General features: G+C 44.0%; 5 protein-coding genes, 1 long non-coding RNA gene and 1 pseudogene across 14 annotated transcripts in view; 4 read left to right on the forward strand and 3 right to left on the reverse strand.

Annotated features, from left to right (window-relative positions):
- Positions 1-14,313: 14,313 nt before the first annotated feature.
- Positions 14,314-86,189, reverse strand: LOC115162457 (serine/threonine-protein kinase D3-like). 5 transcript variants are annotated; one of them, XM_029713766.1, is made up of 19 exons: positions 86,106-86,123; positions 84,959-85,023; positions 83,596-84,373; positions 36,683-36,821; positions 32,112-32,243; positions 30,820-30,983; positions 29,818-30,010; positions 29,607-29,684; positions 29,326-29,506; positions 27,158-27,359; positions 21,084-21,360; positions 18,677-18,732; positions 18,168-18,240; positions 17,889-17,995; positions 17,597-17,758; positions 16,727-16,825; positions 16,348-16,615; positions 15,822-15,907; positions 14,314-15,649 (listed from the first exon to the last, which is right to left on the reverse strand). In XM_029713766.1, exons 3-19 carry the CDS (start codon positions 83,902-83,904, stop codon positions 15,476-15,478), a joined length of 2,700 nt encoding a protein of 899 aa, XP_029569626.1. In that variant the 5' UTR covers positions 83,905-84,373; positions 84,959-85,023; positions 86,106-86,123; the 3' UTR covers positions 14,314-15,475. The 5 variants fall into 5 exon arrangements, with proteins under 5 accessions (XP_029569626.1, XP_029569627.1, XP_029569629.1 ...); XM_029713767.1 differs by having other exon boundaries at positions 83,596-83,911; positions 84,030-84,373; positions 84,959-86,117; XM_029713769.1 differs by lacking the exon at positions 84,959-85,023 and having other exon boundaries at positions 83,596-83,911; positions 86,106-86,189.
- Positions 85,429-93,569, reverse strand: LOC115162458 (adenylyltransferase and sulfurtransferase MOCS3-like; annotated as a pseudogene).
- A 7,189-nt stretch (positions 93,570-100,758) lies between these two features.
- LOC115162459 (glutaminyl-peptide cyclotransferase) lies at positions 100,759-108,018 on the forward strand. 2 transcript variants are annotated; one of them, XR_003869555.1, is made up of 8 exons: positions 100,759-101,090; positions 103,544-103,690; positions 103,898-104,179; positions 104,714-104,881; positions 106,613-106,712; positions 106,813-106,929; positions 107,013-107,242; positions 107,277-108,018. XR_003869555.1 is itself a non-coding variant. In XM_029713772.1 (7 exons), the coding sequence occupies exons 1-7, from the start codon at positions 100,884-100,886 to the stop codon at positions 107,189-107,191; spliced, it is 1,200 nt and encodes a 399-aa protein (XP_029569632.1). In that variant the 5' UTR covers positions 100,761-100,883; the 3' UTR covers positions 107,192-108,018. The 2 variants fall into 2 exon arrangements, 1 of the variants encoding a protein (XP_029569632.1); XM_029713772.1 differs by having other exon boundaries at positions 100,761-101,090; positions 107,013-108,018.
- A 5,307-nt stretch (positions 108,019-113,325) lies between these two features.
- Positions 113,326-191,964, forward strand: LOC115162462 (connector enhancer of kinase suppressor of ras 3). Of its 2 annotated transcripts, none has more exons than XM_029713779.1 (25): positions 113,326-113,675; positions 141,625-141,788; positions 154,022-154,224; positions 154,958-155,045; positions 162,278-162,319; positions 163,867-163,986; positions 164,127-164,186; positions 166,587-166,655; positions 166,867-167,013; positions 168,761-168,882; positions 169,518-169,711; positions 169,829-169,915; positions 170,514-170,776; positions 173,137-173,174; positions 174,622-174,664; positions 183,995-184,048; positions 184,835-184,874; positions 187,347-187,516; positions 187,846-187,919; positions 188,192-188,263; positions 188,362-188,423; positions 188,578-188,696; positions 188,860-189,214; positions 189,791-189,981; positions 190,160-191,964. In XM_029713779.1, exons 1-25 carry the CDS (start codon positions 113,615-113,617, stop codon positions 190,358-190,360), a joined length of 3,039 nt encoding a protein of 1,012 aa, XP_029569639.1. In that variant the 5' UTR covers positions 113,326-113,614; the 3' UTR covers positions 190,361-191,964. The 2 variants fall into 2 exon arrangements, with proteins under 2 accessions (XP_029569639.1, XP_029569638.1); XM_029713778.1 differs by having other exon boundaries at positions 113,327-113,675; positions 168,761-168,894.
- A 175-nt stretch (positions 191,965-192,139) lies between these two features.
- LOC115162461 (protein SCAF8) lies at positions 192,140-231,507 on the forward strand. Of its 3 annotated transcripts, none has more exons than XM_029713774.1 (20): positions 192,140-192,291; positions 193,705-193,788; positions 219,481-219,525; positions 219,667-219,828; positions 220,120-220,270; positions 220,468-220,595; positions 221,068-221,250; positions 221,391-221,470; positions 221,818-221,917; positions 222,024-222,155; positions 222,692-222,804; positions 222,953-223,146; positions 223,739-223,839; positions 224,120-224,233; positions 224,539-224,695; positions 225,296-225,552; positions 227,030-227,168; positions 227,280-227,336; positions 227,500-227,712; positions 227,874-231,507. In XM_029713774.1, exons 1-20 carry the CDS (start codon positions 192,262-192,264, stop codon positions 230,081-230,083), a joined length of 4,650 nt encoding a protein of 1,549 aa, XP_029569634.1. In that variant the 5' UTR covers positions 192,140-192,261; the 3' UTR covers positions 230,084-231,507. The 3 variants fall into 3 exon arrangements, with proteins under 3 accessions (XP_029569634.1, XP_029569637.1, XP_029569636.1); XM_029713777.1 differs by lacking the exon at positions 192,140-192,291 and adding an exon at positions 199,510-199,591 and having other exon boundaries at positions 193,703-193,788; XM_029713776.1 differs by lacking the exon at positions 192,140-192,291 and adding an exon at positions 199,507-199,591.
- Positions 231,508-248,381: 16,874 nt separating this feature from the next.
- LOC115162465 (uncharacterized) lies at positions 248,382-249,130 on the reverse strand. The gene is made up of 2 exons (XR_003869556.1): positions 249,098-249,130; positions 248,382-248,715 (listed from the first exon to the last, which is right to left on the reverse strand). It is a non-coding gene; the product is annotated as an uncharacterized LOC115162465 (long non-coding RNA).
- LOC115162460 (T-lymphoma invasion and metastasis-inducing protein 2) overlaps positions 248,581-288,358 on the forward strand; it is a gene marked incomplete in the record, with an annotated part of 102,825 nt that continues 63,047 nt past the window's right edge. Inside the window, 4 exon segments of the mRNA XM_029713773.1 lie at positions 248,581-248,836; positions 277,930-278,038; positions 278,736-279,893; positions 285,548-285,967. Coding sequence (XP_029569633.1) covers positions 278,742-279,893; positions 285,548-285,967 — 1,572 coding nt within the window.

A 288,358-nucleotide genomic window follows, 5' to 3' on the forward strand; every position in this document is an offset into this window, starting at 1 on the left:
TGATTGGAAAAAAGATGCACTGAATACAACACAGGGGATAACACGGATAACACGCTACAGCAAAATTCACTTGTTTCCAACCTGGTCCCTGATGGAAAACACACAATACAGACTAAACACAAGGAAACAACAGTAATCAGTACAAAACAGCAGCATACAACATATAACAAATACATCAATCAATAATAAAATAGACAACCTTTCCTAATCTCATCATTTGTTTAAAAACATTAGACATCAATATTTTTAAATCATTATTTAATATATATATATATATATATAACAGCTAAAATGACCTCTGGGCCAGACCTCTGTCTGCAACAATGGATGTAGACCATTTCAACAAACGTGCATATGCATCAATCCTTTGTCATGTGTGAGATGGAGATGAGTGCAATAATCATTTGTCCAATGGGTGACAGAAAAGGATATCCCACTTTTTTTCACCTCTTCTAGAAGGGGTTATGCTATAGTACTTCAGTGCTGGCATTGCAGTGCAATATCCCGCTAGCTGGTTCTCACCTTTCTGCCACCATACAAGAGGAATGCTGGTTGTACAATATGTTACATGGCCAGTCTCACTAGGGACTCTACAAACTACATGGTATTGGATCTTTATGGTTCAGGATCTGTAAAAACTGGATGGTACTGGATGGTCAGCTTCACATCAGGGCATATTATGCTTTGATTTTATGGAGATTTTGGCTTCTATTCTCAGCCAATTTGATATTCATACCAGGTACTGGAAGCTAAGGGGATATGGCAGCTCTTGGGGGATAGGCTACATGTATTTCTTGTCTGCCCCCATGAATGAAACATTGAATATTAATTTAAGTCTCTCACCGACAGGTGCACAGCTCCAGCGTTCAAAGGCTGCTTTCAAACACTGTGGCCCTAAAGGACTGGAGTTGAACACTCCAGTCCTTACCACACTAGAGGTTCCCTTGTGGACGAATGGAAAGGTGACAGTCTGACACCTGGCGGTGCTATTACAACACACCTTCAATTACGCCATCATATCACAAAGCCTAGTTCTCTGGATCCCCTTCGCCTCAGGGTAATCCTAAGAGGTATGTGGGAAGAGAGCTGGGCTGGAAACTGGGTGTGCATCTCTCTGCTCTGTGAGAAAGGTAGGACCATCTAACATTCCTTCAAACATCCCAGAAGTTGTTGGCAGAAATGTGTTGCTTCAAGCTTCACTTTCAGAGTAGGATTTCTTGCCACTGTGCCGCTTCAGTTTTCAGCGAGCTTTAAAGATTCACTTTAGTTTCCCCCTTTTCAAGTTTTTATTGCCTTACCTCATACAAAACACTGAGGCCAGTAAGTTAAGCTTGTGATTCATAAAAATACAATTAATAAAGAGAGCCTCTTTCTTCAGAAAGCGATGGAAAAATGTTTGCTACCAAGTGCCTGTGGTGACAGTAAACATTCCAGAGCAGGCCTGGAGTTTGGACTTCCCATTATCTGCCACAGCTGTGACAACGCTTGTTGGCTGCAGGTTTGCGGCTTGCTACAGTGTGTTTACCTGGAAATGAATCTGAAAAGCGACTAGACTGGGAAGACACACAACCCGGCTAAATAAATAGGCAGGACAGCCATAGGGATGTGATGCAGAGGGAGGGGGCAGCAGTTATTACACCAACTCACCCCACTGGGTCCTGGGGCAAACACTGGCACAAATGGCCTAAGGATTTCCTCAAATACGCACCTTTGGATATAGAGAGGGTATGCGCTCGGGAATGCCACGCAATAGCCTACGTTTCATGTGTGCTGTATCCAGGGCCTGGCAATTTCATTTGTGATACTTTTCTCTTGTCATGTAAAAAGGAGGCCTAAGCTGAGTGATGATCTGCATCGATCCAACTAGGTGTTTGTCTACCCAGTGGACCACAGGAGGAGATATCATGGGACCCAACATCTTGAGCGTGGCTAACATCAGGTGGCATCTCAAAAATGTTAAGAGAAAAGGACTTACAGTAATACAAGGACATAATACAACAAGAACTACATAGAGTGTACAAAACATTAGGAACACCTTCCTAATAGTGAGTTGCACCCTCTTTTGCCCTCAGAACAGCCTCAATTCGTCAGGGCGTGGACTCTACAAGGTGTCGAAAGCACACATACACAATCCAAGTCTGATTTGTCTCAAGGCTTAACAATCCTTCTTTAACCTGTCTCCTCTTCTTCATCTACACTGATTTGAAGTGGATTTAACAGGTGACATCAATAAGGGATCATAGCTTTCACCTGGATTCACCTATGTCTTGGAAAGAGCAGGTGTTCCTAATGTTTTGTACACTCCGTGTATAATGTGTGGAGCATTATTTGTGAAGTTAGTTACTGAACAATTCTTATCTTTGTCTACGAGCCTCTATTTTTGCTAACATATTGTACAGTAGCTTGGACACAATACATTTGCATATTGCTCCAGATCTGGTTATGTTACGTTAAACCACCTGAACTGATGTGTATTGGGCAAAATATTTAATATTGCCTAATTATCCATTGTCATTCGTTAGAAGTGAACTGCAATGTCAACACACATGTAATTACAGACAGAAGGCAATTAAACATGAGGGAAAGTAGTGCTATGCTAATTAACTTGGTGTGATCCCATGGGAAGAACGGTGTCTAATATCACTCCAACCAGCCCTGATAACCAGTCAGCTAATGTCCTTCACACTCACCTGCCGTGGCCTAAGAAAACAGGCACCAATCAGGAGGGCCGATTGGAAATGAATCCAACAGTTAATGGTCCATCTAATGGTAAACATTATCAAGGGATTTCTCAAAAAGCCGCTAACACCTGGTTGGATTCATAAACAGGGAATAGTTGGAGATCCTATGATTCACCACATGCAGACATGTTGATAGCCTGAAACATTAAAGCTTCTTGTAATCATCGCAACGACTTGAGATCTTGAAATCCATTGAGCCGAAGCTGAGAAACATCAGGGCCTTTAGAAAATATTCAGTTCTACATCTGATGGCATTTGACCATTTCCTTTTCCACCAGTCCCATATCTGCATCTGTCCTCTCTCTATTCCAGGCTGATGGAAAACGTCAGGTTTGGGATTATCTCTGACCTGAGCTGACCACGGCTGAGCTGACCACGGCTGAGCTGACCACGGCTGACCTGAGCCTGCCACCAGAGACACAGAGCCTTTCATTTTGCTCTCCACTAGATCCCACTGCCTCAGAGGCAGAATACATTTCTACAGCCAGACCGGACTACCTCTGTTGAAATGAAAAGATGGTGCATCTGTTGAGAGTGGACATACAGTACCAGTCAAAAGATTGGACACACCTACTCATTCAAGGGGTTTTCTTTATTTTTACTCTACATTGTAGAATAATAGTGAAGAAATCAATACTATAAAATAACACATATGGAATCATGTAGTAACCAAAAAGTGTTCAACAAATCAAAATATATTTTAGACTTTAGATTCCTCAAAGTAGCACTCCATCACTCTCCTTCTTGGTCAAATAGCCTTTACATAGCCTGGAGGTGTGTTTTGGGTCAATGGGAGTACCATAGGGCAGCGCACAATTGGCCCAGCGTTGTCTGGGTTTGGCTGAGGGTAGGCCGTCATTGTAAATAAGAATTTGTTCTTAACTGACTTGCCTAGTTAAATAAAAATTTAAATAAGTGCAAACCAGATGGGATGGTGGTAGCCATGCTGGTTAAGTGTGCCTTGAATTCAAAATAAAATCACAGACAGTGTCACCAGCAAAGCACCTCCGCACCTCCTCTTCCATGCTTCACGGTGGGAAGACACATGCGTCTCACAGAGACACGGTGGTTAGAACCAAACATCTCAAATTTGTACTAATTAGACCAAAGGACAGATTTCCACCAGTCTAATGTCCATTGCTTGTGTTTCTTGGCCCAAACAAGACTCTTCTTATTATTGGTGTCCTTTAGTTGTGGTTTCTTTGCCGTAATTCAACCATGAAGGCCTGATTCACACAGTCTCCTCTGAACAGTTGATATTGAGATGCGTCTGTTACTTGAACTCTGTGAAGCATTTATTTGGGCTGCAATTTCTGAGGCTGGTAACTCTAATGAACTTATCCTCTGCAGCAGAGGTAACTCTGGGTCTTCCTTTCCTGTGGTGGTCCTCACGAGAACCAGTTTCATCATAACGCTTGACGGTTTTTGCGAACGCACTTGAAGAAACTTTCAAAGTTCTTGACATTTTCCAGATTGACTGACCTTCATGTCTTAACGTAATGATGGGCTGTCATTTCTCTTTGCTTATTTGAGCTGTTCTTGCCATAATATGAACTTGGTATTTTACCAAATAGGGCTATCTTCTGTATACCACCCCCACCTTGTCACAACACAACTGATTGCCTCAAACGCATTAAGAAGGAAAGAAATTCCACAAATGAACTTTTAACCTGACACACCTGTTAATTGAAATGCATTCCAGCTGACTACCTCATGAAGCTGGTTGAGAGAATGCTAAGAGAATGCCAAGAGTGTGCAAAGCTGTCATCAAGGCAAAGGGTGAAGAATCTCAACTATAAAATATACAGTATTTTGATTTGTTTAACACTTTTTTGTTTATTACATCATTCCATATGTGTTATTTCATAGTTTTGATGTCTTCACTATTATTCTACAATGTAGAAAATAGTCAAAATAAAGAAAAAACCTGGAATGTGTAGGTGTGTTAACTTTTGACTGGTACTGTATGTTCAGGAGTAGTCCAGCATCCTTCCTGTATTTTCCGGTAGCAATCCATATGTAGATGTGTATATGGGTCTTTTGTAGTGTTTACTGAGGAACATAGTGGGTGCCGGCTATGTAATGAAGAGGGCTCAAAGAGATCTCCCTACGTGTCACTCCAGGAGCTTGGCGATAAAGCCTCCCTGCCAGCCCAACAACATAAGTGTCCAATCTGTGTTTGCTTACCCATGAACACCCTTGGCAGAGTCTTGGGGAGCCCGTAAATGTGGCCTTTTACAGGCCCTGACAGCTAACAGGCCATTGGCAAAGGAGGCCCAATGACACGGCCACTCAACAGATTAGCACCTCATCAGCCTCCTGCAGCTTGGAACAAATATGGCCCTGCCTCACATAAAACACAATGGGTCCGCCACTGCTAAACAGCCGCTCAGCAGGGGAGCACCCCACAAAACTTCCTGCTCTGCCCTTTCTCCAGGCCGCAGCTGTACCAGGGGCCCTTCCCTTCCCTTCCCCACCCCAACACCAATTGGCAAGATGTGTATATTTCAGGTGAGCAAATATTGCCACTTGCCTGAGAGTTCAATGGCCATCCCTTTCAGGGGTTGCGTATTGTGCCTGCTTGCAGGAGGGTATATGTGTGGCCCCTCACAGCAGCCCTGCAAGGTCATGGGAAACCTTCAGCCACAGCTGGGCTCAGCAAATCTAACACTCCAATATACTTCATCTGCATTTACTACCATTGAGGAAATCCTTCCTTCCTGACTTCATTTTTCCTTTCCTGCAGTCATCTCAAAATCATAATGGACATAAAACTGGTGTCATCCTCCACAGTCATGGTACTGTAGTATATCAAGAAGTAAACCTGGACGTGCGCTCTTTTGCGTTCTTTTGCATTCTTCTGCATTCTTCTGACTCCAATGGTCAGATATTGCTTCTGGCATCGCATAGTGGAAACCTGACTTTAGTGACAAAACCCATGTTATGAATCCTAATTGATTATCTCTTCTCTAACTTACATGCTACTTTATTAGCCTTTAGGGAAAATGGTTACATACTGTATGCTACTGTTATGACTGGTAAAGAGACAGAGGAATTGAACATTGATATTGTCAGCCACTTGCCATTTTTAAAACACCTTTGTCCCTAATACACATACGCAAAGGTGTAAATGCCCCCAGTCGTTGCTTTCAACCCTCACCTGGGCCTTAATGTGGGAAAAAGAGAGGGGAAATAAATACTGTAGGCTGTGAGATTGCATTAGAGATTGGAGACATGGACTTTTGTCCTCCAGGAAGGACAGAGTAAACAAACACATAGGGAATGTTCAAAGACTACATAACTACAACTTTGAAATAAGCATGGTAGCTATGTCCATTTATTTGTCAGCTTAGAATCTAACCAACTTACAACATGTTTGTGATATCAGAGTACTAGTAGTTCATATGGTTAGGTGCTCTTTGGTTTCCTAGGCTATCTGTTAAGGGTTCCTTAGTATATTTTGGATGGTTTATAATAGACTATATCCTACACATTTTTTAAACAAGTATTTGAGTGTTTCAAGTTTCTTCACACTTTGTCATTCTTGGACTGGCTAATCAGATGACGCGTGGCAGGATGGAAGGATGATGAGAGCTGCAACACAATCTGTCCTGTGAGGAAGATTTCTGAAAGGCAGCAAAATGCTACTATCATCTTAAAGATATTTCTGATTAGTTTAGATAAAGACTAGGGCTATAACAAAGTGCTCTGTGATATAGTTTTGACGCAGTTGTATCACCCAGAAGTCACTCAAGGCCTGTCCTGTCCTGAGAGGGTTCCTCTGTCATCACACTGAAATGGAACTGGCCCACAGTGCAAACAAGATCTCTTCACATCTCTCCCAAAGCCCAGACAAATCTTGTCTGTGAGGTGGTTTGCTGTTGTGTTGTTTGTTTGGTCTTATACCCATGGACACCTGGCATGGAGAAGGAAATGGGAAGAAGACGATAAGTGCAGTGAATCTCTTGGGCAAAGCTGGTCTAGCACAAATACAAGCAGACATGAGGACGTCGCGAAGACAGACGTCCATCTCCATGATCCTTTGTTACATGAAAAAAAATGAATGGATTTGTTTCACGTGAAATGCTTACTTGCGAACCCTCCTCAACAATGCAGTAATACTAAGTTATATAGAAGAAATACACACAAGAAAATAAAAAGAGAATCACAAATGTGCTTGTGTACGTGCATAGACACAAAGGGAATGTGAAGAGGGTCAATTGTAATATCTGCTGTGTAGAAAAAAATATACATTTCAGTCATTTAATGTGTCATGAAACATACATATATTCACAATATATCACTATATATATTGTGTGCAATATAAGCTATCCTCACAGAGGCATATTCATTTTCTTTTGCTAAAGATGAAAGACATAATAAAGGACATTATAACCAGTGATGTAGGAGCTAGAAACAGAGCTGCCATGTCTATCAGTACCATCTTCTTATTAAAGTCATTCAGTAAAATATACTTTGAGTACTTAAGTCGCTTTTTGGGGGGGGGATATCTGTACTTCTTTACTATTTATATTTTTTGACAACTTATACTCCACTACATTCCTACAGAAATATGTACTTTTTACTCATACATTTTCCCTGACACCCAAAAGTTCAGGCAGGACAGCAATATGATTCTATTCACACAGCTATCAATATAACACATTGTCAACCCTTCTGCCTCTGATCTGGCAGACTCACTAAACACAAATACGGCGCTTGTAAATTTTGTCTGAGTTTTGGAAAATTGTGCAATCTGGTTTGCTTGATATAAGGAATTTGATGAATAGAATTTACTTTTAACTTTTATTAATGTAGTACTTTTTACATCACTGTACTTAAGTGCATTTAAAACCAGATACTTTTAGACTTTTACTCAAGTAGTATTTTTATTAGGTGATTTTCATTTTTACATGAGTAATTCTCTGTTAAGCTAATTATCTTTACTTTTACAATTGAGAACTTTTTCCACCACGGATTCTAACCTCGTTCCACCACCTCAGTTTGAAAGACATCACAATCTTTATTGAAATGATATCAATTACATACAGTATTTTGTTAGAGCAATGCGTTGTACAGAATCCCGATTGAACCTGTGCTTCTCTGGGGCTACAGGCTACAGGCCCCTGACCTGACTATCCTCTTGTATAGAGCGACACCTGGTGACAAGGCAATGCTTGGATTTAATGATGATGTTCAGCATGTGTCCAGAGGAGGGAGCCATTATGCATCATATAAGAAATTGATCACTTGAAAAAATGCTTACTCAATTCATGACCATCTCACGACCACTGGGGGCTACATCTGGAGTTTATTACCTGAATTTATACAATATATACATACAAACCTGCCTGTATCGGGGCTCTCTCAAATCTTTTAAATAATTTTAACACTGGAATGGGTGTAAACCTTGACCGGAGACTAGAGATTGAGCCCAGTTGGTTTAAATACAAAGTCATTGTATGGACCGTTCCTGACATATGGGTAGGCATATTATAGGATACTTCATTTTGGTAAGACATAACTTACAGTATTTATCTCTTCCTGTCAAGTATGCTGAACTCTATTATCTCTTTGTGTCAAGTATGCTGAACTATATTATCTCTTTGTGTCAAGTATGCTGAACTCTATTATCTCTTCCCGTCAAGTATGCTGAACTCTATTGTCTCTTCCTGTCAAGTATGCTGAACTATATTATCTCTTCCTGTCAAGTATGCTAAACTATATTATCTCTTCCTGCCAAGTATGCTGAACTCTATTGTCTCTTCCTGTCAAGTAGACTGAACTCTATTATCTCTTCCTGTCAAGTATGCTGATCTCTATTATCTCTTCCTGTCAAGTATGCTGAACTCTATTATCTCTTCCTGTCAAGTAGGCTGAACTCTATTATCTCTTCCCGTCAAGTAGACTGAACTCTATTGTCTCTTCCTGTCAAGTGGGCTGAACTCTATTGTCTCTTCCTGTCAAGTATGCTGAACTCTATTATCTCTTTCTGTCAAGTATGCTGATCTCTATTGTTACGTCTCATTATGCAGTGGAGCAGTTTGAGAGCTTCAAGTTCCTTGGTGTCCTCATCACCAACAAACTAACATGGTCCAAGCACACCAAGACAATTGTGAAGAGGGCACGACAAAACCTATTCCCCCTCAGGAGACTGAAAATATTTGGCATGGGTCCTCAGATCCTCAAAAGGTTTTACAGCTGCACCATCGAGAGCATTCTGACTGGTTGCATCACTGCCTGGTATGGCAACTGCTCTGCCTCCGACTGCAAGGCACCACAGAGGGTAGTACGAACAGGACCTCTATACCAGGTGGTGTCAGAGGAAGACCCTAAAAATTGTCAAAGACTCCAGCCACCCTAGTCATAGACTGTTCTTTCTGCTACCGCACAGCAAGCGGTACCAGAGCGTCAAGTCTAGGTCCAAGAGGCTTCTAAACAGCTTCTACCCCTAAGCCATTGCATTGTAGGTTAGGGGCTCGTAAGTAAGCATTTCACTGTTGTATTCGGCGCATGTGACTAATAAAATCTGATTTGATTTGGGAAATTAACTTTGTGATTATCAATTATGACAGGTAGGGTGGCTTTCAGTTACTTTACCTAACGTGTATGAATTTATATTTTACAATGTAATATTAGCTGAACAGTACATTTTAATTCTGTTTGTCCCCCCAGATGGAACAGAGCCCTTTCACATGCAATATGAGAACAATGAGAACTTCTTCTGAGGGTATGAGTGGTGGCTGATGAGAGAAGCCAAGAAGAAGAACCCCAACATCACTCTGACTAAGCATCTTGCATTATACATAGTCTCTTTGTGGAGCTTGGTGTTTAGTCGACTCTAACGTTGTATAGTGTTCAGAAGGTCAAATAAATCTTATCTGAATGTTCCCTAGCTCAATTCGATTCTGAGACAACACAGTTAGAAGTACATGTTTATACGTGACGCACCAGAATGATGTACAACTCAATCAAAATGTATTCTCTTAGCAGTCAAAGAAAATAAGTTCTCCTGTTTTGACCCCATAGGAAAAAGTTCAGAGCGCATAGCCATGGGCTTCTCTGCTGCTGTGTACCTCTAGGCTACCTTTGGAGAGTTGTGTGGTACATGGTTCCCAATGTCTCATAAAATCTGTTAGCATTGTTGTGTCAGGGTGAATAGGATCAGTGAGGCTCATGTTGCTGCTCACATCTTGAAGCGATTTCAGTGGAGCTGATAGCCAAGAGTTTTTTTTTATCAAAGAGCTCGTCAGCCTGAGGAGAGGAGGGGGAGGCTCACCAGTAGCAATTAGATGATTGAGTTACAGTGAGCCTGTCGTGATCGCAAACTCCGCCAATGATCATTTTGGAGCCTTCAGAGACATTTGAGACCTCAAGGCAAACTTGGTAAACTATGGCTGGCTGGCTATTTTAACTTCCTGGGAAAGTGACTCTACTCTCAGAAGATCTACATTGTGCCTATTACACAATAGCCTCTCCCCCTCATCTCCTTACTTCCCTGTGGTAGGCACTACACAGGCTGCTTCTCCAAGTGCTCTGTGGTTCAACAATTACATCCATGCTGAAAATGGGATTTGACATGTGGTGCCATTATAATGGAGTAGTTAAGTCCTCCCTCCCTCACTCTCTCTCTCTCTCTCTCTCACACACACACACACACACACGCACACACACACACACACACACACACACACACTGTTCTATTCTACTGCATTATATTCTGTTTTATTCTACTGTATTCTATTCTAACCCCATGTTTACTGTAACTTGGGACACAAATGATTGTGACATTTCATCTAACCATGCATTACACTACAGCATTGTTAAATATTCGATTCTGATTGGCTCGAATTGCATTCTACTGAGTGCATTCTACATTTGGGTATGCTTTAATATATCAGTGTGACAGATTCACTTTACCGACCGTGTCTCAGGTAAACCTACGTTCTTGCGCTTTTATCTGCTCAACGACCGCAGAGTTGGACCGCAGAGTGAAGGAAAAGCAGCCAATAAGTGCTCAGCATATGTGGGAACTCCTTCAAGACTGTTGGAAAAGCATTCCTCATGAAGCTGGTTGAGAGAATGCCAAGAGTGTGCAAAGCTGTCATCAAGGCAAAGGGTGGCTACTTTGAAGAATCTAAAATATTAAATATATTTAGATTTGTTTAATACTTTTTTTGGTTACTACATGATTCAATATGCGTTATTTCATAGTTTTGATGTCTTCACTATTATTCTACAATGTAGAACATGGTAAAAATAAAGAAAACCCCTTAAATAAGTAGGTGTGTCCAAACTTTTGACTGGTACTGTATATATAAAACACAGGAAATCATGTTTTTGTCGACACTGGGCCTTTAACATAGCATATGGCTGAAGTAACAGTAACGCTAATTATTTTTATTTTGTCCCACAGGCCATTTGACCAGAGTGGATTCCTTTGAATCCATAAGAAGATTTTTCAGCATGTTTGATGCCATTCCATTTGCGCCGTTCCGGCCATTATTAGGAACCGTTCTCCCCTCAGCAGCCTCCTGTGTCCATAGTACAATATACAGTACATATTTGAGAAATATAACAGAAATGTAACAAAAATAGCATAATTTTCTGAGCTACGTATACTACATCTCTTGGCAATTTGTTAACACTTTACTGGTCAAACACATTAGCAGTTATCAGGTACAATTGATTTCTTAAAGACATTTATATAAACTGTCCTCCTACTGTAAAGCATGGATTCACAGAATGAGTTAAACCTTAATTCAAAGAACATATCAGCCATCAGTCTCTAGCTACATGAACATGAGCTACACCTTTAAACTGGAACTGAGCTATACCTTTAAACTGGAACTGAGCTACACCTTTAAACTGGAACTGAGCTACACCTTTAAACTGGAACTGAGCTACACCTTTAAACTGGAACTGAGCTACACCTTTAAACTGGAACTGAGCTACACCTTTAAACTGGAACTGAGCTACACCTTTAAACTGGAACTGAGCTACACCTCTAAACTGGAACTGAGCTACACCTTTAAACTGGAACTGAGCTACACATTTAAACTGAGCTACACCTCTAAACTGGAACTGAGCTACACCTTTAAACTGGAACTTAGCTACACATTTAAACTGAGCGACACCTTTAAACTGGAACTGAGCTACACATTTAAACTGAGCTACACCTTTAAACTGGAAGGTCAAAGTGATTAAATCATGCTGTAAAGTCAAACTGAGAATTTGGATTTGAGTGTTAGACAAATCTAGTTTTATGACACACAGAAACTGAGACTCAATAGGCATGTAAAGAAGTAGAGTTTTTTATTACATTTGTATGTTCTAAAATATACAAAAACACTGACACCTGCCAATCCAGCGGCAACACAGACAGGAACAGGAGAATGGGAAAAGATTCACCTACGTTCTCCCAAAATAACGCTGTTAGGGCCTGAACCAGGATCTATGCTCCCAGTTAAAAGCCCATTCCAACACCATAGGCTTTAGGCTACATGTTTGTCTAGGGACTGTTTGAAATGGACACAGGCATTGAAATGTAGTTAATGGTCATCATAACCGAATGTTAGGTGAAACATCCTTTGGTAACCTTGGAGGAGACAAACTACTCAAAAGCAGTACAGGAATGTTAGAGACACGAACAGCCCAGTGCACTTTAAATATTCCAGAAGTAAGGGTGTTTTAACTGTCATATTCAAAATCAACTCCATGAAAAAGTAAAGATATTAAACATTTTGAACATTTTGTAGAAAAACACAGTACAAATATGTTTAGTATAGGCTATTCTTTCCATTCACTGTCAGACACTCATCAAAGAGTAAAATGTGTTTCTCGTCTCTCAATTTGCTTCAAAAATTCAAAGGTAAAAAATTGAGCAATGGTGTACAGCTTGAATCCATGCTTGGTATAAGCCTTCATCATGCCAATATGGAGCCCTTGTAATGAAGGCTTAGTCCCATGATGAGCTCCTGTATTGAGATCATTGTTGTTGGTATAACCAAGCCTCTTTCACATACAGTTGAAGTCGGAAGTTTACATACACCTTAGCCAAATACATTTAAACTCAGTTTTTCATTCCTGACATTTAATCCAAGTAAAAATTCCCTGTCTTAGGTCAGTTAGGATCACCACTTTATTTTAAGAATGTGAAATGTCAGAATAATAGTAGAGATAATGATTTATTTCAGCTTTTATTTCTTTCATCACATTCCCAGTGGGTTAGAAGTTCACATACACTCAACAGTATTTGGTAGCATTGCCTTTAAATTGTTAAACGAGGGTAAAACGTTTTGGGTAGCCTTCCACAAGCTTCCCACAATAAGTTGGGTGAATTTTGACCCATTCCTACTGACAGAGCTGGTGTAACTGAGTCAGGTTTGTAGGCCTCCTTGCTCGCACACACTTTTTCAGTTCTGCCCACAATTTTTCTATGGGACTCAGGTCAGGGCTTTGTGATGGCCACTCCAATACCTTGACTTTGTTATCCTTAAGCCATTTTGCCACAACTTTGGAAGTATGCTTGGGGTCATTGTCCATTTGGAAGACCCATTTGCGACCAAGCTTTAACTTCCTGACTGATGTCTTGAGATGTTGCTTCAATATATCCACATAATTTCCCATCCTCATGATGCCATCTATTTTGTGAAGTGCACCAGTCCCTCCTGCAGCAAAGCACCCCCACAACATGATGCTGCCACCCCTGTGCTTCACGGTTGGGATGGTGTTCTTCGGCTTGCAAGCCTCCCCTTTTTCCTCCAAACATAACGATGGTCATTATGGCCAAACAGTTTTGTTTCATCAGACTAGAGAACATTTCTCCAAAAAGTACGATCTTTGTCCCCATGTGCAGTTGCAAACCGTAGTCTGGCTTTTTAATGCCGGTTTTGGAGCAGTGGCTTCTTCCTTACTGAGCGGCCTTTAAGGTTATGTCGATATAGGACTCGTTTTACTGTGGATATAGATACTTTTGTACCTTTTCCCTCCAGCATCTTCACAAGGTCCTTTGCTGTTGTTCTGGGACTGATTTGCACTTTTCGTACCAAAGTACGTTCATCTCTAGGAGCGGTGTGACGGCTGCGTGGTCCCATGATGTTTATACTTGCGTACTATTACTTGTACAGATGAACGTGGTACCTTCAGGCGTTTGGAAATTGCTCTCAAGGATGAACCAGACTTGTGGAGGTCTACAAGTTTTTTATTCTGAGGTCTTGGCTGATTTCTTTTGATTTTCCCATGATGTCAAGCAAAGAAGCACTGAGTTTGAAGGTAGGCCTTGAAATACATCCACTGGTACACCTCCAATTGACACAAATGATGTCAATTAGCCTATCAGAAGCTTCTAAAGCCATGACATCATTTTCTGGAATTTTCCAAGCTGTTTAAAGGCACAGTCAACTTAGTGTATGTAAACTTCTGACCCACTGGAATTGTGATACAGTGAATTATAAGTGAAATAATCTGTCTGTAAACAATTGTTAGAAAAATTACTTGTGTCATGCACAAAGTAGATGTCCTAACCGACTTGCCAAAACTATAGTTTGTTAACAAGTAATTTGTAGAGTGGTTGAAAAACGAGTTTTAATGACTCCAACCTAACTTTATGTAATCTTCCGACTTCAACTGTAGATAGCTATTGTAATACCTTGAGGGGTAGTGGCCCCATCACCAGGTTTGGCTCGAACCCTGCTTGGAATGTACAATAGTCAAGCCACTTTCTAGACAACGAAGTAGAGTGAACCACAATGATAAGACAGCCATTACAAAAACAGATGAGTTATTGGTCATGAGAAGACAGGGAAATTGAAGATTAATAATTTCAATTAGCTGGATTCAGTCTTTGGTCCCTGCGCCTTTTGATTTACTTGCTCACTGTTTATGACAGGTGCTCTGCTAAAGGCTTTGTATTGCAGTCATTTTCACAATCTCTATGCTACTCACCTAGGCATTACTGTATCAAGCTCTTAGCACAAACTTTAAGTTGTGATGCAGTCAACACTTTCTGTCATTCTGTCATTTTCTCTAGGGAACCTGATGTAGCAGCTTTAACTTTTCAACTTCAAATTGTTAGGCTTGACGGTAGTATAGTGCAAAAAATCTACCTCCCATTAGTAAAGTACAACATCTACATGCAAATGATAGTTCCAGTTTCATACCGTCAAAGGACATGGTTTCAAAACTGTCTTGGAATAAGCACAAAGTTGTGTTTGCAAATACCTACGCATTCCAATCTTTCTGTGGATACAAATCCCTTGTGATAAGTGCCCTTTAAGCTCACTACTCTGTAAGCCCTTCACAGGTAGAATGGCACACCATTACTCACTCCTAATGTTGAGGAAATGATATCCCTTCAGCTTTAATTGTCCTTTGGTTTGTAATAATGATGTATTTCCCAAAAGGACCAATGAAGTTGAGCTGGAATGATTCTACAAGATATGAAAAAACCCTAAAAAAACCAAGAAATGTCTTTCTCCCAAAGTTTTTGGTTCCACTGCGGTGTCCAAAAGAAACAGGGGCCTCCACAGAGCCGCCTGTCTGCTCCCTGTGGCAGTATGTCTAACCACCGAGTCTTGGGTCAGAATCCCCTGTCACACAGTCCCTGCACAGGGGTGTCTGACCCTTTCCCAACCAGTTTTAGAGGGAATGCTTCCAAAGGTCAATAACCTGCAGAGGTTCCTGATGTTTTCCTCTTGGCCACACCTGTAACCTGTAACATGGCCTCCTGGCCACTAGGGGCCCTCCTCCATATCGTCCAGGTTGGGCGCCATAATGAAGTGTTTAGGGTGGACCAGGCTATGCTCGTCTGCATGCTCCTCCCAGCGCACATCGTCACTCTCGTGGGTGATGTAACGCTCGCCACGCCGTGTCTCAAACTCCCTGAGGTCCAGCCACGTCTGGTAGTCCTGAGAGAGAGAGAAGGAGTGAGGGAGAGGGAGGGGGGAGAGGGAAACAGGAGTTACAGCAGGGATCCAATACAATGCCTGCCTTGTTCTAGGTCACATCATGAAACGTGTGTGAATGTTTTGTTAGATGTGCCTGTGCACTGCTTACAGTATAATTAAGCTATTATAATACCTGTAGCCAAGGATGGCTGAGGGACTTGTCCACACTGTACCGCTTCCTCATCTTCACTTGTAGGAGGTTGTTAATGAGATCTGTAGCTGTGAGAGGAAGAGAGACTTCATGTTAGTCTCAAAGTGAGAGGTAGACATGAAACAACAGTGCTGTCTTTCTACCCACACGTCTGGATCTACCAGCGTGGTTTTCAGACCCTGCGGCTCTTTGACTTTTCTGTTGTGTGTGGTTTACATGAATCACTGACAACTCTCCCGAGTTGCCCCAAATAAATATCCCCCGCATACACCTACACTAGTGTATATGAAAAACCATAGTGCAACCTGATATACAAGTGATAACGAAGACAAAATAACTTCCAGTAGCTTCAAATGACTGCTCGTTGTATCACACCATCGGTCTACTTCTTTAGCTGTATGACTGGACTCACTAGTTACGTTACACGCTTTACAGAGATGTTTGTCCTCAATTGTCTTCCTTAGCATTCATGCATTTGAATATTATTCAAACGGGTCTTTCTTCCTACCGTCTGCAGAGATCTCCTTCCACGGCTGGGGTGGGTACATGAAGGCAGCGTTCTGGATCTGGTCGTTAATGTCCTCGTCCTCGTTGAAGGGGAATGTCCCGCTGAGGCTGACGTAGACGATGACCCCCACAGACCACATGTCCAGGGAGCGGTTGTAGCCCTTACTACGCAGCACCTCTGGGGCCAGGTAGGCCGGGGTACCCACCACCGAACGCCTAAACGACTTCTCACCGATGATACGGGCAAAGCCAAAGTCACACAGCTTAACCTGCCAGGACACACAACACACAGCAGAATGCTACATTGTCTCCCCCATACACATACAAGCAATATTTTGCTAGAAAGATAGCAAACTTGTCTGACAGGTGAGATGTTGTACCTGTGGGAAGGGTTCTGCTGAGGCCAGCAGCACGTTCTCTGGCTTCAAATCACAGTGGACGATGTTCTTGAAATGCAGATGTCTCAAAGCCACCAGGATCTGTTACAGAAAACAGCCAAACCCCCATGGGTTAGCGAGATCAGACCACATAATACCACATAATGATCTCCTCATATAACAGTATGGACTCCCTCGCAAAATATAATGGAATGGATAATGAGAGCTGCATAAGTATTTTAGTAGTTCACTAAGCTATTTCTAGGATGGTCACTTTCTTAGTTTCCATATGGACACATGACCTCATCACTGTCTCCTCTCTGCTGTAGTGTAATCATCAACTGTAGCTGCTAGTGCTGCATGCATGTTTAGCTGTGGTCCTCGAACAACTCCATGCTGCTGCCCGACTCCTGACTTTGACAAAGTCCTGATAAACCACATCAGACCTGCTGCTGTTCATTTTCATGTGCAGCTCCATGCCTAATGAACCCGCTCGTGTTTGGCCCCGGGGCCCCTCTCTTCTAATCAGCCCACAGACCAGAGGCCAGGCAGCAGAGCAGAACAGCGCACCACTATGGTACCGCAGGCTGTAATCCCGGCCATGATGCCATCCAGACCAGCCTGTCCCGTAAACAATCCCCCCGTATCCATACACCACAAGAAGAAACAGGCCCAGGGCTGAGTCTATTACTGCTTATATAGACTACCACACCACGAGAGAGAGAGAGAGAGAGAGAGAGAGAGAGAGAGAGAGAGAGAGAGAGAGAAAGTGGGGGAAAGATGAGGGAGGACGAGAGAAAGTGGGGGAAAGATGAGGAAGGACAGAGAAGTAGAGGGGACGGACGTTAGAGAGAAGTAGAGAGGAAGACAGACCTGTGTGACCAGGAACTTGGTGACGCGTTCTGGGAGCTTGCTCTTCTCACTGGACAGGATCATCTCCAGCATGTCTCCATGGAGCTTCTCCATGACAACAAACACCCTCTCAGGCGTCTCGAACATACACTCCAGGTTGACGATACCAGGATGGTGAAGGTTCTAAACGAGTGAACAAAACTTTAGCTTCAACACTCCATACTGTACCACGTTGCAGTTTCACTGTTTGAAACTCAGCAAGAATGACTACTGTATACATCTGACTGGTACAGCATGAGGGTCTATGTGTTACCTGGAGAATGGCCACTTCGTTCCTCAGTTGGCTCTCCTGCTTGGTAGGAAACCTCATCTTGTCAATCACCTTGATTGCCACATCTCTTCCAGTCTTTCTGTGTTTCCCTGCCAACAGAAATAAATAATGAGTCAACATGTACTTATATTGTATACTGTATAGTATCATTAAGATAGATGTGAGTACCTGGCATAAAGTGGGTGTGTGTTTTGGTTTGGGTTGAGAGAATACATTATGTTTAGTTGCAATACATCAAAACATGGATATCCAGGCACATACCTCCATACACAATCCCAAACTGTCCAGATCCTAGCACCTCATCAGAGAAGATCTGGTAAACAGAGCTGATATCCTACAGAGAGGGAAACACTTCTGTATTACTGCAGTGTATTATCTTAAAGGGTATTACTAGTGCTAATATACATTAAACTGTCGATTTATACTGTTATATCATTGTTAAATAGATGCTGTTGTATTGGTATGGTCATTGATATGACAAATGGGTCACTTTCACTCAATGCACAAGTACAGTACGTATGAAAATCCCCCTTTCCCATAAGTGTATCAGTGACTTCCTTAACTTGTTTTAAATATAGATTTTTTTACAATGGACATGCAATGTTTAATGGTCCATGAAGAATACAGAAGTATCCGATTTTTTTTTACGACTGCACACACGCACACACACACACACACATATATACAGCTGAGAAATTGAGCAAGATTGAACACACACAAACACAACTGAGAAATTGAGCAAGATTATCTGAAAAAGTGACCACACTCACCACATTCTCCTGTATCTGGCAGTTGGACACAGATATGCTGATAGACACCTCTTGTTCTAGAGGGGGAAACCAATGCAGTGTTTACTTTAAACAACTGTACATTACAAATGCATAAAGGACCCAATGCATTCCTAATTAATCATAAACAGAGATGCATTTCTCACTTTGTTTCCATGTCCTTCAAGCCTACCACAGCTGTAACATTACATTGCACCATAATGACCCTGTATAATTGATTGGGGAAGATTTGTTTTATCGAACAGCATAACTATGTGTTACATTTCATAGTTAAGGTTATGAGTGCCTCTTGAGGCCAATATTCAGTCATGAGGTTCCCAAGTCATGTTTTGCCAAAAAATAAAACATAATTGTATAATCAAATAACAGTCTCAGCTTTCATCTTCTCTATGGACAACAAAGTATGCCCACCTGTACTTACTCATTGGCTAAGGACCATATTGTAGGACTATAGGGCAAAAGCCCTTGTTGTCGTTTCAGAGTGGTTGGATATTGAGGGGTAGTGAGGTGGTGGGTCTCATCTGTTTGGCATTGCCACCCTCACCATATGCTTTACACCAGAAGGTACAGCCAGAGAAATGGCCTCCGGGGACATATAGTACATGAGCTGGCAGGCAATGGCGCTCCTTTAATCTCATATCTACTCTAACAGAAATGATTAATAAACATTAGAACCTGCTATGGTGATGGTGAGCACTGAACCAGAAGTGTGTTCATTTCATAGCCGAAAGGGAAAAAAAGACCACTCGTCTGATTCAGCCATCTTCGTGATTAGAATATGCATTAGTGTATTGGATGCGATGGAAGAGGAACGCACATTTTAACACACACAGATAATCCCCTGAATCTACGTCAGGTTTCAGGTGTTGCACCATGTGCCCACAGGAGAGCGACCGGTTGAACGTGCAACCTTGGCTCCATAGCTTTTAAGACAGGCGTCAGCAACAGGCAAACCCGCAACTTGGTTATTTTGGTCGCCCCAAAGTTTTTAGTAAAAATGTTAAAGTAATCATAAACAAAAAAAAGAGGGGGGGGGGTAGTTTTTGGAGAGAAACAAAAAGACTCCAAAATCACCAGGAATTGAGCTAAACATTTGTTCAATTTAGGAAATCTGTTCCCAAGTATTCCCACAAAAAAATATATATATCTCACCTTAATCAAGGTATGACATTTTTATTATTTTCAAATACATTCTCTTTTTGTACAATTTAATATAATTACGCCCAACCATCCAATCCAACCAAAAACGCCCGCCGCTGGATCTAGTTGATGATCCCTGCTCTAAGATCATCACCATCATTATCATAATAATGATGATCAATTTGATTGGGTGGCAGGAAGCCTAGTGTTCAAATACCAGCTCAGACGGGATAATCTGGTGCGGAGTGAGCCGACAACCGGAGGGTTTCTGGCATCATCCTAGATACCACCGCCTGTCGTTGTGCCCTTGAGCAAGGCACTTAATATCCTATAATTGCTCCGGGGCGCTGCACTGCAGTTAAGACGGGGTCAGCCCATTGCTTCCAGCACTTCGGGCTATGAGTGTGTTTCTCAGAGTGTTGGGTTGGGAGCATAAAGACACATTTGCGTTCTTTGTAAGTTAATGAACAACAAAGTACATCTTATCTTATTATCTTATGATTATCATTACAGGAGGGAAAAGGTCAACCACGGCTTCACAATTCAAGGCTTTGCTGTGTCTGTAGGCACAGTCATTTCTGATGATGCCTTTTTTGTTATCTCAAAACAAGACTGACTGCTTTCTCACTCCAGAACAGCACCGCACTTGACCTTAACTCAGGGCTCCCGAGTGGTGCAACAGTCTAAAGCACTGCATCTCAGTGCTAGAGGCGTCACTACAGACTCTGGTTCGATTCCAGGCTGTATCACAACCGGCTGTGATTGGGAGTCCCATAAGGCGGCGCACAATTGGCCCAGCGTCGTCCGGGTTATGGTTTGGCCGGGGTAGGCAGTCATTATAAATAAGAATTTGTTCTTAACTGACTTGCGTAGTTAAATAAAGGTTAAATAAAAAAACTTTAAAAAAACTTGGGGATTCAAGCATATAATAGGGTCTCTCCTGACCCACTTGACACTCATGTAATATATCAAACCACTAAATGACCAATATCGGCAATGACCTATTTTATGGGCACAAATAGTACTATTTCCATCGCTCACATAAACTAATCTCATACCACCTTTCCAGTGCTAGTGCCAATAGCTACAATATGTCAAATACATGTCATCGCTACCTCTAATCGAAATAACTACTGTATACACACTATGATCAGTAGCCTAAACCAGAGCAATAGCCAGTCAGTACAACTTCCAATAGCCTTAGCCACATGTCTACCATGTTAACAGTAGAGAAAGGTACTGTACTCACTGTGGTCCTTCCCCTGCCTGGCTGCGGTGGCCACACTGGGCTGGGGTGTGGCAGGCATCAGGGCCTGCCGGATGGCCTTCTCCCAGCCCTGGGCCACCTCCATGCCCACGCCTGAGGCTGTCAGCGCGGGGCTGTGGTATTGACCCCCGTTGTTCTCCCCAACGTAGTACACCATGGTGGAGGTGATGATTTCAAAGCAGTGTGGGTTGCTGCCCTGGGCAAGGCTACTGAGGTCCCTCGACTGTTCCACCTGCAGGATCTCTGAGAGAGGGATCTCCTGGGGGCCATGAGGGAGGGAGGGGTGAGAGAGAGAAAGAGAATGAAAGAGAGAGAGAGAGAGAGATCAGGACCATAACAGACAAAAACAAAGAAAGCCACGACATCATCGCTAGTGATTGGGGAGAGAGAGGCACAGAAGACCAGTACAACCATGAATACAACCATGAATACAACCATGATACTCAGAAAATACCAGTCCAGTGAATACTCAAAGACAAGAGAAAGACAGAGAAAGACAATATTCACTGAATCAATTACTCACAAGATAGACAGATCAGACGGAAGCAGACACCAAATCCCCCGTAAAAGTCAAGAGGTAACCGCTGAAAAATCTCCCTCAGCTTAGCACGCGTATCAGAAAGAGTCATTTAAAATGGGTCCTAGTCCCTTTCCACAGTGTAGTGTATCCACAGCCCCTGCATAGTGCATAGCCTTTATCTGACAGCCCCTTAGAAGATATGTGGTGCAAAGGGCAGTTTGAGCACACTTTAAACGTCCCCCTTCTCTCCAGCCTCGCTGTCAAATGCAAATCAAAGAAGAATGAGGAAGTCCCTAGCCAGTAGGAGTCCCTGTAGTGCCTCGTCTCCCCATCCTCCTCCCCTTTGGGTACCCTGAGCGTGGCTCACCACAGAGTGTCAGATGAAGTGGTTGTGGTTAGCAGGGCCGGCACACATGACCCAGGCCCGGGCCCATTGAAGAGAAGAGGCCCCATGATTACAAGGAAGGACACCAGACCCCTATCTGGGCACGAGCCGCCTCGCTGCCAGACACCAAGACGCGAGACAGGGCGACTACCATCGGACACCAAAAACCTCGGGGAATGGGAGGGGAGGAGGGTTGGGTAATCTCAGTGAAGCTCCCTTACCCCCATAAAAGGGTTTTGGAAACCACAAGTACAGGGGTCTCGTCTTCAAAAAAGAAGCCTATATGACTTCCAAATGTAGAAAACGGAGGCCATCTGATGCGTCGCCACACAATCACCACCACTAATCAGATGACTGGAGGTAGAGAGAGGAGAGGAGGGGACAGCCACATGACAGTGGGCTAGGGGCTGAGAAGAACAGGAGAGAGAGAGAGCGAGAGAACGAGTGAGAGAGAGAATCAGCCACCATTGACCATCGTTGTTATATGTTTACTTTGACAACATAAGTGTTTTACTTTCCATGTCAATAAAGTACATTGAATTGAATTGTATTGAGAGACAGCGGGTGGAAACGCCCAAGAGACAGAGGCTACATTGGATAACCTAATGTCACCACTGGCCCAATCTGTACACACACTAGCAACAACATATAAAACAGAACGACCCATATGACAATATTTGAGAGAAGAATAAGAAAAACCCCATTCACAAACAGCTAGTCTTCAATTAGTCTCCTGAGCGTCTTTAAGTACTGAGCGATGAGCTGAGTGCCAAGTTGAAAATAAACGATAAGGTAAAGCAGCCTTTCCTATCCACTGTTGTCACTACTGGGAAGATGGAGGGTGTGTCGGTTACAGCTACTCTGGGAGAGTGGAGCTCAGAGTAGAAAATACCTGTTAAACTTGTCGAAAATGGCAGTCCTAATGTGGCGATCAGGTGATCATACAAACACACTTTATTAGCCTCTCCATCTCACACACACACACACACACACACACACACACACACACACACACACTGAGCATCACACAAAACAAAAGTAGCTAGAAACCGTGGCAACAGAAACACTGTCACACTCTCTAGCCGCAATCGGGGGAGGTGTCAAAGTGAAACAGTCACGTGGTACAGAGGCTGGTACAGGCTCCCAGTTGCAAGGCTGTACTGCCTTTACACAGAGGGAATGAGGACTGCCTGCTTGCCTGGATACCTCACTCCCCAGTGTCTAATTAAACAGCTATTAAGCCCCTGTGGCATGGTAAAGACTGCCTACACCACCGGTGTCACCACGGAACTGTCACACACTCTCTGAAGCTGGACTTATAGCACTTGGAACTCATAATTACACAGTTCACTTTGTGTGTCAAATGTATTTGAACTGGACAAAAAATGTTTATGGTGATGGTTTGGTAAGGCATTTGAAAGAGGATATCTGATTAAGATAGTGATACAAGAAGTTACAATGTATTTTAGAAATGTGTTGGACATCCCATTTATCAGATTTCCCCAGCAAAAACCCTTAACATTTTCAGAGTAAAATACTGCTGATGACAAACAAGGTGGCTACAGACAGAAGCAAAAGCCCTTTCACTTTGCAGCCCCACAGAAATGTCAGTGGACTGCTTGTGAAACCACAGGAGGCAGGCTGGGGGATTTTCTCTGTGTCACTGACCTCACTGTAGTTTACAATTGCAAGACAGCAGCCCCCAGTCTTACTCACACCACCACTGACACCCTTACATTCAGCAGGCCCTTTTACATACTGTACACACCAGACAATAAAACACATCTTGAAATATCAGCAACAAAAAAAAACAGGTCAATTTATTTAGGGGAAATTCTGTGTTTGGTTGAAACCATTCATTGGGTTTTAGACACTGTATAGACTCAGATAAATGTCAACGAATGGTCTAAGGTTATGTTGTTCTGTGATATTTTGAATAGATTGGAAGAAAGTTCAATGTAAATGCAGACTCTCCATTTCATTCCACCATGCCTCTGGCTATGTTAGGCAATAGTTGATCTGTGGTGTTCAAATGAAACACAAACACAAAGTTAATTTCCCAAATCAAATGTTATTAGTCACATGCGCCGCATACAACAGGTGTAGGTAGACCTTACAGTGTAATGCTTACTTACAAGCCCCTAGCCAACAATGCAGTTAATTTTTTTTAAATTAGAATAAGAAATAAAAGTAACAAGAAATTAAAGAGCAGCACTAAAATAACAATAGTGAGACTATATACAGGGGGGCACCAGTACAGTGTCAATGTGCGGGGGCACCGAAAAGTTGAGGTAATATTTACATGTAGGAAGAGTTATTAAAGTGACAATGCATAGATGATAACAACAGAGTGTTGCAGCGGTGTAAAATAGGGGAGGGGGGGCAGTGCAAATAGTCTGGGTAGCCATTTGATTAGATGTTCAGGAGTCTTATGGCTAGGGGGTAGAAGCTGTTTAGAAGCCTCTTGGACCTAGACTTGGCGCTCTGGTACCGCTTGCCATGTCAATAAAGTAGTGCCTTGCGGTCGGAGGCCGAACAGTTCCCATAAGAAGCATTGATGCAACCAGTCAGGATGCTCTCGATGGTGCAGCTGTAGAACCTTTTGAGGATCTGAAGGTTCTACAGTCTCCTGAAGGGGAATAGGTTTTGTCGTGGCCTCTTCACGACTGTCTTGGTGTGCTTGGACCATGTTAGTTTGTTGGTGATGTGGACAGCAAGGAACTTGAAGCTCTCAACCTGCTCAACTGCAGCCCCGTCAATGAGAATGGGAGCGTGCTCGGTCCTCTTTTCCCTGTAATCCACAATCATCTCCTTTGTCTTGATCACGTTGAGGGAGAGGTTGTTGTCCTGGCACCACACTGCCAGGTCTCTGACCTCCTCCCTATAGGCTGTCTCGTTGTTGTCGGTGATCAGGCCTACCACTGTTGTGTCGTCAGCAAACTTAATGACGGTGTTGGAGTCGTGCCTGGCCGTGCAGTCATGAGTGAACAGGGTGTACAGGAGGGGAATGAGCACACACCCCTGAGGGGCCTCTGTGTTGAGGATCAGCGTGGCGGATGTGTTGTTACCTACCCTTACCACGTGGGGGCGGCCCATCAGGAAGTCCAGGATCCAGTTGCAGAGGGAGGTGTTTCGTCCCAGGGTCCTTAGCTTTGAGGGCACTATGGTGTTGAACGCTGAGCTGTAGTCAATGAACAGCATTCTCACATAGGTGTTCCTTTTGTCCAGGTGGGAAAGAGCAGTGTGGAGTGCAATAGAGATTGCATCATCTGTGGATCTGTTGGGGCGATATGCAAATTGGAGTGGGTCTAGGGTTTCTGGGATAATGGTGTTAATGTGAGCCATGACCAGCCTTTCGAAGCACTTTATGGCTACAGACGTGAGTGCTACGGGTCGGTAGTCGTTTAGGCAGGTTACCTTAGTGTTCTTGGGCACAAGCACTATGGTGGTCTGCTTAAAACATGTTGGTATTACAGACTCGGACAGGGAGAGGTTGAAAATGTCAGTGAAGACACTTGTCAGTTGGTCAGCGCATGCTCGCAATACACGTCCTGGTAATCAGTCCGGCCCTGCGGCCTTGTGAATATTGACCTGTTTAAAGATCTTACTCACATCGGCTGCGGAGAGTGTGATCACACAGTCTTCCAGAACAGCTGGTGCTCTCATGCATGTTTCAGTGTTATTTGCCTCGAAGCGAGCATAGAAGTAGTTTAGTTCGTCTTGTAGGCTCGTGTCACTGGACAGCTCTTGGCTGTGCTTCACTTTGTAGTCTGTAATGGTTTGCAAGCTCTGCCACATCCGACGAGCGTCAGAGCCGGGGTAGTACGATTCGATCTTAGTCCTGTATTGACGCGTTCCCTGTTTGATGGTTCATCGGAGGGCATAGCGGGATTTCTTATAAGCAGTCCCGCTCCTTGAAAGCTGCAGCTCTAGCCTTTAGCTCAGTGCAGATGTTGCCTGTAATTTATGGCTCTGGTTGGGGTATGTATGTGCGGTCACTGTGGGGACAACGTCATCGATGCACTTATTGATGAAGCCAATGACTGATGTGGTGTACTCCTCAATGCCATCAGAGGAATCCCGGAACATATTCCAGTCTGTGCTAGCAAAACAGTCCTGTAGCTTAGCATCTGCTTCATTTGACCACTTTTTTATTGATCTAGTCACTGGTGCTTCCTGCTCTAATTTTTGCTTGTAAGCAGGAATCAGAAGGATAGAATTATGGTTTAGATTTGCCAAAGGGAGGGCGAGGGAGAGCTTTGTATGCTTCTCTGTGTGTGGAGTAAAGGTGGTCCAGAGTTGTTTCCCTCTGGTTTTACATTTAACATGCTGATAGAAATTTGGTAAAACGGATTTAAGTTTCCCTGCATTAATGTCCCCGGCTACTAGGAGCACCACCTCTGGGTGAGCGTTTTCTTGTTTGCTTATGGCGGAACACAGCTCATTCAATGCTGTCTTAGTGCCAGTCTCTGACTGTGGTGGTATGTCAACAGCTACGCAATAGCTCGAGACATCCTTAAATATTGTGTACCAGCTGTTACTTACAAATATACATAGCCCGCCGCCCCTTGTCTTACCAGACGCCTCTGTTCTAGCCTGCCGGTGCAGCGTATAACCAGCCAGCTGTATGTTGATAGTGTCGTTGTTCAGCCACGTCTCCGTGAAGCATAAGATATTACAGTTTTGAATGTCCCATTGGTAGTTTAATCTTCCCTGTAGGTCATCTATTTTATTGTTCGAAAGATTGCACGTTTGCTAGCAGAATGGAAGGAAGTGGGGGTTTATTCGATCGCCTATGAATTCTCATAAGGCAGTCTGCCCTCCGGCCCCTTTTTCTCTGCCTCCTCTTCACGCAAATCACAGGGATCCGGGCCTGTTCCCGAGAAAGCAGGTTATCGTTCGCGTCGGCCTCGTCAGACTCGTTAAAGGAAAAAAAGGATTCTGCCAGTCCGTGGTGAGTAATCGCAGTCCTGATGTCCAGAAGTTATTTTCGGTCATAAGAGATGGTAGCGACAACATTATGTACAAAATAAGTAAAAAAAGAAGTTACAAACAATGCAAATAAACAAACAAAAAACACAATCGGTTGGGGGCACGAAAAATGTCTGCCTTCTTCTCCGGCACCATCTTACCGCCATCTTGCTCTCTCACCTTATAGAACTTGGCTCCAGTGTCGTTCTGGAACAGGCTGAGGCTCTTGGTGTCCAGCCTCCAGTAGTGTCTCTTCCTCAGGTTGTCTCTGCTGGTGTAGTGGACCATCCAGCCCTCCCTCACCATGGTGGAGCTCCTCCTCTTGGTCTGTTTGATGGACTGGACCACCCGCATCAGAGGGATGTTACTGCTGGTGGATGGGCTGGAAACACACACACACAGCACTTTTTAAGAAAACATTTGTCACAAAGTACTTAGCAGCAACCTGGACCTGAGCAACAATGGAAAGGAAGCAAGGAAGAAGTTAAATAGCTACAGTTGAAGTCGGAAGAATACATACACCTTAGCCAAATACATTTAAACTCAGTTTTTCACAATTCCTGATATTTAATCCAAGTAAAAATTCCCTGTCTTAGGTCAGTTAGGATCACCACTTTATTTTAAGAATGTGAAATGTCAGAATAATAGAAGAGAGAATTATTTATTTAAGCTTGTATTTCTTTCATCACATTCCCAGTGGGTCAGAAGTTTACATACACTCAATTAGTATTTGGTAGCATTGCCTTTAAATTGTTTAACTTCGGTCAAACGTTTTAAGTAGCCTTCCACAAGCTTCCCACAATAAGTTGGGTGAATTTTGAGCCTCGCACACGCTTTTTCAGTTCTGCCCACACATTTTCTATGGGATTGAGGTCAGGGCTTTGTGATGGCCACTCCAATACCTTGACGTTGTTGTCCTTAAGCCATTTTGCCACAACTTTGGAAGTATGCTTGGGGTCATTGTCCATTTGGAAGACCCATTTGCGACCAAGCTTTAACTTCCTGACTGATGTCTTGAGATGTTGCTTCAATATATCCACAAAATGTTCCTCCCTCATGATGCCATCTATTTTGTGAAGTTCACCAGTCCCTCCTGCAGCAAAGCACCCCCACAACATGATGCTGCCACCCCCATGCTTCATGGTTGGGATGGTGTTCTTCGGCTTGCAAGCCTCCCCCCTTTTTCCTCCAAACATAACGATGGTCATTATGGCCAAACAGTTATATTTTTGTTTCATCAGACCAGAGGATATTTCTCCAAAAAGTACGATCTTTGTCCCCGTGTGCAGTTGCAAACCGTAGTCTGCCTTTTTAATGGCGGTTTTGGAGCAGTGGCTTCTTCCTTGCTGAGCGGCCTTTCAGGTTATGTCAATATAGGACTCGCTTTACTGTAGATATAGTTACTTTTATACCTGTTTCCTCCAGCATCTTCACAAGGTCCTTTGCTGTTGTTCTGGGATTGATTTGCATTTTTCGCACCAAAGTACATTCATCTCTAGGAGACAGAATGCTTCTTCTTCCTGAGCGGTATGACGGCTGCCTGGTCCCATGGTGTTTATACTTGCGTACTATTGTTTGTACAGATGAACGTGGTAAACAAAGGTGTTTGTAAATTGCTCCCAAGGATGAACCATAATTGTGGAGGTCTACAATCTTTTTTCTGAGGTCTTCGCTGATTTCTTTTGATTTTCCCATGATGTCAATAAAAGAGGCACTGTGTTTGAAGGTAGGCCTTGAAATGCATCCACTGGTACACCTCCAATTGACACAAATGTTGTATATATTTTAATTTTACCTTTATTTAACTAGGCAAGTCAGTTAAGAACAAATTCTTATTTTCAATGACGGCCTAGGAACAGTGGGTTAATTGCCTTGTTCAGGGGCAGAACAACAGATTTTTACCTTGTCAGCTCGGGGATTCGATGTTGCAACCTTTCGGTTACAAGTCCAACGCTCTAACCACTAGGCTACCTGCCGCCTGTCGCCGGTCAATTAGCCTATCAGAAGCTTCTAAAGCCATTACATCATTTTCTGGATTTTTCCAAGCTGTTTAAAGTCACAGTCAACTTAGTGTATGTAAACTTCTGACCCACTGGAATTGTGATACAGTGAATTATAAGTGAAATAATCTGTCTGTAAACAATTGTTGGAAAAATGACTTGTGTCATGCACAAAGTAGATGTCCTAACCGACTTGCCAAAACTATAGTTTGTTAACAAGAAATTTGTGGAGTGGTTGAAAAACGTGTTTTAATGACTCCAACCTAAGTGTATGTAAACTTCTGACTGTAACTGTCTTTGTGTACAGAACTATTACTCAACGTACAGCTGTCCCAGTAATGTAAATACCTGATGGTCTTGATGGGCTCCTCGTCCTTCTCACGGTCCAGGAAAGGAGAGTCTATGTAGAACATCTTGTGTTCTGGGGTTGAAGGTTCCTCAGAGTCATCCAGTAGTCCTCTGGTGCTCTCCACATCACTACTGTCCACCTCCATGGTGCTGTCAGAGTCAGGCCCTGGGCTGGCAGGCTCTGTGGACACACACAACGACAGATGTGCTACTCAGCTACTGTATGACTCATGACATGGGCATGATATCAATGTGAAATCAAACAGGTAAACAGAAACTACCTCCATCGAAGGAAACCTCGCCCAAGCAGTCTCTTGGTACCTTTGATGCACACCGCTTATGGCAATTGAATTTACAATCTGAAGAAAGTATAGAAAACATTGATTTAATAGCACAATTTGGAGCTCCAGCGACAGTAAGGTAAAGCGGTCAAGGCAGATAATGACAGAGGGATATACAGAGAAACAGAGACAAAGGAAGGTAGGATCTTACCTTTGCACTGCATGCCCTGGCGGAACAGGCCCTTGAGCAGCCGTTTGCAGTACTGACAGATGGTTGGACGGGTGTAGGTGTGGATGGCGAAGGTGTGAGGCACCTTGACTCGCCCCAGCACCATCTTCTCCATCCAGATGGGCCGGCCACTCCACGACAGGATCCTCTTCCCTGCCTCCTGGTGGGAGCGCTGCTGCAGGGGACAGAGGGAAGGAGAGGAGGAGGTGGAAGGAAGGAAGGAAGGAAGGAAGGAAGGAAGGAAGGAAGGAGAGAGGGAAGGAGGGGCAGATGGAACAAGTATGTGAACCAAGGGAAGGGGGAGTGAGGGAGAGATGAAAAAAGGAAGGAAAGACATAGCAAAAGAGGGAAGGAGGGGAGGGATGTCGGGTCCGTTCAATGAAAGAGACAGCAACACAGTACAAAATACACAAACATGGGCTAGAATTAACAAGTGTTTCATTTCATTAGTCTACGTAACTGAATTTGCATTGACCTTTCATAAGCACTGGTCACCATTGAGAATATTCCATCCAGCTAGCCTCCATCCAGCTAGCCTCATACAAACAAGTTTCATAATCCTAGTTTATTAAATTAAATTTGCTGTCGTGTTTCACAATAAGATATTTCAAGAGATTTGGCAGACGAACTTAGACAATTGATAAGAAACAACAAGACATGACCTAGTAGTTGATGTTTTGCCAACTGACAAATGTGTCTCAATCAGAATAACAGTTAGATTACAATCACATTGAACATATAAGAAAGGAACTGGTTAGAACTGGTTAGTAACTGTACTGTAGATTAAAACCCTACAGTACATTCATAAGGGACGTTGAGGTACACCATTTTCACTTTGTAAGCAATAAACTGTGCAAGGGTGTAACTTTATAAGGAAATGCATTTACACAGCCCCTTTCACTGGGTCTCAAAGCTCTTTACATTGTACAGAATGTATCTTTACCACAGGACATCTCTCTCCACTAATGGAAGCGCAGGTCTTACCTCCTCCAGGACGACCACAGCATGTTCGGTGGGACCAGGGAGGGGCCGGGGGACTGAGAGCGAGGGGCCCGGCGGGGACACGTTAGACAGACGTCTCTTCCTCACCCCACTGCAGTTGTTGGGGATCTTGAAGACACAGCGCTTGTGGTAGTTCAGCCCACAACCTGGAAGTACACAGGACACAGGCGTCACTAATTACACATGAAGAACAACACACATTCTGTACAGTACATGCTACACGCAACAAACACAAACAGACTGTTTCTTTGGATGTCGGCATTGGGGCTTGATAAACTCAGCAATGCAACACTTCATACTCAGCCATATACATGTCTTGAGATATTTGGGAAGACATACTGAGACACCTTAAGACACGTCCTGGAATAATCAGTCTCAAGAAGGAAAATCAGTACATTCGTACAGTAGGGCAGCATCAATTTGATTCTTCCCACCATTCTCTTAAATGTCCACAAGAGGGCTCTACATGCAGTCAATGGATCACATTCTTCCACGGAGAAAGTTTTAAAAGCTTTTTAGTGGCATGAAAATAGCAGGGAATCAAATAGATTTGATCCACTGATAACAAACTACATGCAATTCTACATTCCACATTTCCACATTTCAATGTAATTTAACTAGCTATAACAGTCCAATTATTTCCTCCAATCTGAGTGTCTGTTGCATTCCTGTCCTGACTGGCCCTGGGGAAGGTTGTGCGACACTGACGGGCAGGCTGGATCCATCTGAGAGGTTAGAGCAGCAGCACTAAAGAGCCTTTGAAGGCTGAGTCCAACGCTTGGCATCAGTACACTGGGCTCCATTCAAAGAGGCCGGCTCTTCAAAGGCCGGCTTTAGTAATGGGGGGAAGTCACACACTCCACTGAGGCTTCCTGCTGCACGGCCCTGCCAGCCTTAATGTACCCCTCAGACTGGACCAAGAGAAGGGCCTGTTTGATTTGTGTGTGCTTGAGTGTATGAGTCAGGTGAAAATTTGACACCTTGGGCTTAGGTTCACAGTGCGCCCCGGCTTTGATGTGAAAGAGTGCTTGTGTGAGTGTGTGCCACAGGCGGCCGGTGGCACCTTAATTAGGGAGGATGAGCTCATAGTAATGGACGGAACGGAATCAATGGAACGGTATCAAAGACATCAAACACATGGTTTCCATTCCATTCACTCCATTCCAGCCATTATTATAAGCCGTCCTCCCCTGTGTGTGTGTGTGTGTGTGTGTGTGTGTGTGTGTGTGTGTGTGTGTGTGTGTGTGTGTGTGTGTGTGTGTGTGTGTGCTTACCTTCACATTTGAGCCCCTGGCGGATGAGGCCCCATAGCATCTCCCCACAGTAGTCACAGAAGGTGGGCGCTTTGTAGGAGTGGACATATAGAGCATGGGGCCGGATCTGGAAGTCCCCTACTGTGGCTAAAGCTGCAATGCAGAGACAACTTAAAACAAAAACATGGCAAACAAAACTAAAGGAAAGCAAATAAACTTCAAACACAGAAACCAAAGAATGAAAAAGACAAAAAGAAGAAGAAAAGGAATTAAGTGAATATGTTTCGTGTACACTGTAATGCAAAGGAATGTGATGCTGTTTTGTCATCCGTTAATAGTCAGATGATCTGGTATGTCTGTGCGCATTGAACTAGCTAGAACTCAGATCCAGGGAACAAACTGTTCACACGGTGGAGTCAACGCATCCATATCTGACAGTCTGACCTGGGAAGTACCCTAAAAGCTCATATGGGAGGCAGTCAGGAACAGCAGGAGATGCCGGAGGGAAAATATGCTCTGTTCCGAGGTCATGGTTTTTCTCACTAGGGCCAGTGCTATAACATCCCATTAACAACACAGTGCTACAACAGCCTCCTTACAGTAGGGGTCAGTACAGCAGAAATGAACAGCAAGCTACAAGGTTGTCTACTCCATTATCTGTTTCAGAGTGATCTGGCATTACAGAGCACACTAAAGACCAGACAGACAGACATTCAACAGAACAGGACATTCAACAGAACAGGATCACATAATGATAATGGGTTATTGAGATAATGAGTTCATAGTATGGTTGAGTTTATAGCTGTTGTGGTTTGTGTTAGGGGGACTTCATGAGGTCATTCTTGGATGGGACAGTTAGTTCACAGGAGTGACTCATCCAAGATGTGAATAAGAGATAGCTATTTGCTACCAAACCTGTGCAATTACATCCCCTAAGGACCAGACCTGGCAGTGAGAAGTAGCAGAGCAGGTCCAAATCAAGATAATCTATACAGAGAAGTCTCTTTCTCACAGTTCTTTGGCAATAATTTATGCTGTTGTGGTGTTACCACTGACCAACAGGGGAATCATTATCTTTTATACCAGAATTTAGGTGGAAAACCCTGTGTGAGGTCACTAACTATTTGTGTGGGGTTTTGTGTTTCAGTGGGTTTATGGCTGTTTTTTTCAGGTTGAGTTCTCTAATAATATGAAGATGTTCTATTATTATAGTATTATCTATTATTATATTATAGTTCTATTATCTATGTTGACTAGGACGTTACTTTAGCTAATATGGTGACAATGATGTAGGCTGTGTGTAGCGGTTATGATATGATTTGGCTTGGAAAGGTTTTTTAGCCTGGTCGCATACAGCTGATGTGTTGTTCATTGAAGTCCACAAACGAAGGGAAAAGGTGAGAGGAGTAGAGTGCATTGATGCGAGAAGGAATACAAAGTGGCTACTATGAAAGTGAACTGTGTTTATGCGTGATCAGGGGTGTATTCATTCTGCCGATTCTGTTGAAAAATGTTTCTTAAACGGAAGCAAATGAAACTGGGATAAAAAATACTTGAATTTGTCCAATAGAAACTCTTGTTTGCAACTGTTGGACTAATGATTACAACCTAGATAAGCTAGAAGCAGACAAGAGTGTGCAAGGCCGGCGGTATTGAATGTGTCACTGCCTGTCCATGTGTCACAAATCTTTCTCTCGACCTACTTTGTAAACTTTCACTCATAGGCTAGGTTGTAGCAATCTCATGATGGGTAAAGGGAAAATTAGAGTATCACGTAGTAGCCTAAACCTATCAATGTTACATTGAACTGGGTGAATGGAATATGGATGACAGTCATCCAACATTTTGTAATAGAAATAAGGCCATGCTCATGATAAAACAATTGTCCTCCCTCATCATAAACGGCACTGACCACCACTGAACTGTATAGATATTTCCACCCAAAAATAAGCTGAAATGTGGTTGCTGATAACTTGAACATGGTTGTCTTATTGATTAAACAGTTTATGTCAGGGAGAATTTGTTTCTTTGAAAGTAACTTTCTCTATGGTTTAGCAACAGTAAACAAGCTAAGGCAGGGGTTCTCAAACTTTTTCATTCCAGGGACCCCTTTTGTGGTAGCAAATTCATCAGGAACCCCCTCATAATCAGAACACAACTCGAGTAGCATACAATGAGTTTTAATCTGACTTTGGCAGTGAATGGCCGGACGAACCAAGTTTTGGGCCCTGGGAAGGAACATTTTAAAGGCCAGCCTCTCTGCATCAGAGAGAACATTTAACAGTTTTCAAGCTAATTTCCTGCAATTCTACAGACTTTGTCATGTGGCAGAGATTTTTGTTGTTGTTGATGTTGCAGTTTTAAAGCTAATGTCCTGCAATTAATTTAAAAAAAGTTATACATGAGGCAGAGAGAAAACTAATACTAATTGGGGGAATACAAGAACTGTGATACCAATATCCCTGTTATATCCAATATCCATGTTGCCCAGGGTTAAGAACATACATTGTAGATGAATAATATTACACTGTATTACATTACACCCTCTAAACTTATTCCATGGATCCCTTGGCCAAAATGTGTCTAATCTGTTGTTGTCAGTAACATTCCTAAAAACAATTTTGGGGAAAATTGGATATATTTATTTATCTGGCAGCGGACCCCCTGCACACCACACTTTGAGAACCCCTGAGCTAAGGCATGAGACATCTGAAACAAAAAATGTCTTTAGAGAACCAGATTTTGGGTTAAACTTCAAAGCGGAGAAAGAACTTAAAAAAATCACATGCCATCACACTGTTCATAGCTCCCTGGCACAAACACATGAAAGAAGGTATTCATGGACTTTTCAGACACATCAAGGAAAATGAACGGCCTCAACTTTATGAAATGGAGTTTGAGATATTTTGCATCAATCCCCTCAGAAGATTGAGCCAATAAAGAGTTTTTCACAAGCAGCAGGCCTGAAATCAATGTGATGTCTGTTTGTTTTCATTTTTGACTAATCAGGCTTCACAAGTGTCCATCAGACATAAGATATAAAGGTTATTGTTTGTAGCATTCTTCAAAGACTAAAAGATCTATAAAATAAATATCATTTTCACATGTGTAAACATCCATTTTGTATGTCATATCCTGTAAAATAGGAGGGAAACTGAGTGGGAAACAAACAGTGAGTGGGATTCTTAGAGCAAACAGCCCTCTCTCCATGTCCAACCCCCTGGTTAGGGATGACCTGTCCACTCTTTTCAGAGCCGCCCTGCACATCCCAGTATGTTTATACTCAGTTGGTCCACTACAATCACTTACTGCAGAGAAAACAAGCCAGGCCCTTTGAGTCCAGCGCCAAGAGAAATCAGCTCTGGCCTCAAACAGTGAGGGAGGTTTTAGAGCAAACCAGAGCTGTTTGTCTCTCTCAGTCACATAACTGAACAACAGGTCTCAAAGAATTCACCGAAATGAATGGTGTGTTTTAAAGTATTAATTTAAACGAGAAGCAACTAAGGGAAGGATAAATAGTATAATTAGAAAATTCCTGTTTTCAGTCTGCCAGACTAGAACAGCAACACATTTCTGAGATTGTATTGCACCAGTTTGACACACGTTGATCTCCTCAGCAGATGTAGGCCAACTACAAGGTTAAGACAAAGTAGCAGTGTCGGTGTAGAGCTTGCGGATGTGGAATTACTCTGACCTCACACAGTCATCCAGGTGCGGCACTGAGGCTGACACCTGTCAACCGTCTGAACCCAGAGGGAAGGAGACAGAGGAAACCAGTGGTCTCATGGATACACTCGCCTGGGGCTCACTGATATACACCAGCAGATCAGATCGATCCGGGACCAGAGTTATATTATGTCTGGATCCATGCAGACAATGCTTCTAGTTCTACACCAGGGAGAGAGGGATGTCCAGTCCAGGTGCTTCCCAATAGAGACGGATGGAACAGAATTCTTTTACAAGACAGTGTTTGTTACACTTAATAGTCAGCAGGAAACTGAAATCATGTGGGACAGGAAAAGAGAGGGGTGTCACGTCCTGACCAGTAAAAAGGGTCATTTTGCCATAGTAGAATGGTCAGGGCGTGGCAGGGGGGTTGTTTTGTGTGTTTTGTTGGTTTGTTTCAAGGGGAATTTGTTCTAGTTTTCTGTTTCTATGTTTCATTTTCCATGTGTGGCCGAGTATGGTTTCCAATCAGAGGCAGGTGTCTTTCGTTGTCTCTGATTGGAAGCCATACTTAGGCAGCCTGCTTTCCTTTGGGTTTTGTGGGTGGTTGCTTTCTGTTTAGTATGTTAGGATACCTGACAGAACTGTTTGGCTGTCGTTTGTTTTTTCTTTGAAGTGCTTCCATTTAAAATAAAAGATGAGCACTCAACACGCTGCACCTTGGTCTGTTCACTACAACGCCTGTGACAAGGGGAAACTAGCCACCTGTGTCTCTGGAGGTGCGCTTTAGATAGGAGTGAAACAGTACTGTACGGCACACAGATCTGATTTAGAGAAGCCTTACTGAATTAGTACAGATAGCCTACAGAACAAGTGAAAAAGTGAATAAAAACCATTAGAGCTGAACTCAGATCAGTACTACTCACCAGAGAGCACCACCTCTATCAGATCTCCCTCGTGGATATCCTCTGCTGTCGTCAGCCTCTGGAGGATGTTCTCAGAGTTCAAGTCATGGCGGAAGAGCAGGATTTTGTCATACATGCCAAAGAAGCCACACTCTGGGAACTGGGGAGGAAGAAGAAGAATAGTTGTGAGTATCCACTATGTGCAGAAGACATTGGGTGGGAACACTCCTAATTTACAACTCGACCAACAGTTTACACACAATACCTCATATACACTTTTTGAAATTGGCATCAGCTGATCAAGGCCCTGTCATCATATTCATTCAACGGTTGTTTGCTCTTCTTTTTTTCCACTCATTTGGTTTGGTGACATTTATGATTATGTTCAGTGCGGTTTGTCATATTTCCTGGACAAGCACTACTAATTTGTGGTGGGCCCCCATCTAATGAGTTGGAGTTTATATTGTATAGAGCTCCTTCTCTGATTCATGGAGTAATGGCTGCCTTCATTCAGTCATCATAGCCAGAACCAGCAGGCCAGTGGTGTAGGAACAGAACGGGGGCGAAGACACAGTGGATGTGTGTGGAATGAACATCAGACTGAATATCACCGCAGAGAGAGAGCGAGAGCGAGAGTGAGAGAGAAACTGAAACACAGCTGTTTAATTCACCCTAGCCACCACGAGTCACACACACACACACACTCCTGCTCCCGTTAACTACTTCCTGTGGCTCACGTCAGCAGTCAACGTGGAGGATGGAAGAAAATCCACTGGCTCCGGAAAAGAGCTCACATTCAAACACTTATTCCCCAAACAAACATTTATTCCCCTGAAACACTGCAACAGTGGACTGCACGGAAAACAGCAGAAGGAAATACCACTCAAATGGCCATTCAATACAGCATGCCACTGTTTTCCATACAGCAATTAATGTAGGCAGAATGCCATTCATTTTGCTCTATTGAGCTCAAAATGTGCCCATTAGGGGCATGCTATTGATAATGAAAAAGTATCAAAATCATACTGACATAGCCATTGTAATAACACTTTAATAACTTTTCTAGTTGGTGGTGTGGAATAGTAACTGACTATCGCTAATTGTCTGTTTCACAAGTTTAAAAACTAAGAGTCTTTATCTAAACCAATCATAGACGTCTGTTTCACAAGTTTAAAAACTAACAGTCTATATCTAAACCAATCATAGACGTCTGTTTCACAAGTTTAAAAACTAACAGTCTATATCTAAACCAATCATAGACGTCTGTAACGGTCGTCGTAGGAACTGGACCAAGGCACAGTGGGTTGAGTGCTCATTATAACTTTATTAGAACACTTACTAAACAAAACAAGAAAAACGAACGGACGACAAACAGTAATGCAGGTTACACACAGCTATGAAAAAACAACCTCCCACAATTCCCATAACAAACACACCCCTATACATAGGACCTTCAATCAGAGGCAACGAGGAACAGCTGCCTCCAATTGAAGGCCCAATCCCAATAAACTAAACACAGAAATAGATAGACTAGACTGAACATAGAAATACACTAACATAGAACATAGACCAAAACCCTGGAATACTCTAAACAAACACCCCTCTACATAAACAATTATATCAACAACCCCGAACCACATAAAACAAACACCCCCTGCCACGTCCTGAACAAACTACAATAACAAATAGCCCCTTTACTGGTCAGAACGTGACAACGTCTCTTTCACAAGTTTGGACAGCACTGTACAGTACAGTAGCATAACGAAAATAAAAGTAGAGTATGTCAGTACAATTCAGCACAGTACTGTACTATACTTTACAGTACTGTACTGAACTCGAATCTACTCTCCTCTGCTGTGGTCTACTGTACTGTACTGAAGTCTAAACTTGTGAAACATAGATGTCCATGATGGGTACAGATTTGGCCCAGTTCGGACCAACCAAATTTGGTCTTGTTAGGGGGCGGAGCTCATTAGAATAATAGCCATTGTGTAGAATAATACCTAAACATGCAAAGGAGGATATTACATATTTCTACCTTTGTGTACCTATTCAGGATACATCACCATGAAGAGAATGACATTCGTAATTATGCATTTCTGTATACAGTCGTGGCAAGTCTGCTGCCTCAGTTTGTATGATGGCAATTTGCATATACTCTAGAATGTTATGAAGAGTGATCAGATGAATTGCAATTAATTGCAAAGTCCCTCTTTGCCATGCAAATTAACTGGATCCCCAAAAAACATTTCCACTGCATTTCAGCCCTGCCACAAAAGGACCAGCTGACATCATGTCAGTGATTCTCTCGTTACCACAGGTGTGAGTGTTGACGAGGACAAGGTTGAAGATCACTCTGTCATGCTGATTGAGTTCGAATAACAGACTGGAAGCTTCAAAAGGAGGGTGGTGCTTGGAATCATTGTTCTTCCTCTGTCAACCATGGTTGCCTGCTAGGAAACACGTTGCCGTCATCATTGCTTTGCACAAAAAGGGCTTCACAGGCAAGGATATTGCTGCCAGTAAGAGTGCACCTAAATCAACCATTTATCGGATCATCAAGAACTTCAAGGAGAGCGGTTCAATTGTTGTGAAGAAGGGTTCAGGGCGCCCAGGAAAGTCCAGCAAGCGCCAGCACCGTCTCCTAAAGTTGATTCAGCTGCGGGATCGGGGCACCACCAGTACAGAGCTTGCTCAGGAATGGCAGCAGGCAGGTGTGAGTGCATCTGCACGCACAGTGAGGCGAAGACTTTTGGAGGATGGCCTGGTGTCAAGAAGGGCAGCAAAGAAGCCACTTCTCTCCAGGAAAAACATCAGGGACAGACTGATATTCTGCAAAAGTGTCACGTCCTGGCCAGTATAAGGGTTAATTAGTATTGTAGTTTGGTCAGGACGTGGCAGAGGGTATTCGTTTTATGTGGTTCGGGGTGGTGTGTTTTGTTGAAGGGGCATTTGGTTTAAGTATTCCGGGGTTTTTGGGCACTGTTTGGTTTTCAGGTATTCTATGTTTAGTCTAGTATATCTGTTTCTATGTTTGGTTAATTGGGGTTGGGACTCTCAGTTGAAGGCAGGTGTTGTCTATCTGCCTTTGATTGAGAGTCCCATATATTAGGGTGTGTTTGTTATTTGTGGGTGATTGTTCTGTGCTTAGCCTTGTGCTTTGCCAGACTGTTTGTTGTTGTTATTCGTTCATTTCGTTAGTTCTCGTGTTTTGTTATTTTGGTATTCATTTTTGAAAATAAATAAACATCAAGATGAGCATACACATACCTGCTGCGTTTTGGTCCTCCATCACCGACGACAACCGTGACAAAAAGGTACAAGGATTGGACTGCTGAGGACTGGGGTAAAGTAATTTTCTCTGATGAATCCCCTTTCCGATTGTTTGGGGCATCCAGAAAAAAGCTTGTCCGGAGAAGACAAGGTGAGAGCTACCATCAGTCCTGTGTCATGCCAATAGTAAAGCATCCTGAGACCATTCATGTGTGGGGTTGCTTCTCAGCCAAGGGAGTGGGCTCACTTACAATTTTGCCTAAGAACATAGCCATGAATAAAGAATGGTACCAACACATCCTCTGAGAGCAACTTCTCCCAACCATCCAGGAACAGTTTGGTGACGAACAATGCCTTTTCCAGCATGATGGAGCACCTTGCCATAAGGCAAAAATGGTAACTAAGTGGCTCGGGGAACAAAACATCGATATTTTGGGTCCATGGCCAGGAAACTCCCCAGACCTTAATCCCATTGAGAACTTGTGGTCAATCCTCAAGAGGCGGGTGGACAAACAAAAACCCACTAATTCTGACAAACTCCAAGCATTGATTATGCAGAATGGGCTGCCATCAGTCAGAAAAAAGTCAGGATGTGGCCCAGAAGTTAATTGACAGCAGGCCAGGGCGGATTGCAGAGGTCTTGAAAAAGAAGGGTCAACACGGCAAATATTGACTCTACATCAACTACATGTACTTGTCAATAAAAGCCTTTGACACTTATGAAATGCTTGTAATTATACTTCAGTATTCCATAGTAACATCTGACAAAAATATCTAAAGACACTGAAGCAGCAGACTTTGTGAAAATTAATATTAGTGCATTCTCAAAACTTTTGGCCACGACTGTAGTACAGATCAGCGACCCATAATGTCAGTCTGTTACCATCATTTTGTTCCCGGATGTTAATCCACTTCACTTAATGTAGTTCAATAACCAAAATAAATATTTTTCAAACTCGAGGTGCCATATCATAGCTGACAGCCCATTGTTTCTGCAGACATCTATGAATCTTTATTCGGAGCAGATATGGTCACAAAAAGGGAGATTTTACCGTCATTCTGTTTCTAAACTTTACATTTGCACTGTTCTTTGAGTAAATGCGTTTTTGTACAATTGTCAGTGGAAATTGTCAAAAGTAGTCCTTGTGCATAGAGGTGTGCGGCTTGTTTAACCTTGCAATCAATGGTATTTGTTTGGTATACTTTTAAAGTGAAAAATCTGAGTTCAGCGTCATTCTGTTGCTGTGAAATTGCCCTAGAAAAGACAGAACTGTCCTACTCGTTGACACTGAGTGAGTGAGTAGCCTTGGTCCTCAGCAGGCAGTCTGAGGTGCACTCACTTCACCGGTATTATCCAGTAGCTGTGATGTAACCTCCAGGCAGCCAGGCAGTCAGTCAGTGCCGGGCTGGGGAGGGTCATGCTCTGGACTCTCGGATAAGGTAAGGGCCTAGGCCAGCATACTTATAGTGAGTGAAACAGAGGAGAGGAGGGAGGAGGAAAAGCGGAAAACATCCTGAGAGGAGTGACAGAGGAGCAGCAGCCTCCTGCAACATGGGCAGGAAGTGAGCGAAGTCAATATTGAGCCACTTCCTGCTCCCAGACCCACAGCTTCCACACAGCTTCCACTGCTCATGTCAAGACAGACGTTAAACACACACAGGTTATGCACACACACACACACACACACACACACACACACACACACACACACACACACACACACACACACACACACACACACACACACACACACACTCACTAAATCACTGGCTTGCGCACACCCACACAGGCTCACACACACATCTGCCTACAGTACATTTTCTGTTCATACACATAAATGCAAAATCCATTGTGTTTTCATGTATCAAGGTAGGACAACCGTGGATTGATGGCAGCATTCGCGCAAAACTGAAAGCACGAACCACTGCTTTTAATCAGGGCAAGGTGACCAGAAACATGACTGAATACAAACAGTGTAGCTATTCCCTCCGCAAGGCAATCAAACAAGCTAAGCGTCAGAATAGAGACAAAGTAGAGTCGCAATTCAACGGCTCAGACACGAGAGGTATGTGGCAGGGTCTACAGTCAATCATGGAATATAAAAGGAAAACCAGCCCCGTCGCGGACCAGGATGTCTTGCTCCTAGACAGACTAAACAACTTCTTTGCTCGCTTTGAGGACAATACAGTGCCACTGACACGGCCCGCTACCAAAACCTGCGGGCTCTCCTTCACTGCAGCCAACGTGAGCAAAACATTTAAACATGTTAACCCTCACAAGGCTGCAGGCCCAGACGGCATCCCCAGACGTGTCCTCAGAGCATGCGCAGACCAGCTGGCTGGTGTGTTTACAGACATATTCAATCAATACTTATCCCAGTCTGCTGTCCCCACATGCTTCAAGAGGGCCACCATTGTTCCTGTTCCCAAGAAAGCTAAGATAACTGAGCTAAATGACTACTGCCCCGTAGCACTCACTTCCGTCATCATGAAATGCTTTGAGAGACTAGTGAAGGACCATATCACCTCCACCCTACCTGACACCCTAGACTCACTCCAATTTGCTTACTGCCCCAATAGGTCCACAGACGACGCAATCGCAATCACACTGCACACTGCCCTAACCCATCTGGACAAGAGGAATACCTATGTGAGAATGCTGTTCATCGACTACAGCTCAGCATTTAACACCATAGTACCCTCCAAACTCGAGACCCTGGGTCTCGACCCCACCCTGTGCAACTGGGTCCTGGACTTCCTGACGGGCCGCCCCCAGGTGGTGAGGGTAGGTAACAACATCTCCACCCCGCTGATCCTCAACACTGGGGCCCCACAAGGGTGCGTTCTCAGCCCTCTCCTGTACTCCCTGTTCACCCACGACTGTGTGGCCATGCACGCCTCCAACTCAATCATCAAGTTTGCAGACAACACTACAGTGGTAGGCTTGATTACCAACAACGATGAGACAGCCTACAGGGAGGAGGTGAGGGCCCTCGGAGTGTGGTGTCAGGAAAATAACCTCACACTCAACGTCAACGTCAACAAAGGAGATGATCGTGGACTTCAGGAAACAGCAGAGGGAGCACCCCCCTATCCACATCGATGGGACAGTAGGGGAGAGGGTAGAAAGTTTGAAGTTCCTCGGCGTACACATCACGGACAAACTGAAATGGTCCAACCACAGGAACCTCAGGAGGCTGAAGAAATTCGGCTTGTCACCAAAAACACTCACAAACTTTTACAGATGCACAATTGAGAGCATCCTGTCGGGCTGTAGTGAGGTCTGCACAACGCATCACCGGGGGCAAACTACCTGCCCTCCAGGACACCTACACCACCCGATGTCACAGGAAGGCCAAAAAGATCATCAAGGACAACCACCCGAGCCACTGCCTGTTCACCCCGCTATCATCCAGAAGGCGAGGTCAGTACAGGTGCATCAAAGCAGGGACCGAGAGACTGAAAAACAGCTTCTATCTCAAGGCCATCAGACTGTTAAACAGCCATCACTAACATTGAGTGACTGCTGCCAACATACTGACTCAACTCCAGCCACTTTAATAATGGAAAAATGGATGTAATAAATGTATCACTAGCCACTTTAAACAATGCCACTTCATATAATGTTTACATACCCTACATTACTCATCTCATATGTATATACTGTACTCTATACCATCTACTGCATCTTGCCATCTTGATGTAATGTATCACTAGCCACTTTAAACAATGCCACTTTTATATGTTTACATATCCTACATTACTCATCTCGTATGTATATACTGTACTCTATACCATCCACTGCATCTTGCCTATGCCGTTCTATACCATCACTCATTCATATATTTTTTTATGTACATATTCTTATTCATTCCTTTACACTTGTCTGTATAAGGTAATTGTTGTGAAATTGTTAGGTTAGATTACTCGTTGGATATTACTGCATTGTTGGAACTAGAAGCACAAGCATTTCGCTACACTCGCATTAACATCTGCTAACCATGTGTATGTGACAAATAAAATTTGATTTGACATTTAGTTCTGCAGTTCTGTACATGCAGTTCTGTATCCTGAAAAAGTAACCTGTCTCTTGCTAAGCCTGCCTATGCTGTATGACACTGTAACCATGGATCTCTCACTCACTTTCTTACCTCAAAGGGGAGGTCGTGCCCTCAGCCTGGCAGGAAAACGATGCCCAGTTTCTGTGAAGGGCAGCAATGCCTTTCTTCTCTCTCTCTCATCTCTCCCTTCATGTAATGATGAAGTGTGTTTCCCCAACCGCTCTGCCAGCCAGCCAGCCTTCATCATCAGATGGAAGGGGTTGATAGGGGCTGTCAGGGAGGAAGACAGCCAGTGAAGGTCCTGGATGGATGTAGGAGGCCATCCTGTGTGGCGCTCATCAAAGCGGGCCCCTGGTGGAGGGCCCGTGCAGGGCTGTGTCTCGCTGCCAAGATGGCTGCTCTGGCAGGGCCACCTAACACAGCTGCTTCCCTATCAGGGTCACACACAATGCCCACGGAACAATGTGAGGCGTAACACAACGAGGCCCATGGACACCAGGGAAGGCACACGGTACGGCAGAGGGGAACACCTGGAGCTCCTAAAATGCTGGAGCCACGGCTGCATGGAAAGAGGACAGGGGTAGGGGCTACACTGACAAACTATGCAAACTGCTTTTAAATGACTATAAACCATAATTCCTCTACTGGATTAACCCTTAAATAAAATCTTTATACACGCACCCTTAAACAGCTCATTCAATGGGTTTAGTCATCCTCTCTCCCCGTCCACTTCCAGTTAAGTCCCTAGAGCAGCAGAGCAGAGCCCGGCTGAAGGCCATGAAATCACGTAAACACTGATTAACTCGTGTTAAAAGGCCTCCTTTAACCACAATGTGTATGGAACATGAAAGGATCTGTCTGTTAGCTGTTGCCTTACATAACTGCATCATCATCCCCAGTGCTCCCAGCTGGCCTGGGCCCTGGCTCTAATCTGAGAGGCTAGCCGTAGCTTCTAGTCTAAAGCCTTTATACACAGCAGACCAGTCTGCATCTCCTCCTGTAGGCCTGATTCAGTCTGATGAAGGTCCATAGACTGAAGTGTCGCTATGCGTTTGGTCTGTGTAGACTATAGAGGTCGACCGATTATGATTTTTCAACGCTGATACCGATACCGATTATTGGAGGACCAAAAAAAGCCGATAGCGATTTTTGTATATATATTTGTAATAATGACAATTACAACAATACTGAATGAACAATGAACACTTTTATTTTAACTTAATATAATAGATCAATAAAATCAATTTAGTCTCAAATAAATAATGAAACATGTTCAATTTGGTTTAAATAATGCAAAAACAAAGTGTTGGAGAAGAAAGTAAAAGTGCAATATGTGCCATGTAAGAAAGCTAACGTTTAAGTTCCTTGCTCAGAACATGAGAACATATGAAAGCTGGTGGTTCCTTGTAACATGAGTCTTCAATATTCCCAGGTAAGAAGTTTTAGGTTGTAGTTATTATAGAACTATTTCTCTCTATACCATTTGTTTTTTCATATACCTTTGACTATTGGATGTTCTAATAGGTACTTTAGTATTGCCAGCCTAATCTCGGGAGTTGATAGGCTTGAAGTCATAAACAGTGCAATGCTTGAAGCACAGCAAAGAGCTGCTGGCAAATGCAGGAAAGTGCTGTTTGAATAAATGCTTACGAGCCTGCTGCTGCCTACCACCGCTCAGTCAGACTGCTCTATCAAATCATAGACTTAATTATAATATAATAACACACAGAAATACGAGCTTTAGGTCGTTAATATGGTCAAATCCAGAAACTATCATTTCGCAAACAAAACCTTTATTCTTTCAGTCAAATACGGAACCGTTCCATATTTTATCTAACGGGTGGCATCCCTAAGTCTAAATATTCCTGTTACATTGCACAACCTTCAATGTTATGTCATAATTACGTAAAATTCTGGCAAATTAGTTCGCAACGAGCCAGGCGGCCCAAACTGTTGCATATACCCTGACTCTGCGTGCAATGAACGCAAGAGAAGTGACACAATTTCCCTAGTTAAATATTGAGTGCTAACATGAATTTCTTTTAACTAAATATGCAGGTTTAAAAATATATACTTCTGTGTATTGATTTTAAGAAAGGCATTGATGTTTATGGTTAGGTACATTCGTGCAACGATTGTGCTTTTTTCACAAATGCGCTTTTGTTAAATCATCCCCCGTTAGGCGAAGTTGGCTGTCTTTGTTAGGAAGAAATAGTCTTCACACAGTTCGCAACGAGCCAGGCGGCCCATACTGCTGCATATACCCTTACTCTGTTGCACAGAACGCAAGATAAGTGACACAATTTCCCAAGTTAAAAGAAATTCATGTTAGCAGGCAATATTAACTAAATATGCAGGTTTAAAAATATATACTTGTGTATTGATTTTAAGAAAGGCATTGATGTTTATGGTTAGGTACACATTGGTGCAACGACAGTGCTTTTTTCACGAATGCGCTTGTTAAATCACCCGTTTGACGAAGTAGGCTGTGATTCAATGATAAATTAACAGGCACCTCATCGATTATATGCAACGCAGGACAAGCTAGATAAACTAGTAATATCATCAACCATGTGTAGTTAACTAGTGATTATGTGAAGATTGATTGTTTTTTATAAGATACGTTTAATGCTAGCTAGCACCTTACCTTGGCTCCTTGCTGCACTCGCATAACAGGTAGGCAGCCTGTCACGCAGTCTCCTCGTGGAGTGCAATGTAATCGGCCATGATCGGTGTCCAAAAATGACGATTACCGATTGTTATGAAAACTTCAAATCGGCCCAAATTAATCGGTCATTCCGATTAATCGGTCGACCTCTAGTAGGCTAATCCATCCATGGCCAGAACTAGAACTGTAGACTAGTGGGAAGGAGGGCTGTGGAGGCAAAGGTTAGGGACAGTGAGGGTGCTCAAACACACCATAACAATGACCCCAGTGTTAGGGCTACTGCTCCTGGCTTTAATGTAGCTGAGATAAGCTGGGGTCCAGTGGAGAGCAGGGAGTTATGGGAAAAAAGAGATAAGATTCCAGAGGAGGAGAAGCGACTCGCAAAGGCTCTGTGTGTGTTGGCAATGGCTGTGAAGACAGGGTGCTGAAAGGAGACTGTGAGAGCGAGGAGAGCTCAGTGGATAGGGATCTTATGATAGCTGTCCTGCTTTCCACAAGATCCCACTTCACACTTGATGAATTCAGCACTTTGGGATTTTATTGAGGAAGATTGCAGGAGTTTATAATAATGTAGATATGACTAAACAACATCAAGAAAGTATACCTTTACACAGCTTTATGTTTCCAAAACAGAAGGCCCATCCTAAACCCTGTCATACTTTAAAGTGATTGACGGCATGGCTCTTCCTGTGTCCAGAGTGAGATGTCAGGGTGAGGTTTTCCTCCATACGTCTGACATGCCTGCTCTCCAGACCCGGTGCCCGGGGCCAGCCCCCTCCACTTCCCCTCCTGCACTGCTCCAAGACCTGGTCAGCTGGAGTCACCTCCTGTTGGCAATGACTGTACTGAACATAATCATAAATGTCACCAAACTAAATGATAGGAAAAAACACTTTCCACTGCACATGGTTCCCATTCCAGCACGGGAGCAGCCGCATGCAGCTCAGGGCTACAGAGGGGTACAGTTCAGTACTGGGGAAAGGGCTGTACATCTCCATTCTTGGTATGAGGAAGCCTATGTTAGGAAAGACCATGGGGGCATGAGGACACAGGAGGGAAGAGAATAAGCTGTGCAAGTTACTGAATATTGTAGATCCAAAATGGGGAATAGCCTGGTGATTGGTTGCACTGGGAGGCACTTGCATTGGCAAGCTCTATCATTGCTTTGTTGTTGTTAGGCAATAAAGATGACTAATGTAACCGAGTGGCATCCTGGCTGGTTAAAGAAATGACACACAGCTCGGTCCCATAGTGACTAAGCATGGCCTTTGTAATCAACACACATTGTGGCGCTAATAGCATACAGCCATTCAGCCCCACTCCGCACAAAGAGACGCAGCGCGACCACACACACACACACACACACACACACACACACACACACACCAAAGACACCAGTATGCCGAATCTGTGTGTGAGGTCCGCGCGGTAGACTGGAAAGCAGAGTGGAAAAGAGCTTTGACGTGGTAAGCTTTTGATAAACTGACTAATCTGCCATTGATATGCTAAATCCCGTTAAAGGCAGAAAGAGAGGGAAGGGAGGGATGTATGGGGCAGACGTGAAATATGGTAAATTTCAATGAGTGCCAAAAACAAATAGCCCAGGAACAGACATGGAAAATCGAGCCTGACACAACTGTTCTGGTTTGAATGAACAAAACCATTAGTCTCAGGCTGCAGTTTGTCTCCGAGAAAAGAGATTTACTTCTCGCCTAACTGCAACACATTTAAAAATAACAATGAATCTAAGATTCAAATGAATTTGAGTATTTATGATGTCATAAATCACCAAGACTGCTCAAAGTAAGAATAACACACAGCATTGCTAGTATTCAGTAAAAGTACAAACCAGATAAAACTATGCTGTATCTTGGCTGGTTCCCATGTATTGTGATCATTGATGACAAAGTAACACATTCTATTCATGCCTTTAAAAGCAAAACTATTTTCAAATTCAGCCAAGGAAATGGGACGTGTATTGCATGCTGTATGCTGGTATGTGTGTGTGTGTGTGTGTGTGTGTGTGTGTAGGGATATTTATGCCATTTAAATCCTTGGGCGGGTCGTCTAAGTGTTTTTTTCAGGTCGCCTAAATCCAAACTGTAAAAAATCCCCAATATATATACAGTAGCAGTCAAAAGTTTGGACACACCTACTCATTCAGGGGTTTTTCTTTATTTTTACTATTTTCTACATTGTAGAATAATAGTTAAGACACCAAAACTATGAAATAACACATATGGAATCACATAGTAACCAAAAAAGCAGATTTTTTATGGAATATCTATATTGGCGTACAGAGGCCCATTATCAGCAACCATCACTTCTGTGTTCCAATGGCACGTTGTGTTAGCTAATCCAAGTTTATAATTTTAAAAGGCTACTTGATCATTAGAAAACCCTTTTGCAATTATGTTAGCACAGATGAAAACTATTCTTCTGATTAAAGAAGCAATAAAACTGGCCTTCTTCAGACTAGTTGAGTATCTGAAGCATCAGCATTTGTGAGTTCGATTACAGGCTCAACATTGCCAGAAACAAATAACTTTCTTCTGAAACTCGTCAGTTTATTCTTGTTCTGTGAAATTAAGTCTATTCCATACGAGAAATTGCCAAGAAACTAAAGATCTCGTACAACGCTGTGTACTACTCCCTTCACAGAACAGCGCAAACTGGCTCTAACCAGAATAGAAAGAAGAGTGGGAGGCCCCAGTGCACAACTGAGCAAGATGACAAGTACATAAGAGTGTCTAGTTTGAGAAACAGACGCCTCACAAGTCCTCACTGTCACGCTCTGACCTAGGAGAGCTGTGTTTTCTCTGTTTAGCTAGGCCAGGGTGTGATAGGTGGGTGGGCATTCTATGTTTTGTTTTCTATGTTTTGGCCGGGTAGGGTTTCCAATCAGAGGCAGGTGTCTATCATTGTCTCTGATTGGCAGCCTGTTTTTCCTTTGGGTTTGTGGGTAGTTGCTTTCTGTTTAGTTGTAAATACCTGACAGAACTGTCGGCTGTCATTTTTGTTTAATTTGTAAAGTGTTCATTTTTTGCATTAAACTACAAGATGAACATATTCCACGCTGCACCTTGGTCTACTCCTTTTGACACCTGTGACACTCAACTGGAAGCTTCATTAAATAGTACCCGCAAAACACCAGCCTCAATGTCAACAGTGAAGAGGTGACTCCGGGATGCTGGTCTTCTTAAACCCTCAGAGGAAGTAATCACACCTGTGGAGAGATGGGCATTCTTCTTACCAAACCACATGACCTTTGTTTTGGAGGTGTTCAGAACACGGTTAAGGGTATAGAAAGCTTGCTGGACACTAAGAAAGCTTTGTTGTTGAGCATTTAACACAAAATCCGGGGAGGGGCCAGGTGAGTATAAGACTTTACCATCTGAATATAAATGGATGAGAGAGCTTCCTACTGCCTGAGCTATGTTGTTGATGTAAATTGAGAAGAACGTGGGGCCTAGGATTGAGCCTTGGGGTACTACCTTGGTGACAGGCAGTGGCTGAGACACTCTTTGAGAGAGGTAGTTAGCAAACCAGGCCAAAGACCCCTCAGAGACACCAATACTCCCTAGTTGGCCCACAAGAATGGATTGGTCTACCGTATCAAAAGCTTTGGCCAAATCAATAAAAATAGCAGCACAACATTGCTTAGAATCAAGGGCAATGGTGACATCATTGAGGACCTTTAAGGTTGCAGTGACACATCCATAACCTGAGTGGAAACCAGATTGCATACCAGAGAGAACACTATAGACATCAAGAAAGCTAGTCAGTTGATTATTGGCAAGTTTTTCCAACACTTTTGATAAACAGGGCAAAATAGAAATAGGCCTATAACAGTTAGGATCAGCTTGATCTTCCCCTTTAAATAAAGGACGAACCGTGGCTGCCTTCCAAGCAATGGGAAACCTCACCAGAAAGGAGAGACCGGTTAAAAAGGTTGGAGATAGGCTTGGCGATGATAGGGGCTCCCACCTTAAAGACGAAGGGGTCTAAACCATTTGACCCAGATGTTTTTTTGGGGTCAAGTTTCAGGAGCTCCTTTAGCACCTCGGGCTCAGAGACTGCCTGCAGGGAGAAACATTTTAGCGGGGCAGGGGAAAAAGAAGGAGAAGCATCAGGGAAAGTCGCATTAGAAGGGGTGGGAGATGAGGAAATGTTGGACGGGCAAGGAGGCATGGCTGAGTCAAATAGGAATCCTGACTTAATGAAGTGGTGATTAAAGAGCTCAGCCATGTGCTTCTTGTCAGTAACAACCACATTATCAACTTTAAGGGACATGGGCAGCTGTGAGGAGGATGGTTTGTTCTCCAGGTCTTCAACTGTTTTTCAGAACTTTTTGGGGTTAGACCCAGAGAGAGAGAACTGCTCCTTAAAGTAACTAACTTTGGCCTTCCAGATAGCCTGAGTGCACTTATTTCTCATTTGCCTGAACAAGAGCCAGTCAGCCTGAGTATGCCGAGCCTTTCGCCAAACGCAATTCTTGAGGTGGAGTAACTCTGCAAGATCACGGTCGAACCAGGGGCGAGAACCTGTTTTAAATTCTCATTTTCTTTATGGGGGTGTATTTGTTAACAATACCACTGAAAATATCAAAAAAGAAGGACCAGGCGTCTTCGACAGCGAGGATCAAGCTGATTCTATACCATTTTACAGAGGCCAGTTCATGAAGGAAGGCTTGCTCATTAAAGTGTTTTTAGTAAGTGTCAATGACAAATCACGACAGGTTGTTTCACTGAGCAGCCATTACAAACACAGGCTGTAAAACAGTGATCACTAAGGTCATTACAGAAAACACCAGACTGATACCTATCAGGATTATTTGTGAAGATAACATCGAGGAGAGAAACCTTTCCTGGGTTTTTGGAGTCATACCTTGAAATTGGTAATAACCTGAGAAAGATTTAGGGAGTTGCTTTAGGACTTGGTCAGGTGGTTTAAGCATGTCCCAGTTTAGGTCACCTAGCAGGACAAATTCAGACTTAGTGTAAGGGGCAGGTAGGGTACAGGCCAGTGCTGATGGAGGACGATAGCACCCAGAAACAGTAAAAAAAATTGCTATTTGAAAGTGTAATGCTTAAAACAAGCAAATAAAATGGTTTGGGGACAGACTTGGTGGAGACAACCAAGCACTGAAGGTGATCCTTGGTAAAGATTGCCACTCCCCCACCTTCGGAAGATCTGTCTTGCTGAAAAAGGTTATAACCAGAAAGGTTAACATCAGTATTCAAAACACTCTTCCTTAACCACGTCTCAGTAATGACCAACACATCTGGATTGGAGATGTGAACCCACACTTTCAATTGATCCATTTTAGGTAATAAGCTTCTAGTGTTCTAACGTGCAGCAAACCCAGGCTTTAACAAGAGCAGAAATCAGTGAAGCAGATATCAGAGTGTCAGTTAGAATTGGGGCTAGCAACAGTAGATGGGCCAGGGTGTACATGCACATTTCAAGATATCATCAACAAAGCAGGCGAGAGGTGGTTAGAATGGGATGGGAGGCCAAAAGTCTGTATAACCAATAGAGAGTCAAAGTCCCGAATGTGGGAACAAACATAGTCTGTCCCACGGTTGGGTAAAGAAAGTTCGTAGTCAACAAAGCATGCAGCAGTCATGAGGCAAATCGCAATATAGCAAAATGAACAAGAAAAAAATAATATATAGCGACTTGGGGCTAGCCATTGTAAGTTCAGAGTCACTCGCCCCAACAGTGCCTGTGTGCTGGGGGGGGTGTAATTGTATCTCTTTGTCCTAGCAAACTTGGTAGACTTAGCGTTCAGTCTCAGTTCCAGGTTGGATGGTGTTTTCAGAGCTGTATAGTTTGGGAATAATAATCCTTGGATGTAAGGAGCATTCCAGGCAATTCAGTCCAAAATCAAGTTGTAGGTTTGGAGTGAAGGTTATGTTGTTTAGGGTAGCATCCTGTATATGTCCCTGCCAAAAACTCTAAGTTGGTCTCACTCTAAATCTATCTATCTATTTTTTAAAAACATGCTAAAAAATGTGGGAGCTCATCATGACCTCTCTCTCTCCCTGTCATAGAGCTCTTGACTTTGACTTACTCCATATTTTGTTGTGTAGCGCTGAGCGATTAACTTAAAATTCTGTTATTGACCGAAGTTGGTTCAATTATTTGGATTCCATTTACTTCGGTTTTCTCTGTGAGCGTAATGTGCATACTGCAAAGTTTCTCTAGACAAATCAGATCCAACCTGAACTGTGCGATGTAGTAGGAAGTTGTAGTTTCCAACGGGCCAATATTCTACATAATTTTGCACATAAAACATGGTGATTAACTGCAATGACCATAATTCATTGCGCATCTACTTGTCTGGTCTGTGTTTCTTTTACACCTGCTACGGAAGAGACAGATAAATGAGCGATTTTTTTATTTTATTTTTTATTTCACCTTTATTTAACCAGGTAGGCTAGTTGAGAACAAGTGCTCATTTACAACTGCGACCTGGCCAAGATAAAGCAAAGCAGTGCAACACAAACAACACCACAGAGTTACACATGGAATAAACAAGTGTACAGTCAATAACACAATAGAAAAAAAAGAGTCTATATACAGTGTGTGCAAATGGCGTAAGGAGGTAAGGCAATAAATAGGCCATAGTAGCGAAGTAATTACAATTTATCAAATTAACACTGGAGTGATAGATGAGCAGATGATGATTTGCAAGTAGAAATACTGGTGTGCAAATGAGCAGAGAAGTAAATAAAAACAATATGGGGATGAGGTAGGTAGATTGGATGGGCTATTTACAGATAGGCTATGTACAGCTGCAGCGATCGGTTAGCTGCTCAGATAGCTGATGTTTAAAGTTAGTGAGGGAAATATAAGTCTCCAGCGATTTTTGCAATTCATTCCAGTCATTGGCAGCAGAGAACTGTAAGGAAAGGCAGCCAAAGAGGTGTTGGCTTTGGGGATGACCAGTGAGATATACCTGCTGGAGCGCGTGCTATGGGTGGGTGTTGTTATCGTGACCAGTGAGCTGAGATAAGGCAGAGCTTTACCTAGCATAGACTTATAGATGACCTGGAGCCAGTGGGTCTGGCGACGAATATGCAGGCCCTCCGATTTAACACACTGAACTCTATTTAAGAAGTAGTTGGTGAACCAGGCGAGGCAGTCATTTGAGAAACCAAGGCTGTTGAGTCTGCCGATAAGAATACGGTGATTGACAGAGTCGAAAGCCTTGGCCAGGTTCGATGAAGACGGCTGCACAGTACTGTCTTTTATCAATGGCAGTTATGATATCGTTTAGTACCTTGAGCGTGGCTGAGGTGCACCTGAAACCAGCTTGAAAACCGGATTGCACAGCGGAGAAGGTACGGTGGAATTTGAAGTGGTCAGTGATCTGTTTATTATCTTGGCTTTTGAAGACTTTAGAAAGGCAAGGCAGGATGGAAATAGGTCTATAACAGTTTTGGTCTAGAGTGTCACCCCCTTTGATGAGGGGGATGACCGCGGCAGCTTTCCAATCTTTAGGGATCTCGGAAGATACGAAAGAGAGGTTGAACAGACTGGTAATAGGGGTTGCAACAATGGAGGCGGATAATTCTAGAAAGAGAGGGTCCAGATTGTCTAGCCCAGCTGAATTGTATGGGTCCAGGTTTTGCAGCTCTTTCAGAACATCTGCTATCTGGATTTGGGTGAAGGAGAAGCAGGGTTGGGGTAGCCAGGAGGAAAGCATGGCCAGCCGTAGAGAAATGCTTCTTGAAATTCTCGATTATTGTGGATTTATCGGTGGTGACCGTGTTACCTAGCCTCAGTGCAGTGGGCAGCTGGGAGGAGGTGCTCTTATTCTCCATGGACATTACAGTGAGGGGATATAGTGAGCAGCTGTTGTTTTGTGAAGTATCTCTACTTGAAAATACATGATCTTAGTGATTGACAGTTGAAGAACTACAAAATAATGATTTTGTCAGACAGTATAGGCAGCAGCTCTTTATAGATTATGACTTGAAATGAAATAACAAAGCCATCAAATAAAACATATCATATACACAACTGAAATATTTTATTAAAGTCAAGAAATATGAATAAGTTATGGTTAATGATAAGCAGTAATGGGCAGTCACTATCATCATGATACTTTTATTAATTGAACCCTAATTGAATAAACCAACCAAAACCAACCTCAAAAAGCACTAAATGCTCAGACATACTGGTGTGTTACAAAAAATGGATTTAATTGTCTTTTTTTCCTCAACAACCTACACAAAATACTCTGTAATGTCAAAGTGGAAGAAAAATTCTATCATTTGTAAAAGAATCATGAAAAATAAAACACCAATATATCTTGATACGATAAGTATTCAACCCCCTGAGTCAATACATTCTATAACCACCTTCACCAGCGATTAGTTGAGAGTCTTTCTGGGTAAGTCTGTAAGAGCTTTCCACACCTGGATTGTGCAACATTTGCCCATTATTCTTTAAATTCTTTAAATTCCTCGCACCTCTGCCAAATTTGTTGTTGATCATTGCTAGACAACCATTTTCAGTTCTTGCCATAGATTTTCAAGCAGATTTAAGTCAAAACTGTAACTCTCCCATTCGGAATATTCCCTGTCTTCTTGGTAAGCAACTCCAGTGTAGATTTGGCCTTGTGTTTTAGGTTATTGTCCTGCTGAATAGAGGTCGACCGATTATGATTTTTCAACGCCGATAACGATTATTGGAGGACCCCACAAAAAAAAGACGTTACCGGTTAAATCGGCCGATTTTTAAAATGTATTTATAATAATGACAATTACAACAATACTGAATGAACACTTATTTTAACTTAATATAATACATAAATACTATCAATTTAGCCTTAAATAAATAATGAAACATGTTCAATTTGGTTTAAATAATGCAAAAACAAAGTGTTGGAGAAGAAAGTAAAAGTGCAATATGTGCCATGTAAAAAAGCTAAAGTTTAAGTTCCTTGCTCAGAACATGAGAACATATGAAAGCTGGTGGTTCCTTTTAACATGAGTCTTCAATATTCCCAGGTAAGACGTTTTAGGTTGTAGTTATTATAGGAATTATAGGACTATTTCTCTCTATACGATTTGTATTTCATATACCTTTGACTATTGGATGTTCTTATAGGCACTTTAGTATTGCCAGTGTAACAGTATAGCTTCCGTTCCTCTCCTCGCTCCTACCTGGGCTCGAACCAGGGACACATCGACAACAGCCACCCTCGAAGCAGCGTTACGCATGTAGAGCAAGGGGAACAACCACTCCCAAGTCTCAGAGCGTGTGACGTTTGAAACGCTATTAGCGCGCACCCCGCTAACTAGCTAGCCATTTCACATCGGTTACACCAGCCTAATCTCACGGGTTGAAGTCATAAACAGTGCCATGCTTGAAGAATTGCGAAGAGCTGCTGGCAAATGCACAAAGGTGCTGTTTGAATGAATGCTTACGAGCCTGCTGCTGCCTACCATCGCTCAGTCAGACTGCTCTATCAAATATCAAATCATAGACTTAATTATAACATAATAATACACAGAAATACGAGCCTTTGGTCATTAATATGGTCGAATCCGGAAACGATCATTTCGAAAACGAAACGTTTATTCTTTCAGTGAAATACGGAACCGTTTCGTATTTTATCTAACGGGTGGCAACCCTAAGTCTAAATATTCCTGTTACATTGCACAACCTTCAATGTTATGTCATAATTATGTACAATTCTGGCAAATTAATTACGGGCCTTTGTTAGGAATAAATGGACTTCATACAGTTCGCAATGAGCCAGGCGGCCCAAACAGCTGTATATACCCTGACTGCTTGCACGGAACGCTAGAGAAGTAACACAACGTCACTTCCCTAGTTATAAGAAATTCATGTTAGCTGGCAATATTAACTAAATATGCAGGTTTAAAAATATATACTTGTGTATTGATTTTAAAGAAAGGCATTGATGTTTATGGTTAGGTACATTGGTGCAACGACAGTGCTTTTTTCGCAAATGCGCTTGTTAAATCACCCGTTTGTCGAAGTAGGCTGTGACTCGATGAGAAATTAACAGGCACCGCATCAATTATATGCAACGCAGGACACGTTAGATAACTACACATGGTTGATGATATTACTAGTTTAACTAGTGATTATGTTAAGATTGATAGTTTTTTATAAGATAAGTTTAATGCTAGCTAGCAACTTACCTTGGCTTCTTGCTGCCCTCGCGTAACAGGTAGTCAGCCTGCCACGCAGGCTCCTCGTAGAGTGCAATGTAAGGCAGGTGGTTAGAGCGTTGGACTAGTAACCGGAAGGTTGCAAAAACGAATCCCCGAGGTGACAAGGTAAAAATCTGTTGTTCTGCCCCTGAACAAGGCAGTTAACCCCCGTTCCTAGGCAGTCATTGAAAATAAGAATGTGTTTTTAATCTGACTTGTCTAGTTAAATAAAGGTGTAAAAAAAAGTCACAAAAAAAATAATAAAATAAAAATATTGGCAAATCGGTGTCCAAAAATACCGATTACGATTGTTATAAAACCTTGAAATCGGCCCCAATTAATCGGCCATTCTGATTAATCGGTCGACCTCTACTGCTGAAAGGTGAATTCATCTACCAGTGTCTGGTGGAAAGCAGACTGAACCAGGTTTCCTCTGGGATTTTGCCTGCGCTTAGCTCCATTACGTTTATTTTTTCTCCTGAAAAACTATACCCATAACATGACGCATCCACCACTATCATTCAAAAATCATGTTAAACACTGTTATTGCACATAGAGTGAGTCCATGTGTGTAGGCCAGTGACAAAATCTCAATTGAATACATGTTAAAGGCAGGCTGTAACAAAATGTGGAAAGTCAAGGGGTGTTAATACTTTCTGAAGGCACTCACTGCATATTTTTAGAAATAATATAATCTTTGAGAACTAACAATCACCAAAATAAAAGCTATACAGTCAGGGAGAATAAAAAAGTCCCAAAACAACATTAGCCATATGGAAAAATACATAGAATTGCAAGGAAATTAGCTCTACAGCGGCAATATTGTCTCTCAGCTCCATCGCAAAATATGTAGAATTGCACAAAAATGTGTTTTAAAACTGAACAAATTTCTCTCAGTTCCATGGAGAAATGCAGGAAATTGGTTAACAAATTCCAAAATGTCTCTACACCACCAAAAAACCCTGGTATGTGTGTGTGTGCCACTGCCTGACTGCATGTGTCTGTGTGGGAGGCCAAAGGCAATCAGTCATCAGTGCGAGAGGAGGGTGGTAAGAGGGAAAACCTGTCGGAGAGGGGAGAGAGGAGCAGGCAGGGTCTGACAGATGGACACATGATTACACTGTGGAAGGTATGCTGTCTGACCCGGGCTGCCTGACACCTTTATGAGGGTGGCTCTGGGCCAAGTCTGCAGTGATGGACAGTTACAGTACAGGCTTTGTTTATCAAACCCATGTTTCAACAAGCAACTGGTATTGCTTTATGGCTTTGTAATATGAAGGATAATACGCAAGGAGAACATTAAAACAAACCACATCAAATGACCTACACTCCCCTACGTATTTATTTGGACAGTGATGCTAAACTTTTTTTATTTGGCTATATACTCAAGCATTTTGGATTTGAGATAAAACTATTTGGATGCATTTGCAGTTTGTTTTGGTTGTGTTATGGATTATGTTGTGCCCAATAGAAATGGTAAACAGTGTAGTGTCATTTTGGAGTCACTTTCATTGTAAATCTATTTAAATATATTTCTGAACACTTCTACATTAATGTGGATGCTACCATGATTATGGGTAATCTCGAATGAATCTTGAATAATGATAAGTGAGAAAGTTACAGCGGCATGAATATATTTTTCTATTTACAATAAAAGTGACGGAATACATTATTTACCATTCATTTCTATTGGGCACAACATAAGTCGATACACAACCAAAACAAACTGGGAATGCATCCAACAAGTTCATAGAGTCACAAGCTTGATGTAGTCATTGCGTGTTAGGAATATGGGACAAAATACTAAACTTTTGACACTACAAGTGACTTTGTCTAAATACTTATGACCGCTTCATAGGGGGCACTAGATACAAAAAGTGCATTCATGTCTAAACAGTAACACAGATATGAATTAAAATAATCTCAAATAAAAGATGACATCCTGTACTGTTGCCTCATATAAAACATTTTTATCTCAAATCCAAAATGCTGGAGTATAGAGTCAAATTAAAAGTTTGAGCTTCACTGTCCAAATAATATAGTGTATATTCACTGCTTACTCCACTAGGACTCCACCACCAAGCAGCAAAATATTGTACAGCAAAGTGGGCTATGGTGATTTCTGTGAAAGTAAAGACTCTACAACCGATCTGGGTCCTCCTGACATATATGGTCAATATGTTTGGTTCATATTCATGTCAAAACCACAGTAATTCTTTTTGTAGAATATTATTACTTTAAGCAAACACTCAAATCACATTGTGCAGTGTTGTAGGTTCATCAAGGTACTGAGCGCCAGAAGTCAAGACGATAAAGCCCATCACAAGACTGGAGTGTGAAACGAGGTGTTTTTATCTGCCATAATGCAGCCATTCATAGCTGTGTATGACATTGTTTATCAGCACAAAGAACAGCCTGGCCCCTCAACCCCAGACCGACCGACAAGCACAAGATGTTATTCAGTTGTTTTAGTTGCCTGGTTAACTAATGTGTCTTGATGAAGTCATAAGAGGAAGCAGACCTTAAGACACTGATTGTGGATGTGTCACTGTTGTCATGTGGTGGTGGTAAGGCATTATACATGGAGCAATAGGTCAGAGAAGGATCCGCTCCGAGTTAAAGGTTCAATTCCGAATGTGACACAGAGGGTTAAAGCTTGAATGTTAAATGTGAAGAGGAGCTACGCTGCACTGTGTGGTTTAAGTGCAACGGAACGGCACTACAGTATGTGAGACTGAAAGTCTATGACAAAGAGGAAGATTGTTTTGATGTCAAACGCAAAACTGCTGTTTAACTTTGTGGCACATGTTAGAGAACACATCAGTGGGGAATGCACTGAATACACGGTCTAAAAGCTGCACATGGGAAAAGCTAATTGTGCTCGATATAGCCTTGAGGAAAGAAATTGGTGTGTGCGAGTCACATCAAGCACATTTAGTGGAAATGGAAAACTGTGTTAATTATTAAATGAAGTTTCCCCTCTGTCTGTCTCCAGTGAAATGATTGCATTGGTCTTCATTAGATGATTCATATAATTGGAAACAGCAACGTCATATACCCCACATAGCAGAGAGAGCACTAACATAAACTATATGTAAGCAACAGTAGGCTGTTCATATCAAAACCCTCTCTTCCTGGCAATGAAGATTGTATAATAAACATTTGACACTTTAAGATATTATGTACTGGACATTATACAAAGTGTTACAAGAGGAATTTGAGGAGGCTGGCAGGGTGGAAGAAATACGAACGAGCTGCTCATTTTAGAACATAAAGGTATGGTTTACCCACAAGCATAAAAATGACAGAACTGAAAATCGAACTTCTCTATTGGCAGACTACTGGTTTTAGTCGTCTTAGTTCAGATCTATGGGGTTCATTAAAAACCACGCCATATTCCAATGTGTTTGGAGTGTTTTGTTGACAATAATGTGCTTTTCAGTGCTTCCCATGACTGCTAATTTACCATATCATTAGCTTGTCTAATTCCCCTAGTCCTTTTGATCATGTACAAAAAGAACACAAATCAATTCAAATTTTATTTGTCACATGCGCCGATAACAACAGGTGTAGACCTTACTGTGAAATGCTTACTTACAAGCCCTTAACCACCAATGCAGTTCAAGAAATAGAGTTAAGAAAATATTTCATAAATAAACTAAAGTAAAAAATTTAATAAAAAGTAAGACAAAATAATATAACGAGGCTATATACTGGGGGGGTGTCAATGTAAATAGTCAGGGTGGCCATTTGATTAATTGTTCAGCAGTCTTATGGCGTGGTAATGGTGGTGTAGTAGTAGTAGTAGTAGTAGTAGTAGTAGTAGTAGTAGTAGTAGTAGTAGTAGTAGTAGTAGTGGTAGTAGTAGTAGTAGTAGTAGTAAAAGAAGAAGCACACACACACCCTCATTGCGCTTTTATGAAAACAAGGGCAAAAATCATCCCTCTCTCTTGACAATGTTGTTGATCAGTGAGCCCGCCACCCATGATGGGGAATTTGATTCTGCCACCACACATTGTTCAGGAAGCAGAATGGTATTTATGACTGATCCATATGGGCTGCTAGCTAGAGGCTAGAGGCCCTGAGGACAGTGTTAACAGAGTACCAAAAGGTCAAGCGTCCACAATTCCTTGATGCTTCAGGAGATTTGTGTTCGTTTGTGATGCTAAGGAGGCAACACTAAGCTAAATGGAATCATGGGTAGGGCTGTTGCGGTGACCGTATTACCGCCACACCACAGGTCACGAAAGCAGTCAAATGCCAGCTTCTCCAATCTCTGATGCTGCTGCTGGTCATTAGTAGCCTACCAAACTTACGAACTGCCTGGTACTCAGCACTCTATTGTCCCTCTAATCACTCTGACATCAATGCAAATGTAATCGAAAATCGAATCAAACACTTCATGAGAGCCCATGAGCTCATGTTGTGCAACATTTCTATAGGCTATTTCTACTATATTTATTTCTCAACTTTCCTAATATTAAGCACATTGCTTCTCTTTACAACAGGAGTATAGCCTACCTGGCTGGCATGACGTCCTCCATCCGGCGTTTAAGTGCATAGATGACATGTATTTTTCCCCGCTGCCCCTGTTTCGAGACAGGTGCATCAAAACGAATTTCACACATATTATTTAGTATATGTAAAGACAAGTTTAAATCAAGAATAGTCGGATGAGTGACAATATTAGCCTAACACTTGTGAATGATAGCCTATCACTTGTGAACTATGTATTATCACTTGTGAATGATGCCCAGCACAAGAAAAAGCCTTTTATTTTTTGGGAATCATAGTCGCACACCTCATGTAGCCTAGCCCATAGGCCAAAAAACTTCTTAAAATGAAGTACATTAATCCACTTTACAAGGGGTTTAAAGCCTAACTGGCATACATAAGCAGTGTGTGCGTTTCAAGTTTGGGGAAGATAATTTTTACCACAAAAATGCACCATAATAAAAGCATTACATGCATATTCGCATTGTGGTCACTTTTGATAATGGTGTTTTCCCACTAATGGAACATTCCTTCTTACTTTCTTACTGCCATGTGCGCACTGCTGCTCTTATAATGTGAGGAAATAGCCTAATAGTTTATTAACATTTTAAGCTAAATGTTCTGATCTGTTGTGTCAGCCACATTGCCTAAAAAAAATGTTTTGCTAGTAGTTGCATTAATTTGGGATCTATTGCATTCCACAACTGTCCCAGACTATGTTTGGAATACTTATTGCTTGCACAGAATAGGTCGACTTTTGTACTATGGAGGATAGTAGACTGACATAGGCTGGTGCTTTTGCTGTTTGTTAGTCCTACACATCTTGCTGGCTGACGAAAAGTAAATGTGGACAGTTCTTCCAATATCTTCAATATGCACCTCAGAATTCGATAAGGAAGCACGCAGTTGCGTCCCCAATGTGTCTGTCTTCACTTGTAGCCTGTGAGAAAGACCCGATCACATGATGGAGAGTGCTTCGGAGTGTGCACTCAGGGAGAAGGGCACAACAAAGGCATGGATTTTTTTAGGGTGCATTGTGGTCAAAGGGGATGCCGCCGTGAAATTTGGAGCTTTTAAATGTATTTCAAATCAAAACATATAGCCCAACTTTTGTAGAACAACTGACGTTACATTAATAACTCTAAATTAAGCATATAGGAGTACCTATTTCTTTGTTATCCGCTTAATACAGAATATGTGCACACTCTCTTAAATCGTTGGGAGAAAATATTTATATTTTATTTAGTTTTGTTCAATTGTATTCTCCATACTATAAAATAATCTAAAATAATGCCATGGGATTCTAAGCAAATCTTGTCTGCTAAATGAACTAGTGTAGCCCACAGCCATTTGGCATAGCCAGATCAGGACCTAACACAAGGAATAAATGGAGAAATTTCAGCACTGTTGCTACTCTCCCTAGGAGTGGCCGTCCTGCAAAGATGACTGCAAGAGCACAGCGCAGAACACTCAATGAGGTTAAGAAGAATCCTAGAGTGTCAGCTGAAGACTTACAGAAATCTCTGGAAGATGCTAACATCTCTGTTGATGAGTCTACAATACGTAAAACACTAAACAAGAATGGTGTAAATGGGAGGACACCATGGAAGAAGCCACTGCTCTCCAAAAAAAACATTGCTGCACATCTGAAGTTCGCAAAAGAGCACCTGCTACTGGCAAAATATTCTGTGGACAGATGAAACTAAAGTTGAGTTGTTTGGAAGGAACATACAACACTATGTGTGGAGAAAAAAAGGCACAGCACACTAACATCAAACCTCATCCCGACTGTAAACTCTAATGGAGGGAGCATCATGGTTTGGGGCTGCTTTGCTGCCTCAGGGCCTGGACAGCTTGCTATCATCAACGGGAAAATGAATTCAAGTTTATCAAGACATTTTGCAGGAGAATGTAAAGCTATCTGTCCGCCAATTGAAGCTCAACAGAAGTTAGGTTATGGAACAGGAAAACAACCCAAAAGACAGAAGTAAATCAACAACAGAATGGCTTGAACAGAAGAAAATATGCCTCCTGGAGTGGCTCAGTCAGAGTCCTGACCTCAACCCGATTGAGATGCTGTGGCATGACCTCAAGAGAGCAGTTCACACCAGACATCCCAAGAATATTGTGGAACTGAAACAGTTTTGTAAAGAGGAATGGTCCCAAATTCCTCCTGACCATTGTGCAGGTCTGATCCGCAAATACAGAAAACATTTGCTTGAGGTTATTGCTGCCAAAGGAGGGTCAACCTGTAAATAAATCCAAGGGTTCACATTCTTTTTCCACCCTGCACTGTGAATGTTTACACGGTGTGTTCAATAAAGTCATGAAAATGTAGAATTGTTTGTGTTTTATTAGTTTAAGCAGACTGTTTTTGTCTATTGTTGTGACTTAGATGAAGATCAGTTCAAATTTCATGACCAATCTATGCAGAAATCCAGGTAATTCTAATGTGTTCACATACTTTTTCTTCCCACTGTATGTGTTGTCATGACTGTCCACAAGAATCCAAATAGGTCAGATCAGGTTTGCAATGAATAACTTAAATCAGACCCCCTAAATAGTGGGGGTTAACAACTCACACCCTGTTGTAAATCAAGGGAGAAGATTCAGGCCTGCACTCTCAAGATTCACTAAAGGAATGTCCTTTGTTTCAACAGACTTTTTCCCGCTGAAACTCTAACATGTTCAAAAGCGAATACTGGAACAATATTTCTAACGTGGGGAATGGTCAGAGGCGATCTATAGACCACAAATGTCATTTTGTTTGTAATTTTGTGATGTCATTAAAAATGTTATAAAGGAAATACTGTAACTTGGAAAGTATACCCAGTACAGATATGAAGTTTCCATACTCTGCGTTGAAAAAATTATGAAAGTGTTTTTGTTAAGAGAGGGATGTGATTTGAGAAGCTATAAGAGATAATTATTTTACCTAACTTTGCACAGTGAGTAGTTACCGCCCAGAGTGAGGTCAGGGAGCGTGCCAGCCTGCCGGAACCGCTCCTTTCCAGCAAACTGTATAAATGATGGGTTAAGAAAAAACACAACAGGCCAGAAAAACGTGAAGCTGCATCTGCATGTTTAACCTCTTATGGCTAGGGGGCAGTATTTTCACGGCTGGATAAAAAACGTACCCGATTTAATCTGATTATTAGTCCTGCCCAGAAACTAGAATATGCATATAATTATTAGCTTTGGATAGAAAACACTCCAAAGTTTCTAAAACTTTTTGAATGGTGTCTGTGAGTATAACAGAACTCATTTGGCAGGCCAAAACGTGAGAAGATTCTGTACAGGAAGTACCCTGTCTGACCATTTCTTGCCCTTCTTTGTCATCTCTATTCATTACAAAGGATCTCTGCTGTTACGTGACACTTCCTACGGCTCCAATGGGCTCTCAGAGCCCGGGAAAAACCTGAATGACGTAATTCAAAGCCCTGGCTGAAACACACGAGCGCTTTTGCTAAGTGGTCTATCAGCAGACAAAAGGCTTAGGCGCGTGCACTGGCCGCCCCCGCCTTTCTGTTTTTCCCTCTTTTTACCGAAACGGAGATTCCCGGTCGGAATATTATCGCTTTGTTACGAGATAAATTGCATAAAAATTGATTTTAAACAGCGGTTGACATGCTTCGAAGTACGGTAATGGAATATTTAGACATTTTTTGTTTCGAAATGCGCCATGCGCGCGACCCTTATTTACCATTCTGATAGTGTCTAGAACGCACGAACAAAACGTTGCTGATGGAACATAACTATGGATTATTTGGGACCAAACCAACATTTGTTATTGAAGTAGAAGTCCTGGGAGTGCATTCTGACGAAGAACAGGAAAGGTAAGACCATTTTTCTTATAGTAAATGTGATTTTGGTGAAGGCTAAACTTGCCGGGTGTCTAAATAGCTAGCCCGTGATGGCTGGGCTATGTACTTAGAATATTGCAAAATGTGCTTCATCCGAAAAGCTATTTTAAAATCGGACATATCGAGTGCATAGAGGAGTTCTGTATCTATAATTCTTAAAATAATTGTTATGCTTTTTGTGAACGTTTATCGTGAGTAATTTAGTAAATTGTTAGTAAATTCCCCGGAAGTTTGCGGGGGTATGCTAGTTCTGAACGTCACATGCTAATGTAAAAAGCTGTTTTTTGATATAAATATGAACTTGATTGAACAAAACATGCATGTATTGTATAACATAATGTCCTAGGTGTGTCATCTGATGAAGATCATCAAAGGTTAGTGCTGCATTTAGCTGTCTTCTGGGTTTTTGTGACATTATATGCTAGCTTGAAAAACGGGTGTCTGATTATTTCTGGCTGGGTACTCTGCTGACATAATCTAATGTTTTGCTTTCGTTGTAAAGCCTTTTTGAAATCGGACAGTGTGGTTAGATTAACGAGAATCTTGTCTTTAAATAGCTGTAAAATAGTCATATGTTTGAAAAATGGAAGTTTTCGGATTTTAGAGGAATTTGTATTTCGCGCCACGCCCATCATTGGATATTGGAGCAGACGTTCCGCTAGCGGAACATCTAGATTTAAGGGATCTGCAGTGGTTTCTACAATGAATCTCAACACAAGGTGGAGACGATAAACTCACCTCCCGGGAAACCACTGGTACAGCTGATTAGCTGTCCTAAGTAAAGTATCTTCGAAAGCGAATTTAAGTAGGTCCATCCTGTTACTCTGCTCATACCATCGATACAGCTGGCTAGCCTATCTTTAAAGAAGCATCTTCAAGAGCGAATGGAAAGAAAATAAACTATGTAGTTCTGTTCCGGACTACACGACAAGTAACCGGATAACTACAAGCGTGCCGCGAAAAGGCCCAATCCCCTTTCCAAGGCTGCCCTGTTCACCGAGAGATCCCAGGTGAACCCAGGCATTTCACGTAAATACATTCATGATTTCTTACTCAAAGCGGGCAGCGGTTTGTGTGCAAAGTATATGGTTACTGTTAGTGGTGCAACGGATCACAAAACTCACGGTTCGGATCACGATTTTCAGTCACGGATCGGATCATTTTTCGGATCAGTAAAAAAAGGGAGACAAATAAAACTTTGCAAAGTAAAAAAAGAAAGAAAGAAAAGCAGACCTGAGCTTATAACTTCAAATTATTTTTCAAAAAGATGAGGATGTCTGGGTGAAAGGGTAGACCTCTTTGCAGTCACTATGTCCTCTGCCGTGGAGAACACCCTCTTGCTAGGAACTGAAGAGCCAGGCACAGCCAGGTAGCATCTTGCCATCATGGCAATGTGAGGGTATTTACACTAATTGCTTTTCCACCATGCCAGTAGATCACCATCCACTGGAATGCCGCTTGCTGCCTTGTAGGATACCAACTCCTCTTTGATGGTGTTGGCAAATGTCTTGCCTGTGTCCTTGCTCGCAAAGGTCTCCCCGAAAAAATGATTTTGTGGACGAGATGCCTCTGAGTCTGCTCCTGTCGGCTCTGTGGCTTGACCCTGCAGAAAAAATGACTTGATCTATTAAACTAAGAAATGATTTATTTTAATATTTCATAGAACTATAATTGTGGCAATAACATTTAATAAAAGCCATTATTATTCCAAATCAAAAATGGATGATTCTAATAGCATAGACTAAGAACCAGTCCAGTTTTGACTGCAGTATATTTATTATTGAAGTAATTCACTCTTATTTTTTTTACCTCTTCAGTGGCCACAATGTCAGTGGTGAGATGACTGTATGTCCTCCGGTGTAGGGCAGGGTCTATGTGAGACAGGGACTTGAACCTTGGATCCAGTGCAGTACATCTATGGTCTTCCTGTCTGGGTTGGCGCCCCCCCTCCCTTGGGTTGTGCCATGGCGGAGATCTTTGTGGGCTATACTCGGCCTTGTCTTAGGACGGTAAGTTGGTGGTTGGAGACATCCCTCTAGTGGTGTGGGGGCTGTGCTTTGGCAAAGTGGGTGGGGTTATATCCTGCCTGTTTGGCCCTATCCGGGGGTATTATCAGATGGGGCCACAGTGTCTTCTGATCCCTCCTGTCTCAGCCTCCAGTATTTACGCTGCAGTAGTTTATGTGTCGGGGGGCTAGGGTCAGTCTGTTACATCTGGAGTATTTCTCTTGTCTTATCCGGTGTCCTGTGTGAATTTAAATATGCTCTCTCTAATTCTCTCTTTCTTTCTTTCTCTCTCTCGGAGGACCTGAGCCCTAGGACCATGCCTCAGGACTACCTGGCATGATGACTCCTTGCTGTCCCCAGTCCACCTGGCCGTGCTGCTGCTCCAGTTTCAACTGTTCTGCCTGCGGCTATGGAACCCTGACCTGTTCACCGGACGTGCTTGTTGCACCCTCGACAGCTACTATGATTATTATTATTTGACCATGCTGGTCATTTATTAACATTTTAACATCTTGACCATGTTCTGTTATAATATCCACCCGGCACAGCCAGAAGAGGACTGGCCACCCCTCATAGCCTGGTTCCTCTCTAGGTTTCTTCCTAGGTTTTGGCCTTTCTAGGGAGTTTTTCCTAGGGAGTTTTTCCTAGCCACCGTGCTTCTTTCACATGCATTGCTTGCTGTTTGGGGTTTTAGGCTGGGTTTCTGTACAGCACTTTGAGATATCAGCTGATGTACGAAGGGCTATATAAATAAATTTGATCTATGAAGGTAGTCCTGTACATTAGGGGGGTATCTGGGGTTCAGGTCCTCTCTAATGGCAGCCTTGACATCTCTAGTGATGGTGCTGTCTTCCTCACTTGGAGCCATGGATTGTAGAATCCTTGTTTTCAGAGCTAGGATCATGGACACAGATGGTGCGGTTTCAGTGCTCAATAGGGTTGTAACTGTTTTGAGGGGTTTGAGCACCTGGAGGACCTCCTCTGCCACTTTCACATCATCATCAGACAAGGTGACGAAGTCTTTATTTGTTTCAGGGTCTTGTCTATCAGTGCAGAGTATACAGCTGCCTGCTGCTCAAGATAGCGCTCCTACATGTCATACATGGAGTTCCATCTTGTTGTGACATCGTGTATGAGCTTGTGGGTCGGTAGCTGTAGAATTTCTTGTTTGGTCTTAAGCACATGAGCGGCTGTTGTGCTTCGGTGGAAAAAGCTATCTGTGGCCCCAGTCCAGCCTCTATCACTGCATTTACTTGGTTTTTGGCATTATCTGTGGTGTTTGGGATATTGCTATTGGGCCTCTCTAGCTTCCACTCTGCTACTGCTCCTAGCAGTACCTGCAGCAGATTTGTGCCTGTGTGACTCTCATAGAGGGGGAGTGTCTGTAGCAGTCACGTAGCTTTCCGTTGCCCTGGAGGTCCACCCGTCTGTGGTGAGGGCAACAGAGGATGCTTTGGATAATTCGTCGACAATTTTGATATTTGCCTGTTCATAAAGATCTGGCACGATCTTCATAATGAAGTGGGTGCATAAGGGGATTTCGTAGCGTGGCTCAAGCACTTTCACCAAACCCTTTGTTTTCCACATCAGAATATGGCCTCATGTCTGCAGTGATAAACATCCCAATAGATTTGGTGATGGCTTTAGCCTGGTCTGATTCCGCAGCAAAAGGCTGCTTAAATGCCGCGGTGAGAAGTTGTCTCTTGGCTGAATTGGCTCCTGTTACACACCAGGGTGATGACGCTTTAAATGTGTGGCCATCCTCGATGTATTTTCATGATCATACGGCTTTCTTGTGGCACAATGCCTACACAGCGTAATGGTGTTGTCCACCACCCTTCTTCCGTCATCATATTTGACAGGGAAGCCAAAATGCTCCCATACATGAGACTTACAGTTGAAGTCGGAAGTTTACATACACTTAGGTTGGAATCATTAAAACTAGTTTTCAACCACTCTCTTTTCAACCAAATTTCTTGTTAACAAACTGTAGTTTTGGCAAGTCGGTTAGGACATCTACTTTGTGCATGACACAAGTCATTTCTCCAAGAATTGTTTACAGAGAGATAATTCACTGTATCACAATTCCAGTGGGTCAGAAGTTTACATACACTAAGTTGACTGTGCCATTAAACAGCTTGGAAAATGTCATAAAATGATGTTATGGCTTTAGAAGCTTCTGATAGGCTAATTTACATCATTTGAGTCAATTGGAGGTGTACCTGTGGATGAAATATCAAGGCCTACCTTCAAACTCAGTGCCTCTTTGCTTGACATCATGGGAAAATCAAAAGAAATCAGCCAAGACCTCAGAAAAAAAGTGTAGACCTCCACAAGTCTGGTTCATCCTTGGGAGCAATTTGCAAACGCCTGAAGGTACCACGATCATCTGTACAAACAATAGTACGCAAGTATAAACACCATGGGACCACGTAGCCGTCATACGTAAGTAAGTCTCTCACTGGTGCCGCCTGTTATAGACCCCCCTCAGCTCCCAGCTGTACCCTGGACACCAGATGTGAATTGATTGCCCCTCAACTATCTTCAGATTTCGTTCTGTTAGGTGACCTAAACTGGGATATGCTTAACACCCCGGCAGTTCTACAATCTAAGCTAGATGCCGTCAATCTCACACAAATCATCAAGGAACCCACCAGGTACAACCCTAAATCCATAAACATGGGCACCCTCATAGATATTATCCTGACCAACTTGCCCTCCAAATACATCTCTGCTGTTTTAAACTAGGATCTCAAGGATCACTGCCTCATTGCCTGCATCCGCTATGGGTCCGCGGTCAAACGACCACCCCTCATCACTGTCAAACGCTCCCTAAAACACTTCTGCGAGTAGGCCTTTCTAATCGACCTGGCCCGGGTATCCTGGAAGGATACTGACCTCATCCCGTCAGCCGAGGATGCCTGGTCGTTCTTTAAAAGTAATTTCCTCACCATCTTAAATAAGCATGTCCCTTTGAAAAAATGTAGAACTAACAACAGATATAGCCCTTGGTTCATTCCAGACCTGACTGCCCTTGACCAGCACAAAAACATCCTGTGGCGGACTGCAATAGCATCGAAAAGTCCCCGCGATATGCAACTGTTTAGGGAAGTCAGGAACCAATACATGCAGTCAGTCAGGAAAGCAAAGGATACCTTTTTCAAACAGAAATTTGCATCCTGTAGCTCTAACTCCAAAAGGTTTTGGTACTCTGTAAAGTCCATGGAGAACAAAAGCACCTCAGATAGAGTTCAGTGTGTTAAATCGGAGGGCCTGCATATTCGTCGCCAGACCCACTGGCTCCAGGTCATCTATAAGTCTATGCTAGGTAAAGCTCTGCCTTATCTCAGCTCACTGGTCACGATAACAACACCCACCCATAGCACGCGCTCCAGCAGGTATATCTCACTGGTCATCCCCAAAGCCAACACCTCTTTGGCTGCCTTTCCTTACAGTTCTCTGCTGCCAGTGACTGGAACGAATTGCAAAAATCGCTGAAGCTGGAGACTTATATTTCCCTCACTAACTTTAAACATCAGCTATCTGAGCAGCTAACCGATCGCTGCAGCTGTACATAGTCCATCTGTAAATAGCCCACCCAATCTACCTACCTCATCCCCATATTGCTTTTATTTACTTTTCTGTTCTTTTGCACACCACTATCTCTACTTGCACATCATCATCTGCTCATTTATCACTCCAGTGTTAATCTGCTAAATTGTAATTACTTCGCTACTATGGCCTATTTATTGCCTACCTCCTCACGCCATTTGCACACACTGTATATACTTTCTTTTTTTCCTATTGTGTTATTGACTGTACACTTGTTTATTCCATGTGTAACTCTGTGTTGTTGTTTGTGTCGCACTGCTTTGCTTTATCTTGGCCAGGTCGCAGTTGTAAATGAGAACTTGTTCTCAACTAGCTTACCTGGTTAAATAAAGGTGGGGAAAAAATACCGCTCAGGAAGGAGACACGTTCTGTATCCTAGAGATGAACGTACTTTTGTGCAAAAAGTGCTAATCAATCCCAGAACAACAGCAAAGGACCTTGTGAAGATGCTGGAAGAAACAGGTACAAAAGTATCTATATCCACAGTAAAACGAGTCCTATATCAACATAACCTGAAAGTCCGTTCAGCAAGAAGCCACTGCTCCAAAACTGGCATAAAAAAGCCAGACTACGGTTTGCAACTGCACATGGGGACAAAGATCGTACTTTATGGAGAAATGTCCTCTGGTCTGATGAAACAAAAATAGAACTGTTTGGCCATAATGACCATCGTTACGTTTGGAGGAAAAAGGGGGAGGCTTGCAAGCCGAAGAACACCATCCCAACCGTGAAGCACGGGGGTGGCAGCATCATGTTGTGGGGGTGCTTTGCTGCAGGAGGGACTGGTGCACTTCACAAAATAGATGGCATCATGAGGTAGGAACAGTTTGTGGATATATTGAAGCAACATCTCAAGACATCTGTCAGGAAGTTAAAGCTTGGTCGCAAATGGGTCTTCCATATGGACAATGACCCCAAGAATACTTCCAAAGTTGTGGCAAAATGGCTTAAGGACAACAAAGTCAAGGTATTGGAGTGGCCATCACAAAGCCCTGACCTCAATCCTATAGAAAATGTGTGGGCAGAACTGAAAAAGCATGTGCGAGCAAGGAGGCCTACAAACCTGACTAAGTTACACCAGCTCTGTCAGGAGGAATGGGACAAAATTCACCCAACTTATTGTGGGAAGCTTGTGGAAGGCTACCCGAAACGTTTGACCCAAGTTAAACAATTTAAAGGCAATGCTACCAAATACTAATTGAGTGTATGTAAACTTCTGGCCCACTGGGAATGTGATGAATGAAATAAAAGCTTAAATAAATCATTCTCTCTACTATTATTCTGACATTTCACATTCTTAAAATAAAGTGGTGATCCTAACTGACCTAAGACAGGGAATTTTTACCAGAATTGAATGTCAGGAATTGTGAAAAACTGAGTTTAAATGTATTTGGCTAAGGTGTATGTAAACTTCCGACTTCAACTGTAAATGAAGCGGGAGGCTTTTCCAGTTCTTCAGCTCCTCCGCGAGCCATGGCTGTCACTGCTCTTTTTTCTTCTTTGCTTTTTGCAACGCGAGCGTCCAGGATTGATTCGTTGGGATTCAACATGCCCCGTTCACGTGAACAGTACACACAACTGCTTTAAAAAAATTATCAAATCAACCTTCAGGCTTCAGAGTAAAACACAGCACGCATCTGTCTTGTCTTTATCTTTTCACTGCAACTCTGCATCGAGATTTAGGGAATTATTACTTTAAAAAGTAACAGCGGCAGTAAAACTGTTTTTCACACTATGATGGTTAAACTTTGCAATTGATCCGCGGTTCACATGCGTGCCGAACCATGGGGGGTGATGCGTATGGATCAACTACGGTCCGTTACACCACTAGTTACTGTGTAGGTGAGAGTTGTTTCTGAATGTTCTAATGTTAAGTGTCTCTGGCTCTCTCTCCATCTCTTCTTTAAACAAGCAGCCATGTTGTTGTCATTCCGCAGGGACCTGTTTTCAGCGTATTAAGTCTCTTGTCGGTGCAAAGTGTGTAGGTTTATCTTGTGTTCCCATTGAATTCGCTAGTAAATATGTAATTAAACCAATTTGTGTAGTACTGAATCATAAGTAAGGCTCGGGTTTTTGCAGATGCAAGGAGGTTACGACTGTTCAGAATGGTGATATTATACGAGGTTATGATTAATAAGTTGACTGTTTATAGATGTGATAGGTAAAGACCTTTTAGAGTTAAATTCGGGAGATGGTAACTCTTAAAGAACCGCTCTCGCGGTGCCCCAGATTCTAATGAGTTAATTGTTACATGATTAATTTAATCCGGTAACAATTAAACATAGTTAGTTAATTAGATAAATAACAGTCTTCTGATTAATGTTAAAGTCAAGTCACGACAGTGTGGAAGCCAGGAGATGCTAACTGTTTTTATGTTAATTAACGTTTAATTACCAACAGTTTATTTGCTTGACAATCACGGCTGACAAAATGTTGTGACCGCCACAGCCCTAGTTATGAGACATCTAATGTACAGTAGCCTAGAGTAGATACGTGCTGCTTCCCTGGGGCTTTTATAGAAAATGCATCTGGCCATTCCACAGCTTTTCCCACATACAGTAGGCCTTCTATGCTGTACAGTATATGCAGAATCACACTTATGTAATATAATAAACTTCTCCTATAATCTCTGAGGCCAGGCGTCTGCAGAGCATGTGCCTTCCCTTCTGCCCAGCCCAGCAGCCAGTGGGTGGAGAGGGAGAGAGAGAAAGCGAGAGAGAGAGAGCATTACAGTGCATTACATCAAACTAATCGCTCCCTATTTTGCAGGCCGGAGCCAAGGCAAACACACTACAGCTGGAGCAGAAATGCAGAGAGACTGGGAGCAGCCAACTGCACAGCCCATCTGCATAGCACTATAGTCCACATATGGTTCACATTTCACACATACTACTGCTTTACTTCCCGGACAGACCAACTCTCTCTATCAGCCTCTCTCTTAATCTCCCTCTCTCTCTCTCTCTCTCTCTCTCGTTGTCTTTCCCTCTGTTTATCTGTTACTCTCGCACTCTCTCGCTCGTATTTACTCTGCTACAGGCCTTGGTAGCCACTTTTCACAGCAGGAAATATAAACGGAAGAAAATCCATCTTGGTAACAAACTGAGCCCAGTGCAACAAGATGCAGTGAAAAGGAAATTTATGTGGTGGGGAAGTGTTGTTTTTTTAAATGTTATTTTTGCTCAGAAACGACCATAAGTTCAGTTCCACGTGGTATGACGATTCAGATACATCTGAAAATGTATTACTGTGTAATTCAATGGGAGAATTTCATGGAAAAATGGAAAGGTTTTGAATTCATCAGTGACACAATAAGGTAGACTGTGTTAGTGGAAAGACTATGAAGCACAAAGCAAAAAAGCTTCCTCTGCTAAAACGTTTCCCATTTATCTGCTCAGGACAGGATTTGGAACAAAAAGGCAGAACTTGCACATTCCACTCTGTCTGTGGACAAGGGTCACCATAATGACAGAGTAACTTATTGTCTGACCATCTTTGCAGAGCGCTATTACACTAGCTCCTTCTTCTACTCATGTTCACTATGTTTCAAGAAAAGTGTGAACACCACAACCTTATAGGTTCAGTCCACTGTGAGATGAAAAGAACAGAGCTTGAAAACATGCCAAACCGTCATATGTAACTAATTCAGTGCTGGTGTGGGGCCCTTACCTCGAAAAACCCGTACTGAGATACCAAGTGCTGACAAGGTGAAATCCCAGTGCTAACCACTGAGCTTAGGTCTAGGCCTCTCCCCAAACCACAGAACAGTGTACTCATGAAGAGAGCACATACACCTGTCAGCATAGACCTACTTCCACTAGCAGGACAAACCATAGGGGAATACTCCTATTACTTAATTTGCATTTGTGATAATGATACTATGATACTATGATACTCCTCAGCCTGAAATGGACCCTCTCTTCCTGTTCACGGTGGTTGTACTGCTCTAATTGGAGACTCTTCAAACCTTTAGCCTGCACTGTGATCTACTACTGCCCTTTTGAGTATTGTGTGGATTCAGACTCAAAACTACTCAACACTACTCCTTCGTGTCCTCAAGTGGATCAAGTGCTCCAGTCCAGTCCTCAGTGGAGAGGAGATAGTGGAGATGAGGTCACTACTTGGTGGCCAGCTCCTTAACGAGTCCTTAACGAGAGCTGTCTGAAAGCTGAGAGCCCCGGTCCATTCTTTAGAGATGAGAGAGACTGGCTCTCTTCCCCTGGTTGTCTTTGTGAGTTTGTGAGTGAGAAAGTGAATGTGTCCGGGGGCTGATAGGAGGAGAGGAAGAAGGCTGAGTCACAGGAGCCGCGACCTCTCAGGAAGAGAGGAAGAGAGCAGTGTGATCTGAGCAGCTCTGCTAGGCCCTGGGCTCTGAGTTATGGGCCCTTGGTGATGCTTCTGCAGCCCAGTGTGCCTTGAAGATATACTAGGAACACTCCCTACTCTCTGTCTGGGAATGGCAGGGGACTAGTGCCGGCCAGGTGGATCTGATTTTGAACACAGATGAAATAATCATGTGAAGATTTTGATTTAGGTAAAAGGATATTGATGGTAATCCAGAGTTTATCTCTGTGCTCTGCTAGTATAAAGAGCTGTAGGGTTTGACAGTAGACGAGGTGACCATGACTCCATATCATTGCTGACCATCTTCACTGCTTATCATTCTAAACGCTGAAATAAATAGTCGACAGAATACATGCACACACTCTAGGTAAAATTAGGTCAACATTTTGTAAAAACCCATTTTGCTCATGATAAACTTTCACTCACAGAGACAGACACACAGATACAGACAGGAATAAAAGCCACTGCAGCGGACAGAGAATCCATTTGGACAGAGCCAGAACCACACAGACGAAATAGGCCACTGAACACACTGTATTCCTCCACTAACCGCAGGCAGCTGATTGAGAAGCAGGCGAAAACAGAGCCTGCTGTGGAAACAGGGAGAGGCTCTGGAGAGGGACTTAAGTTAAGAGTATGTATTGGCTGCGGAAACATGGTGACAGACGTCACACCAACTGACTTTTTTTACTTGTGGCTGAGACAAAAGTAAACACAATACAAGTTAAAAGAACACGGCGACCAGAGATGCTGAAATACATTAGCTTTTTCAACCCCGATGAGATCAAATCAGATCCATTGTTGCTCAACGTCACCATAAAAGCATCGTACGTGTCCTTTAAGTTCTCAATGGGTTATGGGTTTCGTGCTGCTTGGTATCGAGGCCCTGTTGCACTTCCTCTGCCACCTTGCTATCAGCCTGGTAGATCACTCAGTCAGCTGACAAACAGGAGAGGAAAACAGTTCTGAAGAAACACCTCCGAATGCAGCATTTTCAAACCTGCCGCCCGCCACGTCGGGGACCGATGATGCCAATGCTGGTGCTGCCGTCTGACAGAAAACACTAGGCTTCATATGGTTTTGTATCAACCTGCTGCTATTAACCTAATGGGGGGAAATCACATTGCTTCTGAGAGCTAACAGTTCCCCCATTGCTACTGTGTCTCCACGACTTCTGTGGACACTGACCTCTGAGACCAGTAATGTCATTAGGGTTTATCTGTAAAGAGGCACGGCAAATCAACCAACATAGGACCAGGCCGGACTCCTGAATCCCCTCTCTGTTAGTCTGTGAACTTGACACTGGGCCACGTCTCTGCAAGTGCCCTCAGCATTGGTCAAGGTTGCAATCCATTAAGTGTGCTGCTGAGGCGGGCCAGGTCAGAGAGTGCAGACAAGGTGGAACGCCTGTCTGTGCAGAGGGGGAAGTATCCTGTAACTCCAAGAGTGAGTGAGCAGCCGCCAGCCAAATCAATGAGGGAAATGTGACATCCTTCTATAAACAGGAATATATTGCACACTGGTGTAAGATTTATGAGGGGATGTTACTTTAATTACTCGCTCTACAATTTATCTGTCCCCAATCACTTGACAAAGGCTGTGCTAAAGGGATAGGTGAGCACAGCTATAAATATAAAGTCGTTTGAGGTTGATTACTGTACAGCATGTGCTTGAAAATCTATACACCTGCCCCTTCAATATAATCAGAGTTTGAACCCCTACTTAGAACTATTCAACCAGTACCAATAGAGACTGGAGCAAGACTAGATTATCTCTAGCTACCATTGTACAGTCATAGAAGATGGTGAAGGACATCCGTCTCAGTGGCCCACAGACGCTGCCAGTGCAGAGACAAACCAACCACAGGGTGGTGGTAAATTCTATGGCTGGGTCTGGTTCCTACCACACAGCAGGGCACCATTGGGCATCTAGCAGGCCAGCTGGCCAGCAGACCACAAGCCAGGCACCAATGCAGGCCTGCCGCCATAGCCAGGACCAGCCTTCACCAGTCACAATGCCCCAGTCTGTCATTTTGTGACTCCTGTGGGTGAGTGTTCTGTTCTGCCATGCCACTCTACAATTGGGGGAGATTGAGACTGGAGAAATGTGAACTGCAGATGGGAGACATTACTCAGTTCACTTAACTATAGAGTGTTTTGATCTCGCTCTCTATTCCCACAAATTACTCAGGACTGGAAAAATGGATAGATTTCTTGCGCACATGGTTATTCCAGACATAAGTGAAAGCTTATGGTGATACAGGTATCCCTCAGTTGCAGCATTCATGCAACCATCATTTTGCCTGCACTGGCCTAAAAAGATTGAAAATTGAAATATGACATTAAGCCTGCACATGAACTCGAAGAAAAACATGTAAGCTGGAAAAATGAACCCTGAAATCATATATACTGTAACGGTCTCCATTCAGAAGCAACTCCCATAACTTATAACACTGACAGGTTTTGACTCTAGGGTGAACTTTTTTTTCTCAGAAGCAACCAAATGTGCTTTCCAGGATGTGTCTTGCCCCATGTATATAACACATAGTGCCCAGAGCGGAGCCCGGCCGTGCTCAGGGTGAAATATGGTTGTTCCATAGGAACATGCAGATGTGTGCTGAGCAGAGCTGGGCTGAGCAGAGCTGGGCTGAGCTGTCCAGGATGGGGGAGGGGAGGAGGAGTGGATGGACGTGATTTATTTCCTGTGAGCTTCAGTTAGTTACGGCCTGTGGGAGAGGAGCACTCTCCAGTTTCCATCTGCACTCTCGCGTTTTCTAATTTGGTTTTCATCTCTCTCTCTCTCTCTCTCTCTCTCTCTCTCTCTCTCTCTCGCACAGAAATCAGTTCTGCTCCTGTCTTTTTGATAAATCCTTTAATCGAATATGGGGTGATTAAAACTATTAACGTGTGTTGGCGACTTATGTGCCGTAAGCTGATGATGTACCAACTAAACAAACGCTGTGTGTGGCAAATCAAATCACTAGGCTGCATGTACTGTTCCATTCGTCAAAGATGTGCAAATCCCTTGCTTATCATCAGTTGTTGTCCGTTTAAAGTTTTAGTTTTTACACGAAACCTTATTTAGAGTGGCTTGATATTACTCAAAAGGTTCAAAATATTACCCAAATCCTGCTGTTTTCACCATACTGTTTCATGTTGTTCAGCTTGACCTATTGAGTGTCTGCTTCTCAAAAGGCCTTTGTTCAGCTAATTACACAGGCAGCTGTGCTACTCTCAACCAGGAACTGGGAGCTATTCTACTGCACTAACAAACCAGTAGGAAAGCAAGGGTGTGCTGTACTGTGCCAGACAGCCACATTTCACAGTACAGTATATCCAGCTGTGGCGAATATGTTCAGAACAGAGCAGGACTATCTTAGGGACAAGGGGTAAAGTAGAAATGTTTATAAAACTGCCTTGGTTTGATGTTTTTTCCCCTATTGTCTATGCCAAAAGGACTTCAAATTTCCTTCCTTCTTGCAAGCTTTATCCTCCCCCTCGAACAGCTAGAGAGGAACGTTAACTTGGAGGCCAAGACACTCTAAACCTTTCATTTTATATCAAACACTTTCAATGTTTCAACTGACAAGGCTAAGATTTCCAACCTTCGCCTCCAAACATCCCCACCTGCTATTTAATGCTGCATTGACAGGATATCAAGGCATGTTGAGCGTGCCATAACCATTACACCATCCTCTACAACTTGTCTGACGTGATCCAGAAACCCAGTGTTATAGTTGAATTTGTTGGGATGGCATCCCATCCCAACAACATAACATCATCCTTCAAGTATTCCTGGATGGGAAGCGGAGGAATGCTGGTTGGCTGGGCCGGCTGGCTGCTAAAGACAAGTCATTCTCAGGAAGTCATGAACTTTTGTCCCGCGGTTGCTCCCTCTCTGGCTGCACGGGAGGACTTGGGCGACACTAAACAGGAAGCAGCTCCACAAGCTGACGCTATCACTGTTTATACCCCATTCATCACGCACAGAGACCCAACCAAACACCCAGGGCCGGGGCCAAGGAGACAGACCCAGAGTCTGGTGGCAGGCAGCCACAGATAGAGAGCCTAACCAGGGCAGCCTGGTTCCCCTCAGGGTGGGTCACGTCACTCACTCTTTCTGCTGTGTCACCTCACAGTCCCAGAGGAGCCTGCCTGGTCTGGGTGGGTGGGTGAAGGATGGTGCTCTCACGCCAACTGACCATACCCTCAAAGGGTCATCATCACATTGACTGAAGTGGAGCAGAGGGCTACAGCCACGCAGAAGACTTGAAGAAGAAGTTATCATCTAGAAATCAGATTATCTCAAGTTCAATCTTACTCATTTTGAGGTACTGTAAAAGTTCTCTTAATGATCGGTTACCTATCTTAACCATAGAGAGACAAAACAGACCTCGGATCAGTGAATAAGGGCATATTCAATGCACATCCCAAAGGGGCCCAGTGCTTTGGCAGTCAGTTGGATGATGAATGAGCTGTATGGAGTCCTTAGAATACACCGTTATAACTGATTGCATTCCCTAAATAGTGGGATTCAAAAAGAGGGTTCAGCCATGAGATAAAATGTCAATGCTGTGTTAACAATGTAAGCCCATGTACATATTCAGTGGAAACAAGGGAGAAACTACTCTGTCAATCTAGGACTAGGCCAAGGACAGTGCAAATTCAAATCTAATACTACTCCGTTTCAAAACATTTGAAGGGAAACAACTGCTCCGACAGCATATACTTCTGACTAATGTTGCTCCATGTTTGTTGCCTGGCTCAGTGACTGACTGGTGGACCGCTTACCAACTACACAGTCGCTCAGCGTGGGAAATGATAGCACACGGGGGCAAAGCTCTGTCCAGACTATCTACTGAGATATTAGCATATAAAACATGTTTCCTGTCCGCTCACCACTGACACAGGGAACCCCGGGCTCTCCACTGTTGAAGGAATCTAGAAAGGCAGAGGTGGGGTCCGAGCTTGTCAGCTGGAAAAGCTACAGAGGCAAATCCAGCTGCTGCTTTAATAAAAGGTTAACAATAGTCATGCATACTTCAGTTCAGTGAGGATGGACTTGATGGACAGAAAAGCGCACAGTGATATTTTCCACTGATATCAAAGCCATATGGGTGGATTTCATCAGACAGACAATACTGTGACCTGTTATAACAGCAGCAACATAGAACAACCACTAGCCATATAAACACATTGCAGACTTTATAACAATTGGATCATTTGTAACGCAAAGTACAGTGCCTATTCAGCAGTTGTTAACGTAAGTAGCTGATTTTAAAGTAATAACTCGTCTATCTAAGGTTCATGCAAACTGACTGTGTTTATTTTCTAAAAGAACTTTCTTCATATCATAATCACAACATTTTCTTTAGCTCTTGTAGCTGACTCTAGCCACCTTGCCAATACATTACAAGATCTATGAAAATATCATCAGTGATCAGATGCTCTGCAGACCAGTATCAGCAGACCCCATAAAGAACAACAACATTACACTGGCCTGGAGGACTGTGAACTTGGCCTACATTACAGTAAAAGACACAAGAAATGCACTCTGAATTAGCACTGGTAGTTCTATGGGTTTCAGGCCTTTCAAATGGTTAAAGGTATGTTCCTTGTAGTGATCACCGGCTCAGCTGTACTGAATGGAACGTGTCAGCTCAACGTAGCTCAAAGCTACTCCACTTTCTAAGAACAATGAATCTCTTGAGAGGAAAAGGTTACAGAGTATTTGCATTATAGAGGTGATGAGTAAGGAGAGGCGAGAAGTGAACAAAGTATCTATACTGTGACTAGGTGGGCCAGCCAGGATGCGCAGAGAAAAATATGATTACGTTTCTAACCCGTTACTCCAAAATACCTGATCCCTTTGACCGCAACCCTTTGCTCCCACCCCTCCCTCCCTTTTATCCACTAGACACGATGGAATGAGTTCTATAATCTCACCCCCTCACTCAGTCTCTGATTAATGATGGACACAAATAGAGTCATCTTCCTTATGGATGTAAGACGATAACACAACAGGTGAACGTGTGAATGTCATTTCATTATAAAAGGAACATCCACACATAACCACAGTAAAGCCTACACCCCATCCGTCAGAACGGCACAAACCGAGGAGGAAAAAAAACAACACAAAATGGCATTGAGTAACGGATGTTACAAGAGAGAGTAAGATTGAGTCCGAAATAACTATTATCTAAACGTTCACGACCTAATAAGCAGTCTAATGTATGGTATCAGTTGGATGTGAACATCTGAATGTGGATCTGTCCGTCTATAGTCTGAGACAAGGCCGTTCATGCTGTATGTTATTATCTACACTGGTGTGTAAAGAAGCACAAGGAGGACACGGGGACACACTCTTCCAACAAATGGCCAGTCTTGAGAATGTTCTTCATGGACCAACTCCATCTCTAGATTGCTAAGAGTTAAAAACCAGACCAATGCATGGTAATGGCAACCCTATAATGGACAGAGACAGTCTGCTTGCCACCAATACAATTTAAAGAACAAACAAACGGAGTCAGCAAACTACATTTGGTTCCACTGGTTTGCTCTTGATTTTCCAAACTTGGTACAAAGGCAACCACTGTTGATTGATGCAGTCTATATTTCAGTTGTTCAAAGCCTCTTCTTATGCAGGAGCCATAACCCAAAGTCATTACCGACAGCCACAATTGTCATGGAAAATAACCTGGCATATGCATTACATCGTGGATGACTTTGAGAGGAATAAACCACTGAGTGGTTCAGTGTTAGTGTCACCAGTGAGAGTACACCACAATGTAAATAGCTGATGCTACTAGACCGTGCACGCCAACCGGAGAAGCCTCACTGCTGCCGAGCGCGCTGCTGTGGCGCTTAAAACTCATTCTGTGCACAAGACACAGATGTCTGCAACAACAACAACAAAAACTGGTCACAAAAAGTGCAAACAGACAAGTATGGCACAGAAATGGCAAACACTGTCTGCAATATAACGGTCTCACTGTTTTGAAGAGTTCATTTCAACTTGCAACCAATGTTCCCTCTAAGCTGCGCGCTCCCGGGACTGCCCCGCAGAAGAAATATCAGCCTGCGCAGAGAAACAACAGATTGAACTTCACTCAACTTTCTAGTTTTCCCCCTTAGCTATCAACATTATCCACCTTTCCCTTTACTGTGGGAATTGCGATCGAATCAATGCATTATTAGCCACTTTCAATGCAACATAACATTTTGTTGTAGGCAGAATGCATTGGAGTATGATTTTATTGCATTGACAGGCTATACTCAGCCTGTACACTACACAGACCGGTACGGTAAAACCAATCAGAGCTGCAGTAGGATAATATGCAAATAGACCATTGCCATATATGGATCTGTGCCATTCACTTTCAACTGGACTGTGTGTACAGAAAGAGCGGTCGGTCGTGAGTAGATGTGCTTGTTTTGAGATCAAAGCGAGAGCTGCATGTAGCCACGTGTGCACATTTGTTCATATCCTTTGCTAGTTAGTGAGTTATTAGCCCAGTTATAGATAATTTGTAGTCAGCAATGGGGGAGGGATTGCTTCCTGCAAGAGCAGAAAACGTGTACATTTCTAGACATCTTTGAAAAGCGAGTCAGGTAAACAGATTTTTTTTTTTCTTAAAGGGGCAGTGTTGTATTTTCAGATAGCTCATTCAAGCCTAAGTAGCCAATAGGCAGAGGGTAGCATAATTTGTCTGATTCTCTGTCATTTTATTTTGTAAAATTGGTTTCTTGGATCAAACACAACATTTTCAGTCACCTCCTTGTCTGAAGGACAAGTGGATAAACAAGTTAATGTCAAGCCCTGCATGTTTTTTTTTCAAAAGTCTCATGGAATGTAGGCCTATATTGAACACCACAAATCAAATCACACACATCGGCTGCTACTGTAGGCTGAATGATAGAACAGCTATTTCCATGTTAAAATGTTATGGGATGGATTTTCTCCATTGTTTTTGATGGCAGGCCACTCTGGTAGGCCTACATTACGATCAAATAGCCACAGTAGCCTACTTGACCACTGTCTGAAGCTGTAACTTAAAGCGAGTACAGCCTCAGTGTTCATAGTAAAACACGTGCTGGAAGTTGCACAGAATTTTCACAACGCTCATGTTTGCACTCAGCAGACCTGAAATTTGCTCAGTGCCGAACTATGCCACTGATTTGTTTAGCAGTATGCTTGGTGGACTTTCCAGTGGACTTTCCAATCTTTCTTGAAACTTGGAGCCAAAAAAAGACAACTAAGCTTTTAGGTTTTACAGTGAATTTGCTTTCTCTTGCTCAGGCCTACTTATTGCATTTCATTCTATCGATTCTATCGATATCTTTATAGATATTCACTCTGGCATTATGCATTAGCTGTAGTAGGTCAAGTGTTATAACAAGGAAGGGATGTGTAATTACCTTTTGGTCGACTATAGAGCAGACCAGGTCTTTGACAGCAGACAGAGACAGGTCATGGTTCTCCAGGTTCACCATCTCTCTGGTCAGGCCAATCTGGAGGAGGAAGGACACTCCATGGAAGGAGCTGCGGGAGTTGGTGGGGCTGGGAGCGCTGTGAGTGTGACTCCCGTGACTCCCGTTAGACAGGCGGCTGTAGAGGGGTCCCGGGGGGCTCGGCGATGGTGAGGGAGTCAGAGGCACGGCTGGGACTTGTGAGTGGAGGTAGGCTTTGGGAAAGGATGGAGGAGCTGAGCTGCTGCAGGCAGACATTGGGTTTCTTCCAACGGCAGAGATGATGATGCAAAATGTAAAGTATTGTAACCGTCAGCGATGCCTTTTTAAATCAGGCACCACTGAACAACTAAGAACAGACACAAGTCTGAAGAAACACTCACTCCTCATTCTAGGAGACATGAAACGCAAGGTCTTCAAAGTATCACGAGCAGTGTTAGCCAATAGCAATAGTCAAACTTCCATCCCCGTTGACTTCTCAGACAGATGCCTGGCAATCAATTCAAGGACAAAGCCTGATGATTCCACTAAATGGCCTCAGCTCTCTCTCTCTCAGGCAAGAGATGTGTGCAGTTTGGACTGCTGAGATACTGTGGATGCTCCAGTCGTCCTAGATTGATTCCCCCAACGCGCACTGCAAGAGGCGGTCACCATTCCAAACTTCATGTTCTTGAATGGTGTCCCCTCACAGTACTAGAGTCACATATCTGCCCTGGCCACAGGAAACCTGTCACAAAACAGATACAGTACATTTAATGGTGGTAGAATAGAATATGTTTAGGTTTGTAGATGTAGTAGATTTGACCAAACTAGAAACAATTCAGCGAAGCAAATCATGACCTCAAAGCTGTTTACACTTTCTGAGTAGGCTATGCGATAACAATAAGTGATGCAATTCACGTGAAATAAACATGATCAGGTTTGGATACAATAAACACATCAATTAATTGTAATTGGAAAATTCGATTATATTGTAAGCAAGTACAAACAATGCATCATGTTTAATAACTTCATCTGACAAATTAGAGACATGGTGTAGGTTACCATACATTATGGAATGTTTTCTATTTATCTATTCATCATGCACAACCAACATCTGGAATCAAGGCTTCTCAACATCTGGACCATCCCACTTTCGATTGAATTGCTGGCAGAAGACGACCTCATGTCCACGAATGCCAGCAACACAAGTTATACAAGACCTGTTTTTGCATAATAAAAGCTTGTTGAAATATTCTTCAATATCCTATGAATTACCCTAAATATTCCAATCGTCCATAAAATATGTCTAAAACATAATAGGCCTACTTACCTCCACTTTCTTCAAAAGGCGACGATGGATTCATGGTCAGTGGACAGCAGGAACTTCTCCAAAAACTCCAACAATCGAATCACACAGAAAAAATATTAAAGTTCCTTCGCCTTTTCGCTAAATCATACAAATGAGCAACAATGTAACCATATGCATTAGCAGGATTGTCTAAAAGCGTGCTAAGACTCACAACCGAGTTCTCTAATTTTTGAAACTTTCTCTTGTCGTCTATTCGTGGTTGCCAGATTCATGCGCATCTTATTATCCTTCCAGCTGTGACTACTCCCACTGTTCTGAGAGAAAAGGAGAGAAAGATTCCTGGGGCTTGAAGTTCTATTACCTAGTTGGTGCTTTGGGTTTCTATCGGTGAGGATACATCTTCAAACTACAATCTCACATGCAATGGCGTCTCGAAAAACGTATCTTTACATTGCGCATGCCTCTTTCATCTATTTTTTCCGTTATTCGGGTTATGCTGGAGAGAAAAAAAAACTGTTACCCGACATCTATTGCTTCAGTTCTGGAAATCAGTTGCCAGCAACGTAGAAAAAAATGCCATCATCCTCTATCACTTACACTGTTGTTGCACTGTTGCGTCTAATCTTTTAGAGAGGGTGGTGGTATACATCAGCATATTATGTCATTTCCATATATGGATGTATAGATGTGTAATAACTCTAACACATAGTTCATATACCAAATGTTCCCAAATAACTCGAAATACATAATGAAGTACTATATTACCCCGTATGCCCTCAACAATACATTGGGGTTATAAAAAATAGAACAATCTGGAACAGGAATAAGGTTATGACAATGGATTACAATGTTCAGTTTTTTCTTGTACAACATTTTACTTGCCATTTAAAGCACAATCTTGAAAACCAGAAACGATTTTTTTCAGTTTTCACCAGTGAAAAGATTTGTCTGTCAGGGAAGCAATACCCAATGCAACCAGCAAACATAAAATAAGTTAAGGCAGAAAAACGGTCGTTATGATTACATGATACACTACTTACACGGCAGGGCTGGTGGAGGAAGAGGGCTGTATGGACATTATATCTGAATGGCCGACTGGCGTGAATTTACTCTTGAAACAGACTGAAATATGGGACCAATGATATCTCACACTCTCAGAAAAACCTACATGATCTTTAAGCTTCCCGTGATGAAACCTCAGTGTAGAACCTGGGACGAGGGGTCTATCTTCTGGGCCCAGGCCATCAGTCCCCCACAGATGTTCTTCACAGTGACACAGTCCACCTCAGAACCTGACATTCTCTCCAAGACCTGAACTGCCTTCTGGGAGTCATTACCCAGCTTACAGATCACATAAACTGCAGCAGGGAAACACAAACGAATCAAAATGAGTAGTAGCAGCTTCCATTTCCTGGCTTCTCACAAGATTACGACATCTAGCTGGCTATGCGAGACTACGTGAGTTGAATGAATAAAATGGGTAGGGAATATTCTTTGTTTGATGCTTGTCCAGAAGCAGAGCTATTGCATGGTATTTTAATTCAAAATCACTATTAGGTGTGTTATGAACATGAGGACTTCTTTCACTCTTGAAACTTAAAAGGGTGTCATGTGTACCGGTTCAACTAAACTGTGTCAACTGTTTACAGAAGAGTGTTTCCCAGAAATTAGCCATTAAAAGAGCTCATTAATAGCAAAATATACACAGGTTTGCAGGAAATACACTCTGCTGAAATAAAGACCAAGATGAATATTCAATAAAAAGAGGCCAGCTGTTCACGATGACGGTATATTTTTTGTGTTGGAAAAAGGATCACCTAGCAACTCCATCAACTCCCGTCATTGACTGTCCAAAATAAGCGAATACCCTCGCAGGACAAGGCTACACAGGCTTAATTAGAACTCAAATGACTCCTGTTTGTTCAGTGAATATGGAGCCGCTCCATAAGCCTAGCCATTGAAGAGCCTCTGCGTGTTGTGACCTGCGGAGCTAGATGGAGACCAGATCAGTCATGTTACCTGGGACCTGGGATGCACTCGACATCTGCTCTTTCACTTGGCCAATTCTCTCCTTCAGCACATGGATGTGTTCACTGTTGCTGTTCTCTAAACAGGAGAGAGGAATGTCTAGCAATGATATAAGGAAATAAACCATTTTACCATTGAATTGAGGACAATTACTTGATGACTAATTCAGAACAGCTATGAAAGCACAGTGATGACAGATGTAATTAATAGAAAGAAGTATTCATATCCTCCTAACTAACTCCATATCTTGCTAATTGTATATAGTTAATGGAGTACAACTCCCGGAGGGCATTCAGTCAGAAGGATACTGAGGGAGGTGGGCAGGTAACATATATTCACCTCCACTAGAGGGCGTACATTCAGCAGGAGATGAGCAGCCGTGTTGTCCACTATAGCTTCATACTCCTGGCAATAGAAAGGAGAAATTCTAATGTTTGTCAATGGTCATCTACAACACTTCACTTTGTTAATGGCAATGTCAGGTGTAAAGGTCTGCGACATCAGAATTGAAGTTGCTAGTTTTCTGTGAGATGACACAAAGATGACAAACGGCTTTGGATGATAACTTTTCGATAACTATAGATGCATAGTGCAATTGGTTGCCTTTTTTGTTGTTGAGTTGGGTGGAGTAAGCTTAACGTTTTGTCACATTATTACAATTATAGGAAATAAAACGGTTTCTGACTCCAGGCCTTGCACAATCACTATTATAGGCCAATCAATCACGATCTTCATCTACTTTCTCTTAATGGCTAAATTGTTTTCAAAGCTGTAATTTAGCAGAAATCCAAACAACCATTTCTGTCAGGGCCCAAAAAAAACGGTTATTATTTTCCGTAGAATACGTACAATCGCGTTTTAGTCATTTCCCACTTAGGGTTGGGTCAGCGTTTCGATTTAATCTGGGTTTATGAATGCACACGAATCACAGAAAATCAAGTGTAATCATCAGTCCTTGACTTGGACTGAAATAGGTGACGATACTTATTTTGGGTGCTGGTACTGTTTCCATTTAGGTACAGGAGCTCCACAGTACTTTTGAGCTAACATTCTATAAGACGAACAGGAGCTCAAGCAGTAGAGAATTTGAGGTTTGGCCCAAGTCAAGCATGGGTAATCATGCAATAATCGTCAAAAAACAGAAAGTCACGGACTACACTCTACTTGCACGGATACCCTCTGGTCTTTGGAGAGAAGGTTTAGTTTTCAACACTGAAAGAAAGCCCAGAAAATATTAGGTAAATATATTCAAAGCCAACACTTAAACAACATTTTCCTGTAATTAATGGAAAATGGGAATGTTATTTAGCTTTTTTAGTTGAGTAAAGTACAGAAAACTCCTTTTGACATACAGTGTATATCTCTGCTATTTATCTGAATTATAGGTAATGAGCACACTTTCCTGGCCCAACATTCCATACGATATGTGTATTTGATAAGGGGTTTAAAGGTGAGTGATAACACTTTTGCCAATTCAGATTTAATTTAAAATCCCCTTTACTTTAAAATGCTTAACCCCTTAACAATGAATATGCAAGATCAATGCTTTGCCCACAGTGCCCTCTTTTCAGTAACCCCTGACCTTATCTATGGCAGCAGACCCACAGGACCTCTCATAGTCCACTAAGTGTGTGACAGTGGGGGTTCTCTCCACACACAGCACAGCTGGCCTGCAGCCTGATGGACCGGAACCTGACATCCTGGGCGTCAAACATCAACAGCTGTTGACCACAGGAAGCTGTCACACTGAGTCAAGGAAGGGGCTCCTGTCTGACTGACACACATCACATCACCATGATTCACAGCATGACCCACTTCACTGATTTAAAATGGTCTTTGTATATTCAGAAACATATCTCAAAAGGTCCAGCAAATCTACAGAATTTCCTCTCTTTTAGTCTAGCTTTATCAGATGGGCATGTTCATTGAGAAAGATCCCTTCCTTCCCATGCTACACTGACTCATGCAGGCTTTCATTCATCCAGTCAGCACCATGACTAAGCATAACGTGCCATTTCATTGTACAGTAGATAAACTGTAGTGGGGCTGTGGAGTGACTCAGGGAGCTTTCACTGGGAAAGATACAGTCCTGTCCTGAGGCGATCTTCAGGACCTCCAACGATTGGAAACATCCCATGATCCCTGGTACTGAGACAAAAGAGTGAAACGTCAATAATCAATTCCTTTCTCTATCAAAGGGTGAAGACATGAATCAGAAGAGGACTCACCTACTCCTAGGACCCCTCCGTCAGAGCAGTTGGTCACTTTCTCCGGGAGTGGAGGCTTTGGGTACAAACACCTGTAGCAGGGGCCTCCACGGTAGTTATACACTGTCAACTACAGACACAGACAACAGGGGTACTGTGCACAAAGGATGAGTAGCAGTAAACATATGGCATTTACCAGTCAGTCATTTGTCACTTAAATGTAACTAGATCCTTACCTGGCCCTCCATTCTCAGGGCACTGGCAGATACTAGGCGCTTGCCACTGAGGACACAGGCATAATTTATCAGATAGGGGGTGGGAACATTGTCTGAACAGTCAGCCACAATGTCGTACATGAGGTGGATAATGTCAAGGAGTAAAAATGCAGTGATTTTGCCTCAGAAAGTCAGTGTTATGCTAATTGTTTGACTCTTGGATTCGATTACACAGAACACCTGTGACAGATAGTAAAGTCTCTTCTTTACTTCCTGTAAGATAATATAAGGCTCAAAGCGGAGAGGGAGGATACTGTTGGATGAGCTGTTAGGTGTTCTCTGGAGACAGCTGGAGGTGGTAGGGAATGCATTCTACTGTAGAGTTCAACCTGTACACACATAAAAAGGACAGACACAAGGCCATTCACATTAAAACCAAATCACGCTCTCCCATCCCGCCCCTTATATCTAACTAATTTTGGAGAGTAAGAAACTATGAAAAGAATATTGGCTGGCTAATGTTATTTTCCTCTGAATACCTAAAGCCTAAAAGAAGCAATGAACAGTTAAAACAATAACAAAGCGTTTTCTCCACCCCTGTTTTGGTAAAAAGCTGAGGGGTGGGGCTGGAGAAATGTAACCACTCTTAAATTCATAGACAGAGCTATGTTTTGAGGCTTTATAGTGTTTGTTCACGTTTACAAGCTTATATTTTGGGTTCTGATAGGGGACGACAGTTGAACTAAGAGGCATTTAGACGTTATATTATTTAAGAATCAATGGGTACATATCATTCATTTATAAATCCCAAAATGGATGTAGTAACTACATATTTTCCCTTCAACATTCAATTGCATTACCATTCATGTACTGTATGTTCACTCTAACAAAAAAGAGGGGGGACTATAGTTTATCATTAGACTGCTAAACAAGACTGCTAAATAGCTAATGAAATGGCTACCCGGACTACCTGCATTGACCCTTTTTTTTGCACAAACTCTCTTGCACTGACTATGCACACACACGGGACTCTACTCAGACATATTTACACTGACACCCAAACACACCACATACACCCACACACACACATGCATACTGACGCCACACACAACACACACTGCTACTCCACATATGCTGCTGCTACAGCTCAGTCTATTATCTATCCTGTTGCCTAGTCCCTTTAACCCTAGCTATATGTACATAGCTACCTCAATGACCTAGTACCCCTGCACACCGACTCGTTACTGGTGCTCCCTGTATATTTCCATGTTATTTTTACTCGTTATTGTTATTCATTGTGTATTTATTCCTCCTGTCACTATTTCTATTTTTTCTTCTCTATCTTTAATTTGCATTGTTGAAAAAGGATCCGTAAATCAGCATTTCACTGTTAGTCTACACCTGTTGTTTACAAAGCATGTGACAAATATATTTTGATTTGATCTGAGATCAAGCCATTGCTGTTTGGGTAAATGGCACCACCTAGTGGCTATAGCTATGATGTAGAGGTTAATCACAGTACTGGAGCAGCCTGTGCAGGCCCCAGTGGCCTCCTATACCTTCTGACAGCATGGGCAGCAGACTGGGCCTTGGCCTGGCCCTGGCTGTCCTCGCCATGGAGCACCTGTCTGTGCAGGTTACTCAGCTCCACCTCGTCATAGTCCAGCAGACCCACACGCCCTGGGGTTATAAAGGGATGGAACCATGGTATAACAGTGTACATATACTTTGAATCCAGGCTGTATCGCAACCGGCTGTGATTTGGAGTCCCATAGGGCGGTGCACAATTGGCCCAGCGTCGTCCGGGTTTGGCCTGTGTAGGCAGTCATTATAAATAAGAATTGGTTCTTAACTGACTTGCCTAGTTAAATAAAGGTTAAATTAAATTAGTATTGCATATCCCTAGAGGTTGAAAAGTGTATTACATGTAGGCCTACCTAATCATTTGTGATATGCCAAATGCTATGTTGATTTGTAGTGATTCAGCTCCATGGAGAGGCAATATCTATTTGTGTGTACAGCATCTGAATCATTAACCATTACTGAGGGTATAACTTACTGATATTCTCTCTCCCCACATTTTTACATTTTAGGCATTTAGCAGACACTCTTATACAGAGCGACTTTCAGTAGTGAGTGCATACATTTCCATACTGGTCCCCCGTGGGAATCGAACCCACAACCCAGGCGTTGCAAGCACCGTGCTCTACCAACTGAGCCACACGGGATCTACCTACCGATTCCTGCTGCAGCTAGATACTGTGCCAGGGGGCAGCCTAGTCCTCCACACCCTACAACCAGCACTGATGTCTGGGAGAGATTCAGCTGACCTGCCTGCAGAGAGTAAAGGATGTGTTCAATAAGGTGTTCAGTAATGTCACACTAAATGAATACCCTTATTTCAGAGATTGGGTGAAAGCTGCCATTATTACCTTGTACACCCAGCTCTGACAGCAGAAGCTGTCTGCTGTAGCGCATGATGTCGTCATTGGACAGGGCTGCCTTGGGTTTCAGAGGTGGAAGTGTTGTCACTTTCTCCTGCAGCTGTAGACCTGTCAAACAGGGGCGGAGCCAGAGGGGTGTCCGGGGTGGCACTGGACACCCCTGACATCTGATTGGCCACTCCGGGTGCCACCCCAAAATGTCATTCGCTACTGGCAGTTTGATGCTGATTGACATCTCATTTCACGTCTTGTTGAAAGAAGCATTTATTTTGACGTTGAACGGCGCATTTTTCAAATTGAGGAAGAGTGAAAATTAACGTTTGTTGCGAGATACAGAAGAATAAGAAGAACTACAGAAAAAAAATTGAGAATATTTCCACAGCTCTACGAACTCTTTTCGCGATTGGTGAAAACATCATATTTGAAGTAAGTTTTAAGGTTTAGCATCGGGTTTAGGTTTCCTGATCAACATTTACGAAAGTTGAGTCGCTGTGTAAGTTAACATTAGACCTTTGCCTCCATTAACAGATAATAGATCAGTTCCCAATTTAGCCTAACATGTTTACATCTGTGCTAGTAAACCATGCATATACAGCGCTGTAAATTACAGCTGTCAGTGTTCAGCAAGTTAACATTCAGCAATTTGAAATCCATAAACTCAGTTAGAATTTTGTACTTGAACTCAAAACGAACAATTGTTATTATCAACCTGTTAATGTTACTCAAAAGACTACCACAATTTGCAGTTTGCTATCGTAAAGGTGTAAGAAATTATAGCTAGCTAAGTTACTTACTGCAGAGTAGGGCTAGCCATGATCTAACTAGTAACTTAGGCTGGTAGTTGATGTTAAGGTACAGTTATGATAATGGGGATTTGTAATTAAGATTGAGATTGGACTAAAATGTGGGTAATTGGATGCTTAGATGTAAACATAGACTGTCTTATTTTTGCATAGGGTCAATTAAACATGAAAAGAATGGGAGAGATAACAGACTTCTCTTCCAAAAGGAACCAATGGTAGGCCAGGCCTATACTTTAAATTACACATTTTAGTTAGCAGCTGTTAGTATCTAATCCTGCAGATCCCTTAATTATACATTTCCATAGAGATATGACACATTATTTAACGTGTATTTCAGACATTTCAAGATCCAGAGAAGAGGGTCCTGTACAGCCAGAACTCAGCATGGTACTAGGAAAAGGGCTTTCAACAGCTCCTGGTATAAAGACAATTCATGGCTTGAATATTCTGTAAATCAAGATTCTACTTATTGTTTCGCCTGTAGGCATTTTTCTCTGCCCAATACACCTGAATCTGCCATCACATCACAATCAGGTTTTTGTAACTGGAAAAGGGCGTTGTTTAAAGATTCTGGGTTTAAGCTCCATTCGAAAGGCAGAGCATCATATCAATGCTACATATGCTTGGAATCAGCATTAAAGGCTATTGACAGCAACTCATCAATGTTAGATGTCATAAATGAGGACCGGAAAAAGAAAGTGGAGGAAAACTGTACTTTGCATTAAAACAATTGCAGATGTGCTCCTATTAACTGCCACTCAAAATATAGCGCAGAGAGGTCATCGAGAGTCTGATGACTCTCACAACAAGGGTAATTTTTTGACAATCTTAGAAGAAATAGCAAAGCATGAGCCTCTCTGTAATCAGCCTGTGTGTAGCTGGTGTAGAGAGTCAGGCGCAGGACAGCAGATATGAGTAATCAACATATTTACAAACAATTACTCACAAACAAACATGGGGGAACAGAGGGTTAAATAATTAACAAGTAATTGGGGGATTGAAACCAGGTGTGTAAGACAAAGACAAAACAAATAGAAAATGAAAAGTGGATCGGCGATGGCTAGAAGGCCGGTGACGTCGACCGCCGAACGCCGCCCGAACAAGGAGAGGGACCGACTTCGGCGGAAGTCGTGACAGTACCCCCCTTGACGCGCGGCTCCAGCAGCGCGCCAACACCGACCTCGGGGATGACCCGGAGGACGAGGCGCAGGGCGATCCGGGTGGAGACGGTGGAACTCCCGCAGCAACGAAGGGTCCAAGACGTCCTCCACAGGCACCCAGCATCTCTCCTCCGGACCGTACCCCTCCCACTCTACGAGGTACTGAAGGCTCCTCGCCCGACGCCTCGAGTCCAGGATGGCTCGAACAGCATACGCCGGGGCCCCCTCGATGTCCAGAGAGGGCGGAGGAACCTCCCGCACCTCAGACTCCTGGAGTGGACCAGCCACCACCGGCCTGATGAGACACATGGAACGAGGGATTAATACAGTAATCTGGGGGAAGCTGTAACCTGTAGCATACCTCGTTCAGTCTCCTCAGGACTTTGAATGGCCCCACAAACCGCGGACCCAGCTTCCAGAAGGGCAGGCGGAGGGGCATGTTTCGGGTCGAGAGCCAGACCCGGTTGCCCGGTGCGAACACCAGGGCCTCACTGCGGTGGCGGTCGGCGCTCGCCTTCTGCCGCCTCACGGCCCATTGCAGGTGCACATGGGCGGCGTCCCAGGTCTCCTCCGAGCGCTTAAACCATTCGTCCACCGCAGGAGCTTCGATCTGGCTCTGATGCCAAGGTGCCAGAACTGGCTGATACCCCAGTACGCACTGGAAGGGATAGCGGTTAGTGCTGCCCAGGGGATGAACGCCGCCCACTCCCCCGGCCGGTCCTGGCAATATGACCGCAGAAACCTACCCACATCCTGGTTTACTCTCTCCACCTGCCCGTTACTCTCGGGGTGAAAACCTGAGGTGAGGCTGACCGAGACCCCCAGACGTTCCATGAACGCTCTCGTGTGGGCCCAATAGATCAGACGGTCGTGGACAGCAGACGGAACGTACAGGCACCCAGACACTGGGGGGGGGGGGGGGGGGCTCTGTGCGTAATGTCCGCTCGATGTCCGCGTCCAGCTCCCACACCACCGGTGCCACCAGGCAAGAGGCCGGAAGGATGGGAGTGTGATCCATGGACCGCTCCTCTGTGTCATACATCCGGGACAGTGCGTCTGCCTTAGCGTTCTGGGAACCTGGTCTGTAGGACAGAGTGAAAACAAAACGGGTAAAAAACATGGCCCACCTTGCCTGGCGAGGGTTCAGTCTCCTCGCTGCCCGGATGTACTCCAGATTGCGGTGGTCAGTCCAGATGAGGAAAGGGTGTTTAGACCCCTCAAGCCAATGTCTCCACGCCTTCAGAGCCTTGACAACAGCCAACAGCTCCCGGTCCCCCACATCATATTTTCGCTCCGCCGGGCTGAGCTTCTTCGAAAAGAAAGCACAGGGGCGGAGCTTTGGTGGCGTGCCCGAGGGCTGAGAGAGCACGGCTCCTATCCCAGCCTCGGATGCGTCCACCTCCACTATGAACGGCAAAGAGGGATCCGGATGAGCCAGCACGGGAGCCGAGGTAAACAGAGCCTTCAGGTGACCAAAAGCCCTGTCCGCCTCAGCCGACCACTGCAGTCGCACCGGTCCCCCCTTCAGCAATGAGGTAATGGGAGCCGCTACCTGACCAAAAACCCGGATAAACCTCCGGTAGTAGTTGGCAAACCCTAGAAACCGCTGCACTTCCTTTACCGTGGTGGGAGTCGGCCAATTACGCACGGCTGAAATGCGGTCACTCTCCATCTCCACCCCTGAAGTGGAAATGCGGTACCCTAGGAAGGAGACGGACTGTTGGAAGAACAGACATTTCTCAGCCTTGACGTATAGGTCATGCTCCAAAAGTCGACCAAGCACCCTGCGCACCAGGGACACATGCTCGGCGCGTGTAGCGGCGTATATCAGAATGTCGTCGATATACACCACTACACCCTGCCCGTGCAGGTCCCTGAAAATCTCATCAACAAAGACCTGGAAGACTGATGGAGCATTCATCAACCCGTACGGCATGACGAGGTACTCATAGTGCCCTGAGGTGGTACTAAATGCCGTCTTCCACTCGTCCCCCTCCCGGATACGCACCAGGTTCTAAGCGCTCCTGATATCCAATTTTGTGAAGAAGCGCGCCCCATGCATTGACTCGATCGCACTGGCGATGAGAAGCAGCGGGTAGCTGTACCTCACTGTGATCTGATTGATACCCTGATAGTCAATACATGGGCGCAGACCTCCATCCTTCTTCACAAAAAAGAAACTCGAGGAGGCAGGTGAAGTGGAGGGCCGAATGTATCCCTGCCCCAGGGATTCGGAGACATATATTTCCATAGCTGCAGTCTCCTCCTGTGACAGAGGATACACGTGACTCCTGGGAGTGGAAAGCATTCTGGTGTGTCTGCACGGATTTAAAACAGTGCCAGATTTGCATTTTATGTGCACTGTAATGCACATTGTTTGAATCTGTAAAATCAGTACCTGAGGCAGTTAATTTTTTTGCTCTCCTGCAGAAGCTTTATAACTTTGTATCTGGCTCGTACGTTCATCTCAAGTGTCTTGCAGTTCAGAAAGAGCTGTATCCACAGCAGCAGCCCAGGGAACTACAGAGACTTATGGATGTAAGGTGGCCATGCAGATACATGGCATGCCGTAATCTGAGGGACAGGCTTCCAGCAGTTCTAAGAGTGCTACAGGATATCAGACTTGAAAATAGTGGCGATAGATCAGTGGAGGCAAGGGGCCTTCTTTCTCAGATAGATTTACATTTACATTTCATAGGGCTTTTGGTTACCTTTTGTAAAGTGCTTGGTGATGCCAAATGTCTTTCTGACATGCTCCAATCAAGCTCTCTTGACCTAGCAAGGGCTGTGGATCTAGTAGGTGCCCTTACGGACACATTACAGAAGTGAGGGTTACTTTGGAGATCTATGGAAAGAGGTTGAAGAGATTGCAGAGCACTGCAAAATAAGTATACAAACAGTGTGTAAAAGATAGCCTAAAACAAGCTTAAGATTTCACGACTCATTGATGAGCAATGTAGGACAGAAAAATTGTGACCAAAGTGATGTTGAGAGCTTCCAAAGAGCCATCTTTTATCAGGTGCTTGACAGTCTCACAGCTGAGCTGCAGAGGCGTTTTTCAAAGAGGAATTGCCAGATAATGCAAGGGGTCCAGTCTCTCAACCCAAAGAGTACAACATTCTTGAATGAAGAGCCTCTGTTTGCCTTTGCTCAGACCTTTGATTCAGATGACCTCAAACATGAGGTTCATCAAACCAAGCGGCTTCTTGATGGGAGAGAAAAGTGGAAGAGACAGACCATCTACTCTCCTTGACTTTGTTGTGTTTCTAGAACCTTATAAAGAGGTCTTCCATGAGCTATTCCGACTTTGTAAGATTTCTGTTGTTACAACAGTCAGCAGTGCTTCTTGCGAGAGAAACTCCTCAGCTTGAAAACTGATTAAAACCCACTTTAGGACAACAACGGTTGATGACAGGTTAAGTCACCTGGGAATTCTCAGTGTTGAGTCAAGGAGGGCACGCTCCTTCAACATGGATGAGTTTGTGAAACATTTTGCCAGTTCTCACCAGAACCGTAGAATTATGCTGTTTTAAATATACCTAGGATAATTTGGCACTTAGGCTGTCCCTCTGGTCATGATTAAAACCTGCACTGTGTACTAGCTAGTACACTGACATTCTAAAATGATACATCCAAAGGGTATCATGTCACACACATTTAATTTGGTCTTCAATAGGCCAATTCCAAAACTTTTCTTTGCTATTACTTAACATAATATGAGCATAAATATGATACTGTAAGTTTGTCCATTTCAAGTCCATTTCTGCTTGATACCTGGTATGTCAAATTGCAGTGTGTTTTTTGGTAAATGTACTTTTTTGTAAATTTATGTAACACACAAATGCTATCTTATCTCCTTGGTGCTTGAGCTTTATTTTCTGAAAATATTTTGGATGTTCAACACTTATAGACCCAGATTATATATTAATGAAAACAGAGTGACCCAAGTCTCTCCTGTATGTGAGTACAGTGCAGTACAGTGTGTGTGTGTGTGAGAGAGAGAGAAAGAAATTGAGCTGCAGTTCCGAGGTAGAGACACTGACCATTCATAGTATGTTAAAGAATTCTAGTGAAGTAACCCTTTTGGACCACACTATCTACCACATTGAGAACTCCGGGTTAAGTGAATTATCACTTCTACCTCTAATCAGCAATCGTAGGATTAATTCATGCTCCTTAGATGCCAGGTTAGGGTTACACACACATTTTCTGTCATGGTCTATGGACCCCCTGAAGTAGCCTTGGCCACCCCCTGGCCACCCCATGTATAAAACTCTTGTTCCGCCACTGCTGTCAAACGGATCTGATTTCAGTGGAGAAAGAATGGAGAGAGCGTATATGGTGTATTTAGTGGTTCAGAATAAAAGTTGTGGTTATTATAGACAATTTGAAATGTCACTTCATAACCAAATGTTAAGTTGACAAGCGATATAAAGTCAATTGAATTGTAGGCTAACTAGTCTCGCTTGGCTCTCCTTCCAAATCCGGTCTTGTTAACTCTAACCCATAGAGAATGATAGAGGACTCTTCTTTGTATCTGTCCCATTATGGCATCTGCATACGGGCAGCGAATTTAAGGACATCTAGTAGTCAATTTTCTTCTACTACTTCTATGATTTGGAAAACAAACTGACAGTGTGCTTACTGCCACCTGGAGTGTGTTGTTTCAACAGGTATAAAGCCAAGGTTGGCGATTTACTGCTACCTGCAGTTATGGAATGTTTGCGCACGATCATAATTAATTGGCTGATCCCTCCTGATGACCCAGATAGGAATATGTGATCCTTCCCACTATGGGGGTGAATGTTTAAACGTTAAAACGTATAAACGAAGTTGGGATCCTTAACGTTAAGAAAAATCCCTCACCCACTTAATTAAAAGCACAGTGCAGTTATCACAAAACATATTATTTTCTGTGTTATAATTGATAGGCTATAAAGGCCTGGGAAAGTTGTGTAATTCAAATAAAACCAGAAAAGAAGATGCTAACTTTAGGCTACATTCGTGAATTTGCAAGGCATGTAAGACAATACATTTCGAGATGCAGATTACCAAAACTCTCTCCCCCCCGCACTGGCCTGCCTTCTGACTCCTTGTTAATGATGCAACTGTGTGTTCAGTCTTCGGACTGTTGCGTGTAGAATATACTAGCCTATTCATGGTACCGATGTCGCCGGGACACAGAGGTATCTTCAGGTCTGTCTTGCGAGCACGGGGTAGCCTAATCTTCGTTTTTGCCTCATAATATTAAATTGCAGTAGGCTACCGGTAGCCTTTATCGATTACGCCTTTCAGACATAATGGAATGTGGCCCCTTGAATGCGCCTTGGCTACAGCATGTTTCTTTGTTTGTCTGTCTTTTAGGGTAGGCTATTTTTAAATGCCGACACAAACCCTTCTCTGGACATATGAACAGGCATTTATTTTACTTGTCTGCAAAGGAATGACATTTCTGAAGGGGGACTAACATCCATCACTAGGCGACCAGAACTGTCAATCAAATAATTGTGAGCTGCTGCGCGCAGCCTGCCTTGCTATCTACGCGCAGAACAACTCCTAAAAAAAGTATAGTAAACAAAAATATAAACGTTTCATGTAAAGTGTTGGTCCCATGCTTCATGAGCTGAAATAAAATATACCAGAAATGTTCCATAGGCACAAAAATATGATTTCTATCAAATGTAGTGAAACATTTGTTTACATCATTGTTAGTGAGCATTTCTCCTTTGCCAAGATAATCCATCCACCTGACAGGTGTGGAATATCAAGAAGCTGATTAAACGTTATGATCATTACACAGGTGCACCTTGTGCTGGGGATAAAAAAAGGACACTAAAATGTGCACTTGTGTCACAATATCCAGCAACTTCGCACAGCCATTGAAGAGTGGAACAACATTCCACAATCAACAGCTTGATCAACTCTATGCGAAGTAGATGACGCGCTGCATGAGGCAAATGGTTGTCACATCAGATACTGACTGGTTTTCAGATACACGCCCCTAGTTTTTTTTAAGGCATCTGTGACCAACAGACGCATATCTGTATTCACAGTCATGTGAAATTCATATATTCCTATATGAACTGTAACTCAGAAGAAACCTTACAATTGTTGCATGTTGTGTTTATGTTTTGTTCAGTGTACTTTAAAGTTTGTTAAATACCGTGACTTACCAAGACATTTAGTAGAAATAAAACACATCTAGCTACCGTACCATAAAAGAACTGCATAAAAAACAACACAGCAACACATCAATCAGCGATGTTTGTCGTCAGGAAAAAACACTACATGCTATGCCACAGCAGAATTCCACTATCACTTTTTTTAAAGTTACCAATTGTCACTATCAACATATTACTGTAGCTGCGTTCTGTGTCTGTAATGGGTTGCTGTAGATATAACTTCATTACCCAGCCCTAGCGGTCATACATATGTTATAGGACTATTTTTCTGTATTGTAAATTGATGTGGAATTTAATGATTCTTTCTTATAATTTTAACGGGAAAAAAAATATTTAAAAAAATGGCTGTTTAAACTTTACACAGTTAGCAAAATAATGCCACAATCGTACTGATTGCAACTGTTTTAGTGATTAATGTTTGTTGTCATTTGTAGAAGTCGGACTCGGCACTTCCTGGTTTACAGAAGAGACCCACGTGGGATGAGACCAAGTGCCAGTTGGGGGTGCTTTCCCAATGACTGTAGTCTATTCCTGCGCCACATCAAATCAAGCGGGAGATCAAGGCACTGCATACGCTGTTGTCGCTGCGCAGTTCAGTTCCCACAGTTTGATTACTTTACTATAGGAAAGTAGGCTAATTGAAATATCTCAAATGTAAATTACGAATTCACTTGGAAAGGCTATGCTTACATTTTAACTTACAATCGTTTACTTGTATTACCATGCCTCATAAAATGGAGATACATTTATAGATGCAAGCTTTTCTGATCTAATATGTTATTATCAGCAAAATCGAATTGAAGCCTTCACAACAAATCAAACATGAAACCAAAAAGGCAATTTCACATAAATAGACCCTCTGCTCTGTGGTGCCTTGGGATAAAAAACAAACAGTGACGCCTGTAAAATGCCTCTGGTCCTCCCTCATGTTTTTCACATGCTCCGAGATTACAGAGGAAGGAGAAGCTTTGAATGTTCAGTGAGAGAAACCGCCGCGATGACTGAACGTCGTTCCAGTCCGCTGATACATTTATTTTATGTAGTGAGCGTTTGTGCAACATTTATCGATACTATCAATGGACAGAGAGCACAGGTCCCATGGACACAAGATAAGGTAGGCTACAACAAATATTACAGTACACGGTGCAATGATTGTGTGCATGTTCTTGTTGCTTTTATCAAAACCAAAAAAGTTATTACTAAATTCCTCCTTTCTATTGCACAACATATATGATTGCTATAGCCTACATTCATTTAGAATATGTCACAAAGTTGTAATTTTCGAAAGGGACAGGTGGGCAAAAAGGCAATGAATGACTAACGAGAGATGAGAAGGCAATGAGATAGAGACAATAGACAGGCAGAATGTATCTATATTTAATAATATTGCAAAGCATTTATTTTCACAGGTTTGTAGTTTAAATAATAGAATCCATTCAAAATAACAATAAACCACAGTTTGTTTTTACAACTCTCACCTCAAATGGCATTTAATGCATCCTTAATAGGCCTACACTTCATTTGCAAGAGATGTGTAATTTCTTTGGAGATAAAGGGTGCTTGGCCATTCAGGTCCCATGCTGTTCATCCTCTCTTCTCTTTGTCTCGTTGCTATGGCAGCACAGTCATCATTGATCCACCAATTGCAGATCTTGATATTTATAGATCTAAAGTGGAGCCCCTTTTAACCCTTTCTCAGATCAATGTGTGAGCCCATTCCCTTAAAGCACACATCTTGGAAAGAGATATTGCAATACAGTATCCCCACAGTGTTGTCTTTAGGTCTCTGTGATCAAACCATGGGGATGGTTGGCAGAGAAATGACAAGAGTAGGCCTATGCTGGGCATGTTTCAACAGGTAATCCTATAACAAAACACAATTGTGACCAATTGAAATATAAATCAGCAGGTTCATAACCAGTGTATTACTGTTTTTCATTGGTTAATAGCCCATGTGTTAATATGTTATTAGCCCACACTGTTATAACCTTTTGCAATGGAACCTGCTAAATGGAGAGAGAATAAAGACCATGCTCTGTTCATATTGATGTTGACCTTTCAGCCTGAGCCCCAGAGAACCCAGACATCAGTTTCATAACACAGATCATCTCCTCGGCCAGATCACCACATGCAAATTATACACTGAATCAATAGAGAGCTGCTGATCTTCAGAGCACAGTGTAGGCTACAGGGGTAGGGTGTTGAAATGTTGGTGTTATTCTCTTGTTCACCATCTTTTTTTCTCTTATTCACCACTTATTGTCCTGGCGCTCAGTCCCAGTTACCAGGACAACAGAGGATCACTGCACAAGAGGCAGGTGAACTTTGAGACCAAACAAAAACGATCGGGGCAGGTGGAATGGAATATGATCAATACCTTGTGTCCATGGGTTTCTTCCTAGAATGGTATTAAGGCTTATTTTGTAGACTTAGTTTTTCTCCCTCATCATCAAGCCTACAAAATAATTGTGATATGCTTGGTCTTCCAAGAAGGTATAAAAGATCTTTCCATCATTTATCTGTGGGAAGCTACCTGTGAGAGGCAGGGGAAATGTATTAGCAAGCACCCTTCATATTTCTGAGCTGCCTGCGAGCGTACCTTTCACACAAGCCGCAGCTGTAGTAACCTGCCAGTTTATTTAAAACCTTTAAATCATGTTTCCTGGATCTGGGATTGCTCTTGTCTCCTGAAATGTCTCGCAGCAAAGGTGCTTGAGTTCACAACAGGCATACACAACCTTGTCAAATCAGTCATGAACAGTCTTGTCAAACCATAAATGTACACACAGTGTATCATTCCTATATGAAAACAAGAATAAACTAGCTCACTTGCATCACTTTGGATTTTTCAATTGTTGGGTAACCTTGGGTTTTTCAACGGTTGGTTAACCTTGTCTAATGATGTAGCTTGGGTACTGTGACAGCAACAACAACAGAAAATGATCTCTGTGCAAATGGGCCAATAAAGCAAATACTGTGTTGTATTGTAGCTCGTCTTGGTAGACATCAGCCAGACACACTATACAAATGATTGTATAGCAAGGTGTAAACCGACAGTTTGAAACCATACAGTAGCCTATGTCCTGTACTCTAGATATTCGACAAAGCTACAGTATATTAAGAGACTGATGATCTATGCGTCATGTGTATTTCCTGCCTAGCCTCTTCCTCAATTTGAATGCATCACATCTACTTTGAAGATGTGCAAGTTGCAACTGTAGCGCAATGTCCTTTCACAGTGTTCTAAACTGTAGATTTCCATTTGCACACTGTAGATATTGGAACAAGGTCGTAGTGATTAGCCATGGTCTTAGTTTCCCTGCATGGCTGTCTTTGTTAAATGCTTTCTGAGAGGTTGAACTAATCTACCTCGGCTGAACTGATTGTGATTAATGAGGAGCATCCGTGGTGCCTCTTTCAAATGACAGCCTCTCTGCCAGGGCCTCTGTCTCAACTAAACAGGTGGTAATGAAGAAAAGCCACTTGTTCCTGTCCTCGTGGTTGTCAGAGCACCGCTAATCCTGATTATCTTGTGCATTCTTCTCTCTTCTCCACTTGTCTGTCTAGATCAGCCACAAGCCCAGCACCCTCAGCTCCAGTGACGTCACCAGGGTCCTGTCACACACAGACCTGAACCAGATGTGGCAGAGGGACCTCAGGCCTCTGCTAGTGTCACGGTACCCCAACTCTGCAGGCAGCCTGGCAGCGCAACAGGTCGGTATCCCCATGGCTGACAGCATGAACAATCGACTGTGTGCGGTCTACTTATGTCATTGGCGTGATTAGACTCGTCAGTGTACTGTGTATGAAGGAGAAGGGATTTAGTCAGTTCTTTATAGTCAGTTAGCAGGATAAACGTTTCCCAATGTGTTCCCCAATGCTTTGTCAATTTAATTGTGCGACATGTCTGTTTCCCACTAGCACATCAAGAGCACTCTGGGTTCTCTGAGGGCAGGCTGGGATGTTAAGGAGGACAAGTTTGAGTCACACACCCCTTACGGTCCCATGACTTTCAACAACATCATCGCTACCCTCAACCCTTCCGCCAAGCGCCGTCTGGTGCTGGCGTGCCACTACGACTCCAAGTACTACCCTCCCCAGTGGCATGGGCGCGAGTTTCTGGGTGCCACGGACTCAGCTGTACCCTGTGCCATGATGTTGGAGCTGGTACGGGCTCTGGACCAGGAGCTGAAGACTCTGAAGGTGGGGAAAGGTTTAGAATTGTCTCATGTGCCCACTTTAGTCTGTACAATAATTTATGTTTGATGAGCAATATTAGATCAGAAAAGTTAGTAAAAACCCACTCAAAGTTTTTACACACCTGTAGCCAAGATCAACAAAGAATTGCAGGATGCAGAGAGATGAAAAGAGATGGACCTAGCAGTCACAGAGCCTCCTCACATTGCTGTTTGTGCTGCCCTGCTCCATGGGTCAGCTGACCTCAATCTGAGGGGATGGGTCCTGAGTGACAGGGGCAGCCATAGGGTCAGGCCAGGGGACATGTTTATCTGACACTACAGACAGTGACAAAGGCCACCCTGAATTAACAAACTGAATACCGATTTCTTCATAGCAGTGTTTTGTTTAAACCAATAGGTGGCAGCAAAGCTAAAAGTTCAAACCAGTAGTTCCCCAAGGACTGTTTGCAGTGACTAATAAACATCTCTTTCACTTTCTGGCCCCCACCTCTCTTTTTCTCTCTCTCTCTGTCTCACTCTCCCGCTCATCCCCTACCAGGGATCCAATCCCAACCTGTCTCTCCAGCTGTTGTTCTTTGATGGAGAGGAGGCTCTGTTCCAGTGGACCTCTACAGACTCCCTGTACGGCTCCCGCCACCTGGCCCAGAAGATGGAGAACACAGCACACCCACCTGGAGCCACAGACACCAACGAACTGCATGGCATTGTATGTCAGGCATTACAGGCACATATTCAAACTAAGCACAAATTCAGCCAATTCAGCATATGGGGACCTAATATTCACCCAGTCGCAGTGCAGGGGTGGGACATCTTAAAGCCTCTGTCCTTCATGTGTTCGATTTATAAACACATCTTTCAGCCTCGACAAGCAACCATTAGGGAGGCTTGAGTCGTGGAATATATTTGGACGTTTATCATGCCATCTACAATAACATTATGTCAAATAAATATAAGATGTGTTATTCGGTATTCTAGCCGTATCCTAGCTATGGAGAGATAGTACTACTGTTGTTTAAACAAATAGAGCACCATTCCTGTCAGGGAAGAGATAAAGGAGACTGTTTCAGAGAGGCTCATAGTCCTGCAGTGAGGTATGTGTGTTTTAGAGAGGGGCCATGAATTTGGCATGGTGCTAGTGTTCAGGACGAGCACCAGAATGAGTCAGTTGGATGGGCATTTTTGGGCGGGGGGGGGGGGGGGGGGGATGTATTCGTCTGGCTGTCAAACAAATCACTTCAAAACAGTAGGTTACCTTCGCACGTTCTTCCATAATGGAGAACATGTTTATCTGACACTACAGACAGTGACACTGTGAACTCACCAACTTTCCTTAGATTCACAAGTGGCTGAAACAATCTCACCAGAGAAGCATCCAAGCGAGCAAAACAGTTCCCTGAGTCTTACTGTATGTAGCCCATGTATCTGATGCTGCCTGGCCAAAAAGAGTACAACATGCCGGATACATGGGCTACACATACAAATCAAATACACAGATTAGTGGTCGTACACAGATTTGCAGATGTTATCGCAGGTGCAATGAAATGCTTGTGTTTCTAGCTCCAACAATACAGTAATACAAAACAATACAGTAATACCGAGCAATACAAAACAATACAGTAATACCTAGCAATACAGTAATACAAAACAGTAATACCTAGCAATACAAAACAATACAGTAATACCGAGCAATACAAAACAATACAGTAATACAAAACAATACAGTAATACCGAGCAATACAGTAATACCTAGCAATACAGTAATACAAAACAATACAGTAATACCTAGCAATACAAAACAATACAGTAATACCGAGCAATACAAAACAATACAGTAATACCGAGCAATACAAAACAATACAGTAATACCTAGCAATACAAAACAATACAGTAATACCTAGCAATACAAAACAATACAGTAATACTTAGCAATACAAAACAATACAGTAATACTTAGCAATACAGTAATACAAAACAATACAGTAATACTTAGCAATACACACATAATCCAAAAAGTAAAAAGGAAGAAATGAAGAAATATCAGAATAATACAGAGAGGGGCACTGTTTCGCTCGCTCGGATGGTTTATCTGAGATTGATGCGTCTTTCTATCGGCGCTCGTCTCGGTCAAATAAATTATCAATATTTAAATGTTTTATTTGGCCGGGCAAGGAGGTATGGGAGGGCGGCCCCCTAAGCCCGCCCATAATACCGGCTCTGGTAGTGTTCCACGCGTTGGAAAGCATGATGTCATCCTTCATTTCAAAGCTTCGAGGTAGTGGTGTTTCAGGGAGTTATCTCCAGGCTGTGGAGAATGACTTTCCCATGAGACCTGGCTGGTGGACCCTCTCAAACACTGAGCTGAGGGGATCCTTTGTCTTCAATTTCTTCCTCTCCTCACCCTCCTCTTCTTCTTCCCTTCTTTCTCCCTGCCCTCCAGGACCTGTTTTTGCTCTTAGACTTGATTGGAGGCCCCAGCCCACGCTTTGGCAACCAGTTCCCCAACACTGCCCGGTGGCTCACCAGAATGCAGAACATCGGTGAGCACTCACCCTCTGATCTCTGTTACTCTATCAGCCTTGCTCGCGCTGTCCGTCTCTCTCTTTCTTGCACTATGTTGAATGTTCCTTCTCTTTTCAGAGCGTCGTTTGCACAACACGGGCCACCTGAAGGACCATCCAAACAATGTACAGTACTTCTGGCCCGGTATGCCTGTGGGTCCGGTGCAGGATGACCACATGCCATTCCTCAACAGAGGTAAACTAACACACTGCGTCTGACATAAGCTTGGCTGTGTTCTGTAGGGTACTAATGAGCTTTGTATTCTGGTCTCTTCTCAGGTGTGCACGTCCTCCATCTCATCCCCACCCCCTTCCCCTCTGTGTGGCACACGTTTGATGACAACGAGCAGAACCTGGACCGCTCCACCATCGAGAACCTCAACAAGATCCTGCAGGTGTTCGTGCTGGAGTACCTCAACATGAAACCTCAAGCCCTGAATCCCCAAAATGCCCCCTAAATGTTAGGGCTTCCCTGGTTCTATTGGGGCCCCTTAACACAGCTCTCTCTTCACACACACACACACACACACACACACACACACACACACACACACACACAGCCCTATCAATGCTCTGTCCCTAGCCCGCAGACCTCCCTAAAGGATCTTCTGTGTGTCTGCTTCCACAGTGCTCTCTCTATGTCCCTACTTCCCCTTTTCTTTCTGAAGAGCCATGCTTTGTGCTAATGTATGTGCCCCACTAGCCAGGAGGTAGAGTGAGAGAGATGCAGATAGATTAACAAGATAAACATTGTTTACTAGCTCCATACCTTGTGGCGTATGACTTGCTATTGTGTTATTTCTGTTTTAATACTGGTACATTACTGTCTGCCTTCTATCTGATAATCCAAGCTGATAAGCCAATACAAAGAGCCTCTACCCCTGCATTCCAGAGGGATGGTGATCATTTCGATATTAATTGGAGGAGGGTTTGGAACAGCTGTGGCAGGGGACAGTGGCTCATGTCGGTGCATTAATGTACAGAGCCTGATGTCATTCATAGAAGCCTTGAAAATTCTATATCACACAAACAACTGATGAGGCCCTCGCTCTCTGTATCTGAACGTACATGGCATTACACTGTCCACTTCATATTAGCATAGAAAAACTTGCCGAGGGCAGGAGATATCATCTATATTTCTATTGTTAATACGTGATCCTTATACCCTACTAGGTTAGATGAAAATTTAAGTTGAAAAGCCTGCTGTGTTTTTATCATGGAATAATACACACTGCCAAATTTGTACTTCCTTAGAGTCAGAAATAAATGTTGATCCAAAAAATAAGAAGAATGCCTCTCCGCACGTACTGTTTATCTTTGAAGATCTTATTTTTTGCTTTGGTCGTCGCTGCCAGTAGAGTGAAACGAAAGCGGTTGACATTGTTTGTGTGACAGCAGGTCAGAGCAGTGAGCATACAGTTGAAGTCGGAAGTTTACATACACTTAGGTTGGAGTCATTAAAACTCGTTTTTCAACCACTCCACAAATCTTTCCAACAATTTTTCCAACAATTGTTTACAGACAGATTATTTGGTCTGGTTCATCCTTGGGAGCAATTTTGAAACGCCTTCAAGTACCAAGTTCATCAGTACAAACAATAGTACGCAAGTATAAACACCATGGGACCACGCAGCTGTCATACCGCTCAGGAAGGAGACGCGTTCCGTCTCCTAGAGATGAACGTACTTTGGTGCAAAAAGTGCAAATCAATCCCAGAACAGCAGCAAAGGACCTTGTGAAGATACTGGAGGAAGCAGGTAAAAAAAAGTATCTATATCCACAGTAAAACGAGTCCTATATCGACATAACCTGAAAGGCTTCTCAGCAAGGAAGAAGCCACTGCTCCAAAACCACCATAAAAAAGCCAGACTACGGTTTGCAACTGCACATGGGGACAAATATCGTACTTTTTGAAGAAATGTCCTCTGGTCTGATGAAACAAAAATAGAACTGTTTGGCCATAATGACCATCATTATGTTTGGAGGAAAAGGGGGGGAGGCTTGCAAGCTGAAGAACACCATCCCAACCGTGAAGCATGGAGGCGGCAGCATCATGTTGTGGGGGTGCTTTGCTGCAGGAGAGACTGGTGCACTTCACAAAATAGATGGCATCATGAGGGAGGAACATTATGTGGATATATTGAAGCAATATCTCAAGACATCAGTCAAGTTGTTAAAGCTTGGTCGCAAATGGGTCTTCCAAATGGACAATGACCCCAAGCATACTTCCAAAGTTGTGGCAAAATGGCTTAAGGACAACAACATCAAGGTATTGGAGTGGCCATCACAAAGCCCTGATCTCAATCCTATAGAAAATTAGTGGGAAGAATTGAAAAAGTGTGTGCGAGCAAGGAGGCCTACAAACCTGACTCAATTACACCAGCTCTGTCAGGAGGAATGGGCCAAAATTCACCCAACTTATTGTAGGAAGCTTGTGGAAGGCTACCTGAAACGTTTGACCCAAGTTAAACAATTTAAAGGCAATGCTGCCAAATACTAATTGAGTGTATGTAAACTTCTGACCCACTGGGAATGTGATGAATGAAATAAAAGCTTAAATAAATCACTCTCTCTACTGTTATTCTGACATTTCACATTCTTAAAATAAAGTGGTGACCCTAACTGACCTAAACCAGGGAATTTGTCCTAGGATTAAATGTCAGGAATTGTGAAAAACTGAGTTTAAATGTATTTGGCTAAGGTGTATGTAAACTTCCAACTTCAACTGTAGGTGGCCTGTGCTGTACCGGACGAAGCACACGCTCCTATTGAAATCCAGTTCACAAACAGGAAGAGATGACGACTCTTGTTTTTCTCCTCAGGTCGGTCCAACTCTCAGATTAGCTTTGTGCTCCGTGTGAGTGGGGCGTTCCCTTCCCCCCCCCCCCCTCACCGTTCCTCATTCCCACCCTTTCTCCACCTCCTCACCCCATGTCCCCCTTCTCCTCCCTCAGACACTACAATGTAGCCGAGGGGCCTGCTCTCCCCCCAGGCCTCCTCCATACAACAATCCCATAATTCAGTAATCCCATCAGGACCTCCCCTGAATTCCACGCTTCCCAAATCCTCTGGATTTACCACATTCCCTTGGGAAGGAATGTGGAGCTGCAGTAGGCTACAGACCCCCTTTCAGTGCATTCAGACATATTTATGATGCCTAACGACACTAGAGGACATTTGCTGTGCCATGGGAGAGATTAAATGGTGTAATAACTGTTAAGACCCCATTTGTCAAACACTCATATCACTATCTGTGGCGTGTTGTCATCATAACCTAAATATCATCAAGCATAAACTCTCCTTTACATTCTGAAGTGAAGTATTATCCCCTTCTCTGGAATTTAACATACAATAGTTTGTGATATTATTTTTTTACTTAGCAACATAATACAGTACAAACACTTTCATTTGTGGATGCCTCACTCTCACCCCAGACACCTTGAAGAGTTCACCCTTCTTCAACATCTCCTGGTCTTCATCATATTCCTGTGGTATTACAGAATTCACTCTCCTTGGCCTCCCTTGGAGATTCGTGCCCGTGTTCTCTCACACACTAATTGTTCCCATCATGTCTCAGCAAGTTATACTCCACAACACCCCCACAATGGCTTTGTTTACCGTGGGCGTGGGATGTCCACAAATATAACTGGCATGCCGTGATGTGAGTGATTGCTCCCTTGATCCACCTACTCATCACAGCCCAACTTAGCCTTGTTATTGTAAATTAATTATTCCTGTTTGCGGTGGGTGAGTGGTGGGGTTATTCAAAGGGATCCGTACATAAGGATTCTTTCTCTGGTCCCTATTTTTTCATATTTTCTTTGTCTTTGCCCCCCTCACTTGTTAGTGCCCTGATCAAACAGAGAACTCCCTGCCAGGCAGTTTACAGGTAGTTACAGTCAAACAGGTCAAATCACCAGACTAGGTCTGGATAACCTCTCAAATTCCTCCAAAATCCTGTCTCATGCATTTTGTATCTCCTAGTCATAAACAAACCATTTCATGGTATGTTGTGCAGGTGGTCAGAATAGTGTGTTTAAATCTATGTGATCCGGACCTTTTTTATTTCTTTTTATTTAACTAGGCAAGTCAGTTAAGAACAAATTCTTATTTACAATGACAGCCTTTCCCTGCCAAATCCTAACCTGGACAATGCTGGGCCAATTGTGCACTGCCCTATGGGACTCCCAATCACGGCCAGTTGTGATACAGCCTGGAATCAAACCAGGGTCTGTAGTGATGCCTCTAGCACTGAGATGCAGTGTCTTAGACGGCTGCGTCACTCGGGAGCCTCCATCTTTCATTCCCTCTAACTTGAGGGAAGAGCATTGACACGCACCCTTGCTTCTCTAGTCCCTGTTGTTCAGTTTAGCAGGCATAATGAGCAGCATGTTCAAACAGGAAGGAGGAGAAAAAGCAGAATAGTACAGTAGAATAGTATTGTGGTTTCTAGTATTTTATTGCCCGGCAGCAAAGTGATATGTGCTCAGGTGTAATTTAAGCTGATGATTAAAGTGTAGCTTGTACCTTCCAGCTGTGCAGAGGAGAGGGTTAGTAGGGGACTCTCCCTAGCAAGATGTGTTTTAGAGAGAGGGAGGGGGTTGAGGCAAATATATTGGGTTTGTATGAGAAACCATCTGTTGCTTAGGCCTTATTGCTATTGGTTACTCACTATGGCTACCTGTGGGAACAAAGACAGTTACAACAGATACCCCACTCATTCTGCTGTTTACTGAAAACACAGAGCTACCACCCCATACTTTATGAATTACTTTATGGTATGACATTTTCACCCCTATGGCAAATACAGTGACATGAAGTCACAAACAGGTCAAATACGGTCAGGAAATACACAATATAATACAGTTGTCTTTGTAAACTGTCACATCAAGCATAGTTGAACCTAACGTTGTCTGCTTTGGGTCTTCTCTCTGAACCTGAAATATACTGAACAAAAATATAAACGTAACATGTAAAGTGTTGGTCCCATGTTTCATGAGCTGAAATAAAAGATCCCAGAAATGTTCCATACAGACAAAAAACGTACACTACCGTTCAAAAGTTTGGGGTCCTACTTTCTGAAAGAAAAGCACATTTTTTGCCCATTAAAATAACATCAAATTGATCAAAAATACAGTGTAGATGTTGTTAATGTTGTAAATGACTATTGCAGCTGGAAACGGCAGATGTTTTATAGAATATCTACATGGGCGTACAGAGGCCCATTATCAGTAACCTGTGTTCACACAGGCAACCTAACGCTGATATTTTTTCCACTAATTGGTCTTTTGACCAAATCACATCACATCTTTTCACATCAGATATTTTTCAGAGTTGATCTGACTGGTCAAAAGACCAATTAGTGAAGAAAATATCAGAATTGGGACGCAGCCGAAAAGTTGTAGCGTGATGAAACAATCTCTAATATTTATCTTGTTAAAAAAAGAACACAGGCTACATCACTCATAATATATGAATCTGCAGAGACAGAAACACACGGTAAACGAAATTAAAGAATGTTATTATTTTCTAACTTTTGTGAATGCAACACTTTATTATTGCGTAGGCCTGCTACTGTCTGTGGGCTTGCTCGACATGGCAGCCGACAGAGCAGGCAACTGCCGACTACAAATCCCCTTGCACCAAAAATAACTACTCATTATTATTTGTAAATCAATCAGTCAGTCATCAATTACCCACAATGCATTATGGATTCGATATCTATGTCTCGGACATGGCCCTTGCCAACATTATTCAATAATGTACAACTGCAGCCCGCAATTCAGGGCATTCCTGCATGTGGGAATTCCCCCCCCCTCTCTCCTCGAGCACCCCATTGGTTCCTGCATGAACACCCCCCCTGCCTCGAAGCATGACATATTCATGCTTGTGTGGCACTTTTGAATGTGGGTCAAAATAAATAATAGTATTATGTGAGTTTTTTTCACCCCTCTCCACTGGAGGCCTCTTGCTAGCTAATGTCAGCAACACCGGTAGAGTGTCCTTCGCTCCTGCCTGCCGAACACCTGCCCTCACCATCGTTAATAGAATTGCGGGAAAACAGTGCCCGACAGGGAGGAGTGAAGGACACTGTTTACCGGGTGTGCTAGCTAACTAGCTACCTTGCGAGTTAGAGACACTGTGTGCTAGCTTGATAGTTAGCTAGCACACAGTGTCGCCCCTGCATGCTGTGTACCGGAGAAAAACGTGCCCAACAGGCGGGGGCAAAGGACACTGTCTACCAGTCGTCCCCGCTAGCACAGCAGATGGAAGGCTATGGCGACACAACTGTGTGTTAGCTAACTAGCTAGCTTGCGACTCAGTGTCACTCCCGCCTCCAGCCAGCTGTGTACTGGAGAAAACTGTGCCCGACAAGCGGGGGCGATGGACACATTATTGTACATTAACACCACCAACTGTTCTGGAGCGCCCACACCTCCCGCCTGCCTTAACTTAAAAATGTACCAATATAAGTGTAAAGAGGGGTTCCTACATATGCAGGAATGCCCACATGCAGGAACACCCCGAATTATGGTCGGCAATTGCACCCTTCTCACATTATTTGTGGTGGTGTTGATTGCTCCGCCCCGTTCGGTAGTTTTAGCTGAGCAGAAACTGTGCAACTTGATCTCAAGCCTAGTGAAGAACCATGGGGGGTTCACTCCTGCCTCCAACCATGCGTGTGAAAGAGTTCCCAGTCACTGAGTGAGCCGAGAATACGAGCTAGAGAGAAGAGGATCACAGAGAGACAGCTGCTATACAGAGAAGATCAAGAAGCAATGGGAGTTTGATAATAAATTAATAAAGTGACAGTCGTAGGTTACTGAAGCAGTGTTTTGTATTGTCGTTTTCTAATTATTGTTTAAGTTCGTTTGTTTGAGATGCAAGCAATGGATCCAATAACGAAGTGGACACCAAAGCAAGTTGTCGACTGGATGAAAGGTATGGTTGGATCACTTTCACAACAATTGCTCATGTTAACCCCTATATGAAACTTGAGAAACCAGCACCCAATACGGCATATTCGCCATTCCCTGCAACGCGCTTTTTGTTTATTTCGAGTTTCGTTAACCACTATGTGCAGCCGCAAACTGTCGTCCCTGACAACTTGTTGCACATAGAACAAAGGTAAACATATGCATATTCTATTTAGATATTCTTATATTGTACATTACTAATGTTTTGAAGTTTGATTCAAAATATATTACAAGACACTCAATGATTGTGACAAGTGAAAACGTTTCCAGACATATTGCAACATTGTTGCATTGTTTGAGAAGGGCGCAGTATTGTCGCTTGCACTGTTCTTTGAGAAGTCGACTTCAGACCGCGATATATTTTGGCATTTGACTGGCAATAAGAGTAATAACCAAAAACAGTGCAGTCATATGTAGTTTCACAACTTAGCACAATGTGTTACAATAAAAAATGTTTTTACTAGAGGCATAATTGAGTTGAATATGAGTCTTAATGAATTATAATTGTCCCAATCAGCTAGTTATGACAAAATGCTTGAAACACTGGACTCAACTGAAAACTGTGATATTTTGGTTAAACAAACACAGCCAATGTTGTATTGGAACACCTAGCTCTCGAAAACCCTTCTCCATATGTAGTTTGCAACCCTTACATTCGCCAACTGTTGGCTCCACGTGAACTAACGTTACAATTCAGACGCTGTGTATTAACGTTTAGAAACGTCAGTAGTCATCGCTTTCAACCCGCTTTTCGAAACATGCTGATATGCCCCTCATATTTCATATCAGCAAGAGGTAATCTTTCAAATAAAAAATATACACTTACTGTAGCGGTTTTGCACAGATCCACAAGCTGTGTGTGCCTCCAGTTGTCAAACTACACTTCCTCCCAAGTTAGGCTTACACACAGGTGTTCAGAGCAAGCTGGATAGCTAATTTCCACAGGTTGCATCCTACGTCTTCCATGAACAAGGGATGTAACATGCAGATAAGGCTATGAGGGAACACTGACCCTAATAAAGGTGTGTAGTAGTTTAACCTTTTTGGTTTTGTGAAAATAATTTTTTGCTGATATGAAAGATAAGTTCCTTGTGTTTCCAAAACCATACCTCAAGCAATGCGTTTTAACGTTCAGAGGAGCACCGGGATCTTATTAAAAAAAAAACCTGACCAGAAGATACTATCATCAATAGGTGCTAAAGCAGTTAGTATATATAAATGAGGTATGGAATACCCAGCAGGTTCTTGCTCTGAGACTTCAATCTGGAATGCTGGTTATGGAAATGTATGACATCGCCAAAGGACTATTTTCTTTGAACTACCTGAGCCCTTTCACAACGTTGGCATGTAAAGTGACGGTCTGCTACTGGTATATGAAGTATCAACAGTCACCGATACACAGCTACACTCCACCTTTGCTTCAAGAGATATCATGGGAAGTATATGAAACATTTTAGGTGGATAGAAGTGCCTCTTGTGCTCGCCCTTATCAAAATCTGAAGGATCAAAAGGTGTTTCAACTTCCAAGTACAATATGTCAACATGACCCAAGGCCATCTGCCAGTGAATTATCTCAACCTGGTCTCAGAGCATTTCGTATTATTCTGTACGTAAACCCGAAACACTCCATTTAGTATCATATGTTATGTTTCGTATGGTATGTATTAATTTGTGGATGTCCATCACCCATTTCGTATGATATGGTACAAATTTGCAAAACGTATGATATTTTACGAATTATAGCTAGGTGGCTAACGTTAGCGAGCTCGTTAACATTAGCTAGGAGTTAGGCTAAAGGGTTAGAGTTAGGGGGAAGGGTTAGCTAACGTGCAAAGTAGTAAGTAGTTGAAAAGTTGCTCAAATGCAAAAGTTGTCCGTGATGAGATTTGAACTCGTAACCTTTGGGTTGCTAGATGTTCTGGTTATACGCCCAACTAACCACCCTCCCTTTCCTTTTTGCCTTAAGTAACAATACCAAACATAACATGTCATACTAAATGGTGTGTCTCAGAGTTACGTACAGAATAAGACCAGGTTGAGTATCTGTATGTCAAGAGAAAAGTAAGATCTGAAATGGTTTGATATATTCTAAGGCCTTGATTTTTTCAGAGTAAAGTTATTTGATAGTTCCTACTTCTTTCATTGCCCTGAACTGAAAATCCACAGCCACCCGCTCTTCAGTAGTTGCTGAATGAAGCAAACCTGGTGTGTAGGCCTCCTACTGTTCCTGTTCAGTGTGTAGATATGCTAAAGGGATTGTGGGGGGTTACTCTGTGCGCCCAATGAATAGAGCCAGTTCAGTGGATGGAGGGTGGATTAGCTCAGTAGACAGCCAGAGAGGAGAACGAGCAGGCCCTGTCTGACTCAGCAGTTATCCACTGGAGGGTCTTACCACTGGATTTTTAGAGGGCTCTGTTCAGTGGACAGCCAATGAACAGCCGCTATGCCTAAAATGACAACGGGCCATTTGTGCCTAACATGCGGTTTAAACTCAACAAACACCAGTGATGCCTGTGCTAATCGCCCTAAGGTTGTTTTCGTCAGAGGGATCATGGTTGCTTCAGTGTGTTTTTGGTCAACAGACGATTGTTTGAAGATTATTAGTAGTGGTCCGTGAATGTACATTGTGACTGAAAGGCTAGTTCAATCTCTCCATTTAACATTGTTTGACTGGATGTCCTGCGGCACTGTTCTCACCAGGTCGTCAAGCGATCATTAAAAGGATTACATTTATTTTTATCGTCAATTGCACACAAGGTCCAACTGAAACTTGACTTCCTCTTTTAACTGTCTCGTAATAAAGCAACACCTCACAACACCTTTCCCCAATGTGACCTACTTGTTGCTGTGTCTGTACTGACAGATGTGAACACACGCACACTACATGGTAATGCATGTCAATTATTTTTTGTTGTCAGACCCCAGTAAGACTAGCTGTCGCCATTGGCGCCGGCTAATGGGGGTCTTAATTAAATCAAACCCCTCTGAATTGGAGAGGTGCGGGGGCTGCCACATTGGGTGCCCAGGGAGCTGCTGTTGTGGAAATTGAAATGCCTTGCTTATGACAGATTTTTCAACTTGTCGGCTCAGCGATTCAAACTGGCAACCTTTCGGTTATTGACTCAATGCTCTAACCACTAGGCTACCTGCCGCCACTCACCATACTACCTTATGCACTAATATGGTGAAATTCACTTTATACAGTTTGAATTCAAATTAAAATGTTCCTTTGCAATTGTACTAACAAACAAAAGCACACAGACACATGTAGGACCACACCGGGTTTAGAAGTTGATGGCAGACCCCAGTCATTTTCCAAATATAGTCTTGAATCCATGACTAATGCCCAGACTGAGGTGAGCTAGTGATATTCTGAGAACGTTTTAGTTCAGAATTCAGCTGAGCAGTTTCACACTTTCAACTCACTTCATTTTTTTCTCCCTACTTGTCCTCCTACTTACTTGGGAAAGTGTGTCAAGTTTGTTCAGGCTTTCCCGAATATGCAAATGTACACATACTGTTCAAGTTGGTGAGTAAGAAGAGGCATTCATAGTAATGGGACTTTTGCCACACATAAACTGTCTGCTGACTGTAGTTTTAAGATAAATATCAGCAGTATAGTGTTACAGTAACGGTATGTTCCAAGGGTTTCAATATTTGACAACAAAATACTCCAATCGCAACTGCTCTTGCATGCAGACTGTTGTAATTGGTGTGAGAAATGTAGTGATGGGTTTATTTTTAAGCAATGGGCCACGATTAGCAAGTGGTTGATCTAGTGGCCTACATCTGTCCCAATGAGGTAACAGGATGGAAGTGTCAAAAGTAAAGAGTGTGCATTGACATGCCAAATTGGTGATTAGGATACAGGATTGTGTACAGGATTGTGCATGCAGTAAGAGTGTACAACCGTAGCTGCAAGAAGATGTTTGGGGATGGGGGGTGCTGCAATAATTTTTTTCCCAGGCTATGTATGCATGTTTTCCAGGCTAGGCATGTCCGAGGCCTTCTTATGATCCTTATCAGGCAATAATCGCGTCGCCGCGTAGTGTTGACCCTTATTAAGCCATGCGCCTCTCTCTACTACACATGAGAATGCCCTTCTCTCTCCTCCCGTACGCTGGTACATGTTTGAACAGTCCTCACAATGAAGGCTTTATTAATCCCCAATGATAACCTGCATCGACTGTGTGTACAGCCAGCAGAGAGGCAGGTGTTCATGTCATCTGAACTGGTCTTAGCGCCACGGGACTCCCCTCCACCCTACCAGTGTCCCGTTTTATAGAAGTAAAGAGGCAGGTTTTTCCATGGAAATCATTCAGATAAAACCGTGTCCTTTGTCACTAACCAATTTCCAGTCATTCTCTCTTTAGAGCTTGACCTATTGATCTAGAGAGATCTGTTGGACTTCTTAGTGGGAAGGGTTTTAGACTTCTGGGAAGCTGTGTAAGAGGATTTTCCCCGGGGGACAGGGACTTGAAAGTGATGACGATGGTTGCGCCCTGCCTGTCCTGTTTCTCACAGGCCCATGTGTTTTAACCTGATCGGTAAGAGCTCACCATAATGGGGACTTCTTAATACGTCGTTAATATTTCTCATTTGTCCTAGTTGTGTGCAACAGTATTGGATTGAGTGAGTTGGTGGTTAGGCCAAGGATTTAATGATTTATTAGAATGTGCACAATATTTTCTGAGGTAAAAGGTTGCAAACTGTAAACCAGAATCCGTTGACATTTGAATGATCCACCAACGTTCATTTTATGATGCTCTGGAAACTGGGCAGCGGCTGTTTGCTTTTCATGTGCATCACAAATCTCCCAGATCATCTGAGCTTAGCAGTGCTGCTAGAGGTTTGGCCCCAGTCTGCCCTAAGAGTATTGGCCTCAAACACACACAGAGCTTAACACTTGGGGACTGAAAAGAACTGCAACCTGAGGTGGCACTGCACAGGGCACCACGGGTCACTGCAGCATAGTGGTTGACTGCCCATGCAGAGAGTTGTTTGTGTGTGCGCTTGAGAGCGAGAGATGGTATACCTCAAATTCGGAATCATTTGAGGGATATTCCTGGACTTAACATAGTGTTGTAAATAACTGAAATGGTTGGTATTTATTTTGACCTCACAATAGAATGTCTGTTAATTATGTGTTTTGTGTTATGCACAGTGACAACAATTAAGCCATCAGTCACCAGTGACAAATAGGCCTGTTAGATGAGGGCAGGAAGTGCACATTACAGTGGTGTTGCTGGTAATACCAAAGCATTATGGAGTCAGCTATGCTATAACAGTCACTGGATATGACAGGAATGTGTTGGGCTGGCTTTCTGCTACTGAACCAAACTACTGCCTCAGTGAATCAGCAGTGAAAACGCGTGAATGTCCTTTTATGCACTTGCCCCACCAGTTGCTTCTAGAGGATTTACATGCCTGAGCCAGATTGACTGCTCAGCCTCTCTCGGTAAAGAACACACTGCATATACACATACAAGTCCAAGTCTTCTCACTCCACCTCACACTGTTATTGTTCGCTCATTTATCCTAAGCGCTCTCATGCTACAACAAAATTAACATATGTTGTAGACTGGGAATTGAGCAATATTTTGTGGCTCTCAAGTAGGCCTAGATGGTCATGTATACTGTATGGTATGTGAGACCGCATGTAAAGAACATGTCTAGGCAAGTCCACATTCTACCAACCACAGGCAGTCCCAAGAGATTGCTTTCCTCATGTTGGCTATCCCCACCGTTGACATTAACACAAGTAATGTCTAGGGTTGCACATTTTGGGGAATATTCAGTGGTGGAAACTTTCCATGGCAATTAATGGAGGTATATGCAAATTAATATTCATACCATTTAAATGTAGATGTTTTTTTTCTTTGGATATATTTACCATATCATATGGAGACAGAAACATACAACTTTTACCTTTATCATAAGTAGACATAATTGCAAATGATTAAATCCTTCCAATAGAAATACAATTTTTTTTTATTTAACTTTAATTAAATGAGTTGACTCATCACATGGGATGATTTCACTGAACAACAAAGGAGAATATTGAATGATCCCCAATGATCCATCGCGTCTCCCAAAAACCTTTTCAACATACATCTGTAAAATGATAGTCTAGAAACTGAAGTTTTGGTTGTCTTCCTCTCAGGCTTCCATGTCTTCTCCCTGGACCTCCTCAATGTCCACCTCTTGAACATCAGACTCTGAGGCCTCATCTTCACTGTCACTTTCCAACCTTGTTGAGGATGGCTCGTTGTCAGGCTCAAGAAGACTCAAATTTGCCCGGATGGCCACCAATTATTCAACCCTTGTATTGGTCAGCCTGTTGCGTGCTTTGGTGTGTGTGCTACCAAACATGGACCAAATGCGCTTTGAGGCCGCTGATGTTGGTGGGATTTGGAGGATGATGGAGGCAACAGGGGAAAGAGCCTCAGATCCACAAAGTCCCTTCCACCAGTTGGCTGATGAGATATGTTGGCACCACTGCCATATTGCATCTCCATCCCAAAGCCCTTGCTTGGAAGTGTACTTCGCCAGACTGCCAAGAACCTTGCCCTCATCCAGGCCAAGGTGGCGAGACACAGTAAGTGATGACACCATAGGCCTTGTTGATCTCTGCACCAGACAGGATGCTCTTGCCAGCATACTTGGGGTCCAATATGTACGCTGCGGCGTGTATGGGCTTCAGGCAGAAGTCTTCACGCTTTTTGATGTATTTCAGAACTGCAGTTTCCTCTGCTTGGAGCAACAGTGAAGTTGGCAGGGTAGTACCGATTTCTTCTCTTACATCTGCAAGTAGAGTCTGAACATCAGACAGGATGGCATTGTCTCCCTCAATCAGTGCAATATCTACTGCTATAGGTTTCAGGGTGCTTACCACTCTCTCCCAAAATACATCATCCAGGAGGACCCTCTTGATGGTCCTGTCTATATAGGCAGACTGATATGGACATTTCTTGGAGAGACTCCTTCCCCTCCAGGAGACTGTCAAACATGATGACGACACCACCCCAACAGGTGTTGCTGGGCAGCTTCAATGTGGTGGTCTTATTCTTCTCACTTTGCTTGGTGAGGTAGATTGCTGCAATAACTTGATGATCCGTCACATACCTAACCATTTCCTTGGCTCTCTTGTAGAGTGTATCCATTGTTTTCAGTGCCATGATGTCCTTGAGGAGCAGATTCAATGCATTAGCAGCACAGCCAATGGGTGTGATGTGAGGGTAGGACTCCTCCACTTTAGACCAAGCAGCCTTCATGTTCGCAGCATTGTCTGTCACCAGTGCAAATACCTTCTGTGGTCCAAGGTCATTGATGACTGCCTTCAGCTCATCTGCAATATAGAGACTGCTGTGTCTGTTGTTCCTTGTCTGTGCTCTTGTAGAATACTGGTTGAGGGGTGGCGATGATGTAGTTAATTATTCCTTTCCTACAAACATTTTACCACCCATCAGAGATGATTGCAATACAGTCTGCTTTCTCTATGATTTGCTTGACCTTCACTTGAACTCTGAACTCTGCATCCAGCAAATGAGTAGATACAGCATGTCTGCTTGGAGGGGTGTATGCTGGGTGAAGAACATTCAGAAATCTCTTCCAATACACATTGCCTGTGAGCATCAGAGGTGAACCAGTTACATACACAGCTCGAGCAAGACATTCATCAGCATTTCTCTGACTACATTCCTCCATTGAGTCAAAAAAACTTCTGATTCCAGGAGGACCATGAGCTGTTGCTATCGATAAGGTGTCTGATTCATAATTTTCACCTCGAATAGAAGTAGAGGGACTTTTGTCAGAGGTTGCTTGTTGTGCGCTTTATGCACTTGGCCAGATGATTCTGCATCTTTGTTGCATTCTTCACATGATTTGGCACAGTATTTGCAAATGTACACAGCTTTTCCTTCTACATTAGCTGCAGTGAAATGTATCCACACGTCAGATAGTGCCCGTGGCATTTTCCTGTACATATTAGAAAAAAATGAGTAATAAAAATACAATTCCATGAACAGATAAATAGTTAAGCAGTTAGATTAAACAACTCCTTTGTAAGATACATGTTTGAAAATGAAACATGTATGGAAACAGGGGAATTAACACTCCTCAGTAAGCAGGCTCAAGCAAGCTAAAACCCACATGGTAGCAAAAATTAACAAGCTCGAAATTATTTAAACACACTTTGCTGTAGGCTACTATTTACAAGTTAACAAAAAATTATGTATGTCACAAAATATATTCACCCCACCCAGTATTGTAATCAAAACTTACCAGAAAGCATGTAGTCCTTGGCTCAGACAGTGTAGTAGTGTGGGCTCAATAGCATCTCATTAGTGTGCAAGATCTTGAGAATCAGCTGCACATGTGATGGAAGAATGCACTGTGCATGCAGGGGGTTGCAATTCCATTGAATTGGGGATAGTTTAACCAAAATATGCCACAAGACCTAGAATTGCCTTACGTGTATCCCACAAAAAAGGTTCACTGTTATAAGCTAACTTTTTTTTATTTTTGCTGAATTTAAGCAAAATTCCAGGGCTTAACTTCCCTTGAAAAAGTTCCATAAGAATTACGGAAATTTCCTGGAAAGTTTCCGACCCTTTACAACCCTAGTAATGTCTAGCCCATTGTCTAGCCCTAGTAATGTCTAGCCCTAGTAATGTCTAGCCCGACTAACCCATTTAGTCGACTGGTCGAAAGGTTGTTGCTCGACCGAGATTTCTTTAGTCGAGCAGTAGCCCCCCCAAAAAATAGATATACATCTATCTCATGGTGTACAATACCGGTCTGATTCGTGCCTGTCTGAGTGGACTGATCCATTGTGAAGGCCGTAGGGATGGCACAGTCCATCACTCTAAGACATGTGCTACTGAAATTGTAAATGGTTATATTACATAGGAACAATGGTGCAACAGAAATAAAAATAATATTATTTTATAACAAAAGCGCTTTCTCCCGCATTGGATAGTGGTCGCTGTCCGCGGTTCAGAAACACATCGGTGCGCTGTTGAATTGGCACCTTTTCCTAGACCATGTTGCTATGTGCATAATAGCAAAGTTAATCAATATATTGGTGTTGAGAACAATTCCACACATCTGACTTCCCCTTTTACCTCATGATCAACCAGTAGCCTAAACATTCCTCAGTTTTCGAGTTTATTTGTCACGTCCTCTGCATCCGTTTTTCTGTTATGGTGTTCAGAGTTTGTTATAACCAATTTATTGATGTGATTGACGTGCTTTAGGTCAGGCCATATTGGTCACGTGCATGCGACGCATACATGTGTCACGCCAAGAGAGCTAGGGTTGAGGGAATAGGGAATGTTTTTCCTAAACAAATTAGGGATTTCAGTAGCAACTTTATAGTCAGAAATGGCTAATGGTAATTATGTTGCAGCTTCAGCAATACACACTGATGTTCTGTGGTGGTCGCTGCAGCAGGGAGGAGAGGGAGACAACGGGTGCTAGTCACAGTCACTCACTGTCTTCTTTTTATTTATCACAGTGCAGCAAGTCTGAGCCTGGCCCGGCACAATCAAATCAATTGCTGGTCAGACTACCTCTAGTCATTTGTGTGTCCTAATTATTTAATCAAACCGTGTGCTTAACCTCTCTAGGGTATGTGGGACGAAATCGTCCCACCTACTCAACAGCCAGTGGAATCCCGTGGCGCGATATTCAAATACCTTAGAAATGCTATTACTTCAATTTCTCAAACATATGACTATTTTACAGCTATTTAAAGACAAGACTCTAGTTAATTTAACCACACTGTCCGATTTCAAAAAGGCTTTACAACGAAAGCAAAACATTAGATTATGTCAGCAGAGTACCCAGCCAGAAATAATCAGACACCCATTTTTCAAGCTAGCATATAATGCCACATAAACCCAAACCACAGCTAAATGCAGCACTAACCTTTGATGATCTTCATCAGATGACACTCCTAGGACATTATGTTATACAATACATGCATGTTTTGTTCAATCAAGTTCATATTTATATCAAAAAACAGATTTTACATTAGCATGTGACGTTCAGAACTAGCATACCCACCGCAAACTTCCGGTGAATTTACTAAATTACTCACGATAAACGTTCACAAAAAACAACAATTATTTTAAGAATTATAGATACAGAACTCCTTTATGCAATCGCGGTGTCCGATTTTAAAATAGCTTTTCGGCAAAAACACATTTTGCAATATTCTGAGTAGATAGCTCGCCATCACGGGCTAGCTATTTTGACACCCACCAAGTTTGGCACTCACCAAACTCAGATTTACTATAAGAAAAATTGGATTACATTTGCTGTTCTTCGTCAGAATGCACTCCCAGGACTTCTACTTCAATAACAAATATTGGTTTGGTTCAAAATAATCCATAGTTATGTTCAAATATCCTCTGTTTTGTTTGTGCGTTCAAGACACTATCCGAAGGGTGATGCGCCGGCGCGTATTGTGACAAAAAATGTCTAAATATTCCATTACCGTACTTCGAAGCATGTCAAACGCTGTTTAAAATCAATTTTTATGCGATTTTTCTCGTAAAAATGCGATAATATTCCGACCAGGAAACCCTGTTTTCGTTCAAAGACTAAAAATCTAAAATGGACTCTTCACGTGCACACGCGCGCCAGTCTCATTGTTCTCAGATCGACCACTTACCAAATGCGCTACTGTTTTTCAGCCATGGCCTGCAAAGTCATCATTCAACGTTCTGCCGCCTTCTGAGAGCCTATGGGAGCCATAGGAAGTGTCACGTTACAGCAGAGATCCTCAGTTTTCAATAAAGAGAGTGTAGAAGGCCAAGAAATGGTCAGAGAGGGCACTTCCTGTTTGGAATCTTCTCAGGTTTTTGCCTGCCATATGAGTTCTGTTATACTCACAGACACCATTCAAACAGTTTTAGAAACTTTAGGGTGTTTTCTATCCAAATCAAACAATTATATGCATATTCTAGTTTCTGGGCAGTAGTAATAACCAGATTAAATCGGGTACGTTTTTTATCCGGCTGTGCAAATACTGCCCCCTACCCTAGAGAGATTAAAGCATCAGACAAGCTCATTGAAAATAGTTGATTTGATAAAAAAAAAAAACAATGTGTCTACATATGGAAAAATACATGTTTAAAAATGTTGACCAATCGATTCGTCTGCCAAGTTTTTGGGGGGGGTCGAAGACAGCCCTAGTGATGTCTGCCTTTTGTAGTTTAACTTATGATATGTTAGCACTCAGACTACTGATATCTCCTGTCTCAAGGAGAATATTACCATTTCAGTGGTCCAACACAATCCTATAACTAGGATTGGTGTGTGGTTCTTTTCATTCAGAATGTGCTTCTTTCCATCCATTCAGGTCTGTCAATGTACTGTAAGTGTTGGCAAGCATCCATATCTAGCTAGAGATGTTTACACACTGTAACTGCCTCTTTAGATCAGCCACCTCTTGTTGACTCCCTACATTAAAATGTCCTGATGTACAAAGCAGCTGTGATGGACCCGCTTTCTTTTTCCACTTTCCTCTAGCAGTTCTTTGAGTCCCTGGGCTCCCTGGTGTGGCTCTCCTTACTGTGGCCCTACGACCGTGGCAGGCAGGGTGGTGAGAGAATGGATGGATGGATTAGGGAGGTTTGGCGGGCTTCAACCAGGATATGAAAAACACCTGGTGGACCCTTGGGAAATCCCACTGTCTTTTGGTTAATTACAAGTCAACTGTGTGTGTGTGTTCAGATGTTTTGTGTGAATTTGACAGTTTTATGACATCACTAACAAGGGGTAGATAAGGCAACATGGATGTGCCACGCTTCGGTTTTCATTCAAATGTGATGGGACTGGGAGTCACCTTTTTGTTTTGTAATTAAAGGAGGGTTGTGAAAATTTCACAGAAATATTCAAAATACCTCCCAGTGAAGTCATACCTCTTAAGGGGAAAATCTGACACATGCTTTAAAGGCTTTGTCTTTAGTTCCTTCCGCCAGGGTTCCCCTTTACCCTCCAGGGACTGGGCTTTCATGGAATGATGATCAACCTAGTTTTCCACCAATATCTTGGAAGAATTCGCTGACACATTTGCTTTTCCAGAGGTCTGCTCCTTCATAGAGTACTTGTTAGTGCTGTGTCATGTTCTGTGTGGGTATTTGCAGCAGTGCCGAATGGCCTGCTGTGTTCTATTATCTGATGAATTCAACTGCTAATATCAGGTCAAATTCATACTAATCCTCTCCACAAACAGTAGTACTAAGCCCTTGAATTTCAAACAACACACTTTTCCTTGTCAACCTACGCTGAATGGGCACTACAAAAGAATTGAGGTGTGTTTTGAATGGTCGAACCATAATGTTTAACTACCCAGCAGCACCTGCATTTGTTTAAACAGGAAGGGTAGGGGTGAGGCCTGACTCAGACAAAGAGAAAATCTCAATTGGTTTTCCTCGACTCGTATCGCCTCTCTCCTCCATCCTCTCAACGCCTTACTTTTGGGAAAAAGGTCAAAGGTAATGAAGGAGCTGAGGGGAGGAAACATGGAAACAAATGCTCTTGATTGAAATGACTCCTTCTCCACTCTCACTTCATCAGGCAAATTATCATTAATGGGGTGGAATCCCAAAATAAATGTTTAAAGTTATAAAAGCAAATTGAACTATATGTGCAAGACATTTTATAGATGAAAGGATAAATAGTGTATCGTTTTTAAATATGTGGATGCTTTTTCTCAGAAAACAACACCTGATTCAAAGGGGGTATGGTGGATTTCAAACACTTCCGGGCTAGAACCCAAAAGGATACTCTTGTGCATTCTCTGGTGAAGTAGGTAATTGAGGAGGTGAGCAGACTGTTCTACTAACGAATTGACTTACTCGAGCATTTGACCACTAATCGGTTACTGGGTCACGGATGAGTACTGACTCCCAAAGAGTCAGTACTCGGGGAGCATCATGGGATATGATATGTTTTCCTTTCATTGGTGCTCACTGGGAAAAGCTGACTCTTTTCACCACCTCTACTTCTGTTTCCAAAGTCCCATTTTAGACCAATTTCCAGTCAACAGTAAACTCACGTTGACAGAATTTTGGTGGCTTTAATTTACAATAATCTGTTACTCATTTTTGTTCTGTCATGATAGTGTTGAGAGACATGGAACAGGTGCGTTGAAAGGTTCAAACAAGAGAAGCACACCTGGACATGAAAAGGGTGTGTTTTTGTGGTTATAAAAAAAAAAAGATTATTGCCGTGTTACTGTTCCACTGCCAGAAGGAACTGGTCGATCATGCATGATTTGTGGGAGTTCTTCCCATCTGTTTGTGTGTCACTCACATGCATCATAAGAGATCTAGAAACACATTGTGTGTCGAAGAGAGAGTGAGACCCCGGCAGTGGTGTAAAGTACTTAAGTAAAACTACTTTATAAGTCATTTTTTGGGGGGGTATCTGTACTATACTAAACTATTTATATTTTTGACTTGTACTTTCACTTCATTACATTCCTAAAAAAACTGTACTTTTTACTCCATACAGTATTCGTTACATATTGAATGCTTAGCAGGGCAGAAAAGGGCCCAACATCCCTACTGCCTCTGATCTGGCAGACTCACTAAACACAAATGCTTTGTCTTAAAATGTCTGAGCGTTGGAGTGTGACCATCTGTAAATAAATAAACAACTAAATTGTGCAGTCTGGTTTGCGTAATATAAGGATTTTTTTTATTATTTGTTCATTTGATAGTTAAGTATATTTAAAACCAAATACTTTTAGACTTAGGTGGCTGATCTAAGTAGTATTTTACTGAGTGACTTTCACTTTTGAATAATTTTCTATTAAGCTATCTTTACTTTTACTCAATTATGACAATTGGGTACTTTTCCCACCACTGGACCCAGGTATGTCATTAACATGGCAGAGAAGGAGTGTGTGCTGTGCCACTGTCTGGCAGGGATATGGACGTCTGTCTGCGTTGTGCCCTATTTGTGTCACACTGGTTGGCCACGCTGTCACTCACAGATGGCATAGCACTGAAGATGACTCACCGTCAGTCTCTCCCACACAGAGAACAGGATCGACTCATCTCCCTCTGTTCCGAAGGATCTGAGCGCTAGCTGTCGCTACTCCTATTACATTCAAATGTTCATTTCAGTTCTAATGTACAGTGTATAATCTGAGTAAGAGGGCATTTTGGGTGGCTGTGAAATTTCAATGAAAGCAATACAGCCCGTCATTGTGTTGATTTCCAGCGTATTGCTGGTTACGTGTGTTTAATGACATGGCGTTTTCTGTCCTGCGTGTGCTGATGACTTTATGGTCTTCAGTGGACAGAGTAGCAATGCTCAATCCTTTTGACCCCCCCCCCCTGTTCTCTTCCCCCCCTCCCCCATTTCATCAATGGCAGCTGATATCTTCACAAGTGTCTTTTGTTTGAGACTGATCCATATACGGTTTACATTTACATTTACATTTAAGTCATTTAGCAGACGCTCTTATACAGAGCGACTTACAAATTGAAATGTGGTTTGTCTATAACCTAAATGAGCGGTGCACGTTTCTCCCTCCACAGCCTGCATGTTTTTGTTGTGGTTTCTGTTGGCTTCCATGATAGACCTATTCAACTAGCCTGTAATCAGCATACCAGGCCACCATGATCATACACCAGACATGGAGAGAAGAGGCCACTGTTCTCAGTTCACTACACTGTACAGGCAGACTCTTTAGCTGTCTGAGTAGGGTCAAGAGTTTTTCCTTGGTCAGGTTTCATCGTCAGGAAAATCTCCTTGCCATATCTACAGCATGAGCCCATGGTTGGGCCTGGTGTAGGTGTCCTCTACCTCGCTGGGATGAGACCTGATGGCTTTCTTTCTCTCTGTGAAGACTGAAGAGACAACCTCAGAAGGACTGCAATTATGATTTAGCCTGGAGGGATATAGAATTGGTATAGAAACGGACATAGTAGAGGCTGAGAGTAGTAGTTGACATAGTAGAGGCTGAGAGTAGTAGTTGACATAGTAGAGGCTGAGAGTAGTAGTTGACATGGTAGAAGCTGAGAGTAGTAGTTGACATAGTAGAGGCTGAGAGTAGTAGTTGACATAGTAGAGGCTGAGAGTAGTAGTTGACATGGTCGAGGCTGAGAGTAGTAGTTGACATGGTCGAGCCTGAGAGTAGTAGTTGACATGGTCGAGCCTGAGAGTAGTCGTTGACATGGTCGAGGCTGAGAGTAGTCGTTGACATGGTCGAGCCTGAGAGTAGTAGTTGACATGGTCGAGCCTGAGAGTAGTAGTTGACATGGTCGAGGCTGAGAGTAGTAGTTGACATGGTCGAGGCTGAGAGTAGTCGTTGACATGGTCGAGGCTGAGAGTAGTAGTTGACATGGTCGAGGCTGAGAGTAGTCGTTGACATGGTCGAGGCTGAGAGTAGTCGTTGACATGGTCGAGCCTGAGAGTAGTCGTTGACATGGTCGAGCCTGAGAGTAGTCGTTGACATGGTCGAGGCTGAGAGTAGTCGTTGACATGGTCGAGCCTGAGAGTAGTCGTTGACATGGTCGAGGCTGAGAGTAGTCGTTGACATGGTCGAGGCTGAGAGTAGTCGTTGACATGGTCGAGGCTGAGAGTAGTCGTTGACATGGTCGAGCCTGAGAGTAGTCGTTGACATGGTCGAGGCTGAGAGTAGTAGTTGACATGGTCGAGCCTGAGAGTAGTCGTTGACATGGTCGAGCCTGAGAGTAGTCGTTGACATGGTCGAGCCTGAGAGTAGTCGTTGACATGGTCGAGCCTGAGAGTAGTCGTTGACATGGTCGAGCCTGAGAGTAGTCGTTGACATGGTCGAGCCTGAGAGTAGTCGTTGACATGGTCGAGCCTGAGAGTAGTCGTTGACATGGTCGAGCCTGAGAGTAGTCGTTGACATGGTCGAGGCTGAGAGTAGTCGTTGACATGGTCGAGCCTGAGAGTAGTCGTTGACATGGTCGAGCCTGAGAGTAGTCGTTGACATGGTCGAGCCTGAGAGTAGTCGTTGACATATAGTCAAAACAGTTTTTCAAGTGACTGGCAAGCTGTGGGAGGTGTGTTAGTCGCACAAAGACTTTGGCTGTGCTAAGACTATTGTTAAAAACAGACCTGCAACAATATGAGCATAGAGGGCCAGGAAAAAGACAAGCTGGGGGGTTGTGGAGCAACAGAGTTTTCGGACATTTTGGTGGCTCTTTTTGTACTCTCTTTAGCGGTTGTTTGTGCAAGGTTTATGAGCAGCGTGGCTGGCTGCAGAGTGATGAACGTTTATGTGAGGGTGAGAGGTAGTTCTAAAACCACCAGCATTACGCACAGCTGCTGCTCCAGACCTCACTGAATAAGAATGTCCACAGAACTGCCCATTGCCGTGTATGTCCTCTAATTGTTGTTCACCAGCCCGTGCCGGGGCAGCCAGAGCTGTGAAAAAGGACTTAATAGGAGTACAGTAACAAACTCGGCGACCCAGAACTGGTCTTTCCGTTTTGTGTACTGTTGAAACTTGGAGGTAACTGACTAGCCAGGAGTAACTGTCAGGGAGGTTTCCTGTGCCCGTGGCACTCTTTTCTCCCCTTGGTCTCTTTCTCTGTCTATCGTTCTGTCGATGTTTATTTATTTTTTTTTTTTCACTTGCCAAGCACAGCGAGTACATCCACAGGTCTAAACACCCCCCCCCCCCCCACCACCCAGCCATAGAATCCCACCTCCTTCTCTCATTAGCTGCTGACTGAGTGAGGTATCCCCGGTGTGACTGAGGTTGGCTGGACCCTAGAGCTAGAGCCTGTTGATCTGATTAACACAAACCAGGAGTGTGATGTCTGCTCCCTTATCAGTCATTGTCTATCTCACCCTGGACAGATTAGCACAAGTCCCTCAACAGACTCTCTTTTAAGACTGTTATTTTTGTCTTGTTGGAGACCCTGGTTAAAAGTGTAATCTTTGTTCAAGATGTGCCCTGCAAGGCAAAAAACACTTTAAAGTCAAGGACCAAACACAAATAGCGTACAGAAACACACCAACAAATCAGATGATGATGATGATGATGATAATCTCACCAAAAGCATATTCAGGACAAGTTTAGACAGTAAACAGGATGGGCCATGATGTCAGAATGAACACTTGGACAGTCCTACCCACACGTTTTCCTTATAGCACTAGGGGAAAAAAGTGATATAGCTCAAAGAAGCTCAACATACACAGTTGGTGTTAGATGCTCAGCGGGGATGGTACTGTTGTTGTACAACTGCCCCTTTCACAGTGGCCACAGTGTTTTGTATGGGCTTTGTTTTGCTCCTGTGATGGGAAGTCATGCATCAGAGGAAAGCTTAGCACTCTGTCTCTTCTTCTAATTACAGCCCAGGCTTCCCCCAGCCTTTGTGCTGGAATTCCCACAATGGAACTCCTGAGAACAGGGGCTGAATTCCTCCGATTCCCCACAGGTTTGCCGAGCTAAATAAGAAGACGGAGCGTTACAGTGGCCCTGCTATTGTATGCCTAGCAGCTTTCCCACTGTCCAGCCCTGGCAGGGTAGGACCAGGGATAGGATAGGAGGGGGCAGATGGCCAGAGGCCCCACTGGGAAAACGGAGAGGGGAGGCAGGGGGGAGAGGAGGAGGGCAGGCCTTTTCTTTCGGTGGGAGGTGAAAGAGTGCTCTTTTCCATGTAATCAAACCCCTGAGAACCCAAGCTAGGCCTGCTTGAGTCTATACACTGTGCCTGGTGGCGGATGTGAGACTGGTGTTGAGAGGGGGGGGGGGGTGTGAATATGCATGTACCAGTGTGTTCGTATACTGTTGGAAGGAACAGATGTGCAGGTCATCCTAAAGCTGCAGCGCATAATCAATTATGTAGCATTTACCGGTGATCTGATCAAAGTCTGCAGGTCTGCTTCAGAGAAGAAAGATACTTAAAGGTCCAATGCAGCCGCTTTTATTGCAATAAAACATAACATATTTTCTGGGTAACACTTAAGTACCTTACTATGATTTTGTTTTTAATTAAAATGTTAAAATAAACTAAAATAGCTTCTTAGCAATGAGCAATTTCTCAAGCAAGAATTTTGCTAGGCATGTCTGGGAGTGGTCTGAGTGGGAAGTAGAAATTGTAAAACTAGGTGTTATTGGCAGAGAGGTTTGGAACTCTTATTGGTCTATTTTACCTCCTGGTGATGTCACCAAGCAGGCCAAAGCTCCATCCTGCCAAAACGGGCTGAAATTTCAGGTGGTCTTTTCAAAGAGCTTTAATACTAAAAGTGCATTATTATAATGTTCACAATTTCACAGTATTATTCCAACCTCGTGGAAATATATAAAACTGCCCTGGGCCTTTAAGGACAAGACCTGGATTATCTAATTGCATGATTGCGTGTTCTTCTGTAAAAGCACACACTCTAAGGTATTCAAAATGCTCTCATTGTAGCCTACAGTAAATTACCTTACACATGACATCTGCTTCTAAATGTCTTGGAGTATAATACCAGCTTGACTCCATGTTGTGAGGCACTTTTTTTGTCTCTACTTCATTTCCAATGTCATTCCTTGATTTTCCCTGGACTGTCATGTTCTGGCTACTGAGAGGAAACCTGCGGTTTTTAGTGCTTCTGTACAGATGTGAACCAGGAAATGTTAGGATTATCACAGGACTAGCCAGTCCGTTATAGGCCGAGAGGAAAGACTCACTGTTTACATTGCCAAAACCTGTGCTTATAGCCTTAAGTAGGCTGAAGTTCCATGGCCTTCAGTGTGAGCCAGATCCGTTTCTACAGTCCAAATGGAGCCTCTGGCTCTGGGATCTTTGCTTTCCCAGCTGTCCAGAATCCTGTATGTCTGTACGTCAACTCATGTCAAATCTGGTCTAAAGCTGTTGTGTTGATAACCTGTTCTACATGCATACATACATACATACAGTGGGGAGAACAAGTATTTGATACACTGCCGATTTTGCAGGGTTTCCTACTTACAATGCATGTAGAGGTCTGTAATTTTTATCATAGGTACTCTTCAACTGTGAGAGTCAGAATCTAAAACAAAAATCCAGAAAGTCACATTGTATGATTAAGTAATTAATTTGCATTTTATTGCATGACATAAGTATTTGATACATCAGAAAAGCAGACCTTAATATTTGGTACAGAAACCTTTGTTTGGAATTACAGAGATCATACGTTTCCTGTAGTTCTTGACCAGGTTTGCACACACTGCAGCAGGGATTTTTGCCCACTCCTCCATCCAGACCTTCAGGTTTCGGGGCTGTCGCTGGGCAATACAGACTTTCAGCTCCCTCCAAAGATTTTCTTTTGGGTTCAGGTCTGGAGACTGCCTAGGCCACTCCAGGACCTTGAGATGCTTCTTACGGAGCCACTCCTTAGTTTCCCTGGCTGTGTGTTTCGGGTTGTTGTCATGCTGGAAGACCCAGCCACGACCCATCTTCAATGCTCTTACTGAGGGAAGGGCGTTGATGGCCAAGATCTCGCGATACATGGCCCCATCCATCCTCCCCTCAATACGGTGCAGTCGTCCTGTCCCCTTTGCAGAAAAGCATCCCCAAAGAATGATGTTTCCACCTCCATGCTTCACGATTGGGATGGTGTTCTTGGGTTTGTACTCATCTTCCTTCTTCCTCCAAACACGGCTAGTGGAGTTTAGACCAAAAAGCTCTATTTTTGTCTCATCAGACCACATGACCTTCTCCCATTCCTCCTCTGGATCATCCAGATGGTCATTGGCAAACTTCAGACGGGCCTGGACATGCGCTGGCTTGAGCAGGGGGACCTTGCGTGCGCTGCAGGATTTTAATCCATGACGGCGTAGTGTGTTACTAATGGTTTTCTTTGAGACTGTGGTCCCAGCTCTCTTCAGGTCATTGACCAGGTCCTGCCGTGTAGTTCTGGGCTGATCCCTCACCTTCCTCATGATCATTGATGCCCCACGAGGTGAGATCTTGCATGGAGCCCCAGACCGAGGGTGATTGACCGTCATCTTGAACTTCTTCCATTTTCTAATAATTGCGCCAACAGTTGTTGCCTTCTCACCAAGCTGCTTGCCTATTGTCCTGTAGCCCATCCCAGCCTTGGGCAGGTCTACAATTTTATCCCTGATGTCCTTACACAGCTTGGCCATTGTGGAGAGGTTGGAGTCTGTTTGTTTGAGTGTGTGGACAGGTGTCTTTTATACAGGTAATGAGTTCAAACAGGTGCAGTTAATACAGGTAATGAGTGGAGAACAGGAGGGCTTCTTAAAGAAAAACTAACAGGTCTGTGAGAGCTGGAATTCTTACTGGTTGGTAGGTGATCAAATACTTATGCCATGCAATAAAATGCAAATTAATTACTTAAAAATCATACAATGTGATTTTCTGGATTTTTGTTTTAGATTCCGTCTCTCACAGTTGAAGTGTACCTATGATAAAAAAATACAGACTTCTACATGCTTTGTAAGTAGGAAACACTGCCGATTTTGCAGGTTATCAAATACTTGTTCTCCCCACTGTACGTACGTACGTACATACATACATACATACATACATACATACATACATACATACATACATACATACATACATACATACATACATACATACATACATGCATACAGTTGAAGTCGGAAGTTCACATACACTTAGGTTGGAGTCATTAAAACTTGTTTTTCAACCACTCCACAAATGTCTTGTTAACAAACTATAGATTTGGCAAGTCGGTAAGGACACCTATTTTGTGCATGACACAAGTAATTTTTCCAACAATTGTTTACAGACAGATTAGTTCACTTATAATTCATTGTATCACTATTCCAGTGGGTCAGTAGTTTACATACACTAAGTTGACTGTGCCTTTAAACAGCTTGGAAAATTCCAGAAAATGATGTGATGGCTTTAGAAGCTTCTGATAGGCTCATTAACATAATTTGAGTCAATTGGAGGTGTACCTGTGGATGTATTTCAAGGCCTACCTTCAAACTCAGTGCCTCTTTTCTTGACATCACGGGAAAATCAAAAGAAATCAAGACCTCAGAAAACAAACTGTATACCTCCACAAGTCTGGTTCATCCTTGGGAGCAATTTCCAAATGCCTGAAGGTACCATGTTCATCTGTACAAACAATAGTACGCAAGTATAAACACCATGGGACCACGCAGCCGTCATACCGCTCAGGAAGGGGACGCATTCTGTCTCCTAGAGATGAAAAAACGTTTGTGCGAAAAGTGCTAATCAATCCCAGAACAACAGCAAATAACCTTGTGAAGATGCTGGAGGAAACTGGTACAAAAGTATCTATATCCACAGTAAAACGAGTCCTATATCGACATAACCTGAAAGGCCGCTCAGCAAGGAAGAAGCCACTGCTCCAAAACCGCCATAAAAAAGCCAGACTATTGTTTGCAACTGCACATGGGGACAAAGATTGTACTTTTTTGGAGAAATGTCCTCTGGTCTGATGAAACAAAAATAGAACTGTTTGGCCATAATGACCATTGTTATGTTTGGAGGAAAAAGGGGGAGGCTTGCAAGCCGAAGAATACCATCCCAACCGTGAAGCACAGGGGTGGCAGCATCATGTTGTGGGGGTGCTTTACTGCAGGAGGGACTAGTGCACTTCACAAAATGGATGGCATCATGAGGATGGAAAATTATGTGGATATATTGAAGCAACATCTCAAGACATCAGTCAGGAAGTTAAAGCTTGGTCGCAAATGGGTCTTCCAAATGGACTATGACCCCAAGCATACTTCCAATGACAACAAAGTCAAGGTATTGGAGTGGTCATCACAAAGCCCTGACCTCAATCCCATAGAAAATTTGTGGGAAGAACTGAAAAAGTGTGTGCGAGCAAGGAGGCCTACAAACCTGACTCAGTTACTCCAGCTCTGTCAGGAGGAACGGGCCAAAAATCACCCAACTTATTGTGGGAAGCTTGTGGAAGGCTTCCCAAAATGTTTGACCCAAGTTAAACAATTTAAAGGCAATGCTACCACATACTAATTGAGTGTATGTAAACTTCTGACCCACTGGGAATGTGATGAAAGAAATAAAAGCTGAAATAAATCATTCTCTCTACTATTATTCTGACATTTCACATTCTTAAAATAAAGTGGTGATCCTAACTGACCTAAGACAGGGAATTTTTACTAGGATTAAATGTCAGGAATTGGGAAAAACTGAGTTTAAATGTAGTTGGCTAAGGTGTATGTAAACTTCCGACTTCAACTGTACATACACAAAAGTATTTGGACACCTCTTCAAATTAGTGTATTAGGCAATTTCAGCCACACCCGCTGCTGACAGGTGTATAAAATCGAACACAAAGCCATGCAATCTCCATAGACAAACATTGTCAGTAGAATGAAGAGCTCAGTGACTTTCAACGTGGCACTGTCATATGATGCCACCTTTCCAACAAGTCATTTCATCAAATTTCTGCCCTGCTAGAACTGCCCAGGTCAACTGTAAGTGCTGTTATTGTGAATTGGAAATGTCTAGGAGCAACAACGACTTAGCCGCAAAGTGGTAGGCCACACAAGCTCACAGAACGGGACCACCCGGTGCTGAAGCATGTAGCGCGTTAAAATTGTCTGTCCTTGGTTGCAACACTCCCTAATGAGTTCCAAACTGCCTCTGGAAGCAACGTCAGCACAATAACGATTCGTCGGGAGCTTCATGAAATGGGTTTCCATGGCCGAGCAGCCGCACACAAGCCTAAGATCATGCCCAATGCCAAGTGTTGACTGAAGGGGTGTAAAGCTCGCCGCCATTGGACTCTGGAGCAGTGCAAACATTCTCTCGAGTGATAAATCACGTTTCACCATAGGGCAGTCTGGTGGACGAATCTGTTTGGCGGATGCCAATAGAATGCTACCTGCCCCAATGCATAGTACCAACTGTAAAGTTTGGTGGAGGAGGAATAATGGTCTGGGGATGTCTTTTGTGATTCGGACTAGGCTCCTTAGTTCCAGTGAAGGGAAATCGTAACGCTACAGCATACAATGACATCCCAGACGATTCTGTTCCTCCAACTTTGTGGCAACAGCTTAGGGAAGGCCCTTTCCTGTTTCAGCATGACAATGCCCCCGTGCACAAAGCGAGGTCCATATGGAAATGGTTTGTCGAGATCCGTGTGGAAGAACTTGACTGGCCTGCACAGAGCCCTGACCTCAACCCCATCGAACACCTTGGGATGAATTGGAACGCTGACTGCGAGACAGGCCTAATCGCCCAACATCAGTGCCCGACCTCACTAATGCTCTTGTGGCTGAATGGAAACAAGTCCCCACAGCAATGCTCCAACATCTAGTGGAAAGCCTTCCCAGAAGAGTGAAGGCTGTTATAGCAGCAAAGGGGGAATCAACTCCATATTAATGATTTTGGAATGTGATGTTCGACGACTATGTGTCCACATACTCGAAATCATTGATGAATGGTGGAACATGAATGATTTGAAATAATCTATATTTGAGTAACCTGTATTATCATAAGAAGGAGATCCATCTTCATGGGCGATTTTTCAATATAAACTGCGAAAACAAAACTTGCAGGACCCCCTGTATATAGCCTCGTTATTGTTATTTTGTTTTTATTTTTTACTTTAGTGTATTTGGTAAATATTTTCTTAACTCGTTCTTGAACTGTACTGTTGGTTAAGGGCTTGTAAGTAAGCATTTCACGAGCTGTTCTTGTTAATGGGGAGAATCTGAAAGTTGTGTCCAACTTCAGGTATCTTGGTGTCATTTTGCACTCCAACTTGACATTTAAGAAACATGTGAAGAAGGTGGTTAACATGGTCAAGTTTGGATTATCCAACTTTAGGTTTATAAGGCCTTTCCTTCTTCTGGAGGCCGCTAAACTATATATGCTATGATCTTTTCACATTTGAGATATTGCCTCACATGCTGGTCACAAGCAGGACCTACTATTCTGAAACCAATTGAATCCCTCTACAAACAAACACTTAAGATTTTTGATAACAAACCAAACAGTTAACACCATTGTCATATCATTTAGAAACATCATTTACTTAGTCTGGATAGCTTTAAACAGTATGTAAGCCTTGTCTTTAAGATCCTGCATGGTCTTGCCCCTCCACCCCTATGCCGGCATATCATGCTCAAGGAAAATATCTCCAGGATAACAAGGGCAATAACTAGAGGGGATTGCGTTGTCCCTTTTTCAACACAGTAAAATCGGTCAATCGGCCTTTTCTGTTAGAGCTACAATATACTGGAATGCAGTGCCCATGGACTTGAGAAGCTGCACTGATTTATTGTATTTTTAAATTTGAATTGAAAACATGGCTCCAATCTATCCAAACCTGTACACATGAGTTATCTGTGGTTCCTCATACATAAGACGATAGTTGATGATAGTGTAGTTGTTGTTAGAATAATATATTATTGGATGTAATTTATTTATATTTTGTATTGTTTTAGTGTGTATTTCTTTGTGGCTGTGTAATTGTCCTTAGCTGCCCTGGGACTACGGGTGCAAATTAGCTTTCGGCTAACCCCGGCACATTTACATGGGATGTTGCATTATTGTAATATTGATGTTAATTAATGTGCGTTGTCCCTAATGAATGAATGAATGAATGAAAGAATAAATGTAGTGTAGTTCCAGGCCCCAATCAATAGGTGTAGCGGGTGTCAGCAGGACCCCACAGTAACAGCAGGTGCCCGTCCATCCAGCCCCCTGCTCCAGAGTGGGTGAGGTAATGACAGACTGCGGGCGTCGAGGTTTGCTAATCATCCCCTATTTTGTGAAAATCGATCACTCAAAGTGCTTTGAAACGGAACTTCCTCCTATTATGTTACATTGAAAACACATGTTTATGCTGGACCATTTACTCAACTGGATTGTGCAGTCTCAGCTGGACTCACTAATGTCACTATTACAAACACACACACACACACACACACACTCAGACCATAAGCTCCACTTTCTACTGATGTTCAAATGAGGAGAAGCCTGGGTTAATGCATAACATTTTTGTGAGACAGAATTTGTCTTTGTCTTTCTGCATGTTTCTTCACACTCCATCTCAGCTTTGGCATTTAAGTGCGTGTTAAGTTCTGTTTTCAGGATAGCGTTAAAATGTTTGTAAAGCGTTTTAAGCCTGGTTTGGCCTTTTTTGAAGAGCTTTCGCAAACCTTCCCACTTCCACCCCCTTCATCAATCCACTATAGTGTGACACCCACCTCCCTCACTTGTTTTTATGTCCTTAATGGACGTTAATAGTTTCACACACACCCTGTAGCCATTGGTCTACGCTCTATAAACTTTTATCAGGTCTATGTGAGAAGGTACGTCTTTTCTTCTGCATGTGGCAAGAGTACGGGCCAGAGAGATCATGGTATTGTCCCTTAAGACTCTGGGAGCAAATGTAGCCTGTGGTTCCTATGGGATAAATGCACTACGACTTGTATACCTATTGGGATAATGCAGTCTGACTGGGGGTATCCATGTTTCCCACTCTCTCCCCAGCGGGATCCTCTCAATTAGTCCCATCGAGGGGACGAGTCCTTGCCCCCCCCCCCCCCCCCCCCCACACACACACACACAGGCTGTTTTGAAGTGGCAGCTTTTGTTCAAACTCTCCGAATTAGACCGCCAGGCTAGTCAGGTTGGACCCTACCATGATCTGACCCAGAATTCCAAAGTCAGGGCAGTGCTCTGGGAGAGGGATTTGGGGAGGTGTTTGGAAAATGAGAAAAAAACACTTAAACGAATGAAGCAATTTATATAGGTATTGAGGGTGGAAGGGAAATTCTCTTTTGGGAAGATGTTTTGTTGGTCTACCCAAAGATTTGTAATAAGCCCTTAGGGTGTTCAGGAGAAGTTAATCTCAGAGTTGATTAATTATGGGAAGGAAAACTGCCACAGTCAGAGCAGGCCTAGTAGCCCAAACTTAGTTTACCTTCCCCTCTCCCCTTAACTCATCCGTAGAGAGATTCCGCAGAAGGATGGCATCGTTCCACAGGAAATGCCTTCTTAACACGCCGAGGGTAATGCAGGAAGGAGAAACCTTAGCCCTGTGTTTCCACTCTCTTGTTTCTCTTTAATCCCATTACCAGCAGCTGGCCCAGTCAGAGGCTGAGGCTGTGTTTGTGTTGGGCTGCGTTCAGTCCCCCTCCGCCTCACAGCGCTTACTGGGTCTCTCTCATACCCTCCTCCACTGGGCCTTTTGAAGTGAGCTCCCTCTGTGCTGCCAAAACTCACTCCATCTTAGGGATTAAGCCCAAATTGCATAAAGTCTGCCCTGGGAATTCTCAAGCCAGGAATGTGAAAAATGTTTAGACAGTAAGTGAACTTGACTGGTTGCATTATGGGTTATAGTTGAGCAGTTTGATGTATTTTGTTGATTTCACTGAGATTTCTCTGCAGAAGCCTTGCAGACTTTTTAGCGTTTTGAGGTTTTATAAGAGGTCGTTAAAAAGGAACTTCAATGTAAAAAGCACAGTTAATGGACTGTTAGATTCTTCTGCAGATTTGTAGTATTTTGTGAAAGACTTGGCTGTTCCATGTTGGTGGGTTTGAATGTAGGCCCATGTGAATGTAATTGTTTCTGTGTGTGTGAGAGAGAGAAGGGGACAGTCACAGAAACGTATGCTACTCTTACTGCAATCCAGTAGACATATGATTGGTACAGCAGTCTCTGTGGTGTGTCCTGGGAGCTCCTGGCTCTCTGCTCTGCAGGCCAGACGAATTAACAGTCTGCTCTGGTATCTGCAACTGGATATCCTGCAGCACTAAGCCATTCACCACGCTGACACACACACACACACGTTGCCGCAGCAACAGCACACCACACACACACATTGAATGCCACACAGGTGTGAAAATGAGGTACCATTTATAAAGAAGGCTCCTTACCACAGAACATACCCCCATCTGCATACACATAATGCTCAACATAGTGTATTCATATATATGGAGTGTCGTTAATATGGCTGCAGTTTAGACTGGAAAGAATGTACGAAACCAAAGCTCTTCCCTTGAATATTTGTCAATGAAGAAATGGATGGGTTTTGGATGGCCATACTCACAGCGTGTGTGTGTGTGTGTGTGTGTGTGTGTGTGTGTGTGTGTGTGTGTGTGTGTGTGTGTGCATCTGTCAGGATCAGGGGGGTTGTGCAGCTGACGGGCCATTCAGAGGGCCAGGGCTCAGGGCCATAGCTCTGCAGCTGCCCCCTCTCTGTGCCCTCATTGATGGACTAGATGGTGTTTACTCCCCACCCCCCAAATGGTTTATTGTGAACAAGAAGCATTTGTGTTTGGCTCTCTCAGGATAGTTTTTTTTGCAGTTGTCTTGTCGAAAGCACTGCATGTTACCCACAGACTTCTGCTAATGGGGCTATAAAATATAAAAATTGCATTGGACCAATTCATCCAGCTTAGCCCTTAGTAGGTGTGAGTGTAATGTAGAACACATTGCCTTTCCTTGAGTGGGCAGAGTGGCTGCTATTGTGATAGTTAACTCATCCAACAGTGTGGGGGTTTAAAAAACAGCTAAGAGACATCCCCCAACTGTAATCGGACAAAGAGCCGCCCATTGTTCAACTGTCCCAAAAGACTTAGGAGTGGTTTAACCGCTCTTCTGTTTATGGTGTGTTTATCTTGGGGCTAGATCTGATGCACCTGTTTCTCTCTCTGCTATTGGTCCGCCCGTATGTCGTCAGGTGTCGGGTCCGTTATTAGAACTGGGCTTGTGTCAAAACAGGTGGAGACCGACTTCCACGGATCCTGTTGCGTCTTTTAGGAGATTCATGTGCTGCGTCTCTACTGTGGGTAGGCCTCTGTATCACTATTAGAGGCCTGCATAAAAAAACACAGCTTTTACTGTTTCATGTTATCACATAAAGGTATTTCTTATCGGTGCTCTTTGTCTCAAGGTACTGACACTCGTTTCTCTCCTTCCCCCTCTGTGTCCAGGCTTGGATGACAGCCTGCAGCAGTATGTGCCTAACTTTGAGCGGGAGAAGATCAGCGGGGAGCAGCTGCTGAAGATCTCCCATCAGGACCTGGAGGAGCTGGGTGTGGCCCGCATCGGACACCAGGAGCTGGTGCTGGAGGCCGTCGACCTGCTCTGTGCTCTGGTACGTACACGGTGCTCACATCTCGACCCCCCCCCCCCCCCCCCCCCCGCAGGTCAATAATAGCATGACAGCTCATGAAAGCCCTTGTGTGAAAAAGGGATGATGGGACCAGGAGCTTGCTGGTTGTTCAGTGAGAATCTCTGGAGATGGAGCTGTCATCGGCCCTGCTGTCCCCTCTTTCGCTCTCTCGGTGCCAGTGTGTGTGTGTTTGAAATAGGCCCAGATTGTAGTTGGCAACCAGTGGTGCAGAATCTCTTGTTTCCCACACAACTCAGTAGGGTGTAGAACACTGCTCCAGGACATTAGAGTAGGAAAAGCTGTATTTCAGTCCAGATGGAGGGAAACCAGGCTTTTTAATCAGGCTCTATAGGCTCCAGGTCTGGTGGTTAGATTTGAGCTGGTGATTAGTAGTGGTCAGATGGGGAATCACATCACTTAGACATCACAGGACATGAAGGGGATGAAGAGAAGAAAGGGGTTATTGTGCTCTTTCTTTAGCTATATCTGTTTCTGTCACACACACACACACACACACACACACACACACACACACACACACACACACAGAGAGAGAGGGGTGAAATGTCAGGTCAGCTGTTGCATTCCCAGTGCACTCCTGGCCTCAGCCTTGTCTCTCACCCCAGTGGCTCATGGGAATGCTGATACGGCCTTCTAGCCTGGCGTCCGGCCATCCATCAAAAGAGCTGCCAGGAGAAGAGTTATGGTCAACACCACTGTCTTAAAGCTCAGAGGGAGAGAGAAAGAGAGAGGGAGAGGTGCTCCTAAAACATTCACCAAGATCAGTTTGAAACAGAACCAGGTTTTCAACCAGATGGGATTGATTTGGGTTTTTATCGTTTCCTGTGTCAGCCCAGATTGCGGTCTTAAGTTTTGATCAGTGTCAGCGTTTATTTTTGTGAAATCCTTGTGCCCCTTTAAAATGGCTCGCACTACTGATTTTTCCTCTATCAAGTTCCTTAAAGGAGCATTTCCATTCAGATTTTATCCTGCAATGCTCCCTGATCTTGTATTTATTCTACTTTAAGAAAACTTTAAGCAGTAGACCAACAGGTCACTTTACCCAAACAGATCTAATTTAGCTGGCACTGCTAAATACCCACCACCTAAATGCCAGAGGAGCCTGGTGTTGTCTGGTTAGACATGAGTGGTGTTCGTGCCCATGTCATCTGATCCTGGTTAGTTTGCTTCTGATGTTTAAGGTTGAGATTCAGATGTGGAGAGCGACACACATATTAACCCCAGCATGATAGCTGCCAGTCTAAGCACCCTGAGTCTATGTCCAGCTGTGGGATCCTGGGATTGTCCGAGGTTGGAGACGGACCTCTGAAGCCTGTTGTTCCTTGATTAATCATCTCTAGGGAATATTCATTGGGAAGTATTGTTGGATAGTGTCTGAGCATCCCTCTCTGGAGCAGAGATAAGACCCTAGGCGGTTACTGTGATCATTGGGAATGGACACATGGAAATGCTTTTTACTGGGGTAGAAGGTAATGCTTATGCTATGATGAATCTGTGTCATACCGTACATCCTTCAGTCCAGCCAGTGTTGGGGAAGCTACTCTGAAAATGTAGTTTTCCAAGCTACCAATTACTTCACATTGGAAGAAGTTAGGCTACACTAAAGCTACCCTTAAGAAAAATATAGCTTACTTAACTGAAGTTACTTAGAAAAAGTACTTAGTTACATTTATATCTAAATCTGAAATGTCATAAACTACAAATTGCAAGAACAGATCACTCTGGAGTCAGATGTTAACAGAATATGTAATTTAGCCTATTAAACATAACAAGTGAGAATTGGGCACGTAGTGTTTGACGTGAGAATTGGGCCGGTCTGATGCTGAAAAATAAAGGACACTCTTGCCTACTTCACCCATATTTTATTTTTGCTAAAAAAGTGGTGTAGTTCCAATAGTCAGCTACACCACAACATGGCAACACTACCAATATTTGAATATAGTTCAACCACCACCAAGCTACTGCAAAATGTAATTACATTTGAACTAAATGTAGTTCACTAATCCCCAACACTGAGTCCAGTATCCCTTACTCTATGCTCAGGGTAATTGTGCCCAGATTTCTGCTCACCCCCAGAGTCAGCGATTTAGTGAGGCCTCTTTGTTTTCTCTTGATGAGCTTCATAAATTTAACCCGTATTCCCTCGTGTCTCCCCAGCATGTGTTTGTTATGGTTAACAAATCTTCCCCCAGTCCAGAGCCTTTGTTATTTCTCAAAATAACTTGAGTCTGTTAGGAGAGGATGACTATGTTATGTCATTCAGACAGAGGATCAGAGAGGATGTTTAGTCGTACTCGTTTCCCCCACTAGTGACCCTGGGTTTGGAATGCCGGGCCAGCAGTGGCATGGAAACGCTCCTTGCACCCCTGATTGAGGAACCCTGGGTAAACAAGCTGGTCGTGCTGGTCTGCTGTGGCTCCTCTTATTAACAGGGGCCTCTGTCTCACCGGCCCCGCGGGAGGAAGACACACCCTCGTTTCAATTAACTTTAACTGGGGAGAGGTCACGGTTTATGAGTGGAACAACCAGCTGTCAAACACCAGACCCCTCTCGCTGTGGGGTCAAACAGTTCATCTCTTCTCTTTGTGGTCACACAGCAGTCCTTTCACAGTAGACAGGATATCCCCTGTACTGGTCATGGAGCCACATGGTAGATGGTCATGAGATGGTCTGAACCTTCTCTGCTGTTGAATGCTTTTAGAAGCATGTTCTTACATCAGAGTTGTGTATCTGTTCATCGTCTTGTAAATGAGTAGAACCTTTCCCTCAGCAGAATGTTAGACTGGCTGACTTAATGTAGCCCTTCGGAACCACTCAGATTACAGCTCACACCAGACAGAAGTCATCTGAGCAAACTGGTCTCTGGAGACAGAGGAAGAACATTAATTATTCAAACTGGGACTCTCAGAAACATAATGACTTCTGCAGAGATCCATCTTGAAACCCAACACCTCTGTTTTTCCTTTGGAACCCCAGCGGCCTGCTCATAGGAGAAGAGCCCCCCCCTATTGTCTCCCAGAGCCATGGAATATATATTAAAGGCGCAGTGGCTAAGTAGTGCGGTGGAAACTGCTGTGTGGTGTTTTACTGTCCACTGTGGACCTGTCCCTTCGAGGAGCGTACCAGACTCTCTCTTCAGGAGCAGGAAACAGATGTGGCCCCCACCTGGCTGATTGACGGGGGTGGGGGAATGCCCATCTTGGGCCGTGTTCCTGCCGTGTTCCTCTGGTGGTGTCAGGTGATGCGTACCGTTGGGCCCCTGCGGTGAGGGGCAGGAAGAACCTGTTGTGTTGGGCCTCCTCATGTCTCCTGTGAACACTTCTCCATGTCTGTCAGGATACAGGGCCTATCTGGAGGCCCGAGCAGATCCTATTCACAACAGTCACTTCTCTGCTTTCTCGACGCTAGCTAAGCAGTGCCCATAATAAGACGGATTAAAATGGAGTGAATTGGATTTGATACGCACATTATTCACCTGGTCACTGTTTCTATTAGTTGCTACAGCTATGTGAAGGGGAGGTATTGAACTTCTGCATAGCAGTCCGAGCTGGTTGTTTCTGTGTGTGATTGGCCCGCTAATGACAAAGCCAGAGGTGCTGTTTAATCGTAACTCACTCTCTACAGCTTAGTGTCAAAGTCTCACTATTTTTGTTTTGGTTCAACACAGTTGCGGTGTGTCTTCATGATCCGTGTGGGCTTTTGGAGATATTTAGATGCATCTTTTCTCCATTTCTTCTCCTGGTATAAATCTGCCTAAAGTTCATGAAGTTTCCATAATGACCTAAGGCTCTGCGTGTCTCAGTGGACCTCTGAAAGAGCAATTTGGATACTGAGATGTGGTAAATTTTGACGTGTTATGAGTTTGCACATATGGCTGTTTTTCCTAGCCACTGTGCTTCTACATCTGAATTGCTTGTAGTTTGGTGTTTTGGCTGGGTTTCTGTATAGCACTTTGACATCTGCTGATGTAAAAAAAATACATTTGATTGATTGCTACCTCAGCCCCATGCAGCTCGATAGGGACGACTCTAGGATGAGGTAAGTAATATGTAATCTGTTCCTGAGTAAATGCTCCTGATATAAAACGGCAGCTGAGTGGAGTTAGCTGCTGATCATTTGCAGGTTTCCTCAGTGTGGAGCTGGCCGAGCGAGTGCAGGCTATTTTCTGCTCTTTAGCGTATTTAGCCATTACCGTGCCAGTCAGGCTGAGGCTGGCGTGGATGCAGCACCCTGTGAGCCATCTTACTTTTCTTTTTTTGGGGGGGGGGGGGGGGGGGGGGACTTGGCCAGACTAAAATGTAGAAGTGTTTTTAATGCAGCGCTACACTAAACAGAACAAGCAGCTGACTGAAGTCATGATGAATGTAGCCGCTGTGATGTTTGATAAGAGCATTGCAGTCTGAACACAACTAGAGTCTGCGTTAAGTTAAGGGCTGTATTACCAAACTGCACACAGGGCACGTGACCCCCCCCCAAGGCGCCCCCTTCCCCTCGGATATACGGCTCCCTCGGGAACAGACCCTGACCTCAGTGATCTGCGTGAAGAGGTGGAGAAAGAAAGGCATGAGGGCTTCCTTCTGAGGAGTAGGCGGCGATCGAATAAACCCCCACTCCCCGCTCGCAAACATGCTATCTTTGGACAATAAAATGGATGAGTTATTGGGAAGATTAAACTACCAACGGGACATTAAAAACTGTAACATTGAATGCTTCACGGAGTCGTGGCTGAACGACGACAATATCAACATACAGCTGGCTGGTTATACGATGTACCGGCAGGATAGAACAGCGGCGTCTGATAAGACAAGGGGCGGCGGTCTATGTATTTTTGTAAACAACAGCTGGTGCACGATATCTAAGGAAGTCTCGAGCCATTGCTCTCCTGCGGTAGAGTTTCTCATGATAGCTGCAGACCACATTGCCTACCGAGAGAGTTTATCTATATTCTTTGTAGCTGTTTACATACCACCACAGTCAGAGGCTGGCACCAAGATAGCATTGAATGAGCTGTATTCTGCCATAAGCAAACAAGAAAACGCTCACCCAGAGGCAGCGCTCCTAGTAGCCGGAGACTTTAATGCAGGGAAACTTAAATCAGTTTTACACAATTTCTATCAACATGTTAAATGTGCAACCAGAGGGAAAATAACTCTGGACCACCTATACTCCGCACACAGAGATGCATACAAAGCTCTCCCTCGCCCTCCATTTGGCAAATCTGACCATAATTCTATCCTCCTGATTCCTGCTTACAAGCAAAAATTAAAGCAGGAAGCACCAGTGACTAGATCAATAAAAAAGTGGTCAGATGAAGCAGATGCTAAACTACAGGACTGTTTTGCTAGCACAGACTGGAAAATGTTCCAGGATTCCTCCAATGGCATTGAGGAGTACACCACATCTGTCGTTGGCTTCAATGACAATAAGTGCATCAATGACGTCGTCCCCACAGGGGGTACGTACATACCCCAAATAGAAACCGTAGATTACAGGCAGCATCCGCACTGAGCTAAAGGCTAGAGCTGCCGCTTTCAAGGAGTGGGACTCTAACCCGGAAGGTTGTAAGAAATCCCTCTATGCCCTCTGACGAACCATCAAACAGGCAAAGCATCAATACAGGACTAAGATCGAGTCTTACTACACCGTCTCTGGCGCTTGTCGGATGTGGCAGGGCCTGCAAACCATTAGACTACAAAGGGAAGCACAACCGAGAGCTGCCCAGTGACACGAGCCTACCGGATGAGCTAAACTGCTTCTATACTCGCTTCAAGGCAAATAACACTGAAACATGCATGAGAGCACCAGCTGTACCGGAAGACTGTGTGATCACGCTCTCCGCAGCTGATGTGAGTAAGACCTTTAGACAGGTCAACATTCACAAGGCCGCAGTGCCAGACGGATTACCAGGACGTGTACTGAAAGCATGCGCTGACCAACTAGCAAGTGTCTTCACTGACATTTTCAACCTCTCCCTGTCCGAGTCTGTAATACCAGCATGTTTTAAGCAGACCACCATAGTGCCTGTGCCCAAGAACACGAAGGTAACCTGCCTAAATGACTACCGACCCGTAGCACTCACGTCTGTAGCAATGAAGTGCTTTGAAAGGCTGGCTCACATCAACACCATCATCCCAGAAACCCTAGACCCACTCTAATTTGCATACCGCCCCAACAGATCCACAGATGATGCAGTCTCTATTGCACTCCACACTGCCCTTTCCCACCTAGCCAAAACGAACACCTATGTGAGAGTGCTATTAATTGACTACAGCTCAGCGTTCAACACCATAGTGCACTCAAAGCTCATCAATAAACTAAGGACCCTGGGACTGAACACCTCCCTCCGCAACTAAATGCATGCTTTTCAACCGTTCACTGCCCTCACCCGCCCGACTAGCATCACTACTCTGGACGGTTCTGACTTAGAATATGTGGACAACTACAAATACCTAGGTGTCTGGCTAGACTGTAAACTCTCGTTCCAGACTCATATTAAACATCTCCAATCCAAAATTAAATCTAGAATCGGCTTTCTATTCCGCAACAAAGCTTCCTTCACTCACGTCGCCAAACATACCCTAGTAAAACTGACTATCCTACCGATGTCATTGTAAATGACATCGGTAGGATAGCGATGTCATTGTAGGATAGCGATGTCATTTGGCGATGTCATTTACAAAATAGCCTCCATCACTCAGACTGCATCCAGTTTGCTGAGTAATCACAGTGCCATCCGTTTTGTCACCAAAGCCCCATATACCACCCACCACTGCGACCTGTATGCTCTAATCAAATCAAATGTATTTATATAGCCCTTCTTACATCAGCTGATATCTCAAAGTGCTGTACAGAAACCCAAACAGCAAGCAATGCAGGTGTAGAAGCACGGTGGCTAGGAAAAACTCCCTAGAAAGGCCAAAACCTAGGAAGAAACCTAGAGAGGAACCAGGCTATGAGGGGTGGCCAGTCCTCTTCTGGCTGTGCCGGGTGGAGATTATAACAGCACATGGCCTAGGTGTTCAAATGTTCATAAATGACCAGCATTGTCAAATAATAATAATCATAGTAGTTGTTGAGGGTGCAACAAGTCAGTAACACAAGAGTAAGTGTCAGTTGGCTTTTTCATAGCCGATCTTTGAGAGTATCTCTACCGCTCCTGCTGTCTCTAGAGAGTTGATAACAGCAGGTCTGGGACAGGTAGCACGTCAGGTGAATAGGTCAGGGTTCCAGCAGGTCTGGGACAGCAGGACTGGGACAGGTAGCACGTCCGGTAAACAGGTCAGGGTTCCATAGCTGCAGGCAGAACAGTTGGAACTGGAGCAGCAGCACGGCCAGGTGAACTGGGGACAGCAAAGAGTCATCAAGCCAGGTAGTCCCTGAGGCATGGTCCTAGGAGAGAGAGAGAGGAGAGAGAGAGAGAGAGAGAGAGAGAGAGAGAGAGAGAGAATAGAGAGAAGAGAGAGGAGAGAGAGAGAGAGAGAGAGAGAGAGAGAGAGAGAGAGAGAGAGAGAGAGAGAGAGAGAGAGAGAGAGAGAGAGAGGAGAGAGAGAGGAGAGAGAGAGAGAGAAGAGAGGAGAGATAGAAGAGAGGAGAGAGAGGAGAGAAGAGAGAGAGAGAGAGAGAGAGAGAGAGATAAGACAACGAGAGAGAGGAGAGAGAGAGAGAGAGAGAGAGAGAGAGAGAGAGAGAGAGAGAATTTGCACAGGACACCGGAAAAGACAAGAGAAATACTCCAGATGTGACAGACTGACCCTAGCCCCCCGACACATAAATACTGGAGGCTGAGACAGGAGGGGTCAGGAGACACTGTGGCCCCATCCGATGAAACCCCCGGACAGGGCCAAACAGGTAGGATATAACCCCACCCACTTTGCCAAAGCACAGCCTCCACACCACTGGAGGGATATCTCCAACCACCAACATACCATCCCGGGACAAGGCCGAGTATAGCCCACAAAGATCTCCACCACGGCACAGCCCAAGGGGGGGCGCCAACCCAGACAGGAAGACCACGTCAGTGACTCAACCCACTCAAGTGACACACCCCTCCCAGGGACGGCATGGAAGAACACCAGTAAGCCAGTGACTCAGCCCCCGTAATAGGGGTAGAGGCAGAGAATCCCAGTGGAAAGAGGGGAAACCGGCCAGGCAGAGACAGCAAGGGCAGTTCGTTGCTCCAGCCTTTCCGTTCCCCTTCACACCCCTGGGCCAGACTACACTTAATCATAGGACCTACTGAAGAGATGTGTCTTCAGTAAAGACTTAAAGGTTGAGACTGAGTCTGCGTCTCTCACATGGGTAGGCAGACCATTCCATAAAAATGGAGCTCTATAGGAGAAAGCCCTGCCTCCAGCTGTTTGCTTAGAAATTCTAGGAACAATTAGGAGGCCCGCGTCTTGTGACCGTAGCGTACGTGTAGGTATGTACGGCAGGACCAAATTGGAAAGATAGGTAGGAGCAAGCCCATGTAATGCTTTGTAGGTTAGCAGTAAAACCTTGAAATCAGCCCTTGCCTTAACAGGAAGCCAGTGTAGGGAGGCTAGTACTGGAGTAATATGATCACATTTTTGGGTTCTAGTCAGGATTGTAGCAGCCGTATTTAGCACTAACTGAAGTTTATTTAGTGCTTTATCCGGGTAGCCGGAAAGTAGAGCATTGCAGTAGTCCAACCTAGAAGTAACAAAATGTGTCATTTTTGGACAGAAAGTTTCTGATTTTTGCAATGTTACGTAGATGGAAAAAAGCTGTCCTTGAAACAGTCTTGATATGTTCTTCAAAAGAGAGATCAGGGTCCAGAGTAACGCCGAGGTCCTTCACAGTTTTATTTGAGACGACTGTACAACCATCCAGATTAATTGTCAGATTCAACAGAAGATCTCTTTGTTTCTTGGGACCTAGAACAAGCATCTCTGTTTTGTCCGAGTTTAAGAGTAGAAAGTTTGCAGCCATCCACTTCCTTATGTCTGAGATACAGGCTTCTAGTGAGGGCAATTTTGGGGCTTCACCATGTTTCATTGAAATGCACAGCTGTGTGTCATCCGCATAGCAGTGAAATGTAACATTATGTTTTCGAATAATCGGCTGGCCCTCGCTACATATTTTTCACCAGACCCACTGGCTCCAGGTCATTTATAAGTCTTTGCTAGGTAAAGCTCCACCTTATCTCAGCTCACTGGTCACGATAACAACACCCACCCGTAGAACACGCTCCAGCAGGTATATCTCACTGGCCATCCCCAAAGCCAACACTTCCTTTGGCCGCCTTTCCTTCCAGTTCTCTGCTGCCAGTGACTGGAACGAATTGCAAAAATCGCTGAAGCTGGAGACTTATATTTCCCTCACTAACTTTAAACATCAGCTATCCAAGCAGCTAACCGATCGCTGCAGCTGTACATAGCCCATCCGTAAATAGCCCATCCAATCCAATCTACATCTAATCTATCTCATCCCCATATTGTTTGTATTTACTTTTCTGCTCTTTTACACACCAGTATTTCTACTTGCACATCTATCACTCCAGTATTAATTTGCAAAATTGTAATTACTTGCTACTAGGGCCTATTTATTGCCTTACCTCCTCATGCCATTTGCACACACTGTATATAGACTTTCTTTTTTTCTATTGTGTTATTGACTGTACGCTTGTTTATTCCATGTGTAACTCTGTGTTGTTGTTTGTGTCTCACTGCTTTGCTTTATCTTGGCCAGGTCGCAGTTGTAAATGAGAACTTGTTCTCAACTGGCCTACCTGGTTAAATAAAGGTGAAATAAAATACAAATAAAAAACAGGATCCTGGACTTGGGGCGGTAAGGGTAGGTAACAACACATCCGCCACGCTGATCCTTAACACAGGGGCCCCTCAAGGGTGCGTGCTCAGCCCCCTCCTGTACTCCCTGTTCACTCATGACTGCACGGCCAGGCACGACTCCAACACCATCATTACATTTGCTGATGACACAACAGTGGTAGGCATGATCACCGACAACAACGAGACAGCCTATAGGGAGGAGGTCAGAGACTTAGCTGTGTGGTGCCAGGATAACAACCTCTCCCTCAACGTGAATAAGACAAAGGAGATGATTGTGGACTACAGGAAAAAGAGGACAGAGCACGGCTCCATTCTCATCAACGGGGCTGCAGTGGAGCAGGTTGAGAGCTTCAAGTTCCTTGGTGTCCACATCACCAACAAACTAACATGGTCCAAGCACACCATGACAGTCGTGAATCGGGCACGACAAAACCTATTCCCCCTCAGGAGACTGAAAAGATTTGGCGTGGGTTCTCAGATCCTCAAAAGGTTCTACAGCTGCACCATCGAGAGCATCCTGACTTGTTGCATCACTGCCTGGTATGGCAACTGCTCGGCGTCCGACCGCAAGGCACTACAGAGGGTAGTGAGAACTGCCCAGTCCATCACTTGGGCCAAGCTTCCTGCCATCCAGGACCTCTATACCAAGCGGTGTCAGAGGAAGGCCCTGAAAATTGTCAAAGACTCCAGCCACCCTAGTCATAGACTATTCTCTCTGCTACCGCACGGCAAGCGGTACCGGAGTGCCAAGTCTAGGTCCAAGAGGCTTCTTAACAGCTTCTACCCCCAAGCCATAAGACTCCTGAACATCTAGTCAAATGGCTACCCATTTAAACAGTATACCTGATGTTGGCACAAGATGGAGGGAAAGTTGGAGCATAACTAACAAATGAGTTAATGAAAATGTATGCTTAATCCAGTATAAACTAATGTATTGTACAACAGACAAAATTCACAAATTCTTCAGCACAATGGCAGAGTCATGGCTTAAGTGTAAAACTAATTAATAACTCGATAATCCATGCTTTCTGGGAAGGCTATAAAGTCCGGAAGTTGTGGGCGTAGCTAGAAAGTTGGCTGTCAGAAGTATTACAATGTAAATGTCCTTTCAATCCATCTGTCTGCATATTTCAAGACACGGCATATGGGGGTGTAGTGAGTTTCCCAATGGGCTGGACAATTCTCTTATCACTCATCTTGAAAAATCTTGGAAGTCAATCAATCCGCCATCATTGACATAATGGAAAAATATAATGTTTTATTATTGAAACAGCATGGGTGACTGAAGAAAAACTAATTGGGACAATTTAATGCAGGCACTAGGGATGGGGGTGTAAGCATGCGGGTCTGGCAGATGAGATGTAGTCATTGTTTCTCTCTGTAAGTTGTTGTTCGTTTGTATAAATTGGTATCTGGAGTGTAAAAAATGTCATTAAAATAAAAAGATACATGATTTTTTTATTATTGGGGTGGATTCTTGTTTGGTTTGTTGTTTGAACTCTCGCTAAGACTGTCGTTACGGCCACATGAGGGCAGGTACAGGGCATAACATTGCCTCAAATAAGGGATTTCTTTGGCCAATAGGACCCATTATATCAGCTTGGTATTTTCAGGGTCGTTAACTCTGAAAGAGAAAATCTCTTTCTACACAGTTGAAGTGAAAACTAGGTTGGGTGTGTCTGTCAATCATTTGCCCAGTCACTTTTCCTGGAGCAGGTCAGGGTTGTAAGGGCGCTATGAATGAACAGTATATAGATCTGGGGCCGGGCTTACGCTTCTGCCCTCACGCTTTCTGCCTTCACTTACGCTTCTGCCCTCTGATGCACCTTTCCTTGCTGTTAAGAGTCTGATCACAGCAGCAGTAGGCCTAGACTACAATACAGTACACTACACGTTGTCTGTCTGCTGCTCGTGAACCCTGAAGCCTCTTCCTTTTGACCGTGTGAAGGGTCTGTAAATTAGTGGATTGTGCAAGGCGGAAATAGCCTGGCTCAGGAACGCAAACTTTGCCTGCTATATGGGAATCAGGTGTGGGAATCTGGGGTGACGCCTCCTTCCTGAGGGTTGAGCCAGAGATGGACATGAAGAATGCAGGGGAATTTCACCCCGGAGGTGCCGAGAGAGACCTGGCCTCTTTTAAATCATGTGTGTCAGAGCATTACAATTAATAACCCACATTTACTCTGCAGGAAACAACATGTTTGTCTGTGAAATGAAATCCAGAGCCGGGAAAAACTGTTCCGACCAAGAATGTGGCTGCTATGACGATTTGATTGATTGACATTAGCTGTGATCACTTTATCATACTGTACACTTTCTTCTATGACTAACACTAAAACAATAACCTCTCAAACTCAACTCTTCTCTCCTTTCTTCCCCTCTCAGAACTACGGAGTGGAGACCGACAACCTAAAGGGTCTGGTGGTGAGGATGAGAGCGGCCACCAACGGCCTGCACATGTCCACGTCAGACCACAGGAAGAGCCCGACGTACGACGGCAGCACTTCCCGGAAACCTCCCAATAACTTCCTCACCTCTGTAGTGGAGCTCATCGGAGCCGCCAAGAGCCTCCTGGCCTGGCTGGACAGGTAAGACCTAACCTCCATGGTAACGATAGTCCTAGCTACATAAAATCTGCTCTATATATTCTAGCCCACGGACTGCCATTGGGGTTAGCTGTAACGCTAGTGTTTCCTACGCATAGGCGTCATTGAGCTCACTGATCCCCTAGTGACTCGAATATGCTGCTACGCTACACATTACAGGCATTGGTTTTCCTCGGCCTCTACAGACTAACAGAAACGCAGCTCTTCTCTCTCAGGAGAGTTTCCAGAAAGGGTTTGAGGACATATGAGTGAAATTGAATACAAGTCTGGTGGTTTCCTCTACCGCTGTCTAGTCATTGTCCAGAGAATACCCAGATGAGATTTCAGAATCAATCTAGCCATACAGCACTGCTCATGTATGATGCAGATTATTTTCATAGCATTTCTTTTCAAGATCACTCTGTCATTTAACTTAACCAAAAGCAGTATTTTCTGAAAGTAGTAGTAGTCATGTTAACATGTTGACCTTATTTAATTTTTTTTTCTGAGGTTTGTTTCCAGATCCAAAATGTATATAATGTGATTAAAGGTTCACCAGTACTGTTATTTTCCTATGAACTGCATCCTAGAGGTGGCTCTATGTCACTCTGTTGTCCCACTGTCAGATTTACCCCCTTATCAAGCTCTCCTGACAACTACTGTATCTCAGTGCTTCAGGGACATGACCTGAGGATGTCATGCCAAAATGGCCTTTCAATATTCTCTCTCGTTGCAGTACGCCCCTGACTGGGATCAGTGACTTCACCACCACCAAGAATAAGATCATTCAGCTGTGTCTGGACCTCACCACCACAGTTCAACAGGTCTGCACGCTCTCTCGCCCTTTCCCTCACTCGCGCACACACACACACAGCAGTGCACGTGTAGCTCTACCCTGAAAAACCACCTCTTACCTCTTTCCACTCAGGGCAGACTAGCCTGTAGGCATACACATGTAGGATTAAGTAAAGGAGCAGGGGGTTATGGGAACTGGGGAGAGTGGGGGCCAGTAGCCTGTCTGAACACAGTACAGGTTAGCTAATGAGGAGACTCCCAACCGTGGTGGTGTTTAACGGCAGTCTGCGTTTTACAGTTTCATAAAAACCTCTGGTGCTCTTTAAAAAGCATCTGCCAACATTCCGCAGGCTGCATTATTCCCCTGGCCATGGGGTTCCAGTCCCCCCCCCCCCCCCAGCCATGTGGTTCCAGTTCCCCCCAGCGGGAGAGCATACTATCTGTGTGTACATCCTGTGGAGGATTAATGCACGGTGGGTTGAGGTAGTGGTACGGTGCTCTCCTTCACTGCCACATATTAGATGTTTACCTCCCTTTAAAAAGTAGCAAATCAGAAAACATCCTTCTAGGTTAAATGTGTTTGATTTGGCCACAGGCTTTCAGATTGCTAAGGGTCTATTTATATCAGATTTATAGAATGAATATTTCCAGGTTGTTTTCCAAACTTGTTATGTATGTAGGTAGGTAGGTAGGTAGGTAGGTAGGTAGGTAGGTAGGTAGGTAGGTAGGTAGGTAGGTAGGTAGGTAGGTAGGCTGGCTGGCTGGCTGGCACTGAAAGAAAACGAAAGGGGTTAGTTAAAGACCCAACAGAGTAGCACAGTGCTGAGCTTCTTTTTGACAGTTTCTTTCCCCAGGGTATCCCAACAATTGATAAACAGGCGTTTACATTTTATACACATAGTGAAAATAGCTGTTGAGACTGCAGGTGCCGCTTTTGAAGGGTTATTGCGTCGAGTAATTTCCATTCCCAGAGTGCCGATTGCCTCACCGATGTCTGGGATTTCAGCAGCCCGGTGATTTACTGTTTTGGGTCTCACCCTGGGTGTGGAGGAGGAGGAGAGGGGGAACTGAGGGGAGACATTTCCCACGGAGGCGTTTGAAGTGAAGGGTTTTTGTTGCAGCTTTGCTGTGCTGTACTGTAGGAGACCCCTTGGCCTCCATGGCCCTCAGCTGTGTGAGAGGCCCAGGTGGATATCTCTACAGTTCACCCAGGGGCTACATTATCCTGTCACAGACACATGCAGGAAGTTACCTCCAATGCATGGACCAGTGTATCTCACATAGGCTTTAGACACTCTTGAACTCTCCCAAACGCGCTGTGGGGGAGTATCACTGTGATTTTTATGGTGTGGGCGGGCTTCATGAGGTGACATGGCCTTTTCATGAACCTCCACCAAGAACAGGGCTTTTAGGATGGACAATTTATGTCCTGCTGGCTGAATGAACCCTATGTATACACGCACAATAGAGCACCGCAATAAAACAGAGAACATGCAGCCATCTCATCTGACCCGTGAGGCGAGAGCTTGCTCTGTCTTCCTGCATGACGGAGGTCGGGTCAAACACTAAGTGATGATGTGGAGAGATATTGTGGGAGGAAAGGGAAGTCTGGAGGGCAGGTCTGAGTCCTCATGGTGTTTTGATATCATGTTCTGTAAGATCCTGTACAACAGTCCAGTCTGGTCAGCTGTATGAATGGCTCCATGTTGGAATGTTGTACCAGCAGTCTTCTCTTTTTGCCACTTCATCTCTCGGCTGGACAAATCTCTGGTTACAGATCAAAGGCTGCAGGGCCGTCTGGGGAGTCATCTGATCCTAGTCTGCTGTGGGAGGACAACCAGGGCGTGAGGAGGCTGAGGACTCGCTGCTATACCCATAGAACGTTTCTTCAGTCTTTCCCTCTGGTCTTGGTTTCAATCTGGCATATGTATGAAGACTGCTTCAGTTCTGTGTTTGATGCAGATACGAGATGATTTTGTGTTCCACAGATCTTCCAAGGGATTATGTAAAAAAACACAGATCTGAAAGATTATGTCCAAGAATATTACCTTCATATTATGCAATAATTTTCTGCTTTTGATATAAAACAGTCTGCATGTGATTCAGTTTGGCACAGTTTACACAAATCAAATCCGTGGCATATTATGATACTGTTTAGTCAATGTTTTTGACCTCAAACCCACTAAATTTGTCTTTTTAGCATATTCGTATTGACGTGTAGAATGCATTTCAACTTGATGTAGTCATCCAAATCTAGACCTATTTATGGCAAAAATATGTACTGGTTTGTGATGGAAGTCATGCCAAATTCTTTCCAAAACCATCACACGTCCTTGGCCGCGTTAGAAAGTAATTGAGGGGGAAGCATTGTGTTTTGGTACCAAAACTGAAACCTATGTTGGTATTTTATGCTTATTAGTTTTTCCTCCATGTTTGTTCTGGCAGTTTGTCACTAGTTAAAGGAAAATATAGTTTTTATACAGTACCAGTCAAAGTTTGGACACATCTACTCATTCCAGGGTTTTTCTTTATTTGTACTATTTTCTACATTGTAGAATAACAGTGAAGACCTCAAAACTATGAAATAACACATATGGAATCATGTAGTAACCAAAAAAGTGTTTAACAAATCAAAATATATTTTATATTTGAGATTCTTCAAAGTAGCCACCCTTTGCTTTGATGACAGCTTTGTACAGTCTTGGCATTCTTTCAACCAGCTTCACCTGGAATACTTTTCCAACAGTATGGATGGAGTTCCCACATATGCTGAGCACTTGTTGGCTGCTCTTCCTTCACTCTGCAGTCCAACTCCTCTTAAACCATCTCAACTGGATTGAGATCGGGTGATTGTGGAGGCCAGGTCATCTGATGCAGCACTTACTCTCCTTCTTCATCAAATAGCCCTTACACAGCCTGGAGGTGTGTTGGGTCATTGTCCTGTTGAAAAACAAACTACGCACAAACCAGATGGGATGGTGTATCGCTGCAGAATGCTGTGGTAGCCATGCTGGTTAATTGTGCCTTGAATTCTAAATAAATCACTGACAGTATCACCAGCAAAGCACCCCCACACCATCACACCACCTCCTCTATGCTTCACAGTGGGAACCACACATGCGGAGATCATCTGTTCACCTTGTCTGCGTCTCACAAAGACACGCCGGTTTGGAACCAAAAATCTCAAATTTGGACTCATCAGACCAAAGGACAAATTTCCACTGCTCGTGTTTCTTGGCCCGAGCAAGTCTCTTCTTATTATTGGTGTCCTTTAGTAGTGGTTTCTTTGTAGCAATTCGACCATGAAGGCAGTCTCCTGTTGATGTTGAGATGGGTCTGTTACTTGAACTCAGTGAAGCATTTATTTGGGCTGCAATTTCTGAGGCTGGTAACTCTCTAATGAACTTATCCTCTGCAGCAGAGGCGGTCCTCATGAGAGCCAGTTTCTTCATAGCGCTTGATGGTTTTAGCGTTATTAAAGTTATTGAAATGTTCCAGATTGACTGACCTTCATGTCTTAAAGTTATGATGGACTGTCGTTTCTCTTTGCTTATTTGAGCTGTTCTTGCCATAATATGAACTTGGTCTTTTACCAAATAAGGCTATCTTCTGTATACCAACCCTTCCTTGTCACAACACAACTGAGTGGCTCAAATGCATTAAGAAGGAAAAAAAAATCCACAAGTTAACTTTTAACAAGACACACCTGTTAATTGAAATGCATTCCAGGTGACTACCTCATGAAGTTGGTTGAGAGAATGCCAAGAGTGTGCAAGGCTGTTACCAAGGCAAAGGGTGACTAACAATTTTTTGGTTACAACATGATTCCATGTGTTATTTCATAGTTTTGATGTCTTCACTATTATTCTACAATGTAGAAAATAGTAAAAATAAAGAAAACCCTTGAATGAGTAGATGTGTCCAAACTTTTGACTGTTACTGTATGTGCATCAGTATCCCAAAAGAAAACACTCAGCTCAGTGCATATCATAAGACGATTCTAGAGAGAAAGACTGCTGGAAAAACTCTTGGCGCTAAAGGACAAACCAGTGCTCTTCTATCGTCAGCCTTCATGGTTTTCACAGATAGGCTAGCAAATCTTGTCCATTCAAATACAACAATGGTCTGACAAGCCAAGTGTATTTGCCAACAGATACTCCTCCCCCTTGGGCCATAGGAATGTGCAAGGTAGGGGAATATGGAAATTATCGGTCGTCCCCCATACGTTGTCTGCACAAAGGATTTATGAAGAACAGCAGAGCTGTATTTATGGACAATATATGTCCACACACACACACTAACCTTACTGCTAGCTTACAAATCCTGGCTCCTCAAGTTCTTGTTTGACATTGAGCAACATAATGGCAGTGACGCCTCAATACAATACAAGATACTGACCTTTCTGACTCCATCATTTCCTAACTCCGCTATGGCAGAGACATTTCACATGTGAGTTTAAGGAAGGCTTCCTTTTGGGACATACCCTGCGTAGAGGCCATACCACAGCCGGGGGGGGGGGGTCACAGCAGTGGCTAAGCAACAGTGGCCCCCTCTGACCAGCCATAACCAGGGGTCCTTTCAGCACCGGACCACAGGCCCCAAGTCCTCCAGCTGTCTTAGGAGGCTGTTACTTCAGCTGTGAGCCCAGGCAGGCCCAGCTGCAGTCTGGGAAGGGATGGGGGACCCTGGGAGAGGGCCAGGGCCGAGGGGCTTCTGTCTGTGGATGACACAGCAGTTACTATAGGATATTCCCAACTTCTCCACCCCCCCTGGAAGTCACACAGCAGCTACTGTTTCTTTCTTGTAATTGCAGGAGACTCGCCTATCTATCAAATACGCAGGAACCCAGTGCTAAACAGTGTTTTGTTTACTGAAGTCTCCAAAGAAAAATTCCCCCTAAAACAGTGTGGGATGAGAGTGGGTTGTTGGTCACCTTGACGTTAGAGGATATGGTTCTTACAATGTACCAAGTTGTGTCTTCTAGATGTAAGGTTTCTTTATTTACACTGAAACCCCACTACATGTTCTGCAATTATATTGGCCCCAAGTTTATATAGAGATGTAATTTGACTCAGAAAGCTGTTTTATTTTAGGCCTTGTCCATCTCCCACAGTCCGATACACTACATGACCAAAAGTATGTGGACACCTGCTCATCGAACATCTCATTCCAAAAACATGGGTATTAATATGGAGTTGGTCCCCCCTTTGCTACTGTAACAGCCTCCATCCACTCTTCTGCGAAGACTTTCCTCTAGATGTTGGAATATTGCTGCTGGGATTTGTTTCCATTCAGCCACTAGTATTAGTGAGGTCAGGCACTGATGTTGGGCAATTAGGCCTAGATCGCAATTGACATTCCAATTCATCCCAAAGGTGTTCGATGGGGTTGAGGTCAGGGCTCTGTGCATGCCAGTCAAGTTCTTTCACACCGATCTCGACAAACCATTTCTGTATGGACCTCGCTTTGTGTACGGGGGCAATGTCATGCTTAAACAGGAAAGGGCTTTCCCCAAACTGTTGCCACAAAGTTGGAAGCACAGAATCGTCTAGAAATGCCATTGTATGCTGTAGCATTAAGATTTCCCTTCACTGGAACTAAGGGGCCTAGCCCAAACCATGAAAAACAGCCCCAGACCATTATTCCTCCTCCCCCAAACTTTACAGTTGGCACTATGCATTGGGGCATGTAGCGTTCTCCTGGCATCCGCCGAGCACAGATTCGTCCGTCGGACTGCCAGATGGTGAAGAGTGATTCATCACTCCAGAGAAAGTGTTTCAACTGCTCCAGAGTCAAATGGCGGCGAGCTTTACAACACTCCAGCTGACACTTGACATTGCGTATGGTGATCTTAGGCTTGTGTGCGGCTGCTCGGTCATGGAAACCCATTTCATGAAGCTCCCGACGAACAGTTATTGTGCTGACGTTGCTTCCAGAGGCAGTTTGGAACTCGGTAGTGAGTGTTGCAACGTGTTCTGTCTCCTAGAGATGAATGTACTTTGGTGCAAAAAATGCAAATCAATCCCAGAACAACAGCAAAGGACCTTGTGAAGATGCTGGAGGAAACTGGTACAAAAGTATCTATATCCACAGTAAAACAAGTCCTATATCGACACAACCTGAAAGGCCGCTCAGCAAGGAAGAAGCCACTGCTCCAAAACCGCCATAAAAAAAGCCAGACTACGGTTTGCAGCTGCACATGGGAACAAAGATCGTACTTTTTGTAGAAATGTCCTCTGGTCTGATTAAATAAAAATAGAACTGTTTGGCCATAATGACCATCATTATGTTTAGAGGAAAAAGGGGGAGGCTTGCAAGCCCGAAGAACACCATCCCAACCGTGATGCACGAGGGTGGCAGCATCATGTTGTGGGGGTGCTTTGCTGCAGGAGGGACTAGTGCACGTCACAAAATAGATGGCATCATGAAGTTTACATACACTTAGGTTGGAGTCATTAAAACTTGTTTTTCAACCACTCCACAAATTTCTTATTAACACTTCACAAAATAGATGGCATCATGAGGTAGGGAAATTATATGGACATATTGAAGCAACATCTCAAGACATCAGTCAGGAAGTTAAAGCTTGGTCGCAAATGGGTCTACCAAATGGACAATGACCCCAAGCATACTTCCAATGTTGTGGCAAAATGGCTTAAGGACAACAAAGTCAAGGTATTGGAGTGGCCATCACAAAGCCCTGACCTCAATCCTCTAGATAATTTGTGGGCAGAACTGAAAAAGCGTGTGCAAGCAAGGAGGCCTACAAACCTGACTTAGTTACACCAGCTCTGTCAGGAGGAATGGGCCAAAATTCACCCAACTTATTGTGGGAAGCTTGTGGAAGGCTACCCAAAACGTTTTGACCCTCGTTCAACAATTTAAAGGCAATGCTACCAAATACTAATTGAGTGTATGTAAACTTCTGTGATGAAAGAAATAAAAGCTTAAATAAATCATTCTCTCTAATATTACATTTCACATTCTTAAAATAAAGTGGTGATCCTAACTGACCTAAGACAGGGAATTTGTCCTAGGATTAAATGTCAGGAATTGTGAAAAACTGAGTTTAAATGTATTTGACTAAGGTGTATGTAAACTTCCGACTTAAACTGTATATAGTGTATATCTGGATATTTGATCACATCATATTTACCTATCCCCTATTCCTTGTTTTTATTTACTATCTTTGCTGTGAAAGAACCTCTTCCTGTGTTTTGACGTAGAGCAGCATAGCTAACATGTCTCTCCTCCTCCACAGGACTGCACTGTTTACGAGATGGAGGAAAAGATCCTGGAAGTTGTAAGTATATCTCCCCTCTTTGTTGTTTCCACATTCCCACTTTCTATAGTAGCGCTCCGGGAAAGTCTGTTTGAACCTTTGGGGAGACGTAGCTCTATAATCCGTTACATGGAGATTAGTTGACATGCTTACAGGGCAGTCTCCCTCAGCGTTAATAGTGTCGGCAGGGGCTATGGCACTTTGGTAAAAGAGGTGTCTAAAATGCGCCCTGCCCATCAATCAGTTTCCTGTCCCTGACACTCTCCAGACTGAGATGACACTGGACTTAGTTAGTCTTGTCCCATCGCTGCAACTCCCCTATAGACTCGAGAAAGGCGGCGATCGAGAGCCATGCGCCCTCCGAAACACGACCCTGCCAAGCCGCACTGCTTCTTGACACACCGCTTGCTTAACCCGGAAGCCAGCCGCACCAATGTGTTGGATGAAACATGGTCCAGCTGGCGAGGGAAGTCGGTTTGCAGGTGCCCATCCCACCACAAGGAGTCGCTAGAGCGCGATGGGATAAGGAAATCCCATCCGGCCAAACCCTCCCCTAACCCAGACGACGCTTGTCCAATTGTGCGTCTCCTCATGGGACTCTCGACCACCGCCAGCTGTGACACAGCCTGGGATCGAACCCAGGTCTGTAGTGATGCCTCAAGCATTGCGATGCAGTGCCTTAGACCGCTGCACCACTCGGGAGGCCCCCCTCTGACACCCTTGATGAACTCTGCTGCAGACACACAAAATAGCTAGACTTCTCTCTACACTGTTTAGAGTCTTCTCCATGCCGAACTTGTTGTTCAATGAACTGTCCCGGAAAAACTCTTCTAGTTACAGCCTGGTCCCAATCAATGGTGAAAAGTAGCATTTCAGTGATTTCTTGTTTCTTTACAAATTCCTGTCAGGTGATCTGGTTATAGACTTGTGTAGTCAACTGAAAATTCAATTAGAGCTAAAATAAGTTTGATTTAACTTTTGACTGTCCATATCTGTATGTAGGCACAACTGTTGTTGTGAGTGTTCAGACATGATGCTTGTTACTCGCCTGGGAAGAAAAAGCTCTTTCTTCTCTGAGCGTCACTAAAATGCCCCCACTAATGATGACAAAGTGGTGAGATTGTCCATAATGACCTAGAAGGGGGGGTTGGATGACATTAATGACCCTCACCCCCCCTCCTCTCTCCCTCACCCTTCTTCCCTGGGGAGGGTGATAATTTCCCCAGTGACTTGCTGCTAAGGGACAGGGCCTCTCGTCACCAGACCGCTGGCCGCCAGTCCACCCCTCTAACACTGACTGAATGCAGACAGCCAAAGAAATAACACCTCTTTGGTGACAGGCGGTAGCTACATAATCACATGACAGGACATTCAATTACTGGGCTGGTCATGTAATCACAGCAGTCATAAAAGCACACAGTCACTGTTTGACAATAAAACTTAAATTAAATCAACTTAATTTGATGAGATGGATTCATGAAATTCCATGATATTTTGTTTTCATTCTTTGGGTTGTTTGGTTTTCCTGTCTTGCTTAAAGGGGTTTCCTCCCCCCTCTCTCATTGCAGTCCAAGGTTCTGAACAGCATCTGTGACCAGACCATGAGAACAACCTCTGACCCTCTGATGAGCCAATCAGCATGCTTGGATGAAGTTCAGCTCAACAACATCAAGCCTGGGGAGGGACTGGTGAGGAATGCTGCATGGGAGTTTCCAGTTTAACCCTAACCCCACTGAATTACAAGCTACATTTATCTAGTGCACCTCAACTTTCTCACAAGATCAAACTGTCTCAGAAATTCATGTTCCTCATGTTCATATTCTTACAGGGTATGTACATCAAATCCACCTATGATGGACTTCATGTCATCACGGGGACCACAGAGCATGTAAGTATGGTGGCCACAGAAGAACAAATTAGTAGAGCTTAGTGAAAACCATCCTAGTGAATGCACCTTGCTCCTTTTGTTCAGTTGGTCTAAATGTGCACCTTTTTGTCAGTCTTACAGTGAGGGGAAGAAAGTATTTGTTCCCCTGCTGATTTTGTACGTTTGCCCACTGACAAAGAAATGATCAGTCTATAATTTTAATGATAGGTTTATTTGAACAGTGAGAGACAGAATAACAACAAAGAAATCCAGAAAAACGCATGTCAAAAATGTTATAAATTGATTTGCATTTTAATGAGGGAAATAAGTATTTCACCCCCTCTCAATCAGAAAGATTTCTGTCTCCCAGGTGTCTTTTATACAGGTAACGAGCTGAGATTAGGAGCACACTCTTAAAGGGAGTGCTCCTAATCTCACCTTGTTACCTGTGTAAAAGACACCTGTCCACAGAAGCAATCAATCAATCAGATTCCAAACTCTCCACCATGGCCAAGACCAAAGAGCCCTCCAAGGATGTCAGGGAGAAGATTGTAGACCTACACAAGGCTGGAACAGGCTACAAGACCATCGCCAAGCAGCTTGGTGAGAAGGTGACAACAGTTGGTGCTATTATTCGCAAATGGATGAAACACAAAAGAACTGTCAATCTCCCTCGGCCTGGGGCTCCATGCAAGATCTCACCTCGTGGAGTTGCAATGATCATGAGAACGATGAGGAATCAGCCCAGAACTACACGGGAGGATCTTGTCAATGATCTCAAGGCAGCTGGGACCATAGTCACCAAGAAAACAATTGGTAACACACTACGCCGTGAAGGACTGAAATCCTGCAGCGCCCGCAAGGTCCCCCTGCTCAAGAAAGCGCATATACATGCCTGTCTGAAGTTTGCCAATGAACATCTGAATGATTCAGAGGACAACTGGGTAAAAGTGTTGTGGTCAGATGAGACCAAAATGGAGCTCTTTGGCATCAACTCAACTCGCCGTGTTTGGAGGAGGAGGAATGCTGCCTATGACCCCAAGAACACCATCCCTACCGTCAAACATGGAGGTGGAAACATTATGCTTTGGGGGTGTTTTTCTGCTAAGGGGACAGGACAACTTCACCGCATCAAAGGGACGATGGACGGGGCCATGTACCGTCAAATCTTGGGTGAGAACCTCCTTCCCTCAGCCAGGGCATTGAAAATGGGTCGTGGATGGGTATTCCAGCATGACAATGACCCAAAACACACGGCCAAGGCAACAAAGGAGTGGCTCAAGAAGAAGCACATTAAGGTCCTGGAGTGGCCTAGCCAGTCTCCAGACCTTAATCCCATAGAAAATCTGTGGAGGGAGCTGAAGGTTCGAGTTGCCAAACGTCGCCTCGAAACCTTAATGACTTGGAGAAGATCTGCAAAGAGGAGTGGGATAGAATCCCTCCTGAGATGTGTGCAAACCTGGTTGCCAACTACAAGAAACGTCTGACCTCTGTGATTGCCAACAAGGGTTTTGCCACCAAGTACTAAGTCATGTTTTGCAGAGGGGTCAAATACTTATTTCCCTCATTAAAATGCAAATCATTTGTAACATTTTTGACATATTTTTCTGGATTTTTTTGTTGTTATTCTGTCTCTCACTGTTCAAATAAACCTACCATTAAAATTATAGACTGATCATTTCTTTGTCAGTGGGAAAACGTACAAAATCAGCAGGGGATCAAATACTTTTTTCCCTTACTGTATCTACTTCTCACGGTTCAATATACATCCTGTTGGTATAGCAACTCTTAATGTTATGCATAAACAATAGTTGCCAAGTTCTGATGGGGAGACAGTTAAGGGTGGGCTTCAAACAGTACATCTTCTTTCCAACCCCCCCCATCCCCCACATCCCGTTCTGAGGGTGGTCAAGGGCATTGCTGTTTACCACTGAGCAGTTTAAATGTGTTCCTTACCAAGCAGTGGAGAGAGGGAGGCGTTTAGAGGTTAAATAATATAGCTGTTCCTGTCTTCATCATCCATTTAAGAATCACAAACTTCAACAGTAAAGCATCCTCCTGCAGAGGAACGTTGGCAGCAGCGCTATTACAGCCTAATTATCATGCCTCCAGTCGTTAAGGATGAATCAAACCTTAACTCATCATATGACTCATTCATTCCTTTGACATTCACATGCATAATGTGACGACGTATTCATAAAGAGGGCGTTTGTGTTGTTTAGTCAGAGTTATGTAAAACGTAGATTTCCTCAGGGGCTTATTAAGTGGTCTGTTTCATAACAAGCCCATACATGGCACTTCTGACGACAAAGCGAACAGATGAAGGTGGAGTTATCCAGGGGCTAATACTACATGAAGGTGTTGTCTCTGAGCTAGGGGGGTTTGTATACTAATCCTGTCTTCTCCTCTCTCTGTTGTCAGTCCCCGGCAGACATGACCAGGAAGATCCATGGGGGTGATGAGGTGATCCAGGTGAACCAGCAGACAGTGGTGAGCGCCCGGCACCTTTTATCTCTGAAACCTGTCACAGAGAAAGGTTCAAGCAGTTGGAATGTGTTCCTTGCAGTTGACCTGACTACAGTGTGACATAATGATTTCATAGGGGGAAGTCTCTTCCTAGTTTCTTGCTGTGCCTCTTTCTGTTGACCTCCGCTATGATGTTCTGACACTGATCGATCTGTGCTGCTGTGCCTCGTCTCAGGTGGGCTGGCAGCTGAAGAACCTGGTGGGGAAGCTGAGAGAGGACCCTAAAGGTGTAGTCCTGCTGCTGAAGAAGAGACCTACAGGCACCTGCGGGTTCACACCTGCCCCTCTCAAGAACATGCGCTGGAAACCGCCCATGGCGCAGGTGCCCACCCCAAACCCCTTAATCTTTAACTTTGGTGTTCTTACCAAGGCAGTGTTATGGTTATTGTTCATATTACCTTTTGTTGGATGTGCCTCATGAGGGAGTATGGAGAAATGTTTGAGTGTAACAAGCCTAGACAAGTGTAGGAACCAGCCTGAGAGGGCCTGACAGCCCTGTAGGGCTGGGGACAATGCAGAGCTGTTCTCCATTCACTGATGGCATCCAAATAAAACAACAGCTACTGTACTCTCACACTGGTGATGATGTCACTCAGACTGGGTCATTAGTAGTGGCAGTCTGCAGAGACAGGAGATAGCATCTCCTTCAGTGGAGAATATAGCTGCTTTGGAAGTGGTTTGTGTAGGTGTGTGTAGAATCAGATCAATATCCAGCAGTAAGGTGGGAATCCTCAGTAGTGTGGCCTATATTGATGGGGCTAGTCAGCCAGTCTCCATGGATGACATGTATTTCAATAGGTCGCTCAGTGATTCAGCTCACAAAGAGCTTGGGTACACCCACTTTTGAGAACGTTCAATCCCCAAAGGTTTGCGTTAGCGGAGAATCAAGTCTCTGAGGGTACAGACAAATCCTGTGTTAATAAAGTTATGTAATGGTAATCCAATTCACCACTTTTCTCATATGGGGACAATTAGGATCTGGCTAAGCTCTTAGCCACAGTAATGCACCTGAGCCATGACTGCAGTAACTGGGGCTCCACAGGGAACAATAGGTTGTTGTAACCTAACCTGTGCTCTGGTCCTGGCACTGCCTCGTTATGCCTCTGGAGGCCGCTTCTGCCTTGGGAAAATCAGATCACATAATATCAGACGAGAGATGGTTTCACTTAACAAAGAACCTTTCATGACAAAGATACCAGATCACTCCGGACTTGTCCACCGCCATGTTTGAACAGGGTGTCAGGAATCAAAGCGCCACATCTTGGGTTTAAAGATAAGAGAGAGGCGTCGGTGTGTTAAACAATGGTGGATCACACACAGTGATTCAGGAGTGACACTGGGTTCTACAGGTAGCCTGGTAATAGGGGAGGAGGTGAGCGTAGACGTACCAGTATTTACTGTGTTTGATGCAGAGTGAAACTGAACATGGTCAATTTACCAAGTAGTGTGGTTTTAAAATAGCACCATAGCTGTGGTAGAATAGTATGGTTTCTTCTGCAGCTATTTTGGATTATCCTCAAAATCCTTCCATTCATTAGATACTACTGCACTGTTGGAGCTAGGAACAAAAGCATTTTGCTACACCCGCAATAACATCTGCTAAATATGTGTATGTGACCAATAAAACGTGATTTGATTCTCTAAATAGAGTTGTATAGATTTAAAGAGACACAGGCAAATATAATGTGGGGAAGGGGGATACCTAGTCAGTGACCTGCCATATGTAGGATAATCCAGCTCCTTCCTAACAAGTAGTGTTTAGAATGACTTGGTTAGGGTATGTAAATACAGCAGAAGAGACTTTAGGTAATCAACCATCCGTTATTGTAATAAATGTTGGAAGTTTAAAAAGACAAAAATCATCGGCTAGAGTAGGATGTGACAAATGGGGAAACACTCTTCCTTGCCAACACGTTACGTTTAGATTGTATAGTAGACACCTCTTAAGACATTTGTCCATTTGACGTAGCTATGCTGTTGGCTGTTTGCCCACCGTCAGTTATAATAGGTCCTATGAGGGGAGCATTTCTCTGACAGATTGTATTTTTTGGTTCTTTTTTATTTCTCAGAGCACCCCTTCCCTGAACAAAACCCAGTCTCCAGGCTGTTCCACAGACTGCTCCCCCAAGGAGAAAGCAGCCATCCTGGACCTGTACATCCCCCCTCCCCCCTCTGTACCCTACACTCCACGGTGTGTACCCCTGTAAGTACACTATGCCCAGGAGGGTTACCAGGAAAAACCTTAGGCTCAAGTTATAGGTTTAGAATTTGCTGTGTTCTGGCCCTATGCTACATGGTGAGTCAGGGGTCTGTGTGGGCCCCTGTAACCCTGCATTGAGGGAGCCGTGCGCCCACAGACAGCCTACACTCATTCTCCAGCTCCATGCTCCTGGCTTTGAAGTCTGGATAATGAGTGGTTCAGCCCCCTGATCATTCGCCACTCTCCTCTTGCCTATAAACCCCCACAGCAGAGCACATTCATTTGTGCCGTCTCCATCCAGCTCCGCTCACGCCACAGACAGACCTTATGCAACAGCCTCTCTGTTTCATCTGCCTCCTCAGACACCCTCCCTCCCTCCCTCGCTGTATCTCTCCCTCCCTCTCTGTCCATGTATGCCAGTGACCAGGCTGTTGCTGCATTCACCATGTTTACCAGATAGTGAATCATATTTTTTTTGCCATTTAGTGGACCCTCATATCCACAGCAACTTTAGTTAGCGACTGAGCAAAAGCATAAAGCAAATTTGACTGATTTTTACCTCCCTCCTTGTTCTCTCACCTATATGAAATGGGACATTGATGCTAATCAGTATTTTCTGTCCACAGAGAGAGTAAGATCAGCTCGTACTCGAGCATCAGTAAGATCAGACCAAAGGGTTCGGAGTCGCCCAACTCCTTCCTGGACCTGGAGAGTCGAAAGCGCTTCACCATCGCAGACTACGAGAAGATGGGCGTGGCCTACCCCATCGAGGCCAATGTAATTCAGCCCAGGATGAGGGAACGCATCACCTCGTCTCGTGGTTAGTAGTATCCTACCCCACAGTAACCACACACACAAGGCCCACTCGTTATAGATTTCAAGACAATATTCAAAACCAGTGAACCAAAATATTCAAACTTTTTGTATTTCTGCTTAGGTAAGCCCCGCCCCCTCTCCATGCCAGTGGACACCTGTCTTGGCGTGGCAGACACCTATGCCAAGCCCTGGACACAAGGCCGGAAAGGTAGCAAACACACACCATAGACCCATCTTCTGAGTTACTGCAGAACAACAACTTAACCACCAGAAATCTAATTGACCACAACCTCAATCAGATTATCCAGTTCACACCTTCAACAGCTAAATACATGAGAACAAATGATAGAATTCACCCCTCCAATGACCTTGGAGGCATGGTACCTCTGCTTAATTTACCAATGAATTAACCATATGATTAGTGTCAACTGAGAGCCATATTCTAGCTCTTGCCTGGATTGGATTAACTAGAGTTTACACCAACAAGATCAGTTCCTCATCCTTTGGTCTCCTTGGAGAGAACAGACACATGGCTATGAATGCACAGACAGAGCTTTCAAACAATCTCTCTGCTGGAGACCCAATTACACTGCAATGGTAGAGGAGTGGGTGAATGTTTTAATTGGCTGAGATGCCTGTGCAATTCTCCTCCACAGCCAACACAGAGAGTAGTCCTCTTTTTATGGGACAGTGCTTCTCTATAATACATTTAAGGCCTACTGAAGATATGCCCTAAAACCAACAAGCTATTCTCAATAACGTGCATTTGTACAAAGTATTACTAAAGATGTGCATTTCCCCTCCAGGCGAGGATCTCCTGTACAGATACCTGAGCAATGAGCGGATCCCCACCATTGCTGAGGAAGTCCCATTAGTGGCGCCGCCCTACAGGCCAGTGGGGGAAAAGCAGCTGGTCCGAGGGGTGGACCACATCCGGGGCAGCCGCTACTATGCCAACCAGGACCTCCACAACAGCGCCACCATCCCCTACCAGGACCACGACCTGGGCAGCAAAAAGACCCCAGTAGCCCCTGCCTCCAAACGCCCCCCGGCAGAGCCCTCGCTACTGGTCAGTTGGATCACGCGGCTTAAGCTATTGACTCACTGATGATGCGCTTCCTGTCCGGGGCTTCCTGTTCCTGTCTGTCTCCTCCTCAGTGCCTTTTGTCCTCCGGCTGTTTGCAATGGGCTCTCCCCTCTCACACTTTCTCCCTGCCTCCCTGCCTACCCAGTGTTACTACTACTGTACTACTACATCACCATGAGTTAGTAGTTAACTCACTGTCTTCTGTTGCATCACTTCTAACCAATCCCAGTCCCCTACCAACCAATCCCATCTCAGCTGCACAATCTGATAAACATAGGAATACTCAGTGAACTGGCTGCCACACCAGCACATGCATGCAAACTTGTATTTGGAGGTAGAGGTTTTACCAAGAGGAAATGTATGTCTATTTGTCTACAAATGGACAAGAGGAGTTATTCAGGTTTTTAGCACATTTCGGCCTTGTACCTTCACAGGAACAATTAATAAAACCAAACTTTTTTAGAAGTTATATCACCGTGTTATCACTGAGATAGGCTATTCCCTGCAAAATTGTTACATTTTCACTTGCCAATGGTGTGTTTTTATTTGAGAAACAAAGAAAAATGTTTCATGTCATGTCCTTGTTAGCATTGTTAAACTATACACTGCCAGTGGTTGCCTCCTTTTAAAAGCTATGCATATAGGAACTCTTTTCTGTCCTTTGACAGATTGATGTTGCATTGGTGAGTGACAAAATACTGTTTCAACGTACCCGTGATTTATTTTCCCTGCGTTCAAGGCCGTGCACTCTTCTCTGTACAGTCCCATGTCCTGCCTTGTTCTGGAGGCTGTATACACACTGCTCTGTGATTACCCTGCTCAAAGGATGTTCACAGCTGTTTGTCTACAATTAGCCTTGAGAACAAAGATGTGTAGGTCAAATATATTTCTGGAGTCACTGGCTAGAAAGTCTTCTGTTATCAGCACCGATAGCCTAGCGAGATACTATGGATAGCTTATAACAAGCGTTAACTGAAAGTATTATTAAATACCACAAGATGTCACAATGTTTTTTGTTGTTTTTTTAAATACAATTGTACCTTTTTATACCTGCCTTTTGAAACATTATTATATTATTAAAGGTGCAGTTGATTCCAGTTTTAATTTGTTTTGTCTTTATTTTAATGTTGTTGTTTTTTTTTTACTTACGAACCAGATAAAATGTATTGTTATATTGGTACTTGTCCAAAACCTCTGAGTGTTAGTTAGAATTGACACTTTCAGTGTCTGTATTCACCATAGAGGAGCACTTCGGGGGCATTAACCTATTCCGGACTCTGGCCTAATTTGCTTGACCTTTGAGAATGAACTCTACCTCTGTTTTGGAAGCATGTGGTGAAACTGGATAGCCAAGCTAAAGTTACATTCTGTCTCTGTGGCCATGCTTATTATGCAACTGTATTTAAAAAAAAAACTTAAATTAACATATGTTCTACTTAGGGAGAACATATGTCTTATTGGACTGTCAAGATATCTTGCTTGACATATGTGGTCTTTTAACCTCTGTATGCCTTCACCTACATCTGAATTGCACTCAGGACTCGCATTGTTATTTTCTTTGTTACATTTTCTCCCCAAAAAACTGGCAGACCAATTGGATTTAGAAAAGAACAACATTGACTTTGGCACATTTCTAAATCAAAATAAAAGGAATGATTAATTAATCTCCCTGCCCCTCCTCTGCCTCTTTCTGTTTCCCTGCATGATTTTACTGGTTGTCTGGGGGCCACCTGTTAAGGATCTAATGTCTCTTCTTCCGAACCTTCTCTGAGCCCTGCCCTGCCCTAGCCTGCCCAGCTATGATAACCTGCCGTCCTTACTAATCTGCATGTGCTGAGTGTCTGTGGTGGAACAGTATACCACCTGCTCTTTGCTGCTTCTCCTTGCTATGTTTACTCGCGTCTAACAAAAACCACAGCCTTGCATGATGTTGATGTGAAAAGGGAAAGATGTATGTGACAGATTTGCCTTCTTCTATTCACCATTTTCTTTGCAGGAGAATTGTTGGTGTGTTCAGTGACATGCTCCCTACTTTCTTTATATATGCGATAAGCTTTGGGGCAAATCAGCGATTGTGCCGTGCACTTAACACATTTAGTAAATCAACACTGATAGGAATTAGCTGCTTAGGTGTTATGTCCTTAAAACATCAAGGATTTACTCGAATATCCAATTCTGAGGCTACTGTAGAGCAGCTCTTGCCTCCATTGCCTTTCAATGATCTGAGCAAGACAGTCCAATGTGGTAACCAACCCAGAAGCCTGAAGATCCAGGGAAAGTGACCAAGTTGGCCAGTGCTGGGTAATGAATGAGTTCATTCTCTGTGTCCGTCACTCACACAGGTGTCCGACTGGTGCTCCAGCAGTGGCTTCCTCAACAGGTGGGTCGTCATATTACATCGCTCATCTGACTCATAGTCAACCATAACTCGCAACACAGCCCATTCTCATTTCCAACCCATTCTCACTAAGTTGCGCTGTACTGTAAGCATGTGATGTATGCAGTCTATAGGTCAAATGTGATAGGCTGGAGGGGTACAGTTTAAATACGCCTCGTAGTTGGTGTCATCTCATTTATGGAGCCACCAGTCAGTCAGGGAGTAGTGACATGTTTTTAACCATGGGGTTGGGTGGGTGGTCTGAACTGGATTTTAACAACCAGTGAAAGTATGTGGTAGAAAACGAACCTCTGTCTCAGAGGACCAGACAAGATGCACTACTGGGAGTGCTAGACCACAGACAGACAGGACCTCAAATAGCATTACAACCTCAAGCATGACATTCTTCAAATGAATAAGACCCAGAAGGAATGGGTCAGATCCTTCTGTTTGGAAATAGAGGGCTCTGAATGAGGCTAGTTCCTATTTTGGGATTTTAAATCATTCAAGACATCTGATTCCCCTTATTGAAATCAAATTAACCTCACTTGGATGACGTCCTACAAGAGGAATCCAAAGTGACGGGGGTATGACAAATTCTGATTTTCCATCTGCTCCAACCTACTGACTGTGACGATGGTGGAGGGAGCAGTCACCCTCTTCTGTTTGGTAGAGGTTCCATGGCCTTTCATTGAAATAGATTCAAATACTTGATTATGGATATTCAATATGTTTAGGACACTCAAAAGTAGCTAGCTAATCCACTTGCACACACACAGAGTGAATTCTTTTCCACAGCCAAAAAGCAGAGGAAGGCACATCCACAGAAGTATTAACTAACTCACCAGTATGTCTCAGACATCTTAAACCAACCATATGAGACAGCAAATCCAGACCTTTTACTGCTAACTCTGGAGGGAAAGATGTAAGCAATTGACAGACAGGAAAAACAAGCGAAGACGACTTCATACCCTGAAATTGCAGGGCGAGGCCTGTAGCCTGCTGACGTAAATATATGTATTTTGAGAATTGGCCGATAGCTATCTGCGTACCATACTGAAGTGGCTTCCTGATATATCACCACTGTCCCGACACAGACAGAAAAGAACTGCCCTATTACATGCCACAAGATCCATTTTATTGCAGCAAATTATATATGAAAGTTAGCTGAAATGGAACCAAGATAATGAGTGCCTATGTACGAGCCAAGGATGCACTAAGTATGTGTTATAGATTTTTTACTAACTGTATTTGTCATCCCCAAACCTAAATGGTACAGTTAGTGCCTCTGTGGTATGTTGAGGTTGATGCAGAGGGTAGAATGAGTGGTTTTATCTAGTCAATGTTACCCCTTTGCCCACTGACTAATTTTGTCATTGGTCTAGACTAGATTAAACACTAGATGCTTTGTTTCCTAATCTTGCCTCATTCTCTCCTCTCTCCTCCTTAGATACAGCCAACCTCATATTCGAACCTGGTCCTTCTCTCAAGCGGTAAGGACATAATCTGTTTTGTGTCCATAAACTCAGTCTCCACTCCACTGGTTCAGAGTGGCTCCTTGTCTCCATCCTCACTTCCCAATCCCCCATGATCCTGTTCATCTACACACACACACTCAGTGGTGATGAGAAGCCCTAAGTACTCTTGGATGAATGAAACACACAGACTTAGCATTGCTTGCACAATTCAATGAACAATGATAAGATACGGCAAAATTATAATTCTCTATCAATTAAAGGGTCGTTTTTGAGGTCCAGTGGTTTGGAGAAGAGATTACTGAGGTGTTTGCACCATGTGTCCCTCCCTTTAACCGCAGTTGAGAGAGAGAGATAATGTATCTCCTCCTGCTATGTGAGGAATGTCTCTGGCCTCTGAGACAATCCCATTATATCACACAGATAAGACATTGAACAAGAGGCGTGGTACATATACTCAACCACTGACACAAAACTATTCTCCATATTCTTTATGGTCTTCTTCATCACAATCTTGAGCCATTTCATTGCCAGTCAATATCAGTTAATAGCTAACCATGAAAGTGGCCATTCTGAAGGCTATTATCAGCAGCTGGACATAACCCACTGTTACGCCTCAAAAAGGAGCCATAGTGGAAATTGATCTGCCCCTTATTGGCCATGACCGATGTGGGCATTGGATTACCTGGCTGGGGGATATCGGAACATTCAGCGGCCAAGCCTCTGGGAATCACCATGTTAATGCCAGTCCCTCAGTCACACTTAGCAGGCATACACATCCAGTGGGGTCAGATATGTGGCCACAGAGCCACATATTGTTCCTTTGTCACTAACAAAGGAACAAATCACTACTCCACAGGTTCATGATCTCTGATCTTACTGTGCACAAACTTATTGTGCACAAACAAGAAAACCTTGAAATAAAAGTCAAGGGAGAAGGAGGGAGAAATAGCTGCTATAGACATACATTACTATTTTTTAAGTCCTTTATGAATAATTTCAGAAGGCGTGTGGGATCATTGCTGTGAAAAACAGTGCTGTGAAAAAGTATTTGCCCCCGTTCTAATGTTTTCTAAATTCCTGAACATTTTCATACTGAATGTTATCAGATCTTCAACCTAAGCCTAATATTAGATAAAGGGAACCTGCGTGAACAAATAACACAACAATTACATACTTATTTCATAAATAACATTATGCAACACCCAATGCCCGTGTGAAAAGGTAATTGCCCCCTTATATTCAATAATTGGTTGTGCCACCTTTAGCTGCAATGACTCCAACCAAAAGCTTCCTGTAGTTGATGATCAGTCTCTCACGTCACTGTGGAGGAATTTTAGCCCACTCTTGCATGCAGAACTGCTTTAACTCAGCAACATTTGTGGGTTTTCAAGCATGAACTGCTTGTTCCTGCCACAACATCTCAATTGGAATTAGGTCTAGACTTTGACTAGACCATTCCAAAACTTCAAATTTGTTCATTTTTAACCATTTTCATGTAGACTTGATTGTGTGTTTTGGATCATTGTCTTGCTGCATGACAGAGGAAATATAGAAAATCAGAAAGGGAGCAAATACTTTTTCACGGGTCTGTACAGTATGTCGGTGAGAGTGGGAATATTCATTGCTCAGCGAGTTATGGACCACTGCAGTATTCAGAGTTAAAGGTCCAATGCAGCTGTTTTTATCTCGATATCAAATAATTTCTGGGTAACAGAAATTATTGTTTTCAATTAAAATGGTAAAAAAGAAACAAAAATAGCTTCTTAGCAAAGAGCAAATTCTCAAGCAAGAATTTTGCTAGGACTGTCTGGGAGGGGTCTGAGTGGGGAGGGGAAAACTGAAAACTAGCTGTTATTGGTGGGATGGAGTTTTGACCTGCCTGGTGATGTCACCAGGCAGGCCAAAACTCCATCTCACCAAAGCAGGCTGAAATTTCATGTGGTCTTTCCATCCCACCAAAACAGACCTCACGTTTTGACTGCACTGGCCCTTTAAATCAATTTGTCAACTGTGTTCGCTGCGGGGGTTGAGCCACAGTGTGAGGCAACTATGCAATTACCATAAACAGGGTCTTACAGCGCTTTGTGGCATTTGCCAATCTCCTGTAGACGCAGCACACTGAGCAGTGTAAAGAACCTGATACCAGCTCTGCGGCCCGGGGCCCTGGCCCAGCGTGAGAGACCCCGAGTAAAGAATGGCCACTGTGTCTGCCAGTGAAACCCCCTCGCTCCACTTGCTCTGGAGCAGGGCTTGGGGATTATTAGTTAAGTGCTGTGACAATTCTCAGCATGGAACATGATGGGAGATTTAGTCCACAATGGTGTGACAAATCCACATTCCCAGGAAGTCTATTGGGCTCTGACATGAGTGGTGGAGGGCTTACCTTATTTCCCCCACTGTGCCTTTTCATGTACCAAAACAATACTCTGTGCTAAATCATTCTAATGTGACGTGCTTAGACTTTTGTTCTAGAATGAATGAGAACAATAGGAACAGAATTGAGTGTAAATCTTTAAATACCATCTTTCTATCCATTTCAAAAGCCATGGCCCAGATGATTGTAACTTGGTGATGACAATGGTGTTATTTGATATGGATGAGAGGGGGGATGTGAGAAATGTAGAGAGAATAATAGAGAGACAGGAGGAGAGAGGGTAGAGGGAGAGCAAGAGAGAAGAGAATGTCCCTATAGTTTGCCTGTCACTGTATGGGCACAGTGGGGCATGTCAGGACTCAGGAGCCCCATGAGGGTTGAGGTCCGGGGGGAGACAGAGCGAGCTGTCCTCTCCAGGTCCAGGAATGTGTCTGGTTTACCACTAGTGTTCTAGCACAGGGAGAACCCACCACATCCGATCCTCTGAACAGATAGCAGCTACCATCCACAAACATTACAGCCACTGTCAGAGCTCAAGACAAATGTTATGGCTACAGTTTCTGCTCCCCACAGGGAGAAAAGAGTGTTGATAGCCATGCTGCAGTCTTCTTTAGTTTCCTCTCACATTGCCTCCCAGAAAACCATAAGTGGACCGTGATGTGACACATGTTTCTTTCCTTTTTCCTAAGGCACCTTCATAATGGTATATTTTGTGAAATTCACTCAATGATGATGGTTTTACCTGTCTGTAATACGAGCATGATTTAATTGTTTAAACAGACTGTGGATATATACATTATATATACAAAAGTATCTGGACACCCCATCAAATTAGTGGATTCGGCTATTTCAGCCACACCCATTACACACAGGTGTATAACATTGAGCACACCGCCATGCAATCTCCATAGACAAACATTGGTATTACAATGGTCTTACTGAAGAGCTCAGTGACTTTCGACGTGGCAACGTCACAGGATGTCACCTTTCCAACAAGTCAGTTCTTCAAATTTCTGCTCTGCTAGAGCTGCCCCAGTCAACTGTAAGTGCTGTTATTGTCAGTGGTCGAAAAGATACCTTCATAGAAAATGACTCAAGTAAAAGTGAAAGTCACCCAGAAAAATACTACTTGAGTAAAAGTCTAAAAGTATTTGTTTTTAAATATACTTAAGTGTCAGAACTAAATGGAATTGCTAAAATGTACTTAAGTATCAAAAGTAAAAGTATAAACCATTTAACATTTCTTAAATTAAGCAAACCAGACGGCACCATTGTCTTTTTTATTTTTTATTGACGGATAGCCAGGGGCACACTCCAACACTCAGACATCATTTACAAACAAAGCATTTGTGTTTAGTGAGTCCACCAGATCAGAGGCAGTAGGGATGACCAGGGATGTTCTCTTGATAAGTGTGTGAATTGGACAATTTTCCTGTCAAAATGTAACGAGTACTTTTGGGTGTCAGGGGAAATGTATGGAGTAAAAAGTACATTATTTTATTTAGGAATGTAGTGAAGTAAAAGTTGACAAAAATATAAACAGTAAAGTACAGATACCCCAAAAAACTACTTAAGTAGTACTTTAAAGTATTTTTACTGAATTACTTTACACCACTGATTATTGTGAAGTGGAAACATCTAGGAGAAACAACGACTCAGCCGCAAAGTGGTAGACCACACAAGCTCACAGAACGGGACCGCTGAAGCGCGTAAAAATCATCTGTCCTCTTTATGGTTCGGGCTAAGCCCCTTACTTCCAGCGAAGGGAAATCTTAACACTACAGCATACAACTACATTCTAGACGATTCTGTGCTTCCAACTTTGTAGCAACAGTTTGGGGAAGGCACTTTTCTGTTTCAGCATGGCAATGCCACTGTGCACAAAGCAAGGCCCATACAGAAATGGTTTGTCGATATTGGTGTGGAAGAACTTGACTGGCCTGCACAGAGCCCTGATCTCAACGCCATGGAACACCTTTGGGATGAATTTGAATGCTGACTGCAAGCCAGGCCTAATCGCCCAACATCAGTGCCCAACCTCACAAATGCTCTTGTTGCTGAATGGGAGCAAGTCCCAGCAACATCTAGTGGAATGTCTTCCAAGAAGAGTGGAGGCTGTTATAGCAACAAAGGGGGGGCCAACTCCATATTAATGCCATGATTTTGGAATGAGATGTTCAACTAGCAGGTGTCCACATACATGTAGTGTATATAGTGAACAGCAAGAGTCTGTGACAATTCAATGAATGTCATGTCAATGAATGTCACTCCCTAAGTTTGTTTTACTCACTGCTTTAGCACACTCTGCCAACCCGGATGTCTTAGCCGTGTCTGAATCCTGGCTTAGGAAAACCACCAAAAACCCTGAAATCTCCATCGCTAACTATAACATTTTCCGCCAAGATATAACTGCCAAAGGGGGCGGTGTTGCAATCTACTGCAAAGATAGCCTGCAGAGTTCTGTATTACTATCCAAGTCTGTGCCCAAACAATTCGAGCTTCTACTTCAAAAAATATACCTTTCCATAAACAAGTCTCTCACTGTTGCCGCTTGCTATAGACCTCCCTCTGCCCCCAGCTGTGCCCTCGATACCATATGTGAATTGATTGCCCCCCATCTATCTTCTGAGCTCGTGCTACTAGGTGACCTAAACTGGGACATGCTTAACACCCCGGCCATCCTACAATCTAAGCTTGATGCCCTCAATCTCACACAAATTATCAATGAACCTACCAGGTACAACCCCAAATCCGTAAACACGGGCACCTTCATAGATATCATCCTAACTAACTCGCCCTCCAAATACACCTCTGCAATCAAGATCTCAGCGATCACTGCCTCATTGCCTGAATCCGTAATGGGTCTGCGACCAAACGACCACCCCTCATCACTGTCAAACACTCCCTAAAACACTTCTGCGAGCAGACCTTTCTAATCGACCTGGCCAGGGTATCCTGGAATGACATTGACCTCATCCCGTCAGTAGATGATGCCTGGCTATTCTTTAAAAGTGCCTTCCTCACCATCTTAAATAAACATGGCCCATTCAAAAAATGTAGAACTAGGAATAGATATAGTCCTTGGTTCACTCCAGACCTGTCTGCCCTCGACCAGCACAAAAACATCCTGTGGCGTTCTGCATTAGCATCGAATAGCCCCCGTGATATGCAACTTTTCAGGGAAGTTAGGAACACAGATACACAGGCAGTTAGAAAAGCTAAGGCTAGCTTTTTCAAACAGAAATTTGCATCCTGTAAAGTCCATGGAGAATAAGAGCACCTCCTCCCAGCTGCCCACTGCTTTGAGGCTAGGAAACACTGTTACCACCAATAAATCCACTATAATTGAGAATTTCAATAAGCATTTCTCCACGGCTGGCCATGCTTTCCACCTGGCTACCCCTACCCCGGTCAACTGCCCGGCACCCTCCACAGCAACCCGCCAAAGCCCCCACCATTTCTCCTTCACCCAAATCCAGATGGCTGATGTTCTGAAAGAGCTGCAAAATCTGGACCCTTACAAATCAGCCGGGCTAGACAATCTGGACCCTCTCTTTCTAAAATGATCTGCTGAAATTGTTGCAACCCCTATTACTAGATTGGAAAGCTGCCGCGGTCATCCCCCTCTTCAAAGGGGGTGACACTCTAGACCCAAACTGCTACAGACCTATATCTATTCTACCCTGTCTTTCTAAGGTCTTCGAAAGCCAAGTTAACAAACAGATTACCGACCATTTCGAATCCCACCGTACCTTCTCCGCTATGCAATCTGGTTTCAGAGCTGGTCATGGGTGCACCTCAGCCACGCTCAAGGTCCTAAACGACATCATTACCGCCATCGATAAGAGACATTACAGTGCAGCCGTATTCATCGACCTGGCCAAGGCTTTCGACTCTGTCAATCACCACATTCTTATTGGCAGACTTGACAGCCTTGGTTTCTCAAATGATTGTCTCACCTGGTTTACCAACTACTTCTTTGATAGAGTTCAGTGTGTCAAATCGGGGGGCCTGTTGTCCGGACCTCTGGCAGTCTCTATGGGGGTGCCACAGGGTTCAAGTTCTTCTCTGTATACATCAGTGATGACGCTCTTGCTGCTGGTGATTCTCTGATCCACCTCTACGCAGACGACACCATTCTGTATAATTCTGTCCCCTCTTTGGACACTGTGTTAACTAATCTCCAGACGAGCTTCAATGCCATACAACTCTCCTTCCGTGGCCTCCAACTGCTCTTAAACGCAAGTAAAACTAAATGCATGCTCTTCAATCGATCACTGCCCGCACCTGCTCGCCCGTCCAGCATCACTACTCTGGACGGCTCTGACTTAGAATACGTGGACAACTACAAATACCTAGGTGTCTGGTTAGACTTTAAACTCTCCTTCCAGACTCACATTAAGCATCTCCAATCCAAAATTAAATCTAGAATCGGCTTCCTATATCGCAACAAAGCATCCTTCACTCATGCTGCCAAACATACCCTCGTAAAACTGACCGTCCTACCGATCCTCGACTTCAGTGACGTCATCTATAAAATAGCCTCCAACACTCTACTCAACAAATTGGATGCAGTCTATCACAGTGCCATCCGTTTTGTCACCAAAGCCCCATACACTACCCACCACTGCAACCTGTACGCTCTCGTTGGTTGGCCCTCGCATCATACTCGTCGCCAAACCCACTGGCTACAGGTTATCTACAAGTCTCTGCTAGGTAAAGCCCCGCCTTATCTCAGCTCACTGGTCACCATAGCAGCACCCAGTCGTAGCACGCGCTCCAGCAGGTATATCTCACTGGTCACCCCCAAAGCCAATTCCTCCTTTGGTCGTCTTTCCTTCCAGTTCTCTGCTGCCAAGGACTGGAACGAACTGCAAAAATCTCTGAAGCTGGAGACTCATATCTCCCTCACTAGCTTCAAGCACCAGCTGTCAGAACAGCTCACAGATCACTGCACCTGTACATAGCCCATCTGTAAACAGCCCATCTATCTACCTACCTCATCCCCATACTGTATTTATTTATTTATCTTGCTCCTTTGCACCCCAGTATCTCTACTTGCACATTCATCTTCTGCACATCTACCATTCCAGTGTTTAATTGCTATATTGTAATTACTTCGCCACCATGGCCTATTTATTGCCTTAACTCCCTTATCTTACCTCATTTGCACTCACTGTATATAGACTTTTTGTTGTCTTTTGTTCTACTGTATTATTGACTGTATGTTTTGTTTATTCCATGTGTAACTCTGTGTTGTTGTATGTGTCGATTTGCTATGCTTTATCTTGGCCAGGTCACAGTTGCAAATGAGAACTTGTTCTCAACTAGCCTACCTGGTTAAATAAAGGTGAAATAAATTAAAAATGTCAGCAGATTTGATGAACAAGTGTAACCTACCGTCTAATTTCCATTTCCATTTGATGCGCTAGAGTGACATCTAGTGGTTATTGGGTTACGGTGCGTACTTTAACTCGGCGGACAAATTCGGACTCACTGCTACTATTATTGCAACCTAATGTTCACCAAAGTTTTAGCGGGGATTCGCCGTTGTAAGCGCAAGCTTTCCTTCAACAGAGACGTTATCCGCACTAAAATACGTATTTTCATGTCTAAGTTGCAGGTATGTTTCAGGGTGATTTTTGAGGGCTAGATTGTGTTTTTCGTTTACCTATACGTTTAACTAACACAAACACGGGGCTTGAGTCAATCAATTTAACCAGTCACTCCATCAAAGAAAGACACATTTTGAGTAAACGGTTGTAGGCCTACATGACTTCACTGAACCCCGTTCAGTCCAGCTAGTGTTTTTAAATCATTTTGTTTTTGTGATATCTAATTCTTGTTTAGTTCCAACCATGGCAGTTATTTGGTGCGGATACATTTGATTCCTGAACTCTTGATGTGTCTGATATGGTATTATGCTTCAGTCAGTACTCACACAGTTCTTGATGCTCTGGTAAAGGGATTATATTATTTATGTCATCTGATAACAGGTGCAGTTAGTTCATCTGCTTCGCTGTGGTTAGTTCATACTGCTGCGGTTGTGGTTAATAGTGTGATGAAGCATCACTAGGCTCACAGTCATCAGTTGGCTAACAAAACATGTTGCCGACTGAGATGCAAGTGTGTTGAGCAAGACAGACGGAGAAGTGTAGCCTAGGTATGTTTCTCGTATTTAGTATGTGTCATTTGGAGAAGACCAGCCTTATGAAGCTGACACTCTTAAGTGGATATATTCCTAAACTCTTTTGAAAGCAACAGGTACTGATTAATCAGGGATTCATCTTGACTTAATGAATATGTATATTGTTCTTTCGTTGCAGCATTTTGGAACTGTATGGTAGGAATGTGTATTTTGAGCTACCAGTTCTTTAAAAAAAATCTAGTGTTAAATTGGAGGCATTTTCTTTGTCCATCCATGGACTATGGCTTCATCATGACCATGGACCTGGAAAGAGATTAACCTTATTTTGCATGTTTTTATCAGCTGATGTGACCTACATTTTGGTTTGTGTGGCTCCAGGGTCTGAGGGTCCCTCCATCAAACTCCTCGATGTTCTCTGTGAGGAACGCAGTCCCCCTGAGGAAGTATTCTAGGAGGAAGTGTGTCAATAATGGCAATGTGAAGGAAACGGTTTCTCAATGTCAGTGACAATGTCAGTTTGGTTTGAAGACATTATGGGTCATAGTCTGTTATAAGAAGGGCTGACTACAATCTTGTGCAAGTTCACTTATGAAGACTAAATGCAATGTACAAGGGTCATGCTATAAATGGACACCAACTCATCCATGATGCAAAGCAGTTCCCCCTTTTCTCTAAATCAGGAGAGATGTCAAAGTGGACCCTTTGACATTTTGAAGTATTGTACTCAGTCTATTAATTTAACATGGGGGTAAATAATGTTTTGAATTTAAAGGTCTGTCGATAAACTGAAAAGGTATCTCTCTCTCTCCCTGCCTGCCTGCAGGCTGCCTTCCCTATATCTCTGGCTCCCTCCATGGCAGGTGACGACTACAACCCTGTAAGTACTGGAGATTATCTATAGGTCTCTTTTATATGTTATTAAGGAAGTTTTTATTAAATGTTTTTTTGTTCCTGAGGCAGCTAGTAGTGACAAATTGCGTCTGCAATTCCTTTCTCATATGGTGTCATCATTACAGCTTCCTCTGAGATATATATATATATATACACACACACACACACACAAAAAGAGTTATACATGGAATAAAAAAAACATCTCTTTGCAGTAGTCACAAGCAATCAAATATAAGTTCCATGGTCCCATGTGGCTCAGTTGGTAGAGCATGGTGTTTGCAACGCCAGGGTTGTGGGTTCGATTCCCACGGGGGACCAGTACGAAGAAAAAGAAAAAAATCTATGAAATGTATGCATTCACTACTGTAAGTCGCTCTGGATAAGAGCATCTGCTAAATGACTAAAATGTAAATGTAAGTTGTTTGCCAACTTAAAAACAAAAATATATATATATATGTATATATGTGTGTGTGTGTGTGTATATATATATATATATATTTATATTTTGTTTTTAAGTTGGCAAACAATTGTTATATTTGATTTCTTGTGACTGCTGCAGAAAGAGAGAGAGAGACACACACACACACACACACACACACACACACACAACACAAGTGACACTGGTGGTGTGAAACAGGATGTTTCAAAGACTATAGCTGAGGTAGGGTGAGGGACTGTCTGATCGAGCTGCACTCTGAGGAAGCTCTACCTTCAATCACACATCTCGTGAACTAGGGACTATCTGACCTCTCACTACCTTCTGTTCTATCAGGTTTCCCTGAGACAGAAACCCAAGAGGAAGACTCGAGGAGGTAAGTTGGTGTCCAGGCCTGATTCTGCTGCCTGCCTGCTTGCTGTCTGTGCCCTCAGCTGTAATTTGGCACCACTGATTTGGGCGTGTGTGAAGTGTCAGGACGATTGGAGGGTTGTTTTGATAATGCTGTAGACCTTTATACTCGTATACAGGTTGAAAATTGCAGATTTGGGCACAGATAAACATCTAAATTGGAAGGCAGTGGTTGTACAGTAACATGCTATAGATGACGTCTAAACTCAGGCTCTGTGATTGGGTTTTGACTGACAGCTGTTCTGAACTTAGTCCCGCTCCCTCCTGTTAATTGGGCAACTTTTCCAAATGTTTTGTTGTCTAATGGAAATGCTGTAAATTTAAGAGGACTCGATCCATTTTAAAAGATCAGACGTTGAGGATTGTAATGAATACTGCTTTGAGTCCAAATGTACAATTCACATTTCCATATCATAAAACCCATGTCATATACAGTGTCACCATTTATGATCCCCATGTTTGGTGTACAGTTGGCGTCATACTCTGGGTTGTTCTGAACAGAATGAGCCTGTTTGTCTATTGTGAAGAAAATTTGCTGCGGAAAAAGCACCTGAATGCACTCATGACTCCTTTCTATGTACACCAAAATGATCTGTTTCTCTGAATTGCCTTGTGAAAGCCTAACACTGTAAGATCATATTTTATAACTAAGCTAGTCATGTTGGCAATAGAACAAGCTTTTAAATGATGCCCACCTGACCCAGATTGCAATTGATAATGGGACGTTTTTGGATTGCTTAAACAACAACAGTAATTGTGTGATTGCAGGGCTGTGTTCAAAACAACTACAAGTGTGCTTGCTCTAGTTCCTCAACGGCACAGCTAGGAGAGCAAAACAAAATCAACTTTTGGTTGTAGACTCTTCCTTGAGTCATAAAAGTGCATGGAAATGATTCAGGAACTGTGCCCACTGTGGAGAGGTGTGTGACCACGTGGAGACACCAGTTAGTCCTCTCAACCCCATGTCATTTTGGGGATTTACGTTGCACCTACCCCACATTTTACAGGAATATTCTTATGTTACTCAATGTATCTAGAGTATTTTCTGATTTAGTTATCAACAAATGCGCCGGAACTGTTGAACTGCTGTGTCCTGAACTGTCGTCTAATGATATTCCCATTATCTCCAAACTATTTCCTTTCTGTTGCTACCATGCTTTTCATATTTCTTCTGTAAGAAACATTTCAATTTAGCCCTATCTATAAAGGCCAGTTCCCACTAGTGTAAAGGGTTAAGACAAGGCTCAGCAAGAGATTCCAATATTATTAACCTGTTTATGGGCAGTTACTGTATGCTGAGCAGTCTGTGCTTCATTGTGTGTGATAAACAGGTAACGGCCAAAATAATGGATACACTGAGGGATAAAAAGTATATTGAAAACAGGTGCTTCCACACGTGCAGTTCTTGACTTAAGGAAAGCAATTAACATCCCATCATGCTTAGGGCCATGTATAAAAATGCTGGGCAGGTGATTATTTTGCCCCGCAAAAAAAGTACATTTTTATTGTCACATACACCAGATAGGTGCAGTGAAATGCATTGTTTTACAGGGTCAGTCATACTAGTACGGCACCCCTGGAGCAAATTATGGTTAAATGCCTTGCTCAAGGGCACGTTGAACAGATTTTTCAACTTGTCGGCTCGGGTATTCAACCCAATGCTCTAACCTGCCATAGCTACCATGGCCATACCCCCATAGGATGACAATGCCCCATCCACAAGGCACGAGTGGTCACTGAATGGTTTGATGAGCATACTTAAAAAATGTTTTTTAACCATATGCCATGGCTGTCTCAGTCATCAGATCTCAACCCAATTGAACACCCATGAGAGATTCTGGAACGGCGCCTGAGACCGCATTTTCCACCACCATCAACAAAACACCAAATTATGGAATTTCTTGTGGAAGAATGGTGTTGCATCCCTCCAATCGAGTTCCAGACACTTGTAGAATCTATGCCAAGGTGCATTGAAGTTGTTCTGGCTTATGGGTGGCCCAACACCCTACTAAGACACTTTATGCTAGTGTTTCCTTCATTTTGGAATTTACCTGTATATCCTTTGGAATACTTCTTTGAAAATGATTTGTCTGACCACCATCTGACACAGGTAGGCTGAAAGAGATTCTGAATCTGCTGTACTGGGAAACTAGCTTAAAATCTGAATCAGCAGGTGAACCATAAATCTGTTGAACAAATCTGTTGCATAGAATGTTCAATATGGAGTCATTGGACTATTTGAATTATATTGTATCCCTCTGTAAATCATGGCATTGTAATATTGTTTGTACCTTGCTGAACTTGCTAAAGAGGATTTATTTAACCAATCATAGTGTCATATCAAAATGTCTGCATAGCAATAAAGGTATATTAGAGGGTATATTGTTGCTTTGCAACCACGGTGCATGAATTCATGAACGATCTCCTCTGTGTTCAGGCAATGTGGCAATGAGCAGACGGAGGGTCTCGGTTAAAGAGCTTGGGGAGTCGGACTTCCAGGGCTGGCTCTACAGGAAGAAAGAAGGAAAGGCCTTCCTGGGTTTCAAATGGAAAAAGTACTGGTTTGTGCTGAAGAAGACTTCCCTGTACTGGTACACTACTCAACTGGTGAGTGACACTCATAACTTAACCCTCTATGCTGAGTCATCATATCATTTCCACAGCTGCTTGCTGCCTCTGCTACGTCACTGCTGGAAATTAGTCCGTCTGAGTCTGACATGGTGTTTCCTGTAGCTGGAAGTGTCTGTCAGTTTCTTCTACGGAGGCATGATTACTGGCAAGATGGAGGAATTAATTAAGCCTATGTTTACCATGTGTCAAAACTAATTTGAGGGAACTAGAAATGGATAAAAGGTTGAATAATGCCTCTTTTCATTGCTTTGAAATGCCAGTACCTTTTTAATGCTAAGAATCTGTCAATCCTATATTATTTTCAGGCAGATAAAGCAGAGGGATACATTAACCTGACTGACTTCATCATCGACAGAGCATTGGAGTGCAAGAAAAAATAGTAAGTAACTTGTTTCTTATTTCACTAAATCATGTTACTGTTTGTGTAAAACCAGTCAATACATCTATTCCAGGTAATAACTGACCATTTACTGCCAGGTAATCACTGACCATTTACTGCCACATTTTCAATTTGCCAAGAACGCCCAACTCTCATAATGACAGGAAGTTATAGGTCGCGTGAATGTGTAACTTCCTGAGCGCAGTGTGAATGATTGAACACAAAGTGAGAAACTGAATCATCTGAGTTATGTTCTCTCCTGTCTCTTGCAGTGCCATCAAAGCATGTCACCCGCAAGTCATGATTTTTTACTTTGCAGCTGATACCTACGAGGAGATGAACATGTAAGTCGCATGAAAAGATTGTAATGTAAGTCATGTTAAGAGTGTCATCATAGAAACAGTGAGGAATGTGACAGTCTCTCTCTGTTTGTCTGTTGCAGTTGGTTGAATAAGCTTGGGCTTGCTTCAATACAATACGAACCAACAGAGAGCAACACTGCTGGTAAGCTTTTATGTTGATCAGTCGGCATGATTTATCAGCTGTGATCCATTCCACCAATTGACTCATTCTGTTCTTTACTACTATTGTCTCAGGATCGCTGCTGATTATTGTTTGTCAAGTATGTAGCCTAATGGCATTTTGACTCTGTGTCCAGAGTGCTACAGCGAGGCAAGTGATCACGAGGAGGCTGAGACAACAGAGGCCCCCCCTCCCCCATACTCTGAGCAGATGAACCAGGGCTCTGTGGATGGTCCACCTGGCAGTGGACATCAGGTCAGTAGGCAGTATGCACTGGGCAGCCGAGTAGGCTCTGGTAATTAAGGCCAAAAGTTTTTCCTAACCATGTGACATGACCAAGAAATCCTCTGGGCCCTAGTTACACTGAGTGTTGAGTGTTAACCTTGCTGAACAACCCCTTTATGTTCTTCTCTCTCAGGGTACCCTCCCTCCCCCCTACTCCTCCCCCCTTCCCAGCGAGACCAATGGCTCCTTCTCCTCACCTGTCAGCACAATGACATCACAGAGTTCCGTGTCCTCACTGGCCAAGCATCGTCAGTCCTGGCTGGACCTGGTCTCGCAGGCCTCTCCTGTTGTCGGGGAAACGGTGGTGTGCTCTGTGCAGGTCCACACACATCGGCCCCCACATAATCAAGAGAACGAGGGGCCCCTACAGCACCACCAGGAGGCTTCATCATACCAGGACCCTCCAGGGAGCACAGCCAGGGAGGAGGACTTTAACCCCAGGGAGCAGACAGAGGACGTGGCTGTGCTAGAAATAGGGACAGAAGATGGTGAGAATGCTTTTTTTTCTTAACGGCTGTTGACTTAAATAAGGGGAACATATTAATCACAATACAAATTGTGAAGGAAAAATAATTTTGTGCTCCCTGGATGCCTTTAGTTCTTACGTGATCAGACCTGTGGATAGGAGAAGTGCAAGTAGACCACACTTCCTGTTGTGCAATGTCACATCTTCTGTCTTTGGCAGCACATTGGTAGCTGTGCTTATCGTAAGATGTGAGTTAGTTTGAATGTCTGCCTACACATCCTGCCCTGGCCTTGGAATTTTTGTTAAACAGATTTGAATACCAAAACATCCTAGTCTTCATCCTGTTTTCACAGTTTTGTCTAACATTACATTGTCTCATAACTGTCAATCAACTAGTTGGAAAAAAACATGAAACGAAGTGGAGTTATAGTCAACACTATTTAAATCCTGTCAATGAGCTCAATGTTATTTTTAACCTGTTTTGAGTAAGGGTACTGACCTCAAACCTTGTCATACTTTATCTTTAAAACTGGTAGACTTATAAATATGTTTCTGCAGAAATATACATTTCTTGAAGTCCATTGTATTGTTCTTGCAGTGAACCATGAAGCCACATCTGATGAGATGGAGAGACTGTACATCCACATCAAGCAGGCCAACCTCTCTCCCATAGGAGACCGCAAACCATCCACCAAGAGGGACTTCAGAGCCTCCTTTATAAAGAGATGCAAAAACCAGGACATTAACGAGAAACTGCACCTCATCAGGACCCTCAACAGCACGCTAAAGGTACATCTGCCAACTTGACTAGATTTATTATATGCTTTTGTTTTTATCAGTTTATCACCACATAGGTGGCAGGATCACATGTATGTCGTTGTTTTCGATGTACAAATTGTATGTGCTGTTTAGTATTGAGACCCTTGAGCATAGTTACACTCTCTTTCTTTCTTCCCCTTTGATTTAGGCAAAGGAGGCAGACCTGTTGACCATCGAGCAGGTGCTGTCAGAACCCACCCCATCCAGATTCAGGGAATGGAAAAAAGTCAACACACCTCTGCTCCAGGAGATCTGTCTCAAGCATGGACACCAGGTGGCAGCAGAGGTAGAGCCCTCCGCAGCAGCAGCCAATGCCATTGCTGTCCCCTTTGTAGAGACCAGTTTATAAAGGAGTAGGATGAATTTGCCCCTAAACACTGATCTAAGGTCAGTGTTGAGTTTACCCCACTAAAGCTTATGGTTAAGACTTGGGATGGATGAGCAGATTGCGTTCATGTGCCTAGGGGTAACTTTTACTCAGAATGTTTATGACTCACTGCCGTTATTGTCTACCCATAACCCAGTAGCACTAAGGGTTGTACACAGGCAGCCTGGTCTCATAGACTAGACGTAACATAGTAAACATAAATCCAGGATACTGAAATTAGCATGATATGTTACGTTTGGTTACATAAGATAGAAGATTACTTAATAAGACAAAAAAACAAAAAGAGGGTGTATCATGGATGAGTGGGTGTATAACGCGAACGTCTAACAACCCAAAGGTTGCGTCTTCAAATCACACCAAAGGCAACTTTTGCATTTTAGCTAATTAGTAACTTTAACTACTTGCTACTTTGCAACTACTAAACATGTTAGCTACCCCTAACCCTTTAACTTAACTCCTAACCTTAACCCTTAGCCTAGCTAGCATTAGCCACCTAGCTAACATTAGCATTAGGCACTTAGCTAGCATTAGGCACTTAGCTAGCATTAGGCACTTAGCTAGCATTAGGCACCTAGCTAACGTTAGCCACAACGAATTGCAATTCGTAACATATCATCTGAATTGTAATTCATAGCATATCATCCGAAATTGATGGGCAGCCACAAATGAATACATATCATATGAAATGTAACATATCATACTAAATGAAGGAAGATAGATTTACATTTTCTACGATTTACGTTTACTATTACTCCTACCACCAAGTCCAGGTTGACACAGGCTGCATTTTTATCTAACTACATATGATAGGAAGCAGCTCATGTGTTGACTCTCCACTAAGTGGAATCATGATAAGAGGAAAGTGTCTTATTTTTAAAGCTGGAGTTGATGCAAACATTTGGTTGATTGGATGACATTATATGGTTTTATATTGTTTATGTTGTCATTTATCTTTTTAGGTTTAGAGATGTAACAATTTACATTTTCTTCTGTTGTGATATGTACAGTGTTTGCTTGCATTTGTGTTATCTCAAGTAGTGAGTGATGGAACATTGGGTAGATGTGTCCACCTCTGAAAGCTAATTTCCACAAGTGTTTGTTATTTTGCAACATGATCGGTTGCCTATAGGACAAGGTTTTATTTTCTAATAGTTTTACAGACATGCACTAGTACTGCCATGAAATGTACAGTATGTAAGCTTTTGATACAAACTTTTGTGACTGTTATCTTAGTTACATTTGGATCATGATATCTTTGTGGTTTTCCTAGAGACATTTTATCATTCAACATTGCTGTATTTGATAGCTGTTACATCCAGGTCCTGATACTTTTATGGAGACGTTGTTATGCAAGCATTCCATTTTGTGCCAGCAACAATGAATCCTGAAATGTAATTTAAATGATTTAGCTGTGGAAAATATTTTAAGTTGTTTTAGCATTGTAAATAAAGTCATTGTACATAGGTATAAAGTGTGTACAGTTCGATTGTATTTTAATTGGTCCATTTTCATTAAGTGACTGTGTCGAAAGAGTAATAAAGAGTTAAAATGCTCTGCATTATAAATATCAGCATTTTTTTTTCTTCGGACAGATGCTTTTTAAAATAATCTAGCAGGGTGTTAGAGTATGTTTTTGACCACGAGTCGTCGCCAGTTAGCTAATGTCATTGGGCCTGCAATGCAACTGTGTGACACTTGGGTTCGCTAGTCTCTGTACTGCTGTTCTGATTTCATTGAGGTCGTGCGCCATATTGGCAATCTTCTCCATCTCACCAAGCTAACGTAGAGCATGCATCAAACCGGTTGTCGAGGAGAACAATATAAACATTTTACAGTTTACAACGAGACGCAAATACAACACCATGGAGGCTGTCAAAGCATTCAACGGCGAGGTTTGTATGATTTCTCCCTCACATTTCAATGCAAGTGACTGTAATGTTAGTGAAATGTATGATTAACGTTAGCTAGCGTAAAGCAGAAAGGGGGAGAAGGGCAGCTAGACACAAGGCCGCATCCTTTCAGTAGACACGGCTTGCTTCCACCATGAATATTGATCACCCAGTTAGGCCTTTTCAATGTAAGCGCTACTGTACCGTCATTTGGTCAGCAATACTGAGCTAAACTCGGTGAACTCTAGCTAACTAGATTGCCATCTGGTAGAGCGCGCTAATAATGTTTAACTAGCCAGCTAATTTAGATTACAGTAGGCTAACTCGATTGAACTTCGAAATCAAAACAACCCCTGTCGCTATCTACGTCACCCTAATTTACTTAGTTAACGAGCAGCTACCAAGATACCTAACGTTAGCTATTTTCTTAACTCGGTCAACTGTAAAGGTTAGCTGGCTAGCTAGCAATGGCTAACAATGTTAGCCAGACAATAGCTAGCGAGCAAGGCCTGGTAAAACGTTAGCTGTTATGTTTTCGCGTGGCGGCGGGTGAAATGGGTCCAGTTAGCTAGCAAATTATGCAGCAAAACAATCACTGATGCTGTATTACTTTGTAGGTAACTAAAATAGCATGCTAGCAAGCTATTGTATTTTGTTCTAAATAATTTTGGGGGGCCCAGTAGTTTTCAGCCAAGTCACACCGGTCGAGTCATTCGTCTCACTTCAGTTAGCAAGGGCAGGATGGGTTTACTGATACGTTGGTTAGTTTAGCTAGCTGATTTCTATCTTCCAAAATAACTGAGGTTGGTAGAAATGTGCCAGACTTTGCATCTGGGTCTGTTCTTCAATTCAAGTTTGCCAAATGTGTCAATGTCAAGCATTATGTGTGGCCCGGTTGTTGCTGAAGCCAAACGATGACAGTAAATATTCGTAAATTCGAGTCTCGATAGTCATTAGTAGGTGATATGCATTCACTCACACATCTAGTTATGATCTCTGTAGTAATAATGCATGACTAAACTAGTAAAAAAAATGAGGGGGAATGTGGCCACAACATGGGGTGCCTGTGTAGAATTACATAACATGAACCATAAAATCAGATATCGTCGACAACATACAGCGAATTAAAACAAAAGCATCATGCCCAATACACGCACTACTTTTTCAGCTACTAATATTTCACTGGAGGCTATTGCGTGAATATTCTTTGTGCGCATAATAAAGACAGCCCCAAGTGTCTTTAAACACTTTTTTGACTACACCCTTTCCCAGGCCTATGTAGGCTACTGTACAAACTAAATGTTTGCCATTCCTCTTAGGTCTTAGCCTCAGTCCTGAGTAATGTGTTTCTTGTCTTAACACTTTTATATTAAAATGTGTTTGAACGGTTTGTTTCCTTCATTTTTTGTCTTTCAGCTCTTCTCGTTGAATGAGTACAAGCCTCCAATCTCCAAGGCGAAAATGACCAATATTACCAAGTCTGCAATAAAAGCTATAAAAGTAAGTATGTAGAAATGAATCTAAATAGTTGGAGTGATCGCGGACAGAGAGTCCATCTCCCAGCCGTACAATGAATGGGGTTCAAATAACCCTTGTTACCTGAACTAACTAACCTCCAAGTCAGTCTGACATGTTCTTGCAATGCACTATTTGGTTCAGTTGCATAGATTGATTAAATTCAAGCTCTGGAAGGTATACAAATGTCAGCCAGCATCCATCTATTCACTCTAACCAAAACATATGAAGATAATACATTAAAGGCCCCCTGCCCCTATTTCGATGTAATTCCTGTGCTTGGGAAATACTCGTTTAGGTTCCGCCTCTGAAGAATTACACAGGCTGCTAATACATATTAACGAATTGGGGGTGGGAACGTTGTGGTGATTTTCATGTTGAGTGGAGAAATAAGTAGGGCACTGAAAGTTGTCAGTGTAGCTAGCGTGCTAACATCCTCAAGGTAGCTAGTGTCATCTGTTTTTTTTACTAAACCATATTTGAAAGTTTAGCAAGCTGGCTAGGCTATTGCTGGTTCTGGAGCTGAATTTGTCATACCTTTGCCACAGATGGATAGGAGAAACCATTATCTTTGACTTTGCAATCTATTGTTTTCTCCAAAGTTTTGTAATCTTCCATAAATTGCGACAGCGAATCCACCATAGAATAAGATTAAGCTCCGGTAATATGGATAGCCTACCTACTGAACGGTTTGGTAATATGAATAGCCTAACTAGTGAACGGTTTGGTAATATGGATAGCCTAACTAGTGAACGGTTTGGTAATATGAATAGCCTAACTAGTGAACGGTTTGGTAATATGAATAGCCTAACTAGTGAACGGTTTGGTAATATGAATAGCCTAACTAGTGAATGGTTTGGTGATATGGATAGCCTACCTACTGAACGGTTTGGTAATATGAATAGCCTAACTAGTGAACGGTTTGGTAATATGAATAGCCTAACTAGTGAACGGTTTGGTAATATGAATAGCCTAACTAGTGAACGGTTTGGTAATATGAATAGCCTAACTAGTGAACGGTTTGGTAATATGAATAGCCTAACTAGTGAACGGTTTGGTAATATGAATAGCCTAACTAGTGAACGGTTTGGTAATATGAATAGCCTAACTAGTGAACGGTTTGGTAATATGAATAGCCTAACTAGTGAACGGTTTGGTGATATGAATAGCCTAACTAGTGAACGGTTTGGTAATATGGATAGCCTACCTACTGAACGGTTTGGTAATATGAATAGCCTAACTAGTGAACGGTTTGGTAATATGAATAGCCTAACTAGTGAACGGTTTGGTAATATGAATAGCCTAACTAGTGAACGGTTTGGTAATATGAATAGCCTAACTAGTGAACGGTTTGGTAATATGAATAGCCTAACTAGTGAACGGTTTGGTAATATGGATAGCCTACCTACTGAACGGTTTGGTGATATGAATAGCCTAACTAGTGAACGGTTTGGTGATATGAATAGCCTAACTAGTGAACGGTTTGGTGATATGAATAGCCTAACTAGTGAACGGTTTGGTAATATGAATAGCCTACCTACTGAACGGTTTGGTAATATGAATAGCCTAACTAGTGAACGGTTTGGTAATATGAATAGCCTACCTACTGAACGGTTTGGTAATATGAATAGCCTAACTAGTGAACGGTTTGGTAATATGAATAGCCTAACTAGTGAACGATTTGGTAATATGAATAGCCTAACTAGTGAACGGTTTGGTAATATGGATAGCCTAACTATTGAACGGGTGGGTAATATGAATAGCCTAACTAGTGAACGGTTTGGTAATATGAATAGCCTAACTAGTGAACGGTTTGGTAATATGAATAGCCTACTTACTGAACGGTTTGGTAATATGAATAGCCTAACTAGTGAACGGTTTGGTGATATGGATAGCCTACCTACTGAACGGTTTGGTAATATGAATAGCCTAACTAGTGAACGGTTTGGTAATATGAATAGCCTACCTACTGAACGGTTTGGTAATATGAATAGCCTAACTAGTGAATGGTTTGGTAATATGAATAGCCTAACTAGTGAACGGTTTGGTAATATGAATAGCCTAACTAGTGAACGGTTTGGTAATATGAATAGCCTAACTAGTGAACGGTTTGGTAATATGAATAGCCTAACTAGTGAACCGTTTGGTAATATGAATAGCCTAACTAGTGAACCGTTTGGTAATATGAATAGCCTAACTAGTGAACGGTTTGGTAATATGAATAGCCTAACTAGTGAACGGTTTGGTAATATGAATAGCCTAACTAGTGAACGGTTTGGTGATATGAATAGCCTAACTAGTGAACGGTTTGGTGATATGAATAGCCTAACTAGTGAACGGTTTGGTGATATGAATAGCCTAACTAGTGAACGGTTTGGTGATATGAATAGCCTAACTAGTGAACGGTTTGGTGATATGAATAGCCTAACTAGTGAACGGTTTGGTGATATGAATAGCCTAACTAGTGAACGGTTTGGTAATATGAATAGCCTAACTAGTGAACGGTTTGGTAATATGAATAGCCTAACTAGTGAACGGTTTGGTAATATGAATAGCCTAACTAGTGAACGGTTTGGTAATATGAATAGCCTAACTAGTGAACGGTTTGGTAATATGAATAGCCTAACTAGTGAACGGTTTGGTAATATGAATAGCCTAACTAGTGAACCGTTTGGTAATATGAATAGCCTAACTAGTGAACGGTTTGGTAATATGAATAGCCTAACTAGTGAACGGTTTGGTAATATGAATAGCCTAACTAGTGAACGGTTTGGTAATATGAATAGCCTAACTAGTGAACGGTTTGGTGATATGAATAGCCTAACTAGTGAACGGTTTGGTGATATGAATAGCCTAACTAGTGAACGGTTTGGTGATATGAATAGCCTAACTAGTGAACGGTTTGGTAATATGAATAGCCTAACTAGTGAACGGTTTGGTAATATGAATAGCCTAACTAGTGAACGGTTTGGTAATATGAATAGCCTAACTAGTGAACGGTTTGGTAATATGAATAGCCTAACTAGTGAACGGTTTGGTGATATGAATAGCCTAACTAGTGAACGGTTTGGTAATATGAATAGCCTAACTAGTGAACGGTTTGGACTAGTTGCTTTTTTCTACATTATAATGGACACGGTGCAACCTTTGGTAGGATGTTGGCAGGCTTTTCAGCTGCGCTACAGCAATACCAGGTCAGCCCGTGCTCATGCCATGTTTCTCACAGCTAGTGGAAGTGAAATGATGGGCTACAATGACTTTGCTCATGATGCACGCCGCAAATGATATGTAACCACACCCTGAGCGTATCAGACACGAAACAAGACAATACCAATAGAAATGTAACAACAGCACAACAAAATAGATCAACATGATAGTGGAATATTCTTTTACGGGTGCCTTTTTGTCATAGGATAGACACTTGTGGTTTCTAGCTGCACCAATCAAAGCAGTGGAGTATGGTCAAACCATTCATCTTGGGGGTTGCGTTGTTCAAAAATGCAATCATATCATACACAATTTTACCATTTATGAAATTGTCTCTCATATATATATATATATTATCCAATGGATTATGATAATTTGTTGGTGAAAATGTTAGAATTTTCTCCATGGCTCAGGTGACCATGTATAGGCAGGCTATGGCGAAAAGCTGTTTCGCTCATCTCAGTCCCGATTCGTGAAGAGGTAGAACTTTGCAGGTGTTTCTGATTAATAAACAATACCATGCTGGAGGGTGGTAATAGTCAAATAAAACCCAGCTCGTAGACGGAAAATTATTAGCATGTCATCTCATAGGGGAAACACGCCATTGACATGGAAAATATCTGAATTTCCAACTTCAAGCCCAAATATATCATACTTTGACTAAAACAATGACTTATTGACTTAAATTCTTGTGCCGCAACATGGGTAAGCTATGGGAATAGTCTTTCAGCAAAAAAAACAAAAACATTTCGTATTTTAAACCATTCATTTTTCCTAAATGAAGCACATTTTTGTCAGACTGACAAATTCGGTAATTTGTATGTGATAACTCTAATTTCAAAATGCGTCATAAACTACTGTCCAAAATGCTGGCAAAGCAAGCTGACAACTAGGACTCATCAAATGCCTCATTTGAAAGTGCCACTAAAGAATGTGCCACAATGTTGATCATGCCGTTTGAAGTAGCTAGTACCAGTAGCTATGTAGATAAGCAACTATTTTTGGCTGGTAATGGAGAAGTTATTACAGTTGTCCTGTGGCCCAATAGCATTTTTCACTGCAACTGTGAACACTATCTGCACACATAATTATAATAGGGTGCTACTGTCGGGTGTTGTTGGCAGTTCTTAAACGCCAACTCATGTTCGCCACAAATATAAAAGTTCTTATTTTTGCCACTATGCTATATAGTAACTTATGCTGTTTGAGTACTTCTTCAACTACACATTTGTAGGCCTAAACAAAGTAAGAAGCACAAATCAAACGCTAGGACTGGTGACCGCTTCAATAGGCCTAAATCACAGCCTTATTTCTGTAGGATCACATGCGTCCACCTTTTATGGTATAAGTCCTCTTGTGTTTCCTTTCCATCCTGGTATGACGGTGCCTTATGCTGACGAGCAGCAATGGGTTGACACTCTAGTGGAAGCAGATTTTAACATGATGCAGATAAGCTGCCTCTATTTAATTTGAAAATGTCATACACCACCCTCTTCATATCTTTTGATGGTTATGTTTGGTATCACATTATTCTCCTCATGTAGATTTTCTCTGAAACTTTAATCTTTCAGCTGCTGTTTTTATACTTGTACAGGCCTTGCCAGTCCACCCCCGTGCATTGTGGCCCTATGATTGTACTGAGTCTACTTGGCTCAGCATTCAGTCTAATTAGCTATAACACAGTTAATGCAACAAGAGGAAAACATTATTACAGACTAGGTTTATGAATAATAATAATAAGCTATGTATTTTCCTCAGATCGCATAGGCAGCCTGTATTAGAGGAGTATTTTTAGTTGTCAACAGGTTGTTGCCAGCTCACTCCCAAACATAATTTGATAGCTCATCTGTGTAGGTAGTGTCGGTGATGATGCGAGCCCATCAACTACTGCAGAGCTCTCCCCCAAATTCCACCAAACACAAACAGTGTGTGGCTATAAAAGTGCAGGAGAAATGCATATAGCGTTACTAACAACATCAGCTTTGGAAATATAGCCCAACACAAAATATGCTTTATTTTTAGTATTGGTTCCAATTTGAGGGATGTATACTTTATGAGCTCTGATACTTTCACAGTGCAACTAAATCACTGCTGGCTGAAACTTTGAACTGAAATACTTCATAGTATATTCATCCTAATCAATCATTTCCTGGGTAGCTTACACTTAAACAGTCATAATACTTTTGTGGGGCATAGACCAGTATTACAAAGACATTTTATCACTAAAATAATCTTAGCGCTTATCGTCTTGATCATCTTTCTGTCTTTTTGCTGTAGGCCCGCCTCTCGCAAATCTTTCTCGGTCTCTATGAACGGCTCCTCCCACTTTGTTGCAGATAACAAAATAAACTGTACAACGATAAAGTGCAAAACTAACCCCTTTATGGATGGTCATTCAATATGTTTGTGTTTGTAAATCTGTACGAATTACAGTGTAATCTTGGTATTGCTTTGCCTGTGTTGCCTGTGAATAACTCCTGTTTCCCCTTCCCTCAGCAGCTCTCCCAAAGCACTGAAAGTGAAGCAGGAGGATGGGGTGGAGAGAGTAACAGAGAGATAAGGGAACCCCTAACCAGCTTAGGTAGGAGATGGGCTGTTTCAAACAAGGAACATGGAAGAAGCCAAATCAATGAGACTCAAATTGCTCCTTCACAGAGAGAGATGGGGCTGTCTGCAGAGCTTTTGGCTCCCTGGGTCTTTTTCAGTACCCAAGCAACGCTTTCTCTTTTCTCTGGCTTCATACTTGGCCAGTTCTGACTGAATTAGGACTGAGTTGAATAAACCCAGCTGTTGTTTGAACTTGAAAAGTTGGTAATCCGTGTTCAGTCCATAGTGTAGGCTAATTGATGTTCTGTGGCTGTCTGAGTTAAACTGACCAGTCACTGTTCCCACCATTCTTAAGAGTCTATTAGGCCAAGGTGGACTTAGAAGAGTATCTTCTTTTAAATGTTTTATAGTAATGCGAAGTAGCTGTAGGACACCATGCACTGGAGAGTCACAGTTGACATTAGGACAACACTGCAGAAGAAGGTGAAGATTTATCACTGACAGATGAAATATGTTCTTAGTGTGGTGTATGGTTTGTAGTTTTGAAGTTGTCAGAGGCTGGCATGGCTTGATGTTCAGGGATAGTAGTCTGTTGTCAGGACTCACGAGACCACCGGCTCAAATTCCATGAGATTCCTGCACACTACTCTAGCAAATGATCACTGTTTGCTAACATTTCGCCCTTTCGACCTCTGAGGCTCTGAAGACAGTCGAAAGGCCGAAACCAAAGCATCATCAGAAAATTATACTTTGCATGCTCAGTATGTAGGAGTTTTAAAGCTGCAATTAGTAACTTTTTGGGCGACAAGACCAAATGCACATGGAAATGTGTTATTGATCTGTCATTCTCATTGAAAGCTATTCTAAGAAGCGTTAGATCTGTTCTATGTGAGCTATTTCTATGCTTCCCGTTTTGTTTTTGCGTCTTTTACTTTCGGTTTAGTACACCAGCTGAAAATACAATATTTTTGGTTATGGAAAATATATTTCAACGAGGTTTAGATGGTACAATGATTCTTTACACTATACTTGTTTGTTTTGTCACACAAACTGAGATTAGACAAACTATTAGAGATTTCGCCATAGTGCATCTATAGCTATTGTTTCATATCTACAATGCACCCACAAATAACCTATTCTGAATGTGTGAGTGCCTTTCACTTAATCCCTGTGAATGGGCATTCTGCTACTCTACTCTTGTCCGGAGTGTGGAGGCCAGGCCGTTGGTTGAAATTCTTCCGGAGAATCTGATGTTCTCGTTGGTTTGGCCTCCTTTGACACTAGCATATCACGAGCCAATCACCACAGAGTGAGGTGGTGTTCGAAAGTTGGTGTCCCGTGGGGATTGGGTTGGAGACCGACAGCGCATCTCAGTATGGAGCACAGTTCGGTATGGAGTTCACAATGCATGTATCATCTCATCAGCTGGTAAAAAAATTGTCTTGTGCCGGGTAAATTTGCTGTAGCCACAGCCTATGCTACCGTAATAATAGGCCTGATATACAGTATCTCCATGATGGATTAATATGAATGAACATCACTCTCTCGCCATCAATTCCATTAAAAATGCAACCAAAATAGATAATCCTATTCAAGATTGATATATATATATATATATATTATACACTGAGTGTACACAACAATAGGAACACCTTCCTAATATTGAGTTGGACCCCCTTTTGCCCTCAGAACAGCCTCAATTCATCGGGTCATGGACTCTACAAGGTGTCAAGCGTTCCACATGGATGTTGGCCCATGTTGACTCCAATGCTTCCCACAATTGTCAAGTTGGTTGGATGTCCTTTGGGTGGTGGACCATTCTTGATACACACGGGAAACTGTTGAGTGTTAAAAATCCCAGCAGCGTTGCAGTTCTTGACACACTCAAACCGGTGCGCCTGGCACCTATTACCATACCCTGTTCAAAGGCACTTAAATTGTCTTGCCCATTCACCCTCTGAATGGCATACATACGCAGTCCATGTCTCAATTGTCTCAACGCTTAAAAATCTTTCTTTAACCTGTCTCCTGTTCATCTACACTGATTGAAGTGGATTTAACAAGTGAAATCAATAAGGGCTCAATCAAGGCTTTCACCTGGTCAGTCTGTCATGGAAAGAGCAGGTGTTCCTAATATTTGTACACTCAGTGTACAAACATGTCATAGCCTACCTCTGGCCACCCATCCATTTTCCTGGAATCTTTCTCCCTCGTCAAATCAACTTCTTGCTTATTATATTGCTGAAATCCTGTCACATTTATGACCAACAATAAGTAGCCTTGAATGCATGGCCTAAAGCAGTTATTTATTCAATCATGATGAGAAGAAAATGCTGTCTGCACCTTATTCTAGTCCCAAATAGGCCATATACAGTATTATTCAAGAATGTCATTACAATATTAAGAAAAGGCTCCAATGCAAGCAAGTGATGGCCTGTGATGGAAACGCATACACCGTATGAGGAATTAATCTGAAAGGTAATGTTTCAGCCTTTGTCTTGCGTAGTGCAGGTAATCAATTCAATGCAGTATTAGCCTTATTTGTAGCTTCTAATTCATAGCCTCTGTCTTCCAGGGCTGGGAATTGCCAGGGACCTCACGTAATAAGTGCAGGAAACATGTTGGCCCAGTGTTTAAAAATAGATGAACAAGTTATAGGAGGAAAAATACCAGAGTTTTGTCGCAGGTACAGCCGACTAGCACTACCTACAGTAGATTTTTTTTGTTTGTTGACAAAGTTACTTTGAGTCAAATATCGCTATAATATCGTCTAAAAATAATATTTTGACATGTAACTTTTACCCCCCGTCACTACTGTCTTCACTGTTCTCAATTACGCACCTGCCCCCCGCTGGCCTCTCCTTCGCTCCTGTGGAGTCCCAAGAAACAGCTAGACTAGAATAGTTTGTCGGACATTTTTTATTTTGAGATAAAAAAAAATTAAAAAAGATTTTCAAATGAGGATTCAAGCTTGCTCTTGTTTGCTAAATGTAAATACAGCAGCCCAAAGAACTCCCGGGCAGTTTGAGAGTGTGTGCGATGGTCTGAATGCATATAGCAGTTATTTAGTCAGATCCAAATTCCATCCGCGTGAAGAGAAGTAAAAGCAGTCTGCATCTTATTGTAGTCCGATATTATTCAATCATGTAATTACAATCATGAAATAAAGGACAACACCACTTCATTTAACTGTTGAGAGCACGGAAGGAACAAAGCAACAATAGAGAAATCGGAAGTGATATTTATATTCTGAAAAGTAATAGAAAACGATATTAGTGGCTTCTTTTTGTAAGCACAAACTCCGTCATGGTTCGTTGGACAAAGCCAATGCTGTCTAGGCCCCTTGCTTCTTTCAATCTTTACTAACAACATGCCACTGGCTTTGAGTAAAGCCAATGTGTCTATGTATGCGGATGACTCGTCACTATACAAGTCAGCGAGTGCAATCACTGCAACACTTAACAGAGAGCTGCAGTTCGTTTCAGAATGGGTGGCAAGGAATAAGTTAGTCCAAATATTTCAAAAACTAAAAGCGTTGTATTTGGGACAAACCCTAAACCTCAACTAAATCTTGTAATAAATAATGTGTAAATTGAGCAAGTTGAGGTGAATAAACTGCTTGTAGTAACCCTGGATTGTAAACTGTCATGGTCAAAACATGTTGATACAACAGTAGTTAAGATGGGGAGAAGTCTGTCCATAATAAAACACCACTCTACCTTCTAACAACACTATCAACAAGGCAGGTCCTACAGGCCCTAGTTTTGTCACACATGTACTACTGTTCAGTAGTGTGGTCAGGTGTCACAAAGAGGGACCTCGGATAATTACAATTAACAGCACAATTATTAGTTTTTTTTTTGGTCTTGGGCTCATACAATGTCTTTAATGTAGGGCTCATCAGGCTCAGGTAGCATCAGGCTTGAATTTTCATGCTGATCAAAGCTCTAATCGCCTGCCCCTTTCTTTTGCGCTTCATCGCGGCCACATCGGATTGTTAGCAGTTGATGTTACTCTTCAATAACACAGACCCCAAAGCAAATCAGGGGGAGAAAAATAGGTTTATTCAAAGAGGACAAATCATAGATGTTATGCTGAGAGGTAGATGTTCATTCTCCCCTGTCCTCAGTGATTCTCTTCAAAGAACAAAAGGACAGGATGTAGTTTTATAGCCCAGCCCTAGCCTGTGGTTGACCAATTAGAAATTCTTGCAATAAAACTGGGCCAATGGCCAAATAACAAGTATCCTATTTCCGGCTCAATGTATAAACTATTTGGACCAATGAGAATTTGCCATGTAGCTATGAGTCCCGGACTGAAATTCCGCCTATGTCTCTGACCCATTGATCATTAATCCCCAATTACAGAAAAAACACTTTCCGTTGACTTTTACTCCTCTTGACCTTTAGTACTCTGTTGACCTCTCGTCCTCTGCGTTGTGTATTTATCTTTGAAATATTTTTACAGGACTGAATAGTTAGTTGGGTCATAAGGCGGGGGCATTCTGATGAGTTGGTCCGGGGGTGTCAATCAAATCTGGTTGATTTTTAAACGGACCTTTACACTTTGCTGCTTTGCCTTTTCACAAGGCTCAACTTCAGCTTCCTCACCGTAAACATCCAGCTATAGATATGTATACATCTAGGAAATGTAAGCACTTAGGAGGAAATTTGTAATTTTTTTCAAAGCCTGGTGTGTTGGCAGGAAGTTACATGTTCAGGTTACATGTTTGTTCGCAATATCTTTGGGTAAGATATTTGCTGCATTTATTAGTCATGTATTCTTTGCCCATTGTCGTGATACCCAATTGGTAGTTATGACCTTGTGTCGTCGCTGCAACTCCCCAACGGGCCCGGGAGCGGTGACGTTCGAGACATGGGTCCTCCTCTTTACACTGTTCGCTTAACCCGGAATGTGTCGGAGGAAACACCGTGCAACTGACGAACCCAGATGGTGCAAGGCCAAATGTGCACCGCCCTTCAGGTCTCCCTGTCTCGGCTGGCTATGACATAGAGGATGTTCTAACATGTTGTTTTGATATAGGCTAGATTACATTCATGAGCTGCTGTCAGATCCTGTACTTACTAAGCCGTTATTGAGCAATGTGGGTTAACGGTGGCCTAAAAATTGTTCAACCCTTGAAAAAGTGACATTTTAACTCGAGAGCACAGCAACAATGTTTTACCTAGGCTACAGTAGTTCGGCCTCTACGTTGCATAGGAGTGTGGGTCAGTTTGTTTAGAGTCTCACCAGGTTGGAAGAACTTGACTCTACTCAGGCCAAAAGATAAGCAGGGAATTTGATTACAGCAATGAGAGAAGAACCTTAGGTTCTGGGGTCTCTTCATTATGGGTCTCTTCTCAATCGGTGTGCTGCTGCACAATATTAGTTCAGCAATTGTTTGGCTCAAGTTAGTCCGCTTCATAATAGACTTATTAAATGCACAATTAACCGTTCATGGCTATGGCATATGCTGTCTGCGAGCTTTATTTCTTGTTTTCATAGTGTTTAATATTGGCCCAACATCTGTGTGATAGTTTAGGATGTGCACATTACTCACACCCTTCTTTCCTGATTTAAAGTAGAATCCAGCCTTTATGGTATTGAGAAAGTACTCAAGCACAACGAACTTTGATGGTACAAAATGCACCTTTTTATAGCGTTATCGTGGCCATTTCAGATGATTGTACTACATTTCATATTTGTGCATACCATAATGCAAAGTTAAAGCTCTCCAAACAAGGTTTTCATCAGATTGGCGTGTGTATGCCGCCTGTGCCAGTGTAATGTCTGAGGAACACTTATCAGTCTACTTTGGTATTGCTGCAGGTAGGCTGTCTATATAGGCTTCATCCAATGAGGGTGGCAGAACCCTCCATTGGTTTCTTGATGGGTGATTCATGGACAATATATTATCCCTAATATCCCAGCATATCCCCAGTACCCCTGCTTCACACTACTAAGTATATTCAGACAATAAGATGGTTACTGTATCGCACATAAATATCTCAGCCAAGTATCAAGTGCACGGTAGTGGTAGCTAGTAGGCCTAGTTGTTGGTTTTGGCTTTGTGTAGTCATATAGGGATCAAGTAGTAACACTGCTGGTTTGACAGTCTGCTGTCTGTCCCGCCTAGCTGTGCCACTAGAGACCCTGGTTCGAGTCCAGGCTCTGTCGCGACCGGGAGACCCATGGGGTGGCGCACAATTGGCCCAGCATCATCCGGGTTTGGGGAAGGTTTGGCTGGCGGGGATGTTCTTGTCCAATCGTGCACTAGTGACTCCTGTGGCGGGCTGTGCGCAGTGCACGCTGACACGGTCACCAGGTGCACGGTGTTTCCTCCGACACATTGGTGCGGCTGGCTTCCGCGTTAAGAAGCAGTGCGGCTTGGCTGGGTTGTGTTTCGGAGGAAGCAAGGCTCTCGACCTTCGCCTCTCCCGAGTCCATACCGGAGCAGCAATGGGACAAGACTGTAACTACCAATTTGGATAACACGAAATTGGGGAGAAAAAGGGGTAATAAAAGATCTTTGTATTTTCGATATGAAGTCAATTCATTTGAGTGACTCGTCAGTAGCCTACCATATTAAATCGATTAGAGAGCTGTTCTTTTGGATCCCTAATTTGCATACTGGTAGGCTTTTTTGCGATTTATCTGCAGATAAATTATGAAAACATTCTATGAAAATGGTGAGTCCTCACTGCAGGAACAATAGGTAGGCTAGTGGAGAGAGCCTCACTCTGGTCCAAAATATGAGAAAAGAAATAGGATTTACTGTAGGTCTAAGGATTTTAATCAATGTTGACAATACAGTAGTCAACTGCTACTTTCTGTGTAGCAAAGCCTGTGATAACACCTGCGTCATTCTTCAAACATACCTGTATTTCTGATAGCTGAGAAAATGCCTATTGAGAAGAAGCTTGAACCCTGTGGAAGTCAGACTCTTACAGGACTCTTTAAAGGCCCTGTGGATTCAGAATAAATGTTTTCCTGTGTTTTATATCTCATTGTACAACAGCTGATGAAACTAACACAGTAAAAGTGTTATTTCCTGATAGTTGCAGGATGAAAATACAATCTAGCATTAGAATGTACCAGAGGCCACGAAAGTAGCGCTTGTTCGGCAAAAGAAACAGGAGGGGCTTGGCTGGCTACGTTTTCTATTTGGCTGGCTACTCCATGTGCTCGTGGAAAACACCAGCTAATGCCACTGTGACTGTAGAATCACTATGGAATGCTGCTGATACTGTGCTATACTGGCAGGTGCAGCCAGGGAATGCTGCTGATACTGTGCTATACTGGCAGGTGCAGCCAGGGAATGCTGCTGATACTGTGCTATACTGGCAGGTGCAGCCAGGTAATGCTGCTGATACTGTGCTATACTGGCAGATGCAGCCAGAGAATGCTGCTGATACTGTGCTATACTGGCAGGTGCAGCCAGGGAATGCTGCTGATACTGTGCTATACTGGCAGGTGCAGCCAGGGAATGCTGCTGATACTGTGCTATACTGGCAGGTGCAGCCAGGGAATGCTGCTGATACTGTGCTATACTGGCAGGTGCAGCCAGGGAATGCTGCTGATACTGTGCTATACTGGCAGGTGTAGCCAGGGAATGCTGCTGATACTGTGCTATACTGGCAGGTGCAGCCAGGGAATGCTGCTGATACTGTGCTATACTGGCAGGTGCAGCAAGGGAATGCTGCTGATACTGTGCTATACTGGCAGGTGCAGCCAGGGAATGCTGCTGATACTGTGCTATACTGGCAGGTGCAGCCAGGTAATGCTGCTGATACTGTGCTATACTGGCAGGTGCAGCCAGGGAATGCTGCTGATACTGTGCTATACTGGCAGGTGCAGCCAGGGAATGCTGCTGATACTGTGCTATACTGGCAGGTGCAGCCAGGGAATGCTGCTGATACTGTGCTATACTGGCAGGTGCAGCCAGGGAATGCTGCTGATACTGTGCTATACTGGCAGGTGCAGCCAGGGAATATAGCTGATACTGTGCTATACTGGCAGGTGCAGCCAGGGAATGCTGCTGATACTGGCAGGTGCAGCCAGGGAATGCTTTGTTGGCATTGAATATATGAAATTGATTTACCACACTCAGTTATTTTCTCAATTTAGCTTTCATGGAGAAGATTGTACATACATGTTTGACATTTGATTGGAAAGATGTAGAGAACATTGAAACTGGATAATTTGACTGAAAGTGAAATGTAACCTATTGTTACAGTTTGAGCTTGAGTCGCTCCTTGATCAGCCAGTTCTCATGTCACAATGAAAGCTATCATTCATGATTTAGCCAGTGTTCATTCACTCTTATCAAATGAATGATACATTTGCTCTCTAGCACGTATATACACACACACACACACACACCCTTGAAGCGAGCAGCATTCAAAAAATGAAATTCACTGCCTACCAATTGCAGCTAAATAGAGTGTAGAGTGAGGTGATTATTAAGCGTGTTTCGTGTCCGATTATAGCTGGTATAGTTACTGTAATGCATCTCAATTCTTGAACATGAAACCTCAATAAGAAGTCTGAGTGGAGCTTTAATAACATACAATATGCTGTAGTAGTCTATACTCCATCCCACTGCTCCTTCCTAACCAGTTCTAAATATACAGGAACCAATCGGTGATTACTGCTGGCATAAGGCATGTACTCACTAAAAGCAGACTGACCTTTCACCACACAGAGTAATACATCGTGTATGGGGGGGGGGGCACTGCAGTCAAAACACTATTACAGGCCTGTTGCTTGGAGACAGCCCTACTTAGCGAGGGCTATGGCGTGTGTTTGTCTTTTTAATCTGTGTCTGTGCTTGTGAGCGGGTGGTACGTGCCTCTCTGTCAAGGGAAGGAGGGGGTGTTCAGGGGAGCCCAGCTGGACTCTATCCCCACAGACCTCACTAAGCATCCTTATCCTCTCTACCCCCTCCTCTTGTCTACGAGGTATGCAGTTTGTTGATAACGATATCAGCCAAATGATGTTGAATCTTGACATTTCAAACCACATTACTACTTAATGAGAAAACATTCATGGTATTTAGTTTAAGAGAATGAATGAGATTGAACAAGGTAACCTGGGCTAATTTGAATGGGAGCAAATGGCAGATTTTTTCCCATCCATACCTCACATGACCGCCGCAAAACCTCATGCTGTGTCCCAATACCTCTGGCTTGACTAGCTGCCTTGTCTGAATGTAAACGTTTCCATAAAGTGTAGGCTCGGTTATGTTTTTAAAGTTAGTTCCAGTGCATCGAAATGTGCTGACGTGTGCGTTTGACTCTGTCTGGTCTGCGTAAAGGTCTTTCTATAAACGAGAGTCCCAGTGAGGAATTCCTACACTGGACAACTTGTTCCAGCTCTTGATAGGTCATTGATAATAATCTGCAATTGATTTCCATGTCATTACATTAAGATATTATGGAGGATCATAGCTATTGAAAATCAAATTCACGAGTTGATTTAAAACCTGTTTAACCCTTTATCATGTTTGGTGTCTCGACAGATTTGTCCAAAATCGTGACTTAAAACATGACTTTTCTGTCCTTGCGTTTATGGCAGTGTAAGTTGTCGTTATCTCATATATTAAGCATTAATCGGTTAAATTAGACATTGAACTTCAACCCTGTAAGAATCCTGGATCTAGCTGTCGGGACAGATTGTATAGAGATCTCAGAAATGCAGTGTAACTATGTAACATTTAGTGTCTCCTTATGTTACGGGGTGAAACAGTTTTCATGGGCACAGAAATCCAAAATAATAGATGTGATTGCAAAATCAAATGTGTCCAACTGAAAGTGTCACCTTAACTTGATAACTTTTTTAATGTGGTTCTTCAATAATGTTGCATAATATTTGGTGGATGCGCATTTAGTGTCCAGCTGAATAGTTACGCTGTGATATTTTCACACATCATCATCCGATCCAGGAAAGAATCTTTCGAATGACAGTCCAATGATGAACAGCTGTTGTGATGGCGCATGCGATGCAACAACAGCTCAAGTGCTGGAAAAAAGGTGTTCGCTAAGGAATGTGTCTCGTTCGTTACCCCGATGTTCCTGGATCCACGTTGGATCTAATGTCCCTAGCGAATTTATGTTGATCATCTGTTGTCTGCATGATTTACAGCAGGGTCTCGTTAGATTTAACAGAGAACGCATCAAGGTAATGTGTTAATATTTTCTTACGTTTTTTTGTGCCTAGGATTGGACACAGTCTTCTGAGCACAATTGTATAGGATAGATTATTACGCAACACCCAACACTCTTCCTATGAATTATTCTAGATATAATGAAAACAAATTACATAGCCTAGTGGGCTTATTAACAGTATTATCTGGTAATGAAATAACATGACAAATACATTTTGTTATCCATGGTCCACCTACAATTTGAAACAATACAAGGGGCTTGAAGTAGCCTACTTGATTTTGCAGCCGCTGTTGAAGCTACTGTTGGGGGTGTTATGAGGATGACATCTGTTGGCTTCAACTTGGCTTTCCATACAAAACCTTCCATTAAAAAAGGAACCTAGTTTTTGTTCACGTTCTCATTTTAAAAACGGCAATGGTGAGATTCATGCAACAGAAAAATCTCCCTGTATGCATCCAATTTATTTAGTCAGGCGATGCTCACATTATTCTCACATATATTTGAATATCAATGCATTGGCAAGGCCTAAAACATGCATTATTCTTGGTGGTAATGGCCTACTTTTTTCTCTTTGCTTTTGTGGGGCAGGGTGTTCTATATTAGGTCCTGTACAGTGCCTTCAGAAAGTATTCAGACCCCTTGATCTTTTTCCACATTTTTACATTATAGCCTTATTCTAAAACGTATAAAAAATCCTCAGTAATCTACAAACAATAGCACATAATGACAAAGCGAAAACAGGTTTTTAGAAATGTTTGCAATGTATTAAAAATAAAAAATCTGATGCCTTATTTACGTAAGTATTCAGACCCTTTGCTATGAGACTCGAAATTGAGCTCCGGTGCATCCTGTTTCCATTGATCATCCTTGAGATGTTTATACAACTTGGAGTCCACCTGGGGTAAATTATATTTATTGGACATGATTTGGAAAGGCACACACCTGTCTATATAAGGTCCCACAGTTGACAGTGCATGTCAGAGCAGAAACCAAGCCATGAGGTTGAAGGAATTATCCATAGAGCTCTGAGACAGGATTGTGTCGAGGCACAGATCTGGGGAAGGGTACCAAAAAATGTCTACAGCCTTGAAGGTCCCCAAGAACACAGTGGCCTCCATCATTCTTAAATGGAAGAAGTTTGGAACCACCAAGACATTTCCGAGAGCTGGCCACCCGGCTAAACTGCACAATCAGGAGAGAAGGGCATTGGTCAGGAAGGTGTTCAAGAACCAGATGGTCACTCTGACAGAGCTCTGGAGTTTGCCAAAAGGCACCTAAAGACTTTCAGACTGTGAGAAAAGAGATTCTCTGGTATGATGAAACCAATATTGAATTATTTTACCTGAATGACAAGCGTCACGTCTGGAGGAAATCTGGCACCATCCCTACGGTGAAGCGTGGTGGCAGCATCATGCTGTGGGGATGTTTTTCAGCAGCAGGGACTGGGAAACTAGTCAGGATCAAGGAAACGGTGAACAGATCAAAGTACAGAGAGGTCCTTGATGAAAACCTGCTCCAGGAGCGTTCAGGGCCTCAGACTGCGGCGAAGATTCACCTTCCAACAGGACAACGACCCTAAGCACACAGCAAAGACACCGCAGGAGTGGCTTCGGGACAAGTCTCTGAATTGTCCTTGAGTGGCCCAACTTGAACCCAATCGAATATCTCTGGAGAGACCTGAAAATTGCTGTGCAGCAACACTCCCCATCCAACTTGACAGAGCCTGAGAGGATCTACAGAGAAGAATGGGAGAAACTCCCAAAATACAGGTGTGCCAAGCTTGTAGCGTCATACCCAGGAAGACTCGAGGCTGTAATCGCTGCCAAAGGTGCTTCAACTAAGTATTGAGTAAAGGGTCTGAATACTTACAGTTGAAGTCTAAAGTTTACATACACATTAGCCAAATACATTTAATCTCAGTTTTTCACAATTCCTGACATTTAATCCTAGTAAAAATCCCCGGTCTTAGGTCAGTCAGGATCACCACTTTATTTTAAGAATGTGAAGTGTCAGAATAATAGTGGAGAGAATGATTTATTACAGCTTTAATTTCTTTCATCACATTCCCAGTGGCTCACAAGTTTACACACTCAATTAGTATTTGGTAGCATTGCCTTTGAATTGTTTAACTTGGGTCAAACGTTTCGGGAAGCCTTCCACAAGCTTCCCACAATAAGTTGGGTGAATTTTGGCCCATTCCTCCTGACAGAGCTGGTGTAACTGAGTCAGGTTTGTAGGCCTCCTTGCTCGCACACGCTTTTTCAGTTCTGCCCACAAATTTTCTATAGGATTCAGGTCAGGGCTTTGTGATGGCCACTCCAATAACTTGACTTTGTTGTCCTTAAGCCATTTTGCCACAACTTTGGAAGTATGCTTGGGGTCATTGTTCATTTGGTAGACCCATTTGCGACCAAGCTTTAACTTGATGTCTTGAGATGTTGCTTCAATATATCCACATAATTTTCCTCCCTCATGATGCCATCTATTTTGTGAGGTGCACCAGTCCCTCCTGCAGCAAAGCACCCCCACAACATGATGCTGCCAACCTGTGCGTCACGGTTGGGATGGTGTTCTTCAGCTTGCAAGCATCCCCCTTTTTCCTCTAAACATAACGATGGTCATTATGGCCAAACAGTTCACTTTTTGTTTCATCAGACCAGAGGACATTTCTCCTAAAAGTACGATCTTTGTCCCCATGTGCAGTTGCAAACCATAGTCTGGCTTTTTTATGGTGGTTTTGGAGCAGTGGCTTCTTCCTTGCTGAGCGGCCTTTAAGGTTATGTCGATATAGGACTCGTTTTACTGTGGATATAGATACTTTTGTACCTGTTTCCTCCAGCATCTTCACAATGTCTTTTGCTGCTGTTCTGGGATTGATTTGCACTTTTCACACTAAAGTACGTTCATCTCTAGGAGACGGAACGCGCCTCCTTCCTGCGCGGTGTGACAGCTGCGTGGTCCCATGGTGTTTATACTTGCGCACTATTATTTGTACAGATGAACGTGGTACCTTCAGGCATTTGGAAATTGCTCCTAAGGATGAATCAGACTCGTGGAGGTCTACTTTTTTTTTTCTAAGGTCTTGGCTGATTTCTTTTGATTTTCCATATAATGTCAAGCAAAGAGGCCCTGAGTTTGAAGGTAGGCCTTGAAATACAGGTACACCTCCAATTGACTCAAATGATGTCAATTAGCCTATCAGAAGCTTCTAAAGCCATGACATTTTCTGGAATTTTCCAAGCTGTTTAAAGGCACAGTCAACTTATTGTATGCAAACTTCTGACCCACTGGAATTGTGATACAGTGAAATAATCTGTCTGTGAACAATTGTTGGAAAAATGACTTGCGTCTTTCTTCCGTTCTCCCCTCGGGTGTAGCTCGTCTGAGGAGGAGACGTAAATGCCTGGGCCTAAACACACCAGGTAACACGGATGAAATGGGAAGAAATGTGGGGTGCAATGGGCGATGAATAAATCAGACCACAACCAGAACTCAATTTTAACCCTCAGGGGATGTTTAGTAAATTATTTAAAATAAACAATATAACACACCCATAAATAATCAGTAAGAAACAAAACAACAACAAGGGAAGGTAAGAGAAGAGAAGGGAATGTTTGGGATCGGGGTCCAAGTAATGAAAATAAACAAAAAGGTTCCTCCTCTTCTACACACCTAAACCTTCCTAACACATTCTAAACCCTAACCCACTGTCCTACCTGGTTCCAAGAAAATACAAGGGTGACACCCGCCCGGCTAACCTAGTGTATAAAACAATGGGTTATCTACGTGAGAATGTACACCCATGGGCAGATCTACCTTTTCCCTTCTCCAGGACCTAGGTAGGGTGGAGCGCCTCAGGAGGACAGGCTGAAACACAAACAAAGAAATTAACACCAATAGTAAAAAAAAATATAAAAAAATGTCCTCTCTCTCTCCCCCCTCTCCTTCTCTTCTCACACAGCAAACAGATATCCTCTCTGTAATCAGCTACAGCCACGCCCACCATCGTTAGCCGCAACTTGGTACACCTGTAATGCTCAGGACAAACACACTAACAGGGGAAAATGGGGAACAAGAAAAACGTAACACGTAACAGTCTTGCACAAAGTAGATGTCCTAACCGATTTGCCAAAACTATAGTTTGTTAACAAGAAATTTGTGGATTGGTTGAAAAACGAGTTTTAGTGACTCCAACCTAAGTGTATGTAAACTTCCGACTTCAACTGTATGTAAATGTGATATTTCAGTTTTTTATTTTTAATACATTTGCTAAAGTTTCTAAAAACCAGTTTTTGCTTTGTCATGTGTGCAGATTGAGGGGGGAAACTATTTTATACATTTTAGAATAAGGCTGTAACGTATCAAAATGTGGAAAAAGTCATGGGGGCTGAATACTTTCCGACTGCACTGTATGTACAATTATATAAATGATACAATTGTATAAGGTTGAGGTCGTTGAAAATTACAGTTAAGCGTTTGAAACAGTTCCTGAAAGTCCTTGAATTTGACTTGTCAATATCTGTTTGAGCCCTGCTTAAAGGATGTATAGTCCTAGACCTATGTTGTTGTATAGCTGGAGTTAAGTGTTAATTTGCATATATGAACTTTTATTCCTCTATGTATTCATTTGGAATTGCATAAATTCTTATTTTAATTTCGATATATTTTGAAATGTTGATCCCAGTGTCACACGTTGGACCAATTTCTTTATAGAAAGACCCATAAGAGGTCAGTTGTGTGACGAAAACACAGTGCTTGCTCTCCATTAGTGGGTCTCATTTGATTAATGGCCTTCATTTATAGGTTGATATCAGTCAACTCTGTGTTGCTCATGTCTTTTTGAAAATGAATGTGTGCCAAGATTGCAGTCTGAATGCCATCTTGACATTTGACATACGATCTCTCTCTCCCGAGCCCAGTCTTATTCTAGCCTGGGGGGGGGTGTCCCCCTTCACTCCAGCCAGAATCATATACCGGCCTACAGAGAGTGGCAAACTGTCTTGAGTGCTATGATGTTGCACAAAATAGCCTATTCCATGACCATAACGTTTTAATCAATGTTTTTACTGGACTGTAGGCCTAGTTGCCACAGAGGTTTTTGGCATCCAACATGTTACTGAACAAATACATGAGCAACAATAACCCATTCAGAGTTGACTGATATCGACATGGCCTACCAATGCATCAATCAAACGAGCCCCTGTTCAGTTTTATTGGTATTGTGTTTTATTTACAACTTTGCTAACATTGAATTACATGCTAGGCATGTCTACACATTTGCTGTCAGTCATTGTAGACATATCCTATCTAACACATTTGTTGAAAGCAAGAGTATGTTCTCCGTCACTACCAGGACCATTTTCCTTTTTCCCACGGTTTGTGACTGTAGCCTAATTGGCCCATTTCAGCACAGATATTGTGGGGGAATTTTAAAGGGGTAACAATTTCTAAATGTAACCCAGTTTGCTCAGGTTTTCGGTCCAGATTTCCAACGTAATGTAAAGATTAAGGCCTAGCTTTTCCAATTGCAAATAGACTCGTCTCATTATTCACTCCAAAGTTGTGTGTTTGAGTGAGTACGTTTTTTGGTTATTGCTTCTCTACTTGCCACTTGTATCGAAGTTTCCATAATGCCTTTTTTTCCCTTTGTGTTCTTATGGATAATAGGGTATGTCCATTTAAAATCCCAAAAATCGAGCCTAATTTATGCACTAAGAAGTCGGGCCTAAACCATGCATTGATGTCCGTGTGAGATGTTTTGCAAACATTTGAGTTGCGTGAATTTGAAGTTGGTTTAGCCATTTGAGAATGTGATTTATTCCCAGAACATGATAATGATGATAGGGCAAGTAAACCTAGCCTAAATTATATGGCAGTTCTGTTGCCCCACATAGTGTGCAGTTTGTGCTACAATACTTGACTGAAAAACAACTTGGGTAGGGAAAATCAACTCTTGCTGTGCTGCCTTGCATTACTAGTTTAGAAACCCAGGTACAAACAACATTGGCAGGATTGACTATAAGAAATGTAGGCCTACTATTTTCACAAAAGAATCGTCCAAATCGGCGACCAAAAATACCGATTTCCGATTGTTATGAAAACTTGAAATCGGCCCCAATTAATCGGCCATTCCGATTAATCGGTCGACCTCTATTTTGAAGAATGTGCATACAACTCATCATAGTTTTCTGACTGTGTTGTGTTGCTGGGATGATTGGAGCTCTCTCTCTTTCTGGCTCACTGATACTGAACCAGTTTCAGACAGCTATGAGCTCATTTAGCCCACATGTTATCAGCTTCATTGGTTTAGTCATTTGGGGAGACAAAAATGTAATGGCCTATAGAGATTATAGTTTAACAACTCGGGCAACTAATAGGTTGAATCATTCCTTAATCCTATTGTTATGAAGCATCTGTGAGCAGTGTCTGTCTAAAGTTTTCAATTCTTGCGTTTTGCCCTATTCAAAACCCTCCCTCAATGTAGCCTGGCTATTCTACATGGCTACCATGTTGGGAGTTTCACTCACTAGTATTATGCGTTTAATGTATTTGCTTCGGTGAGACATATATTTTTCTTCCATGATATTCCATTACTTTTTTAAATGTGTGCCTCCATTTCTGTTTGCAAGTGAAAACAAACAAACAAATATTAGTAATATTAACTGGTCTCATATGATGTCTAGCAGCTCTGACTTGACCCTGAGAATGGATGTGAACTTGCTTGCAGAATGTGTGCAGATGACTGAAATGTATATTTGCTGTCACGGCCTTGGAGATGATGTCACAGTGCAAAATATAGACCCACTACTAGCTCTAAGAAAAATATGCATTACAAGGTAACGAAGTAATATTTCCTTGGCACCTTTTATGTCTCTTTCGTGCGTCCAAAGTGTCCCGCACTGTAATGCATGTTTCTCAAAGTAGAAATACTTTGTTCTGTAATCTGGAGGAGTAAATTGCCTTTAGTGCCATCTGCTAGCAGTTCTGCTAGTGTTGCATGGCACCACTTATCCCATTTGGTCCTGTGGTCCACTTTTGCTTGATATGCTTGCCTTGTATGTATGAATCACTTGTTTTACCTTTCACACAATCTATTGAGAGCTTTCAAATATCAAGTAAATGTTGTACTGTAAATGTGTGTCTGTAATAAGATGGGTGAACATGTTACTGTGTGTGTAAAGAGAGTAGAAGGGATGCATGGGCTGGGAATCATGATTAGATCAGAAAGACGTAGCCTATTTTTAGTTATTTACATCCCCAATATGGGAATGTGCCTTTTGGCTTCACTGCACGGGGCATTCACTGATGAACACTTTTACACCTGTTGGCCAGAAGCACAGTAGTTGAGCTCTGAAGCCAATTGTTTTTTGCTTTCCTTAATATTTTTATCCCAGCAGCGCTGTAGTAAACCTACACCACTAGCTGTAATGGGACAGGTGTAGTGTATCATGAGTCGGCAACTATCTATTAACTATGGATGAGGCAAAGAAATTGAACGATTCACTCATTCAAACACATGACGGTGTGCAATTTCTCTATTTGGTGATGTTCCCATTCACTCCTTCATTCTTCTTCTCCCTCTTTCTCTCTCTTTGTGGTGTAATAAGCCTTGTGAAATGATTCTGCACAATACTCCAGACTACACTGTTCTGTGGAGTCTTCAATAACCCAGGCTGCTCTTTGTCTAAGACAGCATAGCCTACCTCTCTGTATATACTTTAGTCATCCCAAAGGTCTTTGCAGTCCCCACCTCTCCTCCCCCTCCTTACCAGCATATAGACTAAACACTACAGCAAATCGTCTGTCCTCGGTTACAACACTCAGTACCGAGTTCCAAACTGCCTCTGGAAGCAACGTCAGTGCAAGAACTGTTCGTCGGGAGCCTCATGAAATGGGTTTCCATGGCCGAGCAGCCACACACAAGATCACCATGCACGATGCCAAGCGTTGGCTGGAGCGGTGTAAAACTCGCCGCCATTGGACTACGGAGCAGTGGAAACGCGTTCTCTGGAGTGATGAATCACGCTTCACTGTCTGGTGGATGAATCTGGGTTTGGCGGATGCCAGGAGTACGCTACCTGCCGAATACATAGTGCCAACTCTAAAGCTTGGAAGAGGACTAATGGTCTGGGGCTGTTCTTCATGGTTTGGGCTAGGTCCCTTAGTTCCATTTGAAGTGAAATCTTAACGCTACATCATGCAATGACATTCTAGACGATTCTGTGCTTCCAACTTTGTGGCAACAGTTTGGGGAAGGCCCTTTCCTGTTTCAGCATGACAATGCCCCCGTGCACAAAGCGAGGTCCATATGGAAATGGTTTGTCGAGATCGGTGTGGAAGAACTTGACTGGCATGCACAGAGCCCTGACCTCAACCCCATCGAACACCCTTGGGATGAATTGGAATGCCGACTGCAAGCCAGGCCTAATCGCCCAACATCAGTGCCCGACCTCACTAATGCTCTTATGGCTGAATGGAAACAAGTCCCTTCAGCAATGTTCCAACATCTAGTGAAAAGCCTTCCCATAAGAGCGGAGGCTGTTACAGCAGCAAAGGGGGGAACAACTCCATATTAATGCCCATGATTTTGGAATGATATGTTTGACGAGCAGGCGTCCACATACTTTTGGTCATGTACTGTAATTCATTACGCAAATGTTAATCGACTAATGCAGCCCTAATGTGGATACTTGCTTGTTATTTAGGGATGGGCGCTGCTATTCATTTTTGAAGAAAGAAAAATCATAGGTGTATTTTAACAATGAAAAGGCTTTGTGTAAATGAAGTGATCTATGTGACATTACTACACACAAGGCGATACCCATGGTCTCACGTCAGATGGTGTCACTCCTCCGCGACGCTCTTCCCTCAACCTATCAGTGCAGGTGGAATTGACACGTTAACGTACGTAAGACAATGGGATTTGAAATTCTTAATTCAGTAAAACGGCTAACTTTTGATTGTGGATTTTATGATGTGAGCCCCGTAAAAATACATACCGTAGTAGCCTACATGGGTTTCACACATTTCTTGTTGTTGTCAGCCAATAAAAGTGGCACTGTCTAGTCAGTGGCTCCAACGTTGGAGATCTCTTGTCAATTACAATTTACGGAATTAGTTAAATGAGGAGTTGGCTACAACTACAAGGATGGGAAGCCGAGGACAGGAAGATCAGCAAAATAGCCTCCATTACTTTTAGCCTAGGTAGCTAGCCAGATAGGATTTTTTTTTATTTTACCTTTATTTAAAAAGGCAGGTCAGTTAAGAACAAATTCTTATTTCCAAAGATGGCCTAGGAACAACTGCCTTGTTCAGGGACAGAAAGACAGATTTTTACCTTGTCAGCTCGGGGATTCGATCTTGCAACCTTTCGGTTACTAGTCCTGCGCTCTAACCACTCGGCTACCTGCCGCCCAGGTAGCCTAGATAACAAATGGAATCTACAAGTTTGTCTAAATATCGTGAGTCTGTATGGCTACTCTCTTTCTTTCACTCTCCCTCCCGTGTAAAACTCACCAGCCCCTGCCAATCGCACTGCTGCAATATTATGCGAATAGTGAAATGATTTCAAGTACCCATCCCTAGTTTGTGTCACTTGGCATAATGTAATTGCTCTTGGTTTCACAGATACTGCTGTTGGTAATGCTGTAACCACTGTCTTTTACTAGTTTCAGGTCTTTGTCTCCAGGGATGCTGTAGTTGATGTTTAGGTGGGGTATCACAAGGCATCTTTTCTTTTCCCCCCCTTCTCTTTCAGTACTACAAACATGTTGTCCAGGGCGTGGAAAAGTTTGTTCAGAAAGTGAGTTTCTCTTCTTTTAGTTTTACCAGTCCCAAACAGAGTAAAATAGAACACAAATCTGTGCTACACATATGAATGGGATACTTGCCAATCATAGGCCGTTCACCCCACAGACGCTAAACAGCCTTGTTGTGTTGACAGTGCAAGCCAGAGTACAAGGTCCCAGGCCTGTATGTCATGGACTCCATCGTGCGGCAGTCACGGCACCAGTTTGGCCAGGACAAGGATGTGTTTGCCCCGCGTTTCAGCAAAAACATAATTGGAACCTTCCAACATCTCTACCGCTGCCCCTCAGATGACAAGGTGGGTCACAGTGGGAACAGAGACAGTTCTTTGGTTTATCTATTCAGAAACACTGTTCTAGCTTTCACCTCTTCTACCTCTGACTACACATATCCTCTGTATTGTTAGTGATAGATCTGGTCTGTAGCATTGTTTGAAAAACCATATCAATGAATATGTTCTTTTCATACTCTAAATTTGTATACACCATCAACTTTTAGACAGACTCATTCGCTGCAGGGGTCTAGTTTTAATTGGTTGTGTCTGTCAGATCTTGTCTAGGAGCTTATTCTTCCTTCCGTTGTGTTCCAGAGTAAGATTGTCAGGGTCCTCAACCTCTGGCAGAAGAACGCCGTCTTCAAGAGTGACATCATCCAGCCGTTGCTGGACATGGCTGCAGGACTTCCCCCTCCCAGTGTCACCCCAGTCATGACCAGCCGGGATGCTCCAGTCAACACGCCTGGTCAGTCACACAACACATCCATAAGACATATAGGTCTATACTGACACCTGGTGGCGAAATTAGTCCTCTCTCCTGAACTGACACAAAATACTCAGAGGCTGCCTTGTGATTAGGTATGGCTCTTTAATCAGCTTCAAATGTAGATGTTTGTTTTATTGTTAATGATTTCTCATGATTGATGTTCTGTTTGTGTCTAGGTACCCCAGCGACCCCGGCCACCCCAGCCAACATCGTATCCAGCCTGCCTGACTGGGCGTCACAGTTCTCCAACACAGACACTGTAGCTGCTGTGGCCCAGATCCTGCAGAGTCCACACGGCCAACAGGTCAGTCTGCACAGCATCTCCCTGATCCTCAGCCTGTCAATTCAGTATCTAATTTGAAGCTCAGCGACAGACACTGCCTCTTCAGATTGTTGTCATGTTTTAAAGGGATACTGCAAGATTCTGGCAATTAAGTTTTTCTTACCCAGAGTCAGATGAACTCTGAGTGCATTATGAACTAAGTTGGAGATAATATTGGCTCACAAAACTAACTAGCGTTAGCGCAATAACATGAAGTCTCGAGGTACAGTAACTACTCAAATGCCAGAATCTCCCAGTATCCCTTTTTTTTTCTCGACTTGAATCTGTGTAATGGAGACCAATGATAGTGAACACAAACACTTTTGATCTTGAACTTCTGACCTTTCTGATGCTCCTTTGTTTACAAAACATTCCTTTGAAAAATGACCAGATGGAGCCCTGCAAAGTCTCCTGCTCTAACCCTGTCTATCTGTTTGTGTATCTGTGTGAACAGCTCCAGCAGCTGGTGCAGAGCCTGCAAATGCAGCAGCAGAAGCCCCAGCCATCTCTGCTTCAGGCGTTGGATGCCGGACTGGTGGTTCAGCTGCAGGCTCTGACGGCCCAGCTCACTGCTGCCGCCACGGCCAATCCCATGCAGCTCAACCCCCTGGAGCAGAGGATCTCCTCCTTCAACAAGGTGAGAGATCAAGGCCACAGACACATACATGGAATGGAAGTATGTTTGGTTGTTTACTTTTGAATGTTTTGTGTGATAACTACTTACTACGTGACTCTCAGATCTGTATTTTAATAATTGTTTTTCTCCATTTGTTGCAGAAAATGTTGGGCCATTTTGACTTTGGGAATGATTCAGAACGCTCTGAAGACCCCAAAAAGGACGCCCAATCGTCCCAGATGTAAGCGTGAACATCAACCTAAAACATCTAAGATCCTGTGGAACAGGGCTTTCCAACCCTGTTCCTGGAGAGCGACCCTCCTGTAGGTTTTCAATCCAACCTCAGTTGTAACTAACCTGTTTCAGCTTATCAACCAACTAATTATTAGAATCAGGTGCGCTAGATTAGGGTTGGCGCGAAACCCTCCAGGACGGTAGCTCTCCAGGAACAGGGTTGGAGAGCCCTGCTGTGGAATATGTCACCGGTTGTGTGTATGCACTTTGACTGCCCTCTACCTGTGTGACGGAACGGTAGTTAACTGAACTATTGACCCGTCTCCTCTATCTGTCCTCCCCGTCTCCCTCCAGGCCCATGGTGTCTGACTCCATCTTCCACCAGCTGGCTGAGCAGCTACAGCAGCAGAACCTGGAGCACTTCCAGAAGCAGCTCATGGAGCACCAGCAGAAGGTACCTACATATCACCTCCAGAGACTTATGGAGTCACTGATTGTTTGCTTGTTATATCCATGTATTGAACCCCTCTTGACACTATAACCTTTTGACTTTCTTCCAGTCTATGAACATGGAAGGGCAGGATGGAATATTTGGGTCTGAGAACACGTCTGTGCCCCAACAGAGCAGCAGCCAATCACAGCACCCGGCGGCACAAAACAAGATGGACGACTCAATTGACAACCAGCAGCAGGTAGGCCCTTGTTTCCCTCACTGACTTTGGCTGAAGCGATATTTACAGTACCAGTCAAAGGTTTGGACACCTACTCATTCTGGGTTTTTCTTTATTTTGACTATTTTTATACATTGTAGAATAATAGTGAAGACATAAACTATGAAATAACACATATGGAATCATGTAGTAACCAATAAAGTGTTAAACAAATCAGAATATATTTTATATTTGAGATTCTCCAAAGTAGCCACCCTTTGCCTTGATGACAGCTTTGCACACTCTTGGCATGCCCCAAAGTTAAAGAATCTAAAATATATTGTTATTTGTTGAACACTTTTTGGTTACTACATGATTCCATATGTGTTATTTCATAGTTTTGATGTCTTCACTATTATTCTACAATGTAGAAAATATTAAAAATAAAGAAACTCTTGAATGAGTAGGTGTCTCCAAACTTTTGTGTGCGTATATAAAAAAAAAAATAATCTCTGCAATTGTTAGAGCGCTGTTGTCTTTGTAAGTAGAGCTCTGTTGTAATGATGCCTGTGTTATAGGACATGGATCTGGATGACGGGCCAGAGATGGAGGAAGAGCGCTCCGAACCAGAGGACAAGAAGTCCAAGATGGTCGACACGCGGTCAAGAACACGGTCTAAGTCACGATCGAGGTGAGTCGAGGGACCCAATCTGAGAGAAACAGTCCATAACGCTACCCGAGACACTTTGCACAGTCGCAGATTATAGCACCACCATCCATGTTGATCTTTCCACGACTACTGGCATCACAATTACCTTCAGAATAACCCTCTACTCTAGATCTCCCAGGAAGAGACGGTCCAGATCACGGTCAGGCTCTCGGAAACGGAAACACCGTAAGCGTTCGCGGTCACGCTCCAGAGAGCGGAAGAGGAAGTCGTCGCGGTCCTACTCCAGCGAGAGACAAGCCCGCGAGCGAGAGAAAGAGCGTCAGAAGAAAGGACTGCCTCCCATCCGATCCAGGTTTCTCAGTGGTAATACAAGCTTTCAATACGGCACCTTTTTTCCTCTTCGCTGACCCCTTCACCTTGACTAATAACTTCTACCCTGTTTCTGTGTATCCCTAATCATAGATATGTCCACAGTCACTTCTTTCTTTATATTTTTTAAATCAAATGTTATTTGTTACATGCTTCGTAGGCAACAGGTGTAGACTAACAATGAATTGTTTACTTATGGGCCTTTCCCAACAAAGCAGAGAGAAAAAAAGAATAGCAAAATACACAATGAGTAACAATAACTTGGTTAGATACACGGTGTACCAGTACCGAGTCGATGTGCAGGGGTACGAGGTAATTGAGGTAGATATGTGTATATATAGGTACGGCAACAGGATAGATTATAAACAGTAGCAGCATCGTATGTGATGAGTCAAAAGAGTTAGTGCAAAGGGGATGGGAGGGGGGTCAATGCAGATAGTCCGGGTAGCTATTTGGTTAACTATTTAGCGGTGTTATGGCTTGGGGGTAGAATATGTTCAGGGTCCTGTTGGTTCCAGACTTGGTGCACACTTACCACCTTTTTAATGATTTAAGCCACCATCTCCTCTCTACCTTGTGTCCTCAGTGTGCAGCACCACTCTGTGGGTGGGACAGGTGGACAAGAAGGCCAGTCAGCAGGACCTCACCAACCTGTTTGAAGAGTTTGGTCAGATTGAGTCGATAAATGTGAGTAGAGCGTCCTCCCCCTCTCTCTCGCCGTCTCCGAGTGAGTTGACTCCATTAACCTCTGATCGTTATGTGGTTTAGCAGGCGTTTGTCACCTCTGACCTGAGGGCAATATGAATCATCGCAACTGTGTCCAGTTTAAAAGACTCACTTGGCTCTGTAAGCCAGAGCAGGCACTTTTTATTAGCAAATTCTGACTTTACTGTGGGTTATTAACTGCCTAACCCTCTTACTTTCATCCACTCTTGGTCTACGTCCCTCTATCTCTTTCCTTCTATAGATGATCCCTCCTCGTGGCTGTGCCTACATCTGTATGGTCCACAGACAGGATGCCTACTGCGCCATACAGAAACTCAGCGCTGGTTCATTCAAGATCGTCTCCAAGATCATCAAGGTGAAGTCCATTATATTTCATTACAGTTCCTGCTCATTTTTATACTATGCCCGTCGAGGTTCCCCCGCTCCATTTTGTACTGTGATGTGATTGCCATTTGACTGCCGTCAGGACATGTCCTCTGTGTGTGTAATGTTTTTAAATTGCTTGGGCGCCTCGCTTACCATACCACTCACCTCATAGCAACACAGCTGGTACATATTTAATTCTCTCCTGTTGGGAATCAAATGGCCTCAATATTTCTGCTCTTTTATGTATCCCCTGACAATTGTATGTATGTGTGTGTGTTCTCTTGCTGTGTTCAGATTGCATGGGCGCTGAATAAGGGAGTGAAGCAGGAGTATAAGCAGTTCTGGGACATGGACCTGGGGGTCACCTACATCCCCTGGGAGAAGGTCAAGCTGGACGACCTGGACGGCTTTGCTGAGGGAGGCATGATCGACCAGGAGACTGTCAACGCCGGTGAGCAGACACAGCAGGCTACATGCTGATGCCCTGTCATATACAAACACAGGACAAGCAGGATCAACACTAGTGATGAACAAACAAACAAAAGACATACACACACACGTATGTATGTGTGTGTGTGTGTGTGTGTATATATATATAGATAGATAGATATAATATGTATGTGTGTGTGGAAACACACACACTGGACATACACAAGCACAGGAATTACAAGCTCAACACTAATGTTCACTCATAGATAAACAGGAGACACATTCTCTCACCCACACACATTAACTCTCTTGACACCTAACACATTTCCTGGCATTTGCTTATTTTTGTTAAGATTTGGGTTTATCAGGGAAGGACTTCCCACAGAGAAACAGACCCCAGCAGGGCAGGGTAGATGTGACTATCAAATCAAATGTTATTAGTCACATGCGCCAAATACAACAGGTGTAGGTAGACCTTACAGTATAATGCTTACTTACGAGCCCCTAACCAACAATGCAGTTTTAAAAAATACTGATACGAAATAAAAGTAACAAAAAACAAACAATCAAGTGTCGCACATTCAATCTTATTCTCTAATCCTCTGTTTTATTTTTACTGTAGAGTGGGAAGCAGCCAAGAATGCGCCAGAGCCAATGAAGGAAGCTGTGAGCCAAGCTGTGAGCCAAGCTGTGAGCCAGGCTGTGAGCGTTGAACCCATGACAGCCAACACCACCCAACAGACCCAACAGGAGGCCTTCAGCCAACAGGAGGCCTTCAGCCAACAGGAGGCCTTCAGCCAACAGGAGGCCTTCAGCCAACAGGAGGCCTTCAGCCAACAGGAGGCCTTCAGCCAACAGGTGTCCATGATGCCCGTACAGGTACCCAAACCTCAGAGATCTAACATTCAACGTTGAAGCATAAATACGTTGTTTTGTGCGTTGCTTTCATCATCCTTTGTGTGTGTGTGTGTGTGTGTGTGTGTGTGTGTGTGTGTGTGTGTGAGAGGGTGGAATTTACTGGGCCCCTCACATTTCCATTTCCTCTGTACTAAGCGTCTACCATGGGGCCAGTCAGTGGTGTGAAACTGAACACCATAGTCTTCCTGTGATTAGTGCTAGCCGCCTGCCCTGTCTGTGGGGTGCTTAGCCTTAGGTGTTTAGAGTGGCCTCAGGTTTCTCTTCCTGACTCCTTTATGATGGGGTTGTTGAGTGAATGCAGGATACCCAGCCTGTTTCTTTGTTCTTGGGTGGGCCTCATGAGAAGGTTTGGCTCAGTAGGTGGGGGAAGTGTTTAGGTAATTAGTATTCAACTCATCTCAGAGTTAATCTGTGTCTACTAAGTAGGGATATGCCAGGTTATTCGAATATCTGAATGGACGTTGGTATTCGATTTACTAAATACCCCTAATATATAAGCCTATTTTAACAATGAAGAGACATTGTCTATTTTTTTTTATATATAAAAATTTGTGACATTGCTATATAGCCTAGAAGGACAGACGATGACATTTGTATAAAACGACAGTTTTGACAGTTTTTATGAGTGCACCCTATAAAGACTCACCGGTAGCCCACACACACGTTTCACACTTTTATCTTGTTGTTATTGTCGGTCAATCAGTGGCGCTAAAGTCAGAGGCTCCATGTGTAGCAAGTGAAGTGGGAGATTTCTAGTCGACGCAAACTGGAATAAAAAATGATGGATTTAAGTTGGCTAAATGAGACAGAGTAAGCTACAATGATCAACCAGCAGGTAGGCCGTTGTTTCATATGGAATTGTTGTACTTTAGCTAGCTAGCTGGCTAACGTAGCTGGCTACTGTAGTTAGCTAGCTATTTTACAGTGATTTGATGCAGTCAAGACAGGCGCGCAGTACCAGATGGTATGATAGATAACCTATGGCAAGAACAAGTTTGTCTAACTAGCGTGAGTCTGTATGGCGCCACTCACTCACTCTCCCACACACCCCTGCTTCTCCGCTTCTCCCCCCCCCCCTCCCCCATCCTTCTGCTGAAACTGAGCGAAAAATATGTATTATATTGTTTGAATAGTGAAATGATTTGAAATGCTCATCCCTACTACTAAGCTCAGACATGCATACCTACCCACACACACAGGTTCAAGGCATTATTCAACTCGTCAGTCAGCTATTACATCTCAACACCCAACGCATTTTAATGTTGCTGTTTGTATTCTTTCAGTGTTGGTCTTAACCTGATTATCAGTGGAAAACTATTGTTCCTCTAAATTCTGTGATTTGATTGTTAAACGATGTTACAGGAATCACAGCACATCATTGCATATTCATCTCATCCCTCATTTCGATAGTTTAACGCCCCTGTCTGTCCCCTCTCAGCTCCCTGTGGCTCAGGCTGTCCCTGCCGTGGGTCTTGTGCCTCCATCCTTCCCTGTTTCCATGGCGATGCCCCCGCCAGGCTATGGCCCCCTGCCCCCCTTCCTCAGAGCAGGTTTCAACGCCTCCCAGCCTCCTCCAGGTAAGACACAGCAGTCTGATGCAGCTGCCAGTGAAGAGTATTGAATTAAAGAATATATATATATATATTGTTTAGAAATCCAGATAATGGTGTGTTTTCTCCCTCCTGTAGGTTTCATGCAGGCAGCAGGTGTTCCTCAGCAAGGAGGCATGGGCTCAGCTCCTATAAGTAAGTTATGCATGACCTGACTGAGTCTATAGAAGTCATTACATGCATTACTTTTGGAGTAAATATTGCCTCAAATGTTGTAAGAAGCCAGCGACTTGCTTTATTTAAACATACTTAATTTTTTTAAAGATACTGCCCTATATGTTCTGTTCCACTCCTGCAGCTCTGGTGCCGGCCTCCATGTCGCAGGCTCAGGACAGCATGAATGACTCCCCGTACGGAGCCACTATCCCAGGGAGCTTCATGACCTCTACCCTCCCTGGACAAGGGGTCTTCAACCAGCTTCAACCCGGAGTCCAGACGCAGCAAGCAGCAAATGACAAGACGGGCCAATCTGCTGACGGCATGGATGCAGCTGCAGAGTTAGTACTGCAAGGTAAGAGGATACCAAACAATAAACCTAGGGTTTAGGTGAAAGCTTTGACTTTCTTTTGTTTGTTCTTAATGACTTTTGAAAAGCTTCTCACTTTCTCAAGACTTCGCTGATAAGACCTGCTTTTTACTGTTAAATAATCTCTTGTGTTCCTCTTTCTCTAGGTATGCAGAATGCAATGAGTCGTGGTATGGGTCTTCTGGGGATGCACCCCTCAGCTTCCCTTACCCACCCCCTTCACCAGCAGGGCCTGCCTGGCCAGAGGATGCCTGGGCTGATGCCGCTGGACCTCCGGCCTACTATGCTCCGTGGTGCCGGGGCCCGCTTCCCCCTCCTGATGCAGCAGGGCCTGTCCCAACAGAGCCTCCTGGAAGCATCCCTCCATGCCCAGGCCCGCGCCAGAGCGGCCTCCCAGATGGAACGCTTCAACAGGGCCGAGGAGGCCTTCAACCGGGGGCCCAACCCCTCAAACGAAAGCATGTCCAAGGCTGAGGACGAGCCTTCCTCTGGAGCTGATAATAGCCAGCAGGGGGGGGACCAAGACTACCGCTTCCCTCCGCCCCAGGACAAGCAGAGCACAGGCCTGCTGAGGACCCCTCCCCTGGAGCACAGAGAGTCCATGGGTGGAGGTGGTGGGGGTTTGGGCAGAGGCAGACCTGCCCTGCTCCAGACCCCAGTGAGAGAGCCAGCTAGAGACAGCGTGGCAGGGCGGCTTCAGGCCCTCGCCGGCTTCACCCCCCAGACCCCGAGTCGCTGGGGGCCACCCAGAGGGGACTTTGATGAGCGTGACATGCGGAGCTCTCCGGCCGCGGTCTCCAAGGGCTTCCAGGAAGCACGCCCTGGCTCTAACCAAGGGCAGAACTTCCCCAACCGCTTTGGGAACCAGAACCGCGCTGGATCAGCAGGAGGGGTAGGAGGAGGAGTATGTACTGGTGGTGTTGGAGGGGGCCCGACGTGGAGTCGTGGTGGAGTTGATGCTGCAGCACCGTTCGCTGATGTTGACATGCCCCAGGACTTGGATGTGTGCCGGCGCCCTTGGGACAGGCAGCACCGGGACAGGGACTTTGACTTCATGAAGGAGATGAATGGCAACCGGCGTGAGAGAGACAGCCGTGAGAAGGAGAGGGACCGCGAGAGAGAAAGGGACCGTGGCCGTGAGCGTTGCAACCGTGAACGAGAGCAGGAGCGTGACCGGGAGAGAGAGCGTGAAAAGGAGAGGGAGAAGGATCGGGAGAGGGAACGTGAGAGGGACCGTAACAAGCGTGGAGCCTGGACACCCCTTCTTCCTCTACCACAACCCCTGCTCCCTACTCCTACCCTGACCCCAACCCTCTCCCTGACCCAAGGCAAACCTCAGGCCCTGCTGCAACTACAGTCCAAGCTTCAACCTAAACCTGGATTCCTAACTAAACCGGGTCTGCTTCAAACTCCAACTCTTCTAACTCGGTCAACATCTCATGTCCCATCCCAGTCTCTTCTTCAAGCCCCATCCCAGTCTCTTCTTCAAGCCCCATCCCAGTCTCTTCTTCAAGCCCCATCCCAGTCTCTTCTTCAAGCCCCATCCCAGTCTCTTCTTCAAGCCCCATCCCAGTCTCCACCTCTAACCGCTCACCAGTCATCCCAGTCTCCACCTAAAGCTCCACCCCAGTCCACCCAGTTTCCAACTCAAGCCAAGAATGAAGCCCTCCCCGGTCCTGAGCCCCAGGCAGACTTCCATTCCTCTACCCAGACACATGTTTCCCCCAAGTCTGAGTCCTCACCCCAGACCCAATCCTCTCCTCAGAACCAGTCACCACCCCAAAACCAGGCTTCCCTTCAGGCCCAGTCGCCGCACCCTGCCCATTCCCCTTTCCAGACAAAGTCCCCTCCCCAGGGCCAGTCATCATCACATGCACAGTCACCACCCCAGGCCTTGTCCCCACCACGGGCACAGTCGCCACCCCAGGTGTCCCCACAGGCCCCCCGCACCCCAGAGGAGATCACTGACACCCAGGGGGAGCCAGAGAAACCCCGGTGGGCCAACGAGCCAGAGAAACCTCAGGAAGAACCTATGAAAGAACCTGAACCCATGGTAGAACCTCCATCTCGGTGGGTCAATGGAACAGGGTCGAGGATGGACACTGACGCAGTGGCTGAGCCCACCACTACCCCGTCCCCCACTCCTGCCCTCTCAATGTCACTGGTCCTCACACACAGCCCTGTGGAGCCCCAATTCCTGCCGGAGCCCCAGGACCAGCAGCATCCCTCGCAGCATGTCGCCTCTTGCTCCTCCACAAAGGATGCAGACAATGGACTGAGTGAGCCGATGGAGGAAGCTGAGAAACAGCCAGTGGTAGAGAAAACAGACACTGAGGGGACAATCATCACTCAGTAGGTAAAGATAATTTTGTAAAGTTGTCTCTTCTCTGTACTCATGTCAGCGACCCAATGGACCCTGGGTAGTATTTCACATAATATTGTCTGATAACCTAACAATTGATTTTATCTCTCACATAACGTGTACTTCAATAGATGGCTCGCTAGCTGATTAAATGGTAGGTGATATTTTTTTTCTTTTTTTAATCTTTTTTTTGTTGTTGTTACGCCTCCCTCACGATTTTAAGCAAGGTGAACTTTTAATGAAAATTGCTTGCCAAAATGTTTGAATTGTAAATGAGAAAAAGAGCTTTGACCCTTCCTATGGAAGAGTGTACGGATCCTGGCTGTTTCCAATGGATTGAATCCAGATGAGGGAATACTTGAAAACAGCTGTCGCTGGCCTGTTTTGTCTCTTCTTTTAAATTATGCTGCAGCAACGTTTTAAATGAATGCCTTTGTGGTGTCCTATATGCTTCTTGTCTATAAGCAGAATATAGCCTACGTACAGTGAGAACAGTACAATTGCTTCTAAAAAGGAACATCCTAAAAGATGAAAAACATGACCTGTTATCCCTAAAATAAATGTCTGTGATTTGTGCATCATAATGCAGTGATTCAAAGGACAAAGTAAAAACGTAACACAATAAGAGGGTGGATGTTGGGTGCATTCTGTTTTAGTTTGAAATAAACATGCTTTGTTTGTTAACATGCTTTAGGACTGTATTTTCTGACCCAGGACCAGTGGAGTCATGTTTTACACAGACGCTATATGCATTTTGCGGTGGTGTGACATACAAACAGCTGTGTCACTGCAGTAGTTAAGCCATTGACTTGATGTTGTCGTACCCCATTAAGTCAGGCAGGATGTCAGGCACGTGCCAGTGCTCTGACGTCAATCTATTCCATATACACCGCTCTTTAGTTTGTTGTTTGCGACCATGGATTCATTTGTTTATGACTTAGTTTCTGCTCTCTGTACTTTCCTATGCTTTTGTTGGGTGGGTGACTATTCGGGATCGGATTGTGCCTTTTTGAATTGATTATTGTTCAGCATGATGCCTCCAAATACACCACACTGTGCTCAAAGTGCTGCTTTGATTTTCCTGAGACTGTACAGCCCCTCAGGGAGACGGCAGTCTGTCCAGCAAGCTGGTAACACAGACAATTATCTCCCTTGTCTGTCTGTGTGATCATAGCTGGCCAGTCTATACAGCGCTTAGCCTGTGTGTAGGGGAAACCAACCAGTCTGTTTACTCCATAGCTGTGTGCATGCAGGCCTGAAGCCATTTATTCTCCTTTGTCTTGTTCTCCATACTACTTCAGTGCATTTCTGTTGAGACTTACTATACTACCAGGAACGTTTCAGTAGTCTGAATTTCTCAGACAAGCAAATGTTATAACAGAGTTGTGAAGTTGAATAAAGTGTAAGGTACATCAGCATATATATTTTTTTCTTCTTATTGTCGTAAATCCTAATCGGGACAAGTTAGAGACCAGGGACCTCGTTCCACACACCATCATTTTTGTGTTTAACAAGATCAGCTTTAACTCATAGCGCTCTGATTATCTTCTCTTTCATGAGATACAGACATTTGCTTTGCATCATCTGGTTTTGTTACTTTTTTGTGTAAAAAAAAAAAAAAAAAAAATCATATTCAATAGGCTTTAGATTCTTTGGTTTTGTTTATATTTAGCTAGTTTTTGGGATCAAGAAGGGATTAACATCAATACATTACATTTACATTTCATAATAGAAAAGATCATTGATTTTAAAGGGATACTTCACAATTTTGGCAATGAGGCCGTTTATCTACTTCCCCGGAGTCAGATAAACTTGTGGATATCTGTATAAGATACCCATAGACTTCCATTCATTGCGCTAACGCTAGTTAGTAATTGCGCAACTTCCTTCAAACCACACGCAGACACAAAAATGGTATCCACAAGTTATCTGACTCTGGGGAAGTAGATAAAGGGCCTCATTGCCAAAATAGTGAAGTATCCCTTTAAGGAATATTAAAAATATATATATTCCATTGTTCACTCCTTCCAAATTTCATTTAAATGGTTCTTCTCCCTTTTAGTTCCATTTGAACTTGCCTCCCAGTCAATGTCTCCGACTCCTTCTGGGTCCCCGTTGGAGGACCATTAACCTATGTTAACCTCGCTCTCAGGAAGAAAAGAGTTGCTGGTGTACTCACTATAGGAAGAGATTTCGAAATAGTCTCCCCCTGTGCTCTCACGCTCCTTCTCGCTCGATGACTGACTGGTCTCTCTCAGATTGCTTGTCTTCGGGCTTCTGCTGCTTGCGTTCCTGTCCTGCTGGTTCTTCGCTGGAAGCTGCCTGTCTTCTCTCCGTCGGGTGAGCTATAGGTGGTTCTACTTGCTCTCCCTCCCCCCTATGCCGCTCGCCCTATGTGCATAGGACTGTGGATTCTTAGGAGGAGTGGCCGTTTTTATCACAGTGTCCATTTGCTGGTGTTACATTCTCTGGCCTTGTGGTCAAGGGATCCACAGCTCCAGGACTTGATGGTTGTGCTTTATTTGGCTTGATGGTCAGCAATGTTACTGATGAAGCAACATAGGACCTGTCCGGGGTAGAAAACCCTACCACCGTAGGGCCGATTGTGTTCGGCACCTCTTACAGCTCTCCCGTCCTTGCCCTCTTCAACTTCACCCTGTGTTTTTCATGCCCTACCAGAATACATACTTATCTACGGGCTTCACGCCTGGCTTTAGAATGGTGCAGAATCTCTCGAAGTGGTCAACGTCTTTGTCAGTCACTCTTCCCGTCCAGACCTTATTCTAATCCATGTTCATTGAAGATTCTACCTGCCACTGCTTCCACTTCTCATCATGTGACTTGGTTGCTTAGACTTCCAGGAAGTGGCACAAAGGTGTCTCTGCATTGAGAACTAGCTCATGTTCCTTCCTATTAGGTAGGGCTGTGAAATTATAGATGTCACTGGCATTAATCCAATGACACTGAAATAAAAGCTTATCCCCTGCATATTCTCTACTGGGAGCCTCACCTTCTCCCACATATCACCCGGGCCCAGAGCTGGGAGCTTCACCTTCTCCCACAATTCACCCGGGCCCAGAGCTGGGAGCTTCACCTTCTCCCACATATCACCCGGGCCCAGAGCTGGGAGCCTCACCTTCTCCCACATATCACCCGGGCCCAGAGCTGGGAGCCTCACCTTCTCCCACATATCACCTGGGCCCAGAGCTGGGAGCCTCACCTTCTCCCACATATCACCCGGGCCCAGAGCTGGGAGCCTCACCTTCTCCCACATATCACCCGGGCCCAGAGCTGGGAGCCTCACCTTCTCCCACATATCACCTGGGCCCAGAGCTGGGAGCCTCACCTTCTCCCACATATCACCCGGGCCCAGAGCTGGGAGCCTCACCTTCTCCCACATATCACCCGGGCCCAGAGCTGGGAGCCTCACCTTCTCCCACATATCACCCGGGCCCAGAGCTTGGAGCCTCACCTTCTCCCACATATCACCCGGGCCCAGAGCTGGGAGCCATGATGGTAAGGCTTAGGTTGGCTGATCACTCTGGGAGATGGGGAGGGTGGACCACAGCTTACTGTCTGCATCCTGAGATTGTGTGTTCACTCGTGGAGTTCAAGTGAACACACCATTACACCCCCTGGCATTCAACCTCTCTGGCCTATAAAGCAGGCTGAAGTGGCGATGGACAGTTAGGAGATGGAACACAGAAGACAGCCCACCACTAGAGGCATATCTGAACCCTTAACTCTCCTTAGGGAACCTACTCATACTTTCCTAATCATACCTTTCTAAGGATAATTCCCGCCTTAGTACATTGTAATAAAGGTACGTTACCGCCTGTGAGTCATCAGCCATTCGTTTTCTTTATATATTCAATCGAGTTTAGAACATGTTTTCATGGCTGACATTTTGAAATTCAATAGGCCCAATCAAGGACCTTGTCAAGCATTATACAACGGTCAATTCCACAATGTACATCATGTCTCGGTACTTACGATCAAATGTTTCAGCAGTGACGCAATATACTGACCTAGCACTCTCATCGCTGCACATTACATACGTAGTGCAAAAAGTCTTATTGACATGGCAGAGGATTGTTCCTCAGAAGATGCGCATAAACCAGCCATCTGGTGCTTGCCGTTGCCATACGGCCGCATAGCAGAACAAAAAGAGAGGGGGGGGTGTTGCTGTGTTGCTCGCAGCATCTCCTCCAGCCCACAGCCCACTGCGATGCCAGAAAGGCGCTCTGTGCTTGGCTGGGGGAAGTGCTTAGTCAGCAGAGCTCTCTCTGTTTGTGAGCACATCTCCCCCTGTTTAACGGCAGGAAATAACATCCTTTATTGACTATAGTTAGCTTGTAGTGCTAATCAGATTCATGCTAATCATATTCTCTCATAGATTTCTGGGGCTAGTTATTGTAGGTTATTACTGATTATATAGGTCTAGTAAACATTCCTTACCAACTGAGCCACGATCTGTGTGGCTGTTGGTAGAGCATGGCACTTGCAACACCAGGGTTGTGGGTTTGATTCCCACGGGGGACCAGTACGAACTAATATGAAGATGTATTCACTCATTACTGCTCTGGATAAGAGCGTCTGCCAAATGACTCAAATGTAAAAATGTATAGCAGCCAAGTTAAAAGAGCAGCCCTTTGCTACTCGCAGTGTATCTCGATGCAGCATCCAACCTACTACAGTAGTTGTTCTACCTCCGACTCAGTCAGTCGATGCAGATGAATTATGGAATCATGACCAGGGCTTGTCCTCTCATTCAAGAGGCTTGCACCTGAGTGCAAATATGAAATCTGTACAGAATCATAGAGATCACTAAATCCTTCCTCCCACCACCTACTGTATCCCTCCAGGCAGTCAGGTCAGTTCAGTACTTCCCAGCAGGAGACAAGCAGGCTGAGACCCAGTAAACCAACATCTGGCCTCGGGTGGAGGAGAGGCGGCTGCAGTGCACACACAGAAAGCACACGGGGAAAAGTTCATGTTTAATTGGTAGCACTGACTTGAAGTTAGGAGCACATCATTAAATGTAGGAGCACCAGAAACAATAGTTTTAATTGATTGAGATACAGCCTATATTGGTGCTATGAATTCTAGCTACTTCTGAAGTACATGTTGTGCCTAATTTGAGCCGGATCCTGCTGGAACAAGATCCAGTACCTCTGTTTTGGACTGCTGCATTCCGGAACCTATTTGCCAGGATCCGATACCTCTGTTTTGGACTGCTGCATTCCGGAACCTATTTGCCAGGATTCGATACCTCTGTTTTGGACTGCTGCATTCCGGAACCTATTTGCCAGGATCCGATACCTCTGTTTTGGACTGCTGCATTCCGGAAGCTAATTGCCAGGATTCGGTACCTTTCGTGGTGTGAACAATCAAAAAAAATTATAATCAACAAAACGATCGGAGTTAAATCAGATTTGACTCTTTTTAATTCTTCTGCGATGGAAACACGCAGTGGTGAGATTCTGTAAGGTAATGTTTCAGCCTATTAATGATAAATGTTAAATAGACCCTATTACTGTATAAAATAAAAAATAACTCATCTGTAAGTACAATCAATGAACAAACAGCATCGCGCTATGGTGTTTTCTCTCAGCCTCATGGATAGAAAGTTTAGTGTAGAATAAGCTATCCCAGTCCATACAGTATACATAATAATACTAATCTGTAAGTACAATCAATGAACAAACATCATTTAACCAACTAGTAAATCACACTGAAAGGTGATTTACTAGTTGGTTACATTTTTCATTAGACCAATTATGTACCAAATAAATCAAATGTTATTTGTCACATGCGCCGAATATGTAGACTTTACTGTGAAATGCTTACTTACAAGCCCTTAACCAACAATGCAGTTTTAAGAAAATCTTAAATATATGGTATTTTTGTGTTTTTCTGCCGCGCAAAATATTCGGAAGGCTATGTACAGTGTCTTCGGAAAGTATTCAGACCAGGTGACTTTTTCCACATTTTTCTACGTTACAGCCTTATTCTAAAATTGATTAAATACTTTTTTCCCCTCATCAATCTACACACAATACCCCAGAATGACAAAATGAAAACAGGTTTTTAGAAATGTTTGCTAATTTATAAAAAAGAAAAACAGACAAGTATTCAGACCCTTTGCTATGAGACTCAAAATTGAACTCGGGTGCATCCTGTTTCCATTGATCATCCTTGAGATAATTCTATAACGTGATTAGAGTCCACCTGTGGTAAATTCAATTGATTGGACTTGATTTGGAAAGACAACACACCTTTCTATATAAAGTCCCACAGTTGACAGTGCATATCAGTGCAAAAACCAAGCCTTTAAGTCGAAGGAATTGTCCGTAGAGCTCCAAGATAGGATTGTGTCGAGGCACAGATCTGGGGAAGGGTACCAAAAAATGTCTGCAGCATTGAAGGTCCCCAAGAACACAGTGGCCTCCATCATTCTTAAATGCAAGAAGTTTAGAACCACCAAGACTCTTCCCAGAGCTGGCCGCCCAGCTAAACTGAGCAATCGGGGGAGGAGGGCCTTGGTCAGGGAGGTGACCAAGAACCTGATGGTCACACTGAAAGAGCTCCATAGTTCCTCTGTGGAGATGGGAGAACCTTCCAGAAGGACAACCATCTCTGTAGCACTCCACCGATCAGGCCTTTATGGTAGAGTGGCCAGATGGAAGCCACTCCTCAGTAAAAGGCACATGACAGTCCGCTTGGAGTTTACCTAAAGGACTCTTGGACCATGAGAAACAAGATTCTCTGGTCTGATGAAACCAACCATCACGTCTGGTGGAAACCTGGCACCATCCCACCGTGAAGCATGGTGGCAGCAGTGGCGGTTCTAGACCATTTCAACTGGGGGGGGGCAAACTGGGGCCAGTTACATTAGACGTTATTGTTGTCATATCGTTTTGCATGTGGTACGATACTGCTGTGTTCCGCCTAAAGCCGACCCTCTAGAAAATGTGTGGGTTAAACTAGTGTTCCGCGTTGCCACTGACAAATAACGGATGTAAAAAAAGAACGATAGCTAAAATTTGTTATGTAAAAATTATTTCATACTCCACATTTAGGGGGGCCACAAGGGGGTCCAAAATTGTTGTCACAGGGGCACTGCTCCCCCCCCCCCCCCCCCCCCCCAGGGTATGGTTTTTAGCTGCAGGGACTGGGAGACTAGTCTGGATTGAGGGAAAGATGAACAGAGCTAAGTACAGAGAAATCCTTGATGAAAACCTGCTCAGGACAACGACCCTAAGCACACAGCCAAGACAACACAGGAGTGGCTTAGGGACAAGTCTCCGAATGTCATTGAGTGGCCCAGCCAGAGCCTGGACTTGAACCCGATCGAACATATCTGAAGAGACCTGAAAATAGCTGTGCAGCGACACTCCCCATTCAACCTGACAGAGCTTGAGAGGATCTGCAGAGAAGAATGGAAGAAACTCCCCAAATACAGGTGTGCCAAGCTTGTAACGACAAGCCCAAAAACACTCGAGGCTGTAATCTCTGCCGAAGGTGCTTCAACAAAGTACTGAGTAAAGGGTCTGAATACTTATGTAAAAGTGATATTTCAGTTTTTTATAAATTTGCAAAAATGTCTAAACCTGTTGTTGCTTTGTCCTTATGGGGTATTGTGTGTAGATTGATGAGGGGAAAAAAACGATTTAATCCATTTTAGAATAACGCTGTAACGTAACAAAATACGGAAAAAGTCAAGAGGTCTGAATACTTACCGAATGCACTGTAAGCTATTGTATACTGGCACAATGTTTTAATTCAGGCTTTCTTTGGGGGGCTTGGGCACTAATATGCATATGCGTCAAATGCTTTGAATTAATCGGCACCTTTAGAAAGCGTTGTCCATTTCAGCACCATAGTAGCCTAACCTATTTGATTTGTCCGCTCCAATGCATTCTGGGACCTCGGAGCCTCCCCCTACCCCAGGTTCTATCTTTTGAACTGTTTGGGCTGGGAAAAAACAGTTTTTGCTTTAGTAATGGTGCAACCATGACTAACTGATCTGTGCTCACTTTTTTCCCCCTCTGGCACTCGGAAACAACTGTACAGGGAAGTCTAATCATTACATCAATTATCGGGGGGGGGGGGGGGGGGGGGGTCTTACAGCAAAATATTTAGGAGCACATGTGACAAATGGTTGGACTTTAGAGCCCTGCACACAAACACACACACAGTAATACACACATGCATGCACACAAACACAGGCCTATACACACTAAACACACAGAGCCAGCCAGCCCTCCGATCACATCACACTGCAATAAAAGTTTAACATCCATGGGAACTCGCACACTAACAGTATTAACAGTTATGGTAGTGTGGTGGAAAACGGCAGCCCTGGTCATGGAATTCATGTTGTGTCCCTCTGGAATCACTGGCATTCACAGATGGCCTAACTAATAAAACACAGCGATTTGAAGGTCATCTCAAACATCGGGAACTAAGATGTTTTGTTGTCTTTTTCTGAAGTATAACCAACACAGCCAAGGGTGTTAATGATATAGGCCTACTGGTTCCCAAGCCCTCCTTTACCATGTGATTAAGGGCTCTATCTTCACACTAGATGAGAGGCGGAGGGAGATCAGCATGGTGTCTGTAAATAAGAACGTAGCGTGGGAAGGTATGAACGTGGCCATACTGTTCCATGCTATGTCAAGCCTCAGACAGTCCTTGATTACCAACCCTACAGTATATTAGACCCTGTTTCTGCCCAGAGCCATAGACCGCTCATTTTACTGGAATCCTATGAAGCTCCAGTGCCAACCAGCCAGGGTGTCTGGTCTGTGCCAAGTGGGTTCATGCCACACACAACCCCCACACAGGCCCAGAGGGGCATAGCAGAGGATGACCTCTGCCAGGCTGGAGTACCCAGCGGGGGAGGCTGGCACCAGAATGAAAAGAAGTGGACCAGGAACAGACCTCATTCCTTGCCTAGCTGGCAGTGGTACCCAGGTGGAGGTGATTATCTGTTGGGTTAGATTAAGGCAGAGAAGTTCCCTGTTGTGAGGAACTCCATTAGTCTTTGGCACACACAGACTGCAGTGGGTTGTTTTGCAACAAGTTTTTTTACTTTTTCATGAGCAGGAATCACCTTATCTCCTCTTCACAATCTCTTCATAATTCCATCTCGGTTTCAGAGATCTACGACTACTATTTCTTCCTGTTTTCGCTGTACTAATGAGCATATGACATCTACGGTACAGGAGTATGAGGACCCTGGATTGAGAACCCAGTTTCTGTGATTTGTAGTGTAGAAGACAGTGTAGGTGCACTAGTTGTCCATCAGGGGTCAGTGTGGGGCTACTGCAGTCACAGATCTACTGGTATGGGACCTTTTTTTGTTCATCAGTCGTGACTTGTGTGTGACAGACAGACAGTGTTGGAAATCTGCAACGCTCACCTCTTATACACATTGTCCCGGCTTAATAGGGAGAATCTCGATTCCTCGCGTCCTTTCTCCTTGCCGCCCAGACAATCTTTACTGAAATCAGCCTGCATATCTGTGTAGCTGTTCACTTCGTTCCTACCCTGCCTCAGTGCTACAGGGGAGTGTATCAGAGAGAGAGAAAGCAGATGAGTCCACTGAGGGCCATCGGTTGGTCGGTGGAATCCCTATCTGAGCTCAGAGGCTGGCAGAGTACTTATTCCCTCAATGGGACTCAGAAAACTGCTGTCTCCAGGAGGACTCGGATAGGGTCTCTTATCACACACAGCAGGCTGGCTAGGGCCCCACCCCACGGCCCACAGAGCCGTCCCACCTCACCTTACTCAGAGTTAAAGCCCAGTCAAAGATTCACCTACCGCAATATATATCTGGGATGGCAAATTAACAGACAAAAGAGGAAGGTCTTTGAGTCGAGACGGTAAAGAACATGAGTCTTATGTCATTTAGTATGGGTATAGTATCTAGTTACCAAGGAGAACACTCATTTAAATGAAGAGGGCTGGAATCGTACATTCAGAAGTACACAGTAAGTTGAGCAGCAGTTTGATCTCCTGTTCAGCTACTCTTGGAAAATGGAAGTTCAATTAATAAAAACAACTTTAGCTCCGAGCAGAAGCATGCAGACAGCTCACAATCTCAGGGAAGCGCTCTGTTTGCAGATCAGTCTCGTAGGATGTTTGCAGAATGGGGGGGGTTCTTAGCAGACGTGACCATGTAAACGCCTGCTATCGCAGCCTGAATACAAAATGTGGGTCAATATTTCAGTCACCACATTCACTGTTAGTGACAGCCTTCTATCAGTTTCTGTGCAGTAGGTATCACTCCCTCATTACCCTGTCTAATGTGAACACGTGTATCTCAGCTGTTTGCATACGACCTTGTCCTCTGTATGCCAGACAGATACAGAGAGGTGACATTGTCAGGGATGGTTGGCTTCTCCAATACCAGTTAGGCTGTCTGTCTTATTAGTAAACCACCGCTCAGCGATCCTGTCCTTTGTCTGAAACAGACAGGCAGGTCTTAGGGAGAGCCTGGGGTTAGAGTTCATTGTTCATCACCCCTCAGAGTTCAGCAGGTTCAGGGTGGAAGAGCAGAGGACTCTGGGAAAGGAGCAGGGAGGTGACCGCAGTCAAGGAGACGACGTTTAACAAGCTAAACACTCAGAATCTTTGAGTCCTCCCCCCTCTCTCTCTCGCTCCATCATATCTCTCTGCAGGCACAGGGGTAGGGAGTGTATTAAACGTGCTCCGAGAGCGAGAGAGGGGGAATGAGAGAGAGACGGGAGCGAGGGATGGAGAGAGGTGGGAAGATGCTGAGTAAGCAAGCAAGTGCTCAACAGCGCAGTACAGGAGGCTTGAAAATTGGGAATTTCTAAACCTCAGATGTTGCATGGCAAGACTGACAGAGGGATTGGCGAGTCACGGTAGGACATTTGTGTCAGTCCTACACACACACACACACACACACACACACACACACACACACACACACACACGTATCCAACAAAGGACCTCAGAACACCAAGAGTCTGTCAGGGTTTTTGAAGGAACAGTCTGTAAAAGCTGATTGTTATACTCTGACTAACAGTGCCTCAGGACATGCCACCTGGTTCAGCAGCCTCTGAGCATAACGTTTCATTGTTTCCATTAGGGAATGGCTGTGTGAGCCCCGTCAGAGGCTGTCCCTTTCCCCTCCCTGCGTTCACATGAAACACACAACTGATGATTAGCCCTGGAGGCGTGCTCGTTTTGCTGTTTGTTTATAAGGGGCGGAGCAGATTGCCTTGTGGGAATGGGACTTCACTCAGCATAAACACACACTCTTAAAAACGTCAACATCAACGGCCTCTGAGTCGTTTTGATTCATAAAAATATTGAGGTTACTGAAGCGAAATCGAATTATTTATACTCAATTCCAGGTTCTAAGTTGAAAGTCATCATCTTTGCATGTTGTGCAATTGGTTCAAGAGGGAAAAAGATTTTTTTGCTCAGTACTCCAAAAAGGATGGAGCCCACAGCAAACTGTCTGATTTGGGAACCCTGAATGTCTGTGTGTAGACGTCTTCAGGAGAAAAGCCTGCCTTGTGATCCAATCAATTAAAGCCATATCTCAATCTCAGCGCCCGTGCTCACATGAAGCAGGAAATCCAATGTCGTGCTCGCGAGTTAACCCCGTGTGGAGTGCTTCAAACCTCCTCCACCTCCGTGTGTGGCTTGTCAATATTGCCCATGAGGGTTCCTCTACCCCACTGATGGGGATGAAACCGTAATGATTATGTTTCATAATGGCCAGCGGGCATCTGGGGTCCCCTGGGAACCCTTTCCCCCTCCATATTTCATCTGATTGGGCTTCCTTCTCCCTCCTTCACACTGATTTAGTATCCATTTCCAATGAGCTCTGAGACTAGGAGTGCTGGAAATGGAAATGGCCGCCGTCCGTTAACGAGGCCTCAGAAATGTATCCACTCATCCGCTAAATAGAGGAGCTTCCCTGGTTCCATCCTCTCTGAGGACTGGGGCTGACATCTCTGAGGACTGGTTCCATCCTCTCTGAGGACTGGGGCTGACATCTCTGAGGACTGGTTCCATCCTCTCTGAGGACTGGTTCCATCCTCTCTGAGGACTGGTTCCATCCTCTCTGAGGACTGGGGCTGACATCTCTGAGGACTGGTTCCATCCTCTCTGAGGACTGGGGCTGACATCTCTGAGGACTGGGGCTGACATCTCTGAGGACTGGTTCCATCCTCTCTGAGGACTGGTTCCATCCTCTCTGAGGACTGGTTCCATCCTCTCTGAGGACTGGTTCCATCCTCTCTGAGGACTGGTTCCATCCTCTCTGAGGACTGGTTCCATCCATCCTCTCTGAGGACTGGGGCTGACATCTCTGAGGACTGGTTCCATCCTCTCTGAGGACTGGTTCCATCCTCTCTGAGAACTGGGGCTGACATCTCTGAGGACTGGTTCCATCCTCTCTGAGGACTGGTTCCATCCTCTCTGAGGACTGGGGCTGACATCTCTGAGGACTGGGGCTGACATCTCTGAGGACTGGTTCCATCCTCTCTGAGGACTGGGGCTGACATCTCTGAGGACTGGTTCCATCCTCTCTGAGGACTGGGGCTGACATCTCTGAGGACTGGTTCCATCCTCTCTGAGGACTGGGGCTGACATCTCTGAGGGGCTGAGGAATCAACAGCCTCTGGGATGACATCTGTGACGGTCAGGGCCTGTGGCTGGTATTGTGACAGGAAGGAACAGGGCCTGATCTGGAGCAGATGCCATTAATGTAAGCCAGAGACTGACAAGCCAGAAAAGAAAGTCTATGTCCTAGAGAGCATGGAGGATTCAAAAACATGTCTTTTCACACTGCCCGCATTCTCCCCTCCTCTCAGCCTTACTTCATCCCCAGGGGCCTTTTCTCCCATCATGCACTATGTGGAAAACTATGCATGTTCCAAGATGAGTAATGGGATGGCATATTAGAGTAGTGCTGATGCTGCATAGTGTCTCCTCTCCCCTCCTCAACAGGTCGATTTATGACCAGACGCTCCTTGTCCCAGTCAGGTGGCCTGACAACAGGGACTTTGTCTGCGTGGGCTGCCTAGTGTATCGATCGGGACGAGGAGGGAGGTGGTAGTGGAGAGGGGCGGGGGTTAGCTTATGCATGAATAAACAGGTTTCTGCCCGGGCGTCTGTCTGCCGGCTGCACCCCTCCTTACACCCTCACCCCATTCCCTGGAGAGGCTGGCGAAAATGAGAAACATGAACCTGGCACACGCCTTCCGAGAGCTCGCCTCCAATAAGAGTAACTGTGAGGGGGGCAGAGAGGAGAGCGGGTCAGGCCTGGCTGTGAGAGGCTGGGAGAGAAGACTAGACATTTGTCAAGCTGCTAGGGCCAATGCTACTGGAAGGTAAAAGCTCTGTGCCAGATGAGGGAAAGAGATGCAATCGGTTACTGCAGTGGCCATAAAATACACAGGTTGTCCTGCTATATCTTCTACATGCATGCACAGAAGCATACACACACGCGCAAACTCAACACGCACCGGGTTGGAGTGAGTATCCCACACGGTGGTAGCCGCAGACCCTCACTGCTATTATTGGCTGTCGGTCAGAGGATAGGAGAGTGGTCACGTCCTTTGCCCTTCTCAAGGAGACTTAAGCACCAGACACACACTCTCTTATCATCTGACTAAGTCAGACAGCCCAGCGCAGCCCAGCGGCTCCAACACTGGGAAGATAATTGGATTTCACAGCCTGAATGAAAACATTTCAGAGCCTCGTGTAGCACATTCATTATCTATTAATAGCATAATAAATAGGTAAGAAATGGTATGAAGACACAGTTGTATTAGGTTTAAACGCCTTTAAAATAAGCCTGTAATTATCTAAATTGTTTTCTGTACCGGATGCAGCTGAACCTGTTGGTGTTAAAGGTTTTTTTTGGACTGTAAACACAGTTGCCATGGACACCGCAAGGCCTATAAACATGCAGGCTAGAGACAGGCTATCCCGGGTCAGACCGTTTTAGCAACCTGCTGGTGCCATATTAACAACGAGCTCCTCCTGGTCAGTCAGTCATTTCCTATGTCTGTGAGGTGATCGGTCTCCGTGACAGACAGGCATGTGGAGGTTGTTAATGCTCACTGTTTTCCATCGCCTCCGATTCTGAATTCACTTTCCGTTCTCAGAGAGGATTTGTTTCATTCTTCATTAGTGAAAGGGAAACGGCCACAGCACATGACTTTAATAACGGAACTTAGCAGGCCTCTGCTCTACTCATTTTGTATGGGTGTGAAAGTAGTGCTTAGCAGGAACTCTGGGTAATGGGGGTGTGGAGTGTTACCTTACAACAACAAAACATACTGTCATAAAACGAAAAGTCATAATTCTACCAATATAGCACTTTACATACGGCCATTTCTTTTGTTTAGTCACTCAAATAACTATCCAGTTGAAATGCTCTATTTACGTCATACATATTTTCCTTCTCTTGTGCAAATCACTATCGTGGCTGTTTTTCATTTTCAAACCTAATAGCCTTTTTGAGGTAGTTATTAGTTATTTTTAGGTTGTTGCTGGTCTTACTGCGTTAGAGTAGGGCATAATTATGCCAATGCCTGATATGTTAAATCATATTAAGCTCCTAAGTGGTTCATGGAATTTAGCTCATTGGAATCAGGCTTGTCCAATTCTGACATAACGTAACCTCAGATCCCAATCACTGTTTATTTGCTCTATATTTCTTGATGACTGTAAGCTATGAATATTCTACTAACCCAATATTGGCTATGTGTCTATAGAGACACTGTATAAGTGTACCAGCCGTGTTACACTAGCCCCTTATGGACTCCTGTGAACTAATAACCTATTGGGTTTATACAATGAGTCATGGAACTAGAAGTAGGTTAAAATGATAAGCTAGTCATTTCAACTCTCAAGCTATCACTGACACACATCTTAAGACCCCAGCTATTTAAAAAGGCTTCAAATGATTTAGCTTTCATTGAAGTAGCATTCTCTGGGCTCTGGAGTCTCTTTCTGAATCGCAAATGGCCCTTATTTCCAAGACGGAAGACTTTCTCATGCGAAATGTTATATTTGGATGTCTACATGCCTCTGTGAAGCTACAGTGTTAATGTTGACATATGTATTAGCTGAGAGGGAACCAGACAGGCCACTGCTGAGCATGGTCTTCAGGACATTTTTAGATTACCGAGTGATGTCATGGCCACACATCGTGCTGACCACCAAACGTTCGATTTTATTTTCCCATTTTTGGACATGTCTGACCTGCTACTGTGTGCCACTGCCAGACTGTAATGGTCTAACGGCAAGCCAACAGCATTTTTCCGACGGGCAATTTCCAAGCGCATCAGTGGCAAAGTCATGTACTATAGGTTTCCCGTAATATTGCACTGAAACTGCAGGGGACCTCTACTACAAATGTTCCCTCTACAGACAATATCATACGTTTCTAATGTCGTGGGCTTTGAGATCTCGACACAAGCCGCAAGGGTTACATTACAACTTGAGCTTCTCATAAATAACTCAAACCTCCCACGTATCTTCCATTGACACATGCATGACTTGGGGTGCGAGTGAATCTCTAGTCAGATCACGGGCTCCAAGCCTGTAGTGTGCCTCAGGTCGATAGGTCACCTCATTCCCATCAAACCTAAAAATAGCCCTACTGTATCTGCATCAGTAACGTGACGTGTGGTTTTGTGTCACTAGAGGAGCAGGTCACAATCGTTCATTCTCTCGCCATGTCTCGGTCTCTCCTGTGTTTTAGTCCTCTCTCCCCCGTCTCTCTCAGTAGTGACACGGTGATGACCACAGTACAGTTATATCACCCGTGAGAGCCAGGCCCATCAGGTCTCGGGGTTTCCTGTTCACACTCATCCTGCTTATTGTGTATTTTTGTGGTTTTAAATGTGTATGTTGTATCTCGATGTGTATTGTGTACACCGGGCTTACCTGGAAAAGAGGCCCTCGGTCTCAGTGTTGACTCCCAGTTAAAATAAAGGTTAAATCCATACAGTTTGATATGTCAGCCCTGACAGCATCCAAACACAATGAGGGATGTCACTTACAAGGAAATCTACCACAGATACTGTCCTAAACCTTTTTACTGTCCTGTACTTGGATGTGACTTGATGAGCTGCTTTGATGCACTTCTCTATTTGTCACCATTGATTCCTTGTTAGTTGTCACATTAGGAGACTGTATGCTCTATTACTGGGACTGCATTTAAGACCTGTCTTGGTCAATTATACGTAAAAGGCATTTCAAAGGGGTTGGCTTTTACAGACTTTGTACTGTTGTAGTCTATGCAGAGATTCCTAGCTATGTCATTTGTAGTATACCGCAGATGCACAGAGGTTATATATAGAAGGGGCTTTTTATACAGAATGCTCCATTTAGAAACAGGACCCAGGCAACCAGTTGTTTTTGGGTGTGGTGAGTGACTTATGCATCTGATTACAGTCATACAGTAGACTCACTCACACCAGACCTGGGTTAAAATACTATTTCTGGTACTTCAATTCATTTAATGCATTTCAAAACAAGTATTCAGATAAACTATATTTGAAACAACTAGTTGTTGAATGTAAATACTTAGAAAGTATTTGAAAATACTAAAATATATGGACTCAAATACACTCCCATACATTTAACCCAGGTATTTGAAATACGTTTTTGGAAAATACTTTTAAATACAATTTGGTTGACAAATTGGTTTTTACGAATAAATAAACAAATTAACAAACAAATGAAAAATACTCATAAGTACTTGTTTTGGGCTGTGTATAAAAAAATACTCAAATACACAGAAAAGGGTATTTAAATAACACATACTCAAATACACATTTTAACCCAGGCCTGACACAACGACTGCATCATCAGACAAAGCCCACACAGTTTCCCCAGCTACCCTATTATATACCACATAAATTACCATGGCAATTACAGACAGTGAACAGCCCAACTACGGTGTAGTAGTGGGTAATGATGACTGGATCACACTGTACAATAGCCACCGGCGAGAAAGGAAGGGTGAGAAAATCACTTAGCAGGGGGCTACCCCCCCCCCCCCCCCCCCCCCCCCCCCCCCTCCCCTCGTTCTCAAGTCTCAGCCTCAATTCAAACATGGAAGGTTGATAGCTGGGCAGGTTAGACAGAGGTGTGTGCCTGTGTGTGTGTGTAGGGAGAGTGCTAACTGTCTAGCTGGCCTGGGACATGCCCAGGCTAAACCTTGTCCAGACCAGGACAGTGTTACTGTCTGGGGACAGAGAAAGGGCCTGATAGGAGACGGGATGTCCGTCAGTGCCTATTAGAGGTAATGAGATGCAGGGTGACTGTGAGCAGCCAGGAGCTCTCCTGAAAGCTGCCAGACAAGGGCTCTGCATGTCACTGTCCAGAATGGAACGGATTACAGGACATTACACATATGGGGATCTGTGTCACATCAATTTCTGCCTATATGTTTAACTTATTATAACATCCATTATCTGTCAGTATATACATCAAGATGTCTATGACTGTAATAAAGAAAATTGGTCCTATTTGAACCAATTATATAGTGATTGTATTACTCTGAATAACAGAACTACATTTTTATTTTAATTGTACGTATTCAGACAACCTTTAGCAATTTATCATGTTAACATATTGTAATCCTTTTGGATTTCTATGAGGGGCATAATCATATCATATGAATAACATTATATAGCTAGTTTATTAGCCAGAGGGCTTTTCGTATAATCATGTAAATCCCCCTCTGGCAGCTGTGTGCAGAATGATGATAGTCCTACATTAAAGAGCAGAGCTAGACATACTGTATCTACCAGAACAATAGACCAGCCACAGATAAACATATCCATTCAGCCCTCAATAGCTGCTGTAAATATAATATATGATGTGCAGATTACAGTACTTGTGGCTGCGAGGGGGGAGGCAAACCATAGGTGTGTGTGTGTGTGTGTTTGGTGGCAGTCATGTGGCTCACAGCAGAACATGAAACACAAAGCCTGATCGTGTTTATGAGCATGGGAGACCAGGAATACCTGTCCCTCTGGTGGCGTTATCTGACAAGCATTTACGACCGTGCTCTGCTGCTGTAGGCCTACTATGCAGTTTACCAGAGTAACAGCCACATAGATAAGACATGTTATCGTCTTTGTCATTTATGTCGTGAACAAAACCTGTCTGTTTCCTTTTGGTGTGCTTATCTGTTGATCACACAAATGTTTCGTGACAGACAAGACACAGCTGTAAAAAGGATATGGAAAATATGTTCAGGCTGCAGTCTGCTGGATTCTGATTAGGGTCTATAGACCGCTGTAAAGTAGCCTTTATTACTACGACAAGTACATTCAGTAAAAAATGAAGAAAAAAAAGAGACCATGAATAAAAGTAGAGATGCATGCGTTTCCATGTCATTTTGCATTTGCTCCATGACTTCGCTTGGTAGTGTAGTGAAGTCTGGTGTCCGTCAGCTAGAGGCGTGGTGAAGTCCCTCCACATCTGGGAGGAGTCCATTATCTCGGCGTTGGCAGTGACTCGTAACCGAGAGAGCCCTGCTTTGGAAAGCACGGGACCACGATGGCTGAGACCCGGAGACAGACCCGGAGAGAGACCCGGAGACGGCGCTGCTGTTAACAGACACATTACATACACAACTAAGTGGAGCCATTGTTTATGAGTTTACGAAAATTACGGAACACTATTCAGCGGAAGTTAAGAACGGTCTTCTCTGACAATATTGTACACCGGGTAAGTTGATCAACGAACTTATTTGACTAGTGTAAAAGAAGCGACTTCTTTCATTTAGGAAAGCGTGCGCGTCTCCACGTCGTCCACAGTAAACACACGATAGGCTAGTGTTTCGTTGAATTGCGTTTCTTTGAGTTGCATTATTAAATGAATTTTAGAAAATATTTCTGTGAACTTTTATGGAAACCAAAGTACTGTCGTTGTAATTTTGCCCATTATAGCCGTTGCAGCAGTACCCAAACAATAAAGCTTTATACTCACTTGTGCATTAGCTACTCACCAAGTGAACCTGGAAGTGGCTGTTTTAAACGTTCTGTGGTGGTGGTGATCTCTCTCACAAGAAATTAGTAGGTGTGTTTGCAAGTGACCTTCCTCAGTCTACTTTCCTCTTGACCCCTTTGGTCGCTCTCATTGAACTAAACGTTGAATCACCGGTGATTTGTCTGAGACAGTCTCTATATTTGCTTTCTTCCCATTCATTATTTGGCTTATGTGGTTTAGAATGCATCATTTGAGTCACTTAAGGGTCTATACCAAATTATTCCGAGATGGATAATTGTTTTCTTTTTTCCTATGACAAACTTTGTTTTACTTTTTTTTTTATAGCAGTGGTGGCAAAGTTAGCGGGGACATAGTTAATCACATTTTATTGGTAACATACACATATTTAGCAGATGTAGCGAAACACACTAACTGCATTGAAATAATGGCACAGTCTCTGACCAGACATTTTAGGGTCCATCATCCTGGCTGCAGAGGCATTCATGTTTTTAAAGCTAATTTCCTTCAATTCTATACATTTTGTCATGGGGCTGATAGCTTTAAAACTGCAATTTTTCTAATTTCCTGCAATTCTACACATTTTGAAATGGGGCTGAGAGAAAATTCATTCAGACCATTGACATTTTGTTCGGTTACAGCCTTATTCTGAAATGTATGATTTTCCCCTTCATCAATCTACACATAATACCCCATAATGACAAAGCAAAAACTGTTTTAGAAATGTATGCTAACTTATAAAAAATAAAGTAAATATTACATTTGCATAATTATTCAGACCCTTTACTCAGTACTTTGTTGAAGCACCTTTGGCAGCGATTACAGCTTCATCTTCTTGGGTATGACACTACAAGCTTGGCACACCTGTATTTGGGGATTTTCTCCCATTCTTCTCTGCAGATCCTCTCAAGCTCTGTCATGTTGGATGAGGAGCGTTGCTGCACAGCAATTTTCAGGTCTCTCCAGAGCTGTTCGATCAAGTTCCATTCCGGACTCTGACTGGGCCACTCAAGTACATTGAGAATTGTCCTGAAGTCACTACTGCGGTGTCTTGGCTGTGTGCTTAGGGTCGTTGTCCTGGAACAGGTTTTCATCAAAGATCTCTCTGTACTTCGCTCCGTTCATCTTTCCCTCCATCCTGACTAGTCTCCCAGTCCCTGCCGCTGAAAAATATCCCCACAGCATGATGCTGACACCACCATGCTTCACTGTAAGGATGGTGCCCGGTTTCCTCCAGGCATGACACTTCACATTCAGGCCAAAGAGTTCAATCTTGGTTTCAACAAAGCAGAGAATCTTTAGGTGCCATTTGGCAAACTCCAAGCGGGCTATCATGTGCCTTTTACTGAGGAGTAACTTCCCCCTGGCCACTCAACCATAAAAGACTGATTGGTGGAGTGCTGCAGAGATGGTTGTCCTTCTGGAAGGTTCTCCCATCTCCACAGAGGAGCTCTGTCAGTGACCATCCGGTTCTTGTTCACCTCCCTGACCAAGGCCCTTCTCCCCCGATTACTCAGTTTGGCCGGGTAGGCCAGCTCTAGGAAGAGTCTTGGTGGTTCCAAACTTCTTCCATCTAAGAATGGAGGCCACTGTGTTCTTGGAGACCTCCAATGCTGCAAAAATGATTTGCTACCCTTCCCAAGATCTGTGCCTCTACACAATCCTGTCTCGGAGATCTACGGACAATTGCTTCAACCTCATGGCTTGGTTTTTGCTCTGACATGCACTGTCAACTATGGGACCTTATATAGACAGGTACGCTTCTTTCCAAATCCTGTCCAATCAATTGAATTTACCACAGGTGGACTCCAATCGAGTTGTAGAAACCTCTCAAGGAAGATCAATGGAAACAGGATGCACCGGACCTCAATTTCAAGTCTCATAGCAAAGGGTCTGAATGCTTATGTAAATAAGATATTTAATTCTAAAAACCTGTTTTCGCTTTGTCGTTATGGGGTATTGTGTGTAGATTGCTGAGGAAATGTTTTTATTTAACACGTTTTAGAATAAGGCTGTAACGTAACAAAATGTGGAAAAAGTCACAGGGTCTGAATACTTTCTGAAGGCGCTGTAGTTTCCTGCAATTCTACACATTTTGCCATGGCTGATGCCGTGTTCTTATGCTATCTAAATGACTCAAACTTTATAACAAAATCCTGCTGCTGCTAAGTGGATACTTTGCTGTAGGCCTTCATAATGATAAAATGCCACCTGAGGAGCCCATAGTCAGTTCTAACTACATTTAAAAAAAACACTCACTGCATTGAAATAATTAGGCTCCATGCAATGGCATTCTCAGTGCTTGCCTTGGGCAGGAGCTCGCTGGATCTGCAGTACCAGTCAAAAGTTTGGACACACCTACTCATTCCAGGTTTTTTTTTTTTTTGCTATTTTCTTCATTATTGAATAATTGTGAAGACGTACAAACTATGAAATAACACATGGAATCATGTAGTAACCAAAAAAGTGGTAAACAAATAATTATATTTGAGATTCTTCAAAGTAGCCACCCTTTGCCTTGATGACAGCTTTGCACTCTCTTGGCATTCTCTCAACCAGCTTCATGAGGTAGTCACCTGGAATGCATTTCAATTAACAGGTGTTGCTTGTTAAATGTTAATTTGTGTAATTTCTTTCCTTCTTAATGCGTTTGAGCCAATCGGATGTGTTGTGACAAGGTAGGGGTGGTATACAGAAGATAGCCCTATTTGGTAAAAGACCAAGTCCATATTATGGCAAGAACATCTCAAATAACCACTGTTAGTGCTGGTACCTCAAATTTTCTACGGTTTGAGTTCCTGCACCTCTTAATGGATATTAGCTCAGAAGTAATGTGGTGTTCCTGCACCTCAATAAAAAAACGGTACCGGCACCTATTTAAATCCAAGTCAAGCACTGGGCATTCTGCTATGCATAACAAAGCCCCAATAGATCTGTGAAAATGCATTAACCTGTGACTAAGAAAGGCCTGGGGATGTTCAACATGTAGCTGACATCAGTCTGAGAGGGTGTTTTATTGTTTCCATTTTTGTTTCGCTGATTTATGTGGCCAGAAATACACCCAGCATGACCGTAAACTTCAGTGGGCCTGCCTGTTCCCTTCCTCAGTGAGTTGTTTGGGTTGATTTTAAGGCGTCAGCATGCCTCAGTTAAGCTGGTGACTAGCCGAACTCGGCTAGGAGAATCGAAAAAGTGTGCTTGTAATACTCTCTTTTAAAAGACTTTCGCTTGAAAAACAAGGGAAAAAAGCGGAAATAGTTCGGTTTGTCCATTTTGAGATGACGTAGCCTCAAAATAGTCAGAATTAATGTAACTCAAGCAATCTGTCATTCGTTTGGATGATTTTGCAGAGGAGGTCTTAGTCATGCAAGTTTACATCCAACTAAGATGTCAGGTGCAGTATTTCTCAATGAATGACAACAAAGACTTTAATGAAGAATCCCTACGTTTGACCAATCACAGACAAAGGGGCGACGACTTCAGCTACCGACATCGGCTTGGCTTTTTATGTGTGCCCGAACAGCCAAAAGAAAAAAAACTTACCGAAGTCCAAAATGTCACAAAATGTCATAATATATGCAAAAACTCTCCCAAACTGTTTCGGCTGGGTAGCCTGCAGACGCCTTTACCCTCTCTTTGATGTTGGGGAACTGGGATGGTGGCTGTCGCCCTGTCGAGGTGCTCCGGGGCCCCAGAGAGGCAACAAAAGGGCCCCTGGAACCCTGTAGTGCAGGGCTGGCGAGAGCAAACACCCAGGGAGCAGAAAGCAGGGACTGGAGGAAGGGCCAGGAATGCCTTTTGGCGCAGTGGGCTCTCTGTCATGGCAACCCAGCAACCTGGTGTCCGTTTGACTGTCACACACCCTCAGTGCTACATGCTGCTGCCTAGAGAAGGCTTTTCATTAGACCACAGCCTAATGTTTTACTGGGAGGCTCTGCTTATTACTGGTGTTTGTCTGTCTGAAGTCTCCTATGGAGTTATGAGTCCTTGTGGTGCATTCCATACAGGATTTTACCTCCGTGTTTTACCCAAAAGGCTCAGACTTATCTGTTTCCCTCTACATGGGCTGGCACCCGTGTCTCAGTGGGCCATGGCTCCTGCAGATCTGCTCTCTCTTGGGGCCAAAGCCAAGCCACTGGTACTTTTTGATTATGCAGACGTTGTTTCTGCTCTTCACAAGGGCTGACAGTGTGGACTATCTATGGAAACACAATTGCAAGAAAAATAGTTTGTGTCCGAACAGCTGAAAAACCCCTTGCCGAAGTCCAAAACGAACAAAAACGTCACAAAATGTTGTCATAATATATGCGCAAACAGTTTTTCCAAATTGTTTCGGCTGGGAAGCATGCGAACGCTGTAACACTGGTGTTAGTTGAAAAGCAGCATTGGTACTGTACGCCACGGTAGAGAGCTCACCTGGCTGGCACGGAACATTGGCTCATTGAGTTTGCACCCTCACTCACACAAAGATGCATTTAAGTTAAACTACAGAAGGGACCTCGATGCTTATTTAGAAGTTGCGACGCTTGCATTGTCTGTCCAAGGAACATTGTCCAGAAATGGAGTGCAGTTCACTATTATCCAAGAATGTTTTGTGATTGTATACTTGAAGGGGTTTATGTTTCAGCAGACAACTCTACTCTATTCTCCTTCCTGATGTTCTTTACACAGCACATGCTCATTCACGTAATTGTTGTTATTGTCATGAGGGGCCAACTGTTTCAGGGGGCTTCAACACCACCATAGGGTTAGATACAAAACCACAAAGACCCAGGCATGCGGATCACCTTTTTTTACAGCAGAGAAATGTGTGACCACAAGGAACATTGCATTCTATTTGTACTGCCCAAATCGGGTCTGCAGTCAGAATTGATATGGACAGAGTTCCGTGATTTTCTTTATGGAAACATACCAAACCATATGATTGTGTTGTTTTCGCGCTCTTGATGTGACCTTTCAAGAATGGGATGTTCCCCCCTCGCATCTGCCCCGACCATTTGCTGTCAGTTTACCAGTGACAAAGGAGTAAAGGTGGATTTACATGAGTAAAATATGTCTAGTGAGATCTCTCTCTTCAACATCAATGTTATACTTTTCTGTTTATACTATCCTTGACTGTGGTGTGAGCAAAGCCACATTCCTGCTTCGTGTGTGTGCAGTTATTAGCATACCGTAAATACACTATATACAAAAGTATGTGGACACCTCTTCAAATGACTATTTCAGCCACACCCGTTGCTGACCGGTGTGTAAAATCGAGCACACAGCCATGCAATCTGCATAGACAAACATTGGCGGTAGAATGGCTTTACTGAAGAGCTCCGTGTTTCTTTCAACGTGGCACCGTCATAGGATGCCACCTTTCCAACAAGTCAGTTAGCCAAATGTTGGCCCTGCTAGACCAGCCTCAGTCAAATGTAAGTGCTGTTATTGTGAAGTGGAAACATCTAGGAGCAACAATGGCTCAGCCGCGAAGTGGTAAGCCACACAAGCTCACAGAAAAGGAGTGCTGAAAAGTGTACAGCGTTTAAAAATAGTCTGCCCCACAGTTGCAACGCTCACTACCGAGTTCCAAAATGCCTCTGGAAGCAACGTCAGCACAATAACTGTTCGTCGGGAGCTTCATGAAATGGGTTTCCATGGCCGAACAGCCGCACACAAGCCTAAGATCACCATGCGCAATGCCAAGTGATGGCTGAAGTGGTGTAAAGCTCGCCTCCATTGGACTCTGGAGTAGTGGAAACATGTTATCTTGAGTGAATTTAATCACTTTTCACCATCTGGCAGTCCGACGGATGAATCTGTATTTGGCGGATGCCAGGAGAACGCTGCCTGCCCCTATGCATAGTGCCAACTGTAAAGCGTAAACTCCATATTAATGCCCATGATTTTGGAATGAGATGTTTGACGAGCAAGTGTCCACATTCTTTTGGCCATGTAGTGTTTCATAGTATATAGACAAACACATGAAATAGCAATTGAAATTATACAGGCGTTTCTCATCTAAACCATACTGCACACATGATTTAATGCAACGATTCACAAATGTGTGGATATTTTCCGGAGTAGTGTGGGAGACATCTCTTACAGAGAGATTTGAGTCTAGATATGTCTTTTTACACTACACAAGTATCTCTCCTGGACCTAGTTTGTCGGTCAAAGTCGTGTATTTCAGAGGCTCTGAAGTGTTGTTGTACTGTTACCCTCTCGCTCGGTGGCACATATGGTCTCGAGGCATCTGCAACTCATCGCTCAAGTGAATTCACTTAATCAGTGTTGGCACACTATGGAAAAATACAATTAAAACAAGCATTTTACACAAGTTATTTCCTAATACATAGTGTGCTCATGTTTGTATAATCTGTTAGACTGAACTATTTAGCTAAAGGGAAAGGAGCTATGGACTTTAACAGTTTGTGTTTTAGGCCCATGTCAAGCTAGACATCTTGATGCATGGTGGTTCTCCTCCCCATAAGCCATCTGGAAGGCTGTGTGCTGCGAGTGCCCATCGTTAATTCTGAAGTGCTAGCAACTCTCAGAGAAGCGCAAATGTTTCATGTCTTCCCTCTGCACATTTTTCTCCATATAAGGGTGTTTGGCTGGGACTTATCAGGCGTTGGTAATATCTGTGCTTATTGTCACATTCCACACGGCAGGAGAAGGCCTTTTACTCTCTGTAGGTAGAGGCACTGTTAGGGGAACCACAGAAGCTCCCTCTCTTTCTCTCTGTACATCCTGACACTGACACAGTGGAAAACAACTCTGTTTTTCTGCTCTGCTATTGTTGACGATCAGTGTGTGGAGTAGAGCTATTAAAAGCAGTTGAGCTCAGGCTGGTGTCAACAGTGTCCTGGCGGGGACTTCACCACCGGCCTGGCCACCAGGCTACCATACTGACAGGCAAATGACTGGCACGACCACCACTTCCTGTCCCGTTGGCTCCCTCCCGTCACAAAAAAGGACACAGGACACCAAACCATAGTTTGTCGTTGGCTCACTCATAGGGGGCGGATGTACGGTCCCAGATTAAACCTACTTCTGGTCTGAAAAGCCCTTTCAAATCAATGGAGAGTCTCTCTTGTAAGATTTCGATCTTCAATTTAAGATTTTAAAAGTGCTTTTCGCTCGAGGGGTAGGCTTAATATCCGTCTGCGAAACGGCCCTATTCTTTCCTAAAATCACTTCTGCGAAAGGCCTTGCGCGCCAGATTCCCTAGGACAAGGGTTTCTATTCATTTCATTTTGTTCATTGGTAAGACCGTTGAAACATGACGACAATGAAAGATTTCCCCAAGTATATCTGTAGCGATCTGTCCCGGTATTTGGTCCTCTACTACCCAAGCTTAATGCTGGTTAGCGGGACTGGTGTCCAGCTGAACAGTCCATGGCCTATTCATGTTCAGGTGGACACCCCTAAACGGCTCCAGATTTGAAGCCTTTGAGGAGATGTAATGTGTTCGTTCAAATTGAATTGGGTTTCTGGCACGGGGAAATGAAGATGGAATGAAGCAGAGGGTTTAAGTGACGTGCCAAGTGAGCTCGCAAGGTTAAGCGTCATCGTGCAGAAGATGGACGATTACGGCGACCGAGTCTTGTCATGGAGTGGAGATGTACTGTGTCGGGTCTTAAGCTCATCCAAGCTCAGGATTACTTCGATACCTGCCTGTCCTCTATCCTGCAGCAGGACTCTTTACATTACAGAGGATCACAAATGCTCATCTATGTGCCCTCACATCCATTACCTGTCATAATGTGGTAGATCACCTGAAACCCCAATCACAAGCCAAGGCTATAGACTATAGCTAATGTAACAACCGTGTATTATGTGTGAGGTAAGGTGTCATTTTTGGTGAAAGCCCATCCTCAGCAACAGGACTTCAGGTTGCTATACAAGCTGCAGTAGTTCTGGCTGAGCCCCTATATTGTCAGCTCCACATGGTATCAGTGACGTTGGGTTATTGTACTGAGGGCTACAGGTAACAGCCGTAAGGGGGCCTCGTGTTCCTCACCCTGTCACCCCACGGTCGTCTCAAGGGATCCAGGGGTGTAATACAGATAATGAGCAGCACAGACACTAACACAGGTGTGGTGCCCGCTGCATGCATATACTTGTCATTGCCAGGTGCATGTTTATATGTCTTTTGCATGTTTAGGTTTGAGAGAGAGTGAGTGTGTGAGGGAATATCTAAACATATGAACACTAGTCCAGACGGGAGGAAGAAAGGCAGTTGGTAGTTGCCATAGTGCAGCCCCATCCCTCTTTCTTAAGCTACGTTACCAGTCAAGCACAACAATGGTAATTGTGATTGATCTAGCCTAACCCTCCAGTAGCCATCAGGCCCCAGTGACCATCTACCTCTATTGGAAGAGTAAACACAGCCCAGCCGGGACGCTATTGGCTGAAGGGCTCCGTTAGGCGCTATGTATTGTTCTATGTAATTGATGCAGTCCAGGGTGCTCTTCCTACCTGCTCACCAGTGAGGCTCTGATGACCCATCTCCATTGACTCCCCCCTGTCTTATCTCCACCATCGGGGCTAAGAGCAGACGGCACTTCGAGTCACAAAACAGACCACAGTAAACTGTCACGTGTACGGCTACTGATGTGGGTTGATGATAAAGACTGATTTTCTTTAGTCAGTCACTTATCACGCAGAACAGCCAGCGTGAGTCTCCAGCTCAAGGGGTTCTGGCTTTTTTGGAGAAATGAAGAGCTGTGGAGACTGGCTGAGAGCTTGGCTGCAGCAGCACTTGTGTGGAATGTGAGATGCTTTTTCAGCCTCATTAACGCTGCTCTCTCTCCCTCTCACATTAGCAGCTTAGTTCGATGCAGGAGTGAGAGATCCTTCCACCCCCAGTCTCAGACTTTGTCATTGTCATTTGGCGTCAGACCAATGTAAACAGCGAAGGCCTTGATTGCTCTAGGTCACCAGCAACCCTGAAATCCAAACACTGACTTAGCTCAATTAGAATTGAATAAAGAAGCGAAAGGTATCAAAGTCGTGTTTCCTGGAGAAATACTGTCTTTATGGCTGGTTTGGCCTGAAGTCAGCTGCTGTAGGGGGGAGCCTGTTTGGCATCGGAGGAGCTTCAGGTAAAATGATTGTGTAGATGGCTGGTTTAGATTTGCTTTGGCTTACAAACACAGCGTCCTGTTAGAAATGTCGAGAGGCATTCATGGGAAACGGGAGCTGTTAATGTGTGCGTGTGTCTGTCTGTGCCCTCCAGATGTCACGAGAGTCGCCCATCCTCTTGTTTCTCACCGCAGTCCACTTGTTTCCCTTCTCCCCACGGCTCACACCCAGGCCAGAACACCCCAGCGTGCACTGTCTGTGCCAAGGCCCAAGGCTGGCCTTTTCTAGAATGGTTACATAAGACGATTTGACTCTATATCACTGTTCCCTGGCCAGCAGGGCATAGCAGGTTGGCTCATGGTCTCTATACATCCATACCAGCCTGATCGTCCCACCCAGCCTGATCGTCCCACCCAGCCTGATCGTCCCACCCAGCCTGATCGTCCCACCCTGCTCTACCCTCGGATGGGTTTATTTTCTCAGCAGTTACAGGTGTGAAGGGAGAACATTTAGTTAGTTCCTCTCCAGAAATGACTGAGTCCGTACCAGCTGAGCTGAGACGGGACAAGTTGGTCTGGATGAGTGGAGCCAGATTTGAGTTTTTCTTCTTGATTATGTTGGGAGTGCTACTGTTTGACAGAATATATTTCAGTCTACACTCCGCAGTTCACCTGCTCATAGTGTTCCTCTTCATTTCAGCCACCACAGGAATTGTTCTCATGTAATTGATGGCTCTTGTATCTCAACTGATTTGTTGTACCGATCAACAGAGATGGGAAGGGTGCTACCTTTTTAAACAGAATCAACTGGGTAAATATTGTCATTGGCAGGTCCCCCTTCAGTTGGTGTCCAGCAGTGTAGGATTGTGCTGACCCTGGGTGTTAGGCCTACCTTGATTGTGACTGACCCGGCCGTTGGTGCAATATTAATGAGTCTCCTACCCTCAAATGATGTTATCGCAGACAGCCAAGCGCTTCCATTTAGTAAAATGCCATATTTTAATGTTTTAGTTGACCAGCCAGAGAGGCTTCACTGCCGTGTCACTATTCTAGAAGTCCCGGCTCTGCTTTGTGCCCTTTCATTTAGATATGAGGCCTGTGATTATCACTGAACCGTCCTTGCCATAACCGTACAGTAAAGATGAACGACCATCGTTGAGTAGACATTAACAGTACATAACGGGGGTGTGTGTGTGTGTGTGTGTAGTAGCACAGTGCAGTATATGACGGGCTATTCCTGTCTGTCGACATTCAGCTGTCATTTGAGACGGTGGCTCCTAATCTGTAGCCACTCAATCCGAAAAGTTGTTAAAGGTACGAGAGCAAAGAAAGAGACCGCTTCCTTTATGCACTGTCCTCCACTCCTCAGTCCAGCCACTGTCCCTTTAAGAGCAGAATGCTCGCCTCTCTCTGAGAAGCTTGCAGTTAGTTGGAAGTGTCCATGCATTTGTGATGTAATAGCCCTCTCTCTGCCCAGGCCTGACAGTCTGCTGCCCTTTAGGATTAGTGGCTGCGGGTCATCTCTCACAGTCCCTCGTGGTTTGGTCCACACTCAACAGGCCCTTTGTTGCCTGCTCCAGATGGGCCGGCCTGGACGGGGGGGGGGGGGGGGGGGGGGGGGGGAAATGTGCGAGGGCACAGTGCCTTCAGTTTAGCCTGGCTCTCTTGGGGAAAGGAAGGACTGAGTCACAGGCGAATGAACATTTTTTTATTTTTTTGTTGCATATCCTGTGTGCAGTTAAGCAACTGCTGGCCATTGGAGAAGTGTGTGACCATGTGTGCTTCTGCTGAGAGAAACCCTCTCTTCAGAAGTGGTAGAGATGAGTGTTTGGGGGGCAGCAGTAGCACATGTTGTGTTATGTGGCACTGCTTCTGACTGCACTCCACTCAACTGAATAATAGGAATGGTGTGTAAAACCCCACGGTCTACAATGGACATCCCATATGTAGAGGCAACGGCTGTCATCTAGCCGTATCGCCTCAATCCTGCGTTTCTCAATGGAAACTCCATTGCCAACTATGCTTAAAAACTTCCTTCATTCTGTGTGTTTCTGAATTTTCATTTTGTGGTCTTGTGTGTTTGGTTACCTCCAGAACATGTCTTTCACCAATAAAGATTACTCAACTGCAGTGCTGTCCCAGATGTGTTTGTGAATGAACAGCCTGTTTACTAGTGATGCGGGAAGAAATTGATAGTTGCGTATCGGGACATTATTTTTGATGACACATCATTTTGGCATTATCAGAATGTTATTTTAACTCTAGTTGGCTGTACCTGCCTTCATAGCTTGATCTCATCTTTTTAAATAGGGAGCCAATTTGTTTTCAGCGATTTTTATTTTATTTTATTTTTTTAAAATTATTATTATTATTTTTTTATTTATTTTTTTATTTCCATGACTGATCTAAGCTCTTTCTTGTCCCTCTGCAGCAGACGTATGGTGAGCAATATAATTTGCAACATCTAATCATCTAATAACGAATCGTGAATTGCAGTGCACATCTTATTGGCACCAAAGTATAGTGATAATATCGTATCGCGAGGTCCCTGGCAATTCCCAGCCCTACTGTTTACTAGTTAAGTGCTCATCTCATCCTCACACTGTAATGCATGTGACTCAACCGCTGGCTGTGTAAAATCATTTGTTCACAGTTGGATGAGATCAGTGATTAATGGAACGCACCCTATCTGGTGACTCATGAGGCTGTCAGCTGGAACGGTCTGGGAGAGGAGACATGGATGTCTGACAGCACTAGGTGTGGCAAGTCTTCATTTAAGTGAAATTAGCCTAATATGTTTTGGCATTGGCTTGTTTCTGTCAATCTTAGCTTGGGCTTCAGTAGTCTCTGTAATGCAGAGTTAGCAGACAGATTTTTATTTGTACAGATTTGCCCGTTTTTTTAATCTGATATCCAATGTTTATTACTGGCCAGCACGGAATCTTATTATGATCGAATGATTCCATGAGGTGTTATTTTTGTCCCTCTAAGTCATTCTGTAGCCCATGGTCTGCCTCCTGAGGGCTAATTTAGGCTGGCTGTGTGTTTTCAGTAGAAGCAGGCGGGCTGGGCAGGACACTGGAGGAAAAGCAGCAGGCTCTGTGGCTAGCTGCTCGCATGGAGAGATCAGCCTCGCTGGAAACTTGTGGTTCTTTTTTCATACTAACAATGATATTTTACAGTAAATAGGTTCATATCCATGTCCATTTACTGATAATAACAGTGTAGCGAAAAGCCAGGAACTGGGGTTTCCTTAGCTGTAGCCTCGGTCCAAAGCAAACATTATAGATTCCTGAAATGTTATTACTTTCTCTCTGGTTTGTCTGTTCTACTGCCTTCATTCTCCCGCTCTCTCCGTCAGTCTATTTACCTTCATCTAATGGAGGTCTGATGTGAGAGAATGTTGTTAATGGAGAACCTCCTGGTCTAAGATAGTAGGAGAAGCCATTTTAATGCACTCAGAGAATGTATTATTATACCATGTGGAGCTTTTCTACATGTTTTATTTCACCTTTATTTAACTAGACAAGTCAGTTAAGAACAAATTCTTATTTACAATGACGGCCTACAGCGGCCAAACCCGGACGACGCTGGGCCAATTGTGAGCCGCTCTATGGGACTCCCGATCACGGCCGTTTGTGATACAGCCCGGGAACGAACCAGGGTCTGTAGTGACGCCACTTGGGAGCTCTATCTGACACGGCGATGAGAAAGTCCATGAGAGTTATTCTTCATCAGTGAGGGGGTGGTTTAATGCCAGACCTGCCTGTTTCTGCTAATGATGCTATCCTATAGTCCCACAGGTTTCTCACAGCTAACCCCCCTCCCTGCCAAGTGTCTGGCCTTTTAGATCTGCCTGAACTGTGCTTACATATTTATAACACAGTCACACGCCACTTTTCTATGCTACAATTCCACAGTAGGAGCTCGCTCACTCAACATGCCTTGCATCAGACAACCCCACACATTCATCAACATACAGAAACGTATAAATGCAGGCAGTCTGTACTTTAGATATTGTAGGCACACCACAGTGTGTGTCTGACTGTCTATTAGAGCTTGCAAAGTTGGACTGTACTGCTGTCCTGGCTGATGTTTGGCCATGTGTATGCTTTTCTAGGGATGTCAAATTCCCTTATTTCCTGCATTTTCCTGTCATTATTTAACTCCCTCTCAGGAGTCGATGAGTCCGAGGCTGGATGACAGAACACGCTATAGGCTAGTCCAGGGGCAGATAACCTGGAGCTGGAGAGAGCGAGGGTCTGTCTCTTTCTCTCTCTCTGGTTAGTGACGGACCAGTTGCTCTTTCGATCTGCCCACCTGTGAGGAGCCGAACAATATGTTCTGTATTCCCCCCCCCCCCCACGCCAGATTAAGGAATGAAGGCGCAGAATAAAGACCCCCCCTTGTCCTCTTATGAAGGATCAGCTTGACCCCTCTGACCTCCAGGGCTGAAGCATCGGCCTGACCGTTACCAGGGTGGTCTAAAGGTCACAGACAGGCCAGACTGCCAGAGCATCTGCCTGACCGTTACCAGGGTGGTCTAAAGGCCACAGACAGGCCAGACTGCCAGAGCATCTGCCTGACCGTTACCAGGGTGGTCTAAAGGCCACAGACAGGCCAGACCGCCAGAGCATCTGCCTGACCGTTACCAGGGTGGTCTAAAGGCCACAGACAGGCCAGACTGCCAGAGCATCTGCCTGACCGTTACCAGGGTGGTCTAAAGGCCACAGACAGGCCAGACCGCCAGAGCATCTGCCTGACCGTTACCAGGGTGGTCTAAAGGCCACAGACAGGCCAGACCGCCAGAGCATCTGCCTGACCGTTACCAGGGTGGTCTAAAGGCCACAGACAGGCCAGACCGCCAGAGCATCTGCCTGACCGTTACCAGGGTGGTCTAAAGGCCACAGACAGGCCAGACCGCCAGAGCATCTGCCTGACCGTTACCAGGGTGGTCTAAAGGCCACAGACAGGCCAGACTGCCAGAGCATCTGCCTGACCGTTACCAGGGTGGTCTAAAGGCCACAGACAGGCCAGACTGCCAGAGCACAGTAATACGACAATCCTATTAGTTAATTTCTATAAATGAGTATATTTGACTTGCCTGATGATTTTAGCTGTCCTCTTAATGTTCCCTAAGCACCGTTGGGTCATAGTATTCAACCTCCGTGGTGATATTAGCGTTTGTTTCCTCGTTAGAGACCTTGCATGACTGCCTAACGAGCGTGGGTCTCATTGACATGCTTTGGGCTCTTCATGGCTGGGTTAATAATGGGCTTGGCATCGGCTTTAATTCAATCACGTCAGTAAAAGGCTGCACATGTGGCAGCGCTGTTAGTGCTTACCCCCTAGCCGAAGTGCCAGTCCGGTCCTGCATCGGCTACGTCAGCTGCATTGTTGCCCTTGTTTTTGAAGTGATCGGTTCTGTTGAGAGTATGAAAGACTTGTTTGACTGTGGTTTAAATCAAATCAGCCTACACTTGCCTTGTTCCAGACTCAGAGAAAGTGGTTGAAGTGTTTTTTTTTTAGTGTCAGTGTTTGTTTGCCTGTGTTTTTTTCCTTTTCGGCCCCTAAGTCGATCCCGTTGCTGGTTTCCGGGATAGCAGCTGTTTTGGGTTATAGGTTGAGGGGTCTATATATTTTAATAAATACACATAAGCTGACATTGGAAGTGATAATTCAACAGTGAATGATCATTTCATTTTAGCCCTGCTCTTTGGATCGGTTTTAGGACATTTCTGCCAAATGAAACACTTGAGGAGACAGAATGTGTTTCCAATTGAATAGAAGAGGCCCGAGGAAAACTGCACACGAGGACACACACACAGCGAAAGTAAATAACAGTGCATGAGTACCATGAGCAGTGCATGAGTACCATGAGCAGTGCATGAGTACCATGAGCAGTGCATGAGTACCATGAGCAGTGCATGAGTACCATGAGCAGTGCATGAGTACCATGAGCAGTGCATGAGTACCATGAGCAGTGCATGAGTAATAACAGTGCATGTGTGTGTATAGCTTGTAGGCTGGCCCTGACACAGTTCTTGTAAGTAATCGCTGTTGCTGGTTGGACGTGGAGCATCTGCTGTATACCTCTGCAGGTAGGTCAAGCTGTCCTGCTCGTGAGGCTGAGCTGAGCACTCCTCTGTGGGATGGTCCAGCGTGGCCTCCTTTTCTCAGACTGTTACCAACCAGCCTACTGTATATCAGTATAACCAGGGGCTCCCACAACCTGGATGGACTAGCCGCTCACAGCTGTGCGTTTATGACCAGGTGGAATGAGGTAAAGTCCAACCCAACTGATTACAGATGGCAACGAGGGCATCATAGTCGTGGTCCTCCCATCTGATATCGAAGTCATCAGCTTGTCAATGGATTGCGAAGGTGAAGGCATTCGTTGAACTATTCTGGAAAATTGTCTATAATACAGAATTGCTGTGAGTCAGTGACCCTCCGTTGGCGTGTGGGGAGAGTTTTTTGTTGCAGGCAGGGTAACCTCTCTTCAGAGAGACGTTCTGGTGTGGTCAGCAGAATTCCTCAGTCAGCTCAGCTCTCTGAAGCGTGTGGACAGATGGACTGAGGCTGGCTCCTGGCCAACACGCATACCACGCCTTAAACATGCTCGCCTTAAACATGATCAGGCAGAGTGGATCACATGTGCCTATAGTCCAGCCTGTATCTATTCATCTACCAGGTACACTGGACTTTGAACCGCAATATAGCATAAGCTTGGTATGTGGAGACGCCATTTTAATGACACGGGGCTAAATGATTTTGGTGAACTTACAAGGCACTCTGCTTCATTGATGTTTAACTGTCCTCATTTTAACACGTACTTTTGTATACCTCGCTCATTCAATGGACTCGTTATTGTCGTCGGCACAAGGATAAACGAGAACTTAATTCGTACAACTCCTGAGAACAAAGGCAGGTCTTATCCTGCTGCGAACAGAACGGAAGCGTGCAGCAGGTTTGGCTGTTGCGCTTCCCGGAACCAAAGTCCTTATTTGTGACATAAGCTCAGCCGCAGTGGAGATTTCCGTGACCTTTGTCTTTCTCCCAGGTGGTATAGAGTTCTGTTTACATCGTGTTACTTTAACCGTGGCGTCTACTCATTTAGCGTGTGTGTGTGTGTGTGTGTGTGTAGGCTATTCACGTGTGTCTACTTATCGGTGTTTATTTGTGTACTCCAGAAGTGGTGTAGACCAGATGCAGCATAGCGTGGTATCTAAACAGCTTAAATCAGTCCTGATGGATTGTTTGTTGTAAAGGGTTGTCTCTGGCCTTTTGTTTACACGCCTCTGATGTAGACCCTGTGCTTGACGCTGTCAGCACGCCGCTAGCCGTCTCCTCTGAGGTAACCTAAAGTGTGTTTTTATTACATACGTGTGGAACAGCCACAGCAGAGCGGGCGACTCCCGGTCAGGCCACGGTCAGGCCACGGTCGGAGCTACACAAGTGCCATCGAGACCGCGTAGTGCAGACATGGACGGGTCTATGACTTTGACCCTTTCGTTGCCTTTGCACTACTTTTCATTATCATTCATATATTTATCAATTCCCGTTTTTATTCATTCAATGAAATGATTCCCAATCTGCTCGTGTCCCAGTCGTATAACCTGGTGCCTCTGGGGAGCTTGTGATCAAAGAGTGAATTTAGTGATTCATTGTCTGTGTGGCTTGACTCTGGCTCTATTTAGAGCCAAAATGGTGACTCCTTTTCCTCAAAAAGGGAACAGAAACCTCCTACTGGGAATTGACAGGCAAAATATGGACCCACTTGGCACAGTGGAGCTGGAAGAGTTAACTTATCAACATTAACGTCCACCTGTCCTTTGGGCTACCTGTCCCAAAGCCCCCCCCCCCCCCCCACGTTGCCAAACCATCTCAGGGAGGGTTCAAGACCCTGGTCTGAATGTGTAACGGGTGCTGCTCTCAGCCCAGAGAGAAGCAGATACCGTGGGGAAGGCAACGAGGGCAACTCCCTGGCGTAGGATCTCCACGAGAATGTAAAGGGGAGGGGGGGTAACGAACTTCTTTGGCAGTGATGGATGAGTTGGGGCCACGCGCACACGGACACAAGCGAGCGCACAACATCTGGATGTACAGTCTTTGGACTTTCCCTGCGGCATTACCAGCCAGTGAAGCAGATGCACGTGGCTCTCTACTGGGACAAAGGCTTGGTGGTCTGCCTTACTAGCCCAGATAAACGAGGACTGCAGTTTCTTTATGAATTGATCGTTTTGCACATCTTCATGTCATAGGACGGTAACCACGATAATAACGATGTACGTCTATGTGCGTGTGTGTGTGTGTGTGTGTTTGATCATCCTCTCTTTGTGAATCCAGACAAGTCTCCCTGACCTGTTTTGTTCTCCTCTGGGCAATGCGTCTGGTGGATCACCGTAGCTCTGTAGTCTCCTAGCCTGTGGACCGCAGTAGGCTAACACCACTATGGTAATGAGTGAGTGAGCAGAGAGCTGAATGTATTTAATGGTCTCTCTCACACCAGACGACGAGACCGATCACCCTGCAGCATACACAGGACACCCAGTCAACCTGATTCAACTGAAAGACCAGAGAACAGTTTAGACACCCCGCCAGCACGACTCACGTGCCCAATGTGTTATATTGTAGGGGCGGGGAAGAGAGGGCTGGAGATACGGCTGTATAGGTTTGAAGAGTTGACCTTGAGGATTTGACGAAGCGATGATCTCACGGATGTGAGCATCTGCTCCAGCCTCTGTAGCTCCCATCTTCCCTGTAGAGGAGGACAGTGGCATGTTTGGCAGCCGTGCCGTGGAGCCCGTGGCTTCACTGCTATCTCATGGGAGGGATGTCCTGTCCCAGACCTCAACCTCTGCCTCCCCAGTGGTCAGACTAACACAAAGACCAGGAACTGTTCACTGGTTTACCAGACGTTTAATACAGTTCAATACACCTGCTGCAGACGTTGACCGATTGATACTTAATAGGTTCTCCCACGGAGATAATGAGGTTGAAGTGGTTCTTTTCCAGCTCGGACTCCGAGTTAAACACGTCTTCTCTTCTGAGTGTCTGAGGATGTCGTCTGCCCCACAGCTGGAGAACGGCAGGGGCACATCAGCATTCCATCAGCTTCTGTCCTCATTAAGCTGCCTAATGGACAGAGTAAGGTTGTTTTGGGGGTTAAACTTTTCACACACACACACACACACACATGTTTTGATCTAGAGTTACCCTTCGCTGATTGCCACTTTGAAGGTGTGGATTTCCTATGCAAGCAGCATTCCCTCTCTCTGCTAAACACACACACACACACACACACACACACACACACACACACACACACACAGCTGACAGATGCCATGCAAAATGGATAGTGACACTCCTGGACGGATCATAGGGCTCTCTCTCCACTGAACATGGCAGTAGATGTGCTGTTTACTCCCAGCTCTGACTTCGGGTCTAGTACCGTCTCTGTCAGTGGGGAGGAAAACACACAGGCTGCCTTGAACTAGTTCTGGGGCGAGAGCATCTCTGACATGCAGCTCTTTTGTAGATTCCTTCCACTGGGGCCTGATCTGACAGGGGACTTGACAAAGGTGGTTGATCAGGCTGTCGATCTGGGCTTGCTGCTTCCACTTTGGTATGACTGAGGAGAGCTAACAGACAGGAGGAGAAGTCAGGGAGGCAATAGTTCTCACAACATGCTTGTGCTTTGTTCGTCAGAAATGAATTCATAGTGTAGAATTGCATGGATTTTGAAGTTGCTTCTCCCACATTAGAGAGCTTTAGTGTCAGGATGTGCTGAGATCCATCGGTCTCCACTTGTCTTCCTGGTGCTAACAGAGACGGACGGACACTAAGCTTAGCCCGCAGACGACATCCTCCTCTCAGGAGGAGAGCCAGACCCACATGGCCAGAGACAGGAGGGAGGGAGTTCAGTTTAGACAGGAACAATAGACCTGACCTCTAAATGCTGACCCTGGATCATTGACATCACGGGGTCTGAATTCCACCTTCACTTTCTTGCTCTCGTTCTCTCGCTCTCTCTCGTACTCTCTCTCTCCCACCCTCTCCCCCTCTCCCAAATTTTCCCACCCCACCTCCCTCCGAAGCTGTAATTTCCACCAACAGAGTTTTTGTTGTGAATATTTCAATCTCGCTGGGTGTTTGCTACTCAAATCCCCCCATGAGCTGTATAATCAATGGCATCAGATTACAAATGGCTGCCAGCCGCCAGAATGCATCTGTCACAGTGTTGGGGAGAGACGCTGGGTTATTAGCATGCTGAGTTAATGCGTCTCTCTCTGTTTTCTCTCTCTCCCATGGGGTTCAGTGCCAGCCGATTAGTTTATTGTAGGGAGGTTTAGACATTATCAATGGGGCTGAGATGAGGTGTGAAATTAATTTGACGGTTTTTCCATGAACTGCCATCACACAATCCCCCTAAATGAAAATGTCTACCGTTTTTTACTAGGTCCTGTCTCCTGGAGCACACTGACCTGGGAAGTCTGAATTAAGATGGCAAAAGCAGCAACCGGAAGACACTTGCACCGGCGTCCATACTGCTCTCTCTTGGTTCGTTCATGACAGTTTGGATAGAGAGAAACAGTGATTCGCTCCCTAATTTCCTTAACCCCCACTCAGTGTAGGACGAGCGGGCAAGCCGGGTTGGTTCTACTATGGTGACTATACAGAGGGATGGGAGGAGAGGAGGAAGGTCATCAGTGGTGGGTGGGAATGCTGAAGTTTCTCCCGGTAGGGTGTCTCCTCTGATTGAACGGTGGAGGCCATCACGGGTTGAGGGGCATCACTGGACGCGTTATCAGGGTGGTGTGTGTGAAAGGACTAACCCTACAGTTCACCGAACCTCGGCCCTCACACTCTCCCAGCCCTGCACGCCCAGACCCATTGCTAGTGAAAAGCGCCGTGTAAATGCAGTCCACTACTATCATTATGTACTACAATGTGCCTCTGCACTTTTCAAGTACTTTATCTGTCAGGGTGCCGAGCAGGAGTCAGCTCAAATGGCATGTTGATGTACGTCGCATGAGGCTCCCGTCGGAGAGGAGAGGGGAGAGAGATTATCCTGCCCCCTCAGAGCTCATTCAGCCTGTTAATTGAGCTTAATTATGGTCAGTCCTTTCATTGAGCTCAGCGGAATTACCCACACCTGCTCTGTATGAATATGTATTCCGCTGCTCTCGCTTCCTTCCTCACTCTTCATTATGGTTCTATGCTTCTGAATGTGTGTTGACTGTCACTGGTATGATCTTTTTCTTTCTCTGCCTCTGAAAGTGTGTTGGTTAACCCCCTCCACTCTGAAGCCTCTACAAAAGCTTTTGAGATTTCCCATACTAGTCCACGAGGGCCATTATGCTGCTGACATTGTTTGGACCCTCTGAATTCTGCTCTTATTGTTGCCAACATTGTGAACCTGACTCCTTTTGCACATGCAGCCGGCCAAGAACAGCTTATTATTTTACAGCTATTCATGGACAGTGGGCCAACTACAAGCATCATTAGTGGATCATTTTTTTAAATATTAGGTTACAATGTTGGCATTTGTAAGAGTTTCACAAATCGGCTCATTTGGATTGGTTTCAAGTACAGTAGCAGTGGCGTGGGTAAAATGACCAGGGAAGCCCAGCCAGGGGGAAAAAGGCCATATTCCAACCTATGTGTTATGATAATTGCATTGTTTGCTCTATAACCTGTTAGTTCATATGCCTTGCTGTGATATATAGGCCTGAGGCCGAGACAATAAGAAGACACAATGGCATAATAAATTCAACCACACCTTTGTTTCAGCACAAAACCGGAGAGCGACATCTGTCCGGTGAAGTCCACAAAACATATTGCATGTAACACAGTTACATGACCTACAGCGTGGTCAAGCAAGGTCATGTTTCCCACATTTTCGACCTGCTAAACTATTGATTTAGAACCACGGAGAGTTGTCACAAAGAAAACAGGCGCTTCCTCCACTCTTCCAGCACCATTTCAACATCATCTAATCACCTCTGCTTAGTCTAATACCGTGACAACTAAAAAAGACCAAGCAATTTAGTCCAATCAACGTAAGCTAAATATGATGTGGCTGTCCATGGTACTGATTTCTAAGTGTGCGCATGCTTGCATGCAAGTAGAAAAAACACGATGTTGACTCGCCCTACTTGTAAAGAAATGCCAATGCCATCCTCTTTCATGTTGCCTAAACTGTCTATGACTGTCATTCAGTTCACGCTTTTAGTTTTTGTTGTCTTGCTAGCCTAACTTCATGGGCAACGATGCGCCAGGCCAGCTAGTTAACATTAGCATTAGCTACAGTACATGTTGAACTTCCATCTTCTCAGGCCAGGGGCACAATGTATGAATTTATGGTTGGATCAGAATCACAGTTATAATCATTGGGCCAGTACGGAGAATTAAGTAAAACCCACAAGTCCAAATCCCTATCTCCATCCGTGGCTAATTTAGGAAAGGGACGATTTTAGCTAGCTAGCCACCGGACTACAATGAGATGCAACGTTTGGCCTCTGATGTCATGTGATTGGTGTGAAGCCAAATCCAACCTGGCTTCCCTTTACACTTTTTTTGGTGTGCCAGGAGCATTCACAGCTGAGCTCACTCAGTTTAGCGCAACGCTGATTATTCTTTTTTTAATATCAAGGGAGGCCAAATGCTCGCTGGCTTCCCTTGCGTTCAAGGCTACGGGTGGCAACAATGTCATACTCTTTTTGACCAGACAGCATCAGATAGATGGGCTACACATACAGAGACAGAGGGGCGCTGTTTCGTTTGCTCGGACGCTTTCTCCAGTGAGATACATTGACTCATGCGAATTGAAGGAAATTTACAGAACCCAGAGAGGGGAAAGACGCTTTTTTTTTTTTTTTTACAAAATAATGTTTCGTAAATGTTTTGTAATACACGCCACTGCTCAAGCAATTGGTTGGATTGTGTGGAGGTTGGCTATGGTCAGAGAGGAGGGAGGATCATGAGAAGAGCACCCACTATTGGGTCTGAGTAGATCCTCCACCTTATCAAATAACCACATAAGCATTCCGAATTACAGAGGCGTATACTATCTTGAAGGGAATGGTCTTTATATAGTCCCTTGTATAAGCAACAGTATTGTTTGGCATTTATTTTGTGAGTCTACAAAATGGTGAGTCCCTTCCGCCCAACGTGAAGATGTTGCAGTCATTTAGGATGGCGTTTCGATGCCAGGAATTGTGATAAACATTTCTGGCTTGTAATTACCAGCTGAACATCAATTTGACTACAAATCCTGAGCGGTTTAAATCTAAACAAAGAAGTTGTTTTGAGCACCAGAGGGTCACTCTATTCCTGTTGGTACTTAGAAAATAAAGGAGCGGCTCACAAAACCTGGTGGGGAAAAGAAAGAACGGCTTTTGGAATTGTCTGGCATACTTCAGACCAGCAACTGGCCCTGCTGTGCTGTGGCTTTCTCAATGGGCCAGTTTCAACGAAGGTTCTGTGTAGAGGAGCATGTGTGTTTTTTTTATAAAGGTGGTCACAATTTTTACCGCCGGGAAAGCACACCATTTGGTCTGCGTTTCAGAGACGTTAATTCTGGAGAATGCGTGTGGACTTTTGTCTCTGCCTTTTCTCATTCACCTTAATTAGCTTTTTAAAATGGAGACAGATCTGGCCCTGCATACTATTCAACCCAACCCCCCTCGTCTCTCCTTCTCTTCTCTCCTCCTTCTCTTCATCCAGGCCTTAGTCTTTCTATCTGTTTTAAGGCTTCCGCATACTTCCCATCAGAAGTAGTTCGTAACAGTTCATGCATATACACTGAGTATAAAAAAAAAAAACATTAGAAATACCTTCCTAATATTGAGTTGCACCCCCTTTTGCCCTCAGAACAGCCTCAATTTGTCGTCGGGGCATGGACTTTACAAGGTGTCGAAAGCGTTCCACAGGGATGCTGGCCCATGTTGACTCCAATGCTTCCAACAGTTGTGTCAAGTTGGTTGGATGTCCTTTGGGCGGTGGACCATTGTTGATACACACGGGAAACTTTTGAGTGTGAAAGACACAGCAGCGTTGCAGTTCTTGACATACTCAAATTGGTGGCACCTACTACCATACCACGTTCAAAGGCACACACATCTTTTGTCTTGCCCGTTCACCCTCTGAATGGCACAGATACACAATGTCTTAATTGTCTCAAATCCTTTAATCTGTCTCTTCCCCTTCATCTACACTGATTTAACAGCTGTCATCAATAAGGGATGATAGCTTTCACCTGGTCAGTCTGTCGTGGAAAGAGCAGGTGTTCCTAATGTTTTGTACACTTTGTGTATTATGACCATTTTGTGACGTTGTTATTTTTAGTCTTCAGCGAGGGGTTTTTCCGGCTGTTCGTGCACATGACCTTTTTATCTCGTTGCAAGACACATTTTGGTAGCCGAAGTCTCCGGCCTTTCGTCGGTCATTGGTCAACAGTAGATATCCTTTAATGAAGTGTTTGTTGTCATCCAACGATGGAGGACTCGTTTTCATGTTTTCACTCGAGAAATAGTGCACCAAACATCTTAGTTAGATGTAAAATTGCGGGACTGACATCTCCTTTGCGATAATGTCAATTTATGACAGATTTCTTCAATTATCTTTAAATTAATTCTTACTATTTTGAGGCGTCTTAAGAGGGACAAATTGTACTCTTGCTGCTTTTTTTTTCTCGTTTGTCAAGCGAATATCTTTTAAGGGAGTATGCGAGCACACTTGTTCGGTTCTGGTAGGTGCCAGCCGAACCGAAGCATGCGGAGGCCTTTATCCTCCTCCTCTCTCTGTTTCTGCTCTGAGGGATCTCCTCAGCCTGGATTCAGAGCGTTCTATCGCCGTGTTCTCTTGGTCGTTGTGGTATGTCGGGTCAGACGAGCCTTAGTCATAGCAGCGTTCCCTGGTGCCTCCCAGGCATCATACAGCTCCATACGCCAACTTGTCTCGCCCAATAATATCTAGTGCCCATGGAAAACTGCTTTGGGTTTCAAAAAAAAGCTCCTGCATCCTCTACTGTGGCCAACGGAAAAGCAGGAGAAAGGAGAAACAACACTGAGGGTGTTCCTATACTAAATGTAACATATCTGGTCCTAACGTCCAACTGGAGGGAGTGAGTGAGGCTGGCTTGAGCACTTTTCCTCCTCACCTCGCTCCGTTGCCCCGCGTTACCCTGGTGGATTACGATTCGCTGTGCCTAGAATCTGGGTGGAAGGGGAGGAAGTTTCCACATGTGCCTCAGCCAGTGTGTGTGCGTGTCACTTTAAGACCGGCGGGCTGACTTCATTGACTCCACTTTAAGATCAGAGAGCTCTAGATTCTCCTTGCTTTGCTCTTCAAAGAGCTTTTAGATTAAAGCTTTGGACGGAGGTAAGGGTTGTTTTTATCTCTCCATTTCATCCTTCCCTTTGTTTCCTCCTATTACTAGGATTAAGATAAAACAGGAAAACAACTTTTACTATGGTTGTCTTTTACCCAGGTGCACAGGTGTAGACAGGCCTGTGTCTGGTGCTTTGTTTGTGTACGAGCAGACTTCAACATGGCATCTATTGTACTGTTTAGGGATGTTGGCATGTTTACTGCTGTAGTGTAGGCTATAACTCTTCTAGCTCTCTTACTGTAGACCCCAGCGGGGTTTATTATATAAGGGGACCTTTCTCTCCCACAGGGGACCTCGTTATCAACTCCGTACATTTCACTGTTGCCAGCATTATATTCATTCACAGCGGAGTCCGTCAGGCTCACTGATTTATTGTTGCTGTTTGCTATGATGGATTCTTAAAAAAAAAAAAGAAATGACATTTTCTGTGGTGTTTCTGGTCTGTCGTATAGCCCATGATTTAGATCCTATAATAAAGTTGGCAACATTTACTTTTGGTATAATCAGTACTCTGTTATTTAGGAATTGTTATTAAGAACTGTTTTGACTCTCTTGGCATTTGTCTGATTCTGAAATGACTCCCACATATCTCTGAAGGGCGTCATGTCATTCTTGGTTCAGAGGATCAGAGCACGTCGAAGAAGGCCTTTTTTTTAAATGTATAATGAAAAAGTCCGAAAGACACTAACAAAGCAGTTGGCTTGATGCTCAGTGGTTTTGGAAATACAGTATAATCTACCACATATGCCTGCACTCTGATTCACAGACTTTGTTTCCTCCTTCTAACTGAATGGCCACAGGATCCTCTGTATTCAGCATGTATGACAGAGCTCAGGCCGAGTCAGATCTCCGTCTTCCAACAACATTCTACTGACTTTTGTTTACTTCCTGTTTTTTTTTTTTCTTCAGTCCGTGTGAATTTGTCTGGTGGAAGTGGGTCTCGCTCTCAGACAGTGTTTTCCTGCTTCTAAAACAGACGTGGGATCGATTATACTGTACTGCTCCTTTAAGAGTTAGCTAAGTATTAGGCTAGGCTCTGTGCCACAGGAAGGGGATAAGTGATAAGGGAGAAGTCCCCTGGGTACTAATTTGACAGAAGGAAGGTAACATGAAGAAGAGCTGGATAGCTAGTAATAATAATAATAATAGACGGTATGGGTCTGAGGGAACAATGGAGTTCATGAGACCTGAAACCTTTTTCAATACATCCATTGTGTCCTTCTAAATGATTAATGAGAGTTTTACCGGTGTATTTTTCTAGTGTACTTCATGTCAGATTGAAGCCAAAACCGAGCTGTCTGTCTGCTTTGATGGATCGATCATTTCCTCTGATAGGGCTACGCAGATGCGTTCTTCATGCTGGGATTTCATATTGTACCACACGTTTCTCTGTGCCTTTTATGCCTAGCCTTTTGAGAAATGCTAAGGGAGTGGTTTCTAATCTCTAGGGTTCTGTAGTAAAAAAGTCCACTAGCATGGAATTGTAGTGCTGGGGCTGTGTCCTCCAAGGAAGGCCCAAACCAGGCCCCATGTTTCACACTGGTGTGTCTAGGGTTTTCTGAGGGTTTCTTTCTCAAGTTTACTTTCAAGGACAGGAGGGGTTTTTCACAGACAGCCTCAGCCTGGCTCAATATGCAGCCCTGTGTGAAGCCTGATATAGACTTGGCCATGTTGGCTTTTTGTGTGTGTGTGTGTGTGTGTGTGTGTCTGTGTGTGTGTCTGTGTGTGTGTCTGTGTCTGTGTCTGTGTGTCTGTGTCTGTGTGTGTGTGTGTGTGTGTGTGTGTGTGTGTGTGTGTGTGTGTGTGCGCGCGCGCGATTGCAGAGGCATGCACATGTCTGTAAGGAGTTATATGGGGGCTTTGTGGCTCCTGTCTCAAGGAAATGAGGTTTGCTCATGAAGAAAAAATGCGGTGATGACACAGACACCCCACTACTACACCCCCTCCCACTCATTTCTACAGCATAACTATGCAGTGTTTATACCCTGTGGAATTGTGTCCTCACTGACTTGGCCCAAGGCTCCATCCCTGAGACACGCTGTCAGACTGAACAGGGAGAGGCGTGGGAGTCTTCCTGGGCTATTAGCAGGAGAATCCCAGGTCACAGGGTATTGGGGGAGGGAGGGCCTGAACAGATGGCCTATCGGAGGGGCTGTTGAGGAGCACAGAGCCTCAGGCAGGGGTTCAGTGCTGTGGCTAAGGAAAATGTGCTCCCCTCACAAAACATTGTTACAATGCTCCGGTTCAGCCCACGTCAGCGGGTTGACGTCTGCATGAATGTGTGTGTATTTGTGGCTTTGAGCCTTCCCTTACCTGAATAAACAGTCAGAAGTTTGCTCTGTGTCAGAAAAAGCATTGAAAGGAACTGGAAGTAGCTATTGGGACAACCTTTCTTCTGACTCCTGCAGCACGCCAGCGGAATTTGTCTGTTTGCTCCCAAAGAGCTTTGTTTAGGTTCTCCTAATTCATTTTGAGGGATTTGGAGCCATTTCCCTACTTCAAGCTCAAGGGGCTAATCGTTGTCAATGCTAATCAGAGAGAAAGTCGGAGGCGGGAGATGAGACTATGGATTGTAAATCCGTCCGTGAAAGATGGCGCTCCGGTTTCCCCACAGATCCGGAATGCTGTGGAGGGCAGGTCAGGGACTAGTACCCTGGTGGAGTGGTCGACCAGGCACCCGTAACCGCTGCCGGCTCTTAACCTTGGACACGTGGCCTCTGGCCTTAACTTGGCAACCCTGGGAATTCTGGCTGTTAGAGGTCTTGGACTTGGCAACCCTTCTTACTGTATCTGTCAGAGCTAAAGGCCTTAGACTTGGCAACCCTGAGAACACTTCCTGTCAGGGAAGCTTCTTTGAAACCGAGAACAGCCTCATCCTGGCAGACACATTTCCATTGACCCAGTGGTGCCATCTCTGTAACAAGTATCTCTTTATCGCTCTGTTATTTCTCATGAGAATAGATGCCATAGTCTTATTTGCTCCGTTTACTCTCACTTGAAGTGTCAAGTTCAGTATCATTACCACCAGTGTCTCTGTACAGGATGTGGGAACATTTATAGCTGGTGATGGTTAGCAGCAGTTTGTAATACACTACATGACCATAAGTATGTGGACACCCGCTCGTCGAACATCTCATTCCAAAATCATGGGCATTAATATGGAGCTGGCCCACCCTTTACTGATATAACCTCCTCCACTCCCCAAAATGTTTTTGTGACTGTGACATCAGACTTCTGCTACAGTACCACCTTTACCCTCAAGCCGGAGCTTTTGGATTCCCATTACCCTCAGCCTATATGCTACAGTACATCTAGTCATTCAGCAGACTATCCCCTGCTTGACTCTAAGGTCTCTAAAGTCAAGGTACATGCGTATAGTAGGAAGGCGAGATCAAGAGCAGTAATGCCACAGATCAGTTCATCCCCGGGGTTAGGCTGTTGGCAGCAGGGTATTTACACTGTGTCCTCTCACACAGGCTGTACGTGTGCTGCTACACCAGTGGAGGATGGCCATCATGGGAGTTGTTTCCTGGACTGTGAGCTACATGCATGTAGATGTGTAATAGTATACTGGAAGGGTCGTGCTCTTTCCTCAGCTGTGCCCATAACTACAGTAAGAAAGCTCTGCAGCGGTTTATGTTTTTCTGAATCCGCCCCTGGACAAATTTGGCTGTTGGGGTGCAAAAAAAATGGCTGGATTTCCAGTGTTAAAAATAAACAGTGGGGCAAACTGTAGCCAGCTTTCAAACACTTTCCCAACTGATCAAAGAAGACGTCATTGAGTTCTGCAGAGTTGGAAAAAATGTTTAGGTTGGAGAGGGAAAAAAGGAGGTATTGAGTCAGAGGGGAGGAGTGAGTTTCTACAGTAGTCACAGACCCAGAATGGCCCAGCAGCACAGACCTGGGCTCCTTTAGGTTCACTGTGATGGAAACCTGGTGCCGGTTTGAGTCTAACACATGGAAGCGTTGACTTTTTCTACTGTCTTTTGACAGCAAAAGTTTGTAGTTACTAATTCAATTTTGGTGTGTTGTATGCCATGCATGCCCTCTCTTCAGGTGAGGTACAGTAGTGTTAATTCCTCTTGTCAACAGACCTTGAGGATTTTGTAAAGTGAATCTGCTCCTCAGTACCCTAATGGAGAGTCGTCTTCTGATCAAAGCTGGGTGTCCTCTTCTTAACCACTAAAAGACCAAAGTCCTCTACCGACTGCTGGATTAGGACTCAGCCCTAATTGCAACACCTGTCATCAAACATGGGGGTTTGTCACAGGCAGTTAACAAATCTGTGTTGGCATAGCGATAACCCAGTCACTAATCCCAACCGCTCTCCTTTGTGTGTCCCTCAGATGATCCTGGCTGTGCAGCAGGGGATAGTGTTGTCTGAGAGCAGAGGAGTCCAGGACCACCATGCCCACTGGAAGTCCACACTCTGGCAAGACACTGTAGGACACACAGGTGAGTCTATAGTTCTGTCTCCTATCAGCGATATTAACAGTGCTTCTATAAGTGGTAGTGATTACAGGTAAGTCACTTAGTACATTTTAAGCAGTGCAGGGAGTGGAAGATTATAGCTATTGTAGTGTTGCCAACTAGACTGATAATGCAGTGACTTTACAGTAAGTGAGCCGTAGCTACCTTCAGTAACACATTACAGTTGTCAAATCAAGCTTTTATATGTCTCAAACCGCACCTTACAGTGCTTTGATTCACTCCCTTCAGATGTCTGGTCATGCCCGCCCTCCTTCCCTAATCTAAAACCCTTTGAGGTTCCCTGGAAGTCATTTCACACATAACAGCCAAGAAGGCTTGTTGGTCACACTGGCGCTGATGGTACCTTTCCTGGAAAAGGTCTAAAATAAGAAGTACAGGCTGTCTTTGTAATTATTAGATGCTCTCCTGTGCAATTATGCCTTTTTCTTTGGTCTTTTCACTCAGATGTTATCCGATTAAACTTAGTCCGTGACTGATGGCCTCTCGTAGGAATCATTAGTCGCTAAGTGTAGTGTGGTAATGTCTATTTGGAATGATTCTGCTCAACCATGACCAATCTGAGTTACAGCAGTGTGACGACAACTGAAATGATGTCACCCAACAGATGTCTGCCTTGCCTTCCATAGTATCTCTGACAGAATCGGTCTCCTTTGTCTTCCAGATCGCAATGGGAAACTCTGAGAGCCAGTACAGCCTTCAGGTGCCCAAGGGCACCAGCTTAATCCTCCCCGGGAAACAAAAACCCTACTCACTAAAGTTCCGCTCAACCAAAGAGGAGGTTCTTTCCCCCCATACGTGGTGGAAAGGTGGGCCAGGGGGCTCGGGTTACAAAGCCAGGGCTGTTGGCCGAGGCTGCCTCTCCCCCCAGCAGAGGAGAGGAGAGCCGTACGTCTCCAGACACTACGATTATGTCACCAAGGGGGTGAAGGGCAGTCCAAACTGCCGTCGTTGGCATGACTCCCCACCAGGAGGCGGCTCACAACTCCCATCTGAGAATGGCTGCTGCCCATTTGAAGGCAGTGGACGCCTGGACAGTAGAGCATCAGGGGAGCTCAACGACCATGCTCTGAACGGACACAGGAACCCAGAGAGGATGCCAGGAGAGGGTGAGGAGGGGCTGGAGGAGCAAAGCAGTCCCAGGGTGGTCATCAAGAAGGATGGTAGTTTGAGGGTGGAGTTCACCAACACTAACAGTGGTCTGCTCCTGGACGAGGCCTCTGGGCCGGTGCAGCTGCTCAAATTCTCCCCCACCCTAGAGTCCACCCCAAGCCTTCCTGGCAGCAGCAGGGGGCCTGAGGCCCACCACGGCGCTCCGCAGCCAGCCTCAACCTCCATCACCAGGACCAGCAAGGGCAGCTCGCTGAGCTCCGAGGGGTCCTGGTACGACTCGCCCTGGGGGCACAGTGCGGACCTCTGCGACCAGGACCAGTCCTGCTCTCCCAGTAGGACTATGGGAAACAGTAGGGCTGACCAGTTGGAGGCCTTTGGCCAACAGTCTCCCCCAGTGTCCATATCAGATCTCTACAGGGACCCTAGTATGGCTGCCACCTTCCCCACGGCTAAGGACCTGTCGGCACAGTACAGGGAATCCCCCCATCACATCCAGCACCGGGCCTCCTTTGTTTCGGCCCTGGACGTGCCTACTGAGGAGGAGTGTCCGGAGGCCAGGCAGTACTCGTCCTACACCCTGCCCTGCCGTAAGGCCCGGCCCAGCGGAGAGCGCTCCACCCTGAAGAAGGGCTCTGGCGCGGTCAGAAGTCGCATGAGACGCCTCAGCGACTGGACTGGAAGTCTTAGCAGGAAGAAGCGGAAGACACAGGTGAGTGGGGCTGTTGTATGGGCTTGTCTGTGTAGGTCAGGATCCTACCGCTCAAACGATCTACATCCAAAATTGTGAAGCGTTTTTTTTCAGAAACATTTGTCAATGTCTCTAAGTACTAACCCCACAAAGAGCAAGCAGAAGCGACAGTGGCAAGGAAACACTTCCGCTCAGGTTCTAAACTAATGATGTTCTTCACAGGGTGCATACAGATCTATGAACTATCTTCATGGCTTGGTATGTACAACCAGTATGCCTACAGCTGTGTTTGCAGTTAGTTCTGTAGCCATAGCATATTGCTAGTCTCCATGTAGTCAAACTGTAGTCTGTAATAGAGGTATTGCCTTAGATTTACATGTAGCTTTTTTTTACCCCCCAATTTCGATCTTGTCTCATCGCTGCAACTCCCCAATGGGCTTGAGAGAGAGGGCATTCTAAAGCAGCAACCAGAAGCACAGCATGTTGTTCTGTTTTCACCTCGACTACTCTTATGTTTTACAAGATTTTGTTCTTATAGCACCCTCATCAAGGACATTCTCTTTTGATAATTGTGGTATATATTATGATGCGTCCTCCGAAACATGACCCGCCTAACCGCTGCCGTGTCTTTGGCATCATTAAAAGTGAAGACTGTTATTTTAGCAAATCAATTCTCTGTATTTATTATTACGTGACTAAACTAATCATGTAAAGGTAATTAACTAGGAAGTCGGGGCACCACGGAAAATCTTCAGATTACAAAGTTATAATTTTCCGAATATAACTCTTCAGATATTTTAATATCTGATCAATTAGTCTTCTATTAATTAATTATTCTTTACCTCACGTCAGTCTCATTCCAAATGTCGTAAACTGTTGGTTATCTGTATGAACCCAGCCTTTACTATGAATAATCCATACACCGATTGGCTTAATCATTTATTTACTAACTAACTAAATAATCACAGAAATGCATAAACAAACAAACAGTAGGTATTGGTTACAAGGATAGGGACGATTCCCTTGTGGGCTAAGCCGATAAGACGGCTTGGTGGACAAAGGGAAGTGGGTGTGAACTGAGAAAGCGGGAAAGTCAAAAGAGATCACTACAGTTGATAATTATGTTAATTGAAATGCTAATCCTCTGCACATGAATGCTCACTCATTCGGGAATAATTGCAATCTATATATATTTACGCCCATGTGCCATTGTGATCTCTGTTGGAATCGTCAGTCCGTCTGCTGGAGAGTTCATCTGAGTCGCTCTTTCTGTTTCCCTGAAGATCATTATTTCGTGGTTAGAATGGATACTTCAGAAACGTTCTCATAGAATAGATGTTTCGGCAGTTGTCAGTATTCGCATCCCAGGTTTACATCATTTCTAGCTGCAGACTAGTAATTAGTACCTAAGATTTGCTCCTATTCTGTAGGGATCGATAGTCTCAGAGTTTAATCTTTTCCAGCCGTGTAGACAATGCTCCATGTGGTATGGTTAGGAATTCAATAACTATTCACAATCACAGCTCACGCTGTGGGTTTGCTCAGTCTGAAGATGATTTTCTTAGGAGGGTGTTTTATTCGTAACCATAGAAAAGGCGTTTCCATGACACCAGATCATGTCTGTGCTCATGGCGGTGGGCAAATGACTTAAACTTTAATGGGAATACACATTAAAGGTTTAACATTACATCATTTCACAAATAGTTTCATCTTTACTCATTCATTTTATACAATAATTAGATGCAAGCCTCATAACTGAGGCACCTGTATAAACAGAGTTAGGGTATTGTGGCTGTATTGTCTTTCATGGGGTCACAAACATGAAACAAAATGGACCGGGTCGTAGCTGGCTTCACTGACAATTTACACATTCTCCAAAATATGGATACGGTTCAGTTTTCAAATTCTGTGATGTAGTAGAATTTGGCGGGAGTTCCTTTGTTCTACTGTGAAACTCTGCATGAAAAGGGGAGAGAGTCTCCGCCAGCAATTTACGACCTCAGATAACAGAACCTGGGTGTAGGAGAGAGGGGGAAGCCACAATCTATACCCAGAAAGGGACACGTCATGACACCGCGCTCCTTAACACTCCTTAACCCGGCAGCCAGCCGCAACACTGTCGGAGGAAGCACCATTCAACTGGTGACTGAGGTCACTCGGGAGGCCCTGCATTTTTACATTTGAGTCATTTGGCAGCCGCTCTTATCCAGAGCGACTTACAGTAATGAATGCATACATTTTAATATTTATTCGTACTGGTCCCCCGTGGAAGTCGAACCCACAACCCTGGCATTGCAAGTGCCATGCTCAACAAACTGAGCCACACGGGACCCACTTAGCTGTATCAGGTGTGTCTAGTCTCCTTTGGAATTTCCCTCTTTGAGATATGAATGTCTGTAGCTCCACAGGAGAATATGGTTATTATGTGCTTGGCACAGACCAGTGTTCCAACCCTGTTAGTGTCCTGTTAGGGAGGGGGGCAGGGGAAGCAACTCTCTGGCATTTTCTTGGCTGGGGACTGTTACTGGTTACCTGGGCCATGTGCCTCAGCGGTCGGTGTCGTCTCGCCAGGAACACAACGTCGTCCCCGGTCCCGAGGACCACAATACCAGCTGTCTGAGGACCGAAAACCACAGGGTAGCGCAAAATGAAATTTGCAACGCGGATGGTGCATTGTGTCGGGACTAGAGATGCAGTAGTCTACCGGAGAGTAAGGCATGAAACCGAGAGGAACGATGAGAAGCCAAGGGGTATGCAGATTCCATGTCTACGTCTGGGTGGGTACAAGAGATCATGTCAGTTTCGTTACTAACCTCATGCTAATGGAGGGAATATGCTAAATGCCATGTGTTGGAAGCATAGCTTGCCATTGTAGGTGATTTGCTGTTGAGTGTGGTGGTGTTGGCGTGATTGGTTGAAACGGCATGTTATTTACCAGTTTACAGCAGGTCTTTGACGTATAGTTCAGTGTTGCAGCGTGGGTCAGACGGCTGAGAACTGGACCTGTAAAAGGACACCACACTGTTTTGTACAGGATAAGAATAACCATGACTTGTATGCCAAATCACTGGCTAGTGTGTTTGTGTACATCTGTGTTATGGATCTGCAATAGCTTATTTAGAGCATTTAGCCCCATAAATGTAATCACAATAGTCATATTTTCTGCAACAAAGGCTAAGTAGGTAATTGCTAAAAATGTGCGTTGTAAGATTTTCCCAAATTAGTTTAACTGCTCGTAAACGTGGCTCTCTGTGACCTTGCCTTTAAATCAAACATTATGCACCAATTCAATAGCTCTTTTAAACTTGAACACACTTTTCAGACAATGCCAAGATAATTGCTGTAAGACTTTAACATCTCTGTTGCTGTGAGTCCCAGCTCAAGATTTAGAAACACCACCTCACTCATAATGATGAGGTTGTCATGGTGATTAGGATTTGGTGGAGCTGCTCTGGGCTCTACTCACCACCCTGTCCTGCTCTCCAGAGAGCCAGTCCATAGTATGTTCTGTATGGATAGGCGCTCGTTCATTAGGGTCTGACAAAGGAAATCGGGGAAGGTAAAAGAACTTCCCTGAAGCACAGAGAAGGATATGTGCTCATTAATTTGGGTTTGACCCTCGTTGGGGGTAAATCTTTCACTCTAAACTACTAGACCTCACTTAAACCCTAATAATCTCCTGCCATGTGTTGGGTTTGGGAAGAGACCTAGGACTCACAGCTTCCCTGCACTATTGAACTTGTTGACCTTTTCAGTGAGAAGGAGGAGGGCTTATGGAGGACTGTGGTTTTTGAAGTTCTGGTTCCCAGCGCAGCTTCATAGGTCCATGAGAAACTCTCCACCAAACCCTGGTCAATCCGAGTAACACTCAAGCCCCCATTCTCCTTTAAACTCCACCCTACCTCAAATGTGTGTCCTCTGTAGGCATTAGGCAACCCTGGCCTTCAGGACAGATTAGTAATGAGCAGAGGGATATTTTTAGAGATAAATGGTCTCTTTCAGTGTTCTGACTCAAACTGTGAATTCTTCATGGGCAAATGTTGGAGCGTGATGCTTCCAACTGAGCTCTGGATAGTTTAATTGGAGCCATTCAGAGTTTTTATAGCTTCATGCTGATACATTCACTGGGTCTCTTTTCCCTCTGGTGACTCTGGAGTCCAGGACAGAGACCGTTCAGGGGCCCACCCTGGCCTTGTTCTGCTCCTGTCTGGAGCTCTCCGCTGGGTCTCTCTTGTTTCACCAAGACCACTTAATCACTCACAGCTTCCAGTTGGCTCATTGATCCATATATCACCAAATCACGGCATCACAGCCCATTTTCAACGAGTCAACCCAAATCAGGACTAATTCCAGCTCTTGTTCCCCTCCAGCTGGGCTCCAGAGCCAGCCTCTCAGGGCCAGTCCAGGTCTTTATGAGAAACAGCTGGGGGAGAGGTGGGAGGAAAGGGGTGATTAGGGGAGACTTCTGGAAGAAAGAGGAGACTGAGGGAGAAAGGGAGACTGACTGACAGCTGGGAGGAAGGGGGTAGACTGAGCGAGACTGGGGAAGGGCATCAGAACACTGTGTTTGAAGTGCACTCAACTCAGTTGCCAGGGGAGACCAGATGCTGCAATCTATTGGAGTGCAGGTGGGCTTTCATTACCCCTGAAAGAGAAAGAGTTCATTCCCATGAAGTAGTGTTCTACTGGGGTCAGGAAACCAGGGTGCCCTCACCGACGCAATTAAATTGTCTCAGTCTCAAGAACTTTAGTCGCCAGAGTGCCAGGTTCAGGAATTGAAGTGTTTTTCTTGTGGGACTCCTCACTCTCTCACCTCATCCCACCCTCTCTCCCTACCCTCTCCTCACTCTCTCACCTCATCCCACCCTCTCTCCCTACCCTCTCCTCACTCTCTCACCTCATCCTACCCTCTCCACACTCTCTCACCTCATCCCACCCTCTCTCCCTACCCTCTCTCCCTACCCTCTCCTCACTCTCACCTCATCCTACCCTCTCCTCACTCTCTCACCTCATCCAACCCTCTCTCCCTACCCTCTCTCCCTACCCTCTCCTCACTCTCTCACCTCATCCCACCCTCTCTCCCTACCCTCTCCTCACTCTCTCACCTCATCCCACCCTCTCCCCACCCTCTCTCCCTACCCTCTCCTCACTCTCACCTCATCCCACCCTCTCCCCACCCTCTCTCCCTACCCTCTCCTCACTCTCACCTCATCCCACCCTCTCTCTCTACCCTCTCCTCACTCTCTCACCTCTCCCTACCCTCTCTCCCTACCCTCTCTCCCTACCCTCTCTCCCTACCCTCTCCTCACTCTCACCTCATCCCACCCTCTCTCCCTACCCTCTCCTCACTCTCACCTCATCCCACCCTCTCCCCACCATCTCTCTCTACCCTCTCACCTCATCCCACCCTCTCCCCACCATCTCTCCCTACCCTCTCCTCACTCTCACCTCGTCCCACCCTCTCCCCACCATCTCTCCCTACCCTCTCCTTACTCTCTCACCTCGTCCCACCCTCTCTCTCTACCCTCTCCTCACTCTCTCACCTCGTCCCACCCTCTCTCCCTACCCTCTCCTCACTCTCACCTCGTCCCACCCTCTCTCCCTACCCTCTCCTCACTCTCTCACCTCGTCCCACCCCCCCTCCCTACCCTCTTCTTCTCTCTATGTGCTTCCAGGAGCCCCGGTATAAGGATGGCAGCGAGGTCTTTGACAGTGGAGTGGACGGCCTGACAGCTGACACCAGCTCTCCCTCCCAAGTATCCAGCCTGTGGTACCCTGGCGGTGTGGGGGCCTCCCGGGCCCAGTCGGCAGGGGCCCTCCACCACAGCAACGATGCCCTTCGTCAGAACATCTATGAGAACTTCATGCGGGAGCTGGAGACAGGGACTGGACAGGGCAGTAGTGGAGGAGGGGGAGCTGGAGAAAGGAGAGACCCGTCTACGGGGACAGAAGAGGGGGAGAGCAGCAGTGAGTCTGCAGGGGGCTCTCTGGAGCAGCTGGACTTGCTGTTTGAGAAGGAGCAGGGGGTGGTACGCAGGGCCGGCTGGCTGTCCTTCAAACCCCTCCTCACCCTGCATAAGGACAGGAAGCTGGAGATGGTCACACGCAGGAAGTGGAAACAGTACTGGGTCACCCTGAAAGGTGAGTACTGTAGGGGTGGGTGAGCAGAGGGAAACAGGGTTTGGCACATTGCCGTCTAAGGTCCAGTCGATCAGAAATGAATTGGACCTTGAATAGCTGACTGAAATGGAGTGGGGCTCGATGCTCTCTAGGTTGGGTCACATTGAAAGGTGAGTTAAAGGTGTGAGGAGTGTAGAGGGTAACAGAAGGTCAGAGAGTGTTCCAATTTTCAGGTCCAGTTGATATGACCACTGTATCATGGAATACATCAACTGAAATGTAATTGACGCTGGGAGACAGACGGGAAGGACGGGTTCAAACTTTAAATCACATTAAAGTTCAAGTAAAACTCTCTTGAAGAGAGTACAGACGTATCACTTAAGTGAGGACAGCAGCTTCATGTGGTTTCCTTTACATAGCCTGTGCATTACATTTACCATAGACTGATTCTTCACTATCCTAAAAGCTTACAGGGAATTATTCTGGTGTATTTACCTGCTAAATGGGTAAACCTCAGGCCAGGTGCTAAATGGGTAAACCTCAGGCCAGGTGCTAAATGGGTAAACCTCAGGCCAGGTGCTAAATGGGTATGTGGACCCTCAGCCTTCCTTCCACTTTACTGTAAAATGACTCAAGATCAGCAGAGGCAAATGACAGTTTGAGGTCATTCTTCTGAGGTGTGGGCTTCCTCCCTCTAACAACCATCCTCTTCCTCTCCCTGCAGGTTGTACCTTGTTGTTCTATGGTAAGGGTTCTCCAGAGCAGGAGCTGTCTCCGCGCTACGCCCTGTTCGCAGAGGACAGTATCGTCCAGGCCGTTCCTGAGCACCCCAAGAAGGAGAACGTCTTCTGTCTCAGCAACAACTACGGCGATGTCTACCTCTTCCAGGTGAGGCGTGCCGACTTACCTCACTCTCCAAACTGAACAAAGTACTGTCCATGCCAACAGTAGTTCTCACAATTGATGGAGATGCCGGAGAAGCTGTAGATGCTTGTAGATGCTAAACTGTCTGTTCTGGGGGAAAAAATCCACGTGTTTTGTATACATACAGTACGTCGCCATGTGCTCACAGAGGTCACACTAGGTCATACTACCACTGTTTGAACTGTATTGCTCAGTCTAGCAGGTCACTCCTCCACAGTTACTGCCTGCGTGGCGTTAGCTTGGCGTTAGCTTGGCGTTAGCGTGGCGTTAGCGTGGCGTTAGCTCCCTGAGCACGTCGTGGTGTTGGCGGTCGGATTTCCCCCATCGCTCTGCTCGGCTCCCTGTCAAGCTAAGTGTTCCAGCTAATTCAACACACAATTAAGGAGCAGAAGCTGTTACTTAGTGGGGAATGTTTTGTGTACCTTGTAAGGAACGTGTGTCCTGTGCTGCTGGGGCAGCTAACGTGGTTTGATAGCCTCTTCCTGCTTGGCCAGTCAAGCAGAACGTGTTCTGGTGACGTGTCCACAGTGGTTTTGTCTGCTGCTAGATTACACTGACTGTGCCATTTTGTGATTAACATGGGTAACCGGGATTCCAGCACTGTCCTGGGAACACTCTTCACATTTCCCATGGGAAAACAAATAGAAGGACAAGACCCGGCAAATGAACATTTCCCCTCCAATGTCAGAATGAATGCAATTCCACAACATCTACAACACGCTCAGCATCAGATTAGCAAAATAATGTAGTGGTACATTATCCAAACAGGTTGTTTCATGGAAGCCTTTAGTCTAGCGTATTTACTTCACACAAAGTCGCCATAAATTCAAAGCACACGCATAATAGACACATGCAACCAGAATGCAGTTACTGAACCCTACAGGAAACCTCTCCGTATAGCCTATAAAAGAACGTGTGCCTCTTTGAGCTGACATTGTGACCCTTCAGACAGTCCCACATTTGATAGGTCTTTGCACAATCCACTACATGGGCATCTCTGTCAGACATGAAGTCTGTTCGAATTTTCCCTGATGCATCAGAAATGTTATCGTCTCCTGTCATAGAGCCTTAGGCTATTTTCCTATCCAGTCCCACTGAAGCCCCAAATCCTGACTCCTGTCTCGTATGGAAATTCCTCACTTTATTTTGTAATCCATAGGTTGCGTGTCAAAATACCGCGACAACGTTTCTCCCACTTTTCTGTACCGTCTCGTACTTCCTGCCCATATGAGAACGTCAGTAGAGAATGTGTGATCAACCAACGGTATGGGAGTAGAAATGGATATTTTTAAAACGGAGTTGTTCCTCATTAAGATACCTTGATATTTAAACTATGTCCACTCTTCATCTCCCTGTTATTCATGAGCTGATCTGCTGTCTGTATAATCGTCAACTATATTTCCCCATATTGAAGGAGGTTAATCTAGCAAGCTTAGCAACTT

The sequence above is a fragment of the Salmo trutta genome, chromosome 25 (genome assembly GCF_901001165.1).
Source record: "Salmo trutta chromosome 25, fSalTru1.1, whole genome shotgun sequence".
In the NCBI taxonomy this organism is placed as follows: Eukaryota; Metazoa; Chordata; class Actinopteri; order Salmoniformes; family Salmonidae; genus Salmo; species Salmo trutta.

Bases quoted from the DNA above. Each gene is read 5' to 3' on its own strand.
- LOC115162457 (XM_029713769.1), bottom strand. From the start codon at position 83,904: ATGTCTGCCTGCAGCAGCTCAGCTCCTCCATCCTTTCCCAAAGCCTAC. The intron at 29,685-29,817 runs GTAAGATCCTAC...TACTTTCTTCAG, and splicing joins CCAGGGCATGCAGTGCAAAG to ATTGTAAATTCAATTGCCAT. The intron at 16,826-17,596 runs GTCTGTCTTCCT...TTTCTGTAACAG, and splicing joins CCAAGTTCCTGGTCACACAG to ATCCTGGTGGCTTTGAGACA.
- LOC115162459 (XM_029713772.1), top strand. From the start codon at position 100,884: ATGCCTCTGGTCCTCCCTCATGTTTTTCACATGCTCCGAGATTACAGA. The intron at 101,091-103,543 runs GTAGGCTACAAC...TTGTCTGTCTAG, and splicing joins TCCCATGGACACAAGATAAG to ATCAGCCACAAGCCCAGCAC. The intron at 104,180-104,713 runs GTGGGGAAAGGT...ATCCCCTACCAG, and splicing joins AGGAGCTGAAGACTCTGAAG to GGATCCAATCCCAACCTGTC.
- LOC115162462 (XM_029713778.1), top strand. From the start codon at position 113,615: ATGCAAGCAATGGATCCAATAACGAAGTGGACACCAAAGCAAGTTGTC. The intron at 141,789-154,021 runs GTACGTACACGG...TTCCCCTCTCAG, and splicing joins TCGACCTGCTCTGTGCTCTG to AACTACGGAGTGGAGACCGA. The intron at 174,665-183,994 runs GTAAGGACATAA...GCCTGCCTGCAG, and splicing joins CCTGGTCCTTCTCTCAAGCG to GCTGCCTTCCCTATATCTCT.
- LOC115162461 (XM_029713774.1), top strand. From the start codon at position 192,262: ATGGAGGCTGTCAAAGCATTCAACGGCGAG. The intron at 220,271-220,467 runs GTCAGTCACACA...GTTTGTGTCTAG, and splicing joins TGCTCCAGTCAACACGCCTG to GTACCCCAGCGACCCCGGCC. The intron at 222,805-222,952 runs GTGAGTCGAGGG...CCTCTACTCTAG, and splicing joins CGGTCTAAGTCACGATCGAG to ATCTCCCAGGAAGAGACGGT.